The sequence below is a fragment of the Numenius arquata genome, chromosome 3 (assembly GCF_964106895.1).
Source record: "Numenius arquata chromosome 3, bNumArq3.hap1.1, whole genome shotgun sequence".
Classification (NCBI taxonomy): Eukaryota; Metazoa; Chordata; class Aves; order Charadriiformes; family Scolopacidae; genus Numenius; species Numenius arquata.
Genome location: NC_133578.1, coordinates 50,229,951 through 50,518,308, shown reverse-complemented (window position 1 = coordinate 50,518,308; position 288,358 = coordinate 50,229,951). Strand labels below are relative to the sequence as shown.

At 37.3% G+C, this 288,358-nt stretch overlaps 1 protein-coding gene across 1 annotated transcript; it reads left to right on the top strand.

Annotated features, from left to right (window-relative positions):
• Positions 1-80,398: 80,398 nt before the first annotated feature.
• On the top strand, positions 80,399-260,318 carry MMP16 (matrix metallopeptidase 16). Its single transcript, XM_074144867.1, has 10 exons — positions 80,399-80,530; positions 167,353-167,501; positions 176,665-176,787; positions 189,223-189,527; positions 210,556-210,717; positions 213,693-213,910; positions 239,753-239,891; positions 249,260-249,410; positions 255,040-255,155; positions 259,678-260,318. Exons 1-10 carry the CDS (start codon positions 80,399-80,401, stop codon positions 260,010-260,012), a joined length of 1,830 nt encoding a protein of 609 aa, XP_074000968.1. The 3' UTR covers positions 260,013-260,318.
• The last annotated feature ends 28,040 nt before the right edge of the window (positions 260,319-288,358 follow it).

Sequence of the window (288,358 nt, the reverse complement as noted above, 5' to 3'; positions counted from 1 at the left end):
CTGGTGGGGATGAATCTCACTAATCGCAAAATATAAACCACCCCATCTTGTTTTTTCTTTCAAACTTTCTCCTCCTTCTATTTTTCAGTTTTTCTTCATACCCTCACCATTTTTCTGTCTTTAGAGTCACACAACAGTCAAGTTTTCTGGTGCACAGGAAATTCCAGCATTTCAAAACTTGTTTTTCTTCTCTATTAGACATCACGTCATTTCATATTAGACACTAACACTGCTGGCATGTCATATTATATTAGAGCATGATACATTGGCTAAAATATTATATTTGTATTATTTAATTTACAGCATTATTTTATTTTGATTGATTTATTATATAGTGTTTGTTTTAATTTTATATTATTTTAATATATTATTAAATATATTATTTCATTGTCATGCTCAGTGTCAAATGTGCTTCACTTCAAGAAACATAAGACATCATATTAAAAGAAGTCATATCTTCTTATCTTCTAATTAGAGTAAAAAGTTCAGATTGTTATTACTGAAATGTGACAGACAGTTATGACAAATCAACCAAGAGCTCATTGAAAGAGTTATACTTTAATAAGTTTATTGGCAAAAAAGTACAAACACCTTTTGAGAATGGAGATTTGGGATGATTATATAATGGAGACAAGATCCTTCATTCAGTAAAATTCTCGAAATCAAGACATAATTCCTGTTAAAAAGAAGGACACCCAATTCTGAGTACACACCAATGTGAATACTGTTTATGTGAACATCCTGGTTTCTGGGACAGCACTTAATAGAAATTTTATGCTTCAGCCACTACAGACCTTCCTACAGAACCACCTATATGTGACTGAAGAGGTGGCCACTTGGTAGCCCGGGGAAGAAGCAGAGTGCATCAGTAGGACACAAAAAAAACAGCTGAAACTCTGATATTGGAAATATATCTCTGGTTTTACTTGTCTACAAGAGGAAAAAGAGGGGTGGAACTAGCCATTTACAATTCTAAATGTCACAAAGTGATGTAAAAAGAAAGAAGATGAATTCATGAAAATAAAAAGAGAAATGCTCTTGTATGTGATGTGGGCAGTGCATTGACAAGTGCTATCCAGAGGAGATCAAAAGTATTGCTCGTTATATGCTTCCAGGAAGATAAGAGATGTTTAGTCTAGGAAATGACTTCTTGGCAAGATCTTTTTTGTAAGGTAACTGCAAAAAATGTGTTTATGACAAAAGAAAACCATGGGAAACCAAATACTGTAAAGAAGGGGTTTCTTCACTGAGTCATATATATATACTCTCCTCCTTGGTCTCCTTACTCTGATTCAGCTTTTCCAAGATGACAGGAAGGCTACGCTTTCATACAGTGATAAGCAATATGACAGCTTTGAAATTCACAGCAACGTTCTACAGGGATATAGGTTGATGACAATTGTCTTCAATAGAGTCTTTGCTGCTTTGTCATTCTCTCTTACCCAGTGTATAAGGTATATACATTTCCATACACAGTCAGACAGAAAACTTTTCAACATTTAATAAGAGGTACCCAAGAAAGTAAAGCAAATGCTGAAGAGTGTATTTTTTACATTTCTCACACACAGTGAAGAATCAGATGCAAATTTTCATTGTTCATAATAAACAAGGATTAATCACTGGCATCAAAAGAGCATTTATTATCATTTGTTTTCCATAATTTTAGAGTTAATTCCCTGCTCCAGAAGTGTTGATAGATAAAACAGGCAAGAACTTATTCATAAATTCTCTTCTCCAGGATCAAATATATGTCATGACCTGTCTCTACACAGCAAAACTCACTTTTGTACCATCTATTTATTCATTCAGTTCACAAAGTGGTGTTGGAAAATGAAAATAGTGTTGGAAGTGACTAACATTTCAGAATTAGCTATGTTTACCAGGTATATATTCTGTGCCACTGTATGCCACTAGATTTTTGAACCGCATGAGGAGTCAGAGAAATAAAAGAGATGTTACTGAAAAAAAAAGAAGCAGAAGAAAACAAAGAGAAAAGTTCATCAAACATCCAGTACCAAAGCTTTTTTTCCCCTCATCGTCTTAGTTGTGCTACAGATATAGTGTTCAAGTGCCAAAATATAAGCATCTGGTGTCATTTTAAATATCTTATGATACGTGAACTATTCTTATGGGGCTGTTGAGATGACACAGGAGCTAATGCCCTACAGCAAAAACTGCAGGCCAGGCAGGACTCCCATGGGGATCTCAAAGTACATTCAATGGGCAACTGAACCAAGCCCTAGATCTCCGCTACCTACGTTGGGGTTTTGAACACCAAGCTCCCACAGACAACTGCATTTAAGCACCTTAATATCAAATCTGTTTGTGTCTGTGTTACTGTGATATGTTCACAATTTTTGAAACAGATGAGAAATATTTTATTCTTCAAGTATTTTCCCTAAAGTGAGAAAAAATATGGAAACACTTCATAATTTTTCTCCATTAATTCCTGATTTTTAACATTTCCAGATGAAATTTATGAGAAGTTTTCTACCTTTTTCTTGAATACCTTTTTTTCCTTCGTCCGCATGGGAAACCATTAAGGATTGCTATCACAAAAGTGTCCATTATCTTGGCTAGAATTATAACTAAGGGTTCCAGAAATTCACAGTATTGTAAGAGGAACACCATAATACTAAAATATTTTACTAGAATTGTAGCATAATAACATTTATCATGAGTGGGTTCTGCTAGATCTGGACTAGTAAATGGTAATTGTTATAGCAGATACTATCAGCTCATACAGTTGGAGACAATGGGATTTATAGTATTTCTAAAGTCACAGCTTCTGGAGTCATGTTATGGTAAGAGAAACTCAGTTGTCATTTAAAAAAAAAACACCAGTCATATCCAAATGTTAAAAATGTGAACCTAGAGACCAATAAAGAGATGAACATTGAGGATAAATAAGAATAAATGAATGTTTAGCTCTTTGTATAAAATAAAATAAAAAGAACGATAGTTTTGAGGTTGTTAAATCATGAGATTTACTCTAGACTTGGCAACACCAGGCTTAAATCTAATAGCTGTTTAGTTTAATGCTCCAACAGTGGATCATATCAGACTTTAATTACATTTTTATCTCTTTCAGGAAAGGATGGTTAGGCCTCATATACACTAAGGACAATTTTATGATAAAGTGAGTCTCAGAAGTTGCCTGAACATAAAGTGAATTAACAACAGAGGGCTGCATCCCTGACATATTAGTAGAAGACATTTTCCTCAATCGTGAAGGTGAAAATGCAGCAGAATTGTATGTCCTCCTAAACTATACAGGGTAACATTGAACAATTACTTCTCCATCAAAAATAGAATATTGAATGGACAATGTATTGATTTTAAAGAAATACGCTCTTGTTTGAGAGAATTTCCATTAACCTAAGGTCTGTGATCTAAAAATCAGATATTCTGTCTCGGAAAACTCACTTTCCATGAAGAAAAATATTTGTTAAAATCAGTAAAGTTTAATAAGAAAAGGAAGTGGTTCCATTTCAGGAATTATACAATGAAAATAATTTTTAAACACAGATATTTTTTATGAGCTTCTTATTGTCAAATATCTTGCAAATATCTCACCTTGTCTGAAGTTTCTATCAAAAAAATTTAGAGAGTGAGTGATAATATGCAAGAGAGGTTTGAACTAAGAGATGTTCCTAAAGTGGTTATGTAATGAAACAAAATAAATGGAACATTACAACTCAAAGCCAGCCAACCTGTATGAAATGTTCTTGACAACTTTTGCTACTTGCCATTTAAATTGTTTACTATCTCAGCATCCTTGGAAAGTGGTTCTGCCACTGATTACATCGAGGTTGAAGGAAGTACAGAGAAATCTTGTTTATTTCTCATTTTTTATTCCTCCCAAAAGACAACCACCACTTCATACATACATGAATGCAACCCAGGAAAATCCAGGCAAAATAGGCAATCACAGAGAGTACCATTATTTACAGGGTAACAATGTCAGTAATACTGTTTGGGGTGAAATATTACATTTCTGGATAGGGAGACAACACTAAGAAAGTGTGTGCTTACCAATGCTCAGCTCTCCTACTATTGCATCGCTAAGAGGACAGAGTTTCCTGCTCTGTGGGAAGGAAACACCAGGTCACGGGAGGTGATTCTACCCCTCTACTCTGCGCTCGTGAGACCCCACCTGGAATACTGTGTCCAGCTTTGGAGTCCTCAACACAGGAAGGACATGGACCTGTTGGAACAGGTCCAGCAGAGGGCCACGAAGATGATCGGAGGGATGGAGCACCTCCCCTATGAAGACAGGCTGAGAGAGCTGGCGTTGTTCAGCCTGGAGAAGAGGAGGCTCCGGGGAGACCTCATAGCAGCCTTCCAATATCGGAAGGGAGCCTACAGGAGAGCCGGAGAGGGACTCTTTGTCAGGAAATGTAGTGACAGGACAAGGGGTAATGGTTTTAAATTGGAAGAGGGGAGATTTAGATTAAATATTAGGAGGAAATTCTTTACTGTGAGGGCGGTGAAGCACTGGAACAGGTTGCCCAGGGAAGTTGTGGATGCCCCATCCCTGGAAGTGTTGAAGGCCAGGCTGGATGGGGCTTTGAGCAACCTGCTCTAGTGGAGGTGTCCCTGCCCACGGCAGGGGGGTTGGAACTCAATGATCTTTAAGGTCCTTTCCAACTCTAAGCATTCTATAATTCTATAATTCTATGAAAGTGGCTTGCCGTCTCTACAGCAAGCCTATAAAATTGATAAGGAACCCTTTTGTTGCAAAAAGCCTCAGCTCTGTTGTGTGGAATGCAATGAGCAAAGGGGCACACACTTGTGGAAGCAAACTTCCAAGGGTACTCCTCCGGCTAGCAACATTTTTCTGCATATTTTTTCTGCAGAATTCCATTTTTTTTTCTTTCATGAGAATGCAGAAGCCACCATTCTGGGCCAGACTGAAGGCCTATCTAGTTCATGATCCAGTCTCCGACACTGTCTAACTTGGAGGCTATTTTCCTCTTTCATCCTGATCAGAATCATGTTTTTTTGTAATTTATTGTCCACGCTTCTGTTCCCGAGGTTTTTCTTTACAGCACGGCTCCCTTAGCCAGGGAGGAAGTTTTGGTAATTCCATTATTCTGTTCAGTGAGAGGGTGTTTCAGACGGAATAGATTGCTGAGCTTTCTGACTGACTGTCCTTGAGCTCTCCTGTCAGAGGAAGTCTCTCAATATTTCATGTTTACTAGTTCAGTGGCCTTATTTTATTTTCAGGAAAAAAGTATATATACTTAATGGAAGCCTGATATGCCTGATTTAAACCCACCACAAGGATTTTTGTCAGCACTGGTATCTTTCAACGAAGAAATGGATGATGCTGTTCCTTAATCAAACATGAGCTGGCTGTTAAGTTTTCCAGAACTAATTAAATTCAAGACACCATCACAGTCAAAGTACTTAGTGGTGTTCCTGTCACAGCCTCTGTGAAAAGTCATGCTGCTTCCAGCTTGTGTAGGATCAGCACTGAAGGTTATGGAGCTAGTCAAGTCTGTCCCATGGTGGAAAGTGAAGGGACAAGAATCTGCAGCCAAGCGTAGGGTATAGCAGGGAAAACCATTCCTTTTAGACCACATCTCACTACCTTTTTACTGTTGTCAACCAAAATTTGAAAGTGTCTTAAAGGGTACCCAGAAGTTAAATAATGTTGTATCCTCTTGGTTATTTGGGTTTTGAGTTGGTTTTGTTTTGTTTTGTTTGGTTTGTTTTGTTTTTTGTTTGTTTGTTTTTGGTAGCAATTGTCTGTCATTTTGCTGTTTTGTCACATTGGTAGCCACAATTGTACAAGTTACAGTCTTAAAATATTCCAAGTTCTAACTGACTAGGTGTATCTTGCAAAATTGCCATAAAATTTCTCAAGAGCTACTTTGACAAAAACTTCCAAAACTCCAGCCATAACCAAAAACTGGGAAACAAGTCAAAACACAGTTACAGGAAACAAGTAAATTATTAGCATAATATTTATACAATTATTTTTTTTTAATTTCATTACAATATTACTGATGTAAATAATCTTAATAATAAAGAATAAACTAGAACTAGCTCTTCTGAGACAGTTAACCTGGCGTCTAAAACAACAGTTATCTATTTTAGGACCACAATATCCATTGGATGTCATTGCACTGGATTTATTTATACAGCATTCTTACTGCCCAGAAATGCTGACCAAGAATGTAATAAACTACTTCAGAAAGCAAAAATACATGAAATATAATTAATTTGTGAACAATAAAACTGAAAAATAAATTCATTCAATGATGAACTGAAAAAAATGTAAGACTACTTATATACACTTCAATGTATAATATAATGTTGCTTTCCCAAAAGTAAAAGACACTACCTGAATTATCAATAAGATGCGCAATTGTTCATGTCATTGATTTTAATCTTCAGTGTTAACATTTATTTTAAACACACATTGCTATTGCTTCTATTGCCCATCCTCATAACGCAAGTGAGATCTTTGCTTAGAGTAAGAGAATTCAGTATTACACAAAACCTCTTTTACATTAGTATCAGTAGCTTCTGAACTACTCCAGTGCTATGTTTCACAACAAAAAAAGTTTTAAGACTTTCTACTGATAATTCACTCAAATAGATTCAGGCTTTAACAAATTCAGATGAAGTTAAAACACTAGGTATTGAATGTGCAATAAGATTTAAGCGCTACCAATAATAATACTTAAGACACACACATTACTTTCAAAACATCTTTTGCCATAATGAGGAAGAATATCTCCCACAAAGACATTTTCCTTGTCTAAAAAATATTGTTTAAGGTTCAAATTAAAGTTATTGGAATAAAGATAACATAAACCTTGCTTTTTTTGAGCATGAAAAATACAGAAAGCAAAAGGTATCTCCCCAAACACTGTATTTGAATAAGAAGTTACAGATTGTGGTTTCCCTTTTACGTATTTCATGACCAACCCACTGCAAACACCGTATGATAATCACCATTTTGGCTTTATTATATAGGTCTATTTTAATCCAAAGTGGATTTTAATACGTAACTAGAACCCAGAATTTCTTTTTTTTCAGTCACAGCTAGTTTATAGTTATGAAGAGAATGACACGTCCTCACCACATGTATAAGTCAGAATCCTTTACAAAGAGGAGGAGTGAAACATATGTTTAAGTAGCATGAGATTATTAGATAAATTACAGAAAAAAAATATCTTCTGTCATAGTTGCTTCCTGGTTGGTAAATGTTTTTATGGGTCTTGAGCTTGTTGGCTGTAGCCTATGAACACTTCTTTAGTTACAGAGTTACAATTAGTCTACAGGGAAAGCATCTTTGCCAATATCTGGGTACTTCAGTGCTTTTTTTCTAGCCTACCATGTTGAGCATTACTAAATTTGAAGTGGTTTTTTTTTTCTTTCTTCACTATTCATTGAGTTCTTAAACTATGTATTTTTCTTATAGATGTGAGAAGCAAATTAAAGCCTCGAGCTGTTCAGTGATGGGTAGAGTTCTACGGGCATAAAAATGTTACCTTACACTGGCTTGTTTGCCTTGCTAGTGCATACAATACCTGACTTAATTGCATTATTGTATTATTGGTTGGAGATAAATAGCTTGTACCTACTCTGATTTATATAATTTGTAACGTACTCATTTCCTTAAGGAAGATGATCCTCAGGGGTCGGTACTGGGACCAGTGCTGTTCAACATCTTTGTCGGAGACATGGACAGACCCTCAGCAAGTTTGCCGACAACACCAAGCTCGGTGGCGTGGTCAACAACGCTGGAGGGAAGGGATGCCATCCAGAGGGACCTGGACAGGCTTGAGAGATGGGCTCGTGCAAATCGCATGAAGTTCAACCAGGCCAAGTGCAGGGTCCTGCACCTGTGATGTGGCAATCCCAGGCACAAATACAGGTTGGGCAGAGAATGGCTGGAGAGCAGCCCTGAGGAAAAGGACTTGAAGGTGTTGGTGGATGAGAAGCTCAACATGAGCCGGCAATGTGCACTGGCAGCCCAGAAAGCCAACCACATCCTGGGCTGCATCAAGAGAAGCGTGGCCAGCAGGTCATGGGAGGTGATTCTACCCCTCTACTCTGCGCTCGTGAGACCCCACCTGGAATACTGTGTCCAGCTTTGGAGTCCTCAACACAGGAAGGACATGGACCTGTTGGAACAGGTCCAGCAGAGGGCCACGAAGATGATCGGAGGGATGGAGCACCTCCCCTATGAAGACAGGCTGAGAGAGCTGGCGTTGTTCAGCCTGGAGAAGAGCAGGCTCCGGGGAGACCTCATAGCAGCCTTCCAATATCTGAAGGGAGCCTACAGGAGAGCCGGAGAGGGACTCTGTGTCAGGAAATGTAGTGACAGGACAAGGGGTAATGGTTTTAAATTGGAAGAGGGGAGATTTAGATTAGATATTAGGAGGAAATTCTTTACTGTGAGGGTGGTGAGGCACTGGAACAGGTTGCCCAGGGAAGTTGTGGATGCCCCATCCCTGGAAGTGTTGAAGGCCAGGCTGGATGGGGTTTGAGCAACCTGCTCTAGTGGGAGGTGTCCCTGCCCATGGCAGGGGGGTTGGAACTCGATGATCTTTCAGGTCCTTTCCAACTCTAACCATTCTATGATTCTATGTTAAAGTTCTTGATAATCTGGTCTGTATATGATGAATAGGTTTGGACCATTTCAGCTACCATCCCATTCTTTTTTTTGTTCCAAAAGAAAGAAGAAAAAATGTTCAGCAGTACCCTACATCACTTAGTCAAAAAGCAGAACTCATAGACAATAGCTGAGGCATAGAACAAAATATGCTTACAGAGCAATCATCAACCTCTGAATACCTTCTGAATATTTTAGCTATTCATATTCAGCACCTGAAATACAAGGAACTAAGTCTTGCTACAGAAATATAAGATACAATTTTATCTTTTTTTTTTTTTATTCTCCTGAAATGCACATGCACACTTATATGTGGACACATTTATGACTCAGACACATGCACTCTCAAAAGTAGAGACATTTTTACAGAATTAGATAAGACTACTAAACATATACCTGAGAAAGAGTGTGAACAGTAAAAAAATAAGTTAAATTATTATTCTCAGTAAAATTTGAGCATTTCTAACTAGGAAATAGGAAAAAACAGGACCTACATTTAGCTAGACTTCCTTTTATGCTTTGAATAAATTATTCATCTTCTCGAGCAAAGGAATGTTAACCTTTCCTTGTAATACAATGTAAAGTTCACTTTGGGCTGAACTATGGGGAAAAACTATTTTTATAACTGAAGATTCACTTGCAATTCATATTTCTTCTTACATATTTCAAAAGAAGAAAAACCCATGGGAACATGAGACTAACACAAATTCCAAATACCTTTGCCAACATCTGAAATTTCCCCTTGAACATATTGTTTAAAATTGTTTGGAACAACTGCACTTTTTAGTATTTTAATTAGACTTTAATTCCATGATTATAATTAAATACTGTATATTCAGTATTGACCGGTGTTCACAGACTTCCTACCTACTAGAAAAATTGGCAGGTGCTCTTCATATCTGCAGACTAGTTCTATGTATTTTTATTCATGTAATAAACTACTTAATTTATCTTTTGCCCCATGCTTGAGAAACAAAATAATGTGACATTTAGGGTGTCACATTTGTGTGCTTACAACTTTCCAGGAAGAGAAATGACAAACTACTGACCTCCTGCAGTAAGACAATGTGACAAATGTTAATGAGGATCAGAGCTAATGAACAGCATGACTTTCAAATTAAATACGTTTCATTTGGTCATGGGGTAAAAGCTCTTTTCCAAAATGCTAACAAATACTTTAAATATGGTTATATTACATGAACAAGCTCACTAAGGTGACATAAGGGGGGGTAACTTTTCATCTTTGCATTAGAAAATATTTTTTTTTTTATACGTAAACAATGATTTAATCTAAATGTATTCCTTACTTAAACTGGGCTACCTTTAGAGGAACTTTTACTGAAAAAGGAATTAGGGGACAGATTCAGAAAAAATATTGAGGGATGTAAAGGTGGAGACTGCAGAGTCATGTATTTAGCTGCCCATCTATCAGAGCAGAATGCAGAACTGAGTCAGGTCACAGATGCACCTGGATATCTTAGACTAAGAACCGAAGGGATGGTCTTACCTTGCTGATATTCATCAAGAGCTAGACCAAAAAGGAAATAGGACATAGGAAACCTTTAATCATAGTTTTTGTCACCTTAATAGAGGATCTACTTGAAACTATTGTTCTCCAGTCCTATACAATTGCCATGCTGCCTTTTCTGTATTTCTGCTAGGCTATTCTATATATGAAACTATTAAATACATAAAGAAAATATTACATCAATCCCTGAAGCTCTCTTCTTAGTTCTGTTCCAGTGTAGGTATTTCAAGGCTGTAAAATTGCAGTAAGTTTTAAGTCTTATACTTATTGCTGTATAACAGCTCCTTCACCTTTCAAATGGTTTAGTGCATGCAGTTTGTAATTCTGTTATCAGGCTCCCATCATTATGTATCTTATGACATGTCAGCTTTATAATTGGAAAGGGAAATGTGAATAGCACCCATAAAATGTTATATCTGTATTGGTTGGCACAATGAGTTATAGGTCTCAAAATTTAGACAAATGTCCAAAATATAATTGTCCAGGCTCCCTATATAAGTTTGTATTGTCTGCTGAGTGAAGACCTGAGGCTATCCTCAAGACCACTCAGCTACGTGCACCCAGCAAGCCAGCAAACTTGGTACAGCCAGAAAGCATATGAGATCTTTCACGAAGCATCATGCCAAGAGTTCGCAGGCAGTCTGGAGGCAGTCCACAGGCTCTCAGTTAAACATCTTCGGGAACTAAATCCAGAGGCGGTTCTTAATAACAGGTATAAACATAATATCTATGTACTAATAAAGTCTTTCAATTTAACCCATGTAGTCTGGCTTGCAAATGACTTTGGATTTTGATGTTTCTTGACTGAGTTAGTGGTAGGACTTCCATGGGCCACCTCTTTGTGGCTAATTGGAAATCTTGATACTAAGTTACCCATCTCCATGAACTCCTTAACCATGAGAATCTCCTGCTTCAAGAAAATGAGGATGAACTACCTGGCAGTGCCATTGGATTATTCTGAGTACATATAGTTGTTCCAAACTCTTGCAGTACAACAAGCCAGTTTGAGCAATAAAAATTCCTCGTTCTCCTACCTGAGGCTTATACAACATGAACCGGTAAACAGAGCTTGTGTTCATGCATCTGTCAAAAGAGCAATGCAGCAATTTAATGATAGGGTAGTTCCAGTCTGTCACGTTACATATACCCTTGTTTAATAGCATTTTTGGAGATAAATTTACTCATTGATTACTTGGGAGAAGAATACTGCCTTGCACTCTTCTATCTCTTAGGTGGAAATGTATCAATTAGTAAGATAACATTCACGTTTTTCATGTATATGCGTAGATATACTCACTTGCAGATTTTTTTTCATAAGTCTTACTATTCTGGGTAAATTAATCTGTATAAAATGGGCTGAACAGCCAAGTCTAACTCTTTTGTGTGGCCACAACTGATTAATGATATCATTCCATGTTTTAAAAGCTAAAATAATTTATTGTCTTCCATAAATAATATAGAAATTGTTGCTGTCTGCACAGAAGAAACATGCTGCCTGTAAAGAATTAGTAAAAGTTCCTAACAGAGGAGTGCTAATTGATCTTTAAATTATTAATAGAATTCCTCGGGGTTCTTATCCTCCACAGGAGTGGTTTGGTTTGGTTTGTTTTTTTCCCCTGAGTAAAATGACTTTATCATTATTATAATTTCCTGAGAAGTAAATGTAGTTTTTGGTTTGAGTTTGAATGAAAGACTGAGCCCATTAACATATGGATTTATACATACTTTAAGTTAAGACCTAATACAATGAAATACAGAAATAAACAACAGATTCTTGTGTTATTGTCATTTCATAGTAGTTACATTAGCACTATCAAGAAAGTGACGATAAATCTGTCTGCACAATTATCTTGGCTAGGAAGCTACGTTTTCATTGTCTCCCTCCATTATTCATTAAAGTTTGTGTTTGCCTTAAAATAATTTCAACTATCTGATTAATGAGCTCTGTTAACCTCTGTCTGTGTGCATGTTTTCTGCATGTGTTTTGCCATGAGAACATTCATGTTTTGTGTTTAACTGTATAAATCTAGAAGTTAGATTTTATCTCCAGTTCTGGATGTTGTTGTTTTTTAAAATCACTACAGAGATAATTATGTCTTTCGCGAAAATATCTTTAAGAATATTTCCCAGGCACCATATGAAGAAAGCAATGCTCGACTTGGATTTGTGCTATTATGGCTTCCAACTTCTTTTCACTTCTGCTGATGATATATATGGTGTATATAATCCTATATGGTATATGACAGTATATTGATATACACCAGAATGAAACTGTTCCAGGGCAACCACATTCAACGAAACCTGTATTGTTCAAGACATATTGCCTAAGAAACTGCAATTGTACTGTTGACCAAGTTTTCCAAAGCAGGCACCCAGGTTACTTGTATGAAGTTTGAGCAAGTGGAACTGCAGAAAATGCAGGAACATATTCACATCAGCAAACAGCAGTTTCAGTTCACAATTATCACAGCTCTTTTAGGGTGTACATTTTACCAATACAAAATAAGTACTCAAAAGATACAAGCAAATTCAAGACCATATACCTATTGTGGGTATCTCATTTGTTATCAGCCTAACTAGTGTAAAATCCTACTAGAACCTTCAATTTTTATCAAATCAATTTCCTTTCATTATTTAAGGTGAGACAAAGTGTCTAGCTGACTACTGCCGTATAGAGGGTGGGAGAAAAGAGCACATAAGAAGTATAAAGTCAGTGCTAGGGTTCTTCTGTGCCAGCTGGGAGCTAGCTTATGGGTTGTATTTCTATCACTATGCATTAGGCCTGATCTAGCATTGAACAGGAGACTGGACTAAAAAACTTCCAGAGGTATTCTGCAACTACTTATTTCATGACTCCTGGTAAGCCAGGAAGAGGACAGAAATACATCCGATGGAAAAGAAAAACACTTGGTTGAAACATCCTACATTTCCCTTATTCTTTTATCTCTCTTTAGGCTGCACCGAATGCAGTACTGTACTAAAGTTTGTATGGGCCAAAGGGAAGATTGGTTGTATTCATGGAAATAAAATATTTTGGGATTCCTTAATTAAAAAAGTCATATGGAAGTAAAGGAGTCTCCAGATATGAAATAGCTGAATGTTAGAAAACTGCTAAGGAGAATTATCATGTATACTTGTTCCTATCTTCATCTTCCTAAGTATCTGCTCATGGCCACTGAGATTAAACACCAGACCTTTCACTTGGAGACTCAGTATGGGCATTAGGGTTTTATTATATACATCATCAAGATTTCTTGCTTGATGGTATTTATCATGCCAACGTGCAGTTTGCAACTTTCTCAGACTCTGAATTTTGGCTTTCATATGTTCTCCCTAAAGTTATCTTTACAGTACAATGGGGAACAAAATTAGCCTAACAATGTCCCATCAACAGTATACAGATGTACCAGCAAGACTGAGCAAATAGACTTTTTGGAGCAACCATAATTGTAAATCACAACCCTTGTGTCTATTACAACACCACAGCCCAATTGGAAAGCATAAGGAACATCTATGGAACAAAATGAATCCCCACTAATGGCTGTACTTAAGACACAGTAGAATAGTAGGACTGCCTTATACTGCATACAACTTTTTGATGAATCGTACATATTCACTTTAAGAGGCTGTTCCAGTCTCCCTGACTTGAACTGTAAAAGATAATTTCCTATAATAGCAGTACAACCTGCTCCATCTTCATCATTCTTACTTTATAGGATGAACGTATTTGGGAACTTACACTCATTCCACTCTGCCTCCCCCAAGGACCAGATAATCAGAGAAAGCTTTATTACCTCTAACTTTAATTTCACATCTTTTTAAATATTCTTCCTTTTCTTCCTTCGCATGCAAATACTCAATGTATAAAATCATGGACTAAGAGACTTTTAAAAACCTCTGGGCTTGGCATTAGAACAATTCCCTTATTACAGTTTTTGCAGCAATACAAGTGTATGGAAATCTCCAAGAACAGAAGACAATCTGACACCGTGTCAGTGGCTAGAGTGGGTCAACGTCAGCAGTCGTCAGGTGGGGAGTTTTTGATATTGCCATCAACACCCAGATGCAGTAGAAGTTTTTCAAAAGGCAAATTACTTCACTAAAACGCAAATGTTGTCAATGACAGCAGCAAATAAAGAACATGTGTTCGCAGAAATATCTGCAATGTGTTTTTCATTTTAATGCGATATCTTTCTTTTGCTTTCCAGCTGATTTTTTTTTTTTTTAATACAGAAATTATTATTCTGGGTTTTAAAATTAACCTAGGATCAGATATTTTTAACATAAAAAATTTGCAATCAGGCTAACAGCTTGTGTTTCGAGCTGAACCCAAATGTGAGTTTAAACAGCCAAACCATGAACTTATTAAATGCCATTTTAAAGGCAGTGGTTCCAATCCTTCCCCTCTTCTGACACTTACCCAGCATTGACGACTGCTGTTCTTGAGCTCTCTCTTCTACTCTGTCCCATTGGCTTCTTTCCTGGTTTTCAATGATCTTCCAAAATTTCTTTATAAAATTGATCAGGTGAGACCAGTTATTCCTCAAGCTTTTCTAAATCAGTCTCACTTTATTTAGAACCACAGAGCTCTTCTCCTTTATGCAAGTTGTCTCGTAAGCCCTGTCATCTAGTTTATTTGAAAGATGCTTGATATTTAAAACCTGGATGACATGACTCAGCTTAGCTGAATACAATGTTAGAACTCCTTTAAGTTTATGGGTAAACCAGAAATCAATGGGTATTTTATACTGGATTTCAGAGAAGCCAGGGTCTCACTGCAAGATTAGACAATGAGTTTGATGTGTGCTTTTCTCATTTTTGCCACTGATTCAAACTCTATGATGGGATGCACTGATTTACTCCATTTTTTTGAGTCAGACTTCTAATTGCAGAATTTTAATTGCATACTGAGTGGAATGAGACACCTAAATTATTTTGAAACACTACATACATCGGTATTTTTAGATGTATGCATATTCTTTTAAAACTGCCCCTCTGTTCCTTGGTCTCTTTATCTGTAACGCAAAAATCAGATTACTCGCTCACCTAGGTTAAGGTATTTTGAAATATTAATTGAATGATGTTTTGCCAGAACATTTATTTTTTTTTTATTTCTTATTGTCTCTCCATTCAAATGGAATTTAAAGATAAGCAGCATGCAGATAATTCCAAAAATATTATGCTATAATGTGACATTGGATAGATACTTGTTACAAACATACTACAGTTCGAGCATTCCCTGTGAGCACTGTGTCAAAGTAATCATTAACATGTAAATTTTGGAGTGGTTTTCTCACCTACTACTTCCATCTGGGACTCATGCCTTCAGATTCCAGCTACCCAAAACACCACCTCAAACAGTCACAAATCTGTTGATGATGAGTCAGTTGGTCATCTTTTGCTCGTCTACTTGGCGACTTTGTGTTCTGAAGAAAAACAGGAACAAGGTGATGTTGAAACACAGCCACTCTAATCCTTTTGGGGTTTGTGAAAAGATGTTCAAAAAGATTTGACAGACAGGATAATGGCATGTTAATGGCTCCTACACATATCTAGGTGAGGATTTTTTCAGATATACTAGCACAAAACCTTCTACGTCTGAACTCTCCTCTTTTGATTTCTCCCAGGTTTCCCCCCTCTGGAAAGACATGCAACCAGTCATTTTCTGCACTATATTTTGGGAAGAATTGGAATAGAAAAAAACGCAAGAGGCACTCTTCTTATCCTACTAAGTCTGTTTTCTCCTGTTTATGTATCATGGATTTTGTTCATAATTTTGTTACATTTTCTCTCTGCTTGTGCTCATAGCAGGAGGGAGCTTGGCTAAGAAATACCAGAGCAGCTTTGAGATTATTATTCTTCAGTGCTAAGAGTAAGATTGTTTCCTCATGTAACATTCCAATATGCCTCTTTTGTGTGTGGTGCCTGTCACTATAATATATGCAGATTCAAATCTGACTGCTATTTTTATACCTATAACTAGTCTAGCCATTTCTCCCTTTCTATTATCCAGTTCACTCCCCTTCCATCTCCTACACTTTCACGGGAGAAAGGGAATAGATTGTTTTGCTATTATGTTTTCACACAGAAAGACACTCTAATATTGAAGAAATATTTTCATAGGATCATAGAAACCAGGAAAGGAAAACATTTCTTAGATCATTTTGTCCATCTCTCTAGCAGTATGTAACTGTTCCCTGCAGTATAATTTTTAGTTTTCTGTCACTTGAAACTTTATACATCTCAAATGAGAAGACTTCAAACTGTTTCTCTTTAAAAACTATTGCATAACCTAATAGAGCTGCTTGCCAACATATTTTCCCTTCAACAGTCACATAAAAATTTCTCTTTCCTTTTTTTTTTTCTCTCTTTAAACTCATTTCATCAGACTGGATAGTTTCTCTGACACTTGGTGATTTTTTCTTCCAAATATATAAAGACATTCCTTCTCCCATTTGTAATTTTACATCAATGTATATCTACATGTATCGTGGTTATTTTCATTATTTTACCACTCTGTAACCATACCTGTAATCCTGTAGTTTCTCAATTCAGATGTCAAAGGTTCATTAAAAATGGGTTGAAGATAAAATGGAAACCGGCTAAAGGACTTCAGGGAGACAACAATAGGCAGGACCATTGGCCCAGCTGCAGAAAACATTGTCATGCCAAGAGACTATGTAAAATTCAGTCTATTGAACTAGATTATTAACAGGAGTAAAACATGTTGATATTTTATGACGAATTTGAAACACTACAAATTGTATTGTATAATGCACTTAATAATTACTTTGAGGCAAAGCAAAAGCAATACAAAAAAGTTCTCTCAAATTAATATCTAACTGTGCAACACTCTTGTGCTTGAACTCTATTTGGCAAGACTGAGCTCGGAGTAGTATTTTATAGCTAACAGTTTTTAATAGAAGATAAATATAACTTAACTCTAGGAACACAAACACTAGTGCTACTATTCGGCCTTGACTTATTTAATGTACATTTCAGAATGCTTTCAACTGCCACCACTAAAAATTTCCCTTCAAGGTTTCCCTGTTGATTGTAGAAGCAATTCTAAGCAGCAAACTGAGTTTCAAACAGAAAAGAAAAAAAAACTCCTTCCAACAATTAAAACTATGAAATATTTTTGATCACTTTTGTCACAGAAGAGATTTAATAAAACAGTCTGAATAAAAGTGTTTTCTGATTTTCTTTTACATTTCTATATAGTATGCCAGAATTTTTTCTTTCTCAATAAGTACTTTTATGAAAAAAGGCTTTTCTTTCATCCAGATAAAAAAACAGAGACAAAATGAACATAATTGTACTCCTAGACCAGTCATTATAATGAGGTTTTTAAGATATTTGTACTAATCAGCTTTCCAACCTCAAACCAAGTAAAACAGAAGTTATGTTGACAGGAACCAGCTTGAAAAAATTTAAGGAGTTACAACGTCATCATTCCCCTGAGGATGACTGCATGCACCCAAGGCACTACGCAGTTCAGGCCCAATTCTTGCCTTCGTGAACCATAGAAATACATTGTACTAGCAGTAAAAATACTTTCCCTATCACTAGTGACCAAGATCACTACTGTTCACTAGGAAGATAAATTAGAACAACAGTTTCCCACTGCCTTTGCCTCCTCCTTCTGCTTTTCAAATATGCCTCCTGGTGAGACCCCAGCCTTGGGAACATCCTGCACACAAGCTGCTGTTCTTCCAAAGTTTCAGCATTTGACTGACACTGACATTACAGCTGGCAGAGCTCAGGATTGAAAATCAATGGAGGCTGGAACTTGGCATTTCCATTGATGAGCTTTCAGGGGTGTCGTTCCTTTGTCACTTTAGACCTTGAAGGTTGGCCCATATCTCTTTGTAGGACTCATCTTTTACCATTCAACAGTTTGCTCCATTGGTCCTTCAGACTTTCAGAAAGACAGTCAAACCAGTACTCTTTCTCCATGTCACATGCAGGCTAGATCCTCTCTTCTTTACACACTGTAAAATCAATGAGAGAGAGCTCTTTGGCAAAGTTTTACATCTGACCTTTAATGCTCTATCTTTAATTTATATAAAGAAAAGACAGTGCCTTTTGCTCTGTAAGCTTTTACCAAAGTGTTCTCATTTGGGCAAATGCCGTTCCATTAGTATTAAAATGTTGCAAGCACTTGCTAAAAGGTTTTTTTTCCTCTTACTTTTATGATAGTTTTAGCATAACTTTACTAGTATCATTTCAGAGAGACACCACAGAGTTGAGCCTTGGGGCTATGTTTTCCCACTGATTCGCTAGATAAAATTTATTATGTTTACAAAATACATCAGAATGTTCATAAAGCTTTTTGTTTAAGAGAAATAAAAGAAGCTTTGTGTTACCTAACATTGTATTTCTTCACAATTTTAATTTAAAGCAACTGTACCAATAAAGAGGGAATGTATTTCTTTTTCAGCGTTTAAATACAAACTGGTGAAAGTAGGCTGCGCATACCAGACATGGGCTGCTCCTGCATGAATTAATAAAAACAAACTGAATTTTCATTCCCTCAACTTATGAATGGTGCCAGTCTTACAGTGGGATGTCTATACTATTATGTGCTTGAGAAAATACACAAATTAAAAGTCAGGCTGCAGGGGTACACATTTTTGAAGGTCATTTCAAAGAAACTGTATCATAAGGGACTAAGTTGTTGCCTTGTGTTTTTGAATTTTTGTTAATAGCATATTTTATTTTAAGTGATTGACATCCGAGGCACAGTGAGGAAATGGTAATCAAATACTGAGTCTATCCATCACAGTTCCACTTTCCTGGGGACTGAAAAGTCACCAGCAAAACCACAACAGTGTTTCCAACATTCGTTTTTCCATACAAAGACAGAATCTAAGTTCATTTGTATCAGGGCAAATGAAGAGTAAATCTTCTAATGTCTTGGACTTACACTACTTAAAGTAAGACAATCAGGTTTTTCTCCTCTTCCTATGCTACAGCTTTGGTCATAGTCTTTTGTGTATTCAAAAGCTTTTTGGCCTCCTATAATGTGAGACATCTCCACTGATTAGTAAAGAAATGTCTCAAAATATTGGAAAATGAAAAGAGGACTCTGAGATCCTAATGACTAAGAAAGTTTACGGAAAAATATTTATATCTCTCTCTTCTGAAAGTGAAATTGTTATGTATATCAATTGTCAGATTGAAGACACTGAAAATCACTTGCAAAGAATACATATGTAGGCAGGGACAACAAGAGTGTTTGCACACTCCCTACTTTATATGTGCTCTTGTATTACAGGAACAGCCAGAATTCAGCTTGTTTGAGCCCATATACACTGACGTCATTTAAGTAAGCAAGTGTCTCTTGGGCATGTTAGGCACATGGTGCCTCATTCCACTTAGTTTCTCCTCTGACCATGCTAAAAAGCAAAGAGCTAGGGGTCACACTGAGGCAGGGGCTTTATGTCTGCAGAGAAAAGGGTGGATCCAAAAGTGCCACCACACTGGAAGTTATGATGTACATGCAGAAAAGGTTTAAATAACAAGTAAGCTGAAGAGTGATCAGAGATTTCATATTGCCCCTACATCAAGACCTGGGGTAAAGATGAAAGAATGATGCATTAGAAAAAGTACCCTAAGGATACATTTATTCTAATAAATTAAACGTGCCTGGGACTGTTGCCTGAGTTTGGGTCCACAGTGAGACCAATCACTCCAACCTCCATACCAATCATAACAACCTCTATACCCTGGCCCCCTAAGTGGGCCAGTAATACTGGACTTTTCTATAAGTCCTGCCCTACTCTAACTTCTAAAAGCTGGCCAGAAATTGTTTGTAAGGATGCTCTCTGGCCTGAGCAACAAATATGTCAGCGACCATACTGGCAGTTTAGGTGAAGTGTATGGACAAAATGTGTATAAATTGTATCACGTTCTTTTCAATGTAAACTTTATGACATTTCCTAGATCAGATTTCTACCAATTTTCCTATCTTTCCCCTCTTTCCACACAGAATCTTTCTTGTTTTTATCTTCACGTATAACAATATTTGGTCATTCCATCCAGTTCTATTCCATGTTCTTTAACTCCTTTATGTTTCATTTAAATCTCAACCAAGTGCAAGCAGCTTGAAATTTTACCAAAAGCCTCCTTAAAACTTAAGAAAGACTCCTTTTGCCACTGACCTAGAAAACATTGCCTGGAATTATGCTCTAGCTGTGATACCTTGACTTAAAGAAGTTTTCAGAAGCAAGAGATGTCCAAGGCATAAACAGAAAGATTTATTTTTTAGGACAGCACTGTAAAGTATTATATGTCCTATGTTTCATCTTACATTGGGAGCCAATAACAACTGGACATTTACCAGAACCATTCCTTAAATTTATGGAGTGTTTGAGCAATTTCCTACATGAAGTGTCGAAATAGTACAAATATTGCAATAAAGGTAAATAGTGTGGTATGGAAAATATCCATTTTCTATATTGCTGAAGGCATTTGCATATTTATAGCAATCAGAAAGAGGCTGTATTTTATGTATATCCTCAGTGGAACCTTGATCCCCCTGTAACACATGGGATCTTCGCCATTAGCTTCTGGGGGAAGCTAATGTTCGTTGTCCATCTTACTAGTGGAAAACAATGTATACATAATTGATTTTTAGGTGCATCTTAAAGCATAAAAAATAGAAAATTCGTAGAACTGTAGAGATGAATGTCAGAAGGAATCATTAGACTAAATGTTCTATGTACTTCTAAAACCACATAATGAATCTATACAAACACTCTCTGTAAGACTCTTGCAGGTATATTACACTTTCATATGGGAATGTAAGAAGCCAGAGAGAGCACAGAATCTCTGTCCTCGGAGTATTTCAAAACACAACTAGACAAGGCCTTCAGCCACCCAGACTAACTTTGAACTTAACCTAGCTTTGAGTAGGACTACCAGAGGTCCTTTCCAACCTTTTGGTTTGGGTTTTTTTAATTCCAGTGTAGGCAATTTCCATATATAATAAAACACAAATGTTGAATTATTTCCCTTTATTTAAAAACCTTATTTGCTTTTCTTAACTTTTTAAAATTAATCCCAGAAACATGACTTTTAGACTAGGAGCACCAAAATCAAACCAAGACAGCTGTGGTGGAGGCATTCAAATGCATCCCTCATTTCTCATGTGATATTACCTATCTCCACAGATGCTGAACAATTTACTGATGTGTGGCCACAGCAGAATCATATTTTTCCAGCAGGCAAAAATATTCTTACGAGATGAAAATGTAGACATGACCTAAGAAAGTAAGAGAACACTGCTGGCTCACATTTATAGAAAATATATATCTACAAATCGACAAAAGCTTAAAAAATAAAGAAATTAAGGAAATTTCATGGAAGATTTTTTCCTTCATCAACTGGCAGAGCGCCACTGGGAGAGGTTCATTTTGCCTAGGGTGAAGTTTGTCCTTTGCATTTAAAGTAATTAAGGGCCCAGCCCAGAAACAGGTGAAACCAGTGAAAGAAGGAACACTGCACTAGGATCAGGCATCTTAAACCAGAGATTTCCAAGTGTTATTATAAAAATCTAGAAACTCCTTTCTTTAACGATATGTCTTGCAACTGTTATCACATTTCTTAACCTAGTTTGGGGTATCTTGTACTTTGTGAGCACTATTCAACTTCAGCACTTCTGGCTGTGTCAAAAAAATCCCAATTTGATATATGACAAGTTTCTTAATCTTTTTGAACCAAGAAAAAAGGTTATCCTGCAAAGTAATTTCCCCTGGGGAAATAGGAAATCAGGTGAGAAAACACTTTAAATGACCTTGCAGTATTGAGCTGCCACATCCCATTGCTGGAGACTTCTGTACATTTAGAAGACTTCCCTGGTGTGTAAGAAGACCAGTGATGTACACAGCAGGATGAAGGATTAAATGCCGCAAGGATATAACTGGGATAGAAGTAGGCAAGGGAAAGCTATATTTGGATGTTAGAAGGATAAAGAACGGATTTTTTTTTTACCTGAACTTTTCAAAAAACTTCTATATTAGTGTTATTAGCAAATTAGGTTTTCTAAATATTAAAGTTATACATTAGATCAACACGGAAGAGATCGCTCTAATAAAAGTAGGTTTAGTAAAAGTAGTTTATAAAAAGTGCTCTAATTTCTATAAGGAAAAACAGCATCAGCAGGGCAAAACCATAGGTAAGCCTGATGTATTATAATGCTGTCTCACCCCATGATTTTGGTCTGAACACCTGCTGTACTCCACTGACAGCATCATGTATGCAGGAAAAGAGATTGTTTGCAACTGCTAGTTTTGATAATTTCACTAGGAAGCTACTTGTTTCTGTAACCTGGAGAGTATATCATCACATTAATTGTCCTCTGTCAAAAGTTTTGATTTCATAATATTAAAGGTGAACTTATAAAAATATTTTAAAATGCATTCATTTATACCATTTTCTAGTTTCTATAAAATAACACTGTATAGTGATAATTGTTAGAATAAATTTTCTTATTTTTCACTAGGATACGCATGCTAGGATTCTTGTCGGTAAAAAAATCAAAGACAGATTTGGATAAAACAGGAACATTTAAAGACCATGGGTAATGAAAAACACTTAAAATTTTCTTACCAGATATTTTTCCTTGCTTTGTTCTGGTGATGAACATGAGCCAATGTTGAGAACCGTCATCTTGCTGTTTCCAGACCATGTTCCAGCCTCCTCCAGATGGACCTCTAGAACCAAAGGACACGTACAACTTCAGTGACACACCACTGTGGAGTCTGCATGTTATATTCAGCCAAAGTGGGAAAAATATATAGCTGAGAGGATGAGCAAGGGTCTGCCTGCAATTTCAAGCATAAACTGGAATAGGCCAAGAGACAAGGAGAAGACTCAATCGGGCTGGAGGCTGCTGTGATAGTCTGAGAGCAAGCACAATGCAGCACAGTTCAAAATTTAGGGGCAGAAAAGACTTTTTGTTTGATCAGATTTTTACTCCTTATCCTATAACTACTGAGTTTATGGCACATTGCTTTAAAGCACCCAGCACTTCTCTCTGTCAAAGACAGAAAGTTTGACTAGAGCAAGTGGGCAATTCTCACCCTGCCATACTTTGGGTAAGTGCAACTCCATAAATTTCTTGTGCAATTTCCCTTACATACTGAACTTTCATTTTGTACCTCAGCAGATCCACCACCTGGAGCAATGTTGAGTCTTGTGTTAGGGGGTCTGTTTGTTGCATGACAAGGAAGGGATTTAGGTGCCATGGGAAAATGTGCCATCAGGAGGAGCTTCTCTGTTCTCTGACCAACAGCATCTGGCTAGTGGAGCAGCAAGGAATCCATGCCACTATTCTATATATATGCAGGCGATACAGGTTTACAGTTTGTGGGGGTGAATGGGGAGCAGGTAAAGAGTTAATAGGCACTCTGAAATTCTTGGCAAGTCATTTTTTAAAAGGTATTACATTCTACAACAGAGATTGCTCAGTGCTAGATATAGTGATTTTCTTATTATCATTATATACTGTACAGGTTTGATATGAATCTTAATAATTCTTAATTGCAAAAACTGCTCAGGGATCCTTGAATAATAGCTTCTGTGGAAATACACATAATTAGTCAGAGAGACATTCAATTAAAATAACTATCACTGGTGTCTGAATTGCAGCAATGCCAACAAGCCCCAAGCAGAGACTGGCTTTTACTGAGGTGGCCTGTCTCCCTTTAGGAGACAGGGAGTGAGGAGCCAGCACATCTTTTTCAATTAATGGATGCAGTGAAAAAGGCAGAAATGATTATAGACGTAGGAAGTGACTCATTTGAAAGACATCTGCAGGTGAGCTGTCACACCAAACAGGATGAAGAGAAGAGTATCACACTCAAAGAAGCATAAGGAAAAAAACCTGTCACGTCTCCAGGGCTGGTAATCTGCAGGAAACATAAGCAGTGGTTTGTTCTTATGTTTTACTCAAGTTTATTCTGGAGAATAAAATTGTGCCTCAAAAGAAATTCTCACACGAGATTCTTTCAGGGCTGGGAAAGAAGGCTAGTTGCTATCACATCGATGATAAGCTGATGCTTTCTAGGGCCTGTGAGGTGAGGCTCTGTAAAACCAGAACAAATAAAGCCCATCTTCTTTTCTCCAACCCTTACCACTTGCATTTACAAGTTATCCCTTATATCCCGTATAGTTGATCTATTGAAGTACTTATACTGTCCAAAACAAACTTTCCCAGTTCCAGACAACTGTAAATATCCACTGAAAATAGAGCAGTCTTTTTTAAAACATTGATGCCAAGTTACATCACAGAAAATTTAGATAAAAGCCTATTAGTTCTAGACTAAACATATGCCAGCTATATTTTAAACTCAAAATTCATGTCAGCAAGTAGAAATGGAGTGGACACTAATTATATGAGGTATTCATTACCCATAACATTGCAGACTACACACATTCTTTTGGAAAAGCTGAAGCTATCTACAGCCTAAAATCTAACTCCAAAGAAAACTACTTGAAATGAGAGTATATATCATAGGCACATACCTAGAAGAAGTGTGTTAGGAAGGGAGGCAATTTACCTAAATAACAGTTTGGAGAAAATGAAGACTATTATTTGATTTCTGCTCTATTATGCATTCTTCCATGTACAAGTATGGGTGTATTCATGAATATGTAAATTTTTGGTATTAGGTTGGATCCCACTGTGATGCTGGCACATAATTAGAAGCTCATCATTAATGATTTATGAGCTGCTGCCATGCTATTAGCATTTAGAAATAAAACTACTGCAAATAACATTTTATTTATACTTTGCCAGGGTTATTGCTAACAGTAGCCACATTATTGAAGATCTACAAGAAAAACATCAAGCCTTCCTTCTAAAAGGTGATGTTCATAAAACTCACAGAACATGGGTATTTTCTAAAGGGGAAAAAAAGGCACTGGTGAAGATGTGAAAAAATAAGGGAAAAGAGTTCCTTAGATTAGAGACACAATGTGACGATGACATAACAGGTGTATTTCATAGCAGTAATTCAAATGAAAAATCTGACTAAGGAAGTTCCAGAAAGAAGAAGAAAAAAAAAAAAAACACCAAAAAAGCCAAACAGAAAAAAAGGGAAAAAAATGCAGCACATGCCATAAAACCAAATAGAAAAAAATCCTACTTAGTACTATCCAAATCCCTCCAAATAAAGGTTTAGTTTCAGTTGGGAAAAGAGTATTTTATTTCACTTCTAAACCTTCTTAATTACTTCTTTATCTATAAAGATAAAGATTCAGCCTAGGAAAGAAAAGGTTTGGAGAACCATGTGTATAAATACTTAATGGCAGGGAATGAAAAAGAGAGAGGCAGGCTTTTCTTTGTAGCATCCATTGAAAGAACAAGAGACAATGGAGACATTAAAAAACATTAAATCTCATCTGAACACAAGAAAACAAGATTTTTAATGTGCGGGTGGTCACACACTGGCACAGAGAGGATGTGAAGTCTCCCTCTGTGGCCATATTCAAAACCTGGCTGGACATGGTCCTGGGCAACCTATTCTAGCCGACCCTTGCTCAAGCAGGAGGTTTGAACCAGATGATCTCAAGAGGTCCCTTCAAACTTAAATGATTCTGTGATAGTCCCAGCTACTGATAGAAGCAAGTCTTGTGAGGAGAAGGGATATCTTTTATTAGAATCATAGAATCATATAATTGTTTTAGTTGGAAAAGACGTTTAAGATCATCAAGTCCAACTGTTAACCTAGTTGCCACTAAACCATGTCCCTCAGTACCACATCTACACATCTAAATATCTCCAGGGATGGTGGCTCCACCACTCCCCTGGGCAGCCTGTTCCAATGCTTGACAACCCTTTCACTGAAGAAATTTTTCCTAGTATCTAATCTAAACCTTCCATGGCACAACTTGAGGCATTTCCTCTTGTCCTATTGACTGTTACTTGGGAGAAGAGACTGAACCCCACCCCGTCTACACCCTCTTTTCAGGTAGTTGTAGAGAGCAATAAGGTCTCCCCTCAGCCTCCTCTTCTCCAGGCTGAACAACCCCAGTTCCCTCAGTTGCTCCTCATAAGATTTGTGCTCTAGACTCTACACCAGCTTTGCTGTCCTTCTCTGGACATGCTCCAGCACCTCAATGTCTTTCTTGTAGTGAAGGGCCCAGAGCTGAACACAGTATTCAAGGTGCAGCCTCAGCAGTGCTGAATACAGAGGGGCGATCACTTCCCTAGTCCTGCTGTTCACACTATTTCTGATATAGGCCAGCTGGGCACACTGCTGGCTCATGTTCAGCCGACAGTCGACCAACGCCCCTAGGTCCTTTTCCACCAGGCAGTTTTCCAGCCACTCTTCCCCAAGCCTGTAGTGCTGCAGGGGGTTGTTGTGACCCAAGGGCAGGACCCGGCACTTGGCTTTGTTGAACCTCATCCCATTGGCCTTGGCCCATCCATCCAGCCTGTCCAGGTCCCTCTATAGAGCCCTCCTACCTTCAAGCAGATCGACAGTCCTGCCCAACTTGGTGTCATCTGCAAACTTAATGAGGGTGCACTTAATCCCCTCGTCCAGATCATTGATAAAGATATAAACAGAACTGACCCCAAAACTGAGCCCTGGGGAACACCATACATGACTGGCCACCAACTGGATTTAACTCCATTTACCACAGCTCTTTGGGCCTGGCCATCCAGCAAGCTTTTTACCCGGCAAAGCATATGCACATCCAAGCCACGAGCAGCTGGTTTCTCCAGGAGAATGCTGTGTAGGAAAGCTGAAAAACACTTACTTTGGGCTCACATAACCTATATTAAATCTAAGAAGCAGCAGCAAAAAACTAACAGTAGGCAGCCATACTGCCCTTGGTTTAATCATCCTAATTGAGTAAACAGCAATAATATACAAAATTATGATGCATAATAATAAACCAGTAGTTAGCATTCACAAAACAAAGAAGATAACTAACAGGGAAAGACCACTAGCACTAACAAGTTAATGCTTACACTGCTTGGTTATCTGATGATATAGTTAGGCAAGTTCAGTCTCATTGTCACACATTAACCAATATTGCTAAATCAGCAAGAGCATGCAACTGTGATTTTATGACCTTGCTACTCTTAGATTTAATCTTATATCAGTCTAAAACAATAAGCGCCTCTTAAATTGCCGTGCATTCAACTCTTTGTCTGTGAACTGTGTGCAGTCCGGAATAGCAATGTGGTTTTCTTTAGGTTTCAAAGACAACCTCTCAGTGCCTGAGAAGAGTGCTCCTTTAAAAGAGCAATAACACAATACAGCTGGTGCAGGTGACCACCTACACTGTGGAATGGCCAATTCAAATTTTATTTTCATCTGTGGCCCATTCTGACAAGATGAACACAAAGTAGCTGCTGCAAAAGACTTGATCTCTGCCCAACTGTGGTCAAACTGATGTATAGGAGCAAGCTGTCTTGTTTACCAGGGACCAGATACAGTGAGAGGAGGTACATGAAGAAATTAAATTACAGGAGGCTGAACTGACTTTCAGAGCGGTGAAAAATTACTTCCTATTGCACTCAGCCTCTGAGTTTCTGAGAAGAACAAATAACTAATGGCAGAAGAACTTGCTATAAATGTGGGAGGAGAGTCAATTGAAGAATTCACATTTGTGGAGATTTGTTCTGAGGTCACTCCTCATTTAGCGCAGAAGATAACTGATTACAGAGTATCAATGGATAGAGGAGACGTTCAGAAGCTGACAATGCCAACTCTTATCTCTCTGCTCTCAATTTATGCTGAGACACAAGATTTCCCACAATGCAATTCCAGAGGTGATATTCCTCATTTTGAGGAATATGGTTCCATGAGACTTCCAAGTGATGGAGAGACAAGAAATCACAGCGGACTTTTCCTTCATGGTCAGCTATGTTCATGCTACTGCTGGTTTGTTTATGCGTATCTATTACGCTGTTTTCTGTTCTTTTTCCCTCCCCCCTCTGCTTTCATTTTAGGTTAAATAATTTACCAACAGGAAGGGATATTACTCGGTTGTTACAACAGCTGTAGGTCACCGCCAACACTTTCCTGCAATCATTTATGGATGATATGGCAACTAGTTCATGAGGTCCATATCTTCCATAATTCTTCCCTGGCTGATGTCAGGCAAGCAAACCATAATATACAGGGTACATGCAACAGTTACAAGGAACATTTCTGGGCTCTTAAATTTCATTGTCTTACTGCTAACTTGTTACAATTTTGCCTGACCAAGTTTTGGCCCATGCCACGCTCTTTCAAAGAATTGCCAGGCAGTCTGGAATCAGTGCAAGCTGCAGAACATTTCCAGTAGGCTCTTCTGAAGTTCAAGAGAACTTAATGGGATTCAACTAGCACACCCAATGCTAGTTAGTCTCAAGTCAGAGAAGGGCCCTGGGCATGTTCAAGTTACTAGTTTATCTATTTAATAGCTACAGATAGTTAATATGAATTCGGATTTATATAACATACTCTACCAACTTTATGATACCTGGAGTTATAGGTTCACAGGCAGTATTGATTGTTTCCAGAGCTTCTTCCATAGAACATAAGAGCAGCTGGATAAATGAAAAGCATGGAAAATGGAGCAGTTTCAGTCTTTAACTTGAATCTGGCCTCTGCTTCCTTGCATGGGTCCTCTTTGCCAGGAGTATATTGCATGACCCTCATGATAGCAAGGAGAATGAATGTCAGAAAAGCAGATGTGGAGCCCATATGAAACCACAGCTATGAATCACTGCTCATTCATTGAATTAGGAGAGCCAAACCATGAGAGATATCCTAGCTGGCTAGTTGTGCAAACCCCTGACAGTTGCCTGTTATAAAGCGGAATCATGCATATGTTGGGTGACAGCAATAAATCACAGTTCAGCATATTTTGTTCACAGTTGCAACTTTCTCTGACAGATAAAACCCTATAGCACTCAGGAAACTAGCATTGCATGATGACCCAGGCCCTGTAGCCCTCAGTAACCAGAGCCCCTGAAGCACATGAAAATTCATTTCCATACATTCCAGCTGCTTGGGTCTTACAGTCCCTGAAAATCAAAGGTTATAGCTGCTGGCAGCAAAGGTCTTTCTTTTCCCAGAACAAGCCATTCTTACAGGGATTCCACCCAGCATTTTCCAATGTGCCATTCAATTTTAATTACAATGTGACTATTGAATAAGCAAACAGTGCAAGGATTTCCTGAAAGCTAAGTCAACAGTGTATTTCTGGACAGGAGTTTTACCCTTGCTTGATTTGCAGTAGAGATTTAACTCAAACTTCTTCAATCTTGAGTTTAAGGGTATTCTGGGATGGATGATGGGATTTTTTTTTTTACAGCATCCTCTGCTAGAGCTCTTCCACTGTTTGTAAACATTGAAGCACAACTGTGGCTCTCAACTGTAAGGGAGAAAGCTTCAGAAGAAGACAGGGTTCCCCTCTCATTTGAGCATATGTGCCAAATTCACAATCGCTTTCTACTAAAATTTCTCCAATGTTGTACCTGAACTGTACCTTACTTTGCTACTTTTCCCTGTCTTGTAACAAAGAAAGATCCAGTACATCCACTTTAGAAAAGAAAAATTCTATTTTAAGCTGTCCCCAGTGGAAAAAAAAAACACTGAGAGGACTGAAAAAAAAACCACTGAGAGGACTGAAAAAAAGGCAAAAGAGAAAAAAAAGAAAAAAATCCCCAATGAAGTAATAAGAAGTATCTCACTGCAATCAGTTCTAAGGGAAGAAAAAGATGAGCATAGGTGATTTCTCTTTGAAGTGCCACTAATGCGGATACAAGATCAATTCAGCCAATACCCTACTACACTTTGTATATTGCTTATGGAAAGGGACAGTTCATGATTGTAGGAAAGGCTGCTCTCCATCCTCTCATACATACAAAATGGTGGATAAAAGGCTGGAGAGCAGTCCTGCAGAAAGAGATCCAGGGGTTTGGGTTGGTAGCAAGTTGAACATGAGTCAACAGTGTGCCCCGGCAACCAAAAGGGCCAGCTGTATCCTGAGGTGTACCAAGCACAGCATAGCTAGCTTGTTGAGGCAGGAGATTGTCCCAATCAACACTGCACTGGTGTGGCCCCACCTGGAGTATTGTGTGCAGTTTGGGGCACCTCAATATAAGAAGGACATCAAACTGTTAGACTGTCCAGAGGAGGGCAACTAAGATGGTGAAAGACCTCAAAGGCAAGACTGGTGAGGAGAAGCTGAGGTCTCTTGGTTTCTTCAGCTTGGAGAAGAGAAGGCTGAGGGGTGACATCATGGCAGTCTACAACTTCCTTAAGGGGGGCAGTGGAGGAGAAGGTTCTGATCTCCACTCTTTGGTGACCAGTGATAGGATACAAAGAAATGGAATGAAACTGCATCAGGGGAAGTTCGATTGGACATTAGGAAAAGGTTCTTCACTGGGAGGGTTGTCAGTCACTGCAACAGGTTCCCCAGGGAAGTGGTCACAACATCAAGCCTGTGAGAGTTCAAGGAACATCTTGATGATGCTTTTAGTCATATGGTTTAGTTTTAGGTAGTCCTGCACAAAGCAGGGAGTTGGACTTGACGATCCTTATGGGTCTCTTCTTACTTGAGATATTCTATGATTTTATGATTGTGTTCACATTATGTGGGAGGTAGGTGAGACTACAAATAAAAGATTAGCACAGACATATAGAGACAAAATCAGAAGATCAGAAAATGAACACACAGAATAAGGGACAACTAGCAGGAAACATAAAGGATGTCATGGGATCATTTCAAAAGCCCATTTATGCTATGAGAAAGTGTAATCATTTACATTATCAATGTGGACAGCTTCCGATTTCTAAGGACAAACTACCCTACATAAAATCCTGATACTATGATCTTTCAATTCACACACTGATAGCTTAAAAAAAAAAAGTTTGTGTATGTGATATGCAAAAAAAAAATCAAGTTTTCTATTCTATTCTTTTCTATGCAATATATTCCATTAAATATATATTTATATATATTTTATATATCTATTTATATATAATATATATTTATACCAAGAAATTATAATTGTAAATTGATACAACATTACTTTACATCATGAAATAGAACATAAATCAGAAAACTGTGTTAGTAGACAGTGGGCTTCACCTGGGCATTGTAGATTTATGCTATAATGAAGTCAGCATCATCTTTTCTCTCCATTATTAGAAAAGAATGTCTTTGTTTTCTTGGACAGGCAAGTCCTTTCAATTATTTTACTGATAGAATGCCTCATAGAAAAGCATGAAAAAGGGAAGTTAAAACACATGCTCTAGTCCCCCGATCACCCACCCTCACAGCACCATACAACTGTCATGCATTACAGAGCATGAAATGCAAGATTAATCATACTTTCCTTTTGTTTTTTTACATTTATTCTTTCTTTTAAAAAATAATACCAAGGCAGATTTTTTTACACGGTATATTTTTTGTGAAGACTAATATACTGGATGGTATATCAACAAGATAGCATCCAGATGCCATCCTTTCTCATCTGGCTGCAGGTATTTAGATTGTGTTAATCTATCTAAGAGACATGCATCTAGCCTCAGTCTTTCATATTTTGAGCAGTGGGCATAGCTGTTTAACTCTGGTGTAAATTCTTACCAAAAAAATCACAGCCCCTTAAAAACTAAAAATGAAAGTTTGTAACAGATGTATCCAAGATTCACTTTTCTGACAAACTGTATATGATAGACTGCTTCTAAAGAGCTATCAGTCAGCTTTGGAAAGTATGAATGACTTTGGCAGAATTCAGTTTTCAGAGCCCAAGTTCAATGACTTTAATGGAAAATGTTTCGAATTACAAATTAACAAAATCTACAAGGAAAATTTAAGAATCTGGAAATCTAATTCTGACTGAAATTTTCTACTGATTTGCCCTCTTTGCTTTTCAGAAAAAGATTAATCTATGCTCTTGTGTGTTAAAACTCTTTGGGAATTCAAGCTCAACTGCACCCCTGTGAAATCTCTTTAGTGATCACAGAAGACAGTAAATGCATAGAAGACAGCAAACATAGAATCATCTCATTTCCCAGAAAGGGAGAATTCCAGTATGACAATAGAAAAAGGAAGCTTTTTAAAATATAAATGATAGAAGAGACTTTAACACCACTGGAAATAATAGCAAAAACACAAGAAAACTTGTTCATATTTTTACTTCCAAACCAGCAGACTGTTTTTGCGGTATTTTTCTTTCTCTGAAATGGAAAAATGTAAAACTTGAAACAGGAGCATTATCCAATCCAGAATGATGGTAACATCTGAATGGACTGAAGAGCGGAAGATTCTGAGAAATATTTGTTCAGCGCACACTTATCTAGTGAGGTGAATCCCCCCTGACAAAACAATCTAATACAGAAGAAACTGGTATTTGGCTTGCAATTTCTACAGGCTTTCAGTCTCCTTCCCAGTGAATTTTAGAACAGGTAGTGGTGGCTCAAGGTGCTCTTTCCACCTCTTCTAGAAGGCAATAATCCTGCTGATTACTTTAAAAAAGGATAATAAGTGGTTTTATTATAACCTTTTTTAAAAATCTTCAATGCTCCTAAGAACTAGAAATTAGATTAGTTTTCTAGGATATCATATCCTCTCCAGTCTTAATTTTTTTAGAAATCAGATTTACATGCCCCATCCAATCATGTCTAAACAGCTCAGTGACATGGCCTCAGTGGCCATCAATAATTAAAAGCTCAAACCATATGTGACTCCGTGTACTATGTATGCTAACTGATGGAATATTCTATTCAAGTGCCTTCTGCTCTTTCAGACATTACCTAACATCTTTGACTGAAGTCAGACAAATATCATTTGTCTGACAAGTCTCAGAAATCCAGACTCTTTCAAGTAATTACAAGACAACAAAAATATTGTACCAACTTGCCTCACCCCAAGTAAATTTAATAAGATAATTTACTAAATGTTTAAAAAAAATATCTGAAACTGCATGGGAAAGGACAAGGAAGATGCCTTCCCTTTGATTTTCAGCTCCTCTATGAGATTCAGTTGTAGTATGCCCTTGTAGCCTAGTGTTACACAGAAAAGACTAGTCCTATTCCCACATCTCCCAAGGTTGTTCTCTCTTAGCTGAAGTATTCTCTTTTGTAAAATAGAATGTTTACTGCTCTCAGAAGCATAAATAGCAAATACTACATTTTATTCATGCTAGGGATGCACTTTTTCAATAAGAGAAAAGTTTCTTTATATTTACTGCTCAACATTAACACAAATGTGTGTGTGTTCCTAAGGTTAACACCAGCTACAACCAAGAGCATGAAGCTAGAGAAACCTGTTCCTTTGCTGATTTTCCACGAAACCTAGCAGCTCTGAAACCAAGATTTCCACTACTACATGAATCTCATTTTTGATGCAATTAATATTTTTTATAATTGATTTCCTCTATCAGTACAATGGTGATTTTCCTTCCACAGAAAATCCTAAACAATGGCAAGTGCTATACTGGAAATTACACCTCCCTGTGTTTGGTTGGATGCTATGTTTAATTCATGAAAAAACAAGCAGACATGCTTGACAATAAAGCTTTATATTGAGATGTGGTAACTACCTATAGCCTGAAAACATGGAAGTCTTTGAAGTATATCAGGATCTTCGAACTGTAAAACAAAAAGTAACTGAATCCCTTTACTCTTTTCTGGCAAGTTCCCAGAGAGAAAGTCTGCTGTCCTGCAAACTCACAAATGTATGCTCATAGTGTGTAAAGCTCTGATTATCACATTTCTCATAAAATCCTTTGAGGATTTGCACCTTTTAAAGCTAGAAGTCCTGCTAAAGACCTACCTGTTTAGTACTCACCAGAATAGTGACAAATAATTTCAGACAAAAGAGGATCTTGAAAAGATACGGATGACTCCCTACAATTCTGAGTCAGGCTCCCCAGCCCTAGGCAAGGGGGTGACTTCAGCCCCACTTCTTCTCCTATATGTAAGTTCTTGGGTTTGTTGGCTGCTTAAATCCTTTTTTAAGACTTTTCCCTCACACAGAATAGAGCACTTGGGTAATGGGAGACATGAAAATAAAGACAATGACACCTAACGCCACTAACCACACTTGATGCTTTCTTTTGCTAGTACAGACAGCATACAGATTTAGACAAAAGAATGTGCAAACTACATACTTCTCTTCCTAAGTTTTTTCCCCAGTCTAGGGCATTTCTCTCCAGCTAGATCCTCTGGGATATTGTCCACAATTATAATTTCTCTTCTGAAACATGATAGTAATTTTTCTTATCTGTCTTTATGAGCTTCCTTTGACTTTGGCTAGTCCTGCACTCCGAAACAAGTCAGTATGGTCTCTTTCAGTCTTTTTGTGTTGTAGTCTTCCTGGGAGTCTCTGCTATTCTTCAGCCCCCATAGCAACACAGAATTCCAGTAAGAAACCACTAGAGAAATTCTCCTGCTCTAAATTCTAACCCCATGAAAAGGAGCAAACAACTGTAACTTTCTTTTCACATATGTAGATCATAGAGAAGATACTTCAGTGACACTTTCTTCCTAAAACAGACTTGCAAGAGGGGAGCTCTGGTTCTTGTCTGTAGCATAGGGTGTATAACTGTAGGACACATTTGTTTCTGTCTGTATAGACAGCTTTCTCAGGCACGGGAATGTGATTATCTGTGTTGTCCAATCGTTAGCACAGTCCCTGGTATTGGCACAGGGCAACTGGTTTTTACTAAAAAATTTCTGAGAAGTGTTTAGGAGTTTGCTAATACAGATGTTGTTTCACAGACATAATTGCCCAAAAATTCATAAATTGTACAGATTCTTTAAATATTCACTGTGGGGGTTTATTTATTTTGTATTTCTTCCACAGTCATGGGTTGGCTTTTCCAGGAGGAAAGTTGGCCCATCACTTTGGGTTTTTCAGGACTATTAGGGATAAAGCCCAGAGAAAATTGTACAACAGAGACCAAATGCCTCAGAATTTGTTTGTGTCACTGCTTCTATACGATTGCAGGCACAGATTGGTGTGTGGGGGAGAAAATGAGAACTAATGTCCCTGAACATTATTCATGTGCTATATCAGGACTCAGATTTTGACTTTATTACTTTAAGCAAAAACAAATTGTTGTTATAATCTTCAATCCCTGAATTGTTTCCACTGGGAGTGTCCATATTCCTCTGCAGTCCTTGCTGTCAACTATGAATTTAAGACCTAGCTATATACATCCAAATATAAAGTTAAGGTCTCATTTTATATATGAGTGTATGTCCCGCCTGCTTAGGTTTTCTCTGAGGTTTTGACAGTTTTACAGAATTTAAACCATATTATGTTATTGCCATATAGTATCTTCTATTATATAATGGATTTCTGGACATTTTAAGAAAATATTATTTGTTCTTATGCAGAACTCTATTCAGACAGGTTATTTTTTCTCATGTCCAATATTACAGCAGCTTCAGAAGATTAGAGTAGCTTCAGTACTTTGGGGAAAACATAATTTCGTTTTGAATTTTTGGTTGGTATAGTTTAACTATACCTAGGGTGATGACGCATAACCACTGTTAAATCAGGGGCACAGCTGTCAAACTGCTCCCTAGACAGTTGATCTGTGGAATAATATCATGCAAATAAAATGTGGAAATTTTTTTGTAAAAGTTGCTTTGCTAAATTGTTTTTAAATTGTGAGTTACAGGTTAAAGTAACAAGCTCTTGTCTTTACTTTTCTGAAGTATAATATTGAGCAGTCCACTGTCATATGTATATTTACACATTTTGCTGTTATATAAACACCTCCAGGAACACTGGATATTGATGGATATTGTTTAGAACATAGATGAGTGAATGGCTTGTTATGAATAATTTATCCAAATCCTGTTCTTATGGCATATCTGTGAGCAGATTGCAGTTCTTTCAGATTTATTCAATATTCAGAATTAAAATAGCTTCTTAAAAAAAGTTGTTAGTTCCATGGACTGAATATGAATTGTTTTTATGGAGTATTCATGTGATGGACGCCTTGATCAGCAAAGGCGTGTGGTATTGTTCTTATTTCCTGATTAGATAAATATCTACTTTGCAGGTCTTTGCAAATCCTCACACATGCAAATGTAAATTTAGATTTCAGGTTGTTTTCATAGATGTGACCTTGTATTCTCTGCTTGAAAACATTTAGGCCAGAAAAAAAACATAATTTGTACTGGCTTTAATAAAAAAAAAAACCACAAAGTGAAAAATGTGACTGACAGGAATGCACAAAAAAAAGCCAATCAGATAGCCACAGAAAATATTTTGTATTATCTTTCTTGATCTGATTTATAACCATTTAATTGTTATTATTTTCTTTCTTTTTCCTTTTCAATAATTTATGAAATAAGGCCTGCTAACTGTCATTTCTTATGAGACTTCTGTCTCCTCTGTTTATTGAAAGATCTAAAGCTGTTTTTTTCTGTGCTAAATAATTACATGTCCTTTTTGTGACATTTAAAAATCAATAAAGCATAATGTTTAAAGGAAAAGTCAAAGTATGAATTTTTCATGGACAGATTAATCTATAATCTGATTATTCTAAATATGACTATTTTACAGACACGTGTAGCTGACTGAAAGGGAATCTGTACAATCTTCCTTATGCATCCATTTCTTAGTGTGCTTCTCAAGAACAAAAATATGTGTGGCCTATGCCTTGTTCAGATTCTGAAAAGAATTAACTTACTACCTATATAAAACCGCCTGGGTTCCTGGTGACCTCATTGTTCAGATTAGGGACCTGTAAGAATGCATTACAACCCTTGTACAGACCAACTTTCTCTAATCAAAATGAGACTGGTTTTGACATATTCATATGGCCAGGAGATCTCTCAGTTATGTGAATTTGTAGTCTAAGACACGAACGTACAGCTAGGAAATTTTGATATCAATATGCATGCAACAACATTATTATGATTTTTAATAGTATTATCAGTGGTAATAACAGTAATAATAATATTACTTTAATCTATAGAATCATCAGATTTCATTTTTTAATTCATCACAAAAAGATATACTAGGAGACAGTCACTGCCTCTGACAAGAGGTTAGATGGAGGGTAAAGGAGACTGTAAGACTATGAAGGCATTCTTGTAATATCTCTGGGAACTGAGCTCCTAAACCACCTCGCCTTTCTTTCCCCTTGCAAATTTGAAAAAGGAAAAAAGTTTGATGATAGATAATAAAAGAAAAGAAAGGGAGAATGACATGTAAAAGATCAGAAAATAATTAAAGTCAGAGGTGTTAGGAGAATATAATTCTTCCAATTTTTAGTCCCGTGTGCTACCTACTGGCCCATAATGCTCTTGTAAATCTTTCCACATAAATCTCTGAGGCTATCCAGAAGGAATTCTATTTTTGTTTGACAGTTTTTGACAGGAAGCCAACCCCACTTCAGCCTCTCTCATGAATAAATACATAGATATAATCCTTTACATTTAAATAACATTTTCCATCTAAGGGTCTCCAAATGCTTGTCAAACGCTAGATGCTTACATTGCACAATAGTCTTAGGGATCCTTCAAGAAGCATCACTTGAAGAAATTTCTCATTGCTCTTTCAGCTTCTACTAAACTCTAAGTTGGGTGATCTAATTCAAAGGTTCCTAGACCTTTTTACAAGAACTACCCAGGCAATCTGCCATCCCTAGCACATGAGCTATTCTGTACTTTCAAATGAGTGAGGTGTTGATAAAGAACATTTTAATGTGATGTTAAAGTTTTATAGGAAAAGCAGAAGCTTGAAAACAGGTTACAGTAGCCATTTGTCTGGTATATTTTTATCACTTTGTAACAGTCTTCCTGTTGACATAATATGAGAGATGCAATGTGGTGTCTGTGTTTATCCAAACTGTTTGGATTTCTGAGTCCCTGTCTGTTTCCTTGGTCTACATGTTACTCTCTGATAGTCAATGACAGACCAAGCTTAGTCACCTCTGAGTATAACTCATAAACACTTTTTGGGTTTGGAACAGGTGAAACCAGGATTTTGGTAATGTAGCCACGGAAAAACCCAGACATTTGTCAAATTAACTATGGCTTTCTGTCTAACTGGTGAATCCCTCAAGATAAAAAAACTGGTTTTGTCATGTAAAATATCTCCTACAGAAAAATATTGGACAAAATGTATGAATGGACTTTACAGTTTTCTGCTGTGATGTACATTGTATGCATTGCCTGTATCAAAGGAAGCATAGAGGGATATTATTTTTTGATTTTTGTTTACAGAATTGTATTTTTCAGTTCAAACAACATCTAGTTTGTGTTTTCAAAAGAAAAATATTCCTTCACATGCATAAGTAAGACTTTTTGTACTTCCATTTAAATTAATGGGAGTTATTAAGCTGATCATAGAATCATAGAATTATCTAGGTTGGAAAAGACCCTTGGGATCATCGAGTCCAACCATTGATGATCTTGTAAGTATTCAAATGTCAAGAGGGCAATAAATTAACAGTATTTAAAGCCAGTAGAGATATTGTTTCACTTACTGTGATATTTACCTTATGATTTCTTTTCATTAGGCTTCAGCAGTGTCGATAAGTAGCTTATCTATTTGAAAAGTATTTCTGTATTTGAAATATATTTCAAGTACTTTTAGAAAAATCTTAATTTGCCAACCAGCTTTTACAATAATAGTGAAGCTTGAAGCTGATATCGGATACCACTGAGAAAACAGGGTAGTAATACGTGGAATGAAATATGTAATAAAAATGTTATAGTTTATATTTAGTTGTTCAAATAAATTAATCCAATAATGGGAGATCTCCACCCAGCCTCCTTTCCAATTGCTTAGTTGCATGTGACACTTCTCTGAGCCAAGGCTGCTAGAATATTCTGAGGTTGTTTTTTTAGAAATTAGAAATAAAATGCATTTCATTAAGTAGAGATAGTACAGAAGAAGGAATTCGAAATTAAAATGAGCAGTTAACTGCAGATGGGACATGATCCAGCATAAATTAACATTTTTTTAATTTGATTTCTGTATGTTTACCACAGGAATGTCCTAAGTATGGCCAGAGCTCCTACCCTCAAATAATCCTCTTAGCTGTATGATGTTCTTTCCAGATTCAAGCATGATAAATTCAGCATCTTCGTTATTCCCCAGAGGAGTAGTTAGAAGGAAGTACAGCTTTCTTAGCATCTTAATCCAGTTTCCCTCCTAATTCACATATGGGTTCCTGCAGGGAATTATAGCTTCCTAATTCTTCTTTTAGAGGTTCTCCGTAGGCAATACTACAGTGCACAAGTCTGTCTGTCTGCTTCTATGGCATATATTAATAGGACACTAGAGGACTTCCCCCTCCATCAGGATCTTGAATGCTTGCCTTAAAGAACAAGCATTCTTCTCATGGTGTAGTTTAATAGTCTACAGATAATGGACTTTTATTATTAGCCTCTTGCACTATATATGCTTAATGACAACTCCCCACATGAAAACTCCAGAAAGGAGGAAATTAGAAAAGCAGAATTTCTTGGCCCTAGCTCTCTACTCTTTCAGGCATATAAATGATCACTTTGATTTCCATCAATAAAAAGATACTGTCTTCTATGAGAGAGAAAAATGAAATCCTCTGGGTCTGGATTTCTTTTCAGTAAAATGGGCGAATCATAATCCCCTGGATTGGGGGATGGACCATGCATAATCCCATGGCTTTAAATGTCATGAACTGCTCCAGGGACAGGGAAGTTTCCTCTCAGGTCTGGTGCCATAGAGATTTTTGGTCCCCCACACATTCTTTTGTACAGGCAGCCCATGTTCTCCATCACTTTTTCCCATTTGGTTATGTCTTAGCCTTTCATTTCTCAATTTTAACAGCAGCTGATCATGTAAAAATAAAGAAAGAAAATCTATGAACTGTCTGACTTGAAAAATGTCCCCCAATAGATGTTACTTAAGGGGGGAATTAAAAAGAACAGCATCAAAACTTAATGTCGAAAATTCCTGCTGAGCTAAGAATTTTATGAGTACTCACATGCTCTCAGCTGTGTTGAGGATGGGCCAAAGACTATCTCTGGGTACCACCACCACCGTTTAATCCATTCTACATGGTTAAGTGAATGGCTCCTCTCCTAATTTTGAAACTCTTCCCAATGTAATTATTTTAACAAAAATGACGATTCAGCCTTTGGAATTTCTTCAGCAAATCCTTTTCTGATATTATTTATTATTGCACTTTTACTGCAGCATATAATTTCAGTGACAAGTGTATCCTGATAATGTAATTAGATACTACTAAGCAATTGTGTTTATGTGACTGCTTTTTCAAGCAAGTAAAATGCATGTCTCAGAAAACTCTTTTGGTAATAAGATGCTACTATTCCTTCACATATTTCTATTTCCACTTGCAATTAATTTCCTCAAGTTTCAGCAACTGAGCTACAATTTTTCTTACCAGATGTGTGCCTTGATCCAAATTTGATAAAATTCACACAAAATAGCTCAACTCTACTCAAAACTGCAGCGTGGGGGAAAAATTGTTTCCCTGTGTTTAGAAATCATCTGGTGTCTATTTCTCACAATATCAGAAGCATGCCAAAGATTGGAACACAAAACAATGTTTTACTGGAGATGTGAAGCACATCCCCTTGCCTCCCCAGCGAAAATAAACCCTCAGGGCTATGAAACCTTCTAAAACTCATGAGTTACACATTATCAGACAATTATTTTGAGATTGACTCAAAGGCTACGCATGTGTTATGTACACTTCTGTCTGAGGCTGGGAAAGTACTTTCACCTAGGCCTCTTTATAATGGGATATATGGGAGGGCCATCTCCATGGACATAAGTTTTCTACTGCCTTAGGCTGAAGAGAGCACTGAAACTAGGACTAACCGAAGAATTGACAATTTTCCACCTTGGACTCATGACCCAAACACTCAGAATACCCCTCAGTGATGCTAAACTTAGGAGATGTGACAAAGGTAGTGGCAAGTCAGTGGCAAAGCTTGAACCTGCATTTGGGACTCTGTCATTCATCACTGTAAGCATAGAATACTTACAGCCTTTCATGCTCTCTAAGCCATGGATGGCTCCTTCTTGCAAACTTGGCTTCTTAATTTTTTCTTTCATCTATATAGCTAAATAAATCTGAAAGGACTCTGTTTTGAAGGTCAAATAAAGCATCCATATGGGTTCTTGGCTTGTACTGGAAAGCCACTTCTTCACACAGAGTACAAAATATGGGAGTTTTTGGGACTACTAAATCTACTACTAAATACTACTACTTCTGCGTTCAAAGCAGAAGAGGTCTATTAAGATGTTGCAAAGGAAAATGTAATGGTTAAAAATGCATCTTTTGAATTATAAGAGTCAAACATCTATCTGTATGAGATCAAGAAGATGAAAGGTACATAACCTATACAAAAATATTTCCTACCTCTTTATGGCTTAGGGCTCCCAGGAAGTGGTATTACACTTTTTTTGTGGTATTACACCATCAAAAAGACACATCATCCTCAGACCGGCATATGGCTTTGTTTATACACAAAAGAAGTGCAACCATGAAATCCAGAAAAAAGGGACTAGAAAATCCAGAAAAAAGAGACTGGTCAAATGAAAAAATTATTTGAAAAGTCATACATTGGCAAAGCTAATGGGAGCTTCTGGACATGAATGTTAATGCCTAAATAGCAACTGTATACTTAACATTTGCAGAGCTATTCTGCAAAAAATCACAAATCAAAAATTACATAAAATGGGTCAAAAAAGGAGTAAAACTTAAAACAATTAGGTAACAAGTAGGTGAATATTCTTAGCCAAGATTATTCCAAAGAGTATCCAAAGATACATCCAAAGATTGCATCTGGTATGATACAGTTTGAAAAATATTCTTCTGTCAGAAGGCTAGGTAAGAAAAGATGTTCCTAGGAAAAGTGGGATTATTAGGTTTAGCTTATAATCAAATAGTTTCTAAAAGACAGTGTCAGAAGGTGATATTAGTAGTACATGACAGCTGTGTGGTTACTGTCTAACCCCATACTGTTATCGGATTTAATGAAAACATCATAATTCAGTGAGAAGCAGCAAACTCCATCAGAGAATACATGCAATAATGATAGCATTAACTAATAGCACAGAATGGATTTTTTCTTTAAAAAAAAGTTACTGCTCCAAAATAGATTCAACAGTTATTGCACGTCTGATATTAGAAATATGCCTTATATTTTTATTACTATAAATCCACACAAAACCCATTTTGGAAAGCTTTATATCAAAAACCAAGTGAAAGTGGCAAAAAAAGTATATCTAAATTGCTCCAATATAAATGGATCTGAGGACACATTATTACTTTACCTGCCTAAATCATATACTTTACTGTTTTCAGCTATCTACTTCTTGTCTTCCCTTAAACATAGAAAGTATTTCCTGTAGTTTTCCAACTTTTCTGCGTTCAGTGCTAAAATGCTTATAGGCACTAGCAAATCTTTTCTGGGTCCAATTAGGTGCTCAAGATAACAAAACATTAAACAGCAGATTAATCACAAGATATATTCTTTGCTTTATCCTTTGACATAACTGCCTCATGTTTAACAACTGACACTGGTGATTATGTGTGCTGGTAATTCAGATCTTAACGGAGCTCCCTGCCAAGCCACCCACAGCAGGAGCTGGCACAAGGCCTACGCTGTGGATGGATCAGAAATGGCTTGTATATGGAACCAAGTAATTTTTGTGGTGGGAATGACAACTGCTCAGCGTTAGGCGAAGGTGTGGAGAAGAAAGGCTCTGTCTGAGCCTCTTGTGGTAAAACCTAGACCTGGTACAAATGTGTACCATGCCACTGAAGTCCCACTGTTTATGCCCTGGCTACAATTTGGCCTTTACTTTCAATCTCATTAATAGAGTAATATAGTTGAGAGCCAGTCATTCCTAACCAGATATATATTTTGTTGCTGTCTTGCTAATGTAGACTTTGAATTTCTGCCAAAATGCCTATACCAAATTTAATTGAATAAATATTGGAATGAATTTGAGTTTGAATCATAAATTCATTTCTGAGGGAGCATCTTCCAGTACCAGCCTTCCTTTGTAGGTGATCTCTTCTCACAGGTGACAAGGAGCCACTCATTCTTGAATCGTTACTGACAGGCAGAAGCCATCTTCCTGGTCGGCTTCTATTTCTTTTCTCAATTCATGAAAACCTGTTGCCTCTACTGGCATATTTATTGCTGCTCTTGCAGATATATGAACTATACCAAGCATAACCTGACCACAGATGGTATAAAGCTCACTTTAATCAATCTCTTGCTGTGTTCCTGGAATCAGAACTGGCCTGGCCCCAACTTCATAAGCTTTTTATGTCAATGCCCAGACCGTACAAAACATCAGTTGCATGGGGCACTAATCTGTTTATTTTTGTCCAATGAGCTATAGACTGTTTTCACAATGCAGATTTCACATGAGAAAATGTTTTGGTTTTTTTTTGTTCACTGGTACTTTGCTATTTCAAGGGCCACTAATCTGTACTGCCTGAGTGATTCCAGCAGGTAAGCAGATGATATGGAAAGCTTAGATCTTTAAAAACCTTTTTTAAATTCATTTTGTGGAAATACTTTGTTTAGAGATAAATATTAAAGCAGCGGGGGTTGGCCTGATAATAAACTGGATAAGACTAGCCTGGAGAGATGTAAGCTGGCTCCCTTTGGCATCTAGTGAGGGACATGCAGGGGCAGCGGCTGCCATCGTCTGGCACCCAGCAGCAGGTGAGCCACAGACCTGACTTAGTCAGAGGGAGCACTGTGGGTATGAGCCAGAAGAGTAGCTCCCTTAGAGATCCCTTCTGACCTGCTTATAGAGGCAACAAAAAGATGCATCTGAAATTCCATCAGTGTTTTGCAATGCTGGGCTCTTGTTCACTTTTCAGTTTTGAGCCCTCCGACTATTTTCTGTCTCTTGGCAATAGCAACAAACGTGGGTTAATAAGTGGGTTTAAAATTTGACAAAGTTTTTGCTGAGCAAGAGATAGAAAACTTATCATTCTGTGATTCCATTTTAATACTGTGTTAGATATAAACCCAGTCCTTAGAAGTAGTTAAAGTGAAATCATTACTTCCAAGATCATAATAAGGGCCTAGCACTAGGGTCTGCAATGTGTGAGACGAAAAATACTTTTTCAGTGCCTTAATTTCATTTTTTGGAGCAGTTGGTTGATGTTCTCCCAAGGTCTCAGAATTAAAGTAAAACGTGGAGAAAATAGGGTAGTAAGTAGAGATGAAAACAATCAAATGCAAGCCTTAAACAAATGCATGACATTCTTCTGGAAGTTATCCTGTGCCTGTCCAACTTACTACACAGATGATATCCTTTTCTGTAGCCATGTCCTTGGATGGACAGAAATTTCTACATATGTAACGATACAGGAAAAGAGAAAATCAAATTTCACACAGCTTATAAAAAAGGATTCAAACATACAAGAATGTAAAATCAGGTAAAAAAATCAACAGAAATGCTGCCATGTTTAATTTCTAAAAAACTCTGGAGAAAGGAAAGCTTAGAAAAAGCCTAATAGGAACGTACCAATAGCAACGGGGACATCATCATGAAGATGATGTCAGGCTCTTCATAGTGGTGCATAGTGAGTGTATGAAATACAACACACATAAGGTGGAGCAAGACAGACTGACTGAATATAAGGATAAACTTTTATACTGTGAGGGCACTCAAACGATGGAACAGGTTGAGCAGGGAGATTGTACAGTTTCCATCCTTGAAGGTTTTTATACCAGACTGTGTGAAGTTGTGAGCAAACCGATCTGACCTCACAGTTGACTATGCCTTGAATAGGTTGGGCTCTTGAGTTCCCTTCCATCTTGAATTATCCTATTGCCACCTGTTGAAATATTTTCTGAGAAGATTTTGACTCCATCATGTTTGTAACTGCACTTCAGGTATTTCACTGTCTCTAAGTCTTCTTTCTGACAGTCCAAAGAAGCTCCCTTAACCTCTCCATACAGGCTATGTGCCCTGAGCACCTTGGTAGATAACCTTCAGGGTGTTTAAGACTACCAGTTTTCTTTAGAAACAGAGACACCATTAGAGACAGTAAGCCATATCCGTTTCCCATTTAACTTGTGTCAAATCTATGTAATTGCCTTTCACCTGTTCACCTTTCTCATAGATGCTCCAGCTCTTCCCATAGTAATGCTCAAGAATAAATTTGCATATGTAAGTAATCAATCAAAAAACAGTGAGATGACTCAAGCGCTTTAGACATACAGATGTGCAAATTTTCCCAAGCTGAAAAATGAAACCATTTGTAATGCACTATGAATACAAAGTATCCAGAGAACCCAAAAGAGGGACATGTGAAAATGAAGACTAAAACAAGAAGCTGGAATTCCTCTCTCTGTTCAAATTGATGGCAAAATTTCACTGACTTCAGTGCAGCCGAGCTTTCATCCACTTTTTCCAAAATAATTGTTCTCAGAGATCACCCCTAAATTGTAAGCCTATATTTTGTGAATAATAAATTGCTCTTGATCTTGTTCACTTCTGGTTTTGCTGCCTGATGAGACTTACTACACATCAGTGTAATAATCTTTCACTTTTTTCTGCTCACAGAAGAAAAAATACAGTCTGCCTTGGCTGGAAAATAGTACACAGAACACGTTCATCACTTCATCCGGTAAGACATTTCTATGCTAGTGAATCACAAGAGTCCTCAGTGCATCTGTATTTCCCAGGTTATTCCTTTCCTCTGGAGCAGTGCTTTATTTCAGGCATTGACATTAACACCTAGCAAGAAACATATCAGGGCTTATTGATGTCAGATGTGACACACAGATGTGATGTGTATTACAAAGTAATTTCTCTTTTAAGAGAGCACAGAAATCATTTTTTGTTGCATGTAGAAAAAGTTGCAACTTCAAAAAGACTCTTTTCATTTTCAAGGAATAGGCAGAGTAATATCTTAGTGCTGTCATAAAAATGAGTTTGTGCTCTAACTTTAGTGACCCAATAAGTTGCAACACCAATATCATTCATCACACTGTCAGAAAGAAAGAACCAAGAAGGAGGGAAATAAAATATCATATTATATTGTAGAGCCAATATTTGCAGTTGCCAAGGGAGCAGGGTACCCAGCTGATTGGTGTCTAAATATCAGAACATTAAAAATAGTTCAGTTAATAACTGTAATTTTAAAAAGATTGGGTTTTAGTCTGATTTTTCAGGATAGTGTTGTGTTGGTTTCTCTCCACCTCTTTTAATAAGGAAAGACTTCAGTTTGGGCTCTGGGTTAATTCTGAAAATATTACTTCTCATTTTTGATTAATATCTTAAAATTATTATCTCTTTACACTAAACTTTGCTGAGATGTAATTTCTGAGCCGATTTAATATAATGGATCATGTTTCCTTTGTTCTTAAGCCATTTAGAGAAATGTAGCAGATTTAATCTGCTCTTCAATAAAAGAAATTGATGCAGTGTCACATGGGATGTTCATTAAGCCAGAGAAAATGGGAACAAGTAGAGGAACTGTATGATAGGTAAGAAACTGACCAATGAAATGAGAAAAAGAACTGAAGTGAGACTTGTCTTCATAGAAAAAAGTTACCAGTGAAGTTTCTAAAAGGTTAATCTTGGGTCTGATGTTATTTAAATACTTCATTAGGGACTTGGCACAAAAGTGTCAATGCGATAATAAAATTTGTTGATGATATAGAATTGGAAAGCACTTTAAATACAGAATACCACGTGATGATGACTGAATGGTTCTGAGGACTGGAATAAAACTTAAATGAGATGAAATAAAAAATTCAAAATGCAAGACCAGGCATTGCAGCCTAGACCCCAAAGTATTCATAGGCTATAGCCTGCTCTGTTTGCCTTCAATTTTATCTCTATAAGAGCACATAAACTTCTAAAGGTAAAGCTTACCTCTATCTGGTCAATGGAGAGAATTAGGTGCCTTTGAAGTCCTCATGAGTGATATCACATCTGCCTAATTTAGGTGCTTAACCTTGGACAAATACATCCTTGCACTGGAGATAAATCTTACTACTTCATTAGATACCTAAAATGAAGGTATTAGCTAGTTACCTAAGTTAAATGAACTGGAATCATCCCTAGAAGCGTATGGATTTAACATGTGAGACCTACCAGACTGGAATCTAAAACACAAAATTAAGAACCTTGATCTCTCATGATGTACAGGATGTTATTAGGCAATCCAGAAATGACATCGTTGAGTGAGGAGTCTTCTTAAACTACCCCATAGCAAATGCAGAAGTTAGGAAGGGAAGCATGTCAAAATCACGTTCCTTTACATAGCTTAATCAAGAATCCTCACTGGATTTCCTTTTCAAATTTGCAGACTGCAGGAAGAGGAGGAATCACTTAACACTATAGGGTTTTACGCATAAAGCACTTTGTCCAGCTAATTAGAGATAGGCCAGGATGGACTCAGGTATAACGTTAAGTCGGGTATAATGTAAGTCCTGAACATCTTGAAAGCAACTGAAAACCCTGAGGTAGATTGTTTTACACATATGGATTGCCTATACAAACTCCTATAAGTCAGAAAACAAACTTTCTTAAATCAGACTCATTCCTCTATTCAGAGGCATAGGCAGAGGTTTACCAAGCCTGGACGTGACAGGTAAGGCTGCACACTGTACTTGGTAATTTCCTTATTTTTAAGTTGCAATTGAGACTTGGTCTCACCAACTTTTTTATCTTTTTCCTGTCCTTGCGTGTATTAAAAGAAAAATGACTGGATTTCTGCAGTGGCAATAACTACTCAATATAACCTAGCCTAGCTTGTATCTTTTCTGCCACAAACAGTGTATTTAATGCTATCTCTAATTTTTCAAATGCTGTCAAGTGAGTCTTTCCCTGTGTAAAATTCAACACAATTAAAAGGTCAAAAAATTGAGGCATGTAGTATTTCAGTCAGTAATATTTTGTTTACTCACCTTCATTGATTATTTGTTTCATGTGCTTTGATTGGTTTTTATACATTTCCTGTGTGTTTAAAAGATTTATTGATGGTTTTTAGTGTTGGAACTCTAACAAGGGCTTTGTTAGTACCTTAATTGTTGTCAGACTGGAGACACCTTTTACAAGGACCCCAGTGAGGACTGCCCGGCGAAATTAAGAGTAATAAAATTGATTTTTTGATCGCTTGTTTATTTACACAAATGAGGAAATTTTCATGATTTTATGAGTCAAGACTCTGTAAAAAATATCACACAGTGCAAATGTTTCCAAGATGCTTACAGCTAGCAGGGTTTGTGTGCTCTGAGATGTCAGGAAACACTTGTGGTTTTCTGTGTGGTACCGCACTGCATAACATGTTTTTTCCCAGGTATGTGGAGCTCTTGGATAACAAAACTGCACCTTTGCAGAACCTGGGCAAGTAATTTGAGACATATCATCTCTTTTTGAGTTAGTTGGGGAGCCTACATAGAAAGGCTCATTTAGATGCTGTCAAGCACGTCAGTGTGCCTAAATCTCTCACTAGGTCTAGTCCTCTCTCTGTGCCTTGGAAAAGTTCATTACACGTTGTGTGGCTCAGCCTGTGCTTAGTCCAACTTCGAATAGAAAAACACAACCCAGTGGGAATCAATTAACTTAGAATTATTTAATAATTATTTAGTTTCCAAACTACTTGTAAGCCCCATTAACTATCATCAGTGAAAACCTTACAGATTGGAAGGAAACAGCAAATGTCTACATGAGCCACTCTCAAAAGATAACCATAAAATAGGAAGTAAGGAAAGCAAAGAAGAAAAAGCATAAATGGGGCCAAACTCTTCATTGCTGCCATTCTGTAAACAAAAGCCATTTTTTGTGAGAGGTCCCTACATGAAGTATTAGCTGCATTGAGACAGTTTTGAATAAAATTAGGATGTCACTATGGTTCTGCCAGTTTTACATTGAAGCTTTTTCAGTATTAGATACATCTTCAGGCTTTAAATATCCATTAAAATGATGTATTTCCTCACACAGCAAAGTAGGAAAGGTATTAAAAAACCTGCTGCCAGCTTGAATTAATGACTAATCCAATAATGTTCATGCAACGCCAGGGCAATTAAAATTATTTTTAACATTTTAAAATTTGCATTTAAAAAAACTAACCACATTTTCCCACCTTCTTTCCAACCCTCTATTTCCCTTGCAGATAAGCTATACAACCCTCACTTTTTTTTTTTTTTTCCCTGGGCAATGATTATATATTACCTTTTAAGGCTCTAAATCAGCACTGTAATGATACAGTGAAATGGCTAGCTCATTCCAATAAAAATATGGTGGTAGAATCAGACTGTAAAGTTGTTAACTCTTCCCTCCTCACTTCACATTATATTATATCTATAAACATAAGAGCACATCTATGAATGTGCAATTTTTAAACCTGTAAAATCAAAGTTCAATCTACATATATTTAAAATAAAACTTCCAGCTAACATAAAATATAAAACTGTTTTCAGAGAGATATTTTCTGTATGCCAGGTCAGGGGATACTTCTCTGTTCTCATGTACTTCAAATTTTTATTACTCGCCAAAGTCGTAATAGGAGAAAGAAGAATGGAAGTGATGGGTGTCACATAGAATCATAGAATGGTTAGAGTTGGAAGGGACCTTAAAGATCATCTGGTTCCAACCCTCCTGCCATGGGCATAAATGCTCTCACATCACAGCATGCAATCAGCACCAACAGATGTTTAATTTTTCCTTTAGGATGGAAGTATGTTCATTCTTATTGTGATGAGATGTTACAAGTATGTTGTTAGGTAAGAGCTCTTTCCAGAGTACTTAAGGTGACAATTATCGTTATAATTACATCTTACATATATCGAAGGAGTAGAAATTCATCATATGCCCTTTAACTCATTTATTAGTTAGAGCATGCCTTTTAGGAAGACATTCAGTTTTCAGTTCAATGTGATAAAAAAATCTACCACAGTTCTTATTAAGCTGTCTCACTGGTTAATTGCCTTTACTAACTGTCTTATTTTAATTATCATATAACCATCAATTTCCAGGTTTGGTAAACTATCTCTTTAGATTATCTTCATACCTAAGGTTAGTTATTCTGTATAAAATCTGGAAATTATATTAAACCTCTGATAATCTGTTTTGAACTATTAAATAAATTATGATTTATAATGACAACTAGGATTAAAATTGAATCTCTGATATTTTTCCATAAATAGCATAAAACTGAGTAGTTCCCTGAATGGATTTATCTTTTGTATGAATATCCAGAAACATACAGAGAGCTTTGAAAATATGTGCATCATTTTTTTAATAAAATAACCAAAAGAGGTAGAATCCATGTTCAAGAACATTGCCTACTTTAAAAAACAACACAAAACAAAACAACCTCCATGATATTTCACGCCTACATATGTCAAAAAGGGAGATCTCTTTCACTATAGATACTTCACAGACAGGGAAGGTATATTTGGTCTCAGGCCTAAGTATCATGATTCTCTAGGGCTGTATTTTAAAATGCTGTGGTGTTGTTTAATATGTCATATCCAGCATATCACATAATTCACAGCAAAATATATATTTAGTCTATTCCTACAGTACTTGGCACCACTCCTTTCATCCATCCTGCATGTCTACACTGGATCAGCTGTGCTTTTCATTTAAGTGAGAGTATTCCATTCAGTAAGGCTACTTGAAAAATATGGATAAACTGTGAAACAGGCACTGCCACATTGTCAGCTCTCTTATACTCTCACTGAGATGAGGTTAGAGAAGGTGTTGCCCTTCTAAATGCACTCTCACTGTTTCCCATTAAATTTTCACCTGCCAGTGCTAATTTCCATCTATAATACTGAAGTTCTTCTGTTGGTGCTAGTGTGGTGGAGATAAAACTAAGAATCTGTTTTCAGTTCTCCCCATATAAATTAAGTATAAACTGAAACCTATAAGCAGTGTTAATTAGCAAGTTCTTCCCTGATACTGCAAAGACAAATTCTGTAAAATTTCACACTGTTGTAATTTTGTGACTTACATGGCTAACCAGATCTAACGTAAATTAGAGTTAGAATCCACACCACAGATAATCTATTTAGGACAAAAAGTTCGATCAATATATTAAAGAATAATCTATATACTTCCTTAAGAATTTATTATACAGGATAAATGAAACATTTCTCACTTAAAAATCAAATCAGAGGAAAATTTGAGACTGTGATAATGGGAACTTATGCTATATTTAATAAAGAGTTTCTCATCCCTTCGTGTTTGCATTGACTGCTTAAAGAATCTGCACCAAATTAATGTATAGTGAAGCAACTCACATTTGGGAACATTTGATATTATTTAAGCTATTTATTTTGTTTATTTTCAGAAAGTCTACATATTATAATAGCTAAGGCATTAAAAAAAAAGCCATAAATGAGATGTAGTGGAAAAATGAAAGATCTTGCCATTAGTTTGAAACAGGTTTGATGTACGGTTGGGTAAATCCAGATTTTCTGTTTCAGGATAAAGGATGATTATTTTTGAACAAGAATGGGAACAAAATATTTTCAGAATTCCTATCAAACATAAATGCTAAACATATTTTGGTCTTTGAAAGTCTGATTTTGGAAGTATTTGTGGTGCCTAAGAGGACTTGACAGCTCATGTAATCCTTGTCATAGATGCATTAGGCAAATTCATTTCTCATAGGGTGTCACATTCTAGGTCACTTTAGGTCACATTCCTCCTGTCCTTTATACACTATCTGCCAACTAAGAAGTTGTCCATGGTTTTCTCTCCACTGTTCTCTCAGTCTGTGTTTACCTTATGTCCACTGTTTTCCATGGGAACATGGGCTATTGCCTTTTGCCATTGTTTGTGTGGTGATTTGACGGTTGGACCCAAGCATGCTCAGCTGTATAGCCTCACCTTGGGTCATTGACTTTGCTATAGAGGGCTCTCCACTTCGCTTGGCATTCTCCTAACTGACAGGGTCTGTCATTTCTCTAGTGAGGTCCAGATGACTTCAGGGGATAAAAATGTTTTACTAGCTCATCAGACTTTGCTTTGTTACCTGGGAAGATGTTTCACTGGATCCAACACTAGCAGTTAAGGATCCTTTTCTGTTTGTTTGCCCTTGCCATCAGTTTCTTGGATGTCTTTCCAGGGGATTATGCATGCCTACTGCTATCCATTATGTTTTCAGATTCCCAGATGCCACTGAACCACTTGAATTCTCCTGCAATGTGTTGCTCATTTCCTGAGTCAATGTCAGATAGGTCAGAACTTGTATAAATCTATCTTTAGTTCCCTCATCACATTTCCTGCCCTCCAGATAGAATATCTCTCAGAAATTTGGAAATTAACCTTCTGTCATACATGTATTTCCTAAATTTTCATCTGATGTTTTCTAGGTTTAGTTAAGAATTTGGTGAGGCTGTATATCTTCTGTATTGTTTTTACTCTTCTTACTGTTAAACATATGCCAAATAAGCTTACCCAGACACTAGTCTACCTATGTCCAGAGTGAAACATACATTTTTCTTATGTCTGCTCCTAAATCTCCAAGGGCTACCTGCATAGTCCACTCACCAATTTGGCATGTTTGTTCCTTAAGCTCTGTCCATCCATTCAGTACCCTTCTTAGTGCTTTCATGAACTAAGGGTATGGTAGCAAGCTGATGGAATAAATATTTTGCTTTTCAAAAGCAAACAGTTTTGCCAACAGTTGTCAGAGGCAGAATATTTTCAATTAGAGGAATTTTACTTAAGTTTTATTGCCAATTAACAGAAACTTTTGATTACTGATTCAGGTACCGAGAAAAAAAAAAGAAAACATACACAATTAAACACTAACACTTTCCTCCCCTCTGCCCAGGCTCAACTGCTCACTGCTGTCAGTTAACACGATGCCAGTCTTCGAGACATTTCCACACTGCATTAGACACCATCCAGGAGCCTGTATGTACATAGACTGGGGCCAGTGATGCTCCTGAACATGTTCCAAGGCTATTTTCAAGGCCATTACTTCTGCAAACTGACTAGAGCCTCCAGTCCCTTCGCAGGTGGCAGCTTCGCCCATGGAGGGATTCCAAGTAGCAGCTCACCACCTCCTGATCCCTGCTGTAATTTTACAAGACCCATCTGTAAACAAACACCATTGTTTGTTTTCAGCTTTAATTCATCATATGCTGGGGCTTCAACAGCCTGAGGAATTTGGTTTCCTCACATTATTGATTTACTGGTTACAGACTAATAAACTCAGTTAATCCCAGTCTGGAGCTTGAACCAGTACATATCAACTGGGTAAAGGCCAGCACACCTTTGCCACGTAGCACTGGCTGGTCTTCCACCAGTGGGTTTTGAATCCTTGAACAAAAAAATCAAGACAGGTATTGTAGCATATAACCAGAGTGGCTGCTCTGTGCCTAACACTTCAGTGTCATGCAGAATGTCCTCATATGTGGCTTGAACCTCTTGCTCCACAGAAATGTAGCATTCAAATTTGGTGGTATCTGCCAAAATATATAGCAAAAATTGTCAATGGTTGAATGGTCCATATGGCTCAATATGAGAGAATTCATTTTTATATCACAAAAAGTGAGCATTATTCTCTGGAGAAGTTGGATAGCATACCCATGTTGTCCATAATGATACTGACTTCTTTGCAGTGCTATCTGAAGTGGTTCAGGATAGTGCTAGTCTTCGGGTTATTTAAAGATTTTGTTTGTTTGATTTTTATCAAGGACAATTAATCCTGTGATGGTTTTTGATGTAATGATATGTCTTTGTAGGCTTTCTACTCTCTAATACAATTCTGCCTCACAAGGTGCATCTGGGTTTATATTTCCACTGCAGCTTACTCTATTGATGACTATTTCCTTCCTATTTGAAGATACTTTTTTCTTAGATTATTCTTAGACTATCATTGCACATTCTCTCTTCAACTCTGTATTATGTTACCTATGTGACCTTTTTTCAAATACAAGCAGGTGGCAGAACACTCAAATTTGCAAGTATCTAGTATCCATATTGCATCTTGATTTCAAGTAAAGAGAATTTTTCTTCTGCCTTACTCTGGATGTGATCACATATCCTACTCTTCTGCTGTTATTCCTGCCAACAGCTTTGTCCTTTTCCCTGAACGCAGTAGAGGAGGGGAAAAAAAAAAAAAAGGCTTTATTATTACTGGTTTAGTTTTATCTTCCCTTTTCATTTTCCTGTACTGGTTCATATGTTGCTTTTAAACTATTGCTTATGCAAATTCTAACATGGAAGTTCAGGATATGCTAGAAGTTGACTCCTTCCATGGTGCCACTTTGCTGTCTTCCAAAGTACTTCTTTGTGCACTAATCAAATACTCTTCTTCACCCCGGATCTGACAAGACAACTCCCTGCCACAATGAGTAATATAGCACCAGTTACTTCAGTTACATTAACTCAGTACATAGATGAAACTACATCGGGTTTCTAAAGATAAATTGATTTTTTATTAAGAAAACTCTTTGTTAATTTATTTACATTAAGAAAACTCTTTGTTAATTTATTTACATTAAGCACAGCAAGAATCCTAGCTGTAAATGAGCTCCTGTCTTGCTGTCTTCCTTCAAAATACATCCTGCCATAACCATTACTGCTAAGTCTAATGCTACTCTGGTCGGTCGCAAACTAACGTGGTTATCAGTACGCTTAACCATGATGCAGACAGCAGTGTTGTCTTTCAGTAAGAAAATCGGGTACTCACCTTCTACTTTTGTGTGCTGTTGCCAATTCTTACTGTGCTTAGGATGCTTTTCTTTAAATATCAATTCTCAGAGATAAGTGCTTTCATTTAAATGATGCTTGCAGAGAAAAGTTGAGTAACATCTTATGGCCCCAACACAGCAGTAACAGGAAGGATGACAACATGATTACTTTGAAAAAGTAATTTAGAAGCCTAATTTAGAAACTACTCCTAGGATAGAGGATGGTGGGATGGGGAGCATGAGTCATGCATCCACTATATTTGAAAGTTTTGGTGGTGCTGCCCAAAGTTATTAGGTTGAATTGTACTGGTTACAAGCTTCTTGTATCTGATAAGTCCAAATACTTTTCATAAATTTCAGGAAATGTGGACAAGAACAATTAACTTATGAATCTGTGACAGTTTAAAATATCAGGGGATACTTTCCCCACCGATGTTTAGTTCTCTTGTGATATAGGCATTAGTATTTGAAATCAGAACCAAGGTACATCACTTTGCATCTGGATATTTAATTTTCCTGTCCTGATGTCGTATGGGGCAAATAAGTGATTGGAAAGGAGGAAGATGACATATGTCCTGGTGCTCTGGCTGCATTTTCCCCATCCTTCCCTTTAATTTGTACTTCAGAAGATAGCCTGGCACAGGGTGCCCTGGGAGGTTGGAGCAGGAGAAGTTCCACTGATACTTCAGTTATATCCCATCCCTTGGGAGGGATAACATTTGGGCTGCCTGCTAAGGCTGTCCTCTCCTTGCAAAAGCTTTGCTTACAATTATTATTTAGGAAAATTCCACACGAGGCCAATATAAATGCCAGCCAAACAAGGATTTGTAGATCATTCCCCTCCTCTAATCAGATACATTCTACTCTTTCTTACACATCCATTGAAAAGACTAGCTTGTGCCTCATTGTCTTGTAAAACACTTCAGGGTACCTTAAATGCAAATGACAGTGAATAAAACCAGATTTTATTCAATTTAACCTTTGAAAAAAAGAATAGAAAAAGAAAGCCAAGAAGAGAAGTCAAGTCATCAATATAGGATAACATACAAAGGCATTTTAGACTTCATTGTCATCCATTTGCTAATCTGATCTGGTAAATTTCAGCCTTTGGAGAAACAATTGACTCATTAAAAGGTGAATTCAAATATGGCTGCTCTGAGGACTTCTTCTTCTTATTATTATTATTATTTTAACTTAGTCCTCTGAACAGAAAAGGGAGAAAAACAAATCCTAAAGCTGCTTTACTTGTTACTTCGTTCATAATAATGTGTATACATTAGCGAAAACTTCTTTTAATATGAACACACAAAATCCTTTTCAAGGAGAATCACCAAAGTCACTTGTCATCCAAAGGGACACAGCCAGTGGCTGTAATTCAGAGTAGCTTGCTCAGAAATATTATTTTTGGTATCATTCTGACATTGCTCTGTAAGCAGTTTAGTCTAATAATGTTACTTTATAATGGGCCCAAGGCAATTCTCTGTATAATAGCCCAAGCATATTCATTGCATAATTCAACACCTGATTGAAAAAGACTTTAAATTTATAAAAAACAGCTACCATTTGTGCCTTTCCTTCAGGAAGTAATCGTAGAGGCACAGCAAGAAAGAAAAGTAGCGATTGTTTTCATTCTTTTACTCATCTGTTTGCTTTACATTGTGTCAGAAATTACATACCTAAGAGCGTAATTATGGAATGGGCCTCATTTCCAGGAAGGAGAACTTAAAATTCTTTCAGACTTCAAACATCTTGCTATTAAGCTGAGAAAAATGGTCTTGTGTGTTTTTGTCTTTAGAATAAATATTTCATGTTCCTCCATCCCTCCGTAAAGCTGCACAGTATAGAAAGTCTTCCATGATACAGACTGTAATGAAATCATCTCCTTTAAATCACCATGGATCAGCCTGAATCTCTGATCAGACTGCTGAAATGGTAAATTATACGTGTGTGTAGGTGTCTGTCAGTTAACAACCGAATGTCACCGCTGTATGTACATTTGTATATGTAATGTATAATCCAGAGACAAAAACATATTTTAACACAGAAGTAGAGTTGGTAGTGTGTGTCAGGAAATGAAGAGTAAGCAGCATTTTGCTATTAGCAAACTTTGCTTTTTACTTTTGCAGAGGATTTTTCTACAATTTTTCTTACATTTGAAGAATTACCTAACAATTTATACTAGGAAACTGAAGTAAGAAGCTGTCAGAGAATATTCCTTTAATAACTTCTAAGGATATGAAGATGTGAAGTATCAACCTTTAAAAAACAAAAATATTTTAACTGCGGAGTTCAGATTTGTGACCATGCCAAATGATTCAGCCCCCAGTAAAGCTGCGCTGATAGTTATAGTACATTTTCAGAGCAGGGCACCCTGGTGAATCTAGCCTGTCCTTGTAACTGACTTTACAAAGCTTTAGAGGGCTACATAAGTCAAAGCAGTGCTATGCGAGAGCTGGACAGAGAAAGTCACATTTTGGAGTTCCTCTGTATCTCCCAAGGTTAAGGATTTTACTCTGTGTTTCTTCTCTCATCTGTCTGTTACCTCGTGCCTTAGACAGAAAAGGCTGGGGATAGCAAAGTCATAAGGAAACTCTAATGTTTATGGCAGCAAGAAACCACAGCACTTTTGAGGAGCATTAAATACCAAGCACCAAGTCTTTTTTTTATTTTTTTATTTTTCCTCTTTCTGAGTGGTCTCATCATAGAGATGGATTCCTGAAGACTAATTCTTAAGGAAGAATTATCTAACTATCCCAATGGCATTTCTTGCCTTAATTTGCTGAGAGAAACTAATTGGTAAATTAGAAAACAAAAACACTGAAATAAACCCAAAAATTCTGAAAGAGAATACTTTAGCATATAAATCAACATATTTCCTTATACCTTTTCACCAGAAGTTATTTCCACTGCCTACGCTAGATATTTGGTGAAAACTTATACACTACTTTTCAGACAAAAGATATCAGCAGAGAATGTGATTTAAGCACAAATCTGGATCACAACCGTGATTCTATGATTCATGGAATTTTAGTTGTAATTTTTTAGAAATGCATTATTTAATGATCTAACCACCTCTGGCATCATAATAGCACAATTTCAGACTTCCAGAAAATCATATACTAGGTAAAGAAAGCCTACAAATTTGGATTTATCTTCAGAAAAAAAAAATATCTTCTAACTGTATTGTATTATATCTATACCTATAATTATGTCTATGCTTTGGCTTCTGGTATAATCTGTGTAGAAAGATTCCTCAAGAGGTTGTTCAGCATGTTAAGTTATAGTCCTCATCATTCAGGAGGAAACTCACTGACTAATAAAAAGCTGTGGAGATTATCCTTTGTCTACTCCACCTCCTGCCAAAGTTTTAGTAACTCCAAAAAAGAAAGCCCACTAATCCACTTAAAATGGACTTATAAAAATACATGGTAAGAATCTAAAAATAAGTCAATCTTCTATCATAAAATTATCAAGATTATATATTATTTGTGCTACTCAGATTCTGATCTTGGTTAGAGTATTTAAGGTCCCTTTCAAATCATGGTTCAAAGAACATATCTCTTAAATTGTTTAAAGATTAATTTGAAAAGTTTCCATATGCAAATAATAGGGGTTATTATTTTATTGAAAGTTCACCCAGTTACTGAGGTGTACACAGAAGAGGCTTATACTTGCATAAGAGTGAGTATCAGCTTTTGTTGTTGGTATCACACCTTCCTACCAAAAATCTTTAGGAGTGAATTTGTAGTTTTACTGTCCGGACTATGTAGTTCTTGGGAGACAAGACTTCATTCACATAACTTTTAATAATATTCTTATAATAAAGGTATTTTTGATTTTGTGAAGACACAGTAACAGAAAAAGCTTTGATTGTAATAAACTATGGGGTTCATTTTAACTGTGTAGTACCCAGACTGGACATAATGTTTTAACACATACCTGCCAGCTATGGCAGAACACCATGTGTTTGTAGGTGGATGTAGAATTTATCATTTCAAGATTATCAATTCAAATCTATATTATTTCTTAATGCTTTACAATCATTATTACTGAAATCTTGCTCAGAAGCTGATTGCCGGGGAGCAGCAAGGACCACCTGCTCCCTGAGGGCCGGGGGCCAAGGAGCCAGTCCCACCACCCCAGCAAGGTGGCAGGGCTGCCTGAATATAGCAGGCAGGTTCATCCAAGAGTTCAGATCACCAGGCAAGGTCATGTTGATCAGGTAGGTCTGAGGTCAAGCCAAGTGGACAAGTCAGGTTCATGTCTGGGGAGGGTAACCAAGGGTAACCCAGTCCAGGGCATTAGGCACCTCCCTGGGGATGGGGACATGGCAGGGCATGGACCTGTGGTGGGCTTGGCTTGGCAGCCCCCGTGGCAATGCAGTGCCGTTGGGGAGCTGAAGACTGGCCCTGCTGCAGAGCTGCTAAGGCAGGGCACTGACAGCCCTGGGGGGCTGACATGGGGTCCTGGGACATGGTGGAGGAGTCCCATTTGGGGCTGGTGATGCCCCCGGGGCCCTGACAACAATGCTCAGTGCACTAGGTTGAGTAGATGGCTTTCCTGGGCATCAAAACTTCACTTGGACATTCTGAAGATAAAAACTTTCTAGTCTTTCTGCCTTGAATTTTAATATTTAAATATGTTGGGTTTTTTCTTGCATATGTACTACCGAGAGGAGATTAGGATAAATCAGAATTGATACAAATAGAATGATCTTGCAGGACCAGGACTGTATATTTTGGGAAAACTGTATTTCCAAAACTGTACATGTAGGGAAAAAGTAGGTTATGGACTTACCTAAACATTTACACAGTCAAAAGGATGGTTTCATATTCCATTTCCCTTCCTTCCAGGTACCTATCACAAGGCACAGGGAATTCAGCAGCCCTGGCATGACAGGGCACCTATGCTGTGCCAGAGACAAGGCTCAAGCAGAATATATTCCCCCATCCATCTAGTGCAACAGTTACGACCTTCTAGTTTACAGTTTCCTGTGTGAATTCCTCCTGGAGCATATATCAATGCTACTTTATCTTCAGGATTAATTCATTGCTACTACTAAACCCTATTTACTCATCATCTTTGACGTCACATCCCAGGCATTTTACCAGCATCTCCTTTGGCATCTGGAACACATTTCCATTTAAACTGATTTACCTATAATTTCATATGTATGTTTATTATTTCCTTAATCCATTTCAGACCTTGCACGTAAGTGTATGTGTATATAGTAACTAGAGATATCATTAAAACTTCATTAATATTGGGATGAAATTTAAAGAGAGACCTTTATTTCTACTTAAATTGTTCAAATAAATCTGCAAATTTAGTTTTGTAACTGAGCATAGATTGGCAGAATCGGTTGTTTCCTAATAATTGTATGTTATTATTTTTTCAGAAGAATGTTCTAACATCTGCCTTTTTGCTAATGTTGTCTTATTTTCTTCCTACTTGTTTCCTACACACATTTCCTCTGCCTGAAAGGCCTAGACCTCTGCAACCTGCCTGATGCCACAACTGCTGAGTAATGTTTCCTCAGCTTTCCTCAGCTGCTGTTTCCAGGATTCACATGTAACAGCAATTTTTCCTTGGAGTAGAGCACACTATGCAGGGGATAATTGTGTTATAATACCAAACAGAATAGCACTTACACAAGATTTTGTATAACCTTTATGAACTATCCACATCTAGTTCTGGTTTTCTCTGTTAGACGTGGTTCAACTCCTTTCAAACAGGACAGCAATATTTTGTTATGGGAGCTCTGTTTGGAATTAAATCCGCAGTAGAGTTGTCAGAGTTCCTGAGGCTGGAGGGTCTCCAAAGTACCCATGAAGATATGAAGGTGATTTATTTTCAAGATTTCTTTTTTAAGGTTTTACTTTTTGTAGATAACGATCATGCAGGGAATAAAAAAATATCTCTGGAGCTCACTAACTCTTGATGAGTGCATTGGGATTGTTTGCAAAGACCTCAGTTGCTGCTTCTCTTCCCTAGTTGTGAAGAGACCAGGTAATGTATCACTTATTATGGAGACAAAAGCAAAATAAAAGAATGATTTTTTTGGCATGAAAATAGAGGTCCATATGCTACATGTACATGCTAAAGCACAGGAGTGTGTTTTGTGGTAATAAGCAGCAAAGTAGAAAGCTCCAGGTAAAGAAGACCAGTAGACGGTTGAAAAACTTCTGTTAGCCATCACACTCCAACGACTATCATTATACAGTTTCTAGGTTTTCTAAATTCATTCAGAACTGGTAAATTCGGCTATGGTAAAAATGTATTCTCTCAATAAAAGTTCACTAGAAACCAATAATACCTATTTTTCACTCAGTTTTAATCTCAGTTACGCTGAGCTTTATCAGAACTGCACCTTCAGGGAGTTCAGCTAAGCAACAGTGAGAACGAGACTAGGGGAGCCCAACATTGCTTCAACACTCTGTTTTAAATGTGTTCATATTCTATGTTTATGAATATTCTAAAGACAAAAAAAAAGAAAAGATATTGACCCTATAAACTTATTGCAAATTATTCACACGTCACTAATAATTCATTTCTACACTAAATGTACACATAGTCAAAATTTAATTTACTGATGTTTTTTCCACCTTTTTACCCTGTTATTTACATAATCAATATATGAATTCACTATATAAATGAGATAGTTTGCTGATGAGATCCATCTGTTTTATTTTGTTTTGCAGATGATTTAAGCGTACATGTGGTTCCACCAAAACTTTCATAATATCAATATGGAGTTTTGCATTAGACTTATCCAGCAAGACAACTGAGCAGACTGTTATAAATATACCTGTAATATGTCTGAATCCCTCATTATAATTTATCCAGTACAAATCTGAAAGTGCACTGTATTCATCATTTTCATATACTTCCTGTATCAGCCAGGTTTGAATCAGAAAGGTAAAGAAAAACAGATTTCAGATACTTCATTCACAAATTAATTAAAATGATGCTTTCACTTACTGTAGAAATTACTACTCGTTTCATCAGATGTGAAACGTGCATGATACGTAGCCACAGCAAAGCTCTGAGGAATGAGCTGGAGAAGCGGAGTGGACATAGGGTAGTATGGTCTCAGGGATATTCTTCCTGCCATTCCTTTCAGCCAAAAAATTTTGGAAAGAGACTCCCAATCACTCTTCTCTCTCTTCTGCCATTCTTTACTCACATTTTCCTTCTCTTGTTGTAAGAGTTCGTATATAAAGGACAGATTTTTAAAGACACTAGTAAGTCTTTCTGCTTGGTACTTTCCAGGTCAGGAAGGGATTTTCTAAATAAGGCTGAAACTGGTGATAGTTTGACAACTATTGTACTTTCCCAAACTCTTTATATAAGTAAAGATCATTTTAATTAGTAGAATATGTGATTACTGTTCAGGCTAGAGACCGAAGGGCTACATCTCAGGTTAAATTACACTGGGAAAATAGGGTTCCTGAAGTTCTTTATTTACAAAATTGTCCTTTTGATATTCCCTTTTCTCTGCATGGAATAGAGGGTCAGTGCATCTGAGGATATCTACCCTGGGTGTTAGTTTGTGTGTCTGGAATAGGAGAACTGAAGAAGCAGGTTGAGTAGTGTTCCCAGCCTGGAGTCAGTACGAATACCCTGTCTCTTCACGTGGTTTCCTGTGCCTTTCCTTATTCACTTAAATATTTTAATCCACTGGAATGTTGTTATTTCAGATAGATTAGCAATCTTATTGCCCTCTAGTGGACTTATTTGCAGTTGTGTAAATTATCCTGAAAACATTTTAAAAAATATATGATCTGTAACATAGAACAGTGAGTTTGAACCAGAAAATATCCTTGATTGAAAAATATCCCATGAGTTACTTTTTGCAAGGTATTTGGCCAGGATAATAAAATACAAATTATATCGGAAGTCAGGAAACTTCTCGTATTACATTAAATAATGAGTAAAGTCTGTTGCAATAAAGGTTCAATATCTACCTAGCAGTGGCACCAAACCAGCAAGCACAGCATCACCCGCTTAGTCCCAAACCATACAACCAGACTGAGTGGATGACTATCATTTCAATGCCACAGTATGTGTGTTATTATGTCTCGGTCGCTCTCAGACATTATTCATGTTTCGTTGTAGCTTCAGTGCTTGGTGAAATTTCTGAAACCAGTCAGCACGTCAAACTTGCAAGGCTTCTGTTGGGGACACAGAGCAAATCTTGGATAATGCTCTATCAAAGAAAAAGGAAGGGTAAGCATTGAAAGGGAACAAAAGAAAATATTGTCAGAAGTGTGCTACAGAATTATCAGGGCATGCACAGAATACAACAGGTTTTCGAATGACATTATTAAGATTAGAATTGAAGGTACTAATCTAATAAAGATAGTTAAGGTGAGTAAAATGTAGACAGATTTTAAAAAGAACCCACTAGAGTAAGTACTTAACTCATTGACTTCTAAAAGCACTGTTTAATGAACCTCACTTGCCATTGTAAATTGTACTGAGCATCAATCTGCATAGTTAGAACCCTTCAAATGTGTGTAAATGTGGCCTTTATATGTAAAATGAATTATATTTTATATATTTTAATTTGCAACAGGAATCAATGAAAGTCTCTGTGGGATGTGTCTGAATTTTTATGAAATATGGATTGATGGGAATAAAACATGTCTCCACAAATATCACAAATTTACATGTTTCAGCAATTCTAGTATTAATATAAATTGGTCACTTAATTTGTTTTAAATATCCAGTGGGTGTTGTTTTAATATTTAGAGTCCATCAATAAGACTTATGTCACACAATAAGGACCAACATAAATATTTATTAAATGACTCATTATTTTTCTAAACCATTTCTTAGCATATAGTGGGCTTGAAAGCCCATTTCTCTCTCGACTGAGAGAAACTGATTAGTGTAAAATCCATTGCTTGCGCTTTGAAGTGAATGGGATTACTTTGGATTTACACCGTCAGGGTCCCGAGAGTATTAATAGGCTTTACATAACCTAGGCAGCCTCACCTGGACCTTCATCTACCCGCTCTGCCCATGGGCACCAGGGTTTCTTCCAAGCTCATGCCTGGACACCCAAACCTGTCCTGAGTTATGTTGTAGGTGTCCCTGAGACACCCTATAGGTGTCCTGCTGTCCCTATTTGTGGGGTTCCTGGACAGACCTCGCATCTATGCTTTGTTTCCAGCCCTGTCTCCTGTTACTCCTCAGGGAATCTCGGGGCTCACCCCGGGCTTGACTCATTATCTCACCTTATCTGGGACTTTTGATGGACCCTAACCCTCCCCTCACTCTGACCTGATGCAGTAGGGCTGTGCTTTGTCAGAGAGGGCACTGGCCTGCCCGTTGCTGGAAGTGCTCTCATCCTCTTCAATGGACTAGTCAGGCTCTTGCAGGTGAATATTTTTCCCTAGAAAATTTATATCCAGTATCAGTAAATTAGGCATAAATTTATATTTGCTTGAATTTTATGAATCATGTTCGATGTTTCTGAGTTTTAAGGGCAGACAAAATTTCTACACACCACTCATAAAGAATTAAATTTTTCTACAACATATATCTTGTGTTATTCTGAATATTTTCTACTCTGATATTATTCTGCTTCTGTCATACACAAGCCTAATACATTCATAAAAATCACCTTTCACTTATAAACATGTCAGAGTTTTTAAACAATTTTTAACAATGGCATTTAACTGTTATTTTGTATCTACAGTTTAAAATTTGTTTTCAGATTGCATAATTTGCCAACTATATTCTCACAGCAACTGTTGATTTAGGCAAAAAATACATTGGGATCCCCAACTACAGGGCACCAACAGTTCATTTGTTAGTAGAGCAGGGAAGTGACTAAATCCAAAGATATCTTTTCTTTTATTTTGGTTTTGTTAAACATTTTCCTAGTAATTTTGTCCTTGCTGCATCAACCTATTCCTGGCAATTTCCAGACTAAAGATCTTTTCTCCCAATTCAGTCAAGCAGTAATAAAGTCTCATAGTTCCGCTTCTTGATCTCATCCTATTACCTCATTATTTCTTCGTTCCATTGTTCCAATCACAATGTTCTCAGATGGTATCATTTTTCCTGCTTTCTCTTAGATGCACTAATATCTCATCCTTACCACATATAATCAATCTCTTGTCTACATCTGAAAAGGATATTCCTCCATTCAGCTTGACTCATCATTTTTTAATCACTTTCTTTCCTGTTTTTTTGTTTTGTTTTGTTTTGTTTTATTTTGGTTGTGGTTTGTTTTTTTTTTTTTTTTTTTTTTTATGCTCTGCTCTTTCCTTATTATGGAGCAATAGAAAGTGGTCTTCAGAGGGATGTCACAAACACAACCTACCACTCTGAACAGGGAAGAGATTGCTTCTTCCATTCACCACAAAAGTGAAAATGTCTCCCAAAGAATGGGGGAACAGGCAGAGACATTAACAGGGAATGGTGAAAGACGGTGATGCCTGAGAAGGCTGATACTCTTCAGGGACATATCAGAAATTGTAAGCTCATGTTCTACCTCTCTGCTGCTTCTCTGTCTTATCATTTTTTCCCCACACTATTCTTTTGCTTTCCTTCCTCTTTTCTCTACTATCTTATAGATAATTTGAGCTCTGTAGGTAACTGATCATATCTTCTACAAGCAAAAGGAGGAGTATCATGAAGGGTAGACTTAGTTTTACCCATGACCTACGTCTAGGAAAGCAATGTAGACTTTGTACAGTTGGAAAAACTGCAAAATTTACAACCTACTATTAGCGAAACTCTTCCTGGAGCATTCTGTTAAAGTACACCGAGTCTCACATGCAATTAGATATGAAGTAAAATTATCAGAAGTACCTGAAAGCAGAGGAAGTCAAAGTTTCACATTGGTCTGGTGCACAACTAATTATATAATTAATCAGAGTCCATACGGAGGCAGCAGTGAAAAAGGATAGCAACACAGCTGAAAAAAAAAAAAACAACCAAACAAAAAGATCTTGTGTAATGACTACATTTTTAAGGAACTAATTGTTCATTTATCTTCATCTTAATTGTTGATGGCTCAGATATGAGAGATGCTGGATGACCAGAGTTAGTTTCGTTTCTTTAATCTATATGTCCTAAAAATCACAGAGCAAATTCGTTTTCACAGACTTGGTGAAGTGTTATACATAATTTTAGGATGGGACTTCTGAGGAGACTGTGTAAATGGAAAGAAGACCCAAAGATTCTGGCTCTTCACATGCACTTGTCAGAGGGTTTTTTCCCACTTGGAGCAGTATGAAGTGGGAACAATTGCAAATCCTTTGACTAAAATGAATGAGTATGGTAAGAGAACAGAAAGAGGGGTGGGGAAAGATATTATCTTCCCCCTCCCTCCAAGGAAATTATAAGTAAAAGACTTTGACTGGGGGCCATAGAAATAAGGTCTCTGGAGCTGTTTCAGCTTAATTCCAGATAATAGCTAAAGGAGAGAGATGGTACTCAATAACACCGTTAGTATCCTTACACACTGTAAAAGGGAAGATCTGGTTACTAGGACATTTTTTGTTTGTTTTCCATTCACCTGAAGCTGATGAGGTTTCCAATTGCAATATATTTGAATTACCATGACTAGTTTTGTTTTCAGGTAAAAGACTCATCTTCCCTAAACATTCTCCAGCATTTCCTTTAAATGCACTACTTCTTAAAAAGAGCTAACTAACCAAATAAGGACAATCCTGCACTCTAATTCTAGTTCATTGGAATATTCATAGAGAAACACAACCAAGAAATACAATGCTGAAGTGAATTCATTAAAAAACTTAAATGAATATTTACCGAAATCATTTCCTGTATTCATTAGATTACCTTAATGAAAATTACTTGCATAAAGAGTAGGTTACTCAACACAAGGTCATATCCTTGCATGCCTCACTTTGGTGGTTGTTCTGAACAGCACTGGTGTCATATTTTGCTTTTCTATGCCATACTGTCTACTGCTGTACTCATGTGAAAGGTCTCTAGCCATACGGGCCATCAGTTGTTTATAAGGCACTACACGCTCAGAGGTGCTGTTTCTTCTTCTTCCCTGTCTTCATTACGGAAACTAAGTCAGCGGTCTTCCTGGCTGTAGGCATTTAGGCCAAATAAGGCACCCAGCTTATTACAGCAAATAGCAAGGAGAAGAATGATATGGTGAGCAGTATCACTGCTCGTCTTGAAATGACCCCTTTACAGCTGCCTTAATAACAGAGTGGTCTTCAATATTGTGGACTGAGGTTCAAAAGTTATCCCGTTCTTGCATCTTCCTCCTCCAAATGGCAACACATGCCCTGACAAGTGGCATCTATTCCTGGGGATAAAAGAAAAAAAATGGCTAGAAGAGACTATCTATATTCATGTACCAGAAACACTTCATCTTACCTAGTTACCTTATTCATCTACGAATATAGGAAAACCTATCTAGAAAACAAGCTGTTGTGGTCAGTATCTTTAACATTTAAGGATCGTCAAGTCCATGTTTTGTGAAGGGCAACAAGATGCCTTAAAAGATGGCTACGGTCTGATTACTGGCATCTCCATAGGGTCCAGACAAACCTTAGCCTTTTCGCAACTGTAAAGGCGAGTTTAGAGACTATACTGGTAATTATTATGAGGAGCTTTGGGTTTCTGAAAATGAGATCACTTCCCAAAACTGTACATACTGTAATTACATCACAATCATATTGTTGTCATCATGTTCTCAGAATGGCAACCTCATACTTTTCCAAGCAAGTACATTTTTAATCATTAAATGAAAAGCTTTTAGTTCCAAGAGCTAAGGACAAATATATCATTTATCAGCAAAAATGAAGGGAGAGAATACTAGTGTTTCAAAGAGTAGTCCTGTTAGTCAGCACACTAATGTATTCCACAAAAGCCCACAAAACTTCCCATCATGTGAGGATCGTTCCTGACAAAAAAAAAAAAAAATAAAAACAAACAACAACAACAACAACAAATCAAGAAAAATGAAGAAACTTACCTTTAACAAATAAATTTAATATATGAACAGGAGAAAAGCAAATATTTCTCTGCCATATATTCATTCTCAAGAAGTGGAACAAGTAAAAAATTCTTCCAATGGAAAAAAAATAATTCTATACAAACTTAAATCCAGATCAAATAGAAATTTGCTATTTTTTAAACGTTGATTGCATTGTATACCTATAATTCATTAAAAAGATAATTCAGTGGGTTGGTATTTGGTCAATCTACTCTGCTTTGAGGCAGGACTAACTTGAAAACTCTTATTTTTAAAAATTACCTGGCCTTTCTAAGTAACCTCTTCCAATGTTTACATATTATTACAGCAAGGAAAAGAATGCCTAAACTAAATATCTTGGTTTTAAATTAAGTCAAATTTATCCCACAGTGGTGAGGGATAAACGAATTCTTTTCATGGTACCTGTCCAGTTTCACAGGTATCATTACCATGTTCTCTGCACTGACTTCCTTTCAAGGCTATAGAGATCCAATTTTCAGTCCAAGACAAAAGCTTTTCTCACGTGCTTTTAAATCTCTGATCACTTTGTTACTCCTATCTGTTTGTTTTGTCTTAGAGAATGGTGCCCAAACCTAAACTTATAGCTGAAGCCTTGCCAGGACTTAGGAAGGAAGAAAAAATATCACTCAGAGCTGTCAATTTTCCATGATCCATTCCCAGAATGACATTTACCCTTGTTTGGTAACATCTTATAAACCTTAATTCAGATTATGGCACTTCTATGCTGTTCTTCAGTCTTTCTTGCATTGCTCTTCCTCCTTTTGTATTTGCCTATATAAGATCTTTCCTAAGTATGGTACTTGTATTTGTCATCATTAAATTTAATCAGATTTGAGATCTTTTCTCTGACATACATTGATCTCCAGAATACTTGCAAACTCCACAAATATTGTGTCATTTGTAAATTGCATTGCTACACCCTTCATTTCATTGTTTAAATCAATAATGAAAACATGGAATAGACCTTCAGAGAAGCTATTTCCCTGAATGGGTTGGCTGGGACAGAAATGCACCACCTTTCCAGTTAGACACAAAACTATGAAAACTGAACTTCATCAATATTTTTTCTCTGGTAATTTCTCTTCTGCTAATTTCTTCTAGACTGTGTAAAATCAACATGATGGTATACTGTTAAAAAGCTGGATTTCTAAACACTACATTAAGAAAAGAACCTTTTTCATCACCTAGTCATGCATTGTCCCACATTTTCAGACTTAAATCCATGCTGCCCTCCATGAAAAACATATACTAAACTGATTGGTGAATGTACCAAGTAAAATGGAAATATTTGTTTCGTCATGGCAACAAAGTGCTTTCGTGGGAAACAGAGCATTCAGCTAAAACACATAGAGCAAACAGTTACGTATATTTGGGAACTGAACCATCAAATCTTGAAAATGTAAAATGTGAACTGTTTTGATCGTACGGGAAAGTAGGAAAATGGAGATTCCTGGGTGCCAGTTCAATACCATGATGCCAAATGTCATTGTATGAAGTACTGTCAAGTAACCTGAAATTCCTGAGTGTTGGAAAAGCACATATCCAGTGATACTCCTTTAAAGAAAAAATTAAGAATATGTGGTATGTGTTGGCAAACCATGCTACCTATATCATGATTTAAAAGGGAAAAAGTTAATAAGAATCCAAGGAACTGTATAGCATGATTAGGAAAAAGGCTTAAATTTCATTAAGTATTTGTGAAATGCCACAGTGAAAAAGTGCCCTTAATACATACCAGAACCACTTTTGAATACTGAAGTAATCTTGTTAGACTGAAGACCTAAGTTCTATAGTCTTTGCATTTACCTGAAACTCATATTATAAAAATTAAACGCTATTTAGTTTTCAAAGTTATTAGTGCTTGTCACATATACATTAATCTGTTCTCTTATGCATTAGCAAAGAATTTGGTTGTACTGTGCTACAGGAAATTATTTAGGTTAAATACAGATTTCCTGAGACAGGTCCTTTGGTAGCAAAAGTTAGTCCCATTGAAAACAATGAAAGTATCAGTCACAGCATATTGACCTGAAGCCTCACCTGAAAGCTGGAAATGCATCTATCTGCTCTACGCTTTTTAGAGCTGAATTCTTAAGCAAATGATTTTTATTTCACAGGTTATTTGCAGAACACTTACTGGAATTTCCAATTATTGTATGAGCCTTCATAGCTTCATAAGTCATCTGATTATTATTCATCCTCCCTGAATATTTTCTGTATGATCATATACTTACAGATGTATTTGAATTCCTCATCTAAACGTAAAATTAGCTATTTTCTTTTGACTATTGATCATTTACATGGTTTGAATAAAAATTTTCTCTCTGTAGGTATTTAGATTTTTAGCCCTTAAATTTTAGCATTCAGCTGTTCCTATGATAGCCTTTGCTCAGAACCACATTGTCTAAGGAAGAAAAACAAGCACAAAGCTTAGAGTTAGACACTTGAACACTATGAGTATATGTATCTTAACATCACTTAAGCAAAAAATGAAGCACAGACAGCATAAAAATAAATAAATTTCCAACTACATTGTTTTATGAACTCCAGTCTCAAAGCTGTAATGATAAACATGGGAACGTTCTAACAAAATGTGAGAAACTTCCTAAAAAGTACAAATGTTTTCATCTGCCTTAGGGTCAGTGAGAGATGAAGGTTTGAAAGTCTAAAGACCCTTCACTTCATAAAGCCCACTTACTATATGAAGGTGATTTTTCAGTATGAATGGCTGGACACAGTAATAACGCTAATAATACTAAATAATATGAACAGTAAAAAAAGGTTTTCAGAGCAGTTAATAAGTTAGGCAACTGCATTATCAATCAATTAATGTAATCCCTGTGTAAGCCTTGGGTGATGACTAAGCAACTTAATAAACAGCACTAAATGCACTTTTAAAAATAATTATCTGTATTAGCAAGTCTCTTTCTAATTCTACTATTTTTCCTTTCTTTCATTTTTATTTCATCTTTTCCAGCACAGGACATTGAAATAGATGAAGTGTAAGCCTAGTGTTTTCAAATATGCCTGTGGGATAGGTTTGTCCAGTTCCCATAAAAATTAATGAGAACTAGGTGTTCAAATCTGCTAGGTTGCCTTGAAATTTCATCCTGAAAGTATGAGGACTATTTGGAAGCCTCTCTCAAGCTGAAGGTCTAAGTGTAATTCTGCCTCTTCTTCATTTGTGCATGAGTAAGAACATATGCTTAGGATCTCTACTGGGAGCCCGCTTAATGATATGGAAATATTGTATAGCCAGTTCTTGTGCTTTTATGAAGTGTCTTGCAATAGAGAAGTTAGAAGAAAATAAAATTGAGAAGACCAGAAAAATCCCAGAAGGAAGACTGAGGTAAGATATAAAAACTGGTGCATCTTAGATTAATGAAAATTAAAATTATATATAAATTTAAAAATATGTAAATAGTGGCTTTCTTGAAGAAAGATAATTAAAAACATTACAAAGACCAGGACTGTGTTTGTGGTCATGCGTTGTGCAGAGCAAAATTGGAGGGGGGGGTATGGTGTTGCAAAAATCTTCAATAGTTTTTGTGTCTTTTCTGCACCTGAGTTATACAGGTCACATCAAGCTGAACCAGTAGACTTTTTGTAAGAGTCCACACCATAATCTAACTACTTTCTCTGTGTTCTGTTCCTCCCAGAATACAGACACAACCTCACTCTCTTGCCAGTGTCACTTTTACCAGTAGGCATGCATAAAGAGACTTTTCAAGGCTAGTAACCTTCAATTGTGCCTCACCACTTCATCTTCCCATCTTTTTCTTCATCGTAATTTTGCCTGATATAACACTAGAAATACAATGAATTTAAATCTATTTTTGTAGCTCTACACACACCTACAATAAAGTCACGTATACAGATGGGTTTGAAGTGTATGTCTTTATATGAGGTCTTTCCCTCCAGAAATGCAACAGTAATATTGTGACACCAGATTCTATGAAATTTCCTCCTCTTCCCAACAATCACGTCTACACCAGCATCTTCACCCTTTTTCACATATTTTATGCAGATTTTTAAAATTGCTCTTGCTAAGGTCATGACTGCCACTGAAATAGCAAAGAACAGCCAGGATGGCCATGAAATTTGACTGATGAAAAAAGTTAACAGGGTAAAATTCAGTTTAGGCCTAATTACTTTAAAACCATTCCCTATCCTCTCCTTCCAGAACAAGTATAAGATAAAGAACACCTGTAAGAGTAAGAATAGAGTGTTCACATTGCTTTAAATGAGAAGTAAACTGTGTTTAAAACAGAGGAACTGAACATTATTTAGCCAGAGGAGCTTGGGCAAAAGAAAACTAAGTCAGGTCCAAACTTATATTCCCCAAAGGTAGGTAAAACGAACTATATGATGCAACTAGATCCCCCTGTACTCAGCACTGGTGAGGCCACACCTGGAGTATTGTGTCCAGTTTTGGGCACCTCAATCCAAGAGAGATATCGAGGTGCTGGAGCGGGTACAGAGGAGGGCAATGAAGCTGGTGAAGGGCCTGGAGAATAAATTGTATGAAGAACGATTGAGGGAGCTGGGACTGTTTAGTTTGAGAAAGAGGAGGCTGAGGGGAAACCTCATCACTCTCTACAACTACTTGAAAGGACATTGTAGAGAGGCTGGTGCTAGTCTCTTCTCACAGGTAATTAGCGATAGAACAAGAGGGAATGGCTTCAAGCTGTAACAGGGTAGGTTTGGGCTGGACATTAGGAAGAAATTCTTCACAGAGTGGTCAGACACTGGAACAGGCTGCCCAGGGAGGGGGTTGAGTCACCATCCCGGAATGTGTTTAAGAGTCGTCTAGATGTGGTGTTGGGGGATATGGTGTAGGGGAGAACTTTGTAGAGAAGGGTTGATGGTTGGACTTCATGATCCCAAGGGTCTTTTCCAACCTGAATGATTCTCTGATTCTACGATTCTAGATCCTGTAAGCGTGCAACACATTTTCAGATAGCGTAGCCCTGGTAAACTTGTCTGCCCTACTGTTCTAAAGAACTCATTTTCTGAATCTTTCCTTCCCTTCACCTTCCCAACTTTTTTCACTTTGGGATAAGTGGGTTTATAAAAACGCACCCACACTTCAATATTGCCGCGCTTAAAAGCTGCATTTCTAAAATTGTTAAATGTTGCTTATTAGACCATCAGCATTCAAGTTAAAAGATTGAAATGGCAAATGGAAGCTTAATACTAGTATCATGAGTGTTATTTTACAGTTGTCTTTGACCTGAGCACTATTTCCCAAATGATAAAAGATTAACCAATTATAGCAAAAGGGTGCTAAGATAACCCTAACATGGAAGAAAGGTTGCCAATAAAGGGGAAAACAGACTGTAGTTGGAGGAATACAGACACAGAGAAACTGAATCCTCTGTGATTTTTCCTCTCTCACTTGAATACCTGTTTCTATCGGATACGTACCTGCATTTCAGAATGGACTAGTACATAAGTTTAACCTTGAGCGAGCCCTCCCGTTTCCTGTAGGCTGGCCTCTTCAGACACATTTTCAGGTGTGCCCTTTTAAAACACATTTTCTATTGTTAACAGTGCTCTCTCTTTACAAGCAGTGTGCAGTTTCTTCTTCCCTAAACTCTTCTTTCAGCTCTTGTTGATCCACAATCTCATATACGAATGGTATAAACTAAAATGATCTTAAGGAGTGATACGTGTCTGATGCTTTCGAGGGGAGTAACTCCAGTTCTTGGGCTACCAAAGCAGCCAAACTGCTTTTTAGAACCTAAACTTTAATTCATGCAAAAAAAATATCTAAAGAAATTACACTGTGATGATAAAGAATCCTTGAATGTATATACCATGTTTAATAGTTTTTTTCTTGAGTCTGCAGAACAATAACTCTAAGAGATGCAGTGATTTCATTAATGACACTGGTAATTAACGCTGAAACTCACCACTGATGTTTAAATGTTAACATTGCTATCTATTTTACTGCTACTCATTTCGCCAGATGCATGCAATCCATCTATGAAATTCCAGTCTCAGATTTACTCTTCAAGTGCCAAATGCAATGCTATTTCTCCCAAACTCCTGTTGCCAAGACTCATCTTTCCCCAGGTAACACTTCCAACATTCATTTCTGCCGTAAAGATAAGGGGAGGAAAAACTGCACTAAATAGTGTGCTGAAAGCTGAAAACGGACAATGTTAAACTAATTTCCATAGACAATAAAATAAATGACACAGGCTGCAAGAACAGTTAAATTGAGGAGGTTAATTAATAGAGTAATTTTTAAAAAAAAAAGGTCCATTTTAACTATGTTGATGCGGAACTTCCAGACAGGTTAGAGCAACACCACCTGGAATAATTACCTTCCATTTCAGATTCAGCTTGATATGCAGTTACGGAGGCCTTTGTGTTTAAGTTACAGAAGCCACAGGGTAACTCCACCTTGGCACACTTTGGAAACATAGTATTTATGACAGGCACCTGTTTGTTTCTTTCTTGACCAAACCCTTCAATATTTCTAAGCGGACTTTGTTACTTTTCAAGCCATTTGGCTATGCCGGAGTATTCCCTCAGAACTCCTCGTGTTTTCTTCCTCAAATCTGTCAGACTCGCCTGCCGCTACCCTGCGTTATTTATTTCCGTTCCATGTATTGCGCTCCTCTCGTAGCTGTTAACAATATCAAACTTACACACAAGGCACCTTGTAAAAATGAAGGTGATAACATTCAACGTGAATTGTTAAGATTTTACAACACTCACCAGACTGCCATTCCCACACAGCTGTAAACTCAGTGAATAGCCAACAGTCCAGTCCAGAGGAAGGAGAACAGCTAGAGCACTTGGCAGGACTTGGGCTGTTAAGAACTTAATTGTTGTTGAAGATCATAGAATCATAGAATCATAGAATTATTCAGGTTGGAAAAGACCCTTGGGATCATGAAGTCCAACCATCAATCCTTCTCTACAAAGTTCTCCCCTACACCATATCCCACAACACCACATCTAGACGATTCTTAAACACATTCCGGGATGGTGACTCAACCCCCTCCCTGGGCAGCCTGTTCCAGTGTCTGATCACTCTTTCTGTGAAGAATTTCTTTCTAATGTCCAGCCCAAACCTACCCTGTTGCAGCCTGAAGCCATTAGGATGTCCCTGTTCGTTGCAGGGGGGTTGGACCAGATGTCCTTTAAAGGTCCTTTCTAACCCAAACTAGTCTATCCTTTAGTTTGAGAGATATATATGTTGGGAAATTGCTGATGGACGTGATGCTTGAATGGGCCTTTCTTGCTCTGCAGACTAAGGCAAAAATCAGAAAGCATGGAAAGAATGCATCAGGAGAGGGAGAGAAAACAGCAGCATGAAAATTGTCATAAGGCAGAGAAAACAGTTTGATATGAAGAGTTACACAGAGCAAATAAGTAAGGACTTGGCTGCTTCAGTGCATTTTGGATCTATTCTTCACTAATCCAATATTAACTCATGTTCCTAGAAATGTTCTTATGAAAGATTTATTATCAAAAAAAAGAGAATTTATTATTATCATTATTGTTGTGTTCTTCTTGATGTTTTTCTTTCAGAAGCCGTTTCTCTTTCACATCGTACCTTCTTTGTCTTTAAAATGTATTTCTCTTTGTCTTCAGTTGCAGAATTGTATTTTCTGTACCTGTTTCTCTTGGCCGGTTCTCCTGCCTTCAAGAGATCAGGAGACACCTGCTCTCCCTGCCGAAATGGGTGTTGTCACTACAAAGACCAAAATAACTGAAGGCCTGACAAATGCCTTACAGAAGAGATCCTACCCTCAAAATATCCCCCTGAGACAGAGAAATCATATTGCAGACCAGAAAATGATGCTTGGGTGAGATTAACTAGATTTGTAACTCCCTGAACACGCACCCGAGTAACTAAACCTGAGTTGCCTCTGCTTTGTGCAGACAGATGACTTACAGAGGTCTTGTTGAAACTAAATTATTCTGTGATATCATGACTCTATGAATTAGAAATTTGATTTATAATTTAATTTTTTTTTTTTAAATTTTTACACTTTCAGACTTTCTCCCTCTCTGACTTCACTGGCTTTTTATGAAAAACTGCAACCAAACACGAACCAAAATACCCTGAAATATTACTGACCTTTATGATTCTAGAAATTTTCCTTGTGATCCTACAACAATTATGTTTCAGGTTTCACACTGTCATTTATTCTTACTTAGGGTCTTTATAAAGCCATTGGTGGAGCCGTAAGACAACACAGTGAAGTGCACTGGTGCTGTAAGTCAGTTCTGCTTCCTGACCAGATAGCCTTATGCCTTGTGCGAATAAAAAATCATAGATACCTGACCACAGGCAATACGAGTGGGATCCTGGCAGGAATACATATTCAATGCAATGTTCCCTCCTGTTAAACTCATTTGTTGCCTTCATGTCCTGTAGGACGTTTCAAACAGTGAAACAGGATTCGTACGGACACATCTATGAAAGTTTCATTCCATGAGTAAAAGGCCAGGTGTTCAGAACATTTTTTCCAAACCAGAACTAAATATAGCAGTGTGAGATGAATATAGATGTGTGAGATATGTGATATCTACCCTGAATCTTTGCAGTTTACTATATCTTTTAATGAACTTCTCTTTAAAAGTTCCAGCTGGTACGATCAGCAGCTAAGCAACACAAAATGCAAAAAGGACAACATGTAATATTTTTATTTTTTAGTTATGATATGAATTTCTAATCAGAATTGACATACAGTAAAGTGGAAGATTTTTGCCCTGTGTTCAAAGCTGCACATGTGAATGTTTAACGACATTTATGTCTGCTTTTAGTAATCATCCACTGTAAACCTGTGACTATAGTCATCCATAAAGAATATATTCTACAGTCTAGAGAAACTCAGTTGGTAAATGGGCTGGTTGAGAGCACAGGACACAGACCTCTCCCTGCTTTTCAAAAAAGTTAAAAAATTTAGAACTAAATGGAAATCTCAGTTTTTCAATTTGGTTTCCCTACAAACCTGCTCACTGCTTACTGATGGTAACCACTATAGGCAAGAACAGAATAATCACATTGGTATTTAATAAAGATAAAAATCTTCAAGACACAAAGTATATGATTTGAATCATTCAAGTCACTTCAATAAACAACTTGCATTTCTTTCCAATTGCATTTCTCTGCTTCCTTCCTTCTTCACTTGTTTGCTTACCCTTTCAACTTTGTTGTTTTTTTCTGCCTTTTCTTTAATCTCTCTCATAATCTCATACACACATATCTACAAACAGCCCTCTGCATGGAGTTTTAAACTCTTTTCTATTTCTTTTTACCTTCTTACGTGTCCCATGAGGCTCTGACCCTACTCCTGTGTGTTCCTGCCCACCACTTACTCATAAATATTCAAAGCCCTTTCCCATCATTGCTGGCATTTCTTCCCTCACACAAGCATTCCTGAATGATATTTTTCACTTCAAAGATCTCCTCTGTCCTTCATATGCCTTGTCTTTTCCCTTGGCACTCATATTCACACATTGCTACTCTCTTTCCGTACCAATCTCTTTCTTTACCTGTGTGGTCTCCCTCTCTCTTCCTCAAACACACTGACAAATACACAGGTGCTTTTGTTCTCCACCATTCTATTCATACCACTGCTTTTCTTCTTTCTTCTTCTAATGGATACAGTGTAAAGGAAGGATGTAGCTGTATTTATGGCCCTTTGCTCTTCACAATAGCCACAGCAGTCCTGACAGGGCAGATGAATGAAATTCCAGTCGCAGTAACTTATCTATTTCCATTTCTGTTTCCATTTCTGGGTATTACACTAATGGCAGACTCTACAAAATACACCAGAAAAAGCAGAGTTATTGCTCACTAAGAGCACAAACAAGAAGGAGGTCCCTTAGGAGAAGAGGAAGAACAAAAGGGACAGTATAAAGTTAGTGAGTTAGTGTTTCCTTACACCAAGCACAGTGATTAATTCATGGAGTAATAAAAGGAAAGAAATTCCTGATATACTAGAAGCAAAACAACTTACTAGATCTCGTCATACAATCCACTGCCCTAGGACTGGAGAGAGCATAGCCATAATATTCTTGCCTATCAAACCTCTGTATGGAAGAGATTCCACAGTCCCACGAAGTATCTTGTTCCAAATGCTACTACCATCACAGTTTAGAAAGTTTTTCTAACATTGAATATGAACTTTCTGAATAATTTGATTCATTCTTTCCTTCATCCCAAACCATGAAAGAATGAAGTATCTCTGTTCTTTTCACAGCAACACTTTCCATATAAAGAGACCATTTACCCTCAGTCTTCTCAGAATAAATAAATAGTGGTCTTTCAATTTTTACACGTTACTTTCAAAATGTTTTAATATTTTGTTGTTTTCCTCTGGACTGTCCTTAGTTTGAGACGAAACACACACAGTTGGCTTCATCAATCCCTAGCAGAAAAATAATTTGTCCTGTCAGATGTACTGCACACCTATTAGTACACTCCACAATGAGGTTGTCCCATCTTTTTCTTTAATGGTATCACGTTTATGACTCATATTTACTTTATAGTCCATTACAGCCTCCAGATTCTTTTCTGAAGTGCTGCTGTTTTACCAGTATCCTTTCGCTTTTACTTTTTGATTTTTCTTCCCACGTGTAATTTGTATTTGTCAGTATTAAGTTTCCTCCTGATGGTTCCAAGACATTTCTTTAATTCGTTAAGATCACTTTGACTTCTGATACTGGCCACCAAACGCTACTAGGTCCTTCTAGCTAGCTGCCAGCTCAGTATCTCACGATTTCACATTCACATCACCAACAATCTGAAGAATAGAAAATGCCTTTAAGATTGAGCAGGTAATATGAACAAAATATATCACATAAGGAATTCTGCTTAAATACTATTACTTTTGGTTAGGCAGAACAAGACTTCTTCAGAGATAACTGTCTTACTCTTAAGATACCAAATGATGTAGAACCTTCCACATTCTTATATCCTACTCCTAGGTTTTGTTAAAATTGTACACGTCTAATCTGCATGCGTTTTAATTTTGGCCATTGACCTCAGCTATCTGAGTAACGAGATTTGATCTGTCAGGTATGTATGTCTTTTTACTTCCAGGCTGTTTTGTATCATGATCAAGTATCTTCGCATCTTTGTTAATAACCAAAAGTAAGATAAATTTTCAAACCTCGGAATTTTTAAATGGCTTTTTTTTTTTTTCTTCAGTTAAGTTTGCTCCCTCCCCCCTCCCTCCCCCTCTTTTTCCTGAGATGCCTTATTGCAACAGCTTGTCTCACCGGCCTTGTGCAGCAGCCCACCTTCCTTCCAGTGGGTAACATATCGAAGGGCTGCATAAAATGTTGCAATAACCATAAAAATCGCTGCAAGAGTAGTTTATCTGCCACAATCACAAAGCCTTTTGAACATCAGCATGAAGTTTGTCTACGCTATAGGTAACTTACACATTGTTTTCCCTTGAATATATGACCAAATATTTGGACGCATTAAAATAAGGCTTCCAATCACCTCAATACCCAAATTTTTTGTCTGGCTTGCTTGTATCGCTGCCAACCACGACCTCACGTTCTGTCAACTTTTGTCAGCAGTGACTGTGGAATTTCTCCCCAGCCGCGGACAGAACAAATGGCTCGGGGACACCCCAATGACTCTGCGGCGACCCTTCCCCCGCCAAGGCCGGCAGTCCGCTCAGCGCCATCCGGCTCTCCGCCGCCTTCGCCACCCTCCAGCCGCTTCAATTTGCCGCCCTCACTAGGCGCTCCTCCCTCCCCGCCGTTCCCGGCGCCAGGGCCGGGCGTGCTCGGCCCAACCGGCCCGCACAGGGGCTGGGAGGAGCCGCGGGTCCCCTGCCCCTCGGCAGCGGCAGGGGGACGCCGAGGCTAAGGGACAGCCGCCCCGCCGGCCTCTTCTCCGGGAGGAGGTGCGGGCCTCCCGCCCCGCTCGGCCCTTGCGCGGCTGCTTCGGTACGTTCGTGTGAGGATGGGCCGGGCTCCCCTCACGGGCGGCAGCGCGGTGGGGCCGCTTGGCGGGTCCCGTCGCCTTTAAGAGGGCTACGGGGCGGGGCTGTGCCGGTCTCGGCTGAACATTCTGGAGTGGAGGGGAGCGGCGGGGGGCGAGCCGAGCCGAGCCGAGCCGAGCCGAGCCGAGCCGAGCCGGCCTTCCCCGGGAGAAGGGGAAGGGGAAGGGGGAGAGGGAGAGGGAGGGGGAGGAGGAGGAGGAGGGAGGAGGCAGGAGGCAGGGGAGGAGGGAGGGAGGGAAGAGGAGGAGGAGGAGGAGGAGGAGGACACGGGGAGGAGGTTGCTGCTGCTGCTGGGCAGAGAGGAGTCGTGCAGGAGCTGCGGCTGCACTCGAACGCCACATTCCCTCCTTACGGGACTGGCGGTGAGGATGAGCGAGAGCTGACCCTGCCGCCGCCGCCGCCGTCGCCTGTGCTGTGAAGTGTCTGCTCCTCCTCCTCCTCCTCCTCCTCCTCCTCCCGTGCTGTGGGTGAACCTGCGCTACGGGCTCTTCACCGACACGGGGGGAGGGTTGGTTTGTTTGTCTATTTGTTTAAGGCAAAGAGAGAGAGAAAGCGAGAGAAAGAGATCTTCCCCCCGCTGAAGCACAGTTCACTATGATCGTACTCGCATTCAGCACTGGAAGCCGGTTGGATTTCGTGTCTCAGTCCAGGGTGTTTTTCTTGCAAACCTTCCTTTGGATTTTATGTGCTACAGTGTGCAAAGCGGAGCAGTATTTCAATGTGGAGGTAAGATCAGCCGTCTGCGAGTGCGAGCCTGTGTGCTTCCCCCTCTCCCTTCTCCCCCCCCCCCCCCCCTTCCCCTTTTTTTTTTATATCCCCTAAATAAAATAAAAGCAAATAAGCCAGCCAGCCATGTCTTCCAGCAGCCAGTCTGTGTCGGCTTTCCAGCAGCCGGTAGCTAGCTCCCCTACCTCAGTTCCCCCGCTTGAGGGATGCGTTTCAGCCGGAGATCCCCGCCGGTACCGGCGGCGGGCGGCGCGGAGCGGGGCGCGGAGCGGGGCGCTGAGCGCAGCCCCTGCCGCCCGCGCCCGCGGAGACGGGGAAACCCTCAGCCTGGGCACAGGGTGGGAACCTGGGGCGTAGAGGGAAGGCTCTGGGAGTATCTTGGACTTCACATGCCGCTGTGTGGCTGAGTTTCCCTAGGTTTGTTTTTTTTTTTTTTTTTAATTATTATTATTTTTTTTTATTTTTATAAGAATAATGAATGAAAGAGCGTTACGGGGACAGGGGGAAGGGAACTTGAGATTTTGGCACGTTTCTTTGTGGTAGGGTATTTGACAAAATACGATCTTTTTCCCATTTTAACATAACAAAAGAGTTGCCACTCGAAATAGTGAAACAAACGGCATAAAGGTGCAACTGCAGCGCAAAAGTTAGAGGGTGTGGAGGACCAGGAAACAGAATTTTTCCAAGTGAAGAAGAAGATTCAAGTGTGGGGATACCTAGATGTGGCAAGCCCTGAGAGTTTACAGTGACAGTGAGCATCCAGTGGACTTCCATTTCCAGTCACTCTTAGATACACTCCCAGTTTTCCTGTATGGGGTTTTTACATAATGCCTCTTATTAGTTAATGTTCTTTTACTGTTCTTTATCATCTTTGCATTTATTCTCTCCTCCTTTTTCCCCCTCCTGTCACTCCATTCATTCCGCTGTGAGCCCTTTTTCTTAGTCTATTTCAATGTGATGTATTTCCTCTCTCCCTTTCCCTTTTTCATCTTTCTTGTTCTGTGTCTCTTTAACTTACATGTGCTCTTTCAGCTTCTAATACATAATTCTGGTTTCTTGTTAGATCCCTGTGTCTCTTCACTTTCTTCTGTCCTGCCAGCCCCACTCCAAACTTTCTGCTGCGCCCATACACCACCCTCACTCCCAATCTTGTTTCTAGTCTCTTTCGCCTCCTGGGTTCCCACAATTCTTTCTCTCGGAGAATTCCTCCGTCTCGCACATATGCACGCTTGCTTGTTTTACATCAGCTCCTGTTCTCACTCGGTGACACTCATTCTTGCCACCGTCCCTGGCAAGACTGCTCCCGCAGATGCTCCTCCGTCCCTAGACTCTCTCCCTTTTTCGTCTGAAGTTCTTACCTGTACTTCTTCTCCTTCTGCCTCATGCAAGATTGCCTCAAACGAATAAAAAATCACTTTGTCTTTCCCCATGTCTGCTTTCATTCTAGTCTTTCCCTCTCTACAGGCAGTTTCCCTTCCCACATGCAATCCTCCTCTCAGTTTAACACCACACATCCATAGCTTCTCTCTCTGACTTGCATCTCTTCAGAAAGTATTGTCTTTTCACTCCATCATTAAGATCTCTCCTGATTATAAATCCTAGGTGGTTTTTTTTCTCTGTCATCTACCCTCTAGTCAGTCTTGTTTGTTCCTTATCACAAATGTGTGTCTCTGCTTCTGTTTGACTGTAAGCTCTTTGGGGCAGGACTCATGTCTTCTTATGTGTTTAAGTGGTACGTGCTATGCTCGAGTCTGGAGGGCAATTGTGAGGCTTTTGCTATATAAATATTCAAGTCAAACATTTCAGGGCGCGCATTGAAGTTTTACCCTTCTTTTGCTCATGTCCTCAGCTGCCTTCTTTACTGATGAGGAGGGGAAAGCAGCGTGGAAGAGAGGAAGTTGCTCTCCGTCTCCTCTCCAGGCTTCATAGACTGGCCCCCTGCAGGGTGTAGGGAAGAAATTCCAGCGACAGAACTTTCTCCTCCCACAGTAGTCTGCTTTGCTGGCATCTGGCTCTGCTGGAGAGACGGGCGGCAGATGGAGCTAGTGTGGGAGGAGACAAAGATTGGTTTAGTCAAGTGGAATATGAACAGGAGGCCAACTCCAGTCAGAAGGAGGTTTTATGAGGAAAGAAGGAAAACACTTTCAGTTTTGCCACCTCTTCCATATGGAAACCAGCACATTTTGAGGGCAAAGGCAATATCAGGAGCAAGAAACACTGTTGGGGGGATGAAGTAACATGTGTGTGTGATGAGGGCACATATTTTTCCCTTTTGAAATATGCCATCTCCTGTTCTGCCTCCCAGCCCTTCTGAAACAGTCTGTTGTCGTATGCCAGCGCTCCCAGTCTCTTTTTGTAACTAAATTTTTGAGCCACAGATTGCTGGGAGTCAGAAGAGTGTTCCGGGGAATTACTCGAGTATTTAAGAACTGTCCTAATATGGGGCTTTTCCCTAGGTCACTGCCTCTGACGACTGCCAGTGACTGCCATGGTCCTGGGCTAAATGGACCTGAGATTTGCCCCAAAACAGCCGTTGCTGTGTTCACATTGTTTGGATAGCACTGAAAATTTCTTTTTGTTGGGAACAGCAAAAGCTAAAAGCATGGGAAATTTGAGGCAAAGGACTTGGCAACAGCATGTACGTATCGTGCTGTACAGTACTCTCTGGCAGCACAAGTGCATAAACCAGTTGTACTTAATAGTAAATTGTGAAAATAGGACAAGAGTTTCTTACGATAGGAAGAATAAATGTGCAAAGTAGGGTTCAGGAAAGAAGTGGTCTACATGTAGTTGAATGAAATGTCACCGGAAAAAATGCTTAGGATGGTTGGAAGGCAGATTTTTTTTTTTTTTCATTCTTTCTTGTGTCTAAATAAAGTACAGATAATACCAGTTGAACATTGTAAAGTGTGGCAATCATTTATTTCCTCTTGTTCTGTTTCATTTAATCCACGTTCCTGATTGATAAGCAAAATCTGTGTAGTAGTGTTGGATTTTTTGGTTTGTTTATTGCAATGCAGGTTTGTTAGGCTGTGAGCCACAACAGTTCTTAGGTGATACTACTTTAGCACAAAGATATAAAATAATAATGTTATCTTTTAAAAGAAAAACACAAAGCTGAAGTTTACGAGCTTGTATGAACATTACTGTTCCTTGTAGTTTCATTGTTCCTCTGTAAAATTTCTTTTAATCAAACGTGTGCATGGATGAAGTCCTGATGGCTTCCGATGACGGCTGAGTTGTTCAGTCTTGATATATATTCATGTACGTAGTATTTCATGTAATAGACATAGCTGAGTAGGACTCAGGTCATGGAATAGGGGGCTCCGGAGGGGCACACTTGTGCTCTGGGTCAGTCAGAGCTTTGTGGTAAAGCTGTGTGAGAGATGATTGTAAACTGATAGTTGAAGTAATCGTGGTGAAGGTTAAGATTCGCATAGTCTTATGTGTAGGGAGATTTTTGGCATTTGTTTTGAAAATTCACCGATTACCAGTGGCATTTTTTGTGAGACACTGTTTCTGACATCATGAGAAAAACTAAGGACCACAGTGCTAGCTCCCTCTTCTCAGTGCTGAACTGTTGGTCCAAAATGATAACTTCAATGAGTAAGTGCACTAACGGAACAGTATGTCCATCAATTTAGAGTTTTTCTACAATTTTCAACTATTTCTGTACACTAGCAGAGGAAGATGTCCATCAGTGTGATAGTGAATGGAATAGCAGCTATTAAAAGTACATTAAAAGTACAGTACTAAAAGTTACATTTTAAGCGTAAAATTGAAACAAAGAAAACAGAAGATAATTTGTTACTAAAAAATGATAGAGCAACTAACTTCCCCTCCCTCCTCCCTCCCGGTCCTGTCCGTCCCGTTGTCCCCCCCGCTCCCCCCCATCCCCCCCCCCTGCTGGGTTCCTCACTATAGTAATAATATTTTGTGTTGCTAAAAGATAACTCCTTTGCATGTTATTGGGAGTGTCTATAGATGGTCCTTCACAAGTATCATTCATATAGACTATATATCTATTTATGTTTTCCTAAAACCAATAATACTGTACTGTTTGAGCTTGTATTATCCTGTGAGTTTATCTTCTAATATTATCCATTAGTTTATGTAGATATTTAAATAATAAGTATGTGTATATTTAATTTACGATTAATATAAAAAAAATTGAAAACCAATGTCACGGCTTTGTTAAGGGAAAAATGGTTATTAGAACAAGAATACCTTGGTCAGAACACAGGACCAGCATGAATCTAGAATAAGATTAACCTCCGGATCCTCATACTGCCTACTCTTACCCAGCTGAGTATTTGTGTAAACCCTGTTGAGCAAAGAAGTGTTTTTAGAATTGCACCTAGTTTCATTGACTGTATCTGTGATGTGGGAAACACTAGAGAGAAAGCATGCTTCATCATCTCTCTCCTCAAGCTGGCAGTTACGCTCTATTTTCCTTCTTCTAATGCTAAATATATAGACTCGAATCCCTAGGGGAGATCTTAAAATGACTCTTATTTTAGTGTGAGCAGTGCTGGAAAACAATACAGTCTTTTCTCTCCTCCCATTTTCAGAGGTGGGACAGTTAAATTGCATATTGTGGAACAAAATACAGTGGAATCCAAGCTTCAGAAAAATACCATCAGTTTCCTCCATGGTAGTAAGTGGCTGAGAACCCCATTGTTTTCATTGTTAAGAAACTTTACAATTAGCCTCCAGCTCCTGCTGAATGGTAATGCATGACCTTTTCTTCCATAGCCTTTGGGTCTTCTAAGCATAAAACCAGACCAGTTTAATTGTTCAGCTGCTAATTGAAAATGAATAAACATTTGGGAGGGGAAAAAAAAAATCCTCCAATATCACCTTTACACGCTTTTCAACTCATGGGCTTGGTTGTCAGGTTTGCAAGCACAGCACAGTATTTTTATAATTTGTTAAAATGCAAACTCAAAACTATGGAGAAGCAATTAAGGTGGTTTTGTGCCATGTGTCCTAAAAGGAATTTACAGGAACTTCTGCATTGTTTTCAGTTGCAGTCAGCATGCATGATTCTCAGTTATTTAAATTCTGAATCTCACTCTTGCATAAGGTATCAACTGAATCAATTGGATTTTTGTTAGAACAAGAAGTTCGAGCTGAAATTATTAGAAGGATGGAGAGGAGTTATTGAATCAGGTGGTGGAGGCGGTTAGTGGGTGAAATATTAGTCAATAAAAATATAAATATAATGTGATTTGGTTCCTATTTGCTTATTGATGAAGTACAGATACATAGAAAACCTCCTGTAAAGGCTTCTGATGAGCTGATACATCTAGATAAGGAAAGTAATTGGAAGGTTACGTGTCTGATAGGCAACAGAATACTTTTCTGTTCGTAGAAGGCTACTGTGTAATGAACTGGCTCTCAGCTGATACGAAGAAATACATAGGGAGAGTACTAGTTGACAGAATGGATTTTCTGCTGTAATTTAAACAATAATTCCTGTTTACAAAAATTCCGGTAGATCAATTTTCTGCTATAAAATATGAGATTGTTTTGTGCTGCTAATGTTGCAGGGAAGTTCATGGATTCTGTTGCCTGTATTTTGTTCAAAGACGATTGAAAAGATAGCCCCAGTTCTTAATAGTTGACAATTGACATAGTCTGTTAGACCTTAGGTGCAAGACATACTTGTTTATAATTGCAGTTCAACTTATTTTTGACTATTTAGTGTTTAAGCATCACAGCTATTAGTGATTCTCAATTCTACTAAAGAAAAGAAATAAAATGGTTAAATAAAGAGATTTATGTAATCACCTTATGTTGTTCAAGATAAGCCTACCAAAACATGTATTCCTGATATTTTCTGGCATGAGATCTTACTAAAATAAATACACAATTTATTAGCCCACCAAAAAACCCTGAAGAAGCTCAAGCTCTCCCCCTTCCATTATTCAGAAGGCATAACGTAAAACTCCTGCATAACCAGTCATTATTTCTTCAGAGTGGATATACTGTGTTCTTTAACTGGTTTAAGATTTATGCTGCTCTTTGTCAGTTTTATTTGAATCCATCTAAAAGGTCAGTGCTTGCTCTAGGCACCTCAGCTCTGCTTATGCACTCGACAAGACTGAGTTTTAAGAGTTTATAAAGAGAGAATGTGGTATTGTAGATTTTAAAACATTTCAAACCACATCTGTTTTCAGTATTTTAAAGTCTGTCTCATCCTTCTACTTTACCAAATGATCGTTTTATGGAGTTAAACACGGGAGGACTTGGTGTTGATGCTTTCTGAAGATCCTTAAAGTAACAGTGTAACTTTAAAAAAAAAAAATTAGTTTAATTACCATGTTTAAATTGCTTAATTCTTCTCACCTCTTTATTTTGGATTCCAGTTTATTGTCTACCCTGTTTGCTGTCCTCAAACTACACTGTTATTGACCATAATCTGAAGGAGCAGGTTGAGTCTGTTTAATTTGTTATCTGTGATATGTCAAATGACAGATTTGGTTTCATTTTGTATGAGGAAGAGCAGGATTAGTGCTGCAAACATGATTTTAGTTGGCACTGAGATGGATTTGAAAAATAATTATGATTAGAGCTTTATCCTTTAAAGAGAGGTCACGCTATTTGGAACCTTTATTTATTGGTTGCCTGGCAACTGTTCATTCATGTTCCTGCTTATCATCATTCATTATAAGCATCTTTGCTGTACAGTAAGAGCAATTAAGTGGTAACAATTTATTTCTGTGATGAATTAAAATTGACATAAATTACAGAAAGAGGAAAAAAATATTTCTGTAGTTTTACTTATTAACTGAAACTGTTGGTACAATGTTTCTCTACTTATTAACAGCTGGTTTGTACCAGCTGAGGAGTTATCTGCACTTCAGCTGTGCTCATAATGTTCCTGGCATACCGTTTGAGGTATTATAGCACGGAATTGATTTAGGAGCTTGTTCAGGTGTTTTTGTCGGGCTCAAAATCTCCCGTTAATTTCCAGATCAAGGCTTCAGGGCCTGAGGAAACTTATCCCCTGTTAATTGCAATTCTTAGGATTAGGAATCCAATCCCAAGTGCTGAGGCTTGAACCCAGTACTGGAAACGGGTTTAAAATTCTGGGATTAAAACTGCTGCGACAGGGGATGTGCAGCTGAAGCAATGAGCCTCACTAGCTCTGTAGAACATTGAAGTCACTTGATACTTTCTCTCTGTAGAACAATAGCAGTTTTTATTACACTGTGAGAAAACATTCATAAAGCATATTATTTGACAATTGTTTTGTGACTGTGGATGAAAAACATTTTGCCTTTTGTGTTAAATCTTTATGGATCGTATTGTGATTGACCCTTATGTGGAATAGCAGTGTGGAATGGGAGTGTTGTGCTATGGTGTATTTGTAGAAGAGATGAGATCTCTGTCCATTGGGAGGAATATTGGAGCAAATTCCTTATATCTGCGTCTTAAAAGAACATCTTGTCACTGTAGGGCTAGGATGGAAGTAGATTCGTCTCACTGCTGCTACCTCTTGGCACCAGTGGCTTTGCCTCTGTACCAAACTGCTCAGAGCTTGGGGGAAAAAATGTCCCTCTAGGACTAATGCACTTTGCTTTGAGCTTCTGGTTGTATTAACTCACCAGTACTCTTCATACTGGGCTATGCTTATGGGGGACAAAGTAACTGCTGTCAGAGAAATCTATATCGATTTTCATCTGCTTTTCCCACTCACATGACATGTCTGTAATACATGAAGATGCTGTTACATGTTTTTACCTTTTACTAAACAGTTGAACTGGTTTCACAGTTGTATAGATAATTTGAAAAGAAATGCTAACCTCAGAAAATCTGGTCTTTATTATTTTTTTCCTCTTGATCTTGTAGAGAAACAGTTGTTTTGTTTCATTGGTCCTGTTCATTTTTGCTGACATGTAATCACATCTCCACTTACAAGTGTGAAATGCAGGCTGGCAAGGGGGAGACTTCCCTTTTCAGAAAAATACCAGCTGAAAGGCAGACAGAAAATTATCAATTTCTTGAAAACGTAGATAGCAAAACAGAAAAACAAGCATCCCTTTCAATGGGAAGGAACATACTTCCTTTAAATGGGTATCACTGGGTATTTACAAAGGGCACCAAAGAGGAAATTGCTTCCTTTCGGTACTGCATCTGGATCTGAAGGTGGTGATCCTGTCATATTTTTCTTTCTTACCTCAGATGTTGGTTGTGTGATGCTCTTCTAGGAAATTGTCCCGGTTTGAAGTAAAACCGAACCAATTTTGTGTTCTGTAATTTTACATGTTAGCTAGGCCTCTTCTAACTGTCTGAAACGAACGGCATATTGTGGAGAAAACTGCTCGTTCTCAGAATGATCAGCCCAATGTTTGTGCTCCATGCCAAGGGATGGTGTGCAGAGAGGCCCTTGCTTATACTTATTGCTGTAACAACCAAGGGCAGCCCATTTCCTTATTTGCCCCTTAGAGGGTTGGAAATGGAAAAACATAGAGGGGTCACACTTGTAGGGAGGAGTGGACAGGAGAGGTGACCCAAACCTGACCAACAGGGGTATTCCATCCCATCTGCCCCACGTTCAGTATAAAAGCTGAGGGATCGAAGGGTCAGCCCCTTTCTGCGATGGCCGGCGTCCAGAGAGGACTCTGTCTGTTCATCTGCCTTTGATCCCGATCCGTGTGTTCCTGGCTCCAGAGCTGGAATCCAGTTCCCATCCGTCACTGAGTCCAGTCTGGGACTTCCCCAGTGCCTGCCGGTGACGTGACTGTCATCCTGGGAGCTTGATACGGTTTAGTATATATTGTACTTATTTCATTATTTTCTTCTTTATTTTTATTTTAATATTAATTCTTCATTAAAGTAGTTTAGTTCATTCTAAACTTCTGAATCTCCTTATCTCTTTCTCTCCTCTCTCCTCTTTTTTTTTTTTGGGGGGGGGGAAGGGCCATCTGTTGGTCTGGTTTTGGTAAATTTGGCCAAAACCACAACAGAAATTGCTTTGACCCACTGTTTTTGCAGAGGAATTGACAGATTGTGTATGTCTACATGTAGTGGTTTCCATGCTGTACAGAATAGTAATAATATATGATCTTTCTTCCACACAATAAAATCTATTATTATTACTAGAAGTAATAGGATTACGTTACTAGTTGTGCGGCATCATTTTGGTCTTGGCAAACGTGGCTTTCTTTTTTTTTTTTTTTTTCTCATTACTTCTGTGTATTTAAAAAAAGAAAAAAAAACCCACAACCTAGGACTACGTTCCATTTTTTGATTTTCCTTATTGATCATGAAGTGCTGGATTCTGATATTTCTGTCCTTCATTACTTGTACAAGGAATGTCAGCTTTGGAAAGGTCTTTATTATGTCTTTCTCTGTTGCATGTGTTTTTAAATATGTAGGAAAAAGGAGGCGATGTAAGTGACTGAGGCAATGTGCTGTGGGGCTGGGGATCTGGGCTGTGTGTCCAGTTCCATCATGAGTCTTTATATCAATTAAATAGTTTATCCCTCTTTGTAACCCAGCTTGCACAAATGTGAATTGGGCTAATTGAAGAGCATTTGCTGCCTTTTCCAATACACATCAAGAACAAGAGAAGTGATGTAAAAGAGCCAGGAATAGATCTTTATCATTTGTCTCAGGACTGTTTCACTTTACTACTTTTTATGAAAAAAAAAAAAAAAGGAGGGAGATCATAAAATATAAATACAGCATTTCAATTTGATCTGTGTAATCATTCAAGTAGCGAATATGTTCAAGAGACAAATATCAGTGCAGAAAAGGTGAAAAACATGTCTATAACACCTCAAACCCTGGTGGTTTTTTTAGTTTAGTTTTGGTTTGTTTGTTTGTTTGTTTTTTAAATTGTGAGTACCAAAACTTGGTAGAGAACACTGTCAGTAGGATTATGTAAGGGATGTCATTAGATGACGGAAGATAGAGAGCATCATATTGTCTTTCAGAATGGAAGTTTGAATAAGATAATTTTTGTTACCCAAATGTGAAAACAAGTAGTCTGCTTCAAAATGTAGGTAAATAAATGTAAAAGTCATAACAAGTAAAATGGATTTTGGATCGGATTGTAAATGCTACACAGTGCAAAATTAAAAGCTGTTCTATTTTTGAATGAATGTGCTATTAAGTAAATTGTTCCACAAACATTCATGTTGCCTTGTCATCACAGTAACTAAACTTCTCCTTTTTTGTTTGAATATTTGTGGATTTTTATGAAATACAATAAAAGATTGGCCTTTCACTGCTCCAGGTATTAATGTTTTTTATTAGATGCCACTAATAGGCAGACATGCTGCTCACATACCCCTGGATGTTAAAAACTTAATGGTGGAAGGATGAGGCACAGGGGAAATAAGAGATTTGCTATGCTGACATGTTAAGTATGATAGAAGTAGAAACTGAATCTTGTTCTCCAGGGTTCCTGTACCACGAGTTCACCTTATGAACTTCCTTCCTTCTTTCCACTTTCCTCCTTACTTTTCTTTTCTTTGCTTCTTTTTTCTTATAATCTTCTTTTTTCTTCTTCTTTTTTTCTTTTTTTTTTCTTCCTCTTCTTTCCCCTCAGCTTTTCTTCCTACAGACCATTCCCTGCAGCCAAGGAAAATCGTCAGTGATTATTGAACCATAGAATCAGAGATATTAGAGATGGGAAAGACTAATCAAGAGCCTATTTCTCTGCCATTGAAGGATTGCTAAATATTGTATATTTGCTGGAGTTTTGTCAAGTCAAGTTTTAAAATCCACAGTATGGTGGGATTTTCAAAATTGGAGTTGAAAAAAAATGGTAAGAGTACAGTGGGGAAAACTTCAGTGGAAGAATACTTTTGAAAAGACTTTTCCTTTGGCTACTGGCAACATTTTGAAGTTGGCTAGGGTTAGGCAATTTCTGATAGAAAGTGATGCCTGTTCAATAATCCAGGATGATAGGAGCTGTTCATGAGCATGGATGGCATGCACTGATTGGTAATTCGGTCCATTTCTTTGACTTTATGGAATGAAAAATAGAGGAGGGGCAGAGAGGTATGAAGGATTGATTTAAATTTTCACTCCATTTGAAATCCTTAGTGCAGTTGTAATGAACTAACACTGCCTGATTTTAAAAGATATGCAGATATGCATGTACACTGTCTCAGCAGGACTTGTCTAGCTTACGATGATTTTCTTGAAGTACTATGCCTTGTTGTATTTAAATATTACTACCTAGTGAATAAAATTGGATATTGGTAGGAGTGTTAGGGATATCTAGACACTATGCTCTGTTAAAAAAATATTATTTTGGAATTTCACACATTACATCATTAGTGTGGTCACAAACACAGACTTAAAGATGTTCATGATACTGGCGCGTATGAGCTGTCATAATGTCCATGCTTTGCAAATTAAGTAACGCTTACAAAACAAGCATCTCAAGGTATTTTATGTGGGAAGGTTGAGGTTTTTTGCTGATCTACATCCTGATGATGAGATTTGTGCAGAATGATTTGCATGAGGTATATTTACCAGCAAGTGTGCAAGCCGCAGGGTTAGATTGGGAAAGGGATTCAGTTTGAGAGAACAAATTTAGGTGTTCAAATGTGCTGTATGTGTTTCCTATGTATTAGTAACAGTCTGCTCCCTGAAGTCAATGAAAGAGAGAGACTAATTCAGCTGACCAACCCGTTATTATCTGTATCACAATGAGTTGCATCTTTTTTCTGGATGCTTCTGTTGGTAATGACTAGTAGTGTGATTCAGTTGGTTATGCGTAGGCATCTACCACCATTTAAGGTGCCCTTGGCTGAGATGTGCACAAGGCTGGCAGAAATAACGTGGGACCTACAAAAGCTTCATCTTTTTAGGCTAGCATCAGGAAGCCAGGTGGTGTGTCCTAAGTCATCTCACATGACAGTAGATACTTCTGTTTAGGTAACTAAATCCTGCTCCCAATTTTAAGTGATGGGGGAAGGTGTAAAGAAACCTATATATATGGGGCTCTCCCAGGTAAATGCTGGCATTCAGATGTCGTAACTTGGGGTTGGGTCACTTCCCTCTACAATGGTGGGATTCATTACACCTGTCTAGGTAGCTGGTGTTGTTTGGGCCCTGTGGTATATCTTGCTTGGCCTCTAGATAATGTTCCAGAAAAACATGGGCCTCGTAAAGGTCCTGTGATGTATCTGCCATCTCCTGGATAACGTAGATCATCTCAGATCACACCAGAAACCTGTACTTCTGACAAAACCAAGAGCAGAACTCCATTTTTATGGTACTACAATTTTTACCCTGTCGCTCTGGTGCCCTGCACGTTACTAAACACATTTATCCCTTAGGTGCAAGAGGCTAACACTTTCTTACGTCTTTAGATCTTATGTATTTTAAGTATTTACTTCGGGATATAAAGAATACAACATTTCTCCATTGACAACAAGGCAGTTTTGCCTTTAACGTTAAGGAGACCAAGCCTGGGCCTATTTAAATCTGTGTAAGACGTCACCTAACTTACTTCTGGCATGTTTTATAAACTTAGTGATTCTGACCATTATTTGATGCCTTACCATAACCATAACTGATTTTAAATGCTGTCTTTCCTTCCTAAATATGCAAACCTCTAAACAGCTATTTGTTGCCCTTGAGGGGAGAGAACAGAATGTTAAACATTTTTATAAAAAGTGAGTAATTAGAAAATATATTTTAGAAGAATAAGCTTGCTAAATATCTATTGTCAGATAGACAATCTCCAAGAAGATAAAAATGAAAATGACATTTTAATAATTTCTTTGGGCAAGAGCCCTAGGCCCTAAAGCATAATTAGCTGTGTTTTCAAGTACTTTTGTTATGTAAAGGAAGATGTAGATTAATTCAACAGAAATTTACATTTCTGTGTTAATACCAGAATCTAGATCTCATCGTAGGCAGATGTGTAATTTCATTGATTTTTTTTTTTCCATTATTTACAGTACTTGCTTTAAGTCTTCAGAACTATGAAATTAACTGGATCAGAACAAGAGTGTTATTAGCCAACTTATATCTTTCCTTATTTACTTATTTAGAAGTCCAAAATTTGAAATACCCTAGCATGCTACCTGATATACTATTTAAAGGAGTTTTCTGCTGTCATGTAATTGTAGAGAGACTAGATCTACTGGTGATTTTTAGGTCTGCATTTGAGAAGGAAGAGTGATATATCTGCAATCTTTTTTTCCAGAAGAGCTTCCTTTGTAATATTTAGCTATACTCTATTGTTTTGCACTGACAGGCTCATTTAGAGAAAAAACAGTATTTTAGTTCCTTTGTGAATAATTCCATCATTTTTCCTGGCTGCCAAGAGAATTCACTTTTTGTCCCAGCAGTCAGATAAAGATAGAGTCATTGTTCTTCATAGATTAATTGCTTAGATGCCTTTTCCACTGAGATATTAGAGAATTTTTCTCTACATTCAGGATCTTTCTAAGGAGGTGATGTCAATTTAATTTGGACGAAAAGATTTAGATTCTATAGAAATATGTTCTTTCTTTAGCTTTGCTCAAAATAAAGATTCTGTTTCATTAAAAAGGTTTTTTAATGTCTTTATGAATATTCCCTTCTCTAAATTCTCTAAATTTTCAGCAGCAGAGGAGATGATTCTTAAGGTGAAACTAAGCTTTAAAGATGTTAGAACAATATGTTATGTGATGTTTTGTAAAAGTTACGAGTGACTAAGGACAGGAGAGCCTAAAGCAATGATAACTTTTCTCATGTTCCAACTATAATACAATAGAGAAATTCATCATGCCTGTTAGCTTTAGTATGATAGCTAGAAAAGGACGGAGTGGGACTCTAAAACTTTAAATGCCCTCAGTTCAAGGGCTTTGCAGTTGTTAACTCCTTTTTAGAAATAAGATAGCTACATCTGTAGTTCAATATTGTGTAATGGTGTGTCGTGGTTTTGGTAGAGTATCTACTAAAAAAATTAAAATTGGTTATTTTTTTTCCTTTGGAACAAAGAATTCACAGAGTTGTTGAAAGAAGTCAACAGTTTTCAGATTCATATAGAAATGGAGAGTATAAATACGCTTTTGCTCCATGCTTTCTGTTTTTTTTAAGCTTATTCAATATCCATGTTTCAGTGATAAGAAGAAACTATTTAGAGACAGGAAGAATGGAATTCACCCATACTTGATCTATTTTCTTTTACATAACTATTATTTGTTTACTTCTGTATTTATTATCCTAATAATATATCTCTGTCTAGTGGTCTTAATTGAAAAACTTGATGATATTCTATCTTCATGGAATTGGTCTGATCGTGCCATTAATTTCATTGGGTCCAAGGTTTTGCTCCAAGCTGTTTGAAAAGCACTGAGTTGCCAAATATTTTAACTGAGTAAATTAAGAGTATGTATATATTAAATACGTAAGATAAATATTGGTGTGAAAATCCGTAGGCTTAACCTGTACATAAGGGATAAAATTAGTATGAAAAGAAGTGGAGACACACTATCTATGCATAAACTAATCTTGTAGTTGGAAGAAAGTTTAAAATCATTAGAGAAGTGGTATTCTTGAACACTTGCCAGAAAGAATAGTAGGGGGTAATGTAGAGGAGAGAAAGTAAACTTGTTTTGAGAACAGATCAAACTATTTAATGAAAGGGCTTCATACTATAACTTCTCTCATCAGCAGTAAAGGACTGGATTCCTGCCTTGTATCATACCCTCAGTCTAACAGTAATTTTCCTCATTCAGTGAGGCTGATGGCTCTACTGACAGCCATTGACTGTAATGTTTATTCTTCTGCATTAGTCTGTCTACCTTAAGAACTCTATAGCTATTGCATTAAACCAAAAATGTGGACTATATGGCATCGTTTGAGTTCTCTGCTTCGTTGCTTTTTGTCACACTATTCAGACAGCACGTGTGAAAGTCCCTTTTTCCAATAACATTTAATTCAATGCTGACAATCTTGAATAAGACCTGTGGAATCAACCAGACTGGTTTGATAATCATAAAAAGGCTCTTGGAATATTTTTGGTTGTCTTCTGCTTCTTCAGCTTTCAGATTCACATATTTTTTTTTTATATTTTTTATTCCTTCTGAAACAGGGATGAAAAATTCACGGTTAAAGAAGAAACCGAATATTTTCATTATCTCCAGTAAACCAAGTCTTCATGAAACATGCCAAATGTTTAAGATGAAACCTATCTAGCACTAACCACGGTGCTCGCTTCAAACCTCTTTTCAGTTTTGATTGTCTTCAAAATTATATTTGCTGCTTTTTTTGCTGCTGTTAAAACTTGCCATTCAAAAAGGTCAAAGTACTTCTAACTGCTGACACACACTGTTTTTTACTATATGATGACAAACTACTAACATTATACAAATTGCAGACCATCATTAAAATTGTTTAACAGTGGCTAAGTGGCTGGCGTTGTGCCTCACTATTTGCTTGACCATGGGAAAAGCCTAAGTTTGATTCTGCGACTTAGCCACTGATTATTTGCAGCAGCAGGGACTGGGTAGTTTTCCAGAAATTTAGCTTTTGTTTTTACAGGTACTGCAATTTCTCTGATAGGAGAAGGAAAGCACAGATTTTACTGCTTTTAAACTAAGTTTGTGATTTTTTACTCTTAAGTTGGTATTTTGTAGCATCTATGAGAGACAAACAGAGTTGTAGTAAGGTAGGACCAGTGTCCTAGAGGTTCAAGATTAGACCTCCAAAAGCAGTGTATTAAAATACCAATATCAGTAGTGACATGACCAACAATAACTTGTGAACTAAGGAGGTTAATTTAGATAATAGTATTTTAAAAATATAAATGATTTTTAGATGAGTATTTAGATCATACAAATACTCTCTCCTATGTAATCAGATGCGTTTTCTCTTTCTTTTTATAGTGTTTTATTTTCTTGGTTTATTTTGTTTTACTTTGGTTGAGATACATGACATTTAAGAAGACAGGACTGCTTAGTAGCTGACTGCTTAGGTAATACTTTCATGAGAAAAGTGTTGGTCATTGATGCATACTCAGTGGATATTGATGGGGGGGACGGACACAACATGACGCGATGGACAGTTGACTGCCTATGAATTTAAACTTCAGAATTCCCATAGCGATTCACTTCATCACCAGTCAGCAGTTGAAAATCAGGGGATGGCGTTTGGAAGACCTGGCAGTGGGGATTTTGCTTGTTGAAGAATGCAAATAGGGGGTTCCATATGTTTATAATGGGTGTCATTTAAAATCAGCCACCACATTTCTTTTCTATGATTCAGAAAACATTGCTTGGGTGGAAAGGAGACAGCAAGTCACAAATTTCAAAGTGAGAGCTAAACAGAAATGCACTGTTACGTGTCAGATAAACGCAGTGGATGGTGTGGCACTGGGTTTTGAAAGAACAGAGGAGATAATCCCTTCAGGCATTGCTCTTTGCTTGTATTAATAGGGTTAGATTCAGTTTTTGAGGTGTAGTCCCACAAAGGGTCTCTCTAAAGATAGTGGAATGAATTTAACTCATTATGGCTAGGTCGGATATAAAGCCCTAATCACATTAATGTTGGAGACAAAAAAGCATTTGAAACGTGGTCCCAGATGACTGTAAACCCCTCGTCTTATGTAAGATGAAGCAGGGTCTGTACAAGAAAGTATCCCTTGAGTTCACTGTGAGTTTCAAGTTACTCCACGTGGGTTTATGCTGAATGAACACAGTATTGGAATAATTTTGAAAGAGAACTGACTGTGTTTATGTGTAATATATTAAAATAATAAAACTGTTTTTGCAGGTTTTCTGGAGAGCTGTATGTGAAAGTGCCAATACAATTTAAATTGCTGCATTAGAGTGTAACTAATTGAAACTGGTGTAAGTCTTCAGTATCTTTAATTATGTTGAGAAATTTCTAGCACAGATGGTAAACTGAAAAGGTTTGGATAAGTTTTCATATTATGTGGAACTTCTGTCTCTTTCACCTGTTGATTTGCTTGATGCAAGATACCAAGCTAATGACAAGTTAATTTGCAGGACTTAAGTATCAAAATAACACAACATGTTCCAAAAAGTATAAAATTCAGTATCAGAGTCACTCTGTCTATATTGGTACGCTAGGCAATGCCAGAGAAGTCTTCAGTCGCTGAACTCATCTGTCTATGCAGTTAAATTGTTTTAGGCATGGTTTCAGTATGGACCAGGGGCAACCTCCTGAAGGGTTTGAGTTCAGGCACTCTGTGCATTTAACAGTATGGAGGCGAGCTGTTGTGCCAGTAATTTTTTCATGCTGGAGAATGGTCTCAGGCACATTTAATTTAGACGTGACCAGTCTGTTTTGTGAGTGCTCTTAAAGGAGCTGATCCTGATTTGTCCCTCTTGGTGATTCACTCTGTTCAGATGAGATGTGAAGGGGAAAGGTCCAGAACATCTATGTCCTTGTTACCATTTGTTGCAGTTTCTGTCAAGAAATGTTGATGGCAGACACTTTGTTGGAAAAACTGATTGTTTTGTTGTTTCTTTGTTTTTGCATATCAGCATTTTCCTTGGACTTTCCTTCCACAGACAAAGGTTAACCCCAGATACTTCTATGGTAGAAGGAGAATTTAACCAGATTTAAAGAGTTAAGGATCAGGGCTTTACTTAGTATCAGTCTGCAGTAGGGTCAGGACCATTGATATGCAGCATACAGTTTTGAAGGTTTGTAGATGAGCCCATAGCAAGCATTTCCAATTTCTGTCCTAAAAGTGAAGTCAGGGTTACTGGGTTGCAGTTCTGCAGATCCTCCCTTGTTCTTTATGTAAATACAGTCATTACCATATAACATATGGTGCTTCCTCTCCCCATTTTAACTTCACTTCTTTATTCTAAGTAGAAGAAAGGATATTGAAAATGCAGCAAGACTGGTGACAATGAAATTCCTACAGTGAAATTGTGTCCTGACTGAAATTAATGGGACTTTTACTCTGACCTGTGTGTGGCTGTGGTTTCACCTGGAGCACTTCTCTTACAAAGCTTTCAGTTCAAGTGTGAGGGGGCTATGTCTGAAGCCATGGAATCCCCTGTCACCAGCTAGAATGATTCATGTTGCTTTTGCTCTGTACTCTTCACTCACGGGTTTAGCTCTTGCTAACATCAGTGCTATTGGTTGAACACTGTAGACTATGGGGTGACTGTAATTCAGGGGAGTATTGCTGCGGGATGATAACGTGGCTGATAATTTTCCAGAAATGATTCTTGTGTCCTTGGCAAAGTAGCTTCAAGTCATCAAGACTGATTTCTTTTATTTAGAAAATGTTAAAATACAACAAAATATCAAATGAGGCAACGCAGATACTTGAACTGGGGGACAGTTGAACTAAGATACTTGAACTAAGGATACCTTGAATAAGTTGTTGGATAATTTTCAAGGTAGTCCCTCATTTTAAGTCATTTACAGAAAAAAGTGGCAGATGATTATCAAGATACTTATTTTACCTCTGTGTACCAGGTAGATATATACCAGATCACTAGAAATATTTTTTCTTATGTTTCATCATGATGTAAAATGAGCACATAATTTCTGCATCAACTTGAAATTATCTCTCTCAAAATTAGTCTGAATGGTCACCAGCAGAACGAGGTGTAAATGTTGTTACTTTGTCCTGGCCTCTTTGCTTGCACTACATACTGGGACAAATCATATGCACTTCCCTTCTATGTGGAGGAGAGCGTGAGATATTTTGTACCACTGCCACTCTACTGGCATTAGCAGTGTTACTCCTCCTTTCTTTGGCCAAGGACCAAGTACAATGTTTCTTTTAAAATATATGAGATGCTCCTATGTCACTTTAGTGACATACAGATCTGCGATACTGTTTGTGGTATGCAAGGCATATCTGTCCCACAGCATAGAGTGAAACACAGATACCCTGAAACTACCATTGATTCTACCTGCTTTGCCTGCGATGTAAAGGTTCTTCAGCCTACCGATATCTGAAGGGAGCCTACAGGAGAGCCGGAGAGGGACTCTTTGTCAGGAAGTGTAGTGACAGGACAAGGGGTAATGGTTTTAAATTGGAAGAGGGGAGATTTAGATTAGATACCAGAAAGAAATTCTTTACTGTGAGGGTGGTGAGGCACTGGAACAGGTTGCCCAGAGAAGCTGTGGATGCCCCATCCCTGGAAGTGTTTAAGGCCAGGCTGGATGGGACTTTGAGCAACCTGCTCTAGTGGAGGTGTCCCTGCCCATGGCAGGGGGGCTGGAACTCGATGATTTTTAAGGTCCCTTCCAACTCTAACCATTCTATGATTCTATGGTAACTGGGCTCCCAATAGCCTGACCCAAAAATCCCCATAGTCAAAGACAAAAAATGTGTATGTGTATGAGTAGATCCAGACCTTCATCACTTCACTCCTTTTCCTTAGCTACCTAGGGGAGGTACCTTACTAACTGGGAAGTCCATTTTACTCTATTTCATTTTGCTAATCAGCCTAGCATTTTTGTTAAGCAATTGTCATGGCTTAATCCGAGTAGGCAGCTGAGCCCCACTCAGCCACTGGCTCACTTTCCCCCCGGTGGGATGGAGGAGAGAATTGGAAGGGTAGAAGTGAGAAAACTCATGGGTTGCGACAAAGACAGTTTAATAGGTTAAAGCAAAAGCTGTGCAGGCAAACAAAGCTAAATAAGCACTTCATTCACTACTTCCCATCGGTGGGCACTGCACAGCAATAACTAAAACCTCCCTATGTTATCAACAGTGTTTTCATCACAAATTCGAAACACAGTATGATACAAGCTACTATGCAGAAAATTAACGCTGTCCCAGCCAAAACTGGTGCAGCAATTAAAATAGTGGAATCAAAGTAGAGGTGTCCAAGTCCATAGGAAGAAGTACGGTATGTCAAGATGAAGCAAAGTTGTGGTGGTAGCCTGGAGGAAGAGCCTTATATTCTTTCATAGTTCCCTAGCAGCTAAATCTGACTGTATTTTATTATTACTGCATATAAATGTGCCCTTGTTCAAAAGGCTTGACAAACATCGGCAAACAAATTCTCACAACGATAATAATGCAATATAAAAACATTATCTCTGCACTTTCTGTAGCACTTTATGGGACATTTATTGAAACCTTGTATATATATGCAGGAAAATATTAGCCATCACTCCAGACAGACTTTTCAATCACTCTGCCACCATCCTATCATTCTTTTTGAGTCTCCAGTCTGTACCACTTTCACATTCCAGACATGCTCACTCTTTGTTTAAACATCCCATTCAGTAAAATGATTCCTGGTGATTCCTGTGGATCTATCACATGCCATAGGAGTTATCTGTCGTTTGGTGGTAAAGTCATTAAGGCATCATGGTATGGATCCAAAAGCTCTTGCTCCAGAAGGCTTCCTCATATATACCAGTCCAGGTATAAGTGGGATGTTTGATAATTTGATCTGTGTGACTCAAGGTGAGCAGCAATGCTTCATGCTTGTTGATACTAGTATGTTTGTAGCATTCTAGCCTTGTGAAACTTCAGCAGACCTTTGACAAAAGTATGCATTCTTTCTTTGTCAAATGGGATTTTTCTAGGATGCTTTTGTTAGCCTATCACACTATACAGTGTGACAGTATACAGTATAACAGACACTATACTGACATCAGTTAATCTGCCCAAACATCACTGCGGGAGCCAGAATCAGACATCATGATTAATATCTTTGGAAAAAGCAGTGTCAGACCACTATGTCACACTCCTAATAATGAGCTTAAAAGTCCTTTGTACACCAGTACATAAGCCACACTCTCTACAAGGTTACACGGGATAAGAAGAAACGTGGATCAAATAACTAACTGCAGAGTGCATAAGGGATGCTAAAGGAACCAGGAGATGGAAGAATCTCCAAGCAACCATAAAGAAAGGAGAAAATGGTCTTCCTCTGTTTGAAGGTGTGTCTTCCCCATGGCAGAGGACATTCTGTCCCATTTTTCCTTCCCACTAAGAGCATACAGAAGAAAGAGGAAATTACTTTGGGATAATATGAAGTTTGATGCAACTTGTGAACAACTATTTCTCTGCCGCCTTCTGTGTTAAGAGGATCCAAAGCCCTGTAAATGACATTTATGTCCACTGTACATATAAGATTGAAAAAGCAGGCCAGTAACTAAAAAACAAGTCCAAAAGAACCCATTTCCAATGGGTTCTATGTCCCATATGATCATGATTACAAAACAAGAAACTGTATATCAGGAAATACGATTTTTCTTTATGTCCTTTATTTCAACAGCCTATACCATTAGCAGCCCCTGAATCCATCTGCAACAAAGTTTCTAGCAAGTTTTCATGGCAATTGTTGTTTTTGTACTTTTCTGTATGTCCACCTGTGCTGTGTTCTAAAGGAAAAATGCATTAACAAGCTCTCATTTGTGCCTTTTCTTTGCACATTTTAGAAATAAAGTAAATTAGGCTATATATTTTTTCTTTTTACAAGTAACAGTTTATAAAAATCAAAGAGATTTATTAACATCAATAGCTGCAAGAATTTACAGGAGTGTCAATGCAATTTTCATGAAACAATAGATCAGTTTAAGGCAGATGAATAGCAACTTTTCTCCAGCTATGTATGTTCAGGAGAGGATAAAAGCCCTGGCTTTGGCATTACATGAAGGCTGAAGCAGAAAAGTAACTCTCTTCTAGTCCATATAAAATCAGTGTGGGCATCAGAATCATTCAGCACATTTCCTCAGCTGGCCAACACTTGCTGGTGTTTGTGTTACTGTATCTGGATTTTTTACAAATTCATAATGAGGTCTTCAGATCCATGATACTCAGGCTGTTCTGTGTGCAGCCTTGGAGGCAGACCAGACCTGTCAAAACCAATGGAAAATAAATGTAATGGCCAGCTGGCTTAAAAGCCTGCAGTTAGATCATCAAGAATGAAAACTCCACCCGGAGGTCTGCCCTCCTCCTGTAGTAGAGTTTGGGCCTCCAGCAATAGATCATGCTATCTCTACCTGAGCTGCAAGGCTTTAACCTTTCATTTTTTTACCATTTCCTAATTGAGCACAGGGACTCTACTTGTTCTAATTTTCTGTCGAGAGTGCTTCAGAACATCAGCAGAGATTTTTTTTTTTTTTGTGATTTAGTAGTCTCTTTCTAGACATGAGAACTTTTGTGCTCTGTGTGATGAAGTACTAAAAAGATGTCCCACATGCCTTCTGTCCAGAAAATATGTGACGGTAGCAGTCAATCACATGTTACTATCTGGATTTCTGGATTTCTTGATGCCAAAAGATTATCCTGGAAAAAAAAATAATCTACAATACCTAAAAAGGTATGATTTTGAACTCTTTTACCTCCTTCATAATTATACAGCAAAGACTAAAGAAATACATCAGTACCATGGGGTTTGGCGGGTGGACTGGGATTGGTGGTTCTGAGATCAGGGGTTGCCTGACTTTTATCTTCTCAGATTTTTTTCAAGAAATGCACGGATCTCCAGTTCCTATCTATCAGCTTTACCTTGGGAGAAATTGGTCTCAAATTCTGTACGGCTTAGCTACATGCAATTGCCAGTGGGGACACTGCTGCAAAATGTTGAGGGGTTCTGTTTACAAACCTTTATTTGAACATTGAGAATCTCTGTGGGAGTATCAGAAACTGGAGGAAGAGGTCTATTATGTCAACTCACCCCTGCTGTACTTTGACTACAGTTTTTAGTAAACCAAAAATCTGGAAGGGAAAGTGATAGACAAGAATATTGCTAGACATCATTGAGCCTAAGCCGAGGGTGAGATTGGCAATCATAGAGAAAAAACTTAAGGGGATTGGTCCATGCTAGATTAGGGGTTCTGCAGCCCTAACAGATGTGTATATTTGGAGGCAATGGGGGGCTCTGGGAGGACCTTCCAGGAAAAGCAGTCAGAGATGCTCCTCTTCCGGTTTCGGGGTTACCACACAGAAGTTATGTGGTCCCTCTGACTTAGGCGCTTGTGGTCTTGTACTGTAAATCTTCCCATTATTACCTATGGAGAGCACACTGGGGCTTGCAAAGGTTCTATATATAGTACTATGTTGCATTAGTGTGATGTCAGCATTCCGCAGAATCACTTTTTCCAATAAACACATAAGCTTGAGGATGTAGGAATGTGCTAGAGGGAGTGGTTTTATACAGTTGCTGGAATGAACAGCATTAGAAGTGAGAAAAAAAAATAATCAAGAATTTCAGTCTAGGAGGTTGCAGAATGTAGTTTATTTTAAGGTTTGTACTTCATATATCTAATAAAAACATGACCAGGCCCTCGCTTTACAGATGTTTTTGGGTAAAAAATATGGTGATATTTAACAGCAGGTGCCTGGAGAGCAAGACAGTCAAACAACAGCCAATATGCAGCAGGAAAATATGGAAAGAATGCAAATTAGAAAGTTAAGCTCATCTAGTATAAATAATTCAGAATAAATTTTCATTTTTTCATTGATAAGGTGTACAAAAATGTTGTTTTCATGTTCGTGAAAAACACTAATTGAGAAATAAAGCAACACTTCTATAAACAGTTCAAATGCATTTTTCCTCTTTGATATCATTTTTTGCATTTCTGACTACTGTTTTTTTGGTTTAGATAATAAATATGCCTGTCTTTTTAAAGAATGATGAGAGAACTCTGGAAATCAGTATTCTGCAGCAACTATGTATAATATAAGAGGGTAAAGGCAATCTAAGCAATAAATCTTATTTCTGTGTTAGGATTCCATTTTACCCCTACAACTGTATTTTAGTAACAAAAAAGAGCATGCATCTTTAATAATTTGCCATCTGCAATGTATAGGATAATCTGTTTGAAGAGCAGCAATAGCTCTTACTAATAAAGGGGTGTTAGTACTTCTGTCATGTAAAATAATAGTTGTATCAGTGCAAACAGGAACTGCTTAATGAGTCATTTGTCATTTAAATCTTTCAACGGCAGTTACAGCAGATGCTTTTATATCCTTATTTTGCTGCTTGGGTTTTTTTTTTTGTGTTTTGTTTTTATTATACCTATTGTTCACTGCTGAAATGAGCACGGCTGCTCAGCTGATGCCGTTTTTCATAGGCTCTCTCGGCAAGGGAGGGACCGGGGATGAAGCTGCATGTAGGTCTCCATGGCGACCTTGGTCTTGGCCTGATGCCTGCAGCCTGGCCTGCTCACAAAACGCCATGCCCTGATGAATTATTTAGCTCTGCTGAAGAAAAAAAACATACAGCAACAGGCTCCTAGTGAGTAACTGAGGAGAGCAGGGAGATGACATCAGTCGGCTTGTACTGATGTGCTTGAAGGTTCTCACCAGCTACCAGAGGGATCAGTTTGCTTTTGGTTTTCTTAAGGCTCTGCTATTAATCACTGTCCATGTTGGATACCCACATTTTGTCAATGGTTATGAACAGAAAATAACAGAATATTTATTCTGTAAGTTGTTAGTCCTTTTTCCTTTCGTGGTCTTTTATTTATGTTCAAACAATTTTGTTCTTCCATTTTTAACAGTATGCTTTCACAGAGAGAAGTTACAAGAGTTTGACAATATTATACCCTGAATTATTAAGCCCAGAAGTAATTATGCCCAAAACTGGTATGTGTTTATGTGTATTTAGATGATTGTATCAGTTTGTTGAAGAGCATTTGTCAGTTGTTACTGACAAAGTTAACTGACCTATCTTGGTTTCTGCATGGCTATTATTGGATTACACAGGAAAGATGGGGTGGGACTCTTTGTCAGGGAATGTAGTGACAGGACGAGGGGTAATGTTTTAAACTGAAAGAGGGGAGATTTAGATTAGATATCAGGAAGAAATTCTTTACTGTGAGGGTGGTGAGGCACTGGAACAGGTTGCCCAGGGAAGTTGTGGCTGCCCTATCCCTGGAGGGGTTCAAGGCCAGGCTGGATGGGGCTCTGAGCAACCTGCTCTAGTGGGAGGTGTCCCTGCCCATGGCAGGGGGGCTGGAACTTTAAGGTCCCTTCCAACTCTAACCGTTCTATGATTCTGTGATTCTATATCCAATCCAAAATGCATATATGCAGTTTTGGGGTTTGAGGCATACTTGGAGGTAGTGAATTTAAGTATAACAGAGATAAGTTATTGTTATTTCTAACAGTATTATCTACTGCAAGTATGAAAAAAATTTGGAATACTGGGGAAGAGGTAATGTGTCAAGTTTACACTGTTTGATTTGGCACCTCAGACTTTGGAGACAAATTTTACCTATAAGACTGATTTTTAAAAGTTCTGTTTACGAAGGATTATTCATGTGCATGTAGTTCAGGGCAGAGTATCATGCATGTATAAGACTCAAAAGCCCTCTATTTCAGAATAACTCATGATTCTCTTTTTAAGGGGAGAAGATTATTTCATACTACCACTGACCAACCCTCTGTTCATGTCAAAAATGCATATTCATGTCGAAAATCCATACAATAACTCATCTTATGACCCCTCTTTGTACAGCAGCTCTAAGTAATGATTACAAATGAGCAGTTTGATGGATTCAGTGGGGACCATGTCTGTGTCTGGGGGTTGAAGTTCAGGTATATTTTGTTGCTTGACTCACCTCCTTTCGGTTTTGACATGGGAATATGGCATTGACCTACTGCATGAAATCTGAACCTGCAGAAAGGAACGTTCCCTATTTGGCCTACTGTATAATTGGTCCATGTGAGTCTTGAACCAATCCCACAAAACACTACCAGTGCTATATCTCGTCATCAGTGGCTCACAAAACAGTAATGGGCCTAACCTACACTCCATTCATCTTTGCAGCTTCAGCCTCAACCAGAAGTGTCCTCTTCACAGCCCTCTCAGCTTCTAAGTCCAAGGCAGGACTCAGGATGAGGTGGCCGAGATTACTCTGACCCTTTGCACTCTGCATTTTTTAACCAGATACAACATTAACTAAACTAAAGCCTTAGCTAGCTAAAGTTATTAGAAGTAAAAAGCTGCATGTTAGTAATGAAATCCTCATTTTGAAAGACAGTAAGTCAGTCTTAATTTCATTTTGCCTTGGGACTCACATTTCTGAAAATAAAACACGGAACAGTTTGCTAACGGGAAAATTTTGACTCCTCTACATTTCAAGAAGTCACATGTCAAAGTCTCCTGAGTGTAGCTAACGTCTTTGCATCTGCCAGCTGCAAATAAAGATGAATTAGTAAATACAGAGCTCAGTTATAATCTAGAGAATAAGGAATTTGAAGACCTTACAAGGTCACTGTAAAGATATACAGTATATTTCAAAGTCCACATTTTCTGTGAATAATCAACAAGTACTGTTATGTTTTTCAATTAATGCTTAGCTTATCAGCTATATTTTTCTTCATTTCTAGGAATATTTGTTCTTCTTAAGGGAACCGATTCTGAATCTCGGAGTCGTGCTCTGCATAAGGCTATTAGGTGGCTACTTATAGCTGAAATCTGGAGTTTACATACTCCTTTCTTTTAGATGATATTATTTTGACAGGAGGAACATCTGGGTATCGTTATTACATGGATTATATTTACTCCCAAACAATCAAACATGAAAGCTTATACTTCACTTCTAGAGTGTTACAAAAAAAAAAAAAAAAAAAAAAATCAAAATTTAAAGCATCTTTGTAGAATCCACTGAAAACAATTGTTTATGTATTAAATAAATTCCTTGAAATACTATTGCAACAGCGCAGATAAAATTCATTATAAGATCTCATTAGTCTGATCTCATTATCATTAGTTAGAAAATTTGTAATTTTAAAGAAGATACTAAAAGATGGGAATGGATTCTTTTTGCTTTTAAAGTAATAGCATGTAAGTAATATATTTTGTTTTCCGATATGCATGTTTTTATACTATCAATTTATCAATCCTGGTCATTTGCATTAAGCATCCAAGGTGATGGCTCTCTTGCTAGTGCCATGGCCTAAAGTGATTCAGGACACTTCACGAGCTTTGATTACTAATCGATAGTTACACTGATTTATGAGGGATGTCCTGACTTTTCAAAGTAACCTGGTGTTACTTGGTGGACATGTAAAAATAAAATCTACCAGCAATGTAGCGTGTGGTTTTGGCTGTGATGTTTTGGCATTACTTTTAGTAAAATTGACTATTTTAATGCCATCTCCATGTGCCATTTTGCCCTCTTGAAGTAGCTCAGTTTGCCACTGAACCTAGGGAAGAAAGGATTTCTGTCTCTATAATTTTAAATATGCTCTTTTAAACACTCGAAAGTCATGGTCAAAATCCTTCCCTCACTCTGTTGAGTTTATTGCTGAATGGCTCAGCTGTGTTTAGCAGTCAAGTGTAGCACCTCTAATCAGTAGGCTTAAAAATTTATCATGCCATTAGTTAAAACTGATTTCTCAATGGTCTAGCTGTATAACGTGGTATTAAATTACAGTTGTCCTTCGTGTTTTTTCTTACATTTTCTTCTGTTACTTAAAATAGAAGTGTCTAGAGCAAGGATGAATGGTATTTTAAAGAAACGTTATGAGGTTTGCACATCTTTAGTTTGCAGTTGTGCTTAATGAAGAGTTCCTTTAAGATAATGTAACTTTACCTATGCCATAAGAAATGTTTTGTGCTTCTTTGAGGAAAAAAAAAAAATCTTTTTTGAAAATACTATAATAATGGCAAGCAAATTTCCCCCCAAACAGTTAAAAGCCTGTTATCCAGCTTAGTATATTATTTTGGATGTTTTCCTGGCATGTTTTCTGAAACAGACAAATTTTTTTTTAAGTCAGTTTCAATTTTATACAGTTTTTACTCAGAGAAAAATGCTGTTCAACTGCACTGCTACTACACCTGTCATTTACATCCTAGATAAAAGAGAACAGAGTTTTGTCCCAAGTTGTTCTGCAGAATTAATTCCCATGTCCCTAAATTTAAGGAAGAACTGAAAGAAAATATCCTGATTAACATTTAATGCACTGTATGATCTCATAGCTCTGCTGAAGTAGAAGACTGCCATCCATAATTTAAGAGTGTGAAATGCACTTTCTTTATGCAATTAAACCCAACATTATTTAAGTAATACCTTTCATATTAGTTAGGTCTGCCTTTCAAAAAGGCAGCACAATTTGGATATAGAAGGCAAAGTTTCTGTTGTAAATTATGACTCAGAAAATGACACTTTATCTCATGTTTGTTAATGCAGTGGACTGAGTCTTCTTTAGCGACTGATTGCCTTAATCCTCTTCTGGTATTTTCCCTCAGATTAAGTTGAACGTTTTTCTGAATAACACTGAGAAAAAGAAGTATAGGATGATTCTCATGACACATCTAAGCTTCTGTAGAGACTGCAGAGGAGGATGAGCTCCCAGGGCAGAAAACATCGCCTGGCACGTGCTTGGGGATTGGTACAGCTATAAAAGAAGTTCTAAGAAGGGAAGCAAAACGTAGTGTATCCCCTGCTCTGCTGGAGAGTTGCCCTCGTGCCCAGTCCTCTGCTGCTCGTCTTGTTTGGGTTGCTCCAGAAATTGCTGCTGGTATGGGTGTACCTTTAGTGTTACAATAAGCATGAATATTCTCTTGAATTGAGTCTACATCAGTCAGTGTGCTGTTGTTATAATTAGAAAGGAACAAGCTCAGGCTGACTTGAAAAGCATATGCTTCAAAAATACATCCATAAAAGTTTGATTTAAGTTAAGAAATAGTGAGAATAAAAATTACTTGAGGAGTATTATACAGCGATGTCACAGTTTGAGACCACATTGACAGTTTGGAGACTAACGGGGCTGCAGAGAGGTGACTGGTGCTGTGGTTTTGGCTTTCCTTGTTTCAAATAGCTGGGTTTAATCTGACTTCGTTATTCACGAGGCACTTCTTATTCCTTCTGGTAGGTGATTGTCTGACAGCAGTCAGAGGTAAAAGTTAGGGGGCTTGAATTCTTGAATTGATGACCAAATCCATGAAGTTGCAAGACCAAGGTACTAGGTGCAGCTGGATTCTGTTATTGGTTGTTGTTCTTGGTGGTGGTTTTGTTTGTTTGTTTTTGCGAGAAACATCTGAAGCTTTCCTGATTTGAGAACTTACTTTTTAGTGCCATGGGACCCCAAGTCAGCCACAGCTGTGAGGCAGATGTGTGTGGACTTTTCCCTTACATGGAACTCTTCAAAGAAAACCAAACAGCTTTTAAATAAGCAAGTAAATAAGTAAATTACCTTTAGGTTTTATTAGCATAAAACTAGATTAGTTAACTTCCTAAGAAAATTCAAAGAACTTGGGAAAGGCAGTAGAAATAAGAAGGATTTATAAACAAATGCCTTCCCAGAGTTGATCCTTGCTTTCAGAAAACCCACTGACCTCCTGACTCGGCACCATCATGTGGGGCCCAGAGGGGAAACAGAAAAGGTTCCGTCTGCTCTGAGGCTTGGTTATCTGCTCCTTGCAATCCTTTCTTCACCTTTTCAGATGAGTTGCAGGCTCCTAGCTCTGTACTGCTATGCAAGTTCCTTTTGCTTGACCTCTTCAAGGAGGCTCAGTGTCTTCCCCAAGGAAGGAGCAGTATCCCCTTTTCAACAGATTCCATCCCAACACGTGTTCATAACTGCCATCAAGAATGAAAACCAAGAACTGCCTGTCACAGCTTGTTCACGCTATAAATTTATTTCCTAGCAGTAAATGAGACAGGGGAAGAAGCAAACTTTACGCCAGCATGACTTGGTAGAATTGATGTAAGCATAAAGGTGGTCTGTACTGGTTTATCTATTTCTAGATGTGGAAGCATGGAGTTAAAAAGATATCAAGTATGAAGAATTAAATTTAGAGAAGATATAGCTATATCTAAAGCAGAAGCTGCAGTTGTATGGATATAACTACTACTCTAAAAGAACCCACAAAGCCAAATTTTTATTATGCTATAAGCTGTGTATAGAATAGCATTAAGTATATATGCACAATTGCATTAAAGAATATGCAGCAAATAATTTCAGAAAAATACTTAGGCCTGTGTGTGAAGTAATTTCTTTTTCTATTTCTGCCTGTGCATGCTTTTAAAATTGTTTTCATTCCCTTGCGCATGCGAACAGTTCTGTGTTTTCATCTGAAAATGATCCTAGTGCATTTCAAGGAAGAGGGAAAGGCATTTCATTGGGGGGTGGTGGTGGTGTCACTTCTAAATGTTCCTTCAAAGCACACTCAGACAGAAGTATTTGTCTGAATAATACATAATGGGAGTGTTGTGTAACTTTTATTAAGATGATGATCAATTAATTTTTTTCTCAGGAGAGAGATTCTTAAGAGTAGTGATTGTGGTAGCGGTGACCATGTCATTGAGTCATTGGTGTGTTCTTGATTGTGCTGATCTGTCTGTGGTTGTGCATATGTGTGCACATAAAGCTCACAGGCTTGGTGATCATGTACATGGATGATAAGAGTTTTCGGGGTCAGTCTTATTCATCCCCTTGGGGACAGGCTATTTAGTGTCCAAGGAAATGCTGCAAGTTATTTCTTTTCCTTTCATTCACTATGAAGTTTAGCTGGTGAGGTGTGTAGTTTGGACATATGAAAGCGCTTCTGGTGTGATGAGATAAGTGACTGTTTCAAAACTGAGCACTTTTCCTTCTGAAATAGGTTATATGGATTTTGTAAGGCTTGCTTGGTGTGCAACTCCAAATGAAAGCAAACTTCCAGTTTCCATAGAAATATGTACAGCATGTATTTAAAAACTTTGAATCATGGCCCTATTTAATACTACCGAAAGGGATTTAATGGCAATGTAAATCTGCGTGCTGAAGTTGCAAGCTACTTGCTGCTTTATTGATATCTAACATTTTTCAGTTTCTGGAAATATTTGTATATGTGTTGTTTTTCTGATTTTTGAAAATAATTATTACATCAGCAGCTGTATGATAGATTGAAGCTGAACACTCATTCATTAACATTACTGTTTATGTTCACAGTTCAAAGTAAGGAAACAGTGAGTTTAAAATCTGATTTTCATTTCTGATAGTTCCATGTGACAAATAAGCATTGCTGTCTGTCTGAAGCAAAGGCAGTGCAATGCAAAGCTGCTCAGAAACTGAAAGGCTGTGTATGGAAAAGCTTTGGCAGAGCACCATACTGGGCACCAACTGGGTCTTAGTGGCAGTGGTGGTGTCTGTGGTTGGAAAAGTAAAGAGAACATAAAAACAAAGAGAGGTGTGGAAGTTTCAGCGTGACTTGATTGACACAAGCTTTCCAAGACACTTTGTTATCCTGCTAATGTATCCTTATGCATGCTGAAATCTTGGAAGAAATGTCTGGCAAGCAGTCTGTGATAAACGGAAGGCTGTCAGTCAGAAACTGAATCCAAAGAGAAGAGAGTTATTTAGCAAGCAGACAGTAAGTCAGTGAGATCAGCATTTCTTCTGAAATAACTAAGGTTATATGGAAATGGATAGTTTTCCATTCCTTTTAGGATATGGAAAGTTTTGCAGGAGCCTCTTCTTGTTTTGCTCAGTAATATTGCTAAACTGATATTGCATGGACACCGCACAGGTTAAGTGAGAACGGCAAGCTTACAATAGTTAATGCAATGTGTCTTTTCCTTCTCAAGCATTGACAGCTCTTGTCATTTCTCTAGTTTTTGGCTGCTTGCGTGCCAAAATTCTTTAAAGTTGAACATATGTGGCAGTCCTTACAGTCTAAGAACAATACCTAAGCATACCAGTGTTTTAAGAAGGTTGTATGTCACCGTAGAAGAAGTCCAGATTTTCCTGAGAGAAATAATTGCACAACCTTGTAGTTGTGATTGCATTCTAGAACATTTTAATCTTATTTTTCATCATTTCTATTCAAGAGACATTGTGTATGCCTGCAAACAGATTTTATGGTTTAGGATTCTTGAGGGGCAGCTAGGTAAAGGGTCAGAAAAAGACCTGAAATGTTGTGGTTGATTATGAAGTTAAAGCAGGCATGGGCATAAACACGATAATGCTGATGCCCTACCCAGACATTTCATATTTTAGGACAGTATCTAGATGAAGAATAAAAATTGTATGTACAGGAGAAAAGTATACATGCTAAGAGAGGCTTATTTCTTTCCATAATTCAGTCGACTTAAGATTCAAATCTGTTTTCAGATCTACTGAAAACTTACCAGAGAAGTTCCTAATGTCAGGCTAGACATTACTGGAATGTGAACTGGTGAATTCATTCACCCAACAGTATAAAGTGCTCCTCTGAGTACCAGGGTACCACTTTTAAATCAAAGCATGAAAGCATGGCTTTTGAAAGTGAAATATATTTGAAGCAGGATGTAGAGAAAGCCTCCAGATGAAGGATACGAGTAACAACTGGCTGTTCTCGTTCAGGAAAAGCAAGTACTCTGTTTCTGTAACTGTTTATAAAACTGTGGGACTGCTGGGGATTTCAAACAGCGAAGAGATTTCTTGGTAAAACATAGAGTAGAAAGATGTGGGAAATCACTGCAAGTGAAATGAGCTTGTGTTACAAAGACAATTTTTTTTTAAGACTGAGACAGCTCCAAAAGTTCCACAAAAGTCATTCCATTCCCAAAAAGTCATTCAGGGTTCACTATTGGAGTATGTCGCAATTTGAGCATCTGCCTGAAACAGAAGCTGCCAATCGTGTTTGCAGGTAGATGTGAAGTGCTTCACAAAATAGCCTGAAACTTACCCCGTAAGAAACCAAGAGGCTGTGACAGTAACCAGGGCTCTACCAAAGAAGCCAAAGGAATGGATCGGTTTGGGCGTTTTGAGTCAGTTCAGATGGGAAAGCTTAGCATCCAAAGTGTTTCATAGGGCGGGAAGCAGTCTAGCTTCAACAGAAGATACGCCACCTTGGAAATTAAAATCTAAGAGAAATCTAGGGTCAGATCTCAGGAGCTCTCCTAGGGTATGTTCCCACAACATGATGCAGTGGTTGGTCTAATTAGCTGTAGCAGAAAACCTCTATAATGCAACTATACTGCCGCTAGCATTTGAGCTAGCGTGCGCAGCTCCACAGGCAGCATTATATCCTGCTGACATTGCTTGGAATTCAGCTTACTGCCTATGCAGAACAAGAGCATTACAGCTCAGAGCCGGTCTACATGGAAATTCAGGTGACCAGGTGAAAATGCAAGCAGAAGAGTAGGAGTCTATTTGCATTAAAACTATTTCTTATGTCGATGTGTCTCACTGCTTCCTGCTGACATGCTCTCCTGTTTCTACCGTGCTGTACCTGCCCGTTGTTTCGTAGCAGGACAGCTGGGCCCTTGGTTATTAGAGTGAAATGGAATGGATTGGTTGATCCCAGCCTCCAACGGTATCAAAGCAAGTGTGGCAGCTCTTCCTCTGATTAGCGTTGCTGTGTCTCAATTTCTCTTAGTCTGGAATTATGGAGAGTTATTTGGAGGTCGTGTAGTCAATGCCTGCATCTGTGCTTTGACAATCCCCCCCAAGTCAGAGAGCTATTCTAACGAGCCCTTGTGAGGAGAAACCTAACATTTCCTGGGATTGGCGTTAATTACCTTGATAACAAACTTCTTTCCCGCAACCTGTAAAATTCACCTTTTCTTGGGCTACCAGTTTAAGTAAGAGAAAAGACTCCTGACTGTCTCTTCCTTCACTGGACCTTGCAAACAAATGCCACCTGTCGGAAAAGATTAGTAGAAGCTTGATAGCCATCCCTGGTTGTTGGGAGAACCTGAATAATTAATTTCTTCTGGCAGAGGTTGACTCAGTTCTTTCTTCTTCACCTCTGTTATTCACTCTTTCTTTGTCTGTTCTTCCTACTCTTTAGCCAAGAGTTTTTGTTCTACCCCCAGCTAGAGACCACTGTTGTTGGTTCTTACTGCGTGATCTCATTCACATTCACAGTTGACAGTGTTACGGCAAAAAGACGAGCGCATCTCTGCAAAGCTTAGTATTCCACCTTCCAGCCCCCATCTCTGAATCTTTTTATCCTCCTTTGACAGCAAAACTGCAAGGAATCAGTCACACATGAAAACAGGAACTATAGGGAACAGGGTTTATTAAAAAAAGTCCAAGTAGGAAAAAAGACCTGGAGAATTCTGTTCAAAATTAAAAGCAATGCCAAAAATTAAGAGTCTGAAATTGACCTCTCTTAAAGTAATTCTGAGTCTAGACCAAAAAGCATAAAGACCTATGTTAACACTGAAAATGAGGATGAGAGATCTATGTCAGTGGCAGGAATGGAAAAAGAGTGGCTGTCCTATTTCATGATAATCACATTTGTTGTCTGGGTGTGTTTCATTGGGCATGGCTTCTTAGAAAATTAAACTAAGACATGTTATTAAAAGATTTTATTTGGTCCCTTTGATCAACTGAGTTAGCAGGTGTTTTACTGAAGGAAGATGTGTTACTTTGTCATTACTGATGATTAGTGATGGAATGACTGTACTGCACAAAGAGAATTAAAACATGAGTGGCAGTTTTCAAGCAGGAGGTAACTACTGACCCACCACGAGTTTTAGTGATAGTAGACAATCTGCATTACATACATAACATGCAGTGCTTTCAAACATGAAAACATCTTCCTTCTATGTAATCCCGTTGCAAAAAGCATTCTAGCATTTGAATGGATGTTAACACTTGAATCAAAAGAGCATTCTTCAAAGACCCTGCTGAGAGCTGACCGCTTACCTACAAATGTTTGGAGAATATATCATTTTTGTGCGGAGTGCTCAGGACCTATAACCCAGTTGAGGTTATTAAAGCTTCACAAATGACGAATCCTTAAACTCTATAATCTCCTCAGCAGTCAAATTTAATAGGCAGGTTTGAGCAAATTTAACTGTATAAAATGAGAGGATCAGTATTATAATCAGTGCAGTTGTGCTGGTTTTGCTCTAAGACAATAGGAAATAGTCTGTTAGGCAGATATTTATTATAGAGAAAATGATTCTGATTTACAGAATGTTAATCAAAGGCAATGCTGGGGATGAAAAAATGTTGTATGTTCTAAGGCTATCTATTTGAGGCCAAAAGGTGACACGTATTTCACAGATGTTGAGAAAACTCTAGATGAATTTCTCTTGATTAAACAGGATTAGATTACTGTACCTGGAGATACCTTTTGCGTGTTAAGAGATATGATTAGAGAGTCAAGGGCTTTAAAGATAAAAATATTTAAGGAAAAACAGTATCAAATTTGGCTTTCTGATTTTCTGGATTATCTATCTCTTATAATTCTGAAAAACAGTTTCCTTTCAAGTATTTGAAACTCCAGGAAGCCTGCATGGATAAACAAGGAGCTCCTGGAGAAACTCAAACTCAAGAAGGAAGCCTACAGAAGGTAGAAGCAAGGTAGCCTGGGAAGAATACAGAAAATTTTCTGAGCAGCCAGGGATCAGGTTAGGAAAGCTAAAGCCCAGATAGAGTTAAATCTGACCAGGGATGTGAAGAGCAACAAGAAAAGCTTCTATAGGTATGTCAGTGATAAAAGGAAGACTAGGGAAAATGTAGGCCCTCTCTGGAACGGGAGACCTGGTTACCCAGGATATGGACAAGGCTGAGGTACTCAAAGAATTTTCTGCCTCAGTCTTCACTGGAGGGTGCTCTAGCCACACTGCCCAACTTGCAGAAGGTAAAGTCACCGAAAGCGAGAATGAAGAACTGCCCACTGTAGGAGAAGATTAAGTACAAGACCATCTAAGGAACCTGAAAGTGCACAGGTCCATGGGACCTGATGAGATTCATCTGCGGGTCCTGAGGGAACTGATGGATGAATTTGCCAAGCCACCGTCCATCGTACTTGAGAAGTTGTGTCAGTCCAGTGAAGTTCCAGCTGACTGGAAAAGGGGAAATATAACCCACATTTTTAAAAGGGGAAAAAAGGAAGACCCAGGGAACTACAGGCTGCTCAGTCTCACCTCTGTGCCCAGCGAGATCATGGAGCAGATCCTCCTGGAAACTGTGCTAAGGCACATGGAAAATAAGGTGATTGGTGACAGCTAAAGGCAAATCACATCTGACAAATTTGGTGGCTTTCTACGATGGCATTACAGTGTTGGTGGATAAGGGAAGAGCAACTGACATAATCTATCTGGACTCGTGCAAAGCATTTGACAGTTTCGAATGACATCCTTGTGTCTAAATTGGAGACACATGGATATCACAGATGGACCACTCGGAGGACAAGGAACTGGCTGGATGGCCACACTCAAAAGAGTTGTGGTGAACAGCTTGATGTCCAAGTGGCGACCAGTGATGAGTGGCGTTCCTCAGGGTTTGGTACTGAGACCAGTGCTGTTTAAACATGGTGACATAGACAGTGGGATTGAGTGTGCCCTCAGCAAGTTTGCCAACAGCATGAAGCTGTGTGGCTTGGTTGACACACTGGGAGGAAGGGATGCCATCCAGAGGGATTTGACAGGCTTGAGAGGTGGGTCTGTGCAAACCTCAAGAATTTCAACTAGGAAAAGTGCAAGGTCCTGCACCTGGGTCAGGGCAATCCCAAGCACAAATACAGGCTGGGCGGAGAACGGATTGAGAGCAGCCTTGAGGAGAACTTGGGGGTGTTGGTAGGTGGGAAGCTCAACATGATCCATCAATGTGTGCTTGCAGCCCAGAAAGCCAACCATATCCTGGACTGCATCAAGAGAAGCGTGGCCAGCAGGTCAAAGGAGGTGATTCTGCCCCTCTACTCCTCTCTGGTGAGACCCCACCTGGAGTACTGTGTCCAGCTTTGGAGTCCTCAGCACAAGAAGGACATGGACTTGTTGGAGCGGGTCCAGAGGAGAGCCACAAAGATGATCAGAGGGCTGGAGCACCTCTTCTATGAGGACAGGCTGAGAGAGTTGGGGTTGTTCAGCCTGGAGAAGTGGAGGCTCTGGAGAGACCTTATAGCAGCCTTCCAGTACTTAAAGGGGGCCTACAGGAAAGATGAGGAGGGACACTTTGTCAGGGAGTGGAGTGATAGGATGAGGGGCAATGGCTTTAATCTGGAAGAAGGGAGATTTAGATAAGATATTAGGAAGAAATTCTTTACTGTGAGGGTGGTGAGACACTGGAACAAGTTTCCCAGAAAAGTTGTAGATGCCCCATCCTTGCAGGTGTTCAAGACCAGGCTGGATGGGGCTTTGAGCAACCTGCTCTAGTGGGAGGTGTCCCATTCCCATGGCAGGGGGGTTGGAACTAGATGGTCTTCAAGGTCCCTTCCAACTCTTACCATTCTATGATTCTATTGGGTGGAACACAGCTTGGTCAAATGGTCTTCACACATCAGTGAAGAATGTTAAAAGCAGACATAGTGTACTAGAATTGAGGTTTTAATAAAACAAGAGACTAATGTCATTGATTAATCCCTGTTGTGTGAGAACATGACATCACTGCAAAAGTCTCTAAAACTAATCTCTAATGTGGTCCTGTCTTGGGCTATCTCTGTCAGCAGCTGTCAGTAAGAGCTATCATTTTGGATGCAGACAATATAAGGGAGCTCTTAAAAGACAGAGCACTCTGAATACATTTTTATTATATTGCTGCTTTTATGACTTCACTGAGAGCACTTCCTGCTCAGTACTTTTAGTATAGGACAGGACAAGGTAAGAGACGGATAGAATTTTTTTTAGGGAAGAGGATGTGTTGGAAAACACTAACTTGTTAAAACAGAAGTGTGTCATGAGTTTGTTTTCTTTCTCTACTTATTTTCTCCTGTGATGAAGACTCCCTTGAAATAGTGGATGAGTTTATTTTTTGTGTCTCTGTTCCTTTGGGTAAATCCAGACTGGTGATAGGTAGTTTTCTTATGCATTTTCTGAGGAAGGTTAAAGAGGTAAATGCGTGTCATTCTTCCTTAATTTTATGGCATTCATATTCTCTCTTTCTGTATTTAGATACGTATTCTAGTACTGGAGAATAATAAAGGCCATATTTGATGGCAAAAGATCTATGAAAAAAAAGAATGCTGGTATTTGGTTTATTGCAATAAATTTTAATGATGCCATCCTTCCATGGTGGGTGATTGAGACAGGGACTTTGTTGTAAAGCATCTTTCTCTTGATGTTTTGCCACCTTTCCTTCCAGTGTGTATCAGCAGCATTTCTGTTAACTATTCCAATGATGCAATGGGAGACAGTGCCTGCAGGGAGCACCTATCCCACTGGAAAGGTCCTCTAAAGGACTGCTGTAAAGACTGCAGCTCATAGCATAAGTCTCTAAAGTCCGTTTGTGGTCTCTTAGTATTTGTTGAAGGTGCACCACTGTGAACACATTCTGGATTTGTAGTCTGTGTGTTGTAGATGGTGCTGATTACATTACTGCATTCTAGCTAACAGAGTAATTTCAAAGCGTGGCAGCCATTTGTTGATAACTGAGGTTTACATTGATTTTATTGTATTGTCATTGAATGTATTGATCCACCAGCATAGGCATTGTAATGAACCAAAGAGCTCCAGGAGCCTACTCTCAATTTGCAGGTTAACATTTTTAGTTTCTTTTTTAAAACAATATAGTCTTCTGAAAAAAAGGATAAACTTAGGCTGTGACTCTTAATATATTGACTTACACGGTGTCTGGCATGTGGAATGATAACTCCGTATCTTCATCCCATCTTGTCAGTGTTCCATGAGGCTGCTTATGGTGAAATCACTTAATCATTTGTTTTATGACTTAGAAACGCTAAGAGCAGAAGGTGTTATTACATCAGTTGAAGTGTTGCTATGTACTGCAGATGCCATGCTAGTACAAGATACACAGTCTATGGGGACATCCTCCCATATGGTCTGTGGTAAGCTAAACGCTTGGCTGGTGCTGATGCCCACTATATTTTGCATATTTCTGTAGGTGAATGTAAATGTTGATTTGTAAAACCCGAGTAATCATTTTTTTTAAATTTATCTTCTGGATGGCTGGGTTGAGTGTTGATTTTGGTAAGCTCTCTCACTAAGATATTTTTTTCTTTTCTTGTATGTCCACATACACATTTAAAATGTGTATGAATCCTATTAGGAGAAAAAAGAACATTGTCTTTTTACAAATGGTATGTTTCCATTTCACACTCTGTTTGTGTATTGAGCTTTTATGTTCAAAGTGTAACTGCACATTTCATTTCTATGTCTGTATCTTGAAATGCTTGTACTAGCTCACTAGAATTGACTGCAGCTGCAGAATTTTATTTAATCCTGTTGGATAGCACTTCTCTGACTGTTTGAGTCTTCCAGAATTATCTATCCGTGTTTATTTTAGATTGTCCAAAATATGATTACTAGTAAGGTTTTTGACAAGTAGAGAGCCAAAAATAGGCTGCATCGCCATATTCTTGGGTTTGCTATATTTGCCTTTTCTTATTTTTTTTTTCTTAAGCCAGCTTGAATACCTTCCTAGGAAGATATTGCAAGGAGTTGTGTGCTATTCAGTTGTCTGGTTATAATACTTGACAGAGTGTTAAATAGCTTGATATCTGCTTCCCATGGCTGTGGTTGAAAAGGGAATCAATGCCTACCTTAATGAAACGTGCCATTAAAAACCAGTTTTTGACGTTTTGCTTGATTTTATTTTTTTTCCAAAGAAACATGCTGCAATTTCAAAGAAAGAAAAAAACGTTGCAAGCAATTCTCAAATTCCATTACAGTTTTCATCAACTAGTTTTGTTTCCATCTATTATTTGAATTCCAGTTAGTATCACATAGTTCTATGTGACTGATGAGTTTTGAGAAGTGTCTTGCATGATATTTCTTCTGAATGGAGCAAATTTTTGCATCTCAGAAGAGAAGATATTTTGGGGGGAGAATCCCCATGGCCCTACCTTTGGTGAAATGGACTGCATCAATTGAAGACAACTAACATACTTTCCTGTAAGGAGATGAAGGCAGAGGTAAAAGTTCAAAGAAAAGGTGATTTTGCTTTCTCATCCAGAGATTAAAAAAATTTTTTTTTTTTTAATAGGCGTAGATATCTTTTCTAGAAATTACTGACTAAGGTGAATGTGTTCTAAAATCTTAAAAAGCTCACTATGGCTTCCTGTTTGTTTTTTTTTTTTTTTTCTTTTCCTTCTTCCCTTCTTCTGTTCTCCACGTTCTGCCATTATCTGTTTGCCTCACTCCCTTTTCCACACAACTTTACCAAAAAACCTACTCCCAGAATGCTTTCGTAACTGTTCTGTCCCCCCAAACCTTCTGCCTTCTCTTTCCCTTTCTTCCCTCAACTTTACCTCTCAATACCTATTCCTCCTTCCACTGCATTGCCATTTCTCAATGTCCCTCCCTGGACACTGTCCCATTAGCTACCTTATGCTGTTCTCCATTTGCAAAAGCATGTCCCGGCTGATGAAGTTTGGTAGCATCTGCAGAACAGGCCCCGCTTGACTGCAGACTCAGCAGGTGAAGCAGATATCAAAGCATAGCAGAGAAATGCTTAAGAAAAGTAAGCCCTCCACAGGTAGGTCTGGCAAAAGCTATTCCAATAATAAATTAGAATAGCAATATGTGCTTAAAAATTTAGAAAAGGCAAACTTCTGCTAAGAGATTACTTTATGGGGAAGTGTTGGAGAGGAAGCCATTCTGTCAAGCTCACCCATAGAAACTGAAGAGAAACATGCTGTTCTGCACATTTTCTTGGCCTATAACAGCAATAGGCAACCTGCACTGCTTATCCCAGAACTCATCAGCTAAAGGCAGCTGTACCTGAACCTCTGACCTTAATTTAACTTGACTGAGCTAAACTGTGGCTGATGAGCTACTGAGGATGTTTAATCCCACAGTACCAGCTAGCTAAAGCTATTACTCTAAGATTTACTATTTGAAAAACTGTACTTTTCTGTCTGTAAGTGACTGCTGAGTCAAATACATGTAATTCAAAGATGGACTGCAGTTCCATAAACGTGGCTAACTGCTTCCCTGCTACAAAGTGAAATACCCTGGACCAGCTCCAGTTTTCTACTGAAACAAATAAATTACATGGAAGATTTTATTATAGTTGTTAATATGCTAGGCTCCTCAGCCAAAGTCTTTTTTTTTTTTTTTTTTTTTTTTTAAATGCCACACAGGGGCATGCACACAAGAATTTTTGTTGGGAAATAACACCTCTGTAAAGACACTTTTTTTTCTTCAGATAGTGCAATAATAGCAGAACTCAGGGACTGTCCTCAAGGTCACTCAGCCTTCATTTCCAAACGCCTTTGAAGTTCTATATCTGTAAGTAACTAGAGCTATGCATTTGTAGGGAAACTTGTAACTGGCTCCATGTGTCATCCATTTGCAACGTATCACGCATACAGTATTACTTGTCTGGTTAGTTTTGTCTTTGAGACATAACTAATTCTTATGTCCTAGTTATTCCTTATATTTTTTTTCCTCTTTGTCTTATTAGAAGTCAGGCTCTTCAGGGCATGAGCAGAGTAGTTTTCATTAGTATATTTGCAATATAAGAAACAAATGCCAGCTTTTTATTCAGGTCCTCAAAGGTAATGTGATCAGACTACTTTGATTGCAGTGCGGCCAGAAGTCAGCTAGATATTAGTCTGGCATGATATATTTATTGTGTAATAGCATGTCAGATATCAAATCAAGCTCAATTGTTGCGAGTTATCTTCTGCTGGGTTTTATATATATATATATATATATGTATGTATGTATGTATAGTCTTCTATATATATACACATATATAGTCTTCCGATCCCCCTTATCTAGGCTGGGTTACTCTTCTTTTATTGCGTTATGAGGTAAGGATTTTTAAAGTCATTTCTGTACGTGGTATTTTTGGTTCTTCCCTTGTTATGCTGATACAGTTAAAAAGCAATCACTATTCCTAGAGCTTGCAGGTCTCAGTCAAACGGTGGTATCTGCAGACAAAGCTATATGGGAATGTCAAGGCACTGTGCAAGTCGAAGTCGCTCGTGTTAAACAAATGCAGACGTGCAAATTTCACTTCTGTTCAGGGCACAAGAAGAAAAATCAATATTTTACGAATAGGGCAAATATAAACCAGTGTAAATGTGTGAAAATGTATCTCTACATTCTCTTGCTGTATGGTACAGTTTCTAATGGGTTGTTGCAGTCAGTGCACTGGAAAATACGAACATGTATTGATCATTTTCTTGCCTAAAAAGAAGAGTAATGCTAAAGAGAATTTTTTTTTTTTTTCCTCCAGACTTTTTGTTGATACTTGAAATTCTTTCGTTGGTATCTTAGTGTGTAGGTTTCTGAGAATGTGGAGTTTGAAACGCTTATGTTTTATACACTATAATTTGAAACGTCTATTTTATGTAACAATGGGCAGCTATAACTTTATGTAAGCATACAAATGAGAAGAATTTGCATGGTTAAGAACCAGCACTTGACTGAAATTAGACAATAAAGGGAAGCAAGCCATTTTTGACGGTTAATGGGTTTGGTCTGAATGACCTCTAGTCTAGACTTTGAAAGAGCTCTGTATGATGTGTGCCCGGATACTAGAACCACACTAATATAATACAGTAGGTATCATTTTCTGACAAATTTAACTATACTATGAGCAGTTGTTTGAAACACCATTTGCAGAGGAGGAATGAGACCCTAAAAGAAATGCTGCAGATTAAGAAGAGTTATATAGGGCCCTCGAATCTGATCCGAATTGCAAATTTGGGAGGGTAAATATCACTTGCAACATAGCTGACCTATGTACTGCTATATAAGGAACAAAAAGTGTTCTTAACCTATGGTTTAATGCAAACACCACCTTCTCCCCATTAATTTGAAATTAAAAGGCTTTGTACTTTTCGTATAGGATTCACTACACAGATATATATGACCTCTAGACAGAATGATGACAAAATGTTGATGTGGCAGGGAGTTAGTTCATGTAATCACAAGCTGTCATTGTTTCGTAAACTTAACCCTTTAGTTTTGCAGTTCGTACAAAGATACTTTACAAAACGTGGCACTATTTTTTACAGAAACATTCACACGGTGCCATCAGGAAGCTTTAGTGGGAGGAGAGTGCAGATTCAGTGGGTTTCCCTTTAAAGATATTTTGCATATGTAAGCTGTGCATAAGATGGTATGTGAAAAGACGATTGTATTTGAAATACATATTTTAATTTTTTTTTTTTTAACTGTCTTGGAGGGGCTGGTATTTATGCTAAATAGATAAGATTTCTTCTTAACCCTTAAGAAAGAAATACGACCTTTTTCCTCTTCAGAATAACCGTAACTCCAGAACAAATTCACGTGTACTACAAAGCATTCATTTGCCCCTGTTTGGAACACTTTATCCACTCTTTTTTCCTTCTTTCTACCATTTAATTTCCACTCAGCACCTTGTGAAACAGTGAACCATTGCAACTGCTTTTCAGTCATTCTTGCTTTTATCATGCTCTACTTTTTTTTTTTTTTTTTTCCTCATTTTGAACAGGCAAATAAAAAGAGAAGGTTTTAGAAATGGAATAAAAAGGGTAGGGGTATTTGCTTCCTAGAACATTGGAATCTGGAAGAGAGTTTTAAATTCCTTAAAAGTGACTATAGTTAATTCAAAGGTCTCAAAATGCTCTGAAAACATAAATGAGTTTAATTATTCCTTTGTGGCATGGCCTTGTAAAAATATTTTGAACATTTTTGCACTGAACTACAATACGTGGCTCTTCCATTCAACTGAGTGCTTGAGAGTTATGAAAAAGATATTTACATTTTCAATAATTCTATCATCAGTGCACATGGCTGATGTTATTCTCCATTTGTCAACAGTTAAAATGAGACACGTTTAACTCCTCTGAGGTCCTGTTGGATGTCTGAATGGAGAAAGGTGGTAGTCAAACATTCAGGCAACTTTTGGGTTGCTTTTCTGTGTTGTGCTGAATTGCAAAACTCGGAAAGGCAGTTTGGACCAAATGCTCCATTCTCTCTGGTAAAATGTCCACTACATGAGTGGGACTGGAGTCTTGCTTAAGGAAGACTAGTTGTATACTAGTTGTATCATCAGTGAGATACAGGCGTGAAACTATTTCTTTCCCTCCAGATACTGCAAGGTCCTTCCACAAGCAAATCTTTAATCTTCCCAGTGACCTGCACCAGCCTTGGAGCACAACTGCCTCTGCAGTCTGTGTACTGGTACTAACCTTCAAAATTTCCACAAGGATTTCTCAGCTTTTTGCCTATTAAATAGACCCATTGACTGAGATAATATCAGTTACATTCTTCGTAGTTAAATATCTGGTTGAATTACAGCCTAATGAAACATGATAAATTATATCTACAGTACACAATGCTGGGCATTATTAAGATACAGTTAATGAAAATAATATTTAGAGTATGATGGTGAAGTGTTTAGCTTTGGAGGAATACCAAGGCAGAATAATTTTGTAACATGCTTATAATTGAGCACCACTCCTGATTTTACCTATGTGAGTCTTAATAAGCAGGCTATGCTGAGGTTTCTGAAGTTTATATTCTAATTAAAGCTTCTGAAAAGGTCTGACAGTGGGAAATACAACTATTTCATAACCTAGCCATCTTCTTGATCTATTTAAAAACACTTTGCAGCTGAAGAATGGTTTTAGGAAAGTCAGCCAGGGCTTATTACTTAAATGATTGATTTTTTAGTTGTTGACCTTGAACACTACGGCTCAGTGCTGCACCTTTAATTACAGAGCCAAGTGCTGCAAAATGCAGGTGTTAGATTAGGTAATCAAAAATGTAACCTCTAACTATCTAAAATATTATGAAAGGTAGAGGTTCTTTTAGTGCAGTCAATATGATTAGCTGCCAAAACTTAAATTCTTTGTTACACAGATGATACTTTACCCATAAATATTTCAAATGAGATGTTGATTTATGGTGAAGAGGTAAGGTTTTCTATTGTATTCTTCTAAAAAATATCAAAAAGTAATTAAACCACTAATACAAGCAGACAATAAAAAAAACAATTGGGGTGTAATCCCTCTACCCTCGTATAGCTTGGATTTACTCAGCAGGTGAAGGTGGTTTTTACCTTCTTCTTTAGTTGGGGCACACAGTCTAAACGTGATGCAGCTGCCTCTCCATGCATCTGCCTGTCTCCTGTCTGCCAGCCTCTCGCAGACCGTGGCATTGTCCATCCTGGTAGCACTCTCCTGGATGCTCTACTAGCAGTCATGTAGCGATGTGATCCCAGCCCTTACTGATGATGCTCTATCTGTAGCAAGAGCAGATGAAAATTCGGTACTGAATTTTATGCCCAGAAATGCGCAACTGTTTTTTAATGTTGCTTGAGCCACATCATCCTCAAGGGAAATACAACTACCCTTTATGCAAGGTGGGTTTCTAGAAACTGAAAATGGCCAATCTGTCCAGAACTTATTGTTTCAGAGTGATTACAGGAAGAGCGTTCTCAAATGCTCCCAGTCACCTCCTGTGGCAGCCTTGGAGCACAACTGTTTGTCCAACCTCTCTGCTGTTGCTAGCCTTCAAAAAGTGTGTAAAGACATTTATTTCAAACATGTGCACCTGGAGTTTGTATCTGCTGAGGAGTTGGGATAGATTCCAGATATATTTTAATACATGTGTGGGATTTATAATTATAATAATAATTTTTAATAAAGGTAACTTTTAATGTCCACATTTACTGACGAGGGCAGTATCCCAGAGAAGTGATCCTTGCCGTAGCCGTCCTCTCGCTATGTACAAGTTGGATTAAGATTACTGGGGAGAACATGACAGAGAAACCAGCTTTCTGGATCCCAGGCTGAGGCTGGAAAGGATGAGGCGGTTGGGGCGAAGAGGTTCTTTATAGTCTTGTTACTTGTAAACTGAAAAAAGCCATTGAAAAACAGTAATCATTGAGCTATGAGGTACTGTTTTCCAGGAGCGCTCTATGGGGTTCAACCGCCCTTTAGAATTGACTGCAGTCACTGTTTCAAGCATATTTTGTTGTGCTACGTACTATTCCCAGTTTATGGCTAATGCTTCACCAGGGTTTGAAGTCCTTGGTATTTTGGATGGTTTATTTCTCTGTGTGTGCATGCGGCTGTCAAAATGTATTTCAGTCTTACATTGAATATGATTGTTGCTAAGGCTCTAAGTGTTAATTTTTCTACAAGAAAACTATTGCCCAGTGTGGGAAGATGTGAGAGAGAAAAGCAGTGCTGTCGGCATTGATTCCCTTTGGGAACAGCGTGGATGTTCTCTAGGCTGGACCATTTACTCTGAACAGCTCTCTGGCCAGAAATCCAGTAGCAAATGACAGGAGAATCAGAGCAAAGAGAACTTCCAGCAGAAGTAGGAAAGATTTAAAAAGAGACTATTTTTGCCCAGAAATGCAATATGAAGGGGGAGAATGAAAGAAGCTTCTGGATGAGCATAACGTTCATTAGAAGTTTGAGAAATAAAATTACATTCAGAAGGTTGTTTCCCTGAGGAACTTCATTCCCCCTCCCTTTTTTTAAAATTATTTTTCACTTATTTTCTTTTTCAGGAGAACAGCACTTCTCTGTTTTTAGAAATTCCTTTGCTGAATTTGAGTTCCCTCTGTTACCAACTTGTTCTCCTTTAAGAAATTAATGAATTAATTAACAGCATCTCTGTTACAGCCATGTGTTGTCTTGGAGAAACTTACTCATTTCACTGTGGCACTTAAATGGCTTGAAGGGCTAATTCCAGGGTTGAGGTAGCTGAATCTGAGGATCCTGCTTACCTGGAATAGTGTCAGATTAGAATTTGCACTTGAGAGTGCTGGTGGATTGAGAACTGGCTGTGTGACAGGACCCAAAGGGTAATGGTTAATGGAACAGGTTCAAGCTGGAGGCCTGTAACCAGTGGTGTCCCCCAGGGGTCAATACTTGGTCCAGTCCTGTTCAACATATTCATCAGTGACCTGGACAAGGGGACAGAGTGTAACCTCAGCAAGTTTGCTGATGATACCAAGTTGGGTGGGGTGGCTGACACCCCGGAGGGCCGTGCTGCCATCCAGCGAGAGCTGGACAGGCTGGAGAGCTGGGCAAGGAAGAACCTCATGAGGTTCAACAGGGAAAAGTGTAAGGTGCTACACCTGGGCAAGAAGAATGTCAGGCACCAATACAGGTTAGGCGTGGACCTGCTGGAGCCAAGCTCCGAAGAGAAAGATCTGGGAGTCCTGGTAGACAGCAAAATGACAATGAGCAAGCAATGTGCTCTTGTGGCCAGGAAGGCCAACAGAGTTCTGGGCTGCATAGGGAAGAGTGTGGCTAGTAGGTCGAGGGAAGTCATTCTCCCCCTCTCCTCTGCACTGGTGAGGCCACAACTGGAGTATTGCATCCAGTTCTGGGCTCCCCAATTCAAGAGGGATAGGGAACTACTGGAAAGAGTCCAGCGAAGGGCAACAAAGATGATTAAGGGATTGGAGCATCTCCCTTATGAAGAAAGGCTAAGAGAGCTGGGACTCTTTAGTCTGGAGAAGAGAAGGCTGAGGGGAGACCATATTAATGCCTGTAAGTATCTCAAGGGTGGGTTGAAGGAGGAGGGAGCCAGACTCTTTTCAGTGGTTCCCAGTGACAGGACGAGGGGCAACAGGCACAAGTTGGAACATAAGAGGTTCCACTCGAATATGAGAAAGAATTTCTTCACGGTGAGGGTGCCAGAGCCCTGGAACAGGCTGCCCAGGGAGGTTGTGGAGTCCCCTTCTTTGGAGATTTTCAAGACCCGCCTGGATGCAGTCCTGAGTAGCATTCTTTAAGCAATCCTGCTTCAGCAGGGGAGTTGGACTAGATGATCTTTATGGTCCTTTCCAACTCTAAAAAAAAATTCAGTGAAATTCAGTGAAACTAACCATGGTTGTCACCCGCCGCTTAAACAGAGGGAGCTTTATAGCAAGTAAAGTATATCATTCTATCACAACAGACTAGCTTTCACTGAGAATGGCAGAGGTGAACCAAGCTGTGATACAGGGCTTGGTTTTGACATTTTTAGCAAGAACGAACCCATTTAAGATGGGTGCTTATTGGATAAACACTGGGAGAGAAACCCTATATTGTGGATTTTCGGTAAGTTAAAGTCGGAATAGATGGTGGGCTTTTCATTTTACTGTTTTCATAGCTGAGGAAACAGAAGACAACAGATTGAAAGAAGTGGCTTTAAATATAAAGTGACAGAGATAATACATTAGATAGTACTTAACCAGTCCATTGAATTCACAGGAAATCTAAATTTTTTGACTGCACTTAGAAAAATTAATAATAACTGGATACTGATATTATCTTTAGGCAGGCATTATGTGGCAATAGACTATCACATTTCTTTATGTCTGAATAGAGATTAAAGAAGAGTTTAACATTTTCCCAATGGAAATCTGGATGCATGGATGAAAGGATCTGTTTCTTCGTAGCAGAATATGTAGTGCTGGCTACTGCAGCAATATTTTGCGTATAAGTTGCATACAGCGTGTGGTTCAATGAAGTATGAATCAAGTAGAGTTTGGAAGTGAAGCTTAGACCTCTCGGAACAAGCAAATGAGAAAAAAAAGGTGTTTGTCGTGTTTTGTCTCTGGTATAATTACGTCCTTCACTGATCTGCAATAGTAAATCTGTAATGGAAAGAACGTTGTACTAATGGGAGAAGCATGGATGTGGACTTCAGCCAGACATGCCCTTTTCTCGTTTCTTTTTCTGCCCTACTTTTGTCTTTCCCCTCTCACATAGGAAGATCCTTTTTCAGTGCCTGCAATTAGATGCCTACTACTGGCAAGTGTTCCTACCCAGTTATGTGTAAGGAAACTGTCTGTGCGACATGAGTGAACTACTGCTTCTCGTTCTGCCGTGCAGCAGTATTATTTGAAGCAAATTGGAGTGGTCTGTCTCCCTCAGAGAAAAGATGTTGCCTGTTTTCAGTAGCTGTTTCTTGGGTGTAGCATCTGTCCCAGATAGGAGCAGTGTCTCTAACATCACTGCTCATGCAAATGAGTTTATTTAAGTTTGGAAAAAGATGAATAGGCTGCAGAGCTACTTTGCTCTTTCACAGGAGCAGGGAGATGCTCCAAATGCATCTTTGTGCATTAGATCTACTTAAAAAGAGCGCTAATAAATCAATTTTCACTTTTAATGTGGGTTTTCTACACTACAAAAGAGGAGAGAAAAACAGTGTTAACACTAAGAAACTGTGATTGTAAAAATACAAATTGGTGTGGGAATTGTGGGCCTGCACTGTACATGCAACTGCTTTTAACACTGTATTCAGAAACTAACAGTATTTCTCCGTCAATCTCCTAAGCACAAATCGATGTTGTGCAGGTTAATATGGGTAAGTTATTTTTTCTTCCGTAACAGGAAATTATAATTTCTCATCTTGCAACTACTTAAGGCAATGAGCAGAGTATACTGGAGTACTTTTAAATAATGTGAGAATAGGTTTTATTTTATTTTAAGGCTTTGAATTTTTGTAGGCCATACATATCAATGGGTTATGCTAACCATAGGCAAAGGAGCTTTACCCACAGTTGTAATTAAACAAAGTCAGAATGAAAAACACGGATGCTGTGGTAGACTTAATTGATGAGAGCTGAAAGACAGATACTTTGTAGCATATTTTTTTCAATTAAAAAGGTAAAACTTTCTCTTGCTTGTTAGACTTTTAATATCGTTTGTTAGGTAGGCACTGTATTTCACTAATTGTTGTGAAGGAACAAGAGGAAGTTTAATGCCAAGGTGGCACAGCAGAGCGCTGTGCTGGAGCAGAGCTCCAGAGCGCTGGAGTCAGAAGATCTGGATTCTTTACTTGACTTTGCCCCTAATCCACTATTGAAAAATGAAAGACATACTGCTTATGTAAAATGATTGTAAATAACATTTCTGGGTTATGCAATTACTTATGGGTCCATTCTAGTAATTAACCTTATGCTTTTCAGAATACTAATTGCAAAATGATGAATGTACACAGAGTTTATGGATTTGTAGCTTTCTAGAAAGAGTGTTATTTATCTTAGAGTATTAAATAAATAAAAAAATTGAGTTTATGGTAGATTCTCAGGTCTCAGTCTTCTTTAAAAAAATAGACTTAAGAGGACTGAAAATCCTGTATCATGACTTTGAAATGATCCTCTCTCATAAGAGCACTCTGGACATCTACAGATTGAACAGGAAATCAGATTTCCCTACTCAGCAGTTCCAGAAGAGTCGTAAGATTGTATTTCATTAGATGTCCAGAGGCAGAGGGGTATGAACATTTGCATGAGCCAACTGCCCTTCATTCACTTCTGTTGATCAAGTCTCACACTGTGGCTTCTGAGTTGCTGTGGAAGTTACCTAGAGGGAGCTAGCAATGACCTGGAAGACTGAGAATTGGCCTGGCAATTACCATAGCAGTCAACTAAACACTGAAGTGGCCTTGCTCGCACCCTGGCTATAAAAAAAATAGGGGGGATTTAGTGTTTGCTTAGTGACTGTTGCGTATCCAGAGCTGAATCTACTGTGTGTTCAGAATTAGCTGATTGCACCCTGTAGAATTCACCACAGATCAAAAGAAGACGGTTAGCAGGGCTGTACATTGTGAGTGAAAAGTAGATTGGAAGGGTACAGTATGCTTTAAAAGGCTGCAGTGTCACGGCAGTCTTGAAGTTAAAGGCAAAGTGCCCCTTAACTTCAGTGAATGTAGTGTGGAACCCCTGCCGAATTGCAGGATTTGGATGATAGCATATTTTTCAGTCTGAAGGGGAATTAACACACTTGTAACAACAAATGAAACAAGCTGATATCTTAATATGTCAGGGAAAAAAGACACTTTTGAGGTGGGTATATAAATTAGGATCTAGATATATGTATTTTTTAACGTGGTTCTGAAAGATTGAGGCTGGATCTATAATTAAACTGGGTTTGTTGGAGTTGTCCATGATGGATGTTTTCCATTCAGGGAATGAGAATGGATTGTCTATTCTGCTGATCCGGGGCTCATCTCTTTGACTTAAAAACAGGACAAATAAAGATTTGTACAACTGGCTCTACAGCTAAGGCAGAAAAGTGTCACTAGTTGACTTACTGAGTAAGAATTTAAATAGAACTTCACAGCAGCAAGAGCTATAACCAGGATATGTACATTGTTGTTCAGATTCACCCTTACAGCAGCTATTAATTTTTTTCTTTCATAAAATGGCTGTAGGCTCTTTTAGGTAGAGTCCAAAGCCATTAATGTGTGAAATTAGTATAATTAACTTCTAGATGTTTGCTAGGAGATACTGATATATTTCTTGATGGTAGCTCCTGTTTATTTGCATCTAAGATTTAGTGTTTAGCCTTACACATAATTACTTCTTATTTTAAGTGTACTTTTCCAAAACCATATAAAAGGGGGGGTAAAATAAATAAATAAAAATACCTCTTTATTATTCTGTATCATTTTCTGTTGAAATGTGGTGAATTCTAGAGTAGGGACAGATGTTTTCTCCTTAATGGTCTGAGGGCATCTTTCTGCTTATTTATTTGACAGTATGTGAAAAGCTATTTAGAATTACTAAATATAATATCTTTGCCTTGTCAGAAATAGAAAGGTGCAAATTAGTCTGAGAATTAAACAAATACGAAGCTTAGGGTTTCTAGGAGAAGCAACAAAATAACTGAAAGCTGGAGTTGGTAGGTGCATATGTGTCCCTCATTAAACTCATGCCTCAAGCCCAGTCAATCCAAGGAAATAAAAATAAAGTTCAGTGAGCCAACTTCTACCATGCACCTACTATGTGCACGTAAATCTTTTGGATTTTGGTCCTGTGAACTATTATAAATTCTTAGCTTAATGAGATAAAGAGTTAAACATATGTAACTGTTCATAAAACATGGAAATCTAATCTTTATTAGATGTGTCAAATATGATGTCACTGTTGTCTTGTTAGTACATGATAAAATAAAACTTAACGCATCCAATTTCAACTGCACTTTTCAGAAAGGAGCTAGTGGGGAAGAAGTCTTACAGAATTTGTGATCACCTACTTCCTGTGTGAGCATCAAGCCTCCTAGATACAAAAATGGTTGCAGGGACTAAATTACAGGTTGCCAGGAACGTTATGTGCTTTCCTTCCTGCGCACTTTCCATTCTACAGCCTACAGATTCTTGCATGCATCCTGGAACTGACTCCAAAAGAGTTCAGGACTGTATTATAATGATGACAGGCAGATTATTTATTTATTTATTTATTAACTTAAAACCTTTAAGTAATGTGGGTACATGTGTGAGAAATGAGAGATATTGTTGAGAGTGGTTGGTCTAGAAAGTTTGGATCCCCTACACTAGATAAAAGAATCATGACATGATCCGTATTCATTTGCAGAACAAGCATGTTTCTTAAATTCCTGTAATGGGTAATTAATTCTGCTTTGTTTTATAGGGCTCTGAATTTCAGTGGACTTTTTTCGGGATTCTACTTTGATGGGAGTTTCTCAGTACAGTTCAAACCTTTTGCCTGTTCTCATAGCTGTGATCCTTTGAACCCACTGCTGGATAGCAGAGTATGTGATTTTAGTAAACATTTATGCCTAGGACAATTATATTTAGTTTACTGATACATCTGGTTTTCTATGGAGAATCTGGTAGCAAGGATATGATTCCAGTAAATTAGATTAAATTTAAAAAACCATGACTTATCTGAGTACCTACAACTCGTCACAGTAAGAATTCCTTTTCAGATCTCTCTAGTCTGTTGACCTCTTTGGTTCAGTGATTCTCTGTCTCACAGGCCTGTTCCTCAGCTAAAATGTCTCGCACAGGTTTTGACAAGGTTCATATAAGCTGGAACAGATTCAACCATTGTTTTAATGGTCTCCATTTGAGTTTCTTTAGGATCTTAGTGTAATTCTGTGAACAAGATTTTCTCCAATTTGTAGCGTGAACTTTGGGAACATATTATTGAATTTCTATAACATTTTCTGCTAATAAGAGAAAAAGCTTTGTTCCTTTCTAGTGGAAACTGTAAAAACATCTTACTCTGTTGGCTCAGGCAGTGTAGGCCACTGCAGAAACAGATCAGAGCTAACTTATTATTTTAACATCAAGGATGAATAAATTTCTTTGTAACAAAGTCTAAGATGGATTCAACCTAACATCTGACCTCTCTTTTTTTTTTTTTTTAATCTTGAAATTCTTGAATTCCCCTTGAAACTTGTATCACATATACTTTTCCTGTCACTTTTTCATAAGACTCCATTACGCTTTTCAAAACTTCTTTTCATGATTTTCATTACTACAATTTTATTTCAGCTTTGAAATTTTCAGTAAATTAGGACAGTGAAGTGATGATGTTACAATGTCCTGAGGAAATCAGGATCTTGTTGAAGCTAGTGAATCTTTTGTTGATTTTAATGCTCTCTTTACTTTTGGAGAGTTATAAAGTGTTCATTTGGCCTTTTGGCATTTGACCAAGCAGGTTTGTGCAGTTCCAGAGGTTGTTCTGCCACAGCTTAAGTTGCCTTCTAGTGAAGAGGTGTTATCTCTCAGTATTTAGATCTTTGCCTGCTCTCTTCCTCTTCTTTGATTTCTGTTTATTCTCTGCACCGGAGCACACTGCTCATTATAAACTGCCATTATCTAATTCATCATTAAATTATTGAAATGAGCTAAACTATGAAAAAAGCGTTTCTCTATTACATTCTGTTCAGCACAGCATGAGGAAGACGGTTTACACAATCTCCAAACAGAACCAGATTAAAGCACCTTTGGAAATCATGGAATACATTAAATGCATATTTACTATCTCTGATAGTTTTTTTTAGTAATGCTAGCTATCTTGTGGTAGGAAAGACTTTACATCTACAGTGATTTTAATGATTAGGTTTACATAATCTTAAAGACCACAGAATCCATCTCCTATATCTTGTTGAAGAGAATGCAGGAATAAACTCAAATGAGCTGGAGACAAGGTCATTTTAGAGGAGCCTTTAAAAAGATGTTAGAGAAAACCACCTTTTCACCAGATTTAGGTCCATCTAAAAGAAACAGAAAACCCTGTGAGAACTTTCAATAATAATAGCCTATTACTATATCAAGAAGAAGACAAGGAATCGAGCTTACTGCCCTCTGGGGAAATTTTAAATATTTTTAAGCAGGTGCAACCTGCAATGATTGACATTTTCATAAATGTTTATACTGTAGAGAGATTGTTAAATTGCCAAGCATTTGCTAGTGACAGTGTAAAAGAAGCCCTCTCTTAAATATTAAGCTATAATGCAGAAGGTTGACAAAGTTCTAACTTGTCAGAATTGTGTATAAAACAATTACATACTGAGAAAATCTCATGTGAATGCAATAGCTTAATTAAATGTAAATTAAACAATTAATAAAATGCAAATAATGACAGTATACCAGATAGTTACAGAGCTAGTGTTTCACTTTGTTTTGCAGCAGTGTATGTGAAACGAGCAAAATATTATGAAAATATTCTCTTATTGGCATTTACTGTTTATTGGAATTCTTTTTCAATTTAATTTGATTTTAGGACAATGGAGTGCTACATTTTTGACTCAGATGCCCAATCTTTAAGTTAGTATTAATCTGAGATAATAAATCAGCTTTATATGAGTAATGGTTTTAGAATTTAAACGGTTCCTTTTAAATTTTTATTGCATTTTTCTAATACATTTATAATGCAAAATACATAGAGACTTTATAAGTTTTGTTTTATCCATTTCAAGAGTACAAATTGTGTCTTTATTTCCAAGTATATATCACTGTTGAAATATTTGCATGTGTGGGTGTATGTGTTTATCCCTATTTATGCTTAAAAAATATAGATATGTTTATTGTATTTTTTATATAGAAAGTTTTTACAGGTTCAGTTTTTCAATAGGTATGTTTATATTGCAAAAGAGCCGTGATGTCACAAAATGCTCTCCTTCTTTCAAAGACAAGCTTGTGACTGCAGAAATCAAACTGCTATAGCGCCCCTTTGGATTTTTCCTACTATGAGGATGGATAAATTTATGTATGCATCCTTGTTCTCTCCAAAGTGTGCTCACTGAGGAAGTAATCTTCCTTCACTAGTCTGCTAATATAAAAAAAAAAAACCAAAACCCAAACCATAATTGCATAAATTATCTGGCATAATGAAGGTGCTATGCAGGTTACCACAAAATTGCAGCTGAATGTTGTAATGTCAGTGGTGGAACTTTCTATTGCAGATATAGCCTTGTTGCACAATTGTCTCCATGCTGGGACTTCACTGAATCTAATAGAAGCTAGTTCCACCAGGTATTGTCCAGTGTTCTGAATACATACTTTCAGTAATTATTTCAGTATAAACTAATGAACTTATTTTAGTAAAGTCACGCTTTTTTCATTATAATCTTTGTAATTCAGTATTTCCTCACAGTTCTGAAGATAATTTAGTGAAAATTCCAGTCATAATGAGATCAAGGAACACGACTGACAGGTATTTATGTCATACCTAGTACTTAGAAAACATAAAAGGCACTTAGGATGACATTACTTCTGCCTAAAGCAGTAACAAAAATATTCAAATCCTAAAAAAGATATCTGTAACAAAATGTTTTTTGTGTTGTTTTAAGTATTAATATTGAAAGACTTGATTAATTTGTTCAATAGCATTTATTGTGGTATTTATAAGTTTTGTAAAGACCTTCTTTTTGATTTCACTTCTGTTAACGTACATGCAAATATAGGCACACAATTAAGAAGACTCTTTTGATGCATTTTAGGAAGGGAATACATTCCACTGTCAGCTTTCTCAGCCATGGGTCAGATTTCATAGAATCATAGAATGGTTTGGATTGGAAGGGACCTTTAAAAGATCATCTAGTCCAACCTCCATGTACGCAGGGACATCTTTCTCTAGAGCAGGTTGCTCAAAGCCTCATCCAACCTGACCTTGAACACCTCCAATGACAGGGCATCAACAACTTCTCTGGGCAACCCATTACAGTGTCTTGCTACTCTCATTATAAAAAAAATTACTCTTCATGTCCAAACTAAATCTACCCTTTTCCAGTTTAAAACTGTTGCTCCTTGTCCTATCACAACAGGTCTTAGTAGAAAGTCTCTCTCCAGCTTTGTTCTATGCCCCCTTTAAGTATTGAAAGGCTGCATAATGTCTCCCCAGAGACTTCTCCAGGCTGAACAATCCCAACACTCTCAGTCTTTTTTCATAGGAGAGGTGTCCCAGCCCTTTTAAATTAAGTTTGAAATGTGTTAATGACAAGAACCTATTTGTGAGTAAAGATACCACTGATAGGCTGAAGTATTAACAGCTCTGAAAACTGAGGGAGGAACCTGGACATAGTAGGAAAGAGCAGAAGGTTAAAACTTCCAGACATTGAGAGCTCTCTGCGGAGGTGCCTGAAGGATAAACTGGAAGATCCTGAAGTTGAACACACCTCTACAACAATTACTTTATATGGATGACAGATGTGCCATGAAGTAAAGCAAAGCTGGACTACTGGGTTAGAAGAGTACGGTTTAGAAAAGACAAGCCAAGGAAAACCAGTAGTGGCACTTCATCTGAAAAATGTATTTATAGCTCTCTGATGTTCAAACAAGAACGTGAGAAGTAGACTTCACCAGCCTGAAAAGAAAAAGAACTTAATCATTCTTGCAATCTATTGTAGACAGCTTGGTCAGAAGACTAGAGTCAGTAGAAACACCTGAAGGATTTGGTGTGGTTGCATAGGAGAGCATCAGTTACTCAATTCCAAAAATGGTATGTAGGAATAGAGAAGGTCTGACATATAAAAACTTACTGTGTTTTAAAAGATAAAGTTTTTACAAACAGCATTTCTTAGATTTGGCTGTGACTAAGAGATTTCTGAAACTGGATGAGAATCTGCACTTGGAAGCCAGGTTTGGTGAAAGTGACTCTGAAATGACGTTTGTGGTTTCAGGAAGAAGCAGCCGTAGTAACAGAACATGAATAACTGACTTCAAAGTATACTTTGACAAACTTAAGGATGAGTAGAAATGGTCTCCTAGGAAGATAATCTAAAGGATAAATGAGTGAAGAAGAGCTAGCAGTTACTGAAAGAGAATATGTTATAGGCAGAGTCACAAACTATCGCAATGGGGAGGAAAGGCAGGAAGTATACTCAGAAATATGGATGCATTAGGCTACACAAATAAGACACATGAAAGTTTTGGGGAAAAGTTCTTAAGATGTTAGAACGATATGTTAGGATGATAAAGGATAGTGCAGGTCCGTTGCTTAGCAAGAAAGAATAACAAGAAAGAGAGGGAAAAAAAAAATCCCCTTCAGTTCTGTAGGCATGGATTTAACAAAACAACGTTACCAAATAGGTACAAACAGAATTGGGAAGGAACAATTTAAAGAATATTAGTGTAACATGATGTATTAATGCTGACAGGATCCAATTAAATTTGCCCTTAAGTACTTAGAAAACCTAGCCAACTCAACCCCTGAACCATTAGCAAACATAGTACCTAACTTGAAAAAAGGAAAAATACACTATTTTAGAATTATAGGTGAATCAGTGTAATTTCAGCATCTGGAAGGTTACTGGAACAAATTATTAGGCATTCAGTGCGTAAGTACAGAGAAGATAATAAAGTCATAAAAACAGCTAGTATGGTTTTGTCAAGAACAATCGCATCAACTTACTCTAATTACTTTCTTTGATGGGATTTCTGGGTTAATCGGATATGGGAACAGATAGGATTAATTTTGACTTCAGGCAAGGTTTCTGACACTGTCCCGTAAAGGAGTCCGTAAATAAATTAGGACAATACGATCTAGATGAAATTAAGACAACAATATTTAAAAGCTGAGTTATCGATGTCTGACTGTCAAGGAGGGTGGACAGTGCTGGGCCTGGTTTTGTTCAACATTTTCATAACTGACTTAATAACAGACTTAACAAGTATACTTCATATAATTTATGGATGAGATATGGAACTTGCATTTTGAACAATAGGAAAGAAAGATCATTATCGTGAAAAATTGGAGGTGTTTTGTATCACGGTGCTGAAATTCAGTAATAAGTAAGTGTAAAATGCTTAGGGGAAAGAGTGAAATGCACAAATCCAAAATGAGGATAAAGAACTAGATATCTATTCTGAAAAACAGAATCTGATTGCCATACTAGACCACAGACTTTGTCAGCTAGAAAAAAGATGATTTTGAAAGATGAACATCAGATGTTATTCTGGTTATATTAACCAGAATGCCATATGCAGTGTATGTAAGTTAATGGTTTTACTCTGGACCTAACGAAGACTTGACTATGAAATAATGTGTCCATTCTTTGCCTCCACACTTTAGAAAAGAGCTTAAAATTATAGCATGCCCAGAGCAGAGTTGCAAAACTACAAGAGGTACGGAAAATTCGCTTTTGCACAGAGAAGACATATTTAATTGTTTTCGTCTAAATGGTGGAACTCATGTTAGCAGACTTTCAGTACATAAAAGACACACTAATCAAAAGACATCCATGTGGATAAGCAGGTAATGATTAGCTTAGTTGAAAAAAAAGAAAACCTACCAGACAAACCCAAACAGAAGCAACCAGCTAATCAAAGCCTAGTGCTTTAGATGTGGTATTGGGAAAAACCTTCAACTTTGTGAATGAAATGTAGGAATGCTGACTAACAGGAAACTGTGGATTCTCTTTCACTGGGGATTTTAAAGAAAAAAAAAATATCTGTCCTGAATATTCTAGATGCACTTAACTCTGCTTTTGGGATAGGCAAGTGACTTCATTATTCCTGTACACTCGGCCAGCTTTCCTTTTTTATGAATCTTTGCAAAATGCTGTGTCAAAATTCTGGTTTTGCCCTCATCTCCATTCCTTTAAATCTATTTACTTTAATGTGGCTTTTTAATTAGGTCTTAGTATTTGGGGAACTGGACAGGTTACCTCAAATATGATGCCTTCCTGATTAATCAGTTATTCCAAACAGGTTTACACATACAGCAGCAGGGAACAGAACTTCTGAATCAGCTCAGGCTGAGTCACTTGCCAGACCACTGCTATTTATTATTCCACAGATCCTCTCTCTACAGTTTTGCATGAACACTTTTCTGTCTTGTGGATGCTCCAGACGAGCATCTGGAGCACAGCAGTTTCTCTGCTGTGGACTGAGAATATCACCTCTCCAGGCTTCACTCTTGTTTATTTTGGGGCTATTTGATGGGAATGGCAGCCACCATAGCTGAACACATCACATTAGAGCTAGCTGGAATCGCAAATTTTGACCGTAGGCAATTCCAGTATTTTGACATTTGTTTTCTGTCTCCCTTACTAGATTAGATCTCCTCTATCACATTGGTTTCATTTAGGTGAGAGACTGCAGTGCTTCATGGAAGATGTAGTTCAGACAGGCTAACAGGTATTTCACCACTCTCTTAGAACAAACTGCGCTGGGTATTCTATTTGCTTGCATGGCTTTTGTACCAGATTAATTACATAAACTTTGATAGCATTATTCCTGATTTGTGCCTGTGTAAGCAAGAGAACCATAAACAGATTATTTCAAACTGTGTGATTCAGTGGGAAAACAGGGCCTCATTTCATAATTGGGAGGATTTCTTTTCAAAAATATTTTCTCCTTTTGTTTAAAAGCTGAGAGGTTTACATGAGAGCGTAGATGGAGAGGTTTTATTTTCATTGATGATGAAATGAAATTAATTGCTATAGATATCCCCAGATTTGTTGCTTCAACAAATGGAAAAAAAAAAACCAAAAACAAACCCAAAACCAAATCCTTGTCTGGAGTAAGGAGAGACATTGCTTCAGGACAGCAGTAAGGCAATCTTTTGTTTATTTTGCTCCCAGACATTGATGGGTGATACTTAGGGGCGTTCTGGTTTTTAAGCAAGATTCTTCTGTTTTTCACAGTTGAAGGGATTATCATAGAATTATAGACCGATTTAGGTTGGAAGGGACCTTAAAGATCATCTAGTTCCAACCCCCCTGCCCTGGGCAGGGACACCTCCCACCAGACCGGGTTGCTCAAAGCCCTGTCCAGCCTGGCCTTGAACCCCTCCAGGGATGGGGCATCTACAACTTCCCTGGGAAAGCTGTTCCAGTGCCTCAAAACCCTCATAGTGAAAAGTTTCTTCCTAATATCTAATCTAAATCTATCCTCTTCCAGTTTGAAGCCGAGTTTATTATGTAAAAGAGTTGTTTGTTTGGGGGTTGATTTTTTTTTTTTTTTAAATTATTATTTCTCGTAAAACAGTCACATTTTCCCTTTAATACATTATACTTTTGTTGTAACAGTTTATTTATTCTGAAAAAAAAAAAACAAACCACCACCATGTTATGTTGTTTTTCAATGGAAATTTACGAAAGCTATACAATTCCTTGAAAGTATTTAAGTATTTGCTGTTTTGTGAATGATGAAGGCAACATCATGCAAAACTTCTGTCCATTTAAATAACAATAGCAACCATATTCCTTCATCCATTGCAATGTTTTTGTTTCTGGTCCAACAAATGACAAGTCCAATTTTCCTTATCCATTTATCTTCATTGATTAGTTTTGCACTTCTCTTTGAGATCAGCTATTACAATACAACCTTTATTTATTTTTTTTTTCCCCACACGGCTGATGTAAATGGTGGGAATTTCCAAATTGGTCTTATACTTGTTTTACTTTATAGCAAAACCTGCACAGACGGTTTCTTAGCTTTATATGTGTTTTCATGGGTGTTATTTACAGATTTTCTCCTTTTACATAGGAAGTGACAAAAGACTATTTACCTTTTTCTTCAGTCCTCAGCAAGAATAAATTATTCTGCCTTCATTTTCTTTCCTTTTCTTGGAAGAGCATGGGCAGAAAAACCTAGGAAATTGGTTTCTAGGAGAGGGATACCAGAACAAGTATCTGTCTTGTGGAAAAGCCACGTGAGCTTCCTTACCATAACATAACTATCACTGAGATATTTCTGTTGGTGGGGAAGTGTGGAAGGTCACTGGCATGGCATTCATAGGCCCTGCAAGCACTAAGCTAAAATAGGAGCACCTTATCCAGCAGGCCCTCTCTGCTTTCTGTTCCACATAACTCTTCAGTCATTTTGGCCTGTGTCTGTATCTATCATAGCTAGATTTTGACTTGTCAGTCTACTTCCAGTAGCAAAAGTCAAGCAGCACTAATGCCAGTCTCTCTGCTGCAGAGCTGCATCTACTGTGTTGGCTTTTATCTGTGACTTTAAACCTCCTCAGGGCTTTGTCCCTGTTATTCAGTATAATTACATATTTTAAGCACTACATAACTTTTGGCAGTACCAGCTTATATAACAGAGCGCAGAAAAAATATTTTTTGATAGCATTGGTAGTTTATATTTTTTCATGAAGCAGGATGATGTTTCAGTTTATTTCTTTGGATTTGTGATCTAGTAAAATCTTATTAGAGAAAGCTTTATTATCCTGCAACCTCTAGTAAAGCAGACATGCAGTTGGTTAAATAATTTACTACTTTGCCTTTTTCTTATCTTTAATTGAATCTCGCCCATCTCAATTGGACAAACAGGACTCTTTGAAGTTTTTCCTTTATGTCAGCTTGCATATGTGCCATCAAAAAATACAGTTAATATATAATCAGGTTTGAAGATTATTATGGACCATTTGTATAACAGTAATTAAATGCAATATTAAAAAAAGACCAGTAGAAAGCTTGCTGATTCTTTCTCTAATACTTTGATGTAAGTCTTGCAACATGGAGGACCGGCTTCTTCCCTCCATTGCACCAGCATAAGCAAGGAATAATCCCACCAAAACCATCAGGGTTAATGAGAGGATGATCAGGTCTGTTGTTTACTCAAGGTCTGCGGGGATGGGAGGAGAGGGGGCCTGTGTTCTGGATATGCTGATTTTACAATGAGTAAAGTCACTGAAAATATAATGAAATTAAAATTTTATACGTCTTCCCTTAAAATCTCAGGATTTTAAGGCCTTCTTTACTTTAATATTCCTGGTTAAAAACCAGATTGTGCTTATTATAATAAATAAAAGAGAGTCATAGAAGTAGTTTGGGTTTAGTCAGAACTAGCATGACCTCTTACCTGGTCCAAAAAAACAAAGAGACATTTTAGACAAAGGTGACAAGGGTGAGCAGGAATTGAGAGAACAGAAATGAAATCAACTTTCTGTTACCAATTTTCTGATCTGTATTTAGATCATACTGAGGGTTCAGTCAGCACAATTAACTCTGCTCTGGCTTTTTTGCGTTCAGAGGTACTTCTTTCCTCTGACCTTTTGGCCTTTATCGTGGCCTTTCAGTACTTAAAGGGGGCCTACAGGAAAGATGGGGACAAACATTTTAGCAGGGCCTGTTGCGATAGGACAAGGGGAAATGGCATGGCTTTAAACTAAAAGTGGGAAGATTTAGACTAGATATAGGGAAGACATTTTCTACAATGAGGGTGGTGAAACACCGGAACCAGTTGCCCAGAGAGGTGGTAGATGCCCCATCCCTGGAAACATTCAAGGCCAGGTTGGACAGGGCTCTGAGCAACCTGATCTAGTTGAAATGTCCCTGCTTATTGCAGAGGAGGTTGGACTAGATGGCCTTTAAGGTTCCCTTCCAACCCAAACTATTCTATGATTCTTGCATGTGGCATTGCTCAGAAGTCCAAAAGTTGTGTGGAGATGGTTGTGCTGCTTTCTGATTTGAGCTGTCTCTGCAGTTGGGTGTCATTAATGAGCCTCCCAAGAAAGAGAGAGACACAAAGTGCTGGGAATGGGGGAAGGAAAAAGGAGAGTTATGAACGGTGTCAAAAGCAAGAAAGTGGAGGTGCAAAGTTGATATCACAGAATGATTGAAGGCTGGAAGGCGTCTTTGGAGATGATCTAGTCCAACCTCCTTGCTCAAAGAGGGATCAGCAAAAGCTGGTTGGCCAGGGCTATGTCCTGCTGGATTTGTAATGTCTCCAAAGATGGAAACTCCAAGACTGCTCTGGGCAACCTGTTGCAGTGCTTGACCAGTCTCACAAGAAGAAAGATTTTTCTTATGTAGAAAAGGAAGTCCCTTTATGTCAAATTGTGTCAATTATACCCATTGCCTCTTGTCCTGTTTCTGGGAACTACTGACAAGAGTCTGCTTTCGTCTACCTCCTTCTACTCATCAGTTATTTATACACATTGATGAGACCCTCCCTGAACCAACTTTTCTCCAGGCTGAACAGTCCCAGCTCTCTCAGCCTCTTCTTGTATGGCAGGTGCCTCCAGTCCTTCCATCATGGCCCCTCGCTGGACTTGCTCCCATGCATCTATGCCTCTCTTGTACTGTGGAGTCCAGAGCTGGACACAGTAATCCATGACATGATAGGAAATTTGTTCAAGGTCTGGAAATAAGAATCCCTCCAAAAGAGACAGCAACATAAGCAGGGCAACTGTACCTGAGTGAGAAGTGACCTGTTCTAGTGGTCCTCTATATCCACGCTGTCCTAAGCAGAGTTGGCTCAGGTGTTTTTGCACCTTCAGCAGAAGTTTTGTGGGAAGGGGAATTTTTATTTTTATTTTTTAAATACAAAACTACATAGGAAATAGGAAGGGTAAACAAGGAGGAGTACTCTATGTAAAGCAGGTACATCTCGGCTAGCTCATAGAGTGGGCAGAATGAACTCCTCATCTCCTGCAATGCACTGTGTAGCCTCATGTGGGCCATTGCCAGAAAGGCCGTACTCTGCTATGGAAGCTGTTTGCGTGAAAAAGACAGGGAAGGAGGCTGGGAAGGAGCCCAAGTGAAGTGAGTGAGCAAGTACCGCACTCAGACTTTGCACTTTGAAATCTCAAAGCGGGTAGTGAAAGAGAAGAAAAGGTAAAATTTTCTCAGACTTTGTAGAGAGCGTAAGTAGGAATAATCCAGAACTGTGGAAAAGTTGAGCAAGGCGGAGGCAGAGCTTTGAATGCAAGTCTAAGGAGGCAGAGAAGGCAGGTGGATGACAGCAGGGAAAGCCTTAGGAAGAGTATCAATCAGGTTTTCAGAGACAAGTGGGCAAATAAATGGAAGCAAACTATACAATCACATAAAAGAATATAAAATACATGCTTTTTAAGAAGGAAGACTGTTTAAATAGCTGGTTCATGAAGGAACGTCTGAGTCTTCTAAACTCAAAATGTATTGCAATTTATTTAATTCACAAAGAAGCTGTGGTGAAGCGAGGTGCGGTTGATACCAGCTCTCTTTATATTCCTATGTCTTTATAATCAAAGGGCAAAGATATGAAGTTGTTGAAGATTTTTCCAGCTGCAGTTTTTCCCTTTACAGTATAATCACCACACAGCTGCTTTAGAGCATACTTCAGGTTGATCATATGAATTTAGTTCTGCTGATGGCTGCCTGTATGTTTTTATTTGAGAAAGCTTACGCATGTCATTCTGTAATGGTTCCTATTTTCATTTTAGGTCAGTATGCGTATGATGGCAAACAGCTATAAATGGCACCACCAGGTGCAGGCGTGAGAAACCAAGTAGAAGAAACTTTCATCACAATATAACCTCAAGTTTTCCCCTTGACAGCAGTGTTTTTCTTCTGCAAGACACAAACCCTAGGTTTCCAAATAAGTCATCACAACAATCCTGAAAAAAAAAAAGATGTTATACTGTAGCATTATCATTTATGAGGCGCTTGGTCTTTCACACTGGAAGTCTAAAGCCTGATATGTGATTGGAAGGTGATGGGGACTTGAGGTTGTGATGTGCTGTGAATGATCTTTGGACGTGTTTGGGTACATGTACCAACTTACATAGTGATCAGCACAGGTGTCCTTTTCTGGTCTGAGACAGATCTGACTACAAAATATAGTTCTGACTTTCATGCTGCTTTAGGATAAACAATAGGTAGCTCGGTTTTTTATTTGTTCTTAGTGTGGAAATGTACATATGTGTATATGTTCCAGAAACTCCATAGACCTGTCTTCAGCCTCCAGCTGCCAGTCCATCAGCTGCTTGTGTTTATGGTGGCTTTTTTTCTTTACATCCTAAAAAACCTTAAGTGTTATGGTTCTGTTTGGGAGTTTGGGGTTGGTTTTTTTTCTCTCCTCAAATGGAGAAAAAATGTTGACAAAATTATTTGGGATTTACTTACAAATATGAGTAATTTGTAAAAAGCCAACTGCCAGTAAGGCAAGCATCTTAAAGCATATGTGCTTATGTGTCCCTCGCAATGTAGGTAAGGAGATAAGCATCAAAATGGTTTGTACACGTCATAGGTATGCTGCAAAATGTTTCCTAGAGGCCTTACTGGGATCTATTTAGAGCCAACTGAAATTTTCAGCTTAGAAATACCTTTGTTTATGAAGATCTTATATAAATTTAAACACATACTTATTATGTACATACATACATAACATACTTAAATGCATACATATTTTACTATTCTTGTCTTTTGTGTCTTCCATCATACTCGTATTCAAATTCTATCTCTCTCTCTCCTTTCCTTCCTGTGAATCCATTCCTGAAGTTTTCCCAGACATCCAGCATTTGATAAGGGTTCTGGCAATTAACAGTCTCCCACGTGAGGTGTGATGGCTCCCTTTGCTTAAATCTATCCCATTATGTTTCAACCGTGGAATTCATCTGTCACAAGTCAGTTTATCCCAGAGATCTGTGAGCTTGCATGGCAGTAGCTGGGCGAACTGTGAATGTCAGGTGAGCAGATGTTCTGAGAGAGTCTTGAAAAAATGAAGTAACGATGTCACCTGTATAAAACAGCAGAGAAAACATCAAGTTAAATTTGTTATGAAATTAGGTATCATTCTAATTGGTTAGAATTGCATGTCATTCTTGACTGAGGTTAACTTGATTTTTTTTTTTTTTGGTAATATTTCTTCACAAGTAGCAGCAGTATTCCTCTCTGTAGGATGTGCAGTTACATATTTTCATATCTTAGAGTTGTCAGTTTTCCTAAACGCTTCAGCTGTATCAGTTGTGCTTTGCTTTTGTTTGAAGCAATACTGAAGTGTGTATTGGCTGGGCTGTATTGTAAAATACTGGTTTGATGGCATTGTGCTGTTTTCAGAGGTGGGCTTTTTAATTGTATCTACAACATATAGCTGCATATTATGTTTGAAAAGCAATAGGAGAATGTTACGTTACTTTAAAATGACTTTTCTTGCAAAATTAAAGGAGAGAACTGTTCCATTGGAATTCAAATCTCATCTGTCCTATTGTGTTTCTGGACTTTTTTTTGTCTGCATCTGTATTAAAGATGATACTGTCAAGGTAGCTGGAACTGGATCAGAAACTGATCTCCCTTGACAGCCGTGTCATCTGGAAGCTCTTATCTTTTGTAAGTGAAAGATGTTTTTGGTTTTTTGTTGGTTGGTTTTTCGTTTTGGGTTTTTTTTTTTTTTTCCCCAATAAGAGATACTTTGATTTAAAGTCACAGCTGTGTCCCAAGTAGTGCTTGGGACATCTTAAGTGGTGGATGGTGCAAACATTACTTCAGGCTGGGTTGGTTTCTGATGAAGCCCGGTGAAGCTGGCTTCTGAGCGCAGGTGAAGACTGAGTGGCATGCTTTGACTTGCACTGGTTGCCTGTGGTCCCAAAGGACTTTTAGGGCAGCAGTGGTTTTGCTTTCTTTGACTTGGCTTTCTTGCCTGAGGTATGTTTTTTAGCTGGGGCTGGGGAGAGCTTGGTGCAAACTGTCATGATTGGAAGGCTGAGTACATTTCATGCTCTAAAAATGTGTGAGGGTCACTGTTCATCCTGACTGGAATGTACTGAGCTTAAATAGGAGTGTGCACTGTTTGCAGTAATTATCATTGCACAATAGATGGGGGGGGCAGCACTGTAATGCAAATGTCCTAGCTGGACTTCTTCATAACTAGTATGGAGCTGTACTACTTCCGGCAATGGGCTGCCATCAAGTCTGAACTGATCTTGGATATCGCAGAACAGTTTGCTAGTTGTTTTCTAGTCCAAAACAAGGATTGCCAAACTGTGGCATACCTTTTTTTTTTTTTTTTTCCCACAATTCATACACCATCTATTTCAAAGTAGCATGCAAAATAATAGCAGTAAAACAATAATATGACATCTTGCTCCTTTATTCACAGAGGAGATGAATGACAGCTGTTGGGTGGCCAGTAAATGGCCCCTCCTGCACCTGTGCGGAGTTTGGCACAGAGATGTGCCAGCTACCACCATTGCCATATGGAAGAGGTGGGACGGGAGACTTCCTCAGCATGCATGTGACCCAGCACTGAACCTGCAGGAGTGGCTGCTCATTATACAGGGGAACCCCTGCAGAAAAAATGACATAATAGAAAATGTCACCACCAAAGGGGGCTAGGCAGAGAGCTATGAGGCATTTCCATGTGTTTTAGCAATTACTGCTTTGCTTTCATGTGCTTGGTTTTGGTTGAAGAAGCCTATGGCACAACTGATGAAGTAAAACACACAGTATAACCTAAGGTCAGCCTTAAGCGATTCCCTTTACCCTACCATTCCACAGGGACTTCGAGATGCTAAACCAACGTGCATGAAGAGTGGCATCACAATGTCCACGTTGTGTCCACATCACACTTCACGTTTTGTTTGGAGCATTCCTGTTGAAGCATTCTTTAAAATGAAATTAAAACAAATAGTGGAATTTGAGTTGACTTCTGCAGATTAGGTGGCGCTACAGCAGCGAGGAGACGTGATAACCTTTAAATCATTCTCATCATATTTGACTCATCTAACCACTGCAGATGTATTTTTAATGGCAGTGACTATCATAGGTCTGAGCATCTTCTTCACACTCCAATTTTATTTCATGTTTGTGCTTCTGCCTGTAGGCTGCTACTTTGGATAGTTCCAGGGGACTATCTAGTCAGGATGTTAAATATGACTATTACTAAATTGTTCTTTTAATGCTAATAAAATGAAAAGGAGAAACAACTGTACATGGATGAAAGAATTAGAGCAAGTAGTACTTCTGGAAGATATAATATGGTTATGGTAAGTGATGTTGGTATTAAAAAGATACCATGACCTATTTAAAGAAAGAAATACATTCTTGAATTCAGTGTTACTTGACTGTTCCATCCTGCCAACGAAATAATTATCATCATATGTAAATTATTAGTGTATATTATCTCAACAGTGGAAAGTAACCAAAGTCGGGGCCACATTTATACTCTTTTGTAGACTTCTGGCTGATCAGTTAGAGCTAGTGTATCATAAAGCATTGTACCATAAAGATCAAGCAGTGCTTAATACTGATTTCAATGGCGGCATGTCCCAGGTGATCCCTTTGTAGCTTTCTGTAGAGTTCTCCTGCTGGTTGTTCTACATTATTTGCCTTAATTCTGAACGGGGTTCATTGCGTCCATACATACTTGTTGTATGTATGTTTGTACTGTTTCTACTTGCATTTTTCATCGTTACCTATGTAGCTACAAAGCTGGCACCCCCAAAAAGTAACACTGAGCTTTCTTCGAGACTCAAATGCTGCCTGATTACTGTAGCTATTTTTCTGACATGTCCGTGGAAAATGTTGAACTCTCAGCAAATCACAGTGTAAGTAATTTTACCTTGCTGTCACATTTTGAAGAGACGTACAGAAGGTCAAATTGTTCCCGCAGACCAGAAGCACTGCAAAGTTGATGAAGGGCATTGTCTGCATAAACAGGATCGAGTAACTCATGAAGGAATAAAACAATTAAAGTAGTTTCATAACCTGGAAGTTGTTGGACTGAACAACATTGTAACTAGTTAACCAGAATTTAAACCTATAGCTATTTTTCAATTAAAAATAGACCTTTTACAAGAACTTTGAGGCATTATAAAAGGTGTGATACAAAGAGAACACTATTTCCTGAAGTATTTTTTCTGACAACTTTTCTAATTCATTCTTTCCATGATGTCGAATGAAATAGTCTCCCAAACTGGGGTATTACGCAGATTTGAAGGTGACAGAAGCAAAGAAAAATCATTATTTTGCAAAACATGTTAGCGCTTGTTCATAGTATTCTGAGACACAGCCCTGATGTTGTGTGATTGATCAGACTAAAGGAAAGCATTTTATTCAACCAAGCTGCTGAATTCCGTTGTGATGGATGCAGCAAGCAAGGTTGTCCTTCTGCATTGACCTTTCTAAAGCCGAACATGTCAGATTCTCATCACAGATGGCATTGCTTAGAGGTTCTTTGTCAGATCCCTTGTCACTGAGATTGTGTTTGAATTTTTGGGTCAAGAAAATACAGGCTGATAAATAACTTGAGAAATATCTGAAAATGTAACTTCCAAAATTGTCTATCATGCTATTATGTATCAGAAAGTTGATAAATTTTTTTCCAGCAAAATCAGGTAAAATGGGAACTGTCTTTCCAAAACACTGGTCATTTAAATTCTGAAAGTATTAAAAAAGTAGGATTTATCAATTCTTGAGAAAAATGACAGTAAGCAGTTGACACCAAGTCTAACTTGGTGCTGCTGTTAAGCATTTCACAAGAGTAAACATCTGGTGAAGGCCACTTTAATCCCAATTTTAATCATATCCCACTTAGATAATAAACTTCTGACTTTCATGTGCTTTAAGCTAAGCCTTTCCTCATGTGCAAGTCTGCGTGAGTTTGTAACACACAGGGGAGGGTATCTGGGTCTGGATTTAATTCCATGTTTCCACAACCAAGTGTTGAAAAAACAACATAAACTTAAGGCTACGTGAAAACCAACGTGTTTGCAGTTCATTTAATTAATTGAAGCACAGTTATCAACAAGAGCTTGGGTGTTGGAAGCAACATTAAAAGTATTGCTTTGATACATTGAAGTACAGTGAAACACACTTCTTTTTCTAAGTATGTGCAGCTTTTGTTGTAAAGATGGAAGATATTGAAATGAAAGCCAAGCCATTGTTCTTGGGATCAGTTACAGTAAAATGATAGTATTTAAGGTGTCATATGGATCTATAGGCCTTGTCAATGGTAATAGGACATGAAAAATGCCTGGTAAGAACTGTGCTTGTGGAGACTTCCTGCCCAAATTTAAAGCTTCTGCCTAGCTGCCAATATGTGTCGGGTTTTTATGTAGTAAAAAATTACCAAGTATATACCATAATAAAACTTAATGCCAGAGTATGGCATTAAATGCTGTATGTTTTGTCAAATGAAAGGCATTTTGAACAATAGAACAGGGGGGGAAGTACCTGTGAGGGACAGTAAGCAAAATGATAATCATGAAGGTATTTTGAAACTATGAGACAGTTAATGAAACAGTAATGGAAGTAAAATGTAAACACATTGTGAAATTCGTAACTCATTGCTATCCGGCTGCAAACACAGTGAATGCGTGTAAGGTATTTTAATTAGACTAGTATATGTAGAGTCCATCTGCAATTCCAGTTTGAAAAATCCATGCTTTTTGGTTTTGTCGCTTTGTTAACATAAAAAAGAGAGATACTACATGTGGTTTCAATGGCTTACTATATTTTTTATACCTTAGATGAATTGTACTATTTATGTATGTGGGCTTGTGTATTATTTTCATTTCTTGTTTTTATTCCTAATTTGAGATATTTTTAAACAGTTCATATTCATACAGTTCAGTCATGTGCGACTATCTGTGAAAATATGCATTTTATATATTTTTATATTTTTTATAATTCTTCAGAGTAGTAATGAATACTATAAAATATGAAAATATGATTTTACTTGGAAAAAAATCCTTCATGATTTAACCATCCTGGCCAGTTAGAAATATATAATGAAGAAATACTCACAACATGAAGCCTGTGTACAGTTCCACCTTACCTACTCAGCTATCTTCTTGAAGAGGCCTTGATTTAATTTTCCAGGCTTTTGATTTTAATGGAAACATTTCCAGATTATAATTTTTTACTTGCAACTGACACTGAATACGTGCTCAAGTCCACTATTAGATTTCTCAGTCTACCTCTGAGGTGCTGCTCTGGACTTAAACAGCTTAAGCTACCACTCGAGGGCTGCTGAGGATTTGTTGTAATTATCCTTGTTGCTCTTCTCTTTGTGACATCTATAAGCCTTGCAAAAACCTAGATGTATTCAAAATTTTACATACAAGGGCGTGGAAGACTGTGAAACGGTTTACTGGTTTGGAGCACAAGGGTGAATGCCTCCCTTGGTTCCCTGCTCTTCTATATAAGACCCTATCTTGTTTTCATTGTCATGTTCTTTTTCCTATTTTTTGGGGGGTCTACGCTTTTTAAGCAGTTCATATTGCCATTCACTGTAGTACATGCTGTCATGGCAATCACATGGGAAAACGTCAGACCCAGGAAAACAGGGAGGTGTAACGCAACAAAACTTGAGTGTTAGCAGGGCTCAGACCTGGAAGAGAATTAAAAAAAAAAATAATCATGTCCCAAGTCTGCATTCTTTTTACAGGGAAGGGACAGGGTATTTATCAGCATGGCTTATATAATACCTTCGGCTTCCACTCGGAAATATGGAAAAGAGAAGTTTATTTGTGACGTACTCTCTTCAGGTTTTGTCAAGCTAAACAAGCTCTCTGAGCAGCTGGTTCAGTGTGATCTTTGAAAAGTACTTCCAGATAGCTGGTGTTAAGGAGTCATCCTTTATGTGCTTAGAAAGCATTTGGTCAAACATCAAGGTGAGAGCAATTCCATCAACTTCAGGAACTTCGAAGTACAAGAATTTGTTCTGATGAATTAGGAGGAAGCACAGTTTGTATCCAAGAGAGTTTCCTCCTCTCCTCTCAATCTCCTGTCAGAGGCTTAGTGGGACAGTTCTTTGCCTTAACTCTGCAAAGAGCTGAATTATTACTGAATAATCACTGAATTAACCTCTCCATAATAAAACTTTTCCGGTCTTGTGCTGGAATTAAATTTTAAGTCTGAGTATTTCAAAATTAGATTCTGTGCCTTTCTAGGAAAGAGCAGCTACTCTAGAAGCCTTTCAGAATGGCAGAATAGTGCCTGAGGGTACCAGATCTGTGCCACATGGGGAGGCACTTGAATTTTAAGCAGAATTTTCAATACATGATACGAGAATCAAAACAGTGTTTCTGAGAGATTTGAGATACTTCCTGGTGTTGCAAGTTTTCAATATTTAAATTTAAGAAGGAAAGGAGAACATAGAAATTAGTGTCAGGAGAAGAAAATAGAAGTCTTGCCATGCGTTTATTTTATAATGCTGAGTTGTGCACTACTTGGCACTATCTGAAATGTTTAAAGACCTTCACAAGATTGGGAACAGAGACTTTCTATATATTCTTCTCACACTAATTAGTTGTAAGGATTTTACAAGATTTAGTTCAAGTGTTCCATTATGAAAAGTGACATGTGCAGAACTTGGTATGTCAGCTGCCCTATGTGCCCTACAGAAATAAACAAAATAAATAGCTCATTCTGAGCCTGCAAGCAGATTTTAATTTTTTTTAGTTGTATAAAAGAAAACTGGCTTTGGTTAAGTTTGAAGGGATGTATATGTGTTTTCCACCTGTCTAGACCTTATGTGTACAAATGAAGCCATTTATATAAACAGTCACTGAGCCAATACTTCATCGCAGAGCTCAATAGCAGACTTTTGATCCATTTCTCTCAGGTTGTTTTTCCTACAAAGCAGTTCAGTCGTCACTAACATCTCATGAATCTTTTCCAGTTCCTTCCAACCCTAGACTGGTCTATATTAGTCCCTCTGCAGACCTATGTCCTGTTATTTGTCAGTCCCTGCTGCTTTTTTTCATTAAGGCTTCTGTGCTGTTCCCTGGAGGCATCATCTGCCAGACCTCCCAAACTCTAATGATGCATATCGCTTAAATATACAGCTTTCACTTACAGTAAGCTTTACCTCTTTGCTGTCACAGCCACATGTGTTTTGCGGGGCTGAGATAAAGTGAACAGGCACAAAAGAAGGACTAATGATTTCTAGATCATGATATGCAAAAATGCAAGTCCAGTATCTACTGCCATGATGAATTTAGAAGTATCCCATCACATCTTCCTCTTCATGAAGAATTATTATCTCTAAGAAGATTGTTAACTCTAGGAGGAAAATAATGTGAGACCTGTTCTCATAGCAGACCTGTTGATCATCCCGCTTTCATAGGAAAGGTCACAAGATTTCCCTGAACTAATTCTGCTTTGAAATAAAGCACATCCATTAGGGAAAAGACAATCCATCCTGATTTTCAACTTGCCAGTGGAAAGAACATTTCTTAAAACTTTGAAACTTATTCCATTAGCTACTTACCCTTGCAAGACTTTTTCCCACAGATTTTGTTGAGAAGTGAGTTTATGATGAGATTTTGAATTTATTTTGAGAGAGAGAGAGGTTATTTGCGTAGTGCTATAGTACAGTTCTCAGAATGTGTGGACTGGAGTGAATGGTTGTCAATTTATTGAGGGTGGCAGGTGAAATTCAGTGCTGATAAGGTAATGCATACTTGAGGGGATAATTTGAATTTCTCACACACGTTGCAGATTTCTAAATTAATTGTAGTCGCTGAGGGAAGAGACTTTGGCAGTGTTTTGGACAGCTCAGCGAAAACAGCTGTTCGGTGTGCTGCAAAAGGAAAATGCTAGGACGTTTAAAAACAATTCTAAAAATGCTGAAATATTTTAATATCATTAAGATAATTGGTTACCCTTTTCTTACGTAATGTTTGTTGGGTTCTGACAACTTCATCTCAAGAAGCGATTCATCAAGAAAAGACAGAATTCTAGAGAAGAGTGAGGAGAAATTTTGAGTAAGGGAATGCCTTTTCGTAAAGGTCTGTATTAATATTTTTCATTTGAGGAGACTAAGTAGGATCGGCCTTTGGAATAAGAAAAGCTAAACAGTTCTCCTATTTATCTTTTCAAAAATTAATGCAGATCAGTTGAAGTGGACAGTAAGCTTTAAATTGAAAAATGGTTTTAAAATGATGGGGTGAAAATGAATTTACCCCAATAGCTAGATTATTCCATAATTGTCCAATAAGAATTTTTTACTACGGCAGGAAATGAAGGAACATTGAGACAATCCATTGTGGAATTTTCCATATTTAGCCCCATACTTAGTTTCCAATCACTTTTTGTGATTATCAGTTTATATGATATGGATAGTGATCCTGGCGTGAGTGCGTACAGTCAGTTAAGAGCCTTCGATGTTTTCAGATCCTTCCGCTTTACTTTGCTTTCAGATCATCTGCAAAACTTACCCAATGCAGAAGCTAGATTTTTGCTCTAGAAAGGAAGAAAGGAAGGGAAGAGGAACTAGACATCAATTAAATTTGACGAATCTAAAAATGCCACTTGCTAAAGACTCTTATTTCATGAGACATACCTCACTTTTGGCAGTACGGCTATTTGGCCATATCTCACTTATTATCCATAAACTGAATGAGGATAAAATTTCAGTTTTCCACATGGCATTTGGGATACCACTCCTTCTGAAGAGTTCATGGAAATATACATGAGATGCTTCAACAACTATAGGTACCTTAACAACTAATGGAAAGTGGTGCTTGATAACTTTGAAGCTCTCTTCTTCAATAGTTCTAAGATATGCAAACTTGAAGAAAGTTTTTCTCAAGTTGCAGCCTTGGTCTCCATCACTGCTTCTTCAGACTTTCTGCTATGAAGAGAAAGAAAAGAAAGATTGCTGCCACTCCTTGTGCTTCCATTTACATCCTTGCGTCTCTACAGGTAGCTTTCTCAGCAATATGACTCCTTATAGCTTTCACTTTCTAGGAACTTCTCATTAAAGTCTTGTTCATATTCCCTGCTCCTCCTTATAAGATCATCAAAGAGCAGGATGAACACTTCAAGGACTCTCCTGTAGATTCAGGATGTCACCTTTGCACCAGTTTCTGTTCAGATAATGGCTGCATTATTAAATCCACTGTTAAAATAAAAAAGACTTAAGTCCTAATGATATATTTAAAATGTCTTTAAAAATAACCCAAGTTAGATTGTTGAGTTGAAAAGCTATTATTGCTTTATAAGCTGATCTCATAAAACATTCCAAAATTAAAAAGTAACGGCAGGAATTTCTAATTTTTTTGTAACATGAAATTCTCCTTGTTAAAAATAGATGGGTAACTTTATCACTTTTCTCAAACTGAATATTCCTTAGATTGGGAGAAAGAAGAAAGATTACTTTTTGTGAAAAATTGCTTACCTAAAAAGGTATGTAGCAAATGTATTAAAAAAAAATTGAACCTTAGAACAGATATGATGAAGGTCAATTGCAAAATTTTAAGGTAAATAGGAGATGGTGCTTGATAAAAATTTATAGTGCAAATTTTTGTCATACAAATATCATTTGTATGACATTTACATTGAACAATGTAAAAGCATACTGTTAGCTTTTACCTGTAGGAAGTCAAAAAACATTGACAAGTGTCTAAGATAAGCTCTAGATTAACTGTCATACAGAAAAACAAATCAACAGAAAAAGAGTACTACTTCCATGGTGCCCACCACCTACTGGAAGATCTCAGCTGGAGTGTCTGTTCTGTTTTCAGACAACATGGACTGTATTCTAACCAGTTTATGCCACATTAACTATAATCTTTATTTTTTTGTTCATTATATTTGAGTCACAGGCTGGAGGGTTTTTAGCTGTTGGTTCCTTAGTTGCAGTTCTGAGGTACCTTAATCTGGAGGAGAGCCTAACGTTTGCAAAAAGCAGGCTCATTTCATTCATAACCCTGTTTTCTCTTTTTTTTTTTTTTCTTTTTTTTTCCTTTTTTTTCCCCCTATCTAGAAAAACTTGCACTGTTCCTTTTTCCTAAGGTTTCTTCTTCCTGGTAGGAGCTGAGAAATCAAATCTTCAGTTTTTCCATTAACAATTTCTAACTCAGTCACAATACTAAAACATTTTTTCCTAAGACCAAAACTGAAAAAAATGTGTAATTTTTATCTTAAGCATATGTATTCATACACAGATAAACATTTGTAAACACGCTTGGCTTTTATAGATGCAAAAGCTGTTCTCATTTGCAGTTTGAGCCTGTATAAAAAAGTATACATACTTTTTGAAATTTGAATTTAATTGCTGAATGGGGTAATACCAGCTCTTATTTTGCCTCTATTTTATGGTAGACCAAGTCTTAAAAACTTATGTTAAACTGAAAACAAAGGAATATCAAATATTGTGCTGCTTGGGATGCCTAAACATGAGGTTCACAGGATGAGCATACTAATGACATTGCTATGAGAATGCAGGACCTATTACGTTTATTAATTGCAAATGTAATTTCTAAAATGTACGAGGTTACTCATTTTGCATATTATCATTCTTAATTGCATGGAAGACCATGTATCTTGGAAGAAAAAACCAAAAAAAAAACCAGAAAAACATGCATATATAATTTTGCCTGGCTTTTCTGCTAAATTGATTCTATCTGTATGTTTGAGCTAGAGAAACAATGTATTTATGCAAAAAACCCCCAACCCTCTACAATGTCTGAGCTTTATAAATGCTACCAGTGATGAGTGTAAGGAAATTATTTTCTTTTAGGAACTCATTTTTTTTAATATATATGGAGGTATAGATAAATCCTAATTTTGCTGTTGGTTGATATAGCCACTTGACTGAGTTCTGCCAGGTACTGAGTGCTCTAAGCATCCCTCTGAACCTACTGCTGTTGAGGGTACTTGGGAATCCACAGTAGCAGGTCCTAATTAAGCAAATCTAAAATTGTTCTAGTACATCTTAAAATTGCAATGCACATGACCATAACCCATAGGGGACCTAATAAAAAATAATCCCGTGGTTTGCTTTGAAGCAATTGCTGTATGTCCCTTTCTGCTCGCAGGAATCACCTTGTCACATCCCTCACTTGCATCAATCCACCACTTTCCCTTCCCCCCTTCTATTTTTGTAATCCCGCCCTTTAACAAAAATAGAGTTTAGAGGATGGCATAAAAAGGAGAGTTGCAGATGTACTGAAATATATGCGGTCTTTCTGCTACTTGCAGGAGGATTACAAACAGCTGGTGGGTTAGTGTACTGCAAGCAAAATACATTTACTTATCAAATGGAGTATGAGGACTTTTTTGTCTTTATGAAAGTAGGAAGCTAATGCAGCTAGCCTGAGTTGGTCATATTCTGCCACTAATCTACGCAGAGATCGTTTCAAGGAAAGGGAATGTTTTAGTTCAGAATTGATATTTCTTTATTATGGCAAGCAAGATAGCTTTCTCTACACTTTTTTCTTCACCATAACGCCGATGGCAGGAGTCAATTGTGATGAATTCAGTGGTGATTTGAAGCAAGGGTAGTGTCTTGTACTAAATTCACCTTTTTTTGCTACTTCAGATTCAAACTCTATACATTAAAGCTACTGTATTCACCTCTTGTGATCCATGCTAAAATGGAATTTAGGAAAGGTTTGTCATCACTGTTGAAGATGTTAAAAAAAAAAAAAAAAGGGCAAAAATGTTTAACCAGTATTGTTGTTACCTCTTCAGTTGTAGAGCACTGCCTGGCTCCATTTGAACCACATGTACAAGAGGAAAATAAGACAGGTATAATTTGCTTAAATTATCCAAGTGAATCATTAGAAGCAAGCATGTAAAAATGGAAGTGCTAGATTCTGATTGATCCCTGCCCTCCCTGTGGCAGAATCATCTCCCACGGGCATTTTCGGAAGAAGGGTTGCAAATGAAAGTGGGAAACATTAATTACAGATCAATATCCCATGGAAACTCCTCTACTGCAACAGCATTTTCCAAACTGGGGAGTAAGTCAGAAACTAAAAGAGGATGGGACAGAGGACAAGCTGATTTCTGTACTGCCTTTTCCTTTTCATCGTTACGGCTTCTGATCAGATAGAGTTACTAGGTAGCTGAACAGATAGTCGTCATTGCAAAACAGGAAGACAGTGGCTGAATTAAAATGTTACCCTTCTTCTTCCCATCTGGATTCATTTCTCCAAAGAAATCATTCGTTTCAGGGATTTTACTGCCTTTCTTCTCTATTAGCTCCCTGGCCTCCTTGCAGAAGTTACAAGGCTTTTCTTTCAAATTATGTTGTGTTGTTTACTTTTATGTTGTTTGCTTTTTGTTGTTGTTGTTTTCATTCCATTATGTGGACCAAATAAAGGAATTTGGGATACCACAGTATTACCTTTTATGTTCATTGCATTCTCTTCCTGTCTTTCCCTAGGAAATGACAAACTGATACTTTAGATTTTATGTGCTTATAAAATCTATGTTCATCTTGTATCTACAGATTTCTGCAGGAAAACATGAATTGGATTTTTCAAAGAGCTATTATAGTACTGAAAATATCACAAATCTTATACTAGCTTGATTATAAAAAAAGGATTTCTAAAATATGGAATAATAACAAGCAAGGAAATGCAGCAACTTGAATTTTGCATCTTATATATCTGACTTTGAAAAACAAAAAAAATATTTTCAATTTAAAAGAGGATTTAGTATCAGTTTATATTTAAAAACTTTTTTGACCATGGGAAATAAGTATACTGTGCCATAAAAGTTTATATTACAAGTTCTAATGACATCAGTAATTGCTGAAAAGGCATAGAAAGAAAAAAGTAAAACCATTAAGAACATAAAGGAACTATCTGATTCAGTTAAATACCTCCTGTTTCCACTGAAGGCAACTTAGCTGTGCAACTTTAGCATAGCCAGTTGTCCTTTTACAGACACACACTTTCAAACACTGCTTATGTGCAGTACTGTATGAATTTACATGCAATCTTAACTGTAAAGGTTTGGTAAAAAACCCTATGAAGTATAAATCCACAAAAGACATGCAATGCATTGATGCATTTCTATTCTTTGATGCAATTTTAGTTTGAGCCATAAGAATATTCCTAATATTGATATCTATACAGGAAATATTTGCATAGATACATAGTGGATGTGTTTATGATTCAAAATATTATGTTTCCTATGTCTATAAAATAAGAAAAAATATAAAGTAAAGAAAATTAAAGTGGTATGGAAGGGAGAAAAAGTTTGGCCAAGTCAAATTTCCTATAGATGTTTAACTAGCAATTCATCTTCTTCACTGATGTAAGTTCAAAACTGCATAAACTATAATAGTGAAGTTGTTTTGTCTAATGGATTCAAATACCAAGTGTCAGATATGGTTTGAATAATCATTTCCCCAAAGGAACTTTGTAGCTTGACCTTTTGATTTTATTACAATGGACTACCTTCCCACAAGCCTTTTTAAAGAAGCACACCACCATCTGTTGGTACATTATGTATTTATGTATTTCCTATGTAAATGTCTTAGAACAAAGTTTTAGTACTTTCATTAAGATTATTTGAAACAACCTATTGGGACATATAAAAAAGGGCAGTGCTGATTAATGTATTTTTGGTTAATACACTGTTGGTATCTTTTTTCTTTCTTTTTTTTTTTTTTTAATATATGACAGCATGTAATTTATAATTTTGCCATAGAAGACATACCAAATGACCAAGATTTTTTTCCATTAGTCTTATAGTAGTATATGGTTTCTATTTGTCTGATGTACCTGCTGCTGCTGCTAATGATTTTAGCCTATGAGGAAAAATCCTATGTTACTGTTAAATTTTACTGGTAAGAATGCCTCTACTTTGAAATACATACTTGACCGCAATGTTATTCTCCGAGCCTAAAAATGTCTTTGGCCATTTCCAGCTAGTGCCAACCACTTTGAGACTTTGCTGGTGTAGGATGGTGATGGAAGTAGTGAGGTAGTCCTTATGAATTCAAGATGAAATGCATTGCTTTGGCTGTTTAGCATATGTGTATGAGGGGAGATAGGCCTTTCTCTTGTGAAATCTATGCTAAGCTGTAGGATCTAAGCAGCAAACTCTGTTTCCCTGGTTGCTGTTGGGTTCCCTGCTTGCTTTTAGAAATACTGAAATAGAAGAAACAACTCTGCACTAAAATACTGTGATGGTAAGCATAGTCAAAATAATGCCAGCATTATGTAGATGGATTAGACCAAAATAATCAGCTTGCAGGTGAGACATTGGAAAGTTATAGGGATCAAAGATGCTAATACTAAGGCAATGGCAATGTGAGGTAAACTTCTGGAGTGTGATAAATGAGTCACTTTGAACTCTTGCCTCTCTTGATACATCACCAAATGATAGTTGCATTTATATAGCATTTTATATATTCCAAGTCTTGTCTGGATGGCATGTGTGTATCTCCTGTGCTGAGGAAAGTTCAGAAGCATCACTCATTCTTATTTTTGCTACCATGAAAGCCAGCTGATTTTCCCGGGAAGACCTAATTGGGCCTGTGGCTCAACCAGGACTCCATTCTGACTCCAGCCTCATCATTGTTTTTGATATAAGCCAATCACCTTGATCTGGCCAGTGGTGTTCTGGGGTCCAGGCATCTGAATGAACTTCACAGTTACATAGAACAAGCGATAGAAAACGGTAAAAGAAAAAGAAAATTCTAAACCTGGCAGAGATCAAGGATATTCCAAGTAGGAACACGAGTAACCTCTCAGAAGATACATAGAGAGGGAAAGAGGCAACAAAAGTCAAAGGTTTGACAAATAAAATGAGTCTGATAGGGACTGGAGGTTATGGAATCTTGTGAGGATGGTCCACACCCCACAATATGATGGTTGTCAAAGAAGTAGACCACAATTCTTGCAAAAATGTATAACAGAAGCCAGACTGCTTAGCTATCAGGCAAAAAGTTGCAAAATTGCACCCAAGGTCTTACTTAGTTTGAGATTCATAAACAAAATGTGTTATTGAATAGGTATTGTAGGAAGAGAGCTCTGTGGAGAATTAACTTCCTGGGACTTATTTTCATCTTTGAACATGAGGACTTTTTTCTCCTAATCTTGGAACACTCTACTAGATAGGTTGTTATCTCCAACCTATTGTTTTGTTTGACCATATGAGAATTAGCCTGGAGTAATTTTGGAGTAATTATTACAGCAGACCTTGGGGGAAGAAAACTATACAAATATCAGTAGTGACTTGCCTGCATTTCTAATGCCTCAGGAACTTTTCCATGGTTTGAGCCAGGATGAGCAGGGTTGTACAAGTCTACAGTTTTGGGAGCTTCAGCCTAGGGTCACGGAATCCCACAGAATGGTTGAGGTTGGAAGGGACCTTTGGAAGTCATCTGGTCCAAACCCCTGCTCAAGCAGGGCCACCTAGAGCATGCAATCCAGGACCATGTCCAGATGGCTTTTGAATATCTATCTCCAAACATGGAGACTCCATGAGGTCTCTGGGCAACCCATGCCATTGTTTGACCATCCTCACAGTGAAAAAGTGTCTCCATATGCTGAGAGGGAACCTCCTGTGCTTCAGTTTGTGCCCATTGTCTCTAGTCCTGTCACTGGGCACCACTGAAAAGAGCTTGGCTCCATCTTCTCTGCTCCCTCCCTTCACATATTTGTACACATAGATAAGATCCCCCCCTGAACTTTCTCTTCTCTAGGCTGAACAGTCACAGCTATCTCAGTCTTTCCTCATAGGACAAACGCTCCAATCCCTTAATCATCTTCATGGCCCTAGAAGTTTGTTGCTTTTTCTGAAGCAGTCGTGACTTATCCAGCCAGATTATTCAACACAGCATCCTTATCCCTGCAGAGCACTTCATATTTTTCTAGAAGCTATAGAAATTGTTATATAGTTAGGACTGTAATTAAACCATACCATTAGCCATGATTAACTGACCTAAATGGAGAAATGACCTGGTCATATGGATGCTAATTCTGGAGTTAGCTTATTTACCCATACCATAGTAAAAGCCTTCAGTCTCTTTTCAAAATGACATCAGCACCTGAACTGCTAAATTCTGTGGTGATCACTGTAAGTTAGATTCTTAAATGTATGCTTTCTGAAAATATAAAACTGAATTACTCAGACATTTTAAATCATTTCACTTATACTGTCTTTGGTGGAACTGTATTAAAAAATACAAGTCAAAATATTTTGAAATTAAGAAATATCACAGTTTTACTCAGTACAGATAGGAATTTTGTTTGCATGATAAAATCTAAAAAAAGGAACAGGAATACATGAATAATAATGATATGCATCTGCACTACTGAAGGTGTTTATGAAATTGTTTTGATCAGTGCTTTATTAGACTGATTTACTAAGTTTTCACATTCATAGAACATAATTGTACTGTAGCTTATGCTATGTACTGTCATTGAGGAACATTAATAATTTGTTGATAAGTTCTCTTCTATCTTAGAAATCAGTAAGCTCCCTGAAACTCTGATTATCTTCATAATATTCTTACTTAATCTTTAATGATGATCTATGGGTTTTCTTTGTTCTTAGTAACAGTTTGGTGTCAACATACTGTTTTTAAGAGCACTCTTTCTTCCCGAAATAGGAAAGATCTGAATGGTTGACATTCATTGGTGCATTTAATACAATTTAAGTTAGCCAATGCTTTATCCTTTAGAGGAGAAAAACGTACAGCCATGTGACAAAGTAGTATCTATGCAATAGCCAGATGACCCATACAGCATAGCATTAGTAGCAGTCACAAACTAAAATGAAAAGATTTTTTCATCATAGCAGAAAACCCCCCCAAACCCTAGGCATCTAGTCAATGACATCCAAAATCTGGAAGGTGATACAGATTGTGTGCTAAACACTTATAAGTTCCGTGGACTTCTGCAGAAGTGGCAGGTCCCCAACAAACTCCTAACATCTCTACAGCTTTCATCACCAAATAATTCTGTTTATCTTTTTCCTTACGGTTATGAAAATAGAAAGTGGAATTATGGTGAAGGATTTTTTTCTAGTGCAAAAAAGTGTGAATAAAGCATTGTTTTATTATTAAAAAAATGTATAAATAATTTGAACATAAGCCTTGATGTTCAGTTAGTGAGAAAAAAATATTTGTGGGATAATTTAATTCCTGGGTTTTGGGTTTGGGTTGTTTTTTCCAAAATGAAGTATTTGAGTATCCACATTCTTCTGAATTACTCCTAACACTTCAACTAAACTCCGGTGTTTGCTAATGGGCTAACAATAGAAACTAACATACAAATCTAGTGCTACCAGATGCTTAGTAAAGAGAGATTTTAGCTTCTAGTTTCCTGGAGGTTAATGTGGACAATGAAATAAGGTTAAACAAAAGAGGATTCTTTAGTTTATTTAAAAAAGATCAGAAAGAGTGGCTAACAAAAGAGAGTTCAAATACATAAAAGGGTGCTGCAGAGGATAAAGGAATAATCAGTTCCCCTCATCCATAGCAGGTGAAATGAGAAGTTACAGGCTTAAATTATTGTAAGGGAGATTCAACTCTAAGACAGACTTCACAGCGGTAGGATAGTAAAGAACTGTAGTAGAGAGGGAGGTGGTGAAACCCATTGTCTTCCAGCTGTGGTTTTCTGTGGTTACCACGGCTTTCATTTTGCTGCAGGATAAGAAAGCCCTGCCCAAAAACTTCACTTGAAATAGCAGGATTTTATTTTTCTAAACTGTAAAGGGATGGGACATATCACTGATTTTGGAGCCTATGTGAAGGGTCTCTGTTGGCATCCCACATATTACTTGTTAGATGGATCTACTTCACTATTTCTTTGTTCCAAAACAGATGAGTTCCCCAGGATGACAGATGGTTTGCCAACGCTGCATTGTTGTTGCTGAAGTGCATTAAGGCAGAGGGACATGTAATTTCAGTAGAGATGGAGGGGGAAATTCTTGTGGTCATAATTTCTTTAATAGGTTGCTTCAAAAATACAAGGCTGTGAAAAAAATCATTTTTCTTTGTTCTCCTGCTGTGTCTGTGTCATTCTGTTTCTTTTCCTCTTTGTTGGTTTACCCACCTGTAGATTCTGGACATTATAAAGGTAAGCTTCTTCTCCATAGATCCCAGCATTTGGACTATGTACAATAGAATCCAAGGGGCATATTTCAGGTGTATGGCAAACGGAACCAAGGTCCTTCAAAATTTGTTAACAGAAAACTGAGAAGTCTGAGGAATGCAACAGGAACCAGATTTGTTTTCTCTTCATCTTGTTTCATGATCCTTTCTCACAAGAACAGAACAGTAGTAGCATTTATTGCTACTAGCTCTCAAATATTTACCAGGTATTAGACTTGGAGGTCAATTTGTCTGAATTTTGAAAAAAGAAACTTTGAGAGGATTGTTTGACTTTCTGGTATGTTGGCTGTGTCTTCTACTTGCTATTTTGAAGCCTGAGGGAAGACCCAGGTAGTCTACTTCCTTTGTTCAGTGTTAGGGAGTGACTAGCAGACATCTTGTATTTAACTTGTACTTAAATCTTTAGAAGGAGAAAGGCTACACTGTCCTCTTCTTCTGTTTCTAAGCCACCTCTTTTTTTCCTTTTCTGTGTCTGCAGTGGCAGTCTACTAGATTCCAGTTGGTCCTCTCTGCTCCCCTTCTCCCGTGGGTAGTACTCTCCAAGCTATTTTTTCTGTCTCTCTCTTTATAGCTTTTGTAATTCAGATATATAAAAGTTTATCTCCTGGCAAATTTGGTTACTTGTAACCCCTTACATACCTCTGTCTCCTTCAGTTATGCCACAATGAGGATGATCTCGAGTGGTGACAGGTGGCCTCACAAGCCTACCAAGCAATTTTCTGTGCCCTTAGCATCTGAAAGAGAGCTTCATGAAAAGGTGCCAGCATGTCCCTCTGCAGGGTGTCTGCAGACACCCTGCTCTGTGTCTGCATACAAAATTCATGCTGAGAAGGCGTCAAGAAGGTGGCATCATTTTAGACAACAGTGTCATGCTGCTCAGAATTACTTTTCTTCCCTGACTGAGCATTTGTTTTAATAACACTGACTTGAGAAGATGAATCTCAAGGTAACCCTATTCTTAAATATAATTGTAAATATTAATTCAAAGGGACTCAACTTCTACGTTGAAATCAAGCCACTCTGTGTCAAACTTATTTCTTACTTTCATGGTCTTGTTTCCATGTATTGCATTGCTCTTGCCAACCTTCCAGCTCTAGCTGGCCTTCCAGAGCTATCTTCCAGTAATGGAAGGAAAAACAGACTTCCTGTGCAACACATATGCTAGAATTGGGGCATCACACAAATAATTTAGTTTAAACTTTCTGATCAATGCTTATAAATACTTAAAGGGAGGGTGTCAAGAGGATGGGGCCAGTCTCTTTTCAGTGGTGCCCAGGGATAGGACAAGAGGAAATGGGCACAAATTTGAACATAACGAGTTCCATCTAAACATGAGGAGGAACTTCTTTACTTTGAGGGTGGCAGAGCACTGGAACAGGCTGCCCAGGGGGGTGGTGGAGTCTCCTTCTCTGGAGACATTCAAAACCTGCCTGGACACGTTCCTATGCAACCTGTTCAGGTGGACCTGTTTTGGCAGGGGGGTTGGACTAGATGATCTCCAGAGGTCTGTTCCAACCCAATATGATTCTGTGATTCTGTAGTGTTCACAAGTTCACCCTTGAAGTTGAAAAGTGCAAGAAGTCTGGAGTATGTAAAGTTGGATGTAGGTACTGATAGTAGCAATTCATTTATACTGGAAATAAGAGCATCTTCCTATCTATTAAAGCAAATTTTGTTCTTATTCTGAACAGCTCTTGTATATAGAGATAGTGTGATGGTGAAAGAGGTTAGGCTGGGTCTTAATCCTGTCTGTACTGTATCTACTTGTTGAGTGGAGCTCACAAACACTGTTGAGGTTGTGTCCGAACTGCTCTGTGGGAGGGTAAACCTGTTGCAATGAGAAATATCTGAACTCATAACCTGAAGATTTCCCCTATTTTTAGTTCCAGTTTGATCTTTCATTTACACGGAGCCAATATTCACCTGTAATACATGTTCAGTGTTAGTAAAGTGAGCCATAGCAAGGAGTTCATCCATCTTGAGTTTCTTCACTGGGTCCGTAAAAGAGGAGTGCACCACCAACATGGTTAACCTGCTACAGAACTGAGTTGCGTGGACTCTGCAAGCTAAATTAGGGTGAAAATTGCAGACTACACAGTTTGGTGTTAGGCTGTGTATACAGTGTGTATAAACAGATAAAAAACCCAGAAGTGTTGTATGAGGCAGACAGAGCCCACAACATACTATAAGGGGGGAGTGGGTAGAGAGCATTCATTAATGTAATGACTCAGAATCCATCAACTGGGATGTTATACGTTTGAAAGAGGTAGCTGAAAGAAATTTTGTATTTGTTTATCTATTCATTCAAGTTTTTAAAGAACAGAAGATCAGATTTATGAGGTCACAAGTACTTTGTTATAGGGGAGAGTAAGGCTGCAGCAATGCAATTTAACTGTATCTTGTAGATTGATAATACATGTACCTTTCATTCTAGTGAGTAGTTCCAGTCCTTAGATGAGAAGCTAAGGCATTTTAAAAGATGTATCAGTGCTCTCATTGCCTCAAAAGTCTTACACTGTGCTTTCTGTAGGATAGATTTTGAGAATGCTTAGAAACATTAAGATAATCACAGCTACTTGTTTATGAAACATTGCCTCAAGAGGACAGTGTGTTTCAGAGGGTTCTTCCAGATGTTCTTAAGATATTGGCTTTAATCCATAAAGCTTTCAGTTATTTGGACCATGCCTTCTCCCTCTCACTTCTACACAATTAAGAGCATAAACAGTTGACATTAAACCCGTCTTGATTTAAAAAGGAAGATCCTCTTATCAGGGAATTTACTGTAAGTGGGGACAGACTCTGGTACTTCACTATCTCCTGGCCACCTGCTTTGCTTATAAGTATGTGATTTTGATATTCTTCTTGGAAAGCTGAATGTCTTCCCACCCTCTCTTTCATATTTTTTGAGAGATGATAACAATATAGTGTAACTGTGTGAGAGCTATTGTGGATTTATTATTGTAGGTGGTGAATATTATTATGTACCCTGTGGACAGTCAATTACGTGTGGCATATATTGTAGATTTTATATTTTGTCTGCTTTAAAAATTTCTTGAAGTGCCTAGAGCCAGGGTTAGGTGCTTAAGTTGTAACTTCAAATAAATAAATACATTAAATAAATAATTGAAGCAGGCAGCTTCAGATAATAAAGAGAGCTGGCTCCTGGGTAGAAAACACTGTAAGTCTTAAAAAACAGCAGAATCTTTAATAAAGAAGATGAAACAAAAGCCCCAAAGAATTTCTTCTCTGCAAGTGAAAACCAAAACCCAAACTAACAGGATTTATGCTTGGTGAATTAGAAGCTTCATTATATATGGTGCAAAACTAATTACTAGGGAGCATTTTATTTACCTCTAATTTCTATTTAATAGCCACTGCACTTGTCATTGCAGGTATGGTTACAAAAGTATGGCTACCTTCCACCAACTGACCCCCGAATGTCGGTGTTGCGCTCTGCAGAAACCATGCAATCAGCTATAGCTGCCATGCAGCAGTTCTATGGCATTAATATGACAGGAAAAGTGGACAGGAACACAATTGAGTAAGTAACCAGTACTGAACTGCTCTTGATTTTTCTGTTTCAAGCAGGGGAAAATAGAACTGGAAAAATTTTATAACACATGAAGCAGGGTGACTGTGATATCCATATAGTGTTGCAGCTTCATAGAATCATAGAATTGCCTAGGTTCAGATGGGGAGTTGAAATGTTTCTCTCTCTCCTTGCTTTTCTTTATTTTTTCCATCATCTGTATTTCATGGTAGCAGGTAGTCACCTGCCTAGCTGCTGCCTGCCTTTGGGCATGTGACTGTAAAGAAAATGTTTCAGGGTTAACTAAAGAAAGGACCAAAAGGTTATCGATGTGGAGGTGGAGAAACCTATTCAAAATTGGCAAAAATTCATGAAATGTTTCACAGTGGAAAGTCTTTTCTTACTAGAAAATCTTTAGTGTGAATTTTCTTATTCTCATTGAAAAAAAAAAAAAAATAGCACGCTCCACTGGATCATTCATTTAAAGGTTTCCAGTAACAAAAGACCAGGTGTGGCCATTTTAACATGCAGTAAAATTGGATTAGCATTGCATGCCCTTTGCAATTCTGAAGTTGTGTAAGGCCAGGAGTGTCTGATTTTACTGACAGACTGAACACAGAGAGACTTTGTGAAACAGAGATATTAAAAGACACTTCCAAACAACTCTATACTATACCAAATTTTTTAAAATGGGTAGGAAAATAAAAAAAAAAATTGTATACAATTAAGAAAACGTATCTGGGATTAAGATTTGAAATGCTTGTTGGACAAACTCCACTTAAAATGCGATAAAGATGATCTTGTGATTTTAGAAGAAGTTACTTTACTTGAAAAGCAAACAATTAGAAAATAGTACTGTCACTACAGATCCAACATTTACTTTATTAAAATATGTTTCTACTACTTCTTGAAAATGCTTTTTAGGGGGGGAGAAATAATCCTCCTTCATTGGCCATTTATTTACCAGCCAGAAACACATGTGGGTTTTAGTTATTCTTTTTTGGTAAAGTAGCCGACATGAATGATTTTTCTATCATTCAGAGTTTAGGGAAGAGGCTACCCAAAATGCTGGCAGGATTGGAAAAATCATTTTATTCCGCCGGCACATGCATTATTGCATTGAAAAGCAATAAAGCAAAGCAGATTTTAGGGGTGCCCTAAGGGGAGGTGAGTTGATCACACATCCCTCAGCTCAGGAATTATAAAGGACCTTAGAACATGCAGTGCAATAGCAATAAATGCCTTGTGAGAGAGCCATGCTCAAAATGATGTTTATGATCCGGTCTGCAGGGTGGAGAGACTAGGCTCTTTATACAGCTTCAGCGATTGATCCTTGAGGGGAGAGTTCTGCTATACCAGTCACTAGTAGCCTTTTAAAGACACATTAGTGGCAGCTTTGTAAGAGGCAATATATTTCACTAAAAGGAAAATAATCTGTTCACAGTTAGCAGTACAGAGAAGATAAAAAATGGCAACCTAAGGAAAAGCATTCCTTAGTTAAGAGTATCAGGTAGCGAGTTGAAAAAAACCAAACCAAACCACATTGCAAAGGGAAGTGGTTTATGTTTGCTAAATTGGGCTTGTTGGCCAGCATGTCAGCAAGGTTGTCTTTACTTCTGCTATGTAAGAGCAAAGGAACCCATCTACGCAGCAGTCCCAAACATTAATTTTACAATCTGGTGGATACTGAATCTTCCAAACTTTTTGATGTGTGATTTTCTTTTCTACACAGGAAGATATATTAAAGCATGGCAATTCTTAGGCACATATAACTCATGCTGGATGAATTCTGCATTTGCTTACACATTTGGAGTTGCATTAACTAGAGCCAAGTTGGGAACAGAACTGATTCTTAAAGAGCTTTCACATTTGCATTGGCGTTGAGAAAACAAATAAGCTCATTAAACTAAACTATGGCCTCAAGTTACCATCAATTAACGCCAGTGAATATTCTTGGGAGATATGACTATATAACAAAGGGTAAATATTTTTTTTCAATTGTTCATTTATGGCAGTATTTTGTAAATGTTGGAAGTAATTTTTCCTTTCCTCTACACAGAAAATATATATACTCTCTTTTGGCCAGAAATATGTGACAGTTTCCAATTTGTTTCTCTGTGATTAATATGTTATAATCACATACAAAGCTGGGATTAAAAATAAAGAGTACAGCAGGAACCTCATAAAAACAATATGTTCTCATCTTATGCGTGAAGATTTACCTGCTTCTCTAGCATGTATTGAGAAGAGATTATGAGTGCCTCGTCTTCAGAAGGGCAAACAATTAAAAAAAGTTATAGTAGTAACTTGATAGGAACAAAATTTGAGGATATTAACATAGAAATAATGTCCTGCAACATCATCATCAAAAGTCCCATGGGGGAATTTTGTTGCTATGAAAAAAAAGATAATCCCTCAATGAGTATTTTGGTGTGCATAAATACAAATACTGTTCATCTTCCCCCTACTAGTCACCATTCACTATATTTTTTTAATTTGTTTCCCAAGTGGCTTCAAAAGCATGATGCATGCTCATTGATGGGGATAGGGAAGAGTGAGTGGCCATTATAATGCCATAAAAATATGAAGAAAGTTCTGAACCCAGGCCAGTCAGTCTCATCTTTGTGCCTGGCAAGATTATGGAACATAGCCTCCTGGAAACTATACTAAGGCACATGAAAAATAAGGATGTAATTGGTAAAAGCTAACATGGCTTCACTAAGGCAAATCGTTCTGACAAATTTGGTGGCCTTCTATGACAGTGTTACAGCGTTGGTAGATAAGGCAAGAGCAACTGACATCATCTACCTGCACTTGTGCAAAGCATTTGACACTGTCCTGCCTGACATCCTTGTCTCTAAATTGGAGAGACATGATTTGACGGATAGACCGCTCGGTGGATAAGGAATTAGCTGGATGGTCACACTGAAAGAGTTGTGGTCAATGGTTTGATATCCAAGTGGCAAGCCAATGACACCAAGCTGTGTGGAATGGTTGACATGCTGGAGGGAAGGGATGCCATCCAGAGGGACCTGGACAGGCTTGAGAGGTGGGCTCGTGTGAACTTCATGAAGTTCAACAAGGCCAAGTGCAAGGTCCTGCACCTGGGTCACGGCGATCCTAGGCACAAATACAGGCTGGGTGGAGAATGGATTGAGAGCAACCCTGAGAAGGACTTGGGAGTGTTGGTTGATGAGAGGCTCAACCTGAGCTGGCAATGTGCTCTTGGAGCTCAGAAAGCCAACTGTATCTTGGACTGCATCAAAAGAAGCATGGCCAGCAGGTTGAGGGAGGTGATTCTGCCCCTCTACTCCACTCTCGTGAGACCGTCATACAGCTCTGGGGCCTCTGACATAAGAAGGACCTCTTGGAGCAAGTCCAGTGGAGGGCCACGAGGATGATCAGAGGGTTGGAGCACCTGCTATGAGGACAGGCTGAGAGAGTTGGGGTTGTTCAGCCTGGAGAAGAGAAGGCTGCAGGAAGACCTTATAGCGGCCTTCTGGTTCCTAGAGGGGGCCTACAGGAGAGAAGGGGAGGGACTCTTTATCAGGGAATGTAGTGATAGAATGAGGGGTAGTGGCTTTAAACTGAAAGAGAGTAGGTTTGGATTAGATATCAGGAAGAAATTCTTCACTGTGAGGGTGGTGAGGCACTGGAGCAGGTTGCCCAGGGAAGCTGTGGATGCCCCATCCCTGGAAGTGTTCAAGGCCAGGTTGGATGGGGCTTTGAGCAACCTGCTCTGGTAGGAGGTGTCCCTGCCCATGGCAGGGGGGTTGGAACTAGGTGGTCTTTAAGGTCCCTTCCAATCCAAACCATTCTGTGATTCTATAGTTCTATGAATACAAGTATCATGACAATGGCAAACCCAATGAAAATAGTGTCTGACTTTTGAATGGGGATGCCACAGTATTTTCTGTGATTCATTTACATATTACCAAACACAGTCAATGATTCGCTAAAAAGGAGACTTCTGAAAATGGACCCACTGTTGTGATCCTGGTCTTTCACGTCCCTAAGCTAAATATACTAAGTAGAAGATGACTAGTTGTTCTCTTTTCTTAAAACTGCTATACATCTTTATTTCCAAACATATTTTGCAGTTTAAAGGAGTACATTAGAAATTTCTTGGTATACAAGTAGAATGGTTGTGTGCAGGACGCTGACTATATCTATGGAATAGTAAGAAAGCATTAATTTTATTTTAATGTCATCCTTTATAAGTAAATAGCAAATGTGCTTATTTTAACTCTCACTTGAGCTTCTAACCAAGTTTACTTCAAGTTTCATAACTAAGATGTAATCATATGTATATGTGATCTATGCTTTTTATATATTAATTGTTGCTCAGAAAAAGAGTGAACAATAAATTTTGAGCTGTTGAAATTAGCTCAATGGTCTATTTTATTAGTAAATGGTTTTGTACAAAAGCTATATATAAGGTATGTATAAGGTGTATATATATATATTATGTATTATATACATAAGGTGCCCTCAGCAAACATTCAGTGAGAAGCCTTGCAGACGAATCATCATCAGTACTACGGCAGAAATACATTATCTTATATCACTCTTTCACTGCTTCCTATTACTTAGAGGATTGTTAGTAAAGTCTCATAATATATTTAGTAAACATGTCTATCTATCCTCAAAAGAAGTTTAAGGGTACCATTCAGTAGTTTTCTTAAATAAATGTCTATTAGATTTTCCAGCCACTATAGTCAAGTTGCACTATCAAGTTGAATTCTCCCTTTTATTTTCCATTTTCGCTATAACTCTGCCAAAAGAAACCCCCCAAAAACCCAAACCCCAACAACAACAAAAATAATATAACGCCTAAGCAGCAGTTTTGATTAGGGGTAAATGAGGAGGGTGTTTAACCAAAGGTGGGGTTTGCTAATGTTTTGATTCTGCCTTCAACCAAAGCTTCTTCCTGAAGGCTTAAGAAAGTGAGGAGACAGACCTCTTAACCCCTTTTAACCTCTAAGGAGCAAAATATGGTTAGGCAGCTGGCTTGAGTTATGAGAAATTCAGCTCCCTCTCTCTCTACTGGAAGAGCATTACAATTTTGCTGCATATTTTTATTTTAATCTTTTCAGATTTTCTGTGAGTCTAAACTGTTTTAATTCTCTTGACATATATAGCTCCTCAAGATTCAAAGTAATGGAGCTAAGAGAGGAATTTGATGTGACATAGTCTACAGATAGAGTACATTAGTCACAATTAAGCTTCTTTATTGAGTACTGATAAAATATTAATTTTTAGAGGCTGCTGCATGAAAGATTTGTACAAGTTCAGAAACAAACAGATGTAAGAGAGTCAAAGACATTACCATTATACACCTTTCTTCAATGAAAAACAATTATTTAAAAAAAAAAACCAACTCCAAAATGCAATCAAGAACATGGAAGACCTTCATCATATAATGTTAAAAGCATCTATATTTGGAAGAAAATAGAAATTAATGTTTTATTTCTCAGCTCCCCCCCAGATGGAAGATGGTATTACACACTAAGTATCCCCAAATGTTGTGAGCATTAATGATTATTATTGACAGAAGCCTTCCTCCCAGTCAGTGTGAGAATAATTGCTATTTAAAAAACATTTTTGACATATTAAAAAAAAAAGGAAAATTTCTGTGCTGGAAGTTGTTAACATTTTGCCTCATTTCAGTGCTAGAAAATACTGAACTCCAATACTAACCACGTAATAATTTGTTAAAAATTCTGACTGCTAAACTTAGCTCAGCTAAGCTCTAGGTGATAGATTTGGTGATAGTCCAACTCTTCAGCTGCAAATTGAATCTTTTCCTTAAATTTTACATGAAGATCATTTCCTGAAAGCTAGTCAATCACTTGTGCAAAGGCTTCCATTTGGTTTACATTGGGATTTATATTGTGTGTAAACCCCAGTCCCAGTACTTATGTAAGAACAGAAAGAACATTAGTGGGCCAGACAGCATGACAACATGGAACATCCCCTGCCCATCCAAACCAATAAGGATACAAGCGTAATGCCCTTGATAGGTGCATACCACTTCAAAATCAATGCAAGAACAAATTGTGACTGCTTGAATTTCATAATATGTTATTTTGGGCTATGTTTTGTTTTGCTAAAAATGGATTGTCAGTAGTTCTAGTAAGATAATACAATGTTGAATTTTGAATCCATGCTACCTACTGTTCTTGACTTTTTGTATTAAATCTTGAGTGCAAAACATTTTATGCTAACATAATTTCTGTGAGAGTATTGAACCTTTGACATAACGTGAGAGATAATTTCAAGAACAGCTTTGAAGATTAATTTTTAAATTCACAACTTCAAATATTTACACTTGTCTGCCCCTGGCTTGCTAATGAGCAAACCCTGTTATTAAAATAGGTCTCCATCAGTTAAGCTAAATAATTTAAACTACTTTTTTTTTTTTTTTTTTTGAGGGAGGAGGCCTAATTGAATTAATTTAAAATCATTGCCCTTGAAACAATACAACTGTTAAGAGATATATTATGTATTTTATACAAGACCCTGATGTTTTTGTACAATGTTTCTAACAAAATATAATAGCTATTTGTTTTTGCTTTACTCCTTGCTTCTTTCTTTTGATGTAGTGATATCACCTTAAGGTGAGAAAACTCATCTTTTGTTACATGTATGTCTTTTTCTGCAATGTGAGTGTGCAGTTTTAACAGCATAATTTACATAGAATCTGTCATTAAAATGCATGTTAACTGCATGCTGACCTAACATGCACTGCGAAAAAGTATTGCTGACAACAAGCCTAAAAGTTTTCTGAGGTCTGAGCCAATTGTCATCTCATTTGCTGAAGTGTAAATGTGAGGTCATTTTACTAAGAGCAACAGAACTGCCCTTTGGTCTGTAACAAAGATCTGCTTCTTCATTTTCTTTCATTAGTAGAACTAATTAAACTTTTCAATAATATTTCATCCCAGAAATCACTAACATCTACTTTGTTGAATTGACACTTCTTTTTAAAAAAAACAGAGGAACCTGAAGTAAATTTGCAGGGTGTTTCAGCAGATGCTGGTGGAGTAAAGTTTTTCAATTTTGCAGTATTGTCTTTGCAGACATTAGGGAAAGAAGATTGTCTTCCTTGCAAATACAAATAATAGTCAACTCTTTTATGTGCCATGCATACTTTTTAATTATTCTGACCGCAAATTAGAGCAAATCATTCAGTGTTTCTTATTTGAAACAGGTAATTATGAGCTCAGTGTCTTCAGTTCAGGCAGTCAAATTAATTGTGATGACTTCCCCACTAGTACTACTTGATGGATGTGTAACCTATCAAAGGTTTTGCAGGCACTTCTATAGTCTTTATCAGTGTAAGTGGGGTGCAGTGCCATCTTGGTACTATCACTAGAATTTTGCTTTTTCCTGCAGGCCAGTGAGCTTGACTCCTACTTAAGTATTTAAACAACAGCTATATATCCATAACTACAGCATATATGAAGTGTTAGAAGTCTGGTTGTTCTTTTAAACCTCTTCACCCAGATTTATGAAAAATACTGTGGCTCATTTTGACTGGATTAGCCCATCTCTAAAAATTAATTCAGTGTGCAATATGGTTTCTCTTGTATTAGTAGGTGTAAAACTCACAATGCACATCTCATTCCTTGAGTACAGAACTGAAAAATCAATTATTTCATTAGGTTGTGTAGGTTTTTGTGCGCGCGCACACACACACTATTCCTTTGTACTGCAAATATCCTGTGTTTTCTTTCGGACAAAACAAGACGGTTTTCTTCATTTTCTTCATATATTGAACTAAGAGTATCTACTGGAAAAGATGAAAGATGTTTGACTGGTAGGTTTTTTGAGTTTTTCTTACCTGCACATGCTTTAAAAGAAGTCCATATTCTGAGATGACATTTCAAATGACTTTTCTGTCATCCAGTCATACATACAAACAGCTGCTATGTGTGTATTTATTTATGAAACAATGCTTAAATGCCAGTTTAATGGTCAGAAATTCATTCATGCAAGCTTGAATATAGAGTATGACTACTCTTGTGGTAAATACCATCAGAAAACTGTAGCTTTTACATCAGTAATTATTTGGCATGATAGAAATAAAGTCAAATGAACTGGAAAAGTAACAGAGGAGATTTGTCTTTTACTTATGCAGTGAATGTCTTTAATCCTACTAGCTTCCTGATGGTACCTTGTTGTGCAGCTATCCAGCTCATGTAAAATAATAACTTCAGCTGGGTTTTGTTCACTTTTACTCAAACTAAATAACCCCTTACACTACAAGTGACAAACAGTTCAATGATACTGCTGTTGAGCTCAGGCTTTTGAATTAGATCTCATCCTAGCTTTGACATATTTGGAAAGCTGACAAATTTGAAGTTTTTAAAATATTGAAAAACATTGAAATATTGTGGCCTCTGTAAAACTGGAACATTTCTGTGGAAACCCTGGTGCCGCTGCAATGGTCATTTTTGTTGTTTGCGATTTTAGACCTTTTCAGCTTGATTTTGTGCAGAGCATTAAAAATTCTTAAAAATTCTTGAGTTAAATATCTCCACTAAGAGCTTGAAGTTGCAGTGAGATACTGTTTATTGCATGGAAAGAGAGTAAGATAGAAGAACTTAATAGTATCATAAGGTTAGCAGTTTCAGTGTCTTGAATTAAAAAAAAAAATCTGGCAGTTGGCTGGGCTCTTTGATTAAAAGAACTCAAGGCTTGTTTAAATATCATGACAACGAGACAATAGAAAAGTATCACAGAATACAAAAAATAGTTTAGGAACTAGGGATTTGACTAAATTGTTGTGCATATACTTTAACTTCACCTTCAGCAAGCAAGCTAGTAATACAGATTGTAATTCCCTCAAATGAATCACTGAAATGAATAAATTATTGTCTGTGAAACTCTTCTCCAGTTGTGAAGTCTTTGTTCAGAGATTGTAGCAAAAGAAAACCATGAAAAATAACAGCAAAGAAATTGGCTTCTGAGTGTCATGAGAGGCAAGGAAGTTTCACAAACCGCACACCTGGTAACAAGATAACTGTTCCTTTTGTTAGTCATTGTTGAATGTAGACACAAAACTGATAATACTGTAACTTTGAAAAAGTTTGGTGTTTTTATTAGTTTGGTGCAGTGGTTATGACTTTTCTTTCATGTTGCTTTAACTACGTGGTGCTATTTCTTGCAGTTGGATGAAGAAGCCTCGATGTGGTGTGCCTGACCAAACAAGAGGTAGCTCCAAATTTAACATTCGTCGGAAACGCTACGCGTTAACAGGACAGAAATGGCAACACAAACATATCACTTACAGGTACCTACCAAAGATACTCATACATAAATGTCCCTAGTAGTGCTGACTTTCAATTTAAAGTAAATACAAATTTCTGAAATATTTTTTAATATTTTTAGAATTTTATTTTTATTATGTGATATAAAATAGCTGATTTGGATACCTCTTGGAATACATATCCAAGATAAGTATGTGCTTATGTATGTGCTACACAAGAACCAAGTAATTTTAGTAGATTAAAATTGCATGCATTTAGTAACTGTTAAGTTCTCTGACACCTTCAGCATCGATTCAACACCCACTATGTCCTTAACTTTACCGTTCAGCCCTCTTGGCAACTTCTCAGGGAATATCGCTCTGAAACTAGGAGTGCTGTAATGAAACTCACATCACTAATTTAAGTATTTTAAATAGGTTATTGAAAGGAGTTAGTCTCTGCAAAACGTAGGTGCCTACAGGTCAGTTCTAAGTGCAGATGATTTTGATTATAATTTGGTGAGTCGTTGACCCAACAATTTCCTACCTACGTGATGATGGGCATAGGGGTATGTGTGGGTGTGTACATCTGGATGACTCTTGAGTCTGGCATGTGCTTTATGGAGTATGTTGCCTGGTGTCAAAACAGATCTTTGCAGGGAAAGTTAGAGGCAAACTGTGCACTTGCTAGAGCTCTGTCAACCAAAGAAAATGTCATGTATATAATATAAAATCCATAATTTGTCAGCAAACCAAGGATTCCAATATAGCCTGTTTGAAAATTTACACAGCCTCGTTGGGATTCCTGTAATATCTAACAAGGGTAAGTTCTAAGGGATAAAATAGTTTTCAAATTCATTAACTGGTGCCATTATTCATGAACCCATATAAGTATTAAATCATATGTTCATAAGCTCTAATGGTCATATTGACTGTTCTTCATACCACAGTGAAGAGATAGTTTTATTAGCAACTCTGTGTCAATACTATGACATGTCTGAATTGGAGAATTCTATTTTAAGACATTACACACTGATAAAACTTCAAGCAATAGAGATCTGACTGCCTTGAGATTAGTATGTTGCATTGGCTGGAGTCCTTTATTGTTAATATAAAAGTAATACATAGATGCTTAGAGTAAGAATGCCCGCCTACAGCACTTTCCATTTATTTGCATTTTAAAATGTAAATGTAGTGTGTGTGTACACATATGACAAGGCATCTAAATACACCTACAAATATGTGTGTTTTTCTATCACTGATTTGTACAGACTGTGAGTCTCTATTTCATAACAGGATTTTTTACAGCAGTCTAAATCCCACCACTTGTATATCTTCCGTACTGTCACCCAAGTCATTAATCATAATAACAAACAAGGGTGCCTGTTATTAAACTATGTGGCAACTATCTAGTAATCTTTCTCACTTTGAAGAATTTATAGCAATTCTTTACCTCCTGCCTTCCGTCTTGTAAAATGTTCACTCTCTCACTTTGACAAGTCAACCAGAGCTCTGAAGAGAATAAGCCTATAATATTTTTTATAGTAAATTACAGACCGAAAGACATTTAAATTTTATTATAATTTTATTATATAAATATATTTTATTATTTATAAAATACAAATTATATATTTATTTTATTATAATAAATTTTATTATAATAAATAATAATAAATAATAATATAATAATAAATAATATTATAATATATAATATAATTATAATATAATATAATAATATATAATAATATAATATTAATCTTTCTGAATTAAAAAATAACTTAAAGAAAATAAGGACAACAAAAAGATAAATAAAATTCTTTACATGCTTCTCCTCACCTGCTTTGTTCTTCCCAGGAATTCCCTGCTTACAGGCTTAATGCCAGTTAACTGAATGACATTTTCAGTTGCTTTGTTCCCTAATTTTTTGATCATATCTCTAGCATCACTTGCCTGCTCCATTTTTCTCAGTGCCACTTCTCAGTCTTTTTATAACCTGCAGGTTTCCAGCTGCATTCCATGTCTTCCTGGCAAGTTGAACCTTGTAGTCTGAAGTGTGCCTGCTAAGCAAGCTTAGTAATTCCTCCAAGGAAAGAGTGATTTGTCACTCATTTCAGTGTCTGCTACCTCTTCCACTTTTCTGGAAAAGAAAAAGAAAATCAATCCCCCCAAAAAACTGCTCCCAAACCCAAGCCCTCTCACCCTCCCATCAGAACAGAAGCATAGAATAAACAATAAAAATTATGACATCGATCACAATTATCTTATCATAGGACTGCACTCACAAGCTTTTCTAAATAGGAAGAATATTAAGAAAAAAGTATTTTGTGGACATACCCGTTATATTAAAAAGAGACCAATAGATCAGCAGAACATGGACCTTAACAGCAGCTAATGGTTTTTCCTAAAATACTTAGTGATTTTTTTTTTTGCTGAGGTTTTTGATTGGAATGGTGTAAGACAAGCTCTTCAAATTTGCTTCTTTGTTGCTTAGTTCAAGAAAATATTTAATATACTATTGTAAATGTATAAACTCTTGTTGGACTCTGAAATCCAAAGATGTGGAGTTCTTTTTTTATATACATCGTTGTCAAATTCATGTAACTGCAGTGCGGAGCCCTTTGAAAGAGAGCAAAAGCTACATTTACCACTTACTATCTTGTCTGGCTACTTGGTCTTAGAGTATATCTTCAGTTCTTCTATTTAAATGAAATAATTATCGCTTCAGGCAAAACATCAAGACATTATTAATGGAAAAATAGAATTGAGATCACATATAAATACATTTTAAACTGTGCCTACTAATATTTTTAGTCTAGCATTTTCTGTCACTTATTTTTCCCCCCAAGAAATGCTCCTGGCACCTGTTAAATTTAAATTTGTTAATGTTCAGAATATATTGCCTCTTAGATTGTCACTGTAATCATGGGGAAGAGGATCAAAACAGATACACATGACATGATATTTTTTTCTACATTTCCATATTTTCCATTTGTAATTTTTCAAGCAGAAACAGTTCCCCAAAATTTCAAGATAGTGCTTCAAAGAAGTGACCTACTATCATAATTTACATTAATTGTGTCATTTTTGGCCACATACATATTTTGAGCTTCAGTGATAATTACTCCTCAAAAACAATGTGTGTGCAGACAGTATAAAAATTCAGATTTCCAGTATTAGGAACATCAGCATGGAGTGGGCATTGTGCTGCATTAATTGTACTTTCTCTCCCTCAGGGAATGCAGCTTTCCACTTATTTGAACTGGTAAATAGGGTGTTTGTTAGAATTTCTGTTTCTAATGAAGTTACACAGCAATATTACTTACCGTATCTTTTCTGCCTGGTATAATTCACACTGGTATACCTTGTAGACATTAGTAGTGCTTATGTTGTGTACTAACATGACTTCCACAAAAATAAAAACAGAAAATGATTATTTGAACCTTTTTACCAGCCAGAATATTATCGGAGTGAAGGAGAATATCTATAGTATATGAAAATTATAGCCCCCTTACAGAACAAAATACAAAGATCTTAATGATATGGGTTTGATTCTTCCTTAGTGTTTTAGACCATATCAGGTTACAGAACAATCTCTGAACATTATATAGAGTCAGAGAAGAAATCTCTGAAACCCATTAAGGAATTTTTTAAAATTAAAAAAAAAAAATTTAAGGGGGTGTTTACAAAGACACTTATGAGTCTCTCAAAAAAACGATTACCTTATCTTTTTCTAGGGAAGTAAATCATCCAGTACTTTAAAGAAGGAGCAACAATGTGAATCAATAAAGCAATCAGCTTTCTAAAAATAGAACATAAATGTTTATATGTCCTTTTCAGACAAAGAATTATTGACTAGAAAGTCTTCCTCATCAGAATTCTGGGCATAGTATTCATAATTTTAACTCCAGCAGTCAGTCATCGGTCAATTGCTCAGAATAGTTAGTCTGCAGAACACTTCTGCAAATAAAATTGGAGAATGCTCTCTAAAAAGCCACGCTTTGCCATGAATTATAACCATTACTTAGAACTCATAACTATTTAAAATGAAACAGTAATTTAAAAGCTGTTCTGCTTTATTTTGCCATCTTGGGGAAGAAAAAAACCCAACAATTTGATTGTTCAGCAGTATGTAATAATTTAATTGGTGGAGGAAACTTATCTGTAGATGGTCAATGGATTCGTCCCAAACCAACTAGAATTAATTTAATCTTTTTCTTGACTTCAGTGGACACTGAGTCAAGCCCTAGATTGATGTTGTTTTCCTTTCTCAACAAGTTGGATACATCCTGGATTTCAGTGCTCCAAAAATCCTCAGAAGATGAAAGATTTGGACATGTCTAACTGTATGCTGTCCAGCTAAATGAATTAATGCTGGCTGGGAGCTTCAGTATACAATGAAAAGTCCCATCTGGCTTGTTAACAATAGACTATGTTATTGCTATGGTCTAAATTATCCATATTTTCTGAAATATGGCAAGAAAATTTTTCTTAGGTGTTTAAAAGACTGACAGTAAGTCACACTGAAAAGTAAGAAAATGCTGAGTTAAGAAAAAACTTCGAAAATACTGTTGATTCAAAGTAGCAACAAGATTTTTCAATAAGATAATATTTTGGGTGTACTACTACAGAGGAATGTTTAGAAAATATTTCCTATATCAAGGTATAGCACCTTATTAATCATACTTGTCACAAAGTCAGTAAATTCTGAATTTCCTTGTGTTCAGTTTGCACATGGATGAAAAAACAGCTCTGTCTTCATATTGAAATGATAACACTAGCTTTGCATTGTGATGACGTTCACACTGCATTATTTTTTAAATATATGGCTGTACTATTTCAGCATCAAGACATGAACATATTGTCTTTCCATTAAAAACGAAAAGCAGAAATAAGGGGGAATAATGATTATGTGTTTTTTTCAGAGGTGGTGAGAACACATTTATGAATCACTGAAATATCTGAAAACTTTACTTCAATACACTAGCAATATTTTATGCTTTAATTCAGTTGCACCTGATTAATGTATTTTGAAACATGCCAGAAGCACTTACAGGATTGGGCCACACTTCGATACAACTTTTTCCCTACGTACATGTGAGACCTACAAGACCTTAAGCAGCGGAAATACCTAACTATATGCTCTAAAATTCTACCCTACCTTTTTAAGTCAGTGACAAATTTTGAAATTCTTAGTTCCTCTGTGTCACAGAGCACACAGTAGTATAGAAAATGCATGCAGATTTATATTGAGAAGTGATACCTCCAGATGTGGAAAGCATTCTGAGAGGAATGGTGAAGTTCTCAGGGTTCTGTGAAAACAGGTGTTTTCAAAATGACCCACCTGTGAGTTCATAGTGTTCTACTTACATGTTTTGCTGGAACTCTGATGACTTACATCTGCAAATCTAGAAAAATAGTAATTTGTTCTCATAAACTGTAAGACTACCATAGAGTTTCAACCCTTAAGAATTAATGGGACAGGGAAGCTACAGTTCCTGACATTAATCATTAGCTTTTTGTAGTAAGCGTGGATGCAGGATTAGATGCTAATTAAGGCTCTATTAAACATTCTTTTGTCTTTATAATTGCATACCTTACCAGCCTTAAATCAGAAATGCCATTAAAAATGCACTTCTAGTCAACCTGATCATACACAGGAAAATTTATGGTATCTATGTACTTGGTATCTGCTGGTGCCATTATAGGCAATGTTTAGGAATCTGAATAAAATGGAATACTTCAGTTCCTGAGTGTTGATTTAAGCATATTTGTCCCTCCGTTAAGCTTGGTGCTTCCCCAAAGTACAACTTAATAAAGGTAATGCCTGCCCTTTTCTTAAAGAACTATGTTAGCAATGTTACCTTAGTATTTCTAACCTCTAAATGGAAGTGGGGAGAATATGTGAAACAGACCTAATAAAAGGAAATTAAATTAGACTGTAGTGATTCTAAAATTTATGCAATGAAAAAGGTCAACATAACTGTGATTGCGAGAGAGGATTCCAACATAACAATCAGTTAATCCAATTAGTTATGCTTTTCAACAGTGTAATTAACAAAAAAATTCTTTTCACTATATGCATTTTTAGTGTCAGTCTTTTACATATACAATTTGAAAATTATAGAATATCAGTTCTCATTTCTGTAATACTTGTTTACTTCAACAATCCTGAAATAATTAAATATTTGAATATCAATATCCTATAATTGTAAATGCTTATGTTGCATTTTATTAGTTTTAAATTAATTAGTAGTAAATTATAACGTGGGACTACTTAGAACATCTTTCATTTATCAAGTATTTTGCCAATCTTGGTTTTGTGTCTTGGAAATCTCATCTTTGTTGCTTTTCATCTCCTTTTAATGAATTACAGGGAGTATATTATCCATGAAACTGAAGAGGCAAGAGAATTATAAATTCTTTCTAACATGGCAGCAGTAGCTTGACTTTTAATGTGGTCACAGAAAAAGAAAATCAAAAGCAATAGTTCTGACTTGGGTTTAATCAGCTAGAGCAGGAGTTATATGAACTGAGATCACATTTTACGAGTAACATTCTTAGCTTATGGCTACAAAGAGTTAGCAAAGTGAGACTGAAAATAAGTTGAAGCTAAGAAACCCACATCAGTGAGAGATTAATGAAGCGACTTGATAAAAAGTATCTCTAGAGAAATGATGGCGCAAAATGAAATATACCTTTGACCAGAGGTAATCTATTAATAAAAATTCAATCAAAGTAACAGTGGGATTTAAAAAAAAAGAAAAGCTTTGGTTGAGTTTTGGTTTGATTTACAGCAACGGCAATGAGAATGTAGTTTCAACAAGTTATTCAAATTTAAGCTATGTTTCAATTCATTTTATCTTAACTATTTCATATCAAATACAGATCTATAATTCGCTTACTTTAAACAGATTACTGACTGTGTCTTTTAACGTACTTAGCTGAATTTTCTGCTCTTTTATCTTCTGTGTACTTTCTTTCTTTAGCATGGTGTTTCCAGTTTGTGACTTTGCTCCAAGAAAATCTTGGAATGTTAGAGAGAAATGGCACTGTAGAAATATTTTCCCCATTTATATTTAATAGATACATTTATGTTCTAAAAAAAATAAAATATCATCTTTCATCATTATAATTACCTAATAATTGTAAAAACACTTACTAGTATCCAGTCTAATCAGCACAACAGGGTAGTAAGATATTGTTAATCTTGTACTCTGGATTTATGCACAAATGAGCATAGAACCAATTTAAAAACAGTATTTATTATATACAGTAGAGAATAGAAGTCTACAGGCCGTGAAGAAGTCTGTCACTAGTTATTACATCTCTTGTGGAGGCCATTACTGCTAAGGTAAGCAGTAATAATAAGCTTTATGCATTTTGAGCATTGCCTAGCCTTTGCTGAACTGCCTCTTGGGTTTAGCTTGGGTCAGAAGGGTTGATTTTATATATGGAATCATAGCAATTTACATGAAACTTATAATGATTTGTTCTAATGACAGCTCAGGAAGGAAAAAGGGAAATAGTGAAATTCAATGGCAAATATGTGCTACTTAGCATACTGTATTTAAATTTCAGATGATTGATATTACACAGTCAAGTGAGGTATACCCTGACAGCCTTGCAAGGCTACCGAAGCTGTTGCAGCCAAAAATATGTCACTGAAACATGGATTATTTTTTTTTGAGGATATTTTGGGGAAGGAGGGGGAGGGGAAGGAAAACCCAAAGCTTTTCTAAAATCAATAGGACTCAGAATTTCAGAATAACAGTCTCCAAAACAAGATTCTTCAGGCATCTGTAGAAATAGTAAATCAGTGTGAAAAGTGTGTATCACTGGTGAAATCTTATTCTTCTTGTGCAAGACATGGTTTTAAAAGCTATCATGCCTAAAGCAACTATCATGTTGAAAACTGTGTTTTCATCAAAGAGCAGTAATAACCACAAAATACTGTATTCAATTGATACATTGCTGTGGTTGTCTAAGAATAACAGCTTCCAGATTTTATACAAAGCATCACTCAGTTTACTAGTTTGTAAAAAATGGCATCAAAGTAGATGTTTCATCTTATAGATCGTCTTTTGCTTACTAAAATACTTTTGGAAGGAATGGTATGTTCTTCAGCCTCTTTTTAAGGTTGCACTTTGGGTCTGGTCAAGGTCAGCATTGGATCTTTCTTGACTGAACATCTTTTCTGTGAAATGATCACTAGACTTGGAGATTAGGAAAATAATATTTCATAAATACTGTTTTCTTATTGTGATGGCCTTTGTCTTGCTGTGCTGCCACCTTGCAATAGGAGTGGTTCTGAGTTGTTGTGTCCTCCTCTTATTTTCATTTGAGCTCCATTATCAGTACATGTTGAGTGTAAGGTACCCATTTCCTCTTTTTTTTTTGTTACCAGTGACAGTTATCACTCTTTCAGGTGACTGCTGGCTTTAAGACGTATAGTCAAATGTAATAAGAAAAGTGTTCACAGAAGACCTGATTTGCTATTGCAGTGTCTAAACTGAAGACTTTTAAGAGATAAGTCTGAATCTGGTTGTTGATGCATCGACTGTGTGGATTGATCTCCATACTGTACTTTTCTTTTGGAATTTCTATGATCAACACCATGAAATAAATGTAAAATAACTTGGATTTCATATATCTACATTGGTGACTTATTTTATGCAAAGTTCCCAGACAGACAACTTCAACATTTGTGTTACACACAGTATTGGAATTTTCCCTTTCGGGATTGAACATGGCTTGTGTTAAACACATTAAAATGGCCAATCATTTTCTGGAAATACTTATATTGGAATAACTACTGATTTATTTCATTTCTTTTAGAAGCTAAATTTTTCAGTATTATCTCACCCTCTCCAGAAGGTTGTTCTGGAAGCCAAAAATCTGTCTCATTTTAATACAGAATGTATGCTTTGAAAAATCTTTCTTCTTGACAATGAATCTTGAGATGTAGGATGCTATTTCAGAAGTAATTCAATAGCTGAATCCTCTGGAAAAGGTCTCCCATCATAGGTAATCACTCCTATTTAATGCATGTGAAACTTGCACAATGGCTCAATTTTTCATTTGTAATCAATGGCTAAAAATTTATTTTATGCACTGAAAAAGCAAGAAAATGTAAAGTGATAAGGCTTAAAACTGAGTCAAACCCTTTCAGGCCAAGCAATTAATCAATTTACCACTGATAAAAAATTCCGATCTGTTTTTATCCATTTCCTTATATCACATATAACAGCATAAAACTATCTTTTTGCTCTGTTTACATAACTACAAAGTGTGACTTTGACCTATTATTAAGGTTCCTAAATAGAAAACAATAAAAAATAACAAACTGTGTCTTTCAGGTGAACTGTTCCTACACCAAAATATCAGCTTTGTTAGAAATATCGGTTTTGGTTTTTTTTTTCTTCTGTGAAAAGAAGAGGCCCCGAGTACAGGGCCTCTGTACTCACAGCCCTGGTGAGGCCTCACCTCGAGTGCTGTGTTCAGTTCTGGGCCCCTCACTACAGGAAGGACATTGAGCTGCTGGAGCGTGTCCAGAGGAGAGCCACCAAGCTGGTGAGGGGTCTGGAGAACAAGTCACATGAGGAGAGGCTGAGGGAACTGGGCATGTTTAGTTTGGAGAAGAGGAGGCTGAGGGGGGACCTCATTGCCCTCTACAACTCCATGAAAGGAGGGTGTAGAGAGGTGGGTGTTGGCCTCTTCTCCCAAGGGAATAATGGCAGGAGCAGAGGAAATGGTCTGAAGTTGGGGCAGGGGAGGTTTAGATTAGATATTAGGAAGAATTACTTTCCTGAGAGGGTGGTCAGGCACTGGAACAGCCTGCCCAGGGAGGTGGTGGAGTCGCCATCCCTGGAGGTATTTAAGAAACATGTAGACGTGGCACTTCAGGGCATGCTCTAGTGCCCGGGATTGTTGGTTTGTGTCTGTTTGTGGGTGGGTGTGGGGTGTGGTTGTGGGTGTTTGTTTTGGTTTGGTTTTGGTGTTTGGTGTTCTGGGATTTTTTGGTTGGTTTGGGGGTTTTTTTGTTTGTTTGTTTTTTTGTTTTTGTTTTTGTGTTTTGTTTTGTTTTGTTTTGGTGGTTTTGGTTTGTTTTTTTTTTTGTTGGGCTCGATGATCTCAAAGGTCCCATCCAACCAAAAATATTCTCTGATTCTGTGAAAGCCTGTTGATTTATTTGCTGTATTCGTTATACATAGCAAATAACAGGGGCGCTAATCCTTCAGTGAGCTGTGCTTGAGACAATTACGTGCTTTAGAGAGCACACTGCAGGACTGACGAAAAAATTCATCAGCTTTGTAAGAGGTATTCTTAGCATGGCAACAGGTTAACTGTTGTCGTTTTTGGTAGTGGCAGTGTAAGTGTGCCTTTGCGAGATGTTCTGATTTAGTGCCATATGACACTGGTTGTAAAATGCTTCACATTCTCAAGGGGCACAGGATGAGTAGTTCATGAACTTGCTAACCAAAGCATCTCAAAAAAGTAATTCACAAAGGAAGGAGCTTTCAGAAAGGGGGTTCTGCAGAACGTCTGATACTTGGGCCAGTGCATCAAGTATTTTTTTAATCACCTGAGAATCAACACGACACTTATCATAAAATTAACGATGAGTAAATAACTATGAAGAAACGATATCATACAAAGCAATTTGAATCATATAACATTTACATCATATAGGGTAAGCCTATGTGTACAAATAAGAGGGCTTTTTCTCTCTGACAGAGAGATCAGTACAGCAGTTCTTTGTAGTTCTGACAGAGAAAGTTTTAAGAGAACATTGCAAAACTGGAGTGAGTTCAATAAAAATCACAGAAAATATTTAATAAACTGGATAAAATGTCTTATAGTAAGAGTTTAAAGAGTTCAAAATTTTAAGTTCAAAGAGACAACAAAAAGGTAATGACTTTGCAGTGCAGAAATGTCTTCAAAATGTATTTTTTTAGGGGACAAAATGTTCTTAAATCTCATGCATGTGAAAGAGAAAGGCAGAACAAGAAACAATGTTACAAGCCAGGCAAATAAGAGAATAGGCACAAGTATGTAAGGACTGGTTAAATCATCCTTGGAACAAAAGAGCAAGGGAATCAGTGGGTTCTCAACAGTATGTTATCTTCTAATCTGTCTTGGTATCTCTTTGGAACATACATACTAGCATTACTGGACTCAATACAATAATATTTTTGAGTGGAAGTCAAAATAGGTAACTTTATGTTTTCTGTGTGAACATATGAACAAAATATTATATATGTGAAGTCAAATCTATAAAAATTAGACCTGAAGGATTTATTTCCATTTATATAAACTTACAATACCATATAATCAGGCACATTTACTGCACCAAACAGATTGATCATTCCAGGTTTGTTCACAAAAATATTTTTGTTCTCCATTAACAAGCCATGCTGTGTAAACTTACATAAAACTTACACAAAACTTACACGTACTCTAGAACTATATAGTTTCTGAAGTTTGTGCTGGACACTCAGTCAAGCACATGCCAAATGAACCAAGAGCATCTGATTGCAGCAGTTTCAGAAAAGACACAAACCTATCAGAGTTTTTGCTGGCCATGTGAATTGAGTGAAAATGACAGAAGAAATTGGATAGGTCTGATTACTGCCATTATTTTATTGAATTCAATAATAAAAATAAATAAAGAAGTTTTTTTAAAGATGGTTCCACTATAATTTGCTAGTAACTGTGACTCTAAACTCAACTGTAATTCTGATGGTTTTTTGCCTTTCTCTTATGTGTGTCATTTGAAGTAGTAGAGACTGAAATTTCTGTTTAAATATATATTTCTGAATTAGCACATGATTATCTTCCGTAAAATGATTTCTCTGATGAATTCTACAGTTTTATGCAAGATTTATAGAAGCAATCAGATCATAAAAGGACATCTTAGCCGGTATTGAAATAAAAAGGCTTTGTTTCTGATAAGGAATTATCTATCCAGTTACAAATGCAACAAGAACTGTTTTTAAGGCTTTTGAATACTGGTTGGTGTTCACAGTATGGAGCTCAGCTATTGTTAATGGACTCACTTAAGAAGTTAAAATTTCATTTAACTGGAAACGTTTTTCTTTTGATCAGAAATGACATGCCGTTCTTTAGTTGTGATGGATTCTAATTGTGGTCCAGGAGGTAAACAGTCAGTGGTTGATTAATCTGGTTATCCTACTGTTAAGAATTTTTCATTTAAAAATATTTTTAATCTTCTGAAAATAAGATTTTTGTACTGCTGAGAATAACCTAACTGACATATAATAAGTTCTAGTGTAAAGGGCTACACAGATTGACACAATAATTTCACACCAGCTTATTTAAAAATACTCTTCTTAAAGGATATAATGCTAGACTAGCATGTTTTATTAAAAGCACAGTGCTTTTAATAATTAGCGGAAAATGTATGTAAGCAATGTCACTTACCACTCTGTGAAATTTAATCTGTTTCTCTGTTTCTTTCAGCATAAAGAACGTCACTCCAAAAGTAGGTGATGTTGAAACTCGTAAAGCCATTCGCCGTGCCTTCGATGTGTGGCAGAATGTAACTCCTCTAACATTTGAAGAAGTTCCTTATATTGAATTAGAAAATGGCAAGAGGGACGTGGATATTACAATCATTTTTGCATCAGGTTTTCATGGAGACAGTTCTCCCTTTGATGGGGAGGGAGGATTTTTGGCTCACGCATATTTCCCTGGGCCAGGGATTGGGGGAGACACTCATTTTGACTCGGATGAGCCATGGACTTTGGGAAATCCCAATCATGATGGTAAGACAATAATTCAGTTTAAACAAAATAGTAATGTGAATTTTCAGCTAACATTTCCATGCTTCCTTGCCCCTGAAGTCACATAGTTTTCTTTCCTAAGTTCACATTACTTTAGAAATATCTACAGTTGATTGGTCTATTAGAATCTGAGACAGAAAAGTTTCTGTCTAAATGTAAGTTACAATATGAAAATGTGTTTCTCTTGAAAAACAATTCTTGTTAGAAACCTTTCTGTTCATTTAAACACTGTACTGTTGAATGTTTACATATAAACTAATTTCATTTCAAAATTGTTTGCCATATAGATCTTATTTAGGTTTAGGGAAAACATGGAATGTTCTTTAGCAGTGATATAAGAGAGGTTAAGAACAACTGAGACTATCCACCAATACAGTGGATACCAATGCACGTAAAACCTAGTCTTGTCCAGTTGTTCTTTATGGTGATGCAATGGCAGAATTTAAAGTCAACTTTTAATGATGCCATTACAAGAACAGAGTTAGTGTTTCCCAATAACTTCTGAACATCTTTTGGAATTGTTAATTCCAACAGTAACTCCAATTTACTTAAATTGTACACTCCCCGTACTCAAGTAAGTGACTGCATAGTGCAGTTGACATACCTAAAATTTATCAAATCAAGATTATAGATACTCTTTAAAGTTACTCTTCACAGAACTATAATCTGGCCCTTGCTGAGCTCCAAATTCATGTGACTAACTAAGTGCCATTATCTAGGAAAGCTAATTTAAAGCTATCCTTACATCTCTGCAAAACAGTATCAAAGAAGAGTTTTTGTGTAGACGTACTCTGTGTTTGATGCTTTGATAGTTTTTGGTTCCGAGCAGCGTCAGTTGTCCTAGTAAATCTCGCTAAGCCAGTTACACTGAGTTTGAGAGAGTCTCTTCAGCAAACGATGCACAAAAGAGGATGCACAGATGCACAAGGAGGATGTTTCTGGCATACAGCAGATGATAAAGATGACAAGAAGTGCAGAACTGTGTATTTCAATGTTACACTGAATTTGTGAAAAAATGAGAGGCTTTATCTAATTCCTTTCCCTTTCTCACCTGAGATCTTCCAAGTAAAATTCAGAGCTTTTTATGTAGCAGTATTTGTAGCCTGGAGTTTGCAACGAAGCTTTAAGTTAACATTTCAGGAATATAAATACGGTATTGTGACTGTTCTTATGGTGCAATATTTCTGCTGCACCAGGGTCAGTGAAGCAAGAGCAATGTACTGCACTGTGAAAGCCCTTAGCAGCAGACCGGGTTCAGGAAGCTTATTTCTTGCGGACCAAGCCCTAGATTTTTACTGGAGCAAAATCTGTGGTACTCCACTGCTTGTATTTGCCCTTTTCCTAAGTTTAGATCAATGAAACAACAGTGGGAATCTTCTGTTTGTGCAGTGCAGGTACAGAGTCAGTCACAGCATTGCGAGCCTAAATTACGGCGACTTTCTCTCAGTGGGAGACCAACACTGCACATAATGTTCCATGGTTTTGGAACTATTACTTTAAGCACTCAGGAAAATCTACAGGCATGTGTACACTGAAGTCAAGATGTCAATTTAAAATGTGATAACTCTTTTGGAGCAGTTCCACAAATGGATACTTTTAGTGTATAGTGGCCAAAAGGCCACTCATGTCTTTATATGCCTGTTTGTGGTTGACTTTCGTAGAGCAGTTTGCAAAAGCTATTTTTTGTATTAATGAAATTTAAGATATTTTGAAGGAACAAAAATCAAGTGAAAGTAAAATGATAATATCACTAAAAATATGCTTTTATGTATCTTAGAACATTGAACCTTTATAATAAAAAAGTTTTGCTATCTGCATCATGAAGGTTTAATAGGTATTACTGGAAATTTATTCTGCACATTTAATAACTTACATACTTTGATGTGTTCATATATACTTTTTTGAGGGAGACACATTCCTGTTAGAATGGAATAGTCAAGGTAGAAAACCCAGGGTATTTTATGACTGGAATATTTGTGCAAAATACATGAAATTAAAATAAATATTTTGCCAACACAAGTTTTCTGCAGAGTTTTGGCAACTCCTAGTTTCATTGTTGAGATGGTATGAACCATGGATCTTAGGTCATAGCTATTGTCCGGAGAAATGCGCTATGTCATTGTAACTCTAGAAATAGCAGGTGATCTGTGTACGCAGAGTACCTGTTGTGCGATTGGTGACTTCCAGTTATCAGGTAGCCCAAGTTCTGCTGATGAGCTTACTGCATTAGCTTATGTCTAGGAATCCTGAAGGAACGTCCAGATTTTTTTTGTGGAAAAAATTTCCATGTGGAAAAAAAGGCAAGGATACCATTTGGGATTGACAGGAAGGAAAGACTTATAGCTCTCTCAGGCTCCTTATCATCTTGAGCTCAGTCTCAGAGCACTGAAAAGCAGAAGGCTGAAAAATATATTTATGATCTTAGCTATGAGTCATTTTTCCCATGTGAGTGTCATTTTTTTCAGGTTCATTCCTCCAATAGTCATCTTCATGTAGTGTTATTAGAAATCCAATACAAGGGGAAAAAGATTCGGTGATTTTTTTTATTATTATTACTTTATTTATTTATTTGTTTTTTATTTTTAAATTAACTCTTGCCCCAAAGGGCTGATTTTCTCTGATTCCTACTCTGTTATTTCAGAGCGATTTAAAGACACGGACCAACTTGGTTATTTAGCAGCAAAAATGCAAATATAACATCCTCTTGAAAAGTACTGGCCTCATTTTCCACCTTATACTTGTCTTCTAATGAAAACGATTTGCATACTGTCTACCTCAGAAAAGACAGTCCACTTGAAATGCTTTCATAAATAGTTAGGCACTTTAAAATAATTTTCATTCCAAATAAGCAATCGTATACAAATTCAGTATTCTGAGTATAGTTAATTGCAGTGTCTTCATACTTTAGGTTTGGGGTTTAGTTTTGTTTTGATTTTGTGTATTTTGGTTTTTTTCTTATCACGTTAGCTTGATTTTCTTGTGTTTTGCTTAGTTTTAATAATGTTCTAGACTGAAAGGACAGTTCCAATAGGAATATATCACCTCCACGGTGCAGTGCTGCTTTCCGTTGTTCTCATTTCAGTGGTATGTTTTTGTAGATCGCAGACCTATCTTATCAATCATGTTCTGAGGAAGAGATCTGTTCTTTGACTCCTCCCTCATTCTGAAGAATTAATAAGGGTCTTGTAGGAGTAAAGGCTAATGGGCCCGTTGCTCAGGAAAAAAAACCTTCTGTCATACAGTTTAACACTTGCAGGCTCTCTAGAATGATGTATTTCTTTGCTTTCATTATACCCTGTAAGCAGGGCACAGCTGGTACCTTAACTACAGCTGAGCTGGAGAGGTCTTTTCTCTGAATTTCCTTCCCTAGTGCTGCAGATGATGCCAGAAGTATTGGCCAGAAAAAAAAAGGACAAGAAACTTACCATCACAGGAGGTCAATGGAAAAAAGGACAGAATTTGTTTTACTAGGGAAGGAGAGATATACTGGAGGATAAAAGGTGTTTGTTTTTTTTGTTTTTTCAAGGTAGGGAAATGGTAGTCTTCCAATACTTTGGACAAAGTGTTTGTATGTATTGGACTGTAGCCTTCCTCTGGTCAGCTTTCAGGTGCCACGTTCTTTCAGGACATCTACTGTTCAAGTTGTTCTGTGACAGTAAACTTTTTCACCTATAGTAGACCCTATTTCCTTTATGGTCTGCCTATCCGGGCTCCAGTGTGAGCTGAGAGCCTTAGGTTTGTAAATTACTTGGGACAGGGTGGTTTCTTCATGCATCTTATGAAGTACCTTGTGCTCCTTGGCGATCTTGGTTAAAACTCAGGTTATTTTGGTAACTTAGCAACTATGGTAGAAAAAAAAGGATGGAGGAAACATACATTGAAGCTGAAACACTGTTCAGGAAAAGCCAATCAGAAAGTATAGGAGTACCACAGGAAAACATTTCACAATATGTACACTTAAAGATGTAAAAAGAGAAAAGAATAAACAGGAGATGAAAGTCAAGTTACATAAGTAGCTATCTGAGAAATCAGTACTTATTAAGTAAAACTGTAAATCTTTATTTCTTCTGAACTTAAGTGCTGGAATGAAAAAGAACTGGTGGAAAAAAAAAAAAAAAAAAAGGAAAGGAAGAAATCTTAATTTACCAGTCTTTACCAGTCTTGAAGCTAGGGAGAGATTTCATTGTTTCCAGTACTCCAGTCCATTTAAGTGATATATATCACCTCATTTTTTGAATGAAAAACTTATGGACAATGAATAATGTAGTTAAATCCAAAGAAGGACAATGACTTCTTGCTAAGAGTGACAATATTTCGGAGATACTGTATTGTCAAAATCTTCAACAAAAATCTTTTTCAATGTATTTCTTTCAATCGCAATTTTTCAAATCACTGTTGTGAAATTCAAAGACACTGCCAGGGAGCAGGGGGAAATAAGGACTGTCTCTATAGTAAATTTTCTAGTAGCTAACAGAAAAATCCTGTCCTATGCTCTGTCTTCCTGTACTAAAACTGAAAGTGGTGCTCTTGTTAGCCTCTCCCATGTATTATCTTCATCTGTCCATTATTCAATCTGCAGCATTGAAATTTTTTGATGCACTGCAATATAATTTGAGGTTGTAGTATCAGATTCTAGTAGAACAAGTAGTGTGCTAGATTTCTGGAAGATCTGCTTCATTATGGAATCGTTAAGCCTTAGAGCCTGTAGTCTTCTCCTCCTCCCCTGTCCTCCAGGTTACTGCAGCATGATGGGCCATACAACATTCACAAGGTCTTGTAGATGAGGTGCTTTCCCTATCATAGGACTGGCAATTATTTGTTTCTACTTATATTCTCCATATTTTTTTTCTAACTTTGAGCAACAGTCTTTTGAAAGCTGTTGATAATGCCTGCTGAGCATAGATGTTTGCTACTGGAAAAAATGGAAGGTGTATTTCTACAATGACACAATTAGGAACAGGACTTACCCTGCAACTCTGCCTTGTTAATAGCATATAGCAATAAAACCATTAAAAAATACAGTATGCCAGCTCTCCTATGTGTGCTTCAGGAAATACAAATTAGAAAGAAGTTAAAACATGTATTATATACAGGACTCGCTAGATTTTATTTCATTGCCTCATTCCTGTGGCTGAAGGTTCCCTATGATGCCATAACAGAACTTTGAGAAAGAAAGGAGGCAACATTTGGCCTAAGAGCTGCTAAATGCAGTCTGCACAGTGGGGGCTGCTCCTGAAGTGATGAAGGGGATATATGTCCCTTATTACAGGATCATTAGCTGCTATATTGTGGAGAGGAAGTGTTATTTGCTTGTTTGGTTTTTAGTGTGTTTGATTTGGGATTAAGGAATCTCTTGTGAGGCCTTGGAGAGGACAGGAATTATTCTCGGTTCAGTTAGTAATTTTCTTAGTAATTTAAAAGTGGACAGTTTCAAAGGCTAAATGAATCTCAGACCCTTCACCATTTCTGAAGTAAGACCCAAGAGAGCAGCAGATAAAGAGTCTGAAAACAGTCTTCTGAACAGAGACCTCGGAGAAAGCTCTCATCTTTAGAAATCTGTATATCTTGACTAGCTCTGTTGGGAAACCCCAAGGGCTGTTCCATGGATCATGTGTGTGTAACATTCCCTGGCAACCCTAGCCCATCAAAGCCAGGTTCCTTAATTAGTGACTATTCTCAAAAATTTCATTTTGGCAGATAGTGGCAAGGAAAGAAAGAAAGGACTGTGATGAACTTTTGCAGTTAATAGTCACTGCTACTTGCATGTTGAATGAAACACAGGCTATTCTTGTCAGTTGGGAATAATGACTGAGATGTATCTGTTCTTCCTCACTATGGCCTTACATATTTTCCACCAATCTCTTTTCCCTGGATTTATTGCATGATTTGTTATAAACATAATTCCTGTTAAATAGAGAAAGCTCTCAGATGGAATCCTAAAAATTATGTCATATAGAGCAGAAAGGAAGACATTCAGAGAAGGAGCCATCATGGATGAAGATATATACACTATGTTCTAATAGAAAACAAAATCCATTACTAATACATATCATCATATATTTTATGGCTTCTTAATTTATATATTTGTTTCCTTCATCTGAGAGTGTATGAAAACATTTTTGCTATCTGTCAGAAGGTAAACGTCTCTAATTTAAGGCATAAACTTTTTTCTCTGTTTCAGAAATTGCATTGGTTTATCAAAATTGATTTCACATTTGTCTGGCTACATTCACTTAAGTTAGTTTAAACCTTGTTTAGAGCAGTTATTTTTTCTGGGGAAATTACTGAATGCTTCTGAGCCTATTTAAGGGAGTGTTAAACCAGTTTGAATGGAGAGTGCACTACTTTTAATTAGATTAATTTAAGATTGACCTACTTACACAAGTGCAGCTTTTTAAACAGAGCAAGATTTAGAAGTAGCTCTTAGGGAAAAAAAGGATTTCTTGAGAGCTTAAATTTCAAGCACATTAGACATGATGGTTAATGTACCAATTACTGGCTAAAATCTGACCATAGAACTGTGTCTTCCAGTGACAGAAAATATTTGGCAAAAGCTAAGTTTAAGTTCTCCTTAGATAAACACAGTAGATCAGTAATGGTAGTTTGATACTCTTCTCTTCATATCTGCAAGAGAAATAGAAATCAAAGTAAAATGCATGATTTTTTTACCTCTGCAGGTACCAAGGCAGCTTACTGTACCATACTGAAATTCTGCAGAAACCAGTTCCTCCATCAAATAATATACAATAAATAATAGCAAATGAAACTCCATTACAGAAGTAATAGATGTTTTTAGTATACAGTTACACTTAAATGTAAGGAGAATATTATCACAGAGTGCTTACATGCATGTGGAATATTTGTAACTTGTATATATATGAAGCTGTGTTTTTGGGAAAACAAGCCTAAAACTTTAAGAATTCAGTAATTTTTTTTTTTTTGTCAACTTTCCAGCATTCAAAAGCTTATTCAAATTTTGCAGGCAATAAAAAGAAAAAAACCAAAAACAAACCTGTCACTTGGTACTGTTCTGCTTGTAGATTGCCAAGTAAAAGCTTCTTGGACCTGATGCAAATACAGTATCTGGTGTAATGTGCTTGGACTCCAGTTAGCGCATAGATTCTGCTGTGGGCACTGTTGGCAGCGAAGAAAAATTTATGAAAATCCTGATCTCTGAACTGCGTAGATCAACTTGTAGTAAATTTCCTTTGTCTGCCAGTGCGGTTGACACAGTGCAGGAGATATATGCTGCTGGAAATATGAACCAGTGGAGTTGTGAAAACTAAGTCTCCTGGGGGAGCTCTGTGTCTCAAACCATGCTCGTGTCATATGCTAGGGTTAGGTATAAAGAAAGCCAAGCATTTCAGATTAAAGCAAGTTCTTTATTACAATATTGGCATGACTTTAATTTCATAAAGCATAGTGCTCTTAATTGATTATATATATTTTACTAAGCTCTTATCAATATCAAATTTGATCTGTAACCAAGCAGTGTGACCCTGCAGTTGCCACATGCTCATTTTCTGGTTCTGTACTAGGATAAATATGTAAAATTGTATTACACTTCTGTATATACTTTTAAACAGAATTGCCAACGTGGATTCAGATCAAAGGTTATCCTACAAAATATCCTATCTCCAGTTATAGCTATTAACAGATACCTAGGGAAGAGAATAAGAGAAGGGCAAACATATGGCAACATAACCCCAGCATATTCCCTCTTAGCTTCCAGCAATCTGTGGCTCATTGAATTTCTGAGCCACAGGCCATATTTTTGTGTTTAATAGCCTTTGAGGGATTTCCTTTCATGAATTGGTGTAATCTCTATTTGAACTCATGTAAGCCTTTGGTAACCACAACATTCAACTATGTGTTTTATAGCTTAAGCAGATGTGACAAAGTACCTCTTTCTGAATTTTGAACCTGCCATTGATAAATTCAGGCTAGGTAGACTGGTGCTTATATTGTGAGGAAGTAATTTCCTAATTACTTTATCTATACCATTCATAATGTCATGGACCTCTGTCACATCTTGTTTCCAGGATAAAGAGAGCTAGCCTGTTGAGTTACAGCGTTGTTTTTATGTAGTTGTAAGGTTAAGGAAGCACAACTTCTATTTTAAACGGAATCTGTTTGAGTGCAAACTGGGCGAATTAGCAATATTGTAAAAGATGACAAAACCCAACTATTACATTTATAACATTGCACAATGATGAAGATGCCAGGATAATATTTAAAAGAACTTTGCAAGGTGCAGACAAATGGAGTAACGATTGATTCTATTCATTTCACCATTCCCCCTGAAATCCAATTTAATTCAGGAGTCAAGTAACAGAGATAATACTTTCTATTGCTAAACCTCAAGGCTTCCAGTACTTACAAAGCAAACCAGTCTTTCCCCATCAGGAAGTGCATGTTATGCTGAAAGAACTTAGTGGGTAATCTGTCCTCAAACTTCCCAAACCTTCCATGAATTATATGCACTTGATGTGCATATGCCCACCTTTCCCATATCCAGTCACCCCAAGATCTTACATAAACGGTAACTCTGGAACATTCAGTGTCTGCTACATAAAATGTGCCCTTGAAAGTATTATCATAGGATGCAAAGCTGCACTTCAGAACAGAAAGATCCCTTTCAGTAATTGAAGAGATGGAAAATGATTAAGAAGTAAACCATAAATGGCCCTGGCTGGCTTGTGAGGACTTAATCATTAGACATAGGGCTACACAGATAGGAGAAGAGGATCTGTCTACTAGCTGCCATTTACTGCCTGGAAGGCAGACGATGGAAATTATTAACTGTTGGCAAGGTAATGACCTTATTTTTATTGGTTTTGGGGATGTTTTTTCTTCAATGGAGCACTCATTTACATTTCATTAAAACGGAAATCTGTTAAACACTGGTCATCAGTGAAAGTAGTCTTGTGGATGAATCCAGCCCCACGTTCTAGATGTGTGTTTAGCTGGCTGCTTTTAATACATTCCGGGCTTATCAGTGTGCAACATGATGCTCTCAGCTTCTTTCTTGGCCTAAAATTGCCAAGTGCACTACTGTGCAAACTGAAAGAGAGGCTGAGGAATATGTCAAGAAGATGGACTTTGTGATGTTCTTAATTATAACAATGGAAAAGTAGACTGTTACGCACATCTTAAATTGTGCTTTTTGTGTCTATAGAAGCAAGGTGGTATTTACACTGTAGCTTAATAGCCAGAGATGGTCATGATGCAGGTCGTGAACCAAAAAAAGGCAGCCGCTAAATTGCATGTTGCTTCCATTATGGTGTAGGTAAACACAGATCATTGCAAGCCCACATGGAGTAATTAGGGAAGTTGCAGACTCAGTTATCCATTCAAATGGCAACTGGAGGTTATTTCCCACATACTAGGGCCAGTAGAACAAACTGTTTGCATTTGCCATCTGCCTCAGTTTGCGATCAGCCAGCCTATCTTGCTAATGAAAAGTGTTAAAATGAAGCTGGCTGACTTTGCATGGAAATAAATGAGGAAAGTTCACATTGTCTGTTACATCAACTTTACTGCCAAGGAAACATCTAGCTGAAAGGCAGAATGGATCCTTGCAGACAATTTTGGCAGCCATTGCACCTACATTCACAGAAAAAGAACTGCCATATTTTGTTATTTTTTTTTCAAAGATGTCTTTGTCTCAAACAACTGTTTATACAACAATGAAGATAACTTTATCTTCCCAAACTGAATTCATTTGATCAGACACTCATATGAGTATATTAAGAGTACTGAGTTAATATGCGGAAATTTAGCTGGGAAATGTTTGTTAAAATTGTTAATAAGCTGAAACTAACAATGTTGGGATGCCAAAGTGATAAGTACTTCCAAAACAATGTTTTGTGTTTTGGTTTGGGTTTTTTTTTCCATTTTTTTTTTTCCTTGCAGTGTGTTAGAAAAGAGGATTGGGAAGGCTTTTTTGTTCAGGCAAACAGATGTATTTTGAATGAGTGCATACATAAAATGTCGGCCAGCCCCTTCATTATTATTTTTATTACCCCACAACCCCTCACACATAGTTGCTGCGTGAGAATGGCAAGGGAAAAAAAAAGTAAAACCTCAAAGAACAAATAAATAAATCTAGCTGCTATCTTAACCTATCCTCCTCTTAGAAAGAAGCTTAACAATTTTTGAGTCCTGAATCTGAGGGAGCTTCATATCATTCTTGTACGTTAGAGAAAGTTATAGAGAAAGGGGGAAAAATACATCTTTTTGTAATTCTAATAAAATTAATGCTAATAATAAAGAAACTACTTTATAACCTATGAGATTTCACACCAGAGACTGAATTTCAGGTTCTTGAAAGATTACTTGCTATGGAGAGCTTGTGAAAAACCATGTTCTCAAACATATTGGGATAAAAAAAGAGACATTCACCTTTATTATTGCAAATAAGTTGCAATCAATTCACAACTAAAAAGTCAACTATTGAATAAATAAATTGAATATTATTTTTTTTTTCACTGTGATCTGCTGGTAGAAGTGATTTAGGAAAGAGAAACTATCTACGATCCTCAAATTCTCTCTTTATGCCACAAAGTAGCATTTCTGTCATTTAAAGCAGACAACCAGGACCACTTCATGAAGACTTTTTCACCAAGACAGCAGCTTTAGGAAATCTGACTATTCCCAAGGATGCTGTATAGAATATTATTACTGTGCTGCCTTCTCAGGGGCAAACAGAATCTGAAAAATCATGTTGCCAATTACTATGGATGTTCTCATGGTTTCCTGAGAGAATGAGACAAGAATTTACAGTAATTATCTATTTATTTATCGATTAGGCAGAAATTTAATGGATTGTTGTTGCAAAAGTAGAAAAATGTAAGATAACCCTAAAAGATAAGATAATATTATATATGACTTTAAAGCATAGTATATGGCTAACTAATGAAAGATTTTCTACAATATCTCTGTTTTCAAGCCTAGAGAATAATTTGTGCTCTATCCTGACAATTCTTCACTTCAGATGCTCAAACCATATGTTCTTGAGGCCAAAACGTTTTTAATCTATATTTAGACTCCTTCCTAAGTGGCTTGGGTTTCAAAAAGTGCTGAGCAGCCAACACCAATACCTGGAAACATCTACAGCTAAAACATCAGGTTTGGAAAGAAGACGAAAACAGAAAAATCAAAAAGAACCAGCTAAATTAAAAGAACAATATTGTTTTGTGCAAAATGTTTCGTTGTAGTGGACAGGGTTATGTTTCTAGTTCAAGTCTTCCTGGTTTTGTGCATGTATCACTAAAGTCCATACCCTGCACCTTTATAATTAATGTTTTGCCACTGACTTAAATGAAAAGACCTAAGTCAGAAGCCAGAAGACTTGAGTGGGTGGAATTAATCTGACCATATGTTGATGTTTATATCTGAGTTAATCTGATAGAGCCCCTTTAGGGTTAGAGGAGAGATATATTGCCTTCCTGGGTAAGATTTGTTGCATCCTGAAGTAGGTGTCTAAAATAAACTAGATGAATCATGGCCTGAAATACCTGTTTCTCATCACTGGCTGTGAAGGGTGCAGGTATAGACATTTGTGTTACAGTTTTCTGTAGCTAGATGACTTCCGCCATTGATGTTGAATCATGTGCAATTTCAGATTAGAGGAGAACTGAAGTGTTAAGTACTTCCAAATAACAGCACCACTGGGATCCAAAGAAATCTTTCTCAGCACCAGAGATGCCTGTTTTGGGAACAGTTCAGTATTACACTCAGAAAAGTTAATTACTAGTGTAGGCTGTCCCCTGTCCCTCTTGGTATGGCATGACAGACACTCTAGTATTGGTCTAAATGTCGTAATTCACAAATGGGTTGCACCACTTAAATTCTGAATGGATAGTTGGTAATAAAGTGATGTGTAAACATACTTTTAGTTTCCCCTTTCTAAGAATCATACAAAGCACCTTTCTTATAATGCAGTTTAGGAACTGATACAGTGTAAGTGTGAGGAAATGGGATTATCATTGAGTACTCAGGAAACTGAGGATATGGTAGTGACATAGGATTATCCTTGCTAGCAGTGCTCCAGCTAGCAGTGCTAGCAGAAGCAGTGAAAATATTAGGGTCTGAGCTTCAGGAAGAGTTAGCAACTACAATATATACCGAGAGTCGGTCCTTAGCTGGTTTCTGTTTCTAATGTTCGCTTGTGTTACTGACAGGGCTGGCCATGGTGACTGGCAGAGGTGGAGAGATAATGGCCCTGGACCTGCCTCAGTGTGGGATGTGGCAGAGCAGCTGTGGGAGCAGTGTGCTCCCAGTGACTCTGCACTTTCCTGCTTTCCAGTGGGAAGCTCTGGTCTGAGAGCCATCTGAAATAGGACCTCTGGCATTGTCCCTTCTCCCTGCCTGTGCCAACCACTGCCCCTCCCGGTTTGGGTTTTGCTGAGCTTCTCACTCACGGAAGGGAAAGTGTGCCAGGATTGACCTCTGCCCTGGCTAACATTCCCATCTCCAAGCTCTCTTGCACTTCGGCTGGAGCCGCTAACTCCTGCCTTCGTCTTCCTCTTGAAGCATCCCCTTCATAGGCTTTCCTCTGCCAGGAGGCCCAGATGGATGGCTTGGCTCCCTAACCATCTCGGCCTCTCCAGCATCCTTTGCCCTGTCCTCTGCAATCCTTCATCCTGGAGGCTGCCCCTCCACCGCGGGTGCTGGGGCATGTCCATGTCAACAAGTGCCAAGAGTCACTAGTGCCAAACTGACAGTATTCTCTGAGTGCTAGAGAGGCATTAGTGGTTCCTCCAGCTAGAGTGAGGATATATCATGTATCATACCCACTAATAGCAGGAGACTATCCAGTAGATCAGAGCATTTCGAATGAGTAAATTTTAACAAAGTAAAACCAAAGTAGAAGATTTGTCTTTCTGTCACTTTCTCCATATATATGATCCCCAGTTTGAAGTTGTCTCAATTTAGAATATGATACACATTTGGATCAGGTCTCCCTTTGAAGTCTGCAGACTTCTTAGAAAACATATCTGCTTTTCAGATCAGAGAACTTTTAATGATTTTTTTTTCTTCTCCTAATCACTTTGCCAATTAGGATTCAAAATTCCCACTTCTTTTATCACCAGTCCAATGAAAAAAAAAGATAGACAATTCTGTCTTGACATTTTTTTCTTAATAGGAATTGAATAATCAAAATAACAGTGAAGGAAGAACTGTATATATAAAATTCCCAAATATATATACAGCAGTATGTCACTTTGTCTTTAAAAAACTTCAAGTCTTATGTAGGTGTTAAGTAGATACAATGATAGGGTAAGAATAACAACTTGGTTTTGATGGCTTTACTGTGAGTTAAGTTAGAGGATAATATAATTAATCTCAGTAGTTTAACTGACACAGGGTAAAAAATGATCTCTGCAGACAGCCCACACAAGATTTGCACATAAAATAATTCTATATACATTCTAATGTGGGGATTTCAGTGATCTGTAAGACCCTTGTCAGATTTCTGCCCCATGGCAAGTTACATCTATTGTCAATATTGGCAGCGTGACTTTGATCTTCCTCCTGGTAATTACACATAGTTCTTTATAGTAGGACACACAGGACATTAGTGGAAATGAAGAAAAAAAATCATCCCTTCAAAACAAAAGCAGCCGCAGTGTTAACATGCTAGCATTTTAGCTGAGTGGCTTAGAGACAAAACTTACATTTGATTTTGTCGAAGACAAGGATTTGATTTTAATGTGGACTCATGTACAATTAAGGTCCTTTTATGTTTATTCTCACCGAGACTGGCACTTACACAGGACCGGTAGAAAGGTGTCCATTCCCTTCACATGAATGAGCTTCAGGGACAGGACCATGGAGGGTAGCTGGGAATTGTGTGATACATGCTCTTTTCATGCACGTATCCGGATCTTCAACCCCAGTGTGTGTTCATTGTCACAGCCTTCAGAAAGGAGTTTTAGATACTTCTCCAGGTTATTGTTCCCACAGCAACAACTAAAAACAGAAACAAAGAGAAGATAGGAAACAGTATAATAAATAAGGCTGCTACAGTATATGCAGCATTTGTAATTGCATTGGTACTACTGGAAAAATAGCATAAATATTATTTAGCAACCTGGTAATTTGTAATGTTATAAGAATGACCATTGTATTTTCAAACATTTTAACTGGTGTGAGCTTGCTGAGAGAAATTAATTTATTAAGATGTTTTCTAGCAAAATGCAAAATTCCATTATGATTTAAATTTAATTTATTTAACATAGTTATTATCTAAAGGTGACCGTGTGAACACCCAAAATAAAACTTTACAGTCTGTTGATCGATATGACTTTATTACTAATAGAATGAAAATGCCGTTTGAGAACAGTATAGAAATTTAGTAATGGACCTGAGTGATGAAGAATTAATCGTGGGAGCTAGAGATTCAGCATAAGTGTAGTTTTGCTTAGTCTGTTAGGTTCACTGTCACAGCAGTGTTTCCTCAAAGCATGAAATGAAGCCATAAGCATTATGTCTGCAGAAGGAACACATGCCATCATATTTACACCTTTTTTGGGAAGCAGCAAGCTCTCATGTCTTCTTTACCTCCCCTAGGATCAGCCCCAGCTGCTTCACTTCTGTCCCTTTGGAGAAGTTGGTATTGATTCGCTAGTCAAAATAGTTTGTGAAATTTTTCAGTATTAGGGATTGAAACTGTGAGAAACAAAGTGGAAATATCCTTACATCCATGCTTTCTTAGAAAGAAAATTAACAATACATTAAGTAATTAATTCCACCCTGTTCAAGCAATTTACTAGAAAGTTGTAGAATGTACTTGGTAATAAATCTAAGTAGTAAGGCAGAAATTCTTACCTTTTGCATGTCCCTGCCTTCTAAAGTACAGGCTGATCTGTATTATAAAAGAACATGGGCTCCTTTCAAATATGTTAATTATCAGGCTCCTGACTTCTTCTAAATTATGCCCGCAATGCACAGAAACAGTACAATACTGCCAGGAAGGACATACGCACCTCTAAATTCACACAGCCTTCTGTGTCATCAACTATCACTGAGCCACCTGAAGACAGTCTTGCCCTATAGGAATATCCCCTTGTCAAATTTCAAGCAAGCAAGTTCAAATTTCACACTAAGCTGTTGATCTTTTTAAAATAGAATAGTTTTTCAAAAATACACGTGTGTGGGCGTAGGTATACTAAATTATACACAGAGTATATTAGTACATATTTGTATATAACAAACTGCCTGTACCTCCCCTTCTGTCTGCATGTATATATGTATCAGTAAGTCAACTTGCAAAGATTTTAGTGTATATCTTAGTATATGTAATAATAGAGTGAAAGAAACATTTTTATGGCATTCTCTTTTTTCACAATGGAAAAAAAGGCTAAATGTATAGAAATTTTATTGAAAAATCGTTGTTTAAAATACAGCGTGTACAAAATGTACTAAGTTCATGCAGAAAATGGGTATACTATACATGAGACATTTTTATTTAAAACCACAAAAATTTAGTTTTGCTCTTCATTTTTCAAAGCTACTGCACCATCTCAGCTCTATCTTTTAGCAAAACTTTCCAAAACAACAACCAAGCTACTAAATTTCAGTGCCAATGGCAGAAGTTTGAGATAATGTCAAGCAACTGTATATGATTTCTTAGACTGGAAAGTGCAGCAACTTTATTTGGGTAAGAGTATGCCTACGATTTATATTTAGGTCCACGTGTACCCTCTGTATAGGATATATATGCATATATGGTGCTTATGTAAGTGCATACATAATGTATATGCTCAATTCCGTTGTATTGCAATAATTTCAGAGACAGAAAGAATCTTCTTTTATCACTGACTGTTGAAATAACACATTCAAAATTGTGTCCTATTTGGAAGGAACAATAATAACGGAGATATAATTTTAAATTTTTTTCTTTCTGTGTGCTATGTAGAAAAAGAACCTTGCTCTAAAGTTTGCAGCATTTCAGCCAGTTGGGATTAGCATTGGTTTGATGAGTCAATGGTACAAATTAACAGAATAATGAAAATGCAAATTTTAAATACATTGGACACAAGTTCACGCATAGCGCATGTAATATTTCCTGATGAACTGTAAGCTTGACTTTGAGGTACTGTCTTGTTGATAGTAGGGCTGTAATCGAAGTCTTTCTTGTACAGATTTAAATTTCAGATTCATATGGATTTAATCTGAAATCATCTATCTGCATCACACGAAAAATGAAGTAGAATAATCTTTGGAAGAAACCGTGTATGTCTATGTAGAAAACTTTTTTATGGTTTTCCAGTTTGTTTGTCATTTGGAATTCAGTTTTTAGATTTTTTGTTATTGTCTGGGTGGGAAAGTCTTCAAAATTGAGGTTACATGGCATTTAAATGATGAACAACTCTTGAGTTCACAATGTGTTGAAGTGGTTACTGTTTACGTGGCGAGGTGTCAGTTAGTGCTGCGTTAAAAAGATGACTTGCTAAGCCATTAGGCTACTGCTTTTATAAATTAAGCTCACATACCATTTAAACCAGGAATGAGTATCTTCAGAACTAGGGTTTCTTAATAGCTTGCTGTGGACAAACATATTAGCTTTGTTTATCTGTAGACATGAAAAATAGTGTATATATTAGCTACAGGGAAAGGCTTCTCCATACACCATGCTCCACAGTGCTGGCTGTTGAATAGTTGATATATTAATACATATTTATATTCTGGAGTTTGGGCAGTGATTGTGAAGTCAGGCAGATTTAGTGCCTAAAATAGTTTATAGCCTCAGAGAAAAGTGTCAGTGTAAAAATAATCATTTTGTCTTAGTTCTTTACATACAGTATTTTTTTTTTCCTTGTGAAATTAAACTTGAGATAAAATAAGAAAAACCGTCACAATCTTTTTGAACTTATATCCATTGTTTTCCAAATCTCCATGCTAATGGGGAACACACAACCAAAGATGCAGAAGTTACGGACTTGTGAAATATATTTTCTGATATTTCTCTAGTAATCTACAGATAAATATAACATGTAACTGAGACTATCACAATGAATATTTAGCATCATATGTCCTGCAGTGGTGACTTTTAGTTTAAAAGTCATCATAATCATATGTAGTTTAACTCCGTTACTCATAACTTGTTAAAGTTTTGCAGTGGTGCTTCATTTTGCCAAGTCGACTGAAATATATTTTCCTACTTGGGTAATGTATATTGAAATATAGAATCATTTGGGACTCTCTTCTTCAATAGCGGGCACTGAAAATGTTAAAATAATTATGTCCAATGCTATAACAAAGCTAGCCTGAGCTGGTATGAGTGTTCACTTGCCTTTACGTTCCTTCATTGTACTCTGACCACTGGCCAAGGACCTGGAGTTGGCCTACTGTCAGCCTTGCCGTCGCAAGTAACCTTCTGTGCAGTCTGGAGTGAAAGAGCGAGCACTCAGGGTTATCCTTCTGCACTCTCAGTAGCTAGTTACAGTAACACTGAGACGCTCAAGGCAAGTCTGCTCCCGAAAGCAAAGAGGGACTGAGTAATTGTTGCCTAATTGGAGGAATCTAATTATATGCCAGGGAAAAAGGATGGAAACTAAGACAGTAGTAAGTCCTACCTGCGTTAGTCTCAGACAACACATCTTGAACTGGTTTAAAACCTCAGTTTCGACTGCACTAAGTTATTTGGGTCAGTTTAAATTCAGGATGCCCTGGAGACAATCATGACTCTTGATGGAAATTGTTATGAATAATGGGGCTATTTGACTATAAGTAGAAAATATGTTCCCTGTTAAATCAGTGTCACCCCGGGCAAGAATATTATTCCCCCAGCTTTTTCCTGTGACCTTCTCCCTTCCCCCCCTTGCCCATTTGCTCCAAGGGCTGCTCTATCTTTACCGCATTTAATAGCTCCCCTGATGGCCACAAGTTGCCTTGCAGGAGGTGGAAATTGCTTTTGATGGTCCTTCTGCCTTTTTAACTTTTGGACTTAGGCTTTGACTAAGTCCAGAGGGGCAGTCAGATGATTTATATATGTGGATATATATATTACTTTTTTTACGTAATCATCCCTATCCAAAAGACAAAGGGAGAAAGACATACTAAAAACCAGCCACTGCCTGCATAATATCTGTTCTCTGTCATAGTCCCACTGTCATTTAGAAGTACTACTTTGGAAATGCTCTACCATATGCTCATTATCTGTGATCCCAGAAGGAAGATATGCCAGTATATGACAGTGTGTTTTATTTATTCCCTCGTTACTGTGTAATTCACACCCCTTCAAGGTCAACATGCAACAAAATATGGAAATTGCTGGAGATCTTTATGGGGACTCAATCAGGACTTATAAACAAAGGATGTATTGATACTTCATGCATTGCATAACTGGCACAAATAGAGAGAAGCAGTACTCTTCCAAGACTATTTATTAACTGTGGTTTCTTGAAATTTTAGATATTGTAACAAGTTCACTTCCCAGACCTCCTATCTCAAACAGCAGAGGTTGAGTACCACATGTAAAACACTCTGGTCTACTGCTACTGACCAGCCTAATAACAGTGGTAGAATCAAGTACTATTGATTTAAAACTATTTGAAAATGGTTCAGTAAATAGTGTGGTCAACTCATTAGCACTATTATTAATATAGGACCTAGACTGGTTAATATTCTTAATTATGTTGTAGGAATCACAGGTCTAGGAGGCAAAATTCCTTTCACAGGGTCTGAAAAGAAAAATAAAGTTGCATCTTAAATATGTGAGTTAATGCCAAGCAAAGAAATATTTCATTCTAATAAACCTGGGTTAGAACTCTGACTTTCATAAAACGCAGAAAAGGATTGAAAAATAATGTGAGACATGTCATGGTACAATCGTTGTAGTACAGTAACATCTTCTTCCTTCATGTCTTTCCATCTTAAGCCTATAATTTTTTAAAATTATATTAATTATTCCATCATGAGTGCAGAATGAAAACCTTTCTGGAGTTGTTCCAGTGCATCACTTCCAGTGCTGAGGTTAGCTACAGAAGCTGTGGGTTATTCATATGAGATAATGTCAAGATCAGCTTTGACTGCATATAGAAGGGCAGATTCAGATATCAAAAGCATTCGTCACTGGGACAGTCAAGCTTATCAAACCTGTTACAACAGCACATTGAGAATCTGCTTTACTATAAAAAGAACTGCATCCAAGAAAAAATATTGTAATGAAAATATTTCATCTGGAAACCACATAATTATAAATGATAGGATAAACTCTTCTCATTTCTGAAAGCACATTATGTCACATTAATTTTTGAAAGACATGATTTTTCTGCAGTTACGCCGAATAAAAGAGCAAGAGCATTTAGTTTTCATATTTCTGGGTTAAGAATCAGAAAGACATGAAAAGACACTGTCAAGTAAGAACATAGTTTTAGTTGTGACTGTTTCCATGCTTTCAATCAAACATTTATTTTAAAAACATCAGCATGGCTAGAAGACATCTACTGCCAAGTGTTTCCCCTTTCATATGTACTTGGGACAAAGTTTATTTCTCTGTGTCAACAAGAGAAAATACTTGAAAAATTGAAATGCTGCCAACTACATCCTCAAAGTTCTGTAACTATATATATATGTGTGTAAAACTTTTTTTCTAAAATCATTTTTTTAATATTATTACTATTAATATTATAGTAGTTCTTAGAATTCCAGATCAAGTGCCAGCAGTGGACAATAACTGTCTACCCGCAAAGAATTTACAGAATATAGAATAAGAGTTAGTGTTGAGCATTTTCTTGTTCCAATATACAACTGTCTATTAAGCCACAGTATAGGCCTTTCATTATTTATACTGCTCTTTCAACAAGAAACTACCTGCTGTAGGTGGCACCTGTTTCACTTGAGTCCAGCCATCTAAAAGTTAGAAGTTCAGCATAGCCTGCTGATCTAGAATACTTCGCTTGTCAGTGGGATGGGAACACGCTTCTGGAGGATGATTCATCCCATCCCTAGGTGGTGAAAATAAGCAATATCCTGGATGTGACCCTCTCCAAGAGTCTGCAGTCTTTCTGCTGATGGAAAACAATTTTCCAAAGTCTCATTATATGATAGATTGACTACAGATAGAATCTGCACAAAAGACTCATAGAAAGATATGCTCAACTAAGTCTTAGATAAATAAAAATAGGCAAAATTAATACCATAGCAGTCCAGCTCTGAAATTTTTATAGAATTAATCCCATTGACTTTGATTTGTGTTTGCTTCACAGAGTGCCATAATTCTACCACCAAAACTTCTAGTTGTGTCCAATACCTTGTAATAAAAAGTTAAAAGATGATTTTTAGAAGGGAATAACAAAAAAAAGCTAAATCAGTCTGTGACATGAGTGTGTTATTTTATTTTTTAGACCTAAAAAAAAAAAAAGTTCAAATACTTATGTAAGCAACTACACTTAAAAGGGGATTACACAACAAAATAAATAAGGGCATCCTATTTTGAAAAGGATAGCACAACACTCATATTTTCCTCATTAGGATTTCAGTTATGGCAATTCAGAAATGGACAACATCTACAAATAATCAGCAGGAGTCTGATTACAAGCACTTGGATGACTAAGTTCCCTGTGGGGTTTGTCCTAAATAGGTAGTCCTCAGTTTGTGAGGTTTCCCACACACAGCAAGGATATTTTCCTTCTGGAACTATGTCTTGATGCAAGCATTTTTAGTCAGGTTCAATACAACATCAACTTCAAGTCAGAAATTGCACACAAACCTAGACATGGTTTGACACTTGAACCCTATCTAACTATGTGCATCAGTTAAAAAAGATTATGTTTATGGTGTCTGTGAGAGTATCATATATTATATGTAACAATAATGGTTTCCTTGTTTAAAAAGAGGGAAAGCTGCTTTTGCTACCACATTATGCTTATGATTCATTATTAAGCATTACCTTTTAAAACTCAAATTTAGTAAAAATGCCTTTCAAGTGCAGAGTCCTCCACTGTTATTTCTGTTACTATGCTTATGGGTGTTTTTTTCCCCTTTCTTCTCTTCATAGGAAATGATCTGTTTCTAGTTGCAGTGCATGAACTGGGACATGCTCTGGGCTTGGAGCATTCTAATGATCCCACTGCAATCATGGCTCCATTTTACCAGTATATGGAAACTGATAACTTCAAACTACCTAATGATGATTTACAGGGCATCCAGAAGATATACGGTATGTCATACTCTAATTAAGCAACATAAGTTTTTTGCTTTAGAATACATTTGAGGTCCTCCTGTCCATGCCACGTCTCCAAAAGAGTTTGTTAGTGCAGACTCTGTCAGTTGTTATGTCACTTCTTGTGAGTAGGCCAACGATTTTTGATGAAGCTCTTTTACTTTGTTTCTCAGTGTTCACAACTTGCATTCAAATTTGCACTCAACTGGAATAGTAATTTTAAATGTTTTAAAAATCCATAAAGAAAATATCTGCAAAAGGATCCCCAACTTTGAAAATATTAAGAAATGTAAGCCTTAATTTAAGTTTAACCATAATGAGCTTATTTCCACAGTAGTCCAAGCTTGTGTAATTAGATGAATTGATTGCTTCTGATTTTATCAGTTAAAATACTGAACAGTTCCCTGGTTGTACAAAATTTGTGGTCCCAGAAAAACCCTTTCTTGTGATAAATATAGCAAATTGATCTCAAGAGAATGTTATTACAAGCCCAAGATTTTGAATTACCTTGGGGGAAAAAGGCCCACTTTAAAGAACGTTTGTTTAGGTTTTTTGTGGCCTCATATAAAAGACACGTGATATAAATAAATTCTGCAGGAATTTAATTCAATCTGACAAGGCAAGGTAATTCAAAAGTAAAAAAAAAAAAAACAAACCAAAAAAAAACCGGCAAAAAAGCGCCAAAACAATAACATTATGATTATGGGTTGAATGTGACACTAACTCCTGTTTCACTGTTTCTTACATTTCCAAAGATGTGGTTTTGTTCTTGGTTTTAAAGACTTTGATTCTGTCAGTATCTGTTAAATAGTCTGGATTTTTCTTTAAAAAGGTATTTTCTCTCCTACAGTGAAAACATTGTGGTATCTATATATTAATGCTATGTATCCAGTACATATCATTTGGAATTGCATGGCTTAATATTCCCCAATTAATTTTGTATTGCATTCAATTTTGTACTCACAATTACTTTCAATTTAAAAATTTGTTAGGTTTATATTGAAAATTATCAGGGCCATTCCTTGTTTATCTTTACTCCTAGAAAGGACAACTATGATCGTGTAGAATTACTCTACTGCTAAATAGAACTATGCAGCCTCCATAGTGTTTTTTATATTAACAAACTTTTTTAAATATTATGTTAACAAGCACTGATATATATTTTCATAAAGCATAAATAGCAATTTAAAAATGATTGGCTGATCAAGTTTTGTTTCGTCGTTTTTTTTCATGTGTGATTAGCTGGAAGAAAGGTTGTTTCTCATGACCTCATAAGTTGGTAGTCTAGACTTAAGGGCTAGACAAGAATACTTTGCTGAAAACTAACTGCTAAGCTCTAACAGCTGTGGGCTATGCATTAAGAGAAATGTGTTACCCCTGGGAAGTAATATCTGACATCACCACCAAATGGCATATGAAAACTTTGGTTTGGGGTTAAAAACTTTCCAACATGAGCTACTGCAAACTGATTTCTTTGCTCCTTTTAAAATCAAGAAGTGATCTGGAATCATGTGCCTCAATAAAAATGTCAGAACTATTAAAATAATTACTTTGGTCTGCAGTATTCCTTGAAACACCATTATTAACTGTAAATTATAAATGTCACAAGCCTTAAAACTGTGAATGAAATAAATGTCTTATTAAATTGTATGACAACCATTTGGTGAGTTTAATATTTCCTTACGTAGTCCATCTTGTTCTTTAAAAAGTATACTTTCTTTGAAAAAGTATCAGAAATTCAAATGCCATTTTTGCAGTTTTAGAGTTGTATTACTATTCCAAAGTTTTTCTGAAGCAGTTCATGCAAATTATACTTATTTTTTAGAGACAAAATTGATTATGTATTTAAATGATTTGGAGAGAGGCCTAAAGAAAATGAGCAAAATTAAAGTGTTCATCTTGTTTCCAGAAATCTTACTGATACAACTGAAACTTTTTATCTTTTTGTACATGAAAAATATTAGTTAACCTAGTAATACATGTAGAAAGCAAAAGGCATTTTCAGTACACCCATTGCAAGTCATTGAGTATGCCATTAGGGTTATGAATAGCATCTGTATGGGATGGCCATTTGGCTTTCATGTTGAGAAATTATGAGTGGGAAAGTTATTTTACCTGTCATCAAAGTCTATATATTATGACAGAAAATGTATTTGGAAGAAGAAAAATATTTTAAAACTGCTGTACAGAGTTTCAGTTTTTCACTAGTTCTTTTTAACCCATTTATCCTCAGAACAATTCCTTTAATTGCCAGCTATCTGGCTTTGTAAGACTCTCTGGAAAATAAAAATTAAAACAAGCAATTAATTTCAGTCTATTGAAGAAAACGTGAATTAAGGATTTTGTTCATATGGATGCCTAGGATTTGAAGTCCAGTTTCAAGAGCCCCTATACATATAGCAAGGGGCACTCGGAAAAGCTGGGAATGTCCTGTCACTAATGCGCATGACATTATATGGCCTACAAATTCGGTCAGCAGGAAATATCAAGTATGCTACATATATACATACGTGAATTGACGAGTGGAGGTTAAAATATGGGTTAAAAATCCATTGGCTGCTGATGATCTTATTAGGAACAGGTTTGGGTTTTTTTTCTTTTATTTTTTACAATAGACAATGATTCTGTTTTAACAGTTCTTACTCAGTTGGTAAAGTATGTGCTATGAATTACTTCTCATCTGAAATGATGGTGCGCTATGTATCCTTTGCAGCTTTTATTGGAACCTAGTTCCAATAATGAAGAAAGATTCTGGATAGTGAAAAGTAGTTATTTTCTTCATTTGTACCTTGATTTTACGTTAGTCATTCTTTACACCCTTTAACAACACGGAAAAGGTATATTAGGTCACTTTTTCCATTCCCCTTCCACTGTAGGATTTGCACTACTTGCAGCAGATTTTTGTTGTGTATTGCTTCTTCGAGTGCCACTGGTGGGCATGTAAATTACATCCTGCTGCTATATTTTTAAAGGTCCACCTGACAGGATCCCACCACCAACAAGACCTCTGCCAACAGTGCCCCCACATCGTTCAGTCCCTCCAGCAGACCCGCGGAAGAATGACAGGCAACCTAAACCTCCCCGGCCACCCACTGGTGACAAACCTTCTTATCCCGGAGCCAAGCCTAACATCTGTGATGGGAACTTCAACACTCTGGCTATTCTTCGCCGGGAAATGTTTGTTTTCAAGGTAGGAGGCTGTGAATTTTTCAATGTTACATCAAATATCTACGTTTCTCTCTTTTTTTGTTTTAAAGCAAACTCTCATTCATCATGACTCCACTTTCCCAGCCTGCTCACAGTTAGAGAGTTCAAGAAAGAAATTAAAAAATAAACATACACATAGCTTAAACTTCTAGCAGAGGAGGGCTGTAATGTTCTATTTTGGGAAAATACCCATGTCAGCAGACACTGTAATGCCTTAAAATGTAAGGGTAAATAAATGCTGCATGTTATGGAGAGATAAAAAGTGTAAATCAACTCATGAATAATAGGAATGTTTTTGTTGGGAATAGAGCCACGTCGAGACATACAGTAGATACTGTCTCTTCAACGCTTTTTTTTTTTTTTTTTTTTTCCATGGAGGTATAATTTTAACTTTACAGTTAGATCTGTCATTTACAAAGGAAGTTTGTCATTGTGTTGTGGTTGCATTGAAACCACAATATCTAAGTGAAGGTCTTTGCCACAAAAGTCTTATTGCAAATGTGTCATTGTTTATTTCCATTCATCTCCTTGCTCTGAGCTGAAAATGCGTATATACAACAAATCGAACTAAACAAACTGAACTGAAAGGCAAGCTTTTGATAGAAGGACTAAGACTCATGGGCATCAAGCCATCTTAGGAGAATGATCTGCAGTATGGTTTACAGAAGGCATTGAATGTTGAAGAATAATTACAGAATCATTATTATTCAGTCTCTTAAATCTTATACCAATTTGCTGACAGGTAGTGCTGTGAAAATGTTCCAGAAAAAAGCAACAGGATAATTTATTATTTTGAACAACTGGTGTGTCAAATTTGCTTAAGCAATAGGAAGTGTGGGATCTTTGTTTTGTAAATATATGATATGATTCTTTTTAACTTCAATATTATAGGTAGAGAAGAAGGGTCTTTCACAGGAATAGATAACAGTTTTCCCTTCAGCAATAGTGTAAGTACACAAGAGCGCAATGAATTTGTCCCAAAACACAAAGTTCCCAGTTCAATGGCTTTTGTTGACCTTTCTGATAGGACCCATTTCTCCTGTATATGTTTTCTTTTTATGTGATCTCTCGCTCCAAATAAATCTTATTAGCAGGCTTTCATTTTCTTTAGCATACCTGAAAAAATATGTACAAATACTTTTACATGAAGTCATCCAAAATTATTGAGCTACCTTCACAACCCGATGGGCAGGAAGTATTTTTCCCATAAACAGCTAAGGATTTGTCCCACCCTGGGGCTGTCAGCCCTTTCCATTTGAATAGACGGTCTGTCTTCAAACACTGGGAGGTCCTGAACCATCAGTCTTTTTATGACTAAAACTCAAAGGTTAAGAAAGAATCTAATTTTCTAACTTGACATTAAACAGGATATTAAAATACCTACTTCAATCTCATGTTATCCACCTCAAGAGCAATAGAACATATTCTCATTTATTTTAGACATAAATCAACAAATAGTGAAATGCTATCCCACTAATACAAAATTTCCTGTCTACCCAAGTCTGTGTTCCTGGATAAATAGATTCACCACCCTTACTAATCACTCTCACCTATTCTGATTAAAAATACAGATTAAGTTTTCTCCAAAAATGTTTACTGCTTACTGGCTTAACACTACATATTTACTATACAGTTTGTATGCTTACTAGTGTGCAAACTGCATTTATGTTCCAAAATTAAAACTCCATTCATGATCCACACTGTAATGAGGGAACATGGTAAAACTTTGTCAGTGAAAAATGATCAGTAACAGAGTGTTTACAGATTTCATGCTTAGAGTACGACCCTCTAAAATGAAGTTGCTGCAATCATAAAAGCAATGTGTTGGGAAGGGAAGAAAGAGATGACATTTGTGCGGATTAATTTCTTTAAGGGTCCCACGGTTCCCTTTTATTCTCCTCAGGGTACTTGAAAGCACGGCAAGGCATGACTTGGGTTAGCATGCTAAGCAGTGGTGTTTACTTAAGCATACAAATCTTGACTTTGTAGTCTGAGTGCCTTTGAATGCTTGAGTTAGCAGGCCTTAACTTTCTGTTTTGTACATTAATTCACTAATGAAGATTTTTGTCTGCTAAAGGAGTTGCACTACCTGTTTGATGTTCTTTTTCTTTGTATGGGGAAAGGTGTTTTTTTGTGTATGGGGAGGAGTACGAAAGGAGCAGGAAAGGGGAGAAGGAATTAGAAAAGTTAGGAGTGGTTAGTTATTTTCAATTTACTTTGCAGAATCTCAGGGGGGAAGATTATAAGGGAAAGCTCAGCACATCAGACTGTGGCAGGAGCAGGGCAGGAATTAGTTCTGAGAAGGTATAAACGGGAATAAGGACTAAATTCGGGGAAAGCATTCAGCAATGGAGAAGCAAAGCTGGAGGTTCTGGGGAAAGACCAAACGGACACAATGGAAAAAACAAACCTCTTTGCCCCTTAATGCTAGTACAAGGATAGACTGGGAAGTCATGAGTGATAGGCTGAGAGCCAAGTACAGAGAGGTGGAGAAGAGGAGGGGATTGATGGCAGTACTGTACCAGGTGGAAACAATTAAAGAAGAATTATGACCTTTATTGGAAGAATTATTCCTGGATAGTTCCCAGATGAGTTAAATTAATAAAGCTGGAGGCTAATCAAATGATATCCTTTTCTTTCTTTGTCTTTATCCACCGGTCTGTAATGATTGTGTAGTGGCAGATTTTATTGCCTTCTGAATGGCATGTATGCCAGGTACCAATTTCAAATTGAAAATAGCCGCTTTTTTATCTCATGGGCAAGTCTCAAGCTCAGGAGCTCAATTTGTTTAAATAATCCTTGAAATTGCTTGGGAACTTAGCCACAGAGTTGAAGAATGTGAGCCTTTTTGAATTATTAAATTATAATTTAAATAGAAAACTGAAGCACAAAAGATAACAGTTTGAGATGCACTGTGGATTTTCATGGTAGATAAAAATACTAATTTTAAGAAGATTGTTTTCTTTTGGCTGTTGAACTATTAGGTACACTTAAGAGTATCAGAATATAAGAAACAATTTCTATGTTCAGTCAAACTGATGAGCTTTGTCTGTGGTTTTAAGACTATCAGGCATTCTCAAATGGATATATCCAAAGCAGAACTGAACAACAGTAAACTTAAAGGGAAAATGGAATTTATACTTATCCATCCCTTTTTATTGATTTTGCCATCACGTCAACACAGTAAAAATACTAGCAACACTTGATAAAAATTCTAGGGCTATAAAAATGAAATAAAGAGGAACTGTTCTTGATTTAGCATGAACAGAAACAGAAAAGTAAAACAATCAACTTATTAAATATTTCCCAAAGATCACTAAATAAAATTAGAATTTTGGTGATCAATTGCTTTGGTAGAAATTATTGGATTTTAAGGAAAACAAAATTATTTTTCATCAAATATACATAGATTACTGACATATAAATGTATTGTCCCAAAAGGACTTCTTCCTGAATTATTTAAATTAGATGCTCTTAAAATGCCCCTGCTAGCTGTAAGGCTTGGGAACACAGTATGCTATAGAAGAAAAATATTAGTTAAAATCAATGCATTGTAACTATTGGTTTCAGTTTTCATCAACTGATAGTTTAAAGTGTATGAAGTTTGTATTAACTGAATTCAGTTCTTAAATTACTATTATTTAACACATACTTGAACTGGTATAAACAACCATTGGGACAGAAGAATTTCTATGCCAAAACACGAGTGCCAAGTTTTTATCTTGAGATTCCAGTTAGCTTCTGTATTTATGCTGAATGCAATTAGTATTTAGCTGTCACTCTCATTTCCAATCTTTTCTCCAGCTATTTTCTCCCTCTGTTTAGTTAGAACTCCCCTGGGACACAGAAAATGGCTGAAAATGGAGAAAAACAAATTGGTCTTCCTTTTCTGGGAAAGCTATGCAGAGTGGTGTGACACTGTCTGCCTTTAATGGAAAACCCCCTCAGCCATTGTATATAGCAATATGTGGTATCTGACGATCCTGTTTTTTCCTTAAAGCCTCCTGAGAGTACCTCTAGGGCGACTGCGCCATGTAAAGGAACTCCACTGTCTGAGGTCACCAGAAAAGATTCATTAGTGAAGAAGTTTACAGCATGTTATTTCCACTTTCTTCCTGTGTTCTGTGCAATTCACACTTGTCTTCTGTAGCAAAACAGTTTTGGAGGTAACCTAGGATGTCCTATCTTTTACACGGTTAAAAAAAAAGGTTGAAGGGAGACAATGGTTGTAAAGAATGTATTGTCTTTCAAAGGATGCAGATCAAGTAACACTGGTTGCTTATTCTGTTATTTCTGAGGCGTGTATAGCTTGTGATTGACTCTACGTGCTGATTGTTCCTTGGCAACAAAATTACCTCCAGCTCTGCTTCAACAGTCTGCATTACTGATGTTAATATCCTTTTTCTTTATGTCCTTTTCAGTTTCACAGATTTTAACAAAATCCTTAGTTTTTTGAACAGGTTACATCTAGAAAAGAAGGCACTAAATGTGCGGAACTTGTCCTACGTAATTAGTAAGTTAGAGGGACAGGTCACTGCTTTTTGGTTATGTGACACAAGTTTTTGCTTCACAGAAGAACATCTCATATAGGTTGCACCTGCCCTTTTTTTTTTTTTAATGCTAAATCCTTAAGAAACAAAGGAATGGATCCTATATAATCTATAATGCTTTTAGCATTCAGGTTGGAAAAGTTAGCTCACTCCTTGGAGAAGCCTTTTAACCACTGTTGTATCTGAGGGTGTTTGCTGAAATGCAGTGTAAGTATAAGAGAAAGAAACTTGTCCATCAGAATAATAGCGTTTACAGCTGAGAGAGATGTCTTTTGAAATGTTAACATTACAGATGGCAGAATATGGAACCAATTTTAGGGAGGCCTTAACAGGCTGTGTTTTACTATTTTATAGTAATTTCTCCACAACTCGCAGAAATTTGTTTTCTGACTGTTCATCTGCTAAGAACCATTGTAAAAACATTTATGACATACCAAACAAGCCAAGCCAATTAGGCTGTCATTACCCCTTGGCATTAGTTTAGACTGCAGTTGCTTTTATATATAACTATATGGAAGTCATTTAATATGCCTTTCAGAATTGTGTATTTATATAGAGTATGCTGTTAAACACAAAAGGAAAAAAAAAAACTGTTTCTTGATGTGTGGTAAACACATGAGGAATTTTTAAAGCATTTTAGCATTGGCTATTTAATCATAACTGGTAGGTCTAGTAAAAAATCTGTGACGTGGAGGGAAAATACTACTAATAAAAAGTAGAGACAAAGAAACAGCTACAGTATGAGACTTGACTCCACTGTATTTGAACACAGACATTTTTTTCAAAGCTCTTATGGTCTGTTTGTGTAGCTGGTTTTTGTCGTGTGATGCTGTGGGTGTCTGGGCTGTCAGTTGCAGCCTGGGAAAGTTCAGCAGAGGATGCTATGGAAGTAGAGACTTTGGGATCTGAGAGGGAAAACCACTTAACATCTGAGCTTTAAAAGACTAGGACGTCAGAAATAGCTAAGTCTGCAGAGAGTGGACTCCTTTCCCTGTACTTTTTATATCATTATGTTAGGAAGAACAATCTGGTGGAATTTGCCATTTTTGAACTCATAAGGGAGCAGGACTGCTTTAATTCAGGTTATATGTTGAAAAGGAAGGAGAAAAGCAGCAAAAACTCATTGGGGACTTTAGTGTATCACAGTAGACCAAGCCCATTGGAAATGTACAGGATGGATGTTTTGGGGCACAAAAAACAAATTGCAGGATGTCAAGAAGGAAAAAAGCAGGAACACGCTGGAATACTAAAAAGTCATAGCTTATATATTCTTGATAAATGGATACTTTCACTGACAAATTTAAAAACATTTTTCCAAATGTTACCTAAACCTTTCAGTGTGCTTCTACAGCTAGGGAAGGGTTTTAGCTAACACATTTCACAGGTTTAAAATGGAAAACACAGTCTATTCATCACTGTATGGAAAGCAAGTAGTATATTCCGTCCAGCTGCAGAGGAATTTAGACAAGAATGTAATCACCTGGGCAGTAATTGTACCAGAGTAGTTCAATTAAAAATCCTTCTACCCTCTCACCTTTTAAAAAATTGTCTTGGACTTTATTACATAGTTTTATGTCCATTCAAAAGATGTCAACCCAGTCATAGCTATATTTATTATCTAGCACCTATTAACCTACAGGTATTTTTGTACACATATAAACATTATGTATAGAAAGTTCTAACTAATCATAACTATATTGTTAGGGCTTTGTTTACAAGAGCATCAGTGTAATGGACATACATATTATTGAAACTTGTAAGCAACTTGAACTGATTAACAATCTGTACTAACTGGCTAATAAAATTCCTATTACTCATGTACTAGCCCATTAAAAAGTATAACCTTAGCAGGCTGCGTGACTCAGTATCTTCAGCAAGGCTTTAGATTTGTCAGAAGAGAGAGTACTATATTTTTCCAGAAGGCTATGTTTTCATTGGCAAACAATGTGGTGTAAAAGGATTTGATCAGTAGCAGAGCAGATGGTACTCAGCTCCTCTCATGTCCATCATATGTGCTTTGCTTTTAATTAGATACAGTCTGTCCTCTGAGGCCAAACAGCTCCACTGTACCATGTGGTTCAGATTTTTCTGAAGGGCAGCTATCCCTTAGACACTGGTATCTTTGACTGTGGACCCCTTGAGAGTGTACCACACAAGCGTTTCATCTAATGCAAGTGGTGTTTCCGTCTTGTTAATGTGTAATTGCTCACACCATCTTGACCCAGATAAACCCTCACATGCAAAACACATATTACTATTTCTCCTCATACCATTTTTTGCATGACATGATGGTACTTGTGGCTTCACTACCTCCGTACTGCAAGTTTGAATGATGTGCATTGCAATACAGTCCACAGAGAAGAGGTAAACTTAACAGATGTGCTGAGACATCACCTTGACTTTACAGACTAATATCCTTCTCAATTTTCTTTTCCCTGGGAGAAAAACAAGGCAGAATGCCTTGTTTAAATTCAATTTCAGCACATAAAAAACCTTTTTCATTGACAACCCTTACAGATTAAACACTGGAACACATTATCCAAGGAGGTTGTGGAGCAATCTTTGGAGATACTCAAAAGCTGACTGGACATAGACCTGGTCAGCTGTCTGTAGCTGACTGCTTTAAGCAAAGGAGGGGGTTGGATCTCCAGAGGTGCCTTCCAACCTCAACCCTTATGTGATTTTGCTCAGCAATTGAAATATGAACACTAAAAAAGCATAGCCTCCCAAAATGTTTCTGTATTACCTGTTTTTCTCACTTTCCTCCAAAGGAGGGATCGAGTATTTCTTCATACTCTCCCAAAACCTCCAGAGGTCGCTTCCAACCTCAGCCATTCTGTGTTTCTTTCAATCCACTGAAATGTGACTGTTTCACCCACTCATTTGCCAGTAGCATTTGATCCATCATCTCTTTTTGGGATATGGTTCTCACAGGCAATAGCTAGTGAGATTTGGTCATGAGATTGTTTTGTGACTTAGGTATTCAGCTCAGAAGAGACCTGGCAGAGGAGATCGGGGTGTGTGGCTGCTGCTTGCAAAGAACTAACAAGGGGACTGCAGGGGAAGGAATGTCCAACCTTTCCAGCTGTGTGAGACAGATCCTCTTATGTCTCCTTCCCCTGTCTCAGCTTTCAGGGGAAATCAGCCTCCTTTCTAGGGTCAGGCTCCGGGCTAAAGCACTTTATTCAAAGGCTGACCTGGTCCTGTCTCTGTGAGACTCTCACCACCTCATGATGAACGGTTAATACCCACAAAGTGCACTCCCTACCCCAGAGTCCTCACAGTTTACAAAGAGATACTTCAGACTCTTCAAGAGTTTTCGCAATGGGGTGGACAAATTGAGTTTAACAGAAATACTCAAGTACTTGTGTGAACACATATACAAATGTGATGGCAGGATTGGGGACGTTTGTAAAGGTTTGTACAGTTAAATGTGAATCTTTACAAATTCTTATTTCTGATTTAGTTTTAATGTAATAAATACTGAAAAATTTGAGACTAAGTAGTTGTAAATCATAGGCGAAAATTCCAAGCACCAGTCATTCTTTAGAAGCATTTTTTGTCCGGGTTTTGGTTCAGTTTTTTGTTTTTTAATAGAGTTGAACTGGTGGAATCTGAAGATCTCTGTTGCTGTCTTTAAGCAAAAGGATAGTGTGGGTCAAATTTTTATGTATTCTTAGGAAAGGACTTGTAACAACACTGAATAAAAAACAGAATCATGACTTTTTCTTGATCCAAAAAAAGATAAAATCCAAAGGAGCTTTCAACATATGATAGTATTTAGAATTGCTATTTTTCTTAGTCATTGAATATAACTGTTCCGTTTTTCTTCACATATATAAAAAAATTGTTCTGAAATCTAGTTGACTATTAATTTAATTGTGCTTTCAATCAGAACAAGTTTTACATACTCTCAAATGCAACAATTATAATTCTGCATAGCACAAATAAATGAAAGACATAACAAATACAGATAAACAAATGCATGTGAAAGACTTTGATCTAGCAGATTTACTTCTTACGAATACCTGAAGCATAGGCAGAGAATCTCAACGGGGAAAATATATGCACATAAGCCCTTAGTGGGCATAATCACTTAAGTAAAGACTAATGATGTGACTTAAATTTGAAAGATCAAATCCTGATTTTTTTCCCCTCACAGTTACAATATTTCATGCTGCAGTCAGAGAATCCTGTGACCCTATTACTTTTTCACTTACTTTACTACAACAAAAATGACTAACAAGAATCTTTAACTGAATACTAGGGTTGAAAAGGTATTCAGTTTTGTAGAACTTGCCTGTTTTCACAGACTCAATGTTTGAGTGAACTGATTAAAAATATTTCTTTGGCAAGAGAATAGAAAAAAGCACTATTGACAAAAAATAATTGCAAAACCTCACAGCAAGGAATAATCTAAAATTACATGGAGGCATATCTTCAATGTTGTACCACCAGCAAGTGTTATCTTGTAATATTAACAATACATTTTAATTGGGACTACATCCTAATGGAACCAAAGGGAGTGATTGCAGAAACACTTAAAGCACAAAGCTTAATTAAAATTTCTTGTTGTACAAAATTGTGGCCTTTCGACTAATTTAGGTAAACATTTTGTGAAACTATTGGAATGGCTTGTAATGTAAGCTTTTTCAAGCAGTAGTATTGATCAGTCTTGGAAATACTTGTGATATCTTGATTTACAGCTAAAACTTTGTATTCCAGAAGTATTTGTATATTTTTAATTTCTTCATTTCTTTTTTTTTTTCCTTTTCAAGGCGTTGAGGGTCCACAGTGCAGAAATTTAGCAGGCATTTAAATGAAAAGAAACTAATCTCATTTGTTCCTCTGAATTAGCTGTTTCCTATGCAAAACAATGCACTACTAAACAGCTGAGGTCTTAATTGTTTAACAACATTATTATTAAATCTATTATTAGAACAACATCCATGTTTATTTTTTCAAAAAATCAGTGAAACACTATTCACACTATTGAAAATCTATTGAAAAATACCAGAAAGTTACAATAGATATTTATTTTAGTTCTATATTTTCTTGGTTTTTATAAGCTGTAGCTTGAATATTTTTTTTTAAGTGGTGCATTCCTTGCGTACTGAGTGAAAACTCGTCCCATTTGAAAGTAATGGGAAAAAAATCCATTGACTGTAACAGATCAAAGATTTCACTCAGAATTAAGTACCTTGACATGATAGAGAGACTATCTATTTTGAGTAATACGTATTAGGTAAAATAACACAAGAAACATCAGATTAGCTTGTAATATCAAACATACGAAATTAAAAACTGTTTTCCAATAGAAAATCAAATTTGATTATACTACTTGTCCAGTCTGTAAATCAAAATGGGGATCATTTTAATTAATGATGTGACATATCTGTCCAGTGAAAATATCTTCACTGAGGAGAATACTTTGTATTAGATCAAAGATTATACTTGATAATGACAGAGTTGAACCCTTTCCCGTTCTCCCTAACAGTTCACCAGTATTTCTCCTCAATTTTATCACAACGGAGCCTTTGCTGATGTTTTGGAGTGATGTCTGACCAGCCCTTTATAACACCCACGGTCATTTACTGCTTCAAATTGTGCATTCACAGCTAATCTCTAATCAGATGTAATTTATGATATTGCGTATTCATATAGAAATTCCTTCACTTTCTTCATGCTCTGATCCCTGTATCTGAGTGACAGAGACAGTGAGCAAAGACAGTCCTAATATCTACTGTTTTCTTATTTGTGTTGTCATCACAGATGTCACTGTTGGCTGCCCTTTGCTGGATATACCACTCTTAATGGCCTCTTTTTCTCTTTGGCCATTGCTGTCAACCTCAAAGCTGAGTCACTCCAAAAATATTGCTGTTCACCCACTGATTACAGTGGGAGCTTCTACAGTCTTTTTGTAATCCTACCACTTCCATGGGGGAGAATGTTTCCTCGGCCTTGCCCCATGCCACTCAAAGCTAGACCTGGTACCCAGATTTTTTTATTTTTGTTGTCAGCACAATTTCAGAGATCACAAGCATTAAACTGAGATTAAACAGCATATATTAGTGTCTTAGCTTGCAGCAACTTCAATCCAAAATAGCCCCAATACACTCAATTACAGAGTTTCTTACGATGCGTCTTCCCCTATTTTCATATGTTATCATCTTATTAGAGTACATTGCTTAATCCATAACCTAAACAACAGGAAAGACTGAGTTATCAGAGAGATAACAAACGTAAATATCAGAGTTACCAATACAGCTGTTTTCATATGTTGTACTTGTGTGTGTGTGTGTATGACCATGTACATTGAGCTTTCAATTGGCTTATGCTACGTCCTCACCCACTGACATCCATCTTTCTTTATAACTTGTAATGCTACTGTTCTATTAGTAACATTTCATCCAGTGTTCACTATTCTTTAAATGTTTTTTTTTCTTCTTACTTTCCTGTGAGTGCTTTGCTATTATTAGTCATAGAGTTGTAGAATCATAGAATAGTTTGGATTGGAAGGGACCTTCAAAGATCACCTAGTCCAACCCCCCCTGCCATGGGCAGGGCATATGGAGAGAGACACAGATGTCTATGAATTTATGGGTACAACAGAAATATGAAAAGACAGGTGATGTAGTGATAAGTCATATAAATATTAACATAAATACATCACAATTCATTTGGAGTAAAAAGATCACTGCTTAAAGGAAATGAAAACTGTATGACATCTAGGAAAAATGTTTGGAGTACTAATTTCTATTTCTACAATATCAAGAATAGATTTTTCATAGTTGGTTTTGGCTAATCTTGGTGGATATAGTTTGTTACTCCCTCGTCTTCACAAGCTTTTGGCCAAAGAGAGTGAATGATAATGACTCATATTGCATTTCTACGGTGATAAGAGACTTAGAAGCTTCCTGTAGCTGGAAATTATGCTAAATGATCTCCTAGACATCCATAGTTCACAAGCCACAGGCTATTCATATAGGTGAACATTATTTTTTAGTGAGTGAATCCTTCTGTGCTCTATTTGGAGTTTTACAGTCTTCTTGGTTTGCCAGTGGTATCTGGCTGGGTTAAAGAAAATAGAAACAAGTATTTATGGCTTTGGCTTAATCACAATATCTCCATTTTATTTCTTTCACTGTTTTCCCTGCCTAAAACCAGACATTTTGATGAAGCAGGTCATACCTTCTCTTGGATTGTCAGTAACTAAACTAAGACAATAGCCTCCATTCCATCTGGATTTAATCCCTATGTTTTGGGGGTAAAAATAAAGAAAAGGAGTTGATTGCTCTCCTCTGGCCTTTTTGATTTTCAGGGAGTGCCCGAGTCATTATGAAGAACCTGATGACTCAGACATATTTGTAGTAGTTGTTAAAATAGTCTGCTCACCCCTCAAGCAGATGGTGAAGTATCATATTACAAGTGATAAAGTGATAAGAGCAGACAAGTAGAGAAAACACAATTATTCTGATTTCATTCGAACAGTTGGTCTGACAAAGATAAGTCTGTCCTGGACCATTTTCACATATTTGTATGTCTACTCCTTACAAATGTGGAGTCAACAATTTCAGACTGGTGAGAAATAGATAGAGTATAATTCTTGAGGGAAGGGGGTGGTAAGTTACATAAAAAAATGTAGGCACACAACCCCAAATATTCCTTATTCTGTTCTCATGGACCAAGATGGATAACAAAAATGCATTACAAACAACTGTGGGGAAAAAAAAAAATCCTTAATTTTTCTGTAGAATCCTAGGTGGTACTCTTGCTTTTCTCCAGGAAGGAGATTTCTGTTCTAAAGGTCTGTGCTATTGTTGGTAAGGCAATATAGCATAGTGCTAGGGAATTCTGTGCAGCTGGCAAAAGAATCTTGAAAGTACTTTTATGCTGATATCTTGTTTATTTCTAGGGAATTGCACATGTTTTCAAATCCACTCGGCAATTTTATTAAAGGGAAAAAGGTAGTCCAAGATTCTTGATTCTTTTTTTCTTTTTTTTTAATGAAACAGTAAAAGAGGCTGTAAAAGGGTGGAAGAAGAGTGGAGAGTATGACATACAATATCAGCAATGACTCGGAGAATGAAAGTAGTTGTAAAATTAGTATTACTGAGCTTTCAAATAGAATAGAGGCTCACGTTTGTCAGATTTAAGCTAGCAAACTGTCGTGGAAAAGTATTGGTTATGTAGTCTCCCACGTAGTGCATCAAGAGGGGAATGTGTTAGTGAAACAGAAGTTCCAAGAAGTAGGTGCTGGCAAATGGAAACGGAGATTTCACTCATTTGAACACTGTATTCATCATATATCCCATTATATTTCCAGGAACCACGATCATGTGTGGACACAGTCTGTTTAAATGGAGGCCTCTCAGAAAACCAAACTTCATTCCAACTAGCTTTTACACTATTTGTAAAGAGACAAAGATAGCTACTGTAAAGCATACATCTTCACCTCATATTGCTATGCAACCACATATTAAACCTTTTCACCCTTTTTCATTGTTTAGCCCTTACTATATACTTGACTGTTTTCAAAGACAGATCTAACAAGAATCCCTTGTTTGAATAGTATTACATAGAGAGGCACGTGTATCAATGAAAATATACTTTTTGCATTTGAGTCATCATTGTTAGAATATTTGCACTTTAAATGTAACATATACCTCAGTAGAACACTTTTTTCTCAATGCCAGGAGAAATTTTTTCAGTTTTAATGAAGAAAATTAGTAATTTATTTATAATTAAAAATGCCCGATTTTCTTACCTTTCCGTGGTGCAGAAAGGACCATTGCTCCATGAACTCATGGAACTCATGAACTGTTAGACGAGCTCCCTATGAGTACAGGCAACAGAAATGGGTTCAAGAAAATTTACAGATGGTTTTGTACATTCAAAGGGGGTGTACACAATTGGGGAAAAAAACAGACAACTGCTCTGTAAAGGCCTAATATTCATCCTGTGGGTGGAGGGTTTTGTGCAGTACTTCATATGCATGTGCTGTTACCTACAGAGCATTAGAAGGAACGTGAGCATTCCAGAGATTCTTGGCTGCGAGCCTAGATTTGAGGTCTTTAGAGGTCTTTCTTGTGCCTCTTTTATGGCTGTCTTTTTCTTCATATTGGATCATCATCATGTGGCAGTGGGAACATTTTATAGAGTCTTTATAATTTTACTTATTTAGACAAAATCAGAATGAGTTGAAATGCTGAATTCAGTTAGAAATACAGAAACCCACTGAAAGGGAGATAGTTATTTTTTCCTTTTTTTTTTTTTTTTTTTAATCGAATGATCAGTTGGCAAAGATAAAGCATTGATGCCATGACTCTTATACCTGAGTTGTTACTGTTAATATGTTCTGGGACACATCAGAAAATCAATAGCACTGTGCAATATCATCTCCAGCTGCAGCATAGTGCAAGGTCTGTAGCTGTCAGACTTGTAATCTGAATTGGATTGGAACACTGGACAAGTTCTGATGTGGAAGATTTTCCAGGAAGAGCCAAGTGCTCTTGGAAGTATAGGATAGTGATATAGTATGTGGTAATCTTCCACATAAGGCCGAGATCAACTCATGGTGTTGTTCAGGGTATCTAAGAATGCTGAGTTTCAGGTATGATATAAGATCTAGTGTCACCCAGCCGCTGGTGGTAACCAAAGACTCTGTAGCACATTTTAAAAGTATTCTGCATAACATTTTTTCCTTGAACTATAGGTACTTACAGGTTTTGATTGCTTCAGATTAGTTTTGAAAGGTTAATGTATACAAAGAAAATAAATGGATGAATGCCATTGCTACTGCCTACACAGGAAAAATAGAGAGGACAGATGGATATGCATCAAAAAATTTATTAAAATCTCACATACAATTTGATAATGAAGAAATTATAAAATACATATTTGAGTAAGGCTGAAAGAATTAAAATAAAGTATATAATGACAATCATTTACTAATGAGAATGGAGCTGCAACAAAATGATGATATAATATTTCAAAATGAAATACTAACCAAATGTAAATCAAAGTGTTCTTAAATTAATTACTTCCACAGAACACCAAATACTTATAGCAGTCTTAAGAGATGTCTATTTTAGAATGAATTTGTTCATGTGCAGTAATTTAAATTTGTTAGTTTGAAATGTAGAAAAGATTTTTTTTTTTTTAAACTATTTTAATTTGCACTGGAAAGGGCAATTGCAATCATATGCCCTTTGCAGTGCAGATGAAAGTAAGTTAGTTAGTTACTGCACTCAGCTGAGCAGACAGGAAAGGGCCAGGATTTAAATCAAGACTTGTCTTCCAAAAGAGAACTATAGCCATGGTTGTGGATGCCTCTGCAAGTAGGCTGTGTTCACTACATTCATTTAAAGCGGTCATTTCTCAGGCAGTTGTCTCTGAATTATACCAAGGCTGTTTCCTTAAAAAAAAATAATTAAAAAAAAAATATTAATGGCCTCTTTGGGCATTTTTTTAAGCCTAAGATCTGTTTTTAAGAGCTGTTTTGCTTTGTGTGTGTGTGTATGTCTCCTACATTCAATATTCAAGGAAGCACACAGAGTATTTGGATGTACTAATAGTCAACCAAACAGATGTCCAAACCCATTTCTGCACAGCAAAAGACAAAACTGCATGAGGTACTTGGCTGAATATTTTGTTGTTGGTTTGTTGTTTTGGGGTTTTTTTGTTTTTTAAGAAGAGGTAACGTAAGTGCACAGTATCATGCACTTTTTTCATATTTGCCTTGTAATATGCAACATATTTAGCAAAATTTCAATGTATGATAGCTGAAATAAACTTCACAGTTATATTCTAAAAATATTAATAGTTTTGTATTCCTTTTATGTTGATGATTTTAGGCAAAATAAGACCTCTTTGAAATAGTTGAACAATGAATGTTGTCTTTCAAATGAGAAAAATATAGCAAGAAAGAGTGATTTGCAGCATCTAGTCTAAATATGAATGGGTATTTTTCAAAGCTTGTTGAAGAGCTGCTGAATTCTTGCATAGCTTGTTGCCAGGCATTCAATATTCCTCTTTGTGTATTGGCAATAAAATCAGGAATTCTTCAAATCTGCTACTGAACATGTAAGTGTTCTGAATATAAAAACAAACTTCTGAGTGGGGAGCAACGCTTTTGCCCTTTCTTAAATACACTAGTACAGGGGTGGCAGCAGCTCGGCTGAGGGGCTCAGCTTGTCCTGAGGGGGGGTCCATTGGAACCATCTGGAAGTGGCTGTGTCCGGCATGGGCCAGCCCCAGCCTCTCCTCACAGAGGCCACCCCACAGCCCCTGCTTGCTGGCACCTGGGCACCAACACCCCATACAAATGGCCAAAGTATGTATTAGAGGAAGAGTAAAAGAAGGAAGCTTACAGAGAAAAGAAATTCAATGATAAAATAAAGGAGGAGGAACTCAGCATCTTGGATCTAGCACTGTGCAGCGTTAGAAATGGGGAAACTGGCATACAGCTGGCAGTACTTTATTGAGGTTACTGCAAAAAGTCAGGAGAGTTTTTAAAGGGATTACCAATGTTTTGGCTAATCGACTATACTTTAGAATTTGATGTTGAATGTAAAGGAGGCATTTTTGCTCCAGTTTCAGTCATAGTTCCTCTTGTGACATCCTGTCGTCCTGGTGGTACATAAACCAGAATCAGACATCGGGTGAGCAAAAGTGCACATTACAATTTTCTTGTATATATAGCGTCCATGAAGGAGATCTATACAGCAGTTTATAAATAAGGGGGTATAAAAGGTTTCTCTTGTGAAGATACTCAGGGTCTATATGGAGTGCCATAGATCTTAGACTCCTTTGGGAAAAGAAATGTTACTTTTCATATTTTCCCTAATCTTTGCAATCTAATTGCTGGATTACTGTAGCTTTTTTTTAAAAAGTTAGCCATAGATTTCAGCATGAGCGATGAAAAGCAGTTTTGCACATATCTCAAATGAGCAAAAGAGGCTATTCAGGTCAACAGTTAGAACTAAGAATATGAAGCCAAGAAGGTAGATTTTAACATAAACAGAGCCATTGCTGACCTTGAATAAATCACTCTACATTACTTTACTTTGTCAGTTACGTAGAAAAACAGATAAGAACAGATACTAGGGAAAAATAAATGCTACTCCTTAGCAGAGATTTCCTAGATAAAATAAGATAATTTTTCTTTTTGAAAATGTATTTACACCAGTGAACTTTTCATGGAGTACTTCTCATAAAAAACAAATGGGAAAGTATACCAGTTTTTTACTCGCTCCTACTCTGAGTTACAGCAGTTAGTTCAGGGTGTTGGTTATCATTAACATGTTGTTAAAAAAAGAATAAGAACATAACGTGCAATGGCTTTAATTTGTCTGGAGGGGGGCTTCAGTGTCCGATTAGATGTCAATAATAAATGGTAATTAACAGTGGTTAATAAATTGCATCAAGGAAGTACCTTCCTTGTTTGGGAATGTAAGGAAACAACAGAACTAGCAATAGCATTTGATGATGGTTTTGCATCCCTTTGTTTTTAATCCAGTGAGTTGGTCTTATACCCAGTGAGGAGATGATCAGGAGGTTCAGGATCTCAACATAGGAGGTGCAGGTGCTGAGGTTTTCCTGATGCCCTGACTTCTCATAGTGGTTCTCAGACCACATTTTTACCGTATTACAACCATGCTGTTGTCTCAAATATATTAGGAGAGATGAATGGCTGCTAGAAGTTCAAGTCAATCTTCAATGCATTATACATTCATCTGTTAATGAACAGATAACAATCCTTTGTAGTTTTAAAGGAGCTTTGTTTGTTCTTAATGTGAATCAGCCTAATAATAAGCTGAGCTAAAGTATTCTCTGTGTGTATAGAATAGTCCATTCAGTTAATTGTTTCCTAAAATGGGCTAGATTGGTAGCATCCATTTAATGTCAGATTCCAGTCTCACTAGAGCCAATTGTTTTCTGCTGTGGAATTAAGTAGGAACTGAAATGGGGCTAATCTACAAGTTTCCTTGCAAATTCTATATTGAAAAAAAATGCAAAACAGAAAAGAAAGATAATTTGAGCAATCATTCTCATATCTGAATTGTGCTAATAGTTTTTCTACATTTAATTCCTCTGGACTGTAACTTCTTTTTCCAACTTCATGAAAACTATTTCACAGAAAGGTGCTCAAAAGCATTTTTTTTTTCCTATTCTGTGCAGTAGTGTCCTGTGAGTTAAATACTATAAATTCCAAATTTGGCATGTTGAAAATGGATGGTGTTAAAGAAATAGTGGAATTCCCCGCATGAGTAGCAACAAAGCCTTTAGTTGCACTTGCTGCAGGCCCCGTATTAGCGTCATTGAGATCCGCTGGTGAAACTCACATGAACTGATGAAGTAGATGTGGAAAAGTGCCTTTTGAGATCGAGATTTTAAAAAGGATAGTCTTGATTTATTTTTACTTAGGTAAAATAAATATACTTTGCGTTTCCCGAATTCAAGAAGTTTTTTAATACTCCCATAAAGGTGTGTAGTAGGGAAACTTCATTCTCTCCTGGATCACAGTCTTGAAATATAGTCCCTGTGAGTTCTCTCCTCTGGTAAGTTTACATAGCTAGAACTTGTCTTTCTCTATAAGAGAATAATTTAAAGTTACTAAACAGCTTAGTATATTATTTACCACTGGCTTTTTTTTTTGCAATACCAGGTGGGAAAAAATTAGAAGCATACGCATTTTTCTGAATGTTTCAGTCTGCCACTCCTGCTTTGCATAGCTCCTGGGTGTGTTTAATCTTCCATTGACAAAGGCTTGCTTTTGCCTATGGTCAGAGGTAGCTTATGGGAGAAGACATGACCCAGTGTTAAACCTTGATGTGTTTGGTCAATAATATTAAGCTACAGTATTAACTGGAATTCAGCATTTGATTAACATTGACTTAAGGCAGAAGTAGTATGTTTATTTCTCTCCTTTTTTGGGAAATTAAATAGGCCAAGCATTGATCCCGTGGAATCTAGCCATAGTGAAACTTCTCTCTCTAGCAGCTGTAGATATTAAACTTTTCAGTTTTGCATCTCATTCCATCTTTTGGTGGTTGAATACCCTTAGCGGCACTATACACATATACTTTAACATTAAGTCAGAGTCTCAGTATTGACTGACAGAAATTCACACAGAGATATTTACTGTACAATGCAAGGGTAATTCACAAATTACTGGGGGGTTCACAGACATTTTTATAATCATAGTCAAAATATTATAATTTACAATAGAGATTTGTCATTTTTTTCACGTATCCACTGTCTGCCGTAAATCTTTTCCTGCCTTCTATACCTTCAGATTCGTTGTAAAGCCAGCACAAAAACTAATTTCTGCTAAAGTCAGCTTAATCTTCATCTCCAAGTAGTTACAAAAGTTACTACTTTAAAGGTTTCTAATTTTTTCTTCTTTCCAGCTCTTTGTAGATTTTTTAGAATGTCTATCACATTGGACAGTCTTTTTGTTTTTAGTGGGTATCATTTGGACCTCTGAATCACAGTGTCATGTTGTCATTACGGAATTGCAGATAGAGTTCATTAGGTATAAAATAAAGGGCAGAGTTCTAGAGATTTTGTAGCAAATTAATGTTTTATTGTTGGCAATGGTTGTTGGTCCGGAGATGCAGGAGAAAATGAGATACTGAGAGAAGAAAGCTCCATTAATTTTGTACTAAAAAAGGCCACTAGTTTGTGTATTATGGATGAACTGAAATATCTGGAGATCGTTTTTAATTCTCCTACCCATCAGTTGTGTCCCTTAAGGAACCTGAAAGATGTTTAAGGTGAGAATAAATACCAAACTTGAAATTAATTATTCATAGGAGTACAGATTTAAACATTCATTTGAAAAAAAATGAGATGGCAGCAATGCTTACCAGCATCAAATCAAAATAAAGAAAAGGAAAGTTACAAAGCTTTTGGGTTAGAAACCAAAACTTTAACTTCGTTAAAAGAGTTCATAGAATCAAACATGAAGAACAATTCAACACAATCATCACTAAAACCCTAAAACTGGTTTATTGTAAAATTAGGAGAAGACTGTGTCTAACAATAAACTATGAAAATTATGCATTATGAGCCAGATTTTTTTACTCTAATACACTCTTCCATTCAAGATTCTCCAAGTTGTTAATAAAGAAGTTCTTTTAAGAGGAAGGTATTTACTATAATCACACAGAACATACTATATTTTGGTCACTTCATCTAATCATTGAGTTACATATGCATAGGAAAAAATACCTAGAGCATTTACTAATAGTGCAGAATGTTTTATGTATAACCTCTGTTCAGTTTGTTGTCCCTAAAAAGCTTTATTTTTTTTTCTCAGAAGTATCCCATCTTCTAAATAAAACAAATGTCATAGCACTCAATTTGAGTGACTGCTCCTGCTTCTTCATCCTACTGTTACTTTTATCCATAATATAGTTTCTGAAACAGCTTACAGTCTCTCCTTACTCAATGCCCATTTTCTAATTCTTAGATATATTGCTCAATTTCAATTCAATTTTTTTTTGTTTTGTTTTGTTTCAGTTCTGCTTTTTGAACTGGCAATTATTGCCCAAGTTTAATTTATGTAGTATGCCTATAGTCATAATATTTAATGATCCATTATTATGCAAGATCCCAGCTGCACAGATCCATATATTTGGAGCTTTTGGGTAACTACAGTTGCATACAAAAAAGGCATTTGCTAGCCAGCAAGGAAAGGCACTAAAAGCTACACATTCAGTGTACATGTTTGTCAGGCTTGGAATTGGAGTGCATGTGACAAGTTATATGTTCAACCTGTCTGCAGGAGTTAATGCGTTTTGGGGAAATGAAATACTTAAAAGTATATTTAACCAATATAGTGGGAAAGACAAACAGGTTTTCAATACACAATATCTCTCAAAAGAGGCAAAATTATGTTTATTCAGTATACCCAAATATACTGAGACATATTTTGTCAGAGAAACACTTTCAAGCTATTTACTTCACTTAGGGTGAATACACTTTCTCTTGGACTATGCCTCTTTCAAATTTCAGTTATAGCTGAACTGTGTTGAAAACACATTTTCAGTAATTGTACCTGTTTATCAAAATGCAGATGATAAAATTGGTGGTAAATATAACTTTCTGTAAGATAAATTAGGTACATTTAGTTATATGTGCTGAAATGTTCCATTCTTTCTATAAGCAGAGCCTACCCTATCGGATACCTCAGAAAGATCCTTGGCATGCTTTACAGCCACATCCTAGAGTTTCTTGACTTGAGTTCCAGAGTTTGAACTCTGGCAGTCTAAAACCATTGAGTCCAGTATGTCCGTAAAAAAGTCAGCCAGGAAAATTAAATTTACATAAACAAATTATTCTGTCAACCTCTGCCAACACCTACCTTGCCCAATCGTATAAATGATCCAACCTTTCAGTTCTGCTCTCAGACATTTCCAGATATTTGCTGATTCGCATCAGTCTGGCTATCTCTAAAAATACTTCTATTGGCAAATCATGTACTGGCTCCTGTCCGTTTAAATAAGACCATAAAATGCTAAAATTATACATTTTCAAAATTTGAGTTCTGTGGAAACCTTTAGGATTGTTACTGATGAGCAATACCCCATTGTTCATGGTTACTGCAATGGCATGTAAATCTACTGAAAATAGGGCAGGAAAATAAGGAGTCTACAGGATTCCATCAGCAGAAGAGAGAGTATGGTACGGTATGTTCACAATTATGCTTCAGAATGGAATATTTAGCATTAAAGGCAATGGCAAAGGAAGATCTTGTTTCAAGCCACAAACCCTTTATCCTTAATATTGGCCAGATGTGTTACAGTATAGAAAGGTTTCCTGAAAACAAGCAGAAGGATTTAGTCTACAAGATGGTTTTAATATGAAGTGACAAAGGTCTTGGATTAGATCTTGCAGTCAAAGTGCTACTATTCTTGGTGATAAAGAAAAACAAAGAAGGTGAATGAAGGCTGAACACCAGTGAGCAGCTGTGACTGTTGCTGATTGCTTATGGCTTTTCGCGCTGTGGATCGTTAAATTGTCATATGCCTTTCTGCAGACATCTGTGGATGCTCTGAGTTTGCATGTGCTTCGGAAGGACTCTAGAGGAGTAAAAGTCCATCTAGTGCTATTAATCACAAAATTATCGCCTTTGGTCCAGGAGGTCCCTGAACAAGTTATGGGTGACTGGGAGAGAGTAACAGAGAGGTATTGTTGCATGTTCCCTTTGTTTTTATTGGAATAGAATAGAATAGAATAGAATAGAATAGAATAGAATAGAAAAGTAGTGCATTTGGAAGGGACCTACAACAATCATCTAGTCTAACTGCCTGACCACTTCAGGGCTGAAATCTTATCTGTTAATTTAATAGTGACTTCACTGGATATAGGATAAAGGTCTAGATGAACCCTGATCTAGCCCTGTGTGGTCATCCTTATCATTTTATGTTCTTTGCATTATGACAGGTTGAACCCAGGAAACAAAAAGTAGAGAATGGACAGGATTTATCTCACTTGCATTTAGATGCCCACTTTGTACTTTGCAGACATCTAAACAGGAGGCGGGTTTCTAGATTCCCTTTATAATCAGTGTAGAGAAGTAAACAACCAAATGAAACCTACCTGAGAATGTTTCTATGAAGGACTTTTATTGTGCCAGGTTCAGTGATTCATTTCTAAACAGATTTTTACATTGTAGGCATATAAGTCCGGTCAAATCAATTCTACTTATGTAACTCACTGAACACTAATCTAGTTATATTAGTACAGAAGTAATAGTCTCGTTTCTTTGTAGAATTTTTGAAGTAACCAGGTACATATTAAAAAAAAGAAAAGGTCTTGAAGATTCATGGTTTTTCATGATACCATTTCAGATACCATTTCTATTGGAAGTATCTCTAAAATGACTAGAGGATCGAGTGGGGATCTCCTATAATCAGTCTCAGGTGAAAAGGCTTGTGCCAGTCCAGGATGGATACGTAGACACAGTAACACCTTGCTGAATTAATTTCTTGTCAGATACCTTGAATTATTTCTTGTTGAAAGCTTATGGATACATAATATTGACATTACCATATATATATTGTATATTTAAATATATATTTGTATATATTTTTTAATATATATATTCCTGGGGCTATGCTGCATGAATCAAACATTCCAACTTTGACATAATTTTATTACTGTGAAGATTTTAATTGTCATATTGCAGGGCAAATTATTGTTTTGCTAAGGAATTTGAGCAAAAAATAAATAAGAATAATCTCACTATTATGCTGCAAATTGGTAATATTAAATATGAAATACACAATTTGACATACAGCTCAATACCAGATCTGCAGAATGTAGTTTCATCGGTCTTCTTATCAAAATGAGTTAATGCAAATATATTCCACAAATCACTAAGGCTGAAACGTAACTCATTCTCAATAAGATCTTTTTTGCCTTGTTGAGTTTACAGATTTTGTTGCACTGTGAAATCTGTGTTCGTTGCAGAGTCAGTTTTTTCCAAGAATGCATATTTAGTCTCCTTACTGAGGTCATTCCACAGACACTTTGATATTGTACCAGAAATCACTATGATGGTATAGTACTGTCAGGACAGCACTGCCCAAACTAAAATGATTCCTTGCTACTCTGGCCACATTTATCCTAACACTTGGAAGTTTGTGAACTATTGAATATAGCCATGACTATTTAAAGTTTGAGGTTCTTTTGTTTTGGCTTGGGTTTTTTCTGTTCTGTTTTGTTAGAACAAACCAAACAGTTTATGGAATTGATTGAATATTTAACAATGTAGTTCAAGTCTGATCAAAAGGAGATTATTGCTGTCATTAGAACTACAGAGATCTTTCTATTGTAGCACATTAATGTGATTTGCATGATCTACTTTGGCGTGCTAGCTGAAAGTTGAGATTCATTAGCCAACCTAGAATGTTATAAGCTTTGTCTATAGCACTAACATCTAGACTTTCCATAGTATGGGCTTTGTATCAGGAAACTCCTGAAAGCCTGAACATTTCATTTCTGACCTTTGTTCAATGAAGCAATTATGGGTGTGCTTATGTCCTTTTGTATTCAGCTAAGTAGTCTGCCTTTGTTCAGCTTTAAATGTCGTGCTTATTTTGTACCCACAACCTGATCACTGTCCTTCTGAGTTGGTGGTCATTTTATGAGAGCTGGATATGGTCCTTCCTGCAACTAGACATTGTTTTCTAAGATGTGCTTTTGCAACCAAATTTAGATGAATAAAAAGGGTTGTCTTTCTTGGAATGAAGAAAGACAGGATTGGAATATTCCATTGTACTGAAGGTAATAACAGATATGACAAAGACCGCAGTTTTAAATCACTGCAGCTTGGTACTTGTTTGTCCTTTTTATAAACTTTAGTAACTGATCTCTGAGATGCTGCCTGCTTTTGAGGGTTTTATAGAAATTTGGGGAGGACAAAGAACTCTTTGGCCTATTCCTAGATTGGTGGTGCCTAAAAAAACCTGACCTGAAAATCCATTTCAAACATTTATTACAGTTTCAATAAAAAATACTTCCAAACGTCTGCTTTGAGGATATACCCCCTAATCTTAACTTTCAAAAGCCCTCTTGTTTTATCTACGTGCTGTAATACAAAATAACAGAGGTTGACATTATCTGTTCCAGCATTCAGAATACATGCTTCAGTTAGGCCTTCCTAAATATTTCTGTCTCTAAATTGTATTCTCCCATTTTTGCCAATTTGGAGTTCTGATTGGAATTTAGTCAATTAATCATAAAAAATTGCTCTGCTGACCTTCCTTAAATGTTATAATACATCTTACAATAAAAAAAACGATGAAAGCCGAAAATAGGAATCTAATCAGCTGAGAATAGTGCAACTGTGTTACACTAGCAATGAAATAGCTACATGTGAAAAAAAGTGGGGGATTTTAGTAGTACTATTTCCAGACAATTGCAACTTTTCCATATAATATTTTTCAGGTTGTGTGAGCTACTTGAACTTTTTTTAATACTAAAGTTTTCAGAAATCTGGGACTCAACTCTTTCAATTTTAGACTCATTTATGCACGATTAATGTGGTTTTTATATGTATGTGTATGGAGCTGTTTTGTATTTGTACGACTAATACTTTTTGTGGAGATTTATAAATTGTTGAGTCATTGGAAAGATAAACAATTGAAAGAGAGCTGTGATCTCAGTTTTGGAAAGATTATGAATAAAGTTCATCATAAGCCTGCTCCTGCAAAGTATTAATCTTCTCTCCAAGCTGTGCCAGTTCCCATAAGAGCACAGATCTCTTTTGCTTGGCAAGTTGACCTCTGCAGAAAGAAGGCTGAACTGTCATGTAAAACTGTGACAGATATCTGACAGAATAGCACTTTCTTTATCATTTAAGAGGTTTTGTTTTATGTAATGCTAATTCTGTAAAAATGTGCAAATGTGTGTAAAAAGTTAAATACTTGCTTACCCCATCCCTCATCTCTAAATATTGGATGAACTGGAAGTGTTGTTCTTATAAGAACTGAAGAGGTACAACAACGACATCTTTATCAACACCTACCTGATGTGTCACATACTCATTTCTCAACCTGAACATTCTTCATTCCTCAACAATGCAACTTCCGTATGACTCTCACTTAAAGCAATAGCATATCCCACAGGGAGAAGCCATTCTAGATGGCAACAAACTAAGAGAGATTTACCAGGACAATGGATTTAGTGCCTATAACTGGCTGTAATCTTAACCGTTTATTACATGGAAAGACTGCAAATCTTCACTACAGTAAAGTTGTCATCAAAATGTAGTTCTTAGTGGACTGTCATAGTAATGTTACAGCTATATCTATCAACCTTTCACTGTTAGAAGCTACTTGCAGAATTAGTTGATCTTCAAAGGCTGTCTGTAGTCCCCTTATGTTAGACTTACACATATGCGTGTGGTTTGGTCTAAAAGCACCTGTAGTCAGTCCACAAATTTTAAATTGGGCCCCTTACAGGAATGACGTTGAGAAAGTTACATCATCACACACAGCACGCTGTGTGTTCTGCCGAAGGTCATCTACGCCCAACACACAGTGCACACGGGTAGCTTATTCCCACCTCAGGGAACAACTGCTTCTGACACATTTGTAGTGTGTGGATGTGACACAAATGCAAACACAAATACGGTTATGCAAACAGCGAAAGGTCATGCTCTGAAAATGCTAGGATAGGCTGCTCAGTATTTTCAAGGCAGCAACTGAACGCATATAAATGCCTCAAAGCATAGTAAGAGACGTATATTTCTTTTCCAGGATCAGTGGTTTTGGCGAGTCAGAAACAACAGGGTGATGGATGGATACCCCATGCAGATTACCTACTTCTGGAGGGGACTTCCTCCCAGCATTGATGCAGTTTATGAAAACAGTGAGGGGAATTTTGTCTTCTTTAAAGGTAAGAAAAGTAAGATTTTGTGTAATACTTTTGACTGTGATGATTTCTTGGAATATATCTTGTTTATTTTTACTAACAATTTGTAAATCATGCTGCAAATTGGTAGCTAAATGAAAAGTATATGAGTTATGTTTTCTCATTTTGGCAAGTACTGCTTTAATTTATGATTATCCCTCAGATTATGATATCATTTACTCTTACATATTCAGTAAAAATTTTGAAGTATAAATAAGAGGCAGTGCAGTGATCTACTTTGAAAACCTTTTGGAAAAATGTGGATTAGGAAGCAAGAATGAACACACTTCCATGTTTTTTCTTTGCAGTTCTCTGCTCTTATTGCTTTTTACAAATGAATTTTGCATATATTTAAATGGCATCTGCCCTAGATTTATCTCGCTGTACTGCATTGTGGTTATTTCATCTGAGAACAGTGATGTTAGGAGTGGGAAAAATAAATATCTTTTTCAAAGATATGTATTTAGTATTTTTAAAGAAGAATAAACTTCAGAAAATATGTTGTATGGCTTGAATTGTTGCTAATCATTCTTTTCGAAGTTTCAGTCCAGGTATCAGCCATTCTTCAAAATTAAAGTTTTTGAACATTAATCTAATTTAGATTTAATGAGAAAATTATCCTATATGTTAAATAAATACCCATTTAGCAACAAAGTAATGAAAAGCATGTAAAGTATGTTTTATAAAATAATAATTTGGGAGAACAAAGAAGAAACTGAATAGATATGTGAAAAAATATTCAGCTATTTAGTGTTTTATTAGTTATATTACTGTGTGAGTGATTCAATTGTTAACTCATTACAAAAAAGTAGATGTTTTTTAAAAAGTTGTTATATTGAAAATGAATTCATTTTTACAAGTGGAGTCGTTAACAGGGAGATAGAAATTATATTTCATTCACTATGGAAATATTATCATCTTGGGAATGCTAAATGGAAATATTTAATAACATGCAGAAAGATGAAACTTATGTTTTACTAATCAGGAAATTGTATTTTTTCTGTCAATCATAAGGAAAATTACCTTCCATATAGTACATTTTCTATTTACATGACTTCAATACAACATATGCTTTTACTTCTGTTGCCATAAAATGAACTTCATGTCATAAAGTCTGGGAAGTTGATAAGATCAGGAATCATGATCAAAGTACCTCCAAACTCCATCCCTCTGCTTGGTTTTTGGGTCGATGGGACATGGGAGGATACAAATATTATTCTGTAGATATTTCTTTGCTCGTCACTGCTACACAAAGCAAAGGAAATACACTGCACATTCCATAACTCTACCTTGATAATGCTGGGATCCATGAGAATTATAGAATTGTAGAATCATTTAGGTTGGAAAAGACCTTTAAGATCATCAAGTCCAACTGTTAACCTAACACTGCCAAGTCCAACACTAGACCTTGTCCCTGAGCACCACAACTACATGTCTTTTAAATACCTTCAGGGATGGTGACTCCATCACTTTCCTGGGCATCCTGTTCCAATGCTTGACAACCCTTTTGGTGAAGAAATTTTTCCTAATATCCAGTCTAAACCTCCCCTGGTGCAACTTGAGGCCATTTCCTCTTGTCCTATCGCTTCTTACTTGTTACCCCCACCTTGCTACAACCTCCTTTCAGATAGTTGTAGAGAGCAAAAGCGTCTCCCCTCAGCCTCCTTTTCTCAAGGCTAAACATCCTCAGCTGCTCCTTGTAAGACTTGTGCTCTAGACCCCTCACCAGCTTGATTTCCCTTCTCTGGGTGTGATCCAGCACCTCAATGTCTTTCTTGTAGTGAGTGGCCTAAAACTGAACACGGTATTCGAGGTGGGGCCTCACCAGTGCCAAGTACAGAGGGGCCTTCCCTGGTCCTGCTGGCCACACTATTGCTGATTACCTGAGCTTCAAACAGAAATGATCAAGTTTAGTCTTAGACATTCTTTGTTTTCCTTCCCAGTGACCTCAAAATACGTTTTATTATTATTTAACTGTTCACCCAATGCTGACTGACTCTTGCTAGGTCTTAGAGGAATGAGTTTATTCAATAGTCTGTATGTTATAGTTACAACAACAACAACAACCAGAAAAAAAAAAAAAAAAAAGGAGAGGAAATTCTCTATTTTCTACCTGGGAAGTTAAATAATCAAGATTAATAAAAGCAAGCAGAAGCAGCAGAACTGTGCCTTAGAAGTCAGAATATTGTGTTCTTTTCCTTCGTCACCATCCCTAGTTTATGTTCTCTGATTTTAGACCAGCTAGTTCTGTGCTTTCTAGCTGATACCGTACGATACTTGGATTTTCTGTTGCAGGCATTTTCCCACCTGCTTTCTTTTCAAAGTTCCGTCCATTACTTTTCCAGTGACATTTGTGTTGTCCCTTTGTTTGCCAAGGTCAAAAGTCCTTTTATTTCCTTGTGTGATTTTTCTGAATTTTTGCTTCTCTGCTGCTTCCTCTTCATGATTTCCAAAATCTACCTGATGGTGTTTATCTATCAGTGTCATTTGTGTTTTTCCACTACCACAGAATCAATAGGTTCAGCTGAGTCTTTTGTATGTGTGTCCTTGAAAATTCCTGTTTACCAAGGATCTCAGCTGCCTTGTGGAACATGATTGCAGAAGTCTATATAAATAGACTGCCAGCAACAATCATTGCCTCTTTTCTTCCATTCCTTTGCATAATTTCTTCCTGGGAAAAGAGTATATTCACTTTCCGCCCAAAGGTGCTAGAAATAGACAAATTGATTGTTCCTAAGATGGTGAGCCAGTAGAACATGTTATCCAGGTAGTGTGCTTTACCAAACAAAAACTGGTCAAACCAAGGAAGTTCTAGAAGGAGCTTTAAACCAAAAGTCTGGCATAGACATGTGTTCACAAAGCACATATCTAAGCCAACGTTTATGTCCACTATTCAGAGAAAAAAGAGAAAAGATAGAGTGAATGCCATCACAGAGCTTGGACTGGAATGTCACGAAGCGCTCCTCTCAGAAAACCAGATCATTTCATTTTAAGACTGGTCGGTTCTTCACAGCAAACGTGTGGTGTTTGAGTAAAGACAACATTTACTTGTAGATTTTTAAATAAAGTCTCCAAAACTTTCTATGATTCTATGAAAACTTCTTCTCAAAGTATCAGCAACATCCAACGTCCTGTAGAGTATAAAGTCTCTGGAGAGAGACTGTTTCTGGAGAAACATAGAGAAACAGGTCAGTGTGTAAATATCCTCCCTTCAGAACAGCCACTGCCGCTTCTGCAGATGCTCAAAGGAAGGCTCCAGGTGCACTTTCCATCTCCTTTGTGCTCTTTTACTCACTTTGGAGGCTTTGGCTTCCAGTGCCTGACTGGTTTTTTCACTCCTACTTTCATATTTGTGTAGTGGTATCTCTAGTCTCTGTGGAAGGTGAAGAAAGCAGCAAGCCAATTTACTCATCAGCAATCGCTAGTGTGTAATTGCCACCTTGCTTCTCCTTTCATGCCTACACTGTCATAAGTTAAGGATAAACAATATCCCTATTGACCAGTGACATTTTCAAAATGCACGCAGGATAGACCTTATGAACTATCCTGGATCGAAACGTTCTGTTTATCTCTTTAGAAAACCACAAATCTTATTTTTCAGTAATCTATGCTCTATTTGATTCTTTAAATCCTTGTCTTTCAGGATGGCAAACATCAAATTTGAAATAGTTGATTTAAATTATAAAACAGGTTTAGATCTTTATTACATTTTTTTTTAAACATTAGATTTTTCCTCCCTTTGTGTATACAGTTAGATTCATGATATTAGTAGACTTCTTCTTTACAGTAGTAGAAATATAGATTAGTAGAGGTATAAAAGTTTTTAAAAATTAATATTTTTTTAAATGGGAACTATTGTTCCCATTATTGTTCCCTCATTTTGTACAATATGAGCCATATGCAAATGATATAAGATGGCAGGCAGCTCAGGATGGCACATTTATTTAGGAACCTTTGAAACATCTTTATAACTTACATTTTTGCTGTGAGAAATGTAGTTATTCTGAACTTGTGCTAATAAAATCTATCAGTATATTTATACCTATTTGACATTACTCTCCTGAGAATACTTGAGGAGCCTGTGAGATCATGCATAATGTGTTAGATGTCCATAGAAAATCAAGTTGAATCAAGTTCAGAAATGTTGGATCGAGTGTCATCTTTGGTTTTGAAATTTCATTGTTTTGTGGGGTTTTTTAAAATTAATTTTACAATTTTAACTTTTCTTTCCTTTTTTTTTTTCTAAACAAAACACCACTATTTATTTACACAAGGAAAAACAATTGTAAAAATTCAGTACCTTGTAGTGTAAAGTGATGCTTGCTCATTTTGGTGGCTTAAGATACTTGGCCTGCCTCCTTGTGTCTCATAATGCTCATAAAATACATAGCAATCTGGTGGATCGCTGCTTATAAAAAGCAGATGTTTACATTCTTCTTATTATTCACTGCTGGTGTCCATGCTGAATCATAATAAGAAGATGGCACCAGAGTGACACTTTTTTTTTTTTTTTTTTTTTAATGAGGAAATTCAATAGTAAAATTTATTCTGTGCACCTGTGGGAATTTATATGGTTCTAAAAATGAAATTGTCAAACCATCTGCGCTACTGAATGTTATGGTAAACCAAATGTAGCAATAGAAAGGCTGCTGTAAAACTCATAATACCAGTGCCACCATCATAACTTTCAACTGCACTTATCCCACTACTTGAAGTTTTATTTTGAAAAATAGATTTACTATAGTGTCAGATAATGGAGCAGAGAAATGACAAAAACTTAATGTGGGAAACAGATAAAAAAGAAAAGGAAGCATGAATAGTAATTTGAGAGTTACTAGTAAGAAGATACTCAGTGCTGGCTTGAAAGACCAAAGTTAACAGCAAGGGTGACTAGGGAAAAACCTTTCAGAAGTAGATATTAAAATTTTAACTGGTTTCAATTGAATATAATTCCTAAAAGTTTTGAGAATTTGTCCCATCTCTGTAACACTTACAGTGATTATATGCTATATCCCAAACAGGTCTTGCACTACACACCTATCAGAATTGCATATAATATCAACAAAAACCTTGGTTGCTGACAACCCAGGAGCACATCTATCCAGCATTCTGATTCTTCAAAGGAAGAATTACAGTTGCTAAAATCTGCATAATTGTTTGCAGTAGTCAGTAGGTAGTTAAATAGTCTGTAGAATATCTGGAGTTAAATATTCAATATTTTAAGTGAAGCCTAGCAATACAGATACCCTTTATTTCCAGTAATTTTTTTATAATGTCAAAGATAGATGTTGAGAGACTTCAAATAATTGCAGTCACAGTTCATCCTTCTCGATTGTTTCCCTACAGTGATGATATTTAACAAAGCATTATTGCAAAAAGTAAGACATTTTGACTTTTTTATCACTTGCTTCAATCTCAGCTTGTGACCTTACCATTCTGCTTGTTATTATATCAGATCTTACATTAGGGAATAAAAGCAGAGAGATGAAACATTCTGAAGGTTGGCCAGACTTCATGAAAAGTGGTGCTTTATTCTGTGTGTGAATAACAAACCCACCAACCAGACCTTAAAAAACAACTTTATAAAATAAGTACAGTGGTGATTTCTGCCAAGGGCATAGGTTAGGAGTCTCTGAACAAGCATTAGTTATCTATAAGATAGAGATCTCTATAAGATCAAACTATAACTATTCTAGTTTTGTCATATATTCTTTTTTTCCATTATAATCACAATTAATGAAGTGTACTGACTATTTATCAGTGGAAGTGGAATATGAGCTAAACGAAAGAATATTGACTTAACCATTCTTTTTTAATACATTTTAAGATACATAAATATAAGTTAGAAATAAAAGGGGCTAATTCTCATCACAGTCAGGCATGTTTTGCATCGATTTTCAGCTATAACTCCTCCTCCTTTGGTTCTGAGTTTGAAAGCTTGTCATTTTTTCTGACTTTTTGGAAATCCTCTGATCAACAGCCACCTACTTTCCTCCAGCTGAGGAACAGAAGCTAAAAAGGAAAAAAAAAAAAAAAACCAAACCAACAAAACCCAGAACAAACCACCTAAAAACTCCTGACACAAACAAACAAACAAAAAAACCAAAGTGAAAACTGTCAGCCAGATGGAACATTTGGATTTCTTATATACAAGTCCTTCCCATTACCAATCAACACAGTTGTAGCAGACTAAACATGTCTTCCAAAGCAAATGTTAAATACAATTCTCCCTAGTTAGAATCAATAGAAGTCTTGCCCACATATGTTAGAGCTCTCAATGCCCTACTGTCTCCATAAGATACAGTTAAATTTACCTTTTCTCTACCCAGAAAGAATTTGCTTCTTAGTAAGAAATCATGTGAAGAAGAATTTAGTTTCTTAAGTCTTGTGTTCCCACATTTACACTTTCCTTCTACTTCAGTGTATCTGAATATGCAATGAATACCTGGCTTAGTGATGCCCTCACTTAAAATAGTATATTCTCAACCCTTATTTATTTTAGTATGATCTGATCTTTTTTGACTCATTGGGTATGGCTGATAATGATCTATTCCTAACAATTACTGTTACTTTTATTCCTTGTAAGGCACAGAGCAAGGTAATGGCATTACATATATCACAGCATATGCCTCTCAATGCTGTGCAACAGCTGTCATTTTAAATGATCTTCTGAAACAGAAATGAGCTGGCTCAGTATCGTTCTCTGGATGCCATCTGTTGTTCACACCATAAGTACCAACTAGTAAGGTCCAAACTGCATGACTTCTCTTACCGTTGCATTTGAAACCGCCATTACCATCTGAAGCCTTCAGATGGTGTCCGGTCATGTGAATTGGCAAAAAGATAAACCACATGGGAGGAGGGATAGTGAATGAGTGAAGATGCTCACCCCTGTCATGGTCAAACCCTGTAAGTGAATTTTGTAAGGAATGTCACCAAAGGCAAATGTCAGGTTAGCACAGACCTTAATCCCAGGTCAACACAGACCTCAGCTTTCCATGACTGTTCTTCATAAATCTCTTCATAAGTGTTCTTCATAAGTCTCTTTTATTTTCAGTACTTCAAATGGCTCTGTACAAACTCATTCCTTGAATCCTTTCTTCCTTCAACTGGCAGGGAGGAGAAGATGGATCTGTTGAGCAAACTGTAGTGTCTGTGCTTGGAAGTGGGTGGCAAGCAGCTGTAAAGAAGCTGATAAAAAATTTGCTCTGGAAACCCAGCATGGGAGGGACTGAAACTGTATCCCCTCTCCTAATTAAAACTGTGATAAAATGCAAGCGTTTTAAATCACTGCAGTACAAACAGGGAGATTAAAAAACCCCTCCCTTTAAACAAACATTTAATACTACTGAGGGATAGCTAAAATATAAAACCAGCTGCAAAACAGCTCAGCAGATTTTCCCTCTTGGTGACTTTGGCATACACCTGATCCCAGATCTTTGGGGTAATATTGCATTTCCTTATAAAGTATTCATACAGTACAGTGCCTTAATCTCCTAAGTCTGTGTAACACCCTGCCTAGCCTTACAGGTAAGTACAATGGCTAACATGGACAGCCATGGTTTTATGTCTTAGGATCTGTTTGCAAATATTTGAGCAAAATTTGTTTTCAAACTTTTCAGTGTATATTTTAAAAATCTTAACCATAAATAACAATGGATAAAGCAAAGTGAAGTATTCAATAGCCCAATACGGTATGTATGTTCATGGATCTTCTCTAGACCATTCTGTGATGTAACTCAGAAGGGTCTACATGGTGTCAGAGTATCTTCTCCTTCGGTGTTATTATTACGAAAAATAGCAATGCTTTTTGGAAACACACATGAAGGTAGGGCTTTGAAGAGATTCTTTTCCTACACAATGGAGCCTATAGTCTACCTCAGAAAGAGTGTCCCTGTGGCCTAGATGACATAAAGCAAAGAGAAGACAGGCCTTCAGAGCAAGCTCTTCAGATAAGTACTAAAATGCAAATTATGCTCCCTTTTCCCTATTTCTAGGGGGCATATGAGGATCTTTATTCCCTTTTTTCAGCCAAAGCTGTCTGTGTTTGAAAGAGAAGTCTCTACTGAAAAGACAAAGGTGAGAAGTGTATTTTGAAGAAGAAATAGAAGAAAGCAAAAATGTAAAAAGGAGAAGGTGGTTGCAAGAGTAGGACAGGAAGCACAGTATGTGGATAAAGCCCTAATAAAGAGTCTGGAAGACAACACAATTATTGGGGAAAGTGTTAGACTAAAGGCTTAATACAAGGTGATGAACCAGGTGAGATAATCGTGGAAGTGTTCAGTGAGGAAGAAGAGCTTGGCTAGGAAGCTAGAGCAAACTGAAGCTGGGAAACTGGAGTTCTGTTCTGGTGAGGTAAGCTATCCAGTTACAAGAGAGAGCAGAGGATGCATCCCCTCCAAAAACAGGTACAGGGAGGGGGGGCTGTCCTACAAAACACTGGTGCGACTGCTGCTTCTGCAGACACAGACAGAGATATAATGACAATATATTTAGCTAGTCAATGCAACAGTAAGGGTTCAACCACTGTGCATTGCTGTCCAGGAGACGCTAGGCTATTATTCATATTTAAGACAGCTTAAAATTCAGACAGTGTGCTAACACCAGCTAGCGTCAAACAACTACCTGGTATTATCAGCATGTAGTAAGTCTATTGGGTGTTTTTGAATGATTCGTTACCCACAACCAAAGGTTAAATCTTACTGCCACTGGTAGTAAAGGCAACCCCCCCATTAATTTCAGAAACACAAGGTTTTCACCGGTGGGACTTCAGAACCTCAGTTTGCTATCTTTAGGCCACACTAAAGAAAATATTATTTGAAAAAAATTTAAATTCTATGGTCATTTCAGAAATAATCTGTACATCCTTCATAAGTAATTTAACCTCTTGAGGAGAAGAGTACAGAGTAATAAAAGTATATGGTCTCTATGAGGATGGAAATTTCTATTTTTTATTTATTTATATGTTTTCTTACCTCATTTTGCCTTAAAATTCAGTCTTTCCTCATGAAATGTAAATCTCTTGTGTAGTATTGCTGTAAATGTATTACGTTATCGACCACAGAGCCTCTTGAGGTGACTTCATTTTCAGTCTGGGTTTGATCCTTGTATAGTTGGTATCAAAATATTCTTTGGGCTTATTGAATGAAAGGAGCTTTGTAAATGCAAGGTATTTGTAAGGCATATTTAATTTTGCATTATCTGCAGTGCTAGAACATTTTTCATTTCATTGTGTTTGGCAGAACCACTGTAACCCTTTAGGAGTTTTTCTTATTTCTTAGGAGTGTATTAATATTGAGAGTACTGAAGACTAACACACATATATGTATGTGTATATATGTGCTTTTGTACAGGTAACAAGTTCTGGGTTTTCAAGGACACTACTCTCCAGCCAGGTTATCCTCATGATTTGATAACACTTGGAAGTGGAATTCCTTCCCATGGCATTGATTCAGCAATTTGGTGGGAAGATGTTGGGAAAACCTACTTCTTCAAAGGAGATAGGTTAGTATAGGAATTCTACAAGGAAGCAATTTGGTGGATGTCGGCTAAGCATGTTAATCTTTTCCTCTATTTCTCAAAAGAAAAAGTCAAATCAATTCAACGGTTCATTTTCTGTGGATAACATTAACTCCTCCTGCATAGAGGGCCATGCTGTTTTCGCATTTCTTGTAATCTAAGTTGTATTTGTGTGAATATACTGAAATGAGTGTGTATATATATCTCCAGTGGAAAAGTTATGTTTCAGAAGTCAACAGGCAAGTCACAGCTGTGACAAAATTAAACTTAAATATTCAAGGCAATGTAGTTACGAACACTCTTAACCTGCTCCTTTTTATCCACATTTCTAAACCCAAACACATAAACAGGCAAGGCATGATCCAAAGATTTTTAAGGTCAGTGAAAATGACTTCTCTTCTACTATTTAAAAATGAGGTAAGAAAGGGAAATGACAGCTAAGCCAGGAAGCTAGAGAACAATCTGAGCAGTTCCCTAGGAATTATTTTAAAATAAATCTTACAGTTCCCTTCAAGAGGGACACTAATTTTTATGATTAATAAAGAACAGAAAAAAATTGTAAAATCTGAGCTATTTTCCAGTCCTGAAAGAGACTTGCACTAGTCACTTCATGTCTCTGTGTCTTCATTTACCTGTCTGTAAAAATATGGGAAAGAATATTTGTCTGCTTTATAGAGATGTCAAGAGAACTCTTTAATTTTTGAAACCCTGCAAGTTATCAGAATGATGGATTTTACAGGTTTTCAGGATATTACTATGTTTGTTGGTTGATGTATCACTGCGAAAATTCTGAGTGCTCAGAGACAAATTATTTATTAATAACTGTAATGTTTGTATTAGTATTATTAAAAGTATGATGACTGCTTTTGTTACTCTGTGGCACAGGATTCTGAGACGTTAGTAGTATTCATGGATCACTTAAGAAATTAATTTAATGCACATGATAGAATATGTTTTGCACACTACAGTTGATAATTTTTTAGCAGTACTATAATAGTGCACTACAGATTGCCACAACCAATTTTATTGATAAAGCTTTTTTTAAAAAAGTAAAAAATACTCCAGTGCCCATGATGAGGAAAGTAAATAACTAAGAAAAATTTTTTGGGGGTTTGAAAATTAAGTATCATCTCAAGCAGTCAATTTCCCCAGTGAAGAATAAAGGCACCTAAACAATTTCTTCCCATGGTTGAGTAGATTTTTTAAAAAATGTAACTTCATTTTCAGGTAATAATTTTACGCCTCAAGACTCCTGGGAAAGTATGTACAGGAGGAATCTTATGTCACCTGTACTTCCTTTAGGCTTTATTCAGCAGTGTCCTTTTATATTTCCATGAACAGGCAGTTACTTGTAGTCAAGACTTTCCTAAAACACTAGTGGTAATAACAGAAGACAAAAAGAACTATCAGAGAAAACATCTGTTGACAGAGAAGTTGCTGCTTAGAGCTAACAAGCACAATGAAACTCAGCAGGATGTAAATGCAATACAGTATGTTAGAAAAAGATCGAACAACGTGAACCTTGCAGAGATAATTGAGCTATTACAGGATATTGACCACCAGTGGGAATAAGCCCATATACCACTCAACTTCTCAATGTGTATTGTTTATATCACAATTTTTATTTAATGTAAAGCTAGAGTTGAATTCTCCTGCTGGTTTTAGTAGTATATGTAATTTTACTATAGGGGTGGATCTCCTCCTGAAGAAGGTATAATATAAATGTAGCTTTTGGTGGCAGGAGGTAGGAATGAAAGGGAACCAAAAAGTTACACCAGTGTCAAAATAAAAAGGTATGTTCCTCCTTATGTAACTCAAGGACCTGTATACTTACTTTGTTTTGATAGTAACCTATAGTTAAGGAGCTCAAGGGCAGAATCTATATAGAGTTAAATCACAGAATGATATGGAGTTGGAAGGGACCTCTGGAGATCATCTGGTCCAGCTCCCTGCCAAAGCAGGTCCACCCAGAGCAGGTTGCAGAGGAATGTGTCCAGGTGGGTTTTGAATGTCCCAGAACCGTAGTATACATAAAAAAGTTAGAGCAATAGAATACAATGAATCAAATATTGGCTATAAAATGAAAAAAAAAAATCACCAAAAACCTAAAAAAAACACCACAACAACAAAAAAATCCTAAGAAGATTTAAAAGTCCAAACAGTAAAAAGTATTGTAATACTCATCTGTCTAAAGCAATTAATCTACAGATCATTATTGTTAATATTTGAAATAATCCATTTAAACACTAAAAGATAATTCTTCCAAATAATTGTGTGAAAGCGAAAGAGGGGACAAAAGATGACTACATAAAGCATTTTGCCCTCTCTCATTCCTCTCCTACCAGAATTGAGTAGCGTAGGACAAGATGGATGAGTGGCGTTCCTCAGGGGTCAGTATTGGGACCGGTTCTGTTTAACATCTTTGTCATTGACATGGACAATGGGATTGAGTGCACCCTCAGCAAATTTGCAGAAGACACCAAGCTCTGTGGTGCAGTCGACAGGCTGGAGGGAAAGGATACAGTCCTGAGGGACCTGAGGGCTTGAGATTCGGAGTGCTTGAGAGGTGTGCCTGTGCGAACCTCATGAAGTTCAACAATGCCAAGTGCAAGGTCCTGTACGTGGGTTGGGGCAATTCCAAGAACAAATACAGGCTGAGCAAGCAATGGATTGAGAGCAGCCCTGAGGAGAAGGACTTGGGGGTGTTGATGTGAAGTTAAACATGAACCAGCAATGTGCACTTGCAGCATAGAAAGCCAGCCATATCCTGGGCTGCATCAAAAGAAGCGTGGCCGGTAGGTCAAGGGAGGTGATTCGGTCCCTCTACTCCATTCTGGTAAGACTCCACCTGGAGTACTGTGTCCAGCTCTGGAGCCCTCAGCACAGGAAAGACAAGGACCTGTTGCAGTGAGTCCAGAGGAGAGCCTCAAAGATGATCAGAGGGATGGAGCACCTCTCCTATGAGGACAGGATGAGAGAGTTGGGGTTGTTCAACATGGAGAAGAGAAGGCCCTGGGACACATTATAGCAGCCTTCCAATGCTGAAAGGGGGCCTACAGGAAAGATGGGGAGGGACTCTTTATCAGGGAGTGTAGTGATAAGATGAAGAGTAATGGTTTTAAACTGAAAGAGGGCAGAAGGTATTTTTTACTGCAAGGGTGGTGAGACACTGGAAAAAGTTGCCAGGGAAGCTGTGGATGCCCCATCCCTGGGAGTGTTCAAGGCCAGGCTGGATGGGGCTTTGGGCAACCTGGTCTAGTGGGAGGTGTCCCTGCAAGGGGTTTGGAACTAGATGATCTTTAAGGTCCCTTCCAATCCAAACCATTCTATGATTGTAAGATGATAATGGTTTTGCTGCATTTCTTGACACATGGCCTTGTTTATGGCCTTGTCTGGTGTTGCTGGTTTTTGTACTTTAGAGTTTAAATGAATTTTTTTTTTATTTCATAAAGCTTAGTCATCCAATAGTTTAGAGTAGGATTAAGTAAATAGGATTAGAAACAGGAAAGAACATATTTTAGCCAATATTTTCAAAAATCCCTTTTTTAAAGAAATAAAGTGCATTTTCATTTATTTTGTCTCTGTTATTTTATCAGTCATTGACATACTGTAACACAATTTATATAGTTTGTAAAGCTTAAATCACTCAAATCATCACTGAGGAGTCAGCTTGTGAACATTTGGCATGCCAAGGAGAATCAGGACTAAGCTTTTCCTTACTTGTAGATGTGCTCATTATTCCAGCACCGATTGCTGAGATAGTATCATGATCAGTCTTTCCATTATAGGATTTCTCATCAATGCTGAAAAAACAACAGTTTTGGGACTTTTGAGCGTGCACTGGGTGTGTCATCAAAGACTTGTTTTTTAATAACAATGTATATTTTTTAAAGTCCTGTAAGATTGTCTATTTCCATCATGCAGCCTAGTCGAAAAACACAGAGGTTAGCAAAATAAGAAGCTCAAAAAGGCTCAAAAAGGAAAAGGAGTAGAAGTACACAGGAAGGAAATAGGTTCTGGGAAAGAGGGCTAGAGGAAAAGGTGAGATGGTTGATAAAGTAGAAATGCAGATAAAATTGGAGACTAGAAAACAGAATATTAAGCTCAGTAAAAAGTGGGAATAAAGAAGCAGAGAGAAAGAGAGAACAGGCAAATGTGAAAAGAGAAAATGCAAACTAACGATGAAGAAACACATAGTCAAATGGTGAGCAAGCACTGCAATAGTACTGATGTCAGAGCTTTGTTTACTGCTTCTACATGTTGTTTCTTTCTCCATGTAAAAGATTGCAAACTCCGAAAGATGTTACATTTCAAAATAAAGAGCATTGCTTTGTTGGCTGGTTACTGATGCAGATGTGAGTAGATTAAGAAATCAGGCTATAAAAATAATTCATGTATAAGAAAGAAAAAATAAATACAAATGTTTTTTAATGTAACTTGCCAATTCTTAACCCACTTGAAATCTGCCACCTTTTAATTTCATTGGAAGTTTAAAGCCAGATAAATGCCCCACAGGGAGAAATGCAGAGAAGTTTAGACCATTTTGTTTTTAAAAAAGATTAAGATGTGAATTGATTAGAGTGTCTAAGTATCTTTGCAGGGACAAAATATCATCCACTTAAGGACTCTTTAATCTATCAGGAATGTGCATAACAAGGATTTCTAAAAGCTGAAGTCAAATACATTCAAATTAGAAAAAGGGTCAAGTTTTTAGCAGTGATCAGATTATCAATGAGAGTGATATATTCTCAGGCTCTTGATGTCCTGAAATGGTGAGTGGCTGTCTTTTTATATAATGTTTCACATGAATAAAACTGATTTTGAAAAAAAAATCTCCAAGAAAACTAGGCTCTAAATTGGTGTGCTTTAAATTAGCGGAGCCGGTCAAAATATTAAATGACCCACTCAAATATTATATCAAGATACACAAGGATACTAGAGATACTCTATGTTAATTCTTAGAACTAGTTTATAATAAACAGCAATTTAGCCAGCTGCATAAGGACAAAGAAATTATCAACATTATCTGTTAAGTGTAAATAAAATCACAAGTGTAAATACTTCTTACATGTTCAGGTTGCCTAGAATTTAAATTTGAGAAGGGCTGGCTGGCAAAAAAGCACAAAACCAGGTTGAGTTTTGTATTACACTGTATGTCTTTAGTGATAATGAAAAGCTACTGTAATGCATACATATAAAGAGTTACATTAAGATTGCTGGGAGTATTTTAATCTGAATCTACTGTCTTTTTCATGATTAAAATGTTATCTAAACATTAATGTATCTTTTTTGCATATGCTGCATCTCTCTGTGTCACTGTGCAGAAGTCCTAGACATCAGAATTGCTGAGATTGTAAGTGAGATGCATGCCGGTTTAGTCATCAAAGTGCAAAAATCTTTTATCTTCTTTCCGCTTACATGAAACGGTTGTCCAGTCAGCAAAAAGATTTCTTTGTAATCTGATGGTATGTTCAAAGAAAAAAGTCAAGTATTCCGATTTTTGGGTAATGAATGTAGCAAATGTTAGAAGGAAAAAAAATGTGTAGTTACTCATCTGCTTTCTTGTAAATGCTTTTTTTTTTTTTTTTTTTTGTCCTTTAAAAAAATATTCCAGGTACTGGAGGTACAGTGAAGAAATGAGATCCATGGACCCTGGTTATCCTAAACCAATCACAATTTGGAAAGGTATCCCAGAATCTCCTCAGGGAGCCTTTGTCCACAAAGAAAATGGTATGCAAATACATCCCTTTTTTAATTATTTACTAACACTCTTATTGTAAGATAGAGTAGTAGAGGGGTGATAGACTATTCAGGTTAAGTAGTGAAGGAATTCTTGATTTATGAACAGAATATTTCCTGCTGTAGAACTTGCTGTTGTGAAAATGGCTGTTTGTTTGCACATCATTTAACACAATGGAGAAAAATCTTTCAAATTTAGTATCATAAACTTTAATCTCCTTTTTTTCCCTGTGTCTTAATTCCCTTAATTATTTTTTGTTCTCTGCTGAATTATGGTACCTCTTAAAACAAGCTTCCTAAACAAAGAATATCTCTTTCTGAATTGTCAAGATGTTGGCTGTTGTTTAAACAGCTTAGAAGGTATTACTTGCATTCTGAACAACTAGAAAAGGGAAGCAAAATCTTTAAGCAGAAATATCCCTGGGAATCTATGTAAATCAAAGATGTCATAAGCTCAAGATGTAGAAATGCAGATCAGAGGGATGTTAGTATGAAGTGCTATTACCTGTATCAAGACGCATAATCACATGGAGGAGGCTAGAATCTCAGCTGGCCATACCTCCAAGTGAATGAGAGCAGCCAAAATCTCCTCCATCTTAAGAGAATTCAGTGCTACCCAGGGGCTGCTGGCTGGCTGCCAGCAGAGCCCTCAGTTGCACAGAGCTTAGATCCCTTTGACGGGAATAAAAATATGTATTTATCGTCGCTTACCATTGTGTTGATAAGTGTGTGAATTGTGTGGCGTTTGTGATTTATTTATTAGTTGAAGTTTATTCTGTTTGCCTCACAGACAGCACATGTATATATTGCTATATTATTTTAATTTCATTTCAATAAGCAGATAAAAATATTTATTTCCTTGTATAAACCATTTCAGGCTCCTATTTCAACCTCTGACTCAATTAAGTAATTTACAATGGAAATATTTGGTTGTTTTGGTTTTTGGTTTTTTTTTTTTTCATAAATATGTTTAATTGCTTCCTTGCTTTGTCTCTGTTTTACCCAAAAGCAGAAATGCTCTCTGGATTCTGGCCTTTTGGCTGGACTGGATTTTTGTGTGTTGTTTTTATTTGTTTTGTTTTTAACTGGAAAGTAGGTCAGTCAAGATAATATTCTGCATACATCACACAATAACTAACTGTTTGTAAATAAACATATATGTGGAAATGGGCACAAACATTACGTATGCACAGACAAACATAATGGATATAACCTCTGCTTTCTTCCCTTCATTACTTTTTAAGCATATTTTTAAAGATTCATATCCAAAAGGAATTGAACACACACATATATGTATGTATGAGTGGGTTAGGGGTTTTTTCTTACCTTGACTGCTTTCCCCATACTAAGTTTTCTGTACTAAGCTCAGGTACATGTGTCTGTCATTACAAGTGGAAATCATCTTACTGTAACACTCAGACCAGTGGATTTGAAAGTACTGCAGAGGCAAGAAAGACTCTTTGTTACATCAAAGCCACTTCTCTTTTTTACCCCAGCGGCTTTGATAGTCTTCTGACTCAATGAGGAGGGTGGTGAAACATGCTGTGAGAGGGGAAGGGAAATAGGGCATTTTTGGGCTTCTCAGAAAGCCTAAAAGGGCCCCAGGGCAGAAAGAGGGACTGAAAATGACACCATAAAGTTCCCAAGAAGACCACTAAGACATTTTCCCTGAAATCAAGAAGACAAACCTCTTAAGAAACAGTTCACAACTCCACTCTTATTTGTACAAGGAGAGAAAGAAACAAAAGCAGATGGAAGTAAGGAGTACCACAGATTAGTTGGAAATAAGTTGATTACATTTTGCCTGAAACTGTTTTCCTTTCTTTGGGAAGAAGCAGAGTTGACAAGGAAGTTTTACTACATAGCTTTAGAAGGGAACATCTGAAAGCACGTCTTCCAGTAAATCCATTTAATTTTAAAGAACACTTTTTTTCCTTTCCCTTGTCTTTCTATTGCATAAACCATGCAAATGAACACCTGCAGTAAGTCTGATCATAAAGGGGTTTCCTTGACTGTCTACAAAAATTGTGGGTAACCTTGCAGTAAGAGGCTTGGGAAAAGTGAGAAAAAACAATTTCCTAATTTATTCAGCATCCTGACTCAGTGTCCTAGAAGCTTGGCAGGGTACAGGTAACAACTTTGAAACTCTTCCTGCTACTTCCCATGTTGGGATTTGCTTTCTAACACTGTGGTAGAAACTCTTAGGAGGAGATGAAGAAGAAATTTCCTTTCTGCTGCTCCATGGAATCTGAGATCACACAAAGTTCTCCAGATTCGAGAAATCTTTCTGCTTTGAGAGCACTATAGAAAATTTCACCTCCCATCTAGAAATTCTGCTAAAGTGGATGGTAGGTCAATTTTTAGAGAGAAGAAAGAGAAAATGTCATCTACTTTATTAGCCCATTGAGCTTTTTTTTGCCTTATGCTTAGTACCACCCCAAATTTGAGTTTCTATCTGACACGTTAGTGATTGCTAAGCCCTTCCATGCTGTTTGGGTCAGGCAATGCGCTCACTACTCTCAGTGACTAGCACATGGAAATTTGAAAGGAGCAGCTCCCAAAGCGGGCTCAACAAGACGGGCAGATTAGATGAAATAACTTTCAACAGTTGTGTGAAGCCACTTGTTCTGCCATGAGAAGCAGTAAAACTACTCAGTCTCTTAGAATTACCCTTCTCTGCTGGTAACTTCCATCCTTCAGCTATTACTGACTGTTATCCTGGCTTCTGCCTCAGCAAAATGACAGAAATGTTTAAACTACCCTCACAGTTTTCCAGTGGAAAATATGCTCTAATTGAAGAATCTTTACGGACCTTAGGAGTTGGCAATTCCTTTGGTGCTTTGATTTTAACAGTTTTAGTTTGATATTTCAGTGTCTAATAACTATCAATACTATATGCACCCCGGATGTATACATATGCATATTCTGTATATATGCAAGAATACAGATTTAGAGATGTCATATCTGTATATGGTCCCTATGTATGTATTAGAATATTGATAGAGATAATATATATCACATTTCAGCACTTGAAATATTTATCCAGGGCCAGTCTGCATAGTGCTTTCCTACATACATGTTATTATATGAAATACAAAGATAGGGTAACATGTGGCTCAAAATACTGAAATTTTTCATTTGATAATATTCTTTATTTAAACTTCAAATTGCTTTAAGGAACCTTATATATGCTAAAATTTTAAAACTTCATTATATTTAAAGAATTACAGTCCTCTTCTTTGATTTGTTCCAATCAGAATAGAAGGCATTTTGTGAACAAGCCTCCTAACTACTGTTTTTATATAGACCAGCGCTTTTCTTTTCATTTTTCGTTTAACCAGTAGTAGACTTTTCTATAGATACGCTAACTCAGATAATAAAACTGCAAGAGATTAAGGAATGGAAAATGGCTAGGGAAGCCATTAAAATTACATAAATAGCTAATGTAGAAGAATGTTCAAATATTCTAAATATTCTGAAAAGTGGCAGTGGATGATGAAGGTTTTTTTACAGTTTAAGCTGCAAAATATGCTATCAAGTCATTTATTTTTAGAACTGAAAGAAACTAACTGCTGTTTGAGTAGGTGATTACTTATATTATCTCCAGATAGCCAATTACCGATCCTTTCAGGAAGCATTGTTAAAACGACAAATAGTGCCCAATCTTTGTTAGTATTCTTGGTGGCCTTTAGTACTGCAGGAAATACGCTGAGGTCTATAAAGTGAAGATAAGGAAATACTCAGCTCTTTGCATTCAGTTCATAAACAGTAGGAGGAAGTTCACCCATCCTGAAGGTTTCTTTCTTGCCAGATCAAAGCCATTTTTCAGCTGGGATAATAAAGTAATGTAGATTTTTGGCAAGGAGTCAGGTTTTTGTTTTGTTTTGTTTTGTTTTTTATTTAGGCATGTTTAGTTATAACATTGGATTGCGCCTGAAAAAATCAAATGACGGCTCTTTGCAGAAAACTTAAATCTGGTTACACCTGTTTTCTTTTGGCAAAGCTGCTATTATTTCATCCAGTTTCCTTCTAAAGTACAGCAGTAGGCTATGTGACATCAAAGAAGGTCGATTCTCATTTCTGGCTAGCATAGCATTGCAATTTGTTTCAGAAGACTTCCCATGTTGAAGAGGAACTTTAGTGATGCTTTAAAGTCATGGCCCTGAGGATTCCAACCCTGGCTAGGTTTTCAGTGAATGAACAAATCGGCTGGACTCTGGCCTGTCAAAGATCACATACACTGGAATTCCTTTAATTTTTGATAACAATGGAAGAAAATAAAATCCCAGTTTATTGAATTAAAAAAACCCATCCTGATGTTATGTTTTCTAGAAACAGTAAAGACAAGACATTTGTAATGAAGATTTGGAAGGCCTATAACTGAAGTCTACTCCTTACACCTTTTTAATTTTTTAATTACAAAATAATTTGATGCCAGTAGTTTCGCTCATGGTATGTTGATGATGTGATTTGATCCGATATGACCATGAATAATTGCAATTTTCTTCCTCAGGCTTCACATATTTCTACAAAGGAAAAGAGTACTGGAAATTCAATAACCAGATGCTCAGGGTGGAACCTGGATATCCCAGATCCATCCTCAAGGATTTTATGGGTTGTGATGGACCAACAGATCGAGATAAAGACCGACACAGCCCTCAAGATGACGTCGACATTGTCATCAAACTGGACAACACAGCCAGCACTGTGAAAGCCATAGCCATCGTCATTCCCTGCATCCTGGCCTTGTGCCTCCTTGTCTTGGTTTACACTGTGTTCCAGTTCAAAAGGAAAGGAACACCCCGCCACATACTGTACTGCAAACGCTCTATGCAAGAGTGGGTGTGATGTAGGGTTTTGGTTTTTTTTCTTTCCCTCCCAGGAGTTTGTGGTAACTTGAGATTCAACACAAGAGCTGTTATGCAGTTTCCTAGCTAGGAGCGGGCATCTGTCAGTCTGAAACAAAGCTGATCTTTAAAACCCAGAGGGTTGCCTGTCCTGCGCATGAGTGGCGATTCGCTCAGCTGGGAAGCTTCCATGATACACAGTATCTGCTGTTTCTTCAGTCCTTTGTCTTTCTTTGTCATTCGATTCTAGGCCTTTCCTCTGCACGTTCAATGCCCTACAAACTATCAGGATTAACTAATGAAGAGGAAAAAAAAAAAAAAAAATCTCCATGTTTCTACATTTTTTCCCTTAAGGCCTGTTCCCCTTTGAAAAATTTTTTGCTGAAAGTAAATTTTTTTAGAAAAACACAACAACCCACAATGGAACTTTCAGGAAAGTGAGAAGACCCAAAACAGCTTTGTCTCCAAAGAGGATTGCTTTCTGTCTGCTATGGATAAAGTCCTATACTCCTACTTCCAGTTTTGTCAGGTGGGAGACTCGGATGACATGCAGGACTTCAGACTGTTCGGACAGCCATTTTCCAACAAACAAGGGGCCAAAATATCTGCAATATAGTAACAGCCTTAATAATACATTCATTTTGTGTTTTTTACAGCTGCTCTGGGCTATGTCCTCAATGTTTTAAACTCATTTATATTCATTACTATATTCAAGCAGAACCTTTTTATTGGTTTGTTTTATTTTTGGTTGGTTTTCCTGCATAATCTTTCCCAAGCTGTACCAAGCCAACTGCCCCAGGCCTCTCACAGGTCTGTCAGGAGCACTCATTCCAGAGCATGGTAAAAAGCAGTGTGTCTCTGAAGTGGATTTCGATGAAATAAAGCAACAGTCATGCTACAGAGAAACTCGACGCTGGTATTACATTGGTGGTGTAACCCTTTGAGAACTATTGCATCCATTTTCAGAGTCTGGTGGATGTTAACCTTGGTTATCATTAAATTATAGGATTGTCTTTGGGTAATACAGGTTTTAAAAGAAAATCAGTTTTTCAAAACAGATTTCCTGTGACTGCAAGTGAGTGTTTTTAATTATTTGCATTATTGATAGAAAACCATTTGTAACATAAACAGAAAACAAAATATATTTGCCAGCTACTTTCTGGTTAAAGGAACCAAACCTATTTTAATAACTTCTACCACTTACCAAGACTTTTTCTGAATGGGCGACAGTTTTATAGCTTAAGGCCTTTTAACTTAAGCATCTTGAATTTCTCTTTTAAACTATGTTGCATGATAATTCAATTTGCCTCTGCAGAGGTAAGAGTTACAGTTTCAAAGGAAAGCTAAAAAGATGACTCTGATATTGCATGAGTATCCTCTGGTGTGTTACCCCTTTGCATGTTCACCATAGTTCTCAAAGGGTTAGTCAAATTTCTGGCCTTCCGCCAAACGTGGCGTCACTGACAGAACCAAGGGACCACCAAAGCGTTTTGTCATTCTGTGTACTTTGTGCTAACAGCAGTATTGTCATTTTCATGTGACCTGCAGAGCAGGTTTGTATCAATATTTTTTTCCTAGAGAAAAGTCAGCAACTGACAGACCTCTTTATTGATTTTAGGAGCTGCTTCTTGCAGTGATAGGCTTTACAGTCACTGGGCTGTGAACTTATTAAAGATGGTCAGAATGATGCACCCCAAAAGTCAGACCCCTGGTTTTTTATGAAAGCCAGGATTTGAGGGGAGTAGCTTTTGCAACAATGAACAGCTTGCCTTGAACTTGATTATTGACTGTCATTACCAAGTTAAACATTGTCTTCTGTGAACAGCTTCACTGTCTGAATTTCCTTAAAGTGTACTGTCCTATGTCTTTGATCTTTGACCTTTAACTTACAAACTGGCACAAACTGAAGGGAATCTGGTGTTGCTAATGAACTAAGATGAGTTTTGTTTCTTAAAAGGCCTGATATACATTATCTAAAATTTGAGAAAAAAAATGTTGAAGTGTTTTCATTGAAAAGAACTGACATAAACTAAAATATTTATGATAGATCTGTAGAAGGGTATTTTGCTATGTATACATGCACACTCTAAAAATGAACTACAGTAGAAGTTAATTTTTATTTAACTTGAATACAATTTTCAGTATAAAATTATCATTTCTACAGATAGCTAGTTGTTAATGAAAAGGTTATAGGAAAGTATTAAAATACTTGAAATGGCCAGTATTGGCTTTTACATAAAATGAGACTTTTATACTACATTCAACCAATTTCTTACTGGTTTCTTAATCCACACAACTGGATCACTTTTTAGAGAGTGTAGGTATATATGCATATATATTATGGTTATTATTATTTTGGTAATGGATAGCTTGACTGCCTTGAATTTATATTTATATTGAGCATAGCATGAAAAATAGTATGCCTTTTTGTTCAATTACATGATTTTATATTGATTTGAGGACTTATTTTATGAACATATGTGGCATGCTATAAAGCATTGCAAAATTATTTCTTAGAGCATAAACAGATATGCATATGTACAGCTAACAAAAATGAAGATTAGAAAAAGATATAGTTTTACAACAAATATGCAATGCAGATGGCATTTTGGAGATGTTTTGTAGAGGTACTGCATACAGTAGGTTAGAAGTGCACCAGTATCAGCCCATAGCATTATTTAGTAAATCCAATTCAATTGTTGCTGAAAATATAGATTGACAGTTCAGTAACATAGGATATTTACTGCACATCAGCTCATTTGGTGAATTCGGAGTTCTATGCCTGTTTGTCATATATATTAAAATGTGTGTGTGTTTGTATACTTATAAATGCACACAAACACACACATACACGTACATGCATATTTTAATCCATGGAGAGACTTTTATTGTCAACAAACTACTATAACTTACATTCTGCTACAGACAGAACAAAGTGATTCATGTTGCTGTTCCAATTATGTCCCTTGGATAGTTGGTGGAAAATACTGACAGCACTACGTATTCTGCATTTGGTTTTCCTCTGCGATAGGAGAACTCATTTTATATTATCTTTAAGTCAGAAAAGCATCTCATCTGGTTTTTGATTCACTTGAAAATTTCACTTCAATTTTGAAATATCTTTCATGGCAGCTTTAACTTTCTGTGCAACTGTTTCCCTGACAGTAATGAAGTGCTGAGCATGTTGACTGTTGTTCTTTGATAAGGTAACAAAAATGTTTGTATTTGGAGAATTTAACTTTAATTATGCAGGAAGGTAAGTGTGATAAGTCTAGTGCTTGGTATATGGTATACATCATAGATACATGAATACATGATAAGTTGATTGTTTAATCTATTTTCTTTTACTTAAAAGTGCATATATATATTATATACAGAGAGAGGGAGAAAATATAATGTTATATTGGCATGTTAATGTCATGCAGAGCAAGATTGTGTCGGCATTTCTATTACATACTCCTATTTTCAGTAGGTTATATGAGTCATAAAGGTTTGCTTTAAGTAAAAGATGTAGGAGCAATTGTGTTCACTCTAATTCCCAAATACATACTGGCTAGTTTCAAATTATAGGAGTAAATTAGTGATGTTGCGTGATCTAGTTTTGAACTCCAACAAGTAAAAGTTCTAAGACAATGTTATTTTTTGAACAGTTGTTTTTCTACCAGGGCCTATAATTATGAGAATTAAGAAAAAACAATTTGAAAATATTTTCAGTTCTGCGATCTGGGTTCCTGCTCATGTGCCGTAACTTTTTTCATAAAGTTTTTAATAAACATTTCCATATTGCTATTGTCATGATCTGTACTGTGAAACAATACAAAACTGAATATGCATTGTGTTAATCAGTTACAGTCTATCAAGCTGACTATACAGGGTCGTGTATCTTTAGAGTACTATGGTCTGTATGATGCACCAGGCCAGAGTAGATGATGGCAGTGTTTCCTCCAGCATTTTAATGTATAAACCTATGAAAAGGTTATTGACTGTAGACAAAAATGAATTTTTATCAAAAAAAAATTTAAAAGCTATGTAACTGTATATTTACTGGATAGGCTGGGATGGAGAGACTCAAATGGCTCCAAAGGAGCCCTTTCAAGTCTCCAGAATAAATGTAACACATATTTTATATCTTCCTATGAACTTTTGTTCTTTTTCTTCTTTCAAAGTGGGGCAAAGGGAGGGTATAATTAAAGAAAAAGATTTTTTTAAGGCTAATTTTGCGAATGAAAATAAGAGAAGCTAATAGATTCAAACATAAGGGGCAGACTTACACTTTTTCTTAGAAGTGTACTTCACCTCCCCAGTTGTTTGGTCAAGACTCCAGTGCCATTAGCACTGTGGGTTAAGAACAAAGAGTAAGGCTTAATTTTTGAATTTTCAACTTTTTCGGGGGGTCTTACTTCACAATCTTAATGTCAGTTAAATGTAGCTTTTGGTACCAAATTATATAGAATCAAATTCTAGCTTGTTGGTTAGAAAAAAAGTGCGTAGAATAGAAAGTAGGTCTGCCTATAAGCAATGGAAGCGTTACATTCCTATTCTAGTTTTTTGCATTTGAACTGTCGCTAGGGCAAACCTTAAAAAAGACACATAGCAAACTGAACAGTGAATGTTCCAGGCACTGCATTTTTTAAGAAAGTAGAAATGCAAGCTACCACACCATTAGCAGCCTAAATTGGAGATAGCACAAGATGACTGGGCTGAGCAGCAAGAATATGACTGCAGGGGCTTGCTCTGTCCTGGCTCCCCTATCTTTTCACAACATAGCCTAAGTTTTATCACCAATTGCAAAGGTGGAGGAAGTCCTGCACCGTGGCAGTAGGAGATGTGAAGCAGCCATTACAGAACAATAGCTCCCTGTCGCCTTTTGTTGTTGTCAAGACTGTCTTTGGACAGCTCTATTTCCAGAAGCGTAAATAGTTGACTGCAGCCCTATGAGCCATAAGGAAAATCATTATTATCAGTGGAAGGAACAAATGTCACTGGCCACTTAGGTGTTCAGCTATGCTGTAAATCAAATAATATTGTGTGGGAGCTGAGGAACAGATAACTTGTTATTGCATACAATGGGGTAGCCAGGACTGATACACCAGCCGTGTAATGTTAGGCGTACTTCCTTAGCTCACGCTACACAGACTGCAGATAAACAGAGTGGTTCACATAAGATCAGTTAAACATATGTCAGTTACAAAATCAGGTGTAAATGAACCCTATGCTCATGAAATTAATCTCCGATTTATGCGTGTAAATCGATGGATTGTCTGCCACTGGTCTCATGAAAAAATGTAATGTGTGAGTCAAATCCATCTAACTCATTCTTGTGACTTGCCATCTGAGATGTCAGAGGCTGATAGAAAAAGACATTGTCATCAGTGCCATCTATGCTGAAAATGTCTGGTAAGCATCAAAAGCATACCATCACTTATTGCAGACTGGCTCCATTTGATGCTTGATCTAAGGTAGCCTCTAATGTTAGGCAGCATAGATTCTGTATGATGTGGCATTATTTGATGTATGTATGTAACTAGGGAAGCCCAGTGATAATCCGGATATCATATTTTGAAGGATTATTGGTATGTGGCCGCAGCAGGGATCTGTTCCTAAAAGCAAAATGTATTTCAAAGAAGCGTGTACACAGCATTAAACACACGCATCATAAACAGGTCTTGTTTCCCAGTATACATAAACTTTAGCATATCATCTACAAATTATAGTCAGTTTATTAACATTTGCAGTTACAGCTGCCCATTATGTCTTTGAGATATGACATTCTGTGAGAGGTGTACATAAAGTATGTCTGCCTTGTGGAGATAGCCTTAAGTACTGCTCTTGTCTGCCTGCAGTATAGATGAAATAGATTTTAGAGGCAGAGAAGACATAAATGAAGAAATGCTGATGTAAACTAGCATGCTAAAGACAATTTTCTACATTTGGATGGGCACGCAGCATAGTGCTACTTGCTGTCACAGTAAAACTACATAAACAGTAATCATTACACGTCAGCCATTTACTATGGCACAAAGCTTTCCAGTCACACCGTTTAGTTTCTTCTGCTTCTGTAGAAAGACATCATCCACAGATGATAATTCTAATAGCCACCCCATAAACCAAAGTTTTCTGTTTAGTTAATAGTAAATTGTACCCGACTAAATTGTATCACATCCTTTTTACAACTACAACCTTAATCTCCTTGGCAAACTATTGGCATATCTTAATTCATAGTCTTTCATGCCCATTATTTTTTTTGTTGCTGTTGCAGTAAAATATATACTGGACATTCTCTCCATCTTGCCATCTGGCACTAAGACATGGAATAATCACTTTCGTGCTGTGCCATGCATGTGTCCTGGATCATCCATTTCCCATCCATCATTCTGGGAACTGGCTTTCTGGGAAGTGGGATTAGCAACAGAAGGCTGGGGTAAAATAACTTCCTAAAGTACCTGGTTAGGCCTTAACAATGTGACAACAGAGTTTGAAGAGTTTTCAGTGAAGCATTATACTACTTACCCACTGGCAACGGAACAGCGTAACTCTGCCAATCAGTGCCTGCACAGATGGGTTCACCACTTGCAAATAGTGCGTTAAGTCAGAAAGCAATGTTTCTAATCCCGATTTCCATCCTGATGTGTTGGCATAGTTTAACACCCGGTCTACACAAATATTCATAGTTTACATGGCTGTACATAAGATCATCTGCCTTGTGGAAGCTGAGAGTGGTTAGGGTCAGGAGGCAATCAGTGCTAACTCGTTTGTAAGGTGTGAACAAACTTTGGTACCCTTACTATCATTTTACAACCTCAAAGAAAAGAAAGTAGGTTTTTCCTACTGATGGTTTATAATACTGTGTCAGTGTTCACAATTACATGATATTTTATATATATATCTCAAAAAGTACTATTGTACAACTGATATCTTTCAGTTGAAATGCACAGCCCCATATTTAGGCATACAATGAATCTAAACAGAGGTGCACACACTGTGTATGCTATGCTTGGCTATTGCCACAAAATTGTTGAGTGCTCACATATTGATCATCTTCATATCTTATGGGAGCACCATGTTGAAATCAGTTCCGAGCAGTTTGTCTGCTTGGATATATGTAGAGTTATCTAAGTAAGAAAATGTACATGTGTTAGGAAAACATGTATTCAGAAGACATTGCCAGCAACCTACAGCGCTGTTTTAAATGATCATGACAACTACAATTCATACCTGTAAGGCATAGCTGTGGCTTGTATTTACATGGTTGTGTTTTACCTCTTATGATAAAGCTCTATGAACTCTGGCCATGCATCACAAGGTAGATAAAAACTATTACAAAAAAAATCTTTCAGTATGGCCATTGTCAATACTCACACAGCTCACAGAAATACCTGAGATTGTTACCCCCAAGAAAATACAGTCTTGAATAAGAATCCAGAATTGAAGGAATGTGCGATGATGCAGATAATCTATTCCCAGCTCTTACTCTATGTAATGCATTTGGTAAAGTATTGTCAACTAAGCATATCTAACTAACATCCATCTTTACTGTGTTTCCAATACCATGCAGGCATCTCTTGTCTATCCATGCACAGTACTCTCTTGTAATGTTCATGTTTCAACCAGTTTGCAAACAATTTTATAGGTTAGATGAAGGATTACGATCCCCCCTTCTCATTGTCCAAGATACACAGGTCATCATCTGCTATGAATGTTCATTCCTTTGAAGGTGGTACTCTTTGGATCACAGAGATGAAAAATACAGATTTAAAGGAATGCCCTATTGAAATCTTTCTCAGAGGAAAATTACATTAGTCATGAACTTCCTTTCTACAACTTCTTGAGTCCACAGGAAAGCCAAGTCAAGTCTTTTGGTCAAAGACTGCAGACAGACACAGAAAAAGCAGCATAAGAACATTTGCATTTTTATTTCCAGAAGAATGTCAGAAAAACAATGAGAACATTTTGTTTTATAATTGCAAATACAAACCCAGTTTGTCGGAAAGGGAAGGAGCCAAGGACAATTGACACCACTAAAATTGCATTTAACTGTGATGTAATAGAAGAGAAGAGATATTATCAGCAAGTTTGCGATAGCTTTGAAAGTATTATTGGTCTCCAACAGCAAGGATACCTGATAGGCTGTAGAAATTGAATTCTGAATTTGGTGTCATAATGCACCAGAGAGCAGTCAGTCAAAAGGCTCCTCAGTACAGTTACTCTAAACCTGACTACAAACATATAGAGAGAGCACCTTATTTATCTGCTGCAATCAAAAATCTTTTAAGACAGATTTAGTCAAATTAACATCAGCCTGAATCTATGTGCAAAAACTTGTCACAGTGAAATGTTCTTATGTTTGTTTTCAGAAATTAAATCCAAGAGATTATTTATCATTTGAAGAACTCCACTGGATGAAATACTGAAGGACAAAGCAGCCTTTACCTCTATTAGTCTATATTACAGCCATGTATCTTTATCTCCATGATATCTCAGTCCTGAGGTATTTGTTATAATAGAAATACATTTATGACCTTTGAATGGATGATCTATTGCTATTTCTTTATGTAAATTGATCAATAAGATCAAACTTCTGATTCCCCTCCACCCTTTTTTTTCACTGTGCCCTGACATACTTCCTGACTAATTAAGGCAATATTTAATTTTATATACTCTTGATAGACAGGTGAGAAATGATCTGTTCACTATACAGAGGAAATAAGAAAATACAATTTTGTTGTCTCTCTATCTCATTTAATCAAACACAATTTTCTACAGTCTTTCACAAGGAAATGCAGCTTTTTGTGTCTAGAGTGAAGAGGTAGTACCTTCTCAAAAACCCCTGTGAACATTTGAGGAACCTGATGAATACCTTTCACTAAATCTTGTTCATTGTCCAGTACCCCAACACTGAGCTCCAAGTTACTCACTTCAGATTATTGAAGTCTCTGCCGTCAGCTGACACTGCCATCCTTTAAGTCTTCTATGAAAATGAAGCGGTACAGCCAGCACTGACCATCGTGGACTCCTTACTTGCATCTTGTGGCTACTTGCCTGACCACATGTAAAATAGTGTAACAGCATAGACCTATAATTTCTGATGCCAGTCATTGCATACCATTTGCATGCATGGTTTATGCCATCTGTGAGAGGTGAGCAGTCTAGAAAGCTGCATTTCAAAAATGTTTGTATTATTCCCAGTGGTTCCAAGTTCTCTTTAAACTTGTCTCTTTCTCCTTTGCATTCTGATGCCTATAATCTGCCATGGATATTCAGACAATAATTATATGGCCGGACTCCTTCCTCTACCACATGTCAGTCCATACACATATGTCATCTACCATTACATTACTGCTGTAGCATAATACACTAGCCCTGTTGCATGGCAGAATGCTTTGCTATTATGCATTGTTTTCTGATTGATCCTAGTTTTTAGGTATCATAAATGACATTCATGAAGAGCTCTCTCTGACATCTGCTACTGTAGTCTGGGAATTGGATTCATTGCATGGTTTAGTCACAGCTTGCAGATAAAGATGCAGGTGTTTGACTTCTACAAGGTTTATTGTATGTGATAAGTGTTCCTATATGATCAGAAGCTGTTTGAAAGAGGTGATGTCTGCTCCTTGCCAGTCCTGTGGTTAGTATTGTTAGCAGTTAAAGCATGTACAGCCGGTTTGTCAGTGTATAGTCAATCAGAGTTTGATATGGATATATACAAGAGGGGTACATTGTTTTCCATGATTCATACACGTTCTTGTTTCTCTTACTTTCTGAATAACAGGCACCTTGCTTTCCCTCCAAGTGCTGTACTTTTGTATTTACCAGAACCTGATTTCTTCCTTAGTTCTGCCTGTTGGGTCTTATTTCAGCAGCTGATTCCATTTTCCATCTTGTTGCCATTCCTTCCTCCCTGTAATTCCCTGTAATTCCAGCAGAAATCTGGTTCCAATATGTTTGCAAGAAGCTACTACAGTTGTGACTCTTCCCACACTGTGATTTGCTTGTTTATCCTCCACCTCTGAGAAAGACGAAATCAACCTTTCACACAGGGGCAAGGATTTTGGTGCAGTTATTAGAATATCTCTGAAAGTGGTTTTATGCATAACACAACCATAAAACTCACACATTGTTAAACATCAACTCTTCAAGCTCTACTTCTTGAACCACCCAATGATTGTTCATTTAATTTACAAAGCATGACAAATAGGTCAGAATATGGATGTGATGATTTCTTCGTGTGACGCAAATTTCTCATTTTTATTCCCTTTTCTCTGCATAGCCCCATATGCATTTCATGCCCATGTTTGGCTCATTAGGATGTGTGTTAGTAACAAAATAACTGGAGCATTTTCTTGCTTTCTGCAACTAAATTTCATTTTATTATTGTTATTTTATTTTATTTTATTTTATTGGCTCACACAGCATTCTATACAGTAACCTTTTTATAACTGACATATGTTATTCCTTCAGGTAGCTTCTACTGACAAACACAAAGCTTGTTTGTGTGCAAATGCAAGGCTGACTAAATGGTGCTAAAGTGTATTATGACTGTCAGATATAATCAGGCAAAATTTTGTGGTGCTTAGACTGATTTTTTCATTGATTTTATTGATCAATGCATTGAACAGTGTTTTATTATACACAAGTTGTCTTTTATTAGTAAATCAAGACCTCATAGTGCATTGTTAAACAAAATGGGTTAATTAATCTATGTAACAGCTCACCAAGCTATTATCTCTTTAACTTCTTATAATGTTGTGTCATTAAAGGTCAAGGGGTCATGATAATAATCTCATTGCTGTAGACCATTAACATGACTGAACATTTTCAACAAAGTACTTATGTTTACAATGCTATAACCCTTTGACTGCTGCGGCAACCTTTAACCACAGAACGTCACATGCCAGAATCATCGTTATGGTTCTTGCCATGGCAATCAAAGAGTTAAGGGCTGTGCAGTGATTTGTTTTATATTTATTAATTTATATTTATTTTTTGTTTTCATTTGAGAAGGGGGGAATTGGGGTGGGGCAGTTCTTGTCTGCTGTAAGTGTCTTAACCAAGGGAAGGGTTAAAATGGCTTTTTATACTATTGCATCTTATGTACTTACCATCGTTTCATTGTGTTGTAATTAAAAAAAATCTGTCAATAAATAAGAGAACAGAAAAAAAGTTTCATAAAGGCATTGTGGTTTAATTGGTATATATTACTGTAAGATTAATAACTGCTCTTTATATGCTGTGTAAGATTACAGCCAACTTTAGCCTCACAAGAGGAATGTGTAGCAGCTAATGACAATGTATAGAGATATTATGGATATATCTGGGTACGAGCAAGGTGAAAGAAACACTGGCTAATTTTCCTAATTAAAATAGGGTAGGAAAAGCTATTTTGTATGGAAAAGGGGTGAAGTGTGTGAAAGTGAACCTACTTCTGTAATGTCTGAAGGGCCACTCATTAGAGGTTGCTGTTACAGCCACTAGAAAAATGATGAACAGGTGGCTGAATTTCCTCTTTTGTTGTGTGTAAGAAAAAACATGTAAAGAAAAGGTGAGTCTAGCAATTCAAATTAGAAAATAGCTGAAGAATAAAGCCCCTCAAATACATAGCTTTCTTGAAATCGAATCAGGATAGAAGACCGCAGGACTAAGATGCAAAGGAGAGTTTTGTGAAACTAGCCATCCAGCTCAGCTTTGCAAAGATCTGTGTTCCTCCCGTGTCAACAAAGAGATAATTCTTCTTAGGCTATAGAGGATTAAAGGCTTCTTACACCCATGCATGTGTGAGGGTGTAGGAAACCAGGAAAAAGCTCAATCTATTTGGAGACAAACAAAGTTAGTGCTGGTTCAGTCCTAGTACGAAAGAAGGCAGTGCCTCTAAGCTGATCCAAAACCTGAGGCCAAACTCATCACATATCTAAGCTATTCGAAGCCTTGCTCTTTTCCATTCTAAATCAGAGGTGCATGTGTTTTACACTTGTTAAAACTCACAAGTATCTCATCATTAAAAAAAAAAAAGAAAAGAAAACAAAAAAATAAATTCCATTATTTAGCTGATTAAAGGAAGAAAGGAAGAGAACCAGATAAAACAGATGCTACAGAAATCACTGATTGCAGTTCTCGCACATGAGAGAGGTAAAGACCCCTGGCTGGGACTTGTCTGCAGATGGCCGACAGGAAAAACATCAGTTCTGAATGGGAGGATTTGAGGAGTGTCTTAAATATCTTAGCATCTTAAGTTCACGGAAGTGTGTTGTTTCTGAAAGTTATGAATAAAAACAACTTCCAAGTTGATCCACGTCTTCTTAATACCGTTCACTTCATAGTTAAAGATGCTGCTGTTGGCAGAAAACTTAGTAAACACCTCGCAATCACAGTTAACATATGAGAAGTTTGGTGCCATAACTCAATCTTTTTTTCAGACATATTTTCACATAATTATGTGGCAGATAATTAGATTTTCATTTTAATGTTTAGGCCCAAATTCAAGATTTAGCTTCCCGGAATTATTCTACCCCAAAAATCTTTTCAAGCAAGAAACAGTCAATACCAGGTTAACCAATTAGACATAACTGATTATGAATAATAAATATTCTTAATCACTGCTTGCCAACCACTTTCATGCTACTTGTTTGTATTACAAAGATTGAACAAAATCAACTAAACGTCTGGACACCACTGGCTGGCAATGGAATTAAAACATGTATATATTTTATAGGACCATTCAGTTCTAAACAGCATACAATGGCATTGAACATGCTCATTTTCCTCTCAAAAGAAGCCAAGGATAAAAGAAACGAGTATTTTGTAGATCACCTACTTAGCCAACTGGGAAAATTCTGGGTGCTTATTATGAGTTGTGAGGATTGCACTTTAATGAGCGTTATTCAGTCCTAAAGCCTTCAATACACATGGGTCAAACTGCTCTTTTCTCCAGGTATATTGGCAATGTACTGCTGCTGGTGGTGAAAATGAGTCTGTATTGGTAAAGACATTTTTACTGTAAGTTATGCAAAGTTTAGGTGCACATTTGAACTGTCCTTCACTAGAACAAAAAGCTAGACCCTGATCGACGCCTAACCAATGTTCACTTGAGTCACTTTCAAGCCAAAAGGAGGTGTATTATGATCCTCTGCACAAATATTCAGAATACATAGGAGCCTTTCCAAGACCTAATGAAACTGTATTCTCTTACGTCAGTGTGTCACATTAAATGCAACACATAGACATTTTCATGTAAGTGCCTCTTTCCCACATGAGTATTTTATCTTTTTTTTTTTTTTTTAATTTATTTATTTTTTTATTTAATCTGAAATATTCAAGTTATAATTCAGGGGAACCAGAGCAGGTAAGCTGTAAAAGTAAAATAGCATCCAAGAAAACAACAACAACAAAAAGTATTTGAAAAACCAATATTTTTTGAGGAAATTCATATATCAGTATTTAATTTCTGGAAAGTTTCCAAGCTGAAATAAGCATCATTGCTACCACACTGTTCAATATATTGATGTAAAGTTTGGTTTGCCACTCATTCATCCCTTCACAAGTCATTGCAAGAAACAACTCCTAAAGAGCATGCTTAATTTCCCATATATGTGTGTGAAATTACTGTCATTAATCACTGTATTGATTATCTTTCTTCACTTTTCCAGGATTCTTCTATTTAAAATGTTCCCCTGAAGTGACAAGTAGAGGCATCCTTGTTATCCATGTCTTCCTCACTTGCTGTCTAATTGTTAGATAAGAGATTCATTGTGCAGTGCTTTTGTGTTGTGGGCCATAGATAATTCTTGCTTTGATTTTCAGCATCAGTCATACATTCTCACCATGAAAAATGACAAGTATGGCTGCACTCCCCTGGTTTCTATGCTGGGAAGTTGTTACTATGTCACACTGGTCAGCTTCCCACTGCATGTCTTTGCTCATACTTTGATTAAAGTGATAGATTCAGGTTGAAAAGACTCTGAAGAGTTTTTCTACGCATGTTCTTTTGTAAGGAAATACTCTATTATCTGTGAAGGACTAGTTTTATAAGGAAGACACGGAGTATCTGAATACTGTCACTGTGTCAAATAACTTTGTTCCCAAATCTCTACCAGATCGTGTTAACCTAGTGGTCCACACTGTGTGTGCATTGCAGATTTTCTTTTGGAGTACACTGGCTAGGTCTTTTAGAGAAAAAACCTGTGCTTTCTCTCAGGAGGCAGTTATTCCAGAAATCACTCTGGCATACCGGATAAGATAGCATCATCCCTTCTATATGATCCCAGCAGGTATAAGACTTCCAGGCATAAGGCACGTTCTGAAAATACCTCATTTCAAAAAGAAATAGAGCCTCACAGTTCACGAGAAGTTCAGTTCAGTTAGAAGAACAATGAGCTTGTAAGTCTTGCTTGGGTATAATTGACAACCAGTCAGGCACAGCTTAAACTCAGAACTCAGAGCAAACTCAGAGGTAAAGAAAAGTTAGACCTTCTCCAAGGTCGGCCTAGTCTATTAGAAAAGTAGTTTGGCATACAGGACCTTAAATGCCCCTTAAAAGTCTAGTATAGGGCATAATTGCCAACATTTAGCTCCTAACCTGTGCCTAGAGTAGCCACATTAGGGCTCTACCTGACTATAATGGATTTGTACCCTAGCTGGTGGCCCTCAGAAGTTGGCTCCTCTCTCCATTGAACAACAGCTACATTTGGGAGTTAATTTAAGATTCTTTCTCTTGATATGACATGTAAGTTAAATGAATTGAATCCCGTTCACCCCTCAGCGAGGAGAACAGAGATGCAGACAATAGAAAAAGATACTGGGAACAGCAGCACTCAGGGATCCCACACAATTAAAATAAATGAGGTATGTCAGGACTGTCAGGAATCATGGTACAAAGAGGAAAAAAAAAGGAAAATGGAAAGGAAGCTTAACACATGCTTCTGTGTGTTTAAATATCTGACGTGCACCTGCACACTTGACTGTCCCACAGTTGTGTGCTACCACTGGACGCTGCCCAGGTGACAACCAAACCGCAGTCTCCCATTTACAAGTGTCAGGCAGAGATACACAGTTTCCAGGTGTACCGCTTCCTGATTTCTTTTGTTTGAGTCAACTATAGTTAGGGTAGCATTAAGTCGCTCTTATCACATGTAAGGAAGGTGCCTGCACTGATTCACTGTTGAAATCCCGGTGTGTAGCAGCGCCTTTGCACATTACAAATAGCATAGAGAAGACACATTCATTGGGCTGCCCCATATGGGCATCAGTTAGGAGGACGGGGCATAGGTGACAGCAAAAAAAGAGGCCTTGCAAAGGGCAGCAGTGCTGAATGTCCTCTGACTGTGATGCTGCAGCTCTTGCACGCACAGCTCTCTGTACAGCACTTTGCTTATACGCTGGCTTATACCATATAGCACAAGCTTATGTCTTGCTGAGAAACGTTACTATACTGTGTATACTCGAGTCTCTCGGGGGATGAAGAAAACGATAAGCGAGGACACGGAGCATATTACTAATGTAATAAAAAGATAGAAATGGGGGAAAGACAAACATTCTGTGAGAAACAAGAAAAGCAGTAAAGACCAGAGCGTTTAGAAAGAGTAGTTCTGAGCTTTGCTTTATACAATATGGAAATTAATTTTGACAATGGAGTTTCTATTTACTTAACTTCTGGGGAAATCTGGACTATGCACATTTTTCTGGCTGTGTTACTTATTGAGCCCAGGTACAATCAGTAGTTAAAGAGGAAGCAGCAAAGTAAACCCAGATCAAGAGTACTAGGAAAGCATAAAATGCCTGGATGTGAGAAGATTTCTCAAATCCTTTGATATGAAAGGGACATTGCCTAATGCCGTAAAGTCCTAATGACCTTTGAAAATGCAAACAGGGAATTGTAATCTCATTTAAATGTTAATTAAAAGAATTGAACTTAAGTGGTTCATAGAGACAAGAAATTGAAAGTTCTGAAGATTAAATTATTCCTTTGATGGATCAGGCTACATGGTGTTGCACAGTACGTATGCCTCTGTTGATGAGGGCTGCAGGAACAGTTCCTTGAGGGACAAAAATTCTCGCTTCACCTCTCCCACCTCTCTCTAAATTACATTGGCACAATCATACGTGCCTGTTTATCTCAGAAGTCGTACAGTTCACGCAGAGCTTTCTTCTTTATACATAAAAGTAATTATTTTAGCATCGGTAATCTTATTCCCCCATGTCTCTTTCCCTTCATACTCTTTACGTGGATTATTACAGCAGTTAGTCCCAGTCTGCAGCCCAGTAACCTCAGGAGTTTCTCCAAGGCTGATTCTTTCCATCTGCATAGAAGTGGTTTCGCAGCTGCTTTTGTAGTCTTACGGCTAGAGTGAGAAAGATACCTACGTGATGGCAATACTAGCTTACCTGGAATAAAATTCACTTTCCCAGCGCAGTCAGATTATTTTTTGACCCTTGGTGAATCCCATAATCACCACTGGCTAGCCGTTGTAAGGCTCTGTGTTGACAAAAGTAGAATTGCCAATACAGAGTTGTATGTCTAAGTTCTCCATACCCTGAGCATTAAAAATATGACTCATAGTAGTCAACCTGTTGAGCAAGGTGATGTTTAAGCTTACTATTAAGAAACACTGAAGGGGGAAGACAGTACAACTCTGCCTCTAGTCTTAGCCACCAGCTAGGTGAAGGGCTAGGCATATCTGGAGCTCTGGATCATCATCAAGTGATGAATTGGGTAAATTGCACATTTGGAGATGAGTGACTCATTAAAGCATCGTCTGCAGGGTGTGGAGACTTCTGGATCCCAAAGCCCCCTGAGCTTAAGGGGATCTGGGTCTTCTTAGCCATCAGCTCAGACCCCTTTCCTCTGTGTCTAAAAAGGGAAAAATTTAGATATTTAATTTCCAGAGAGCTTTTGTCATTCAGGTACTTAACCCAGAGTAAGTACATGTTTACTAAGTTCCCTCAGCATTTCTCAATATTGATTTTTCCTCAGCATTCATTTAGGAAATATTATGACAACTGGTGTGAATCTGGTTCTAAACTGCCTCTCCAGTCAATGAAGAAGGAATTTAGGGAGTAGCTTAGATACAAAAGCAAAGACTCTTTGCAATAGATGTCTTAAGCTGGGTCACTAATAAATTCTGTGAGGATTCTGTGTTTCTTCACACTCTAAGGTTACATTTGTCACAGCAAGTTCCTTCTGAGTGCAACAAGCAGGCTGATCCTCTTCCCAGGGGTGTGTTGGTGGCTTAGAGGGATTTGTATTGAATCTGCTGTCAGTGCACAGGTGTTGGCAGCGGAGGGCTGCAGGGCAGCCTCTGTGAGTGGCTGGGGCTGTCCCATGCCGGACACAGCTGGTTCCAGCCAGCTCCAATGGATCCACCGCAGGGCACAGTTGAGCCTGTCGACTAAGTGGGTGGTGCCTCTGGGAAAATGTATTTCAGAAAGAGTGAAAACACTGCACAGGCAGTGAGGAAAAAAGGTGAGAAACATCCCTGCAATCACCAGGGTCAGAGAAGAAGGAAGGGGAGGAGGTCCTCCAGGCGTGGGGCAGACAGTCCCCTGCAGCCTGTCCAAGAGACCAGGGTGGAGCAGATATGCACACTGCAGCCATGGAGGACCCTATGCTGGAGCAGATTCATCCTGAAGGACTTCAGCCTGGAGAGAGGCCCCACATTGGCACAGGGGAGAAGTGTGAGGAGGAAGGACCTGTAGAGAGGAGCTGTTACGAACTGACCAAAACTCCCATTCTTCACGCCCCACCACTGACTGGGAAGGAGAGACGTAGAAGAGTCAGGAATAAAAAAGTTGAGCCTGGGAAAAAGGAAAGGTGGTTTTAATTTGGTTTTGTTTCTCATTATCCAAGCCTATTTTAATTGGCAATAAATTAAATTCATTTCCCACCAGCTGAGTCTGTTTTGCCCTTGACAGCGATTGGAAAGTGATCTCCGTGCCTTTATCTCAAACCACAAAGTTTTCCATCTTATTTTCTGCTCCTCTCCTGGCCTGTTGAGGAGGGGGAGCGAGTGAGCAGCTGCGTGCGTGTCTGGCTGCTAGCCAAGGTTAATCCCTCCCCAGCTATTCTTTAGGTATATTTTATTTTATTCGATAGTATACCTGGCATTGTTTTCCTGGCACAAAGTTTTGTGGAGATGCAAAATTCTGTATCTGTGTTAAGAGTGGAAGAACACGAAGTAGAAATAGCTTCCTGGATGCGATTATCACAGAAATGTCAGTATAAGATGTTAAAGAATAGTTGATAGGATAAGTATCAAATTTCCTCTGGAATTAACTTAAGTATTCTGAAGGAACTGAAAAAAGAAATAACTGATTTATGAATTGTGCTGTATCATGTCTTCCTAAAACTGTCTTGTGACTGGAGGTGGTTAAAGTGGCAGAATTTTTTGAAGAGCTTTGTCCATAATCTGAAAAACCGCAGCAAGTAAACTGTCATCTCTAGTGAGCAAACAGACAAGAGAGGAGCTTGTAAAGGTATGGGTAAATATGATATATGAGAGTGAAATCAGAATTACTTTAGTAACAGAATTATCTATTAGAGTTCTTGAAACATGTAAATAATGTTAGTCATGTTAATACACTTTTCTGGATTTTCAAAAAGTCATTTAGTAAGATCCTTCTCCAAACACTCTTAAAGAAATTTAGGTGTGATAGCAAAGGAGGTAAGGTCCTCAGACAGATGAGAAAGTTATTAAACTATGGGAAACAAAAGAAAGCATTATTACCTAGTTTCCACAATAAAGAGATATCATAAATAAAACTCATAGGAGTCTCTGCCAGAGGCTATGTTAATAAATGAACTGGAAAGAGTTATATGACAAAGTTTGCTGATGATACTAACAGTAATAAAGACAAGGAATGAGTCTTAATAATTGTAAAAAGAAAAGCTGTACAATACTAAGAGACTTGTACATAATTTAATTTATATGCCATTTCATTTCCAAGTGAAGCACATGTGAAAAAAATAAAATGCGTATATATAATGATGTTTTCTGAGCCAAGCATTAGTGTTTGAGAAAAGCTCTTAGGAATAGGAAAGAGAAAGCTATGGAAGCATCAATACATTGTAGCAGTGAGGAAAAGCAAATGAGATGTTAGAAATTGTTAGGAATGGAATAGAGAACAAAGCAAAAGAATAGTAATAATAATAATAATAAAATCATTATGCTGCTGTATAAATCCATAACATACCTGCATCTTGAATTCTATTTGAAGTTCTACCTCCTTTTCTCCATTTGCATGTCAAAATTCCCATTGTAGCAAAGTAATAATATTGTATAATGTACCTGTATTTGGATAAAGGCTACAAGGATGAGCAAAGTTATCAAAGATGTTTCTATCTTATAAGAAATTACTACATATAGGGAGACTCTTCAAAAAAGGGAAGCACAAAAGCGGTCTAAAAACTTGAGTTATATTAATAAGTATATCGAAAGTTATTTTTCACTGTCCTACTTATTCCGTAAGTGAATCAAATTAAACAAGCAGGTGGCAGGCTTAAGGCTAGCCAAAGTAGATACTTTACAGGACACACATGTAAGATGCTCATCTGTTTGTTACAATTTATCATAGACAGTAAAAGGTAACATATACTCAAAAAGTGAATTGACAAATGCAAATCAGGAAAATCTCTTTAGAGCCATTCAAATACGAAACATCACCATGGACACAGGGAGTCCCCCAGACAGGACCTGACACACTAAGATGCTTGACTGTGGAAAAAAAATAAGAACAATGCAAATTTAAAGAAGTATCTCTGGGGAAGTGGTTCAAGATACTGGAATAGATCCCATACCACCATTTATGTGTTTTTATGTTGAGCTTGTAAACAAGCAGCACTGTTATAATTGACTTGACTCAGTAAGGAGTAAACTACCAAGCTTCCCACTGCTTTGAGTAACTGAGACTTCAAATGTAAATGTGAAGAATCTTCATTTACTGAACTCTGTATTTCATATTAACCCATACGTTAGTAGATATAGTTAATATCAATATTTAAATGGGATAAGTGCATGTAATTCTTTTCTGCACTGAAACCAGACACAGTGATAATCACCCACTCAGGGGATGATGAGTTTTGGGATAATGATCCTGAAAATATGTCTTTGAGAGCTATCATAATAGTCAGGATCACCATTAGTGACTGAATCTTTACGCAGATGAAGGCCTAATCTGAGACAAGGATTCCTGTGTATCATATTATGACAGTCTCCCTGACAGAGATCTTTACATCATCAAGTTTTTTATTGAATGTGCCTTCTATGTGCTGGCATATGTGTGACTCATGAAAAGATTGACTTGGTACACTGAGGCCAGCTGAGTACTTCTATATTAAAAACTAAATATTAATCCTTGGAATAATTTTCATATATCTTTTCCTTCCCCAACTCAGCAAGTTACTCAGTATAATTTTAGGTGCTCACCCTATCACTGACTCTGTAAAAAATTTAGTGTGTGTATATATATCTCCTTATGCAAGCAGGAAGGTTAAGTAAAACCCATGTATCTGATGTACAGTTTGCAATGAATGAGCGATTTGTTGTAGTTTCTGAAGAGAAGGAAAGGTTTTTCCCTAGAATATAAGAAAATAATTCAAGATATGTGATGTAGAAAGTGGCTGATTAAGGAAGACATCAGATGGCTTCCTCAGAGATCATCACTTTATAAGTTTGAAAGCAAGATTCCCTTGATTTCAATGGATTTATACCCCTTCAATGATTTAATATTAGTGATAAGCATGACCAGCATATAGTATCTTGCTGGCCCTTGGGAGCAAGCGAGGTAACACAGACAAGTTTTGCCTCATAATTTTGCGCTAGGGTTTCTGCAGTTGTTGCCTTCATAGTTAACAGCTGTTCAGTTCTTTCACAAGTTTTTATTAACAAATGGAAAAGGAAATGTCAAGATGGATCTGGGATGTGAATGACATTTTTAATCCTAAAAGAATTAACTTTGTTAATGGAATTGAAAATCTTCCCCTCAGTGAAAACCAAAGAGTTTGTTCTGATATTTCATATATTTGCCAGTGTTTAGAATGAGGCCAAGAAAAAGAGTTTTTTGTTGGCAGCCTACATATTACTTACATAGATACAAAATAGAACAACAATAAAATAAAAATCAAAACAGAATGAGAAAAAAATAGCTGACGAAATAGCACTAACATTATTTCCCTTCTGTCACCATTTCTTCCCCTTTCACTACCCTGGAAAGATAAAAAGAAATAGGTTCTGTATCAATAACACTTGGCCATGAATTTTTGATACATACCAGGAAACATATTGCACTGTATTTGTACAGTACTAAATTGATTCCATGCTTTAGATTTTCCTCTGGGCACTTTTGTGGATAAGAAAGACTTTTTTTCCCTTGTACTTGGACAACTGTGTATCACGACTGCATTTCACCTTTTTTAAAGGATTCAGAGGATGGCCATGTTAGGTACAAGACATGGGATAAAAATGCATTTGTGCTTTTAGTAGTGTCAATGACATTGTTGGGTGTCTGTTTAATGTGCCCTAGATCCAACCAGCTCCACGTTGGAGGTCAAGAAAGAATTGTGTTTGCTTCCAGATCAAATTCACAGGAACCAATAGCTTTTTGGGGGTCTACTTCATAGCGTGTGAGATGGCTCTAAGCTCCTTTGGAATAGTTTTTTACCTAATTAACTCTCCATTACTGTACAAAATGGGGCATTGGCACCCCAGATTCTGAACTTTCTTGGCTATCCTCTCTCTTTCTGCGTCATATTGATGCTTTTGGTATTCTCCATACAAATTTTGTGCTCGGATGTGGTTTTCTGGAGATGTGGGGGGCTCCAGTGGGGCTGGAGACTCCTCCTCAGAGGAGTCAGGCTAAGGCTGTTTACGAGCCTGGTGCCTGCAGTTTCTTCCCTTTGCATGCAAGGTGTGATTCAGAGGGTCCCCTAGGACTATGAACTAAAGGGATGCCAAATCCAGTGAACTTCAGGACCTAAGGGAGCTATCATTCCCAGTCCACAAGAGTCAAAGACTTGGGGAAGTCTTCCTAGCCCAGTCCCCAAAAGCCAGCCCAGCTTTGGGCTCTAGTGAAACCAAGCAGGTACCCCTGATACACGCACACTCTTACATACATGCTCACACAACCAACAAACAGCAAAGTAAAACAGTCAGGAAAGCAGTGCTCTTACAGGCAGGCACCACGTACCCAGAAACAACACTCCAATGGATGTGAATTATAGCAATGGCCTGATCCAAGCTCAAGAAGTGGGCCCATGTGAACCTCATGAGGTTCAACAAGGCCAAGTGCAAGGTCCTGCACCTGGGTTGCAGCAATCCCTGGTATCAGTACAGGCTGGGGGAATGAAAGGATTGAAGCAGTCCTGCAGAGAAGGACTTGGGGATACTGGTGGTTGAAAAGCTGGATGTGAGCCAACAATGTGCACAATGTGCAGCCCAGAAAGCCAACCGTATCCTTGGCTGCATTAAAGAAGTGTGGTCAGCAGGTCGAGGGAGGTGATTCTGCCCCTCTACTCCGCTCTGGTGAGATCCCACCTGGAGTACTGTGTCCAGCTCTGGAGTCCTCAGCACAGGAAAGGCATGGACCTATTGGAGTTCTGAGGAACCTGATCCATCCCTGCTCATTGCAGGGGGGCTGGACTAGGTGACCTTTAAAGGTCCCTTCCCATCTAAACTGTTCTATGATTCTATGATGCTTTTCTCACCTGCAGGCTAATCAGCCTCAAGTCTTACTAACAGAGCCCACACTCAGACACTCACATTTGGGAATTTCTGGTGGATGGCCCCGTCGTAGGATCCTGCCGGTAGCTGCTCCCAGTGTCCCCAGACCTATGGCCTCTACAGTGACTGGCTCCAAGACCTTATGGTGTGACTCGCTGGCTAGTCCAGCTTGCAATTTGGTACTATCATGCATACATAAATTGATCCCCCCAGGAGCTGGCCTTAGATCTTCAGCCTATCCAGTAGCTGGCCCCAGGCCCCAGTCTCTCCAGCTGCCAGACCCCCCCCATAAGCCCCTTTGATCCACAGTCTCTATCTTCCATAGCAGACACTTAGACCACTCTTCCTGATTACCGGCTAGTCCAGCTTCAGGCTCACTAGTGGGTCTCACACACACATGCACACACACAGAAAGCACACTCACATAGGAAAACACTTAGGAAAAGGTTTAATACAAATACTCAGCAACCTGTGATGATCACATGCGGGGCTTGCCCAGTCAAGTGTGCCAGAACAGCAATGTGTTTATACACTACTTTCTTTGGCCCTTCTCCTAAACATCCCATCATGAACTTCACGATCTCACAAGCCCCTTCAGATATCCCATAATAAGCTTCCTCTTTCTCATGTGCCTCAGGATAATCTTGTTTCTCCCTTCTTATCGGTTACAAAACATCTGGACGAACATCATCAAGGCTTTGAAGTGGTTCTGTCCATGTCTCAATCAGGCACCTGAGAGCTCTGGTCTTTGATGCTGCCTCTGTTATCTATGGATCATTAGGGTATGTGCATCTGGGGGTTGAATTCTCCCGTCTCCTTGCCTAGTCTTTTGGGTTGGGTACCCACTAACAAGATATCCTCATTAACTACACATCCTTACTTCCACATATTCCACTGCATTCATGCACTGCACATATAATTGCCTGTTCAGTTTAACTAGAGACTATTTCCTAAGTATACACACATGCATGAGAACTCAGCAAAGAAACTGTGGCAACACCTATCCTTGCAAAACTTCCTGAATTTCAAAGCTTTGTTGGTGAACCAAAGTCCCTGTAGTGATTCCAGCAAAGGTTCCAGGAACACTGATTATATCTAAATGTTGTAAATGTCTGAATCAGTTAAAATATTTAACTGGAAGAAGGGTATGGTTCAACATGCTTTAATAGCTATGCAATAAGTAGCAGCTGATTTTCAATGGATAATTAGAACTGTTCACATGTACTTATCAAGAGAGATATGTTTCAAACATGTACACTTACACTGAGCCCTTATAGCCCCAACTGTGTGAGGTATTTAAGCAGGAGATTAAGTCCTGTTCACCAGGGAAATTAAGCTTAGATGTCTGTGTATGTTTAAATACTTTCCTGGAGGTTATTGGGAGATGGGCTCCTGAGTTTGGGCCCACTTATCTGAAGTATGTGGTTGTAGTAGAAAGGGACTGATCAACAATAAAAAGCCATGATGCATGATGTACTGAAAGCAATGATCATCTCATAGTCACCTAGAATCTTTTAGCAGAATATTTCTTATGAATTAAAGTATGATTCATAAAACTGGGGCAAGGCAAATGTCTCTTCTGAGGTTATTGTGTGCCAAGCAAAAGTTATTATCATGTTGTTTCTTCAAGTTAATTATGTTAGCAACTCAAATTCTTTCAGAATGTTTTCTTTTTACTCACTATATCTACAAACTACTAATTTTAAATTGCTAAATGTATTGCAAACATCACTAAAAGACAGCATCAAATAGCTTAGCAATTTCTCTGGCTTGGGAGATATGCAAAATAGAACAATTATAAGCAGACGGACTCTTCCATTTGTCAACTTCTCTCTCATCTGCATCTCAGGGGTGTGCTACATACTACATTAGATGAACAAATAAATTGTGAACTAGAGGCAGAGTGGACAGCTGCCTTCATTTACTTTTTCTTACTACTACTATGGCTTGAAGGATTGATGTAGAAAATTCAATCCTGTTTTCTCACAGGACAGCCTGCCTAACCCTGGGAGTGAAAACTATGAACAGCAGCAGGATGCGGCTCTCTGTGAGAGACAGACAAGATGAAGGTAACCATGGACTCCAGTTTTCAAAATTCTGAACTTTTTCTCTCTCCTGGGGTGCCTGTGGGGGCCATGCTGCCAGGTCCATGCAGAGCTCCCAGTGCCACAGGGTTATATCTGGCAGGGTCATGCCAGCCTTGCTGCTGATCTCCCCTCTCCAAAGTCTCTCTTCTCACCAATAAAATTTTCCTATTTCTTATACTTCTTTTTGAGCTGACTCTTCCTGTGCTTGAGAAGTCCTTTGATAATTCCCTGGTTACTGTTTAACCTGTTTGTTTGTCATCATCCTTGCTACTGTTTTCAAACTGGGGTGAAATGATCTCTCAGGTGGTTTTGGGAGTCCCATTATACTCATGTTCTTGTCTTGTCACCTGACATTTTGGCAAGGTGAGCATCCCTGTGAGGATCCTAAAAGCTGAAATCTTACAACTGGTATGAAACCAAATTCAAAACCACTTTTTTTTTCCTCAATCACTCACACCATTAAGACTTTTTAAATGAAACATAAAAGAAGAAAGACATTTGGGAGAAAGCTCTTGGTATATTGATATATAGAATAATAATATGCAAGTAATATAAGACCTAGGGCCTAGGGCCTTATAGAATAGCTGAATGCTTTCCATATATGTTGTTTCTTTTCTGATCTCTTGCAAGCTATACCATGGAAATATTTTGTGTTCCTGGTAAGTAAAGTTTAAACTTGAAATTTAAACATTTTATTCAAACAGAATTATGCAGTCAATGAATCTGTTTTTGTAAAGTACACGCAAAAATAATTTTCCTTCATATTCTGCATTACTTTGAGATTTCTTGGAACCTGGAAGTGTCTGGGCCTCTGGAATTCATCATAAATTTAACAGTGGCACATTTAGTCTAACTTCCCCTGTTGGAGCCTCCTCAGTTAACAAACATCTTCTAAGTCTTCCTAGAGTGTACACCTTTGAGTTTCAAAATGTATGTTTTCAGTCCCACTAGAACACAGAACAAAGATCTCCTTTCACTTGGATGCTATTGAAAGATGTTTTAGTTCTTCCATCAACACTAGGAGTAGCCAGTACATGTAGCCAAAGAACTTTTTCCTGTGCCTGTTGGCAGCAGGATAGAGATCCTAACGAATCCATTATCAGTAAACATAGTCTTTATTTTCTTTTTTTTTTTTAGGTTGTGGATCATTATATGAAATGTCAGTTGTGCATGTGAATGCACTACTGTTCTTGCTCTGAAAAGCGTAATTTTGTCATAAAAAATGAATATATCTCAGTCTGTATTTCAAAGTCTAATTTATAAATTGAAGCTTCCATGACAGAAGTAAAGCTAAAAACATTAAAATGACATATTTATGTAATTTATCATTCTAAGGCAACCCTATGCAGAAAAGATTCCGTGAGGTAAATGTGGAGTCCAGTTCCCACATAAACGGCTGCAAAATTGAAATTTTCCCACATACATGTGCCTACTTCGGACTCCTTTTCCCATCCTCTGGATTCCCTATTTCTAAGGGAAAAGCTTAGGGGTGTATGACTTCATTATAATCCTGAAGATGGATTTGTGCAATTATGAATCTGTTAAAATAACTTGATGTGTTTCAGGCAGATGAATACAGATGTAAATCAGTTTGGGGAGATATTACAATAGAGCTCTTAGGATCATATGCCCTAGTTTGGTTTTTGGTTTTTTTTTGATGTAGGGTTTCTACAGGCTCAGTTCTTTCTTGTGAGAAGGTATACATTCTTTTAAAATAATCAGTCATAGCAATTGAAAATCTTTTTCCTGCTATGTAAGCTCAGTGTTGGAAGATGTAATGAATAGGCATGAAAAATACTATAGCTAGGTTGCTGACATTTTTGGTTTAGAAAAACAGTCATACAACTGCTGAACTCTACCTCCAGTGAAGAAAAAAAATCAGTGAAGGTTTTCTTTCCTAAAGAGATTATACTTCAGACACTGCCAACTGAGTAGTCACTCAAAGAAAAACAGTCTTCCACTTCTTTTAAGTGGCTTCTACTCGTAAACTAAATACATCTGTAAAAGCCTGTCAGTGACTATTGTTTCTCTTCAGATGCAATGATAAGTGACATTGAAAGTGAGTTTCAGGATATATGGGAATTCTAAAGCTATGGAATCTTTTTCACAATTGTACAACACTTAAGTAAAAATACTTCTGATGTTGACATTGCATCTGAGGGTAAGTCTGAACAGACTCTATTTTCCTGAATTATATGAAGAAGTCCAACTGGTTTGAATGCTAGAGATTTGTATTGTGCCCTGACATAATAGGGTCCAAGGTCTGGGGGACAGAGAGTTATTAGCAGTTTACATTGATCTAAGGTAACTCATGAATCATTTTTTATCCCCCATTTTTTGCCTCTCCTAGTCACTGCATTTTAATTTTTAAACTTGTTCTTCAGAATGAACAAATGCTCCTTCGCAGAGAGGTGGCAACATGAGAGTAGCTGGTTGAAATTTTAGCTTAGTATATACATCATTGGTAAAAGTAACCAACTTCATTATCTTGATTTTACATAATCCAAACCAACAGATTAATAGAAGTCAATGGAACAATTCTTGGTTGTTTAAATAACTTTACCTCATAATATCAGGTAAAAAATTCACCCCAGCTGTTAGTAATGGTAGATATTGCTTCATCATTTTAACAAATGGAATCCAAAGGCCATCCTATTCATCTGCCTTCATGATACTGATCTGTTTTGGTGACTGGCTCCTGAAATTAGGCAGGCCATATAATAAATAGTCTGTTATCAAACTTCCATTAACGTTGTGAAAATCTACTTTATTTAGAAAAGTGTAGAACTAGACTATAACTCCAAGCTTCATGTTTTATTTTTACTTAATTATAAAATTGTCATAGCAGCTCCTCACTTAATGTATTTATTTATTCTTAAATCAAATTAAGTTTTGCTGTGATGGGGGTCTAAGAACATCTGCCATCAGCTTTAAACTGCTTGCTGTCATCTTCCTGCAGATTAACTTTTTATTTGGTTGGGGTTTTTTTTTTCTTTTCTTTTTTTTTTTTTTTTGTTAAACAGGCTTCAGGAAATCCAACGTCCCTGTCAATTTACTTTGAGTCTGAGAAGAACAGGACAACTCATTCTAATGGGTTCTTAGCTGCCTGTTCTGATTCTGGAAGAAGTGGATATGTAATACACATCAGTGGTGATGTATATTCTCACTGGAGAAAGAGTATAAAGTAAAGGGAGGTGAATCACTGTGGTGGGCATCACCGGACTCCTACACAACCTAAAAAGGCTGATTTACCAGAATTATAGGCAATGCATCTGCGGCACCTGTTCAGTTCCTGTTTATTTTGTGTTTCTGAAAAATCTGTCTCTTCAATACTCTGCTTTTTTGAAACTAACTTTTAGCAGTATTTGAACATATTGTAGAATCTCCTGTGAGAGTGAATACATTACCATGCATAGTTAAATGGCAGATGACAGTTGAAACACCTAAGTTAGAGGGGAATAGAAATTATATTTAATTACTATGCAAATATTGAGGGTCCAATCTATTTCTTGACCAATATGTTGAATACTCACACCAACCAAATTCATTAATTACAT

What these genes read in the sequence shown, in the direction of transcription:
- MMP16 (XM_074144867.1), top strand. Translation starts at nt 80,399, where the DNA reads ATGATCGTACTCGCATTCAGCACTGGAAGCCGGTTGGATTTCGTGTCT. An exon ending in AGCAGTATTTCAATGTGGAG is followed by an intron (nt 80,531 to 167,352) that starts GTAAGATCAGCC and finishes TTGTCATTGCAG; the next exon opens with GTATGGTTACAAAAGTATGG. An exon ending in CACAAACATATCACTTACAG is followed by an intron (nt 176,788 to 189,222) that starts GTACCTACCAAA and finishes TGTTTCTTTCAG; the next exon opens with CATAAAGAACGTCACTCCAA.